We start from the raw sequence: 288,358 nt of genomic DNA on the forward strand, positions 1-288,358 counted from the left end.
ATCATGGGCACCTCTGCTGCAGGTTTAACTCAGCAGCAGGTCTGTGCTTGCTCTTACAGTGCACTGAAGATGTTCTCTCTGCCCAAGAGAGGCTGCTCTGAAGCAATCTCTGAAAGTCCCCCTTGACCTGGCTCCTCTTCCTCCTCCCAGATTTCAAGCCCAGGCTGTACCCAGGCCCCAGCAGAAATCCCTGCACACTCCTCTGCACTGGCTGCCCATCTTCTCTCAAATGGCAACTCAGCCTCACCATTTGCTTTTCTAATTACCATAGAGAGTTAAATACCTTTTCTATCAGCATCCTTATCAGAGAGAGAGGGTATGAATCCTGCTTGTGGTTTCTCTGTAATGCTGCTGGTTTCATAGGCTCACTTCTGGTGATCTGCTCATCTCTGGTCTTTGCATTTTCTTGGTCTTTGCATTTTCTTGGTCTTGACCAGCATTAGGGTCAGGTTCAACCTGAAAAGCCTCTGTACAAAGGCACAGCAAATAATTACCCCAAATGGGAAAGCTTCATGAAATGGTAGGCACCAACAGCCTGCAGAACTGATTGCAACACAATTCTGGCTCTCCCTAAGCCTAATATTTACATTTACTTTAATAACCACAGATGTGTTCCTTTCTCCCTATCATCTCTTGTTTGTTTACACATTGTTGCAAACACTTGTCGGCAACACCTTTCCTGCATTTAAAAAGACCAGCCTCGTTTCATGCTGAATTTCAAGTGCTCAGAGTCCAAGGCACCCTCAGACACCAAGGGAAGGAGCACTCTCCAGCAGTTCAGTTCCCATAAGGTGGGATTGAACTCACCAACAGCAAATATCAGCTCTTGCTGTGGCTGCGGAAGGAGGCTCACACTGATGCAGCTGGGCCCTGGAATACTCCCAGGATAAACACAAAAGGATTTGTTAGCTGCAGTTCCTCTGAGTTTCAGAATATCTGAAAATCTTCAGCTTTCCTCTAAATTTTAACTTTAGTTCCTTGCAGGTATCCATAATTATTCCAGATCCAACCCTGACCCATCCTAAGTGGGCTTCCACCAAGCCAGCTATGGATTCACAGCAATCACTGACTACCTCAAAATCCTCCATTGTGTATCTTCAACCCTGACTCTTTCCTACCTCCTGCCCCAGAGCTTGGTGAAAGCCTCCTCCAGTGTCCAGCCTGAGTCAGAGACAACAGCTCTGACCATCCCTGCAGCAGCCTCAGTGCAATCTGAGTCCTGAGATGGTGCCACAGGGCTGAGTATCAGCACACCCTGAGGAAACAGGGAAATCAGCCCATCCTGAACTGTTTTCTGTCCCACTGGAAATGACTCCTCATCACTCATCCCAGAGCTACTGGGCAGGGAAAGGCCAAGGGCCTGACCCTGCCATGACTGCTCTGAAAGTCAGGGAAGAAAGGGTAAAAAAGAAAGGTTCTACCTACTTCTTGTCCATGCAGGAGTAGCAGGATTTTTTCCATGATGGAGAAATCCAACCCTGCATCCCCTGGACAGGGATCAGCATGAAGTTCCTGGGGCTTACCCAGAAAGTCCTGCAGAATCAGCATCATTTCATACACTCCCAAGGTACAGGGTCACTGCAGGATCTCTGTCTGGATGCAGGCTTTGGTGCAGTGAATTCACACTGCTTCCAGATGGGCCCAAAAGTCTTGACTGTAAAAGAAACCTGAGATCCAGGAGTCTAACACAGACAGCTGGAAGAAACATGTTTTCATCCTGTCAGGCTCATGCATTGCCCAAGGTCACCCTGTGGCTCAGGGTAAACAGTTTAACCAGAATTTGTCAGCACAGCTGTCTGAAGGCCTTCCCCACACTGCACAAAAACATAAAGCAGAAAAGAAATTAAATAGGGAAAACAAGTGTTGATTTGCAATTAAATAACAGCCTTTACATTTTTCAAGTTTTACTCCAGCAGCTTTTACATCTCATTGTACACAGACATGTCTCTTATTTAATATTTGCATAAAGCTGATGATGTGCAACAGTTTTTATTAATAAAAAACCTACCTCCTCTCCACTTTTTAAATTCGCAATGATAAATACATTTAGAAGAAAATTTTCTATTCCAGCTGCAGCCCCACAGCCCACTTACACACTGATTACACTGGGGGTGCCTGTGACCAGGATTACTATTCAGCATGACTCTTGTTGCTAGCATCTTTTTCACCTACACTACAACCAGTCTTTTCTTCATGCCCACCACCAGACAGCTGCAGATTATATCCCCTCCCCAGCCACTGTTTAAACCACACATTAATACCAAAGATGGTTTAGAATAAAATTCTTCAGTTTTGTTCTCTCCCCTACAGACAAAAAGAAATGCCCACTCCTGCTGCTGGCACCTCCAGTTCAAACAGAGCCCTCAAAAACCTGCCAAGTTATTCTCTGCCAGTGATCAATACTCTCCAGGCTTGATTACACAATAATGGCTTTCAGGAGGAAAGCCCAGAGGGTACAGATAATGCTCAGGGAGACAAACTTGGCCCACAAGAGGATCACAGAGTACCTCGGGTTGGAAGGGACCCACAAGAGCAATTTCATGCCAAGCCCTGCAAGCTACTGAAGGTTTAGACTGCATTTCTCACAAGTGTTCCAAGAAACTCATTCCAGGGAGATCAGACCCTGCAGCTGTTGTACTCCCAGCTTTCTCAGAGCCAACCAACTTACAAAGCCAAACACACAAAAAGGGAGCGTGAGCAACAAATCAGAAGCATTTAAAAACCAACAGAGATCCTGGTCCTGTTTACTGCTGGCAAGGAGGCACAGAAGCAGCCAAGTTCTTCTAGGAGTTCTCTCCAGCTGGGGTACCTCACCCACAAAGGTAACACCATGTGCATGATACATGGCTTGCAGGAGCTCATTCTGCTAGGAAATTCAAAATCACTTTTTCCAAGCCAGGCTTCCACCACCCAAACTCTCTTAATGTAATTCAAAATAAGTGCCCTTCATTCTCTTACAAGGCCAGGCTGGATGAGGTCCTGAGCAACCTGACTTACTGGGTGGCATCTCCTGCCTATGGTGGCAGGAGTGGCATTAGCAGAATTTTAATGTTTCTTCCAACCCAAACCATTCTATGATTCTGTGATCCTCTGACAAGAACTGGCAGTCCTCTAAAAGGTAAAACATGGACTTGAACACAGCAATGTTTTAAAGTTTTAACTACCAATGAACTTTTATCTGTGCAGTGCTTTTTACTCCTATTTTTTTCCTGAAGCCATCTGAATAATTGCAGTTTCATTCCAGTGAAGATTTTTTTCCCAAATGATAACAAAAACATATCTTACCCACAGAATCACATAGAGACTGGGGTGGGAAGAGACCTCTACAGATGGCTTAGTCCAATCTCTTTCTCCAAACAGGGTCACCTACAGCATGTTGCTCAGTGCTGTATCATTAGGTTTTCAGTATCTCCAAGGATGGAGACTCCAGAATCTCTCTGGACAACCCAATCCAGTGTCCTATCACTCTCACAATAAAATGTTGGGTGTTCTGTTATGCTTAAATACAATTTTCTTTCCTAACACTGAGAACTACATCTCACTTCTTTACTCTCCCCCCTAGTCAAGTACTCACACATGGGTAAGGTCCCCTTGAACCTCCCCTTCTCCACACTAAATAATCCCAGCTCTCTGAAGCCTTCTCCTGTGGCACATGTTCCATTCCTTAACCATCTTTGTGGCCCTTTTCTGGATTTGCTCCAGTATGTCCAAGTCTCTTCTGTAACAAGGAGCCCCCCTATCGGCACAGGCCCCAGATGTGGGTGGCCACCTCTGCCTCAGGGGCAACTGATGGCTTTTGGTCATCCTGGGGTCCACCAGGACCCCAAGGGCCTTTCTGGGGTCAGCCCCAGCCTGTAGCAGTGTATGGGGCTGGTCCTGCCCAGGGCCAGCACTGGCCATATGCCTTGGTTGGACATCATGAGGATCCTGTCACGTTCCTCCAGCCTGTCCAGGTCCCTCTGGATGGCAGCACATCTCTGGTGCATCAGCCACTCCTCCCAGTTTCACATCACTGCAAATGTGCTGGCACAGCAGCACAATCAACCAGGATCATTAACAATGAGATTAAACAGCTCTGGCCCCAGTATCAACCCCTGGGCCACCAGTGGTGACTGTCCTCTGGCTGGACAAGGCTCTGTGCCCAGACATTCAGGCAGTTTTCAGTCCACTTCACTGTCCATGTGCTAAAGGACAACATCCTTTAAACATCATAATAAATAATAAACAACACAAACAAACAACATCCACCACTCTCTGCTTGACCACTGTGCCAATCATCTCTGTAGGAGGGTACCCAAATTCAGCCAGAACTAGACAGAAGTGACACACAGGACACATTACATTATACTAAAATTTAAATAACAATCCCTGAATTGTGATTCCATTTTATGCTTACCTAGAACAACACAGACTCCTGCTTTGTTTAAGAATAACCAGTTTATAACATCAGAGGGAGGTTTGTATTAGTCAGGTAAGCAGCTATTTCCTCCCATGTCTCCCCTGGAAAAGCACACTTGCTAGAGTTCCAGAAGAGATGGCATCAAGATAAATGTGTTCTTGAGTGAAAAGAATATGCCACAGCTATTCATATGCTGACTTGTTCTTGTTGCCTCTTGACTTAAATTCATGATCTATATTAAGATTAATGAGAAAGACTAAGTATGTGCTCTGAAATATGCATGCTAATGAAGATGGCTTCGTTTGAAGCCAGCTGAGAGGGAAATATCTTGACCTCTATCTGCTATTGAGCTACACAATTACCCCCACCCCCCCATCCATTTACTCAATTTCCATTTTGAAATGCTGCACATCTCTGTCAAATTGCAACAAAATGCCAAACATTTCTAAAAGAACCCTGAGATCACAAGGAAAACCATGCAGAGGCCAAACTTTTCAAGAGGTTAGTCAGAGCAACAAAATGCAGTCTCTCAAGCTCTTCAACCAAAGCATTTCTGATTTTCAACACCCACTACCTGAGCCCAAAGAATACTGGCAAGGTGTATTCCTGCTGCCTGCCTTAATCTCCCTACAGTCCACACATCCCCATGAGGTTTTAATATGTTTTTAATTTGATAACATTTTGAAGCATTTTTCCTTATTTCTAACAATTTCTTAGAAGTGAATTCTCATCCCTCTTTCACTTGTCTCTGTCCTACTGACTCATCTCTTCCCCCTCCCTGTCAGCCCAGTTTTTAACACCAAGTACTGTTTTCTCTCACACCTCCCTATTTGACCCATCCATCCTGTGCACTCCAAGTAAAGCTCCACAGCAGCAGGCAGCCCTCACCTATATGTCACATCCCTGTTTGAATAAGCCTACATCCCATTTTAACTACCATGACTTCAGTGCTACTTTTCCTCTTTTCCTCCTGTCTCTCCCTCCTGACTCCACGTTTTGTTTTTTCCCCAGCTGTGAGCTTCTAACAATCTTTTAAGCCTCTCTTCCACAGCACCAAGCATTCAGTATGAGCAGCTGAACTTAGCACTGAGCAGTTGTGACAGTTGGGTTTTGTGTCCAGTGCCAAATTGTATTTTAAATGCATTAACATCTCCCTGTTGCTAGTACAAACCCAGTCTCTCCTGGTGCCAGACTTGGCTGGAACCCTTTGCTGTCACTGATGCTGCCTGCCAGCAGCTCCTCAATGAAAGAGTTTCATCAGCAGATTTCTTCACCCACATGACTAGAGGCCAAACATCAGGTCAGCAAGGGGGGCTGAAGCTATGACAGGATGACTGAGTGTCTCAGGCAGAGGACAAACTGAAGCAATAGGGATGGAAAACCTCTCTCAATGTCATGACAAATTTCACCACACTTGTGACCAAAAAGACCCCATTTTTTCCACATTTTAAGGAAAAATCTTTATTATCATTTGGTCAAAATAATCCTGTGCCCACAGTTAGTCCTCATCCTTGAGACTGAAGGGACATTCACATCTTTCTTGCTGTTGGTGCTGTACCTCAGATCCTATGAACCTTTTACCCAGAACAGTCTGCAGGGAGACACGGAACTGTAACTTTCCACAACTGAGTGACTCCAGCATCACCAGACTGGATCCTTAGTAGTTACATATGTACTTTGGTGTTAAAAGCCCAAGTAAATTGACAAATAATACCCCTACAGCATTGCAGAGGGCAGGAATGCACCACATATAGAGTTAGAAGCTCTGTACCTATGCACAGATCTTACAGGCCCAACTAAACTTTGGTTAAAGGTCTCATCACAAGAAGGAAAGTGGAGTGGCCTCAGCACCCATGAGTTTACCCTCAGTGTTGTGCACACAACAGGTGCTCATCCTGTGGCAGCTGCTCAAATTTAACTGGAGCTTATGCTCCTGGAAAAGGAGCTTCCCAATTTCCCAGACAACCCTCATGCACCTTTTACAGACAGACAATGCCCACCATGATCTGTGCATCTCACCTGGTGGAGAACCAGACCAGCAGGCACTGCACAGAGGCCCTGCTGTCTGTTCACCGAATTTCACAGAAGTCTGTACACATTTTCCATTCATTGTTGTGTTCTGGATCCAGCCCGGTCAAATCTGCTTCAAACTACCTAGAAACCTGGTATACCACTGCCAGAATCTGCTCTGCCAAGTTTCCAGAGCTGGACAGGGAACTAGAGGCTGTGAATGCAGTTTAGCAAAGAACCTGACCTGCTTTTCCAAAAGTCACTTAAGACATTAAGGCAAGTCTCCAACAGAGATGAGGCACTGTTATTTCTTTCAGGCCAAGAACGTAACAGCCTCCCTCTTTATCCAGTGAAGGACAGCAGCCCTTTTATTGTCTGCCAACAGAAATGCCACTCTGCCAATTCCACACCACAACCAAAACCAGTGTCTTTATTTTTAATTTAGTAGTGTTTAGTTCTGAAGGAGAAAGACTTTATTGTAGCTTTGAGTTTACTCCAAGTTTGGAGCACAGTCATGTTAAAATGAATTCTCATCCACCACTATTATTCTTCTCTACACTCACACTGATTGCAAAAGTCACTCATCTTCTAGACCCTACAAGGCATGTATCAAAATTGTCATACAGCCAAGGGTCCAGGAGTCAGGGAAATTAATGTGGGACAGCCCCAGGAGGTATCCATCACATCTGCAAATGCCCATTTCACTGGCCTGGGTCACCCCTGTGATTCAGATGTGCAATAGATTTTGCTGGCTCCTCTTCTCCCAGGATCCAGACTGGGCAGCAATCTCCAAACTGAGCCCCACCATCTGACATGCCATGAGCACAGGAGCTGGTCCTGAGGAGCCAGAAACTGCACATAGCTCAAAAGCCAGAAAGTGCTAACACTGGATTTAGCTCAGCTTACCCACAAATTTGGGAAATAACTTAGAGTTAGTCAGCTTTTCTTCCTCTTTGGAAGCAGGGGGATGCACCATGCTCCAGAGGTGCCTCTCTGACTCCCTGCATGGCTCAGAGGGATGTGTAACTTCTAGACAGCCACAGCTAAGTGAGACAAATACTATCCTGCAAAGAGAATGACAAGCTGACATGCTGTAGACTCCTCCAGCAGTATTATTAAGTGACAGAACTGCCAGTTTCTATAAATTGATTCAGTAAGATCAGCAAAACCAGAGTCTGCTCCTGTGGATTGAACATTTAATAATTCTTAAAAATTACGGGGGCAAAAAAAAAAGAGAGACACAGATTGTGGAGAAAACCAGCAAAAAATTGGTTTTGCATGGGTGCTAAGTAATGCTGAGAATATGCACAGCTTGACATAACTGGCATTTATAAGACAGGAAGCAAAATATTAACGTTAATATATAACTAAATACACTTTCCCCTAACTACTGCTTACACTCTGCCTGTGGCAGGATACTGTCAGAAGGATTCAAGGAGGTTAGGAGAAAATTCAAACATTTTAAATACAAAATAAAATCTAATTGCATAGGCAGAAATTTGGAACAACCAGTAAGTGTTAGGAGGCAGCAGGGTTGGAAAGACAAAGGTGAGTGAAAATGAAGGACACTCCCTCTGTGCAGTCATAAAGGCTGACACAGTTTTGACTACACAGACAAGAGTATCAGGAAGAAGGGAAAGTAACTCAGATTTTCCTAATTGTTACAGCTATCTTGTGACAGTCCCTGAACTACTTCATGCTGTGTTTTAAAGCACTAGAAAATGGAGCTTATTTACTTGCAGAAATAACAGTGCTACAGGGGATTAATGGGATATACAGAAAAGAGTGGTTATGTTCCAACAGTGACTAAGTGTAGTTAAAAGAATGGACATATTTCCAATAGATGAATATTTTTCAATATGCATATACACTTACCATGGGGAGGAATTACTCAGTGTGACACACTGAGGAGTACTAATTCAAAGTAGCAAACTGAGAGTAGTTAAAAAATGAAGGTTAGGAAGAAACTTCCACACAACTGAAAGCAAAATATATCAAAGCTGTAGGCCACAGTTTGTAAAAAAGCCACAGCATCACCATGGCTGCAACATCTGACACAATGCTGCCAGGTGCAAGCAGAACAGTCATTTATGGATAGCAACAACCATGGATGCTTAATTTTTTTCTAACATTTACACATCTCCAGAGCATTGATGCAAAGAAAAAAGCATGTTTAGGAAATGCAGAAACATCCACCTTTTGTTCTGTGGCACTACCACTCCTTCTGCACTTTCTTATAATGTGGAGGAAATAAAAGAAATAACCACATCACAAACTAAAGGACTCTATTTGCAAACTTTACCCAGAATAAGATTAGATGAGGATGTGAGATAAGATCTGCAAAAACCACAGTGCATACTGAGAGTTTATCAGAGGACACCCCTGGTATGTTAGAAGACACCTATGACTTGTCCTGCAGCAGACTGGTTCTTTCTGAAACAGGTGCCTTAGCAGCAGGAGCTTTCCAGCCTCTGAGTTGCTGTCCTTGCCCTCTGGTCTCTGGTTTATAGGCACAAAGTGTGGGTGCTGCCTCATGTATGCTTTAAGTTCCTTTTTGTTGAATTAGCTGTTTAATTTAGCAGACTGCCTTTTTCATGCAAAGTAACTTACAACAGAGAACCCCACTGCTGTGCAATACATAACATCAGCATCACTTGTCACAACAGCAGAAAGAAAACCAAAACAAAAAACCATTGTAATTTGTTGCTGACACAGAGTGTCAGAGAGAACAACCATCAAGAAAGGAGCAGCTCTTCCCTGCTGGAAAGTTTTAAAGAAGTCATTTGTTTCCCTGTCAACCCTGTTTGCCACCAAGCTGCTCCGCTCAAAAGGTCAGTTTGCTTTACAACAGTCAGCAATTTCCATCCAATGAACCAGTTATTTCATGGGGAAATAAACTCTTCCATTTCATGGAACAAGCTATCTTGCCTAATTCATAATTTCATTGACCAAAAGCAACATGGAACAGGGCAGGTCAATCAAAACCTGTGCAAACTCTGGGCAAAAGAAAGGGCTGAAACTCCATTACACTCCAAATATTCACCATGGCTTAAAGAATATTAGAAGACTGTAGGAATTAACATCAGCAGTGTATTTTTGGTGCAGAGGCTGTAAGGCAATACCCTCCTACCTGCAGCATGTGAGAAATCCCACCCTGAACTGCAACACCGACATCAGACAAAACACACTCTGCAGGACTGGTTCTGCCATACACAAAGGGGTCATGAGCTATATAACACAGATGGAGTAGCCCAGTTGCAACATGAAAAACCTACATTTAGGTGGGGAAATCCCATCTCAAGAATCCCCCCAACATATGAAAACTGAGCCTTGAAGCCTGAAGGATATCCACATGTGACTGAATTTACAAGTGCCCAAATCCCTCACATGTCATCTTGGTGACTTGTAGAAAAATGACATGCAACTGACTTTTGGCATTCCTAGGACTTTAAAATCTGCAAATCACACAGCCAGGCCATTCATCCACTGCACAGATTAGCAGAGGACTATCCTATGAGATGTTAAGGTTTCCAATGGGGGGTCAGGAGGAACCTCTTCTTTTTTTAATAGCCACATGAAGGACTACCCTGCTCCTCAGCATGTAGCACAATAACCCTTGCCACAAATGAACACCATCCAAGATAAACATTTCTTTTCCCAGAGAAACCATCCCAGTGTCTGCTTCCCTTTACAATGCAAATGAGGACTACAAATGAAGATAAGACAGCCTATCACAGTATGGGCTCTTCTTGGGATGTTTTCCTACAAACAATGGCTCTGGTTGCAGACTCTTCTCCAGTCCTGACATTCCTTAGAACATTGTGGATCTCTCAGGGAGCAAAGTGTGCAGAAGGAAAATGATACTTCTTCTCCAGTGTTCCTACCCAAAAAGAGGCAAATAAATAATAGCAGAAAAGAAAAAAACAGTCACAGATCTTCATGAAAGCCTACCTGAAACTTCACCAAAAGAGGTTGTTCCCCTTTTAATATCCAACTGGCTTTTGGTGTGGTATTTGGTAGCTTGCCCCTTGTATTGCAAAGGTTAATCACCTGTAAACATTCTTCTCTTCCTGTTCAAGGACTTCTGTCCTTTTATATCTCCTTTCCTTTGATGGGTCCTTTTATGATTGAATGGCTAGATGAGCAGAGAAGCCAGTCTGGGGGAGGGAAACCTCACTAGCCCTTTGGAATCTTCCAATGTTCCAGCATGTTAAAATCACTCTCACAGCATAGAGAACAGCAGGAAAGTACCATGAATAAAAATAATTTTTTTTCCCTCTTTTAATAAGACCCCTATGCATCCCCATGTAGGCAGAATGACTTAGAAGAATCTCATTCTCCTCACTTTCCTTGTTACTAGCTGAAAATAACAGACAAGTAATTTTCACAAAACTATAAAGAAACACCACAATGCAAACAAAACCACCCTGCCAAACCCAAGTAGCAGTGCTGTGCAAAGACAAGGCAGCACTCCCTGTTATTGTCCTACCAATCCCTGGTACTGCTCAGTGGAAACCTCTTCTGAACAGGAATGGCAGCAGTAGATCCCATACAGCAAATTTTACCCTTTGGATCCAAGTTTTCTAAACAGTGAATGGTCCCACTCAGGACACTTCATATTCCATAACAAGATACTCTATTTTCTAACAGATCAATCAATACTCACATGTTTGGAAGTGCTTAAGCTCTCAAGGCAAAAGCATAAGGTCTTTTTCATGCCAACAGACAAAAAAAAAAGACACTCTGATAAGTACAGTATCAAGAACAGAACACAAAATGGACACAAAATGCATTAATTTAAGGTCTCAAATACTTTTGTATTTTACAGCGACTTAATCTTTGCACACATACACAGAAGAGTAACTCAGGACTGTGAAGCAGCATTTAGTCCTTTAAACCATTTGCTCACATACTGTCCACTACTAAGCTGAAGACTGGTAAGTCAGAACTGTTTCCTGCCTGCAAAAGGCCTTACCTTGGCAACATCTACTTACAGGAGAAGTACTGCATCAGCACTTTAACACACACAGCTGTCTTCCAGCACAAAATTAAAAAATTCCTTCTGCATTTATCTTGCCTGGCTTCAGAATCTCAACTTTGCCCAAACCCTCAGCCCACAGCCCCTTCCCTGCCCCAATGCTATTTTGAAGCAACACTTTGGATGCCAAGGGTCCTGAACACTGAGGCAAGGGAAAAGCCTTAACAAATACCTAATACAAACTTCAAAATTGGAGCTTGAATTTGTGTTATGAGGTCTAGCTATTTTCTTAATATTTTAGATTGAGAAATTCCAGAGGTATAAGACTCTCAGAGAAGGATGGTAATTCCTCCATAGTTTATTAAGACCTTCAGTTTATATACTGCTGCTTTGTTAGCGTGTCAATAGACCGTGTAAAACATCAGATCAAGAAAAGGGAAATGTCAGGTAGAAGTGTGCAGGCTCTCTGAACAGCAGGAATGAAGTTCAACTACACAACACAACCACAATGGAGTAAAACAACAGCCAGCCTGTACAGGTTCCCAAAATTGAATGAGACCATCCTTACAGTACAGAGGTTTTACTCACAGCACTTCTTCTTGCACAGACATCCACAAAAAAGGACTGTCCAACAAGAAAAAAAAACAACTGAAGAGCTCCAACATCCAGGAAAGCTCAAAATGGTTTAGGCTACAAACAAAAACCCTCAGTTAATTCCAAAAGTTCAAGTGCAAGTGAACTTCTGATTAATATTAATCACAAACACCACCAGTTTACCATGCAAATATTTTAATTATTTAAATTGCTCTCTTCTGAGCATGAAGAGACAGCAGTACCACTCCATGGTGGTATTTCCTATGACAGTGACAAAGGACCGCTTGCTTATAACTTAAATATAATAAATTCCCATTTTGTATAACTGAGGCTGAATACCCACAGGATATTATTAATATTTCCCCTCCAGCATCTGGTCTAATAAAGAAACACAGAACAGCTTTGCTGTAGTACAAAAGTTTACAGAAAGTTCAACAATTTAATTAAAGACAATACAAAATATGTTGTCTGAATTCAAATAATTTATGTAAAAGTACACACATGAGAAAATACTGGCAAGAAGATTTGGGTAACCCTATTATCGGATGCACGTTCTTTGTTCCTAGAGATAATAGAGATAACATACAGTCAAAAATACATTTATAATTTGAATTACAATAGAAGACAGTATTTCAAATACAATTTTGGGTCTGCCAGCCCTTCAAGGCAAAAGAAATTCCTGTTAACACAGGACAAATGGATAGAATAAAAAAAATAGAGCAATACTGAAGTCACTTAACAAGCCTGCAGTGTTTTGTTTTTCCTTTTATCAGGAAGGGAGAAGATACCAGAAAGTGAAAGGGACTGTGTCTTCTCAGTCAGGTTTTCAGTAAGTGTGATCAGCGCATCAGGGATTACTTTCATCCATATACCCCAGAAAAACCCATTCTCCTTGTGGAGAGACAGGGCACAGATCTTCTCTTCCACACACAGCAGTGCCATGCCCACATAAGTGTGGATCCTGAACTACCTGGTTCTCAGGGGGGCAGCTTGGCCCCTACAAACTCCTTCTCTGAGCCTCCAACAGCACCACTAATCCTCTCACATCACAACTTATTCCTCACCTTTATCAAATACTGAAACCCCAGAAGTCACCTTCATTATGGTATCAGACTAAAATACCCAATATTTCTTACCATGTGTCACTTGCCCTCCACATTTTTGTGGTCAACTAAACAGTTTAACAAGAAGACACATGATTAACTTCTTTCAAGATACTTTAGTTCATTGATTCTCAATAAAAGCACTGGTTGCAGTACAATAGTTTGACATACAGCAACAAAAGGTACTCAATTTACATGCACAAGCTATTTAACAATATTACACAGTCTTTCCTATTGCCATTACGAAACAAATACTACTGTGACAGCTGGCACAACCTTCCAATTGTTTTCATGAGCTGTAACAGAGTGATGAAAACAGTGTTGCAATGGTACAATGCCAAAGAACGGAGATTTGGCCACTGCTGGAAGATTTCAATCAAGATGTCAGTACTGTAATGGGAAACAATGTTGAAGTAATTGTAAAAACAGCAACAAAAGAAGCTATGTAAAATTGCTTTGACTTGTACTTCAGTTTAAGAAAAATGTGAAATCTACATACAGCTTTGTATAGAAACAAAAGTGCACGCAGAGGCAGAAAAGTTAAAAGTTCAAGGGAAGACAAATGTGTGGATGAGTAAAAAAACCTCTGAACACTGAAGTACTGTAAACCAGCAGCAATCTGTTGGTGAAAGAGTGCATAATTGCCTTTCTGGGTTGTTTTTGTGGGTTGGGGTTTTTTTGGTGGATATTTTTGTGTTATAGTTGGGGAGGTTGTTGTTATTTGGATTTTTATTTTTTATTTTAATAAAGCTTCCACCTTTGAAGCACAAGTGAACCTCCTCTGCATTTGTGTTTGCTGCTTGGCTGAGCTTTCATACAGTTTTACAGCTTGGTCCAGATTTTCCTGGTTTAATGTGCAAAGTACAGCACATACTATTAGGACTACTCACTCCAAGCTTTCAACATCTGCTTTTTAAGAAACAGATACAAGTGTCACCTTCATTGAAGTCAGTTTCAGTATTGCTGTTAAAGGGCGTCTAGAAATCAGAACAGAGAAGTCAGATTTATAACAAGGAGCTAAGCAATGAGTTTTGTAAAACACACACATTACAGTAAGACTTTTCCTACAGCAAATAAAAATTATCAGAGGACTTGATTTTTTTTTTAACTTTTCTCTCTAGGTTTCAGGAGTGCTAGCAATTTCAACAACAAAACTTTCAAAGTGCCCTGGCTGTGTCACCTTTTAGTGGCTTTTCCAAGTGGTATTCAAACAAGTAAGAAACCTTCTTCTCTAAGGGACAATTAGCAGTTTAGCATTATGCTATTGGCAAGTAAGATCCTGAAATATTATGAATATTCAATAGTTGTCATCATTTTATTCATAACCATATAAAAAAGCACAGTTACGTGATACTGTCAGGTCTATAATACGCCAAGTGAGACTACAAAAATAAAAGTAAAAAGGCCTCAATTCTCCTATTTTTGTTGCTTGTTTTTTTTAACTAATTGTCTCAGGAAAAAAAAAGTAGCAAAGGCTAATCTTAAACACAAAGGTATTATCATCAAATCAGGTCCTCTAATCCAGACTGATGGTACACTTATTATTTCAACTGAACCACTCATAACAAACGTGCAATGCCAGCATTCATTCATACCCTGAACTGTTCCCTGGCCTCATCTACCCAATCAATTATTCACACCTTATATTAAGCAGAACAATTTAAAAAGTTGTTTGTGGTTTTGAAACAGTTGGTCTAATTCTTTAATACCACACTCAAAACAGAGGAAGACAAATTTAAGGATATTTCAACTCAATTCACAAAACACTGTTTAGAAAGGGAAAAAAGAGGCACAAATATGGAAGTACAGAAGGTGTTAAATCACCACTTTAAAAATGGACTTGGTAGAGAGCCTACACTGGAAACACTTACCTTGTCAAAGCATCAACATGATCATCAGAAGACAATTCAGAGACACTTAAGTCAGAATTGTGAAAAAAATTAAACTATACTGTCAAAGATCACTGAAATATCTAATCTAAGGCAGTGCAAAATGATAGCTGGTGAGGGGCAACCAGTCTCCTTGCAAAGTGAGGGACTTCAAATTACTCATCCCTGACCTTCTTAGTAATCTGCATTGAAGGACCTGATGAACACCAGTGATATTTCTGTCATGCAATTACAACTGTTAAGCAACCAATATGCAGCTTAAGAGTGATACTGTCATCCATGGTGGATTATTGAAGTAATAATCCATTAAAGAATAAGTTCAAAGGGGAAAGTGGTAAACATCTTGCCATAAGTGAAAACACTTCAAAAATTTACAATTAAATAAAAAGTTAGATGATATCTTATAAAAAGAAGTACTGAACACAACAAGGCCACAATAAATTAGTGTTTCCATAAAATGACATGCTGAAGGTTTTGTTCCCAAGTCTATACATTTTTTTACTGTCTGTTAATTCCTAAATATTGACAGCATAATTGAATAATTGAGGTACAGTAGTTTACATTTGTATATGTCTTGTAAAAAGATTATTATTTTTCTTCCAGTTTTTCTTCCTCCTCTCCAAAGAACAACAAAGGAAACATTCCTAAAATGCAGCCAATGGTCACTCCAATAGCTTTACCCTAAAGAAAGAGGGGGAAAAATTAAGTTTTTCACTGATTAGTTATTAGATTACTCATTTCCCATGTACCACCACAACCAGGGACACACAACCCTTGTCCTACTTTTCAGCTGGGAATCACATTTTTCTTAGCATGCAGACTAGAAACACAGTCTATGAGAGAGAGACAGATATGACAAGGTTCGAAACAGTGTTTGCTATGACAAAAGACAATTCTGAAGGAGGGGGGCAATGATAATGAAGAGCTGCACAAGTGGTAAGGGAGGAAACAGACATTCAAAGGATTAGCAGAATGGCCAGGAAAGGAAAAAAAATAACCAAAACAACAAGCCACCAAAACAACACCTACACATATTTTAGGTGCAATTATAAATGCATCTGCTTGTATCTGGCATTGCAAATCATCAAAGGAATGAGTGGCTCCTTGCAAACATGATGGCTTTCAAAGGCAAAAGGCAAAACCAACAAAAACTGGAAAACATTTCAGTTGACCTGAATTTATAAGTCAAGAGGAGAGGCAATAAAGACAAGCAGCCTCCAAACCACATCAATAGCAGTAGGTGGATAGTGTTGAAAAACTTCAGACAGCAGGTAAAAAAGACAAAATGCTACCATACAGGCAAAAGTGCACAGAAGTCTTTTCACAGAAAAGGAATATAAACAAACTGAGTGCAATGACAGGTTTTGCCACAGGCTCAGCTTTTACTGAGAAGACTCTTAGACTATGGGGCAGCGCCCTGACAGCATGCCAACTCTTCACTGCTCTGTGCTTTGATCCATCACTGCTAAAACCTGACTTTTTCTACCATAACTTTTCCTCAATAAGTGCTATTTCTTCTCCCTTAAATCTCCAAAAGTATTTTTTCCCAATGAAGGCTCATTCTGACAAAGTGAAGTATCTGTTTCTTTACTCAATTTCTGATAATCTGTTTCTTTAATCATTGCTCACTGCTGAAGTGGGACCACTTCAAATATTTAGATGTTAAGTAAGCAATCACCCTGAAAATGCATCTGCAAGGTGAGTGTCCTGTAACTGTAAACACAGGCAGTGAATACCACTCAAATGTTAAAAGTTTGGCCAGAGAAAAGCTGATTTCATATCCAAGCTAATTATAGAACATTAGAAATTAGTACAAACCAGCACAGGTATATGAATAGCAAGCACTTGACAAAGAATATATAGGAGAGAACTACTAAATGGTAATAACTTCCAAGTAAATTATCTTATCACCGCAGCCAGAACTCAGCCCAGGTATCTGCACAGTGTACACGAAGTCATTGCAGAGACTATCCATGTCACTTGTCACTTGGGCTTGCTGTGTACAAAAAAACCTCTCAAGCTCAAAAAATTCCCATCTCTTGATTCTCCCTGTCATGGACTCAAGACTAAACCCTATGGGGAACATGCACAAAGTTGGTGGTCATCAAGGAATAAATGGAAAAAGTGACAAAAAGCATTTATCAGCTGGTTTGAACACAAAAAGCTCCACTCCAGCAGTGCTGCCCACAGGATACTCACCAAGTGTGCACTGAGCCGGGTCTGCCACATGTCAGCTTGTTTGGGTGTCAGGTCAGGGATTGACAGACCCAGCCGGGAAGCCAGAGCTTCCACATAACCTGCAAGACTGGAGAACAAGAAAACAAGAACAAATGATTTTGAATCTCACAGTATCTTCTAAGTGAGCGTTTTGAAATACTTGAACTTAAAGACAAGAGCTTTTCCTTCAGCATAACAATAAAGTGATTGAGAGAAAGTTATGGAACAGAGTTCAGACTTCTAAAGGTCACATTTTGCAATGTAATTTAATTATCTCACTGATTGAAGACACAGTATTACTAAAAAACCTTATGCAGTACAACATAACCGGTGTGAATGTTAATGCAATTTTACAGAGCTTTTTAAGTAACCTTTACTGGAGGAAAGGTCACACACAAACTAGTTAGTGGCAAGCCGTGTAATTTGCAGAAAACAAAACAGAGTGAAAGTGGGAAAAACAGGCATAACAAACAGGTTTACTTCCAGCAGTTATACAGGAACTTCCTGTAAAAACTAAAAAAAGCTGGATCTGTTTTTATCAGAAATAGGTATGCCTAAACCTGAAGACATTGCAGAGATATTGTTCTAGCTGAGGAGAAGGAAATCTCTTCAGATCTGGGGATAACAACCTGAGACGGTATATTAGGCAGAACTATATTACATTACAAAACAAATTATTTTTCCACTTTGCATCTCAATGAATGCACTTAATATTCTTAACACAAGTTCATACATACCCCAGTCCAGCTAAATCTGAAACAAGGTTTCCCAAAGCTGCAGCTGGAGGGAGGAAGAGGGAAGAGAAAAAGGTATTATTTTAGCTACAAACAAACCCAGCTCCCACCCTGCAGTGACCTTTGCATACTCTCATTTTTTATAGAATTAAAGACTAGACCTAAGCTCCTTATATTTTAGCTTTTATTCTGACCTTATTACAATTTAATAACAGCAGCAGATTAGAATTAGTAAGAGGTGCAACTATTTTACATGCAACTAATTTACATGGCGAAAACTTGACAAATACAAAAAAGACAGCACTAACACCTGGAAATCAACATAACTTTTGAGATCAGAGTTAAGAACAGCTGTGCATGATTGTCAGCTCCATGCAGCTAATGCTGGACACCAAGAAAAGCCACCCAGTGCCTGAAGAGGCACAGGAGCACTGGAAATAGAAGGAGCTGTCACTCAGGTATGCAGCTTTGATAAACATGTCAATATATCCATGAACTGTGTCAATTCAAGAAGAAATACTGTACACAAGTGAACAAAGTTACACACAAAATACAGATTTCACAGCAGACCTTACTAAGATAAGCTTTCCTGTGACTGTCTCACATTGAACCAAGGCCTGCAAATTTCCAAATCTTTAACTTGCCCTGCTGTAACATTTTCAGTTCAGCTCTCCCTCCTCGTGCTTTTCAGCAATGCTGCACCTGCAGCTGGTGGATCCATGAGCACCCTGTGACACTGCAGAGGCACCAGAGCTGCTGAGCAGAGCTTATCAGTTTGGCCCAGGGCAGGGGCAGGGTGGCTGCTTGGCCTCCTGTGGTATCTCACAAAGGCAGAGGAGCCACCAAGAAGTGCAGTAAAAAGACACCAACACTGATCTCCCCTTAGCACTGCAAGCCATTAGCAACATACAAACACATATATCCACATACATTGACACTGGGCCCTAGGGAACTTAGAGCAGTTCCATCACAGAAATGCAAATACGCTTTCCCAACTGACCCAGGATTTTAATTGTTAGGCTGAAATCAACAACAAGCACTTCAAAAGCTATTTGAACTGAAATTCCATTTCTACAAATGGAATATGTCCTAGCTTCACCCAGAGGTTGTTTCTTTATTAGGAAATGCAGCTGCAAGACTGAGGAAGAGCCATTTCCAGCCCTGTGTGCTACTTTCAGCTTAAAATATAGGAATGGGCCATATTAGTCTAAACGTGCTGCAATTTTAATACTTGCCTGCCATAGTTGAAATTCCTAAGACAACTCCAATTGACAATTCTATCTGGGTTCCCTGAAAAATAAAGATTTTTCTCATTATTTGAGGGATTTGGAGTTAAAATAAATTATATTGATACAACTGACAAAAGTATTGTTTATTGCTTGTTTACATTAAAAGTGAAAGGATAAATGGATATTTCTTGTATTAGATCACAGAGATCTTATCTTCCTGGCATACATTCCCCCTAAGGCAAGGGTCTACTTCTGAAAGTCTTTTAATTTCATCTGTACTCTCTCAGGCAGCTGGGGGACAAACCTGCAACCCCTATCCCTGCATAGCATCTTCCCCACTGCAATTTTTAGCTGTAGAGCTCTGAACAAAAACTTCTACAAATACTGAGCAAACGAATAAAACACAGTATCACAGCTCCTTCTGTTCTCAGCTGAAGAAACAAAACCACATGGTCTACATTATGAAACACCAGAACATGGTCAAAAGATGAGAGACAATGTGCATCAACTAAAACAAGACATGTTCCAGTTGGATATAACAAATCATTTTCCATCCTGAGGACAGCTGAGCTTTGGAACAGGTTGCTCAGACAAGCTGCCCTTGGATTTCTCAAGTCCCTCAGGATAAAACCATGAACAACTTGGTCTCATCTTACAGCTGGCTCTGCTTTGAGCAGGAGGTTAGACTAGAGACTCTGAGATGGTCCTGAGCAGGGGGACTTTCTAGACTAGACTTCACAGGCCATTCTATTCTGTTCTCTTGAAAAACATGAATCTTACACACTTGTTCAAGGAATTAAACAGTGAACTTACCGCAGCAATCATAATTGCGTTATCCAAAAATCCAAACCCTACAAAAGGTAATGCATTGTGGAAGAACACTAAAAGAAATAAGTAACAAAGAAAAAATAAGTATTCATAAGAGAGTTCACTAGTGCACAGGAACAACTGAAATGTCTAATACTGGTTTTAAGAGAAACAAAGGCAAAATACACAAAATTCCTTTCCTCCTGGTCACCTTTTTGTTGCTGGCAGGTGTGGTAAAACCCTTTGCTACACAGAAATGTTACTAAGGGTTTGTGAAGAACCAGCTAAAAAATCTACTTTGCAAATACTTTTACGATTTCAGGTGGAAACTACTTATACCTATTAGTGCATAGGAGAAATACTTAAAACTACACTAACTCTGCTACTATTTACAGACCTTACAGCAATGTTGCAGTATCACTGAAAATCACCAAACTGTCTCACCAGACTTCTTGAAATAAAGACCCTTTTTTCTGCAAGTCCCTCACTATTTCTGTGCAAGAAAGAAACTCCATCTTCTTCACACATTCCTAAAATTTAGTATTTCAATTCTCGTCAAAACTCCTTCAGCCAAATCTGCAAATGTTCAGGTGGGTTTCACTAGGGTGTCATATACTGTTAATTATCTCACAATTTCAATTGTGAATTGTATCTCGACTTTGTATGAGCACTATCCTCAGTGCAAGTTAGACTTGTAGCTGCTTTTTAATACATTGCTTAAGAAACCAAACTCCACCTTTTGTTTCATGCATTTTCTTCTTTTTTACTTCTAAAACAAATTAAAACCTTTCTGAAAATATTTCTGTTGCAGAAGCCTGGAACATGCTGGTCTGAGTAATTTCTCAGAATGAGCAGAGTGCTACTGTTTCATTCCTTTTTGTCTTCTTAATTTTCTCTCTCAGGTTTTAGCTTGTAAGCTTTTGATGGGGGTGGGATTGAATTTGCACAGCATTGCCTCCAGCTGCATTTCAAGGTGCTCACTTCATAAGACGAAATACAGCATGAGAAGAGACTACATGACAACAATACAGCTGAAAGTTGAATTTTTTTCATTTTTTAACATTTAAAATGCAGCAGAGTTTGGATTTGGTTGGAGTTTGTTTTTTTTTTTTTTTTCACTTCATGTTGGACTATAATTCCTCTATTTTACAAACTTAGAGATGCAAACCTAAGAAGAGGGACGAAAGAAGAGTGGATGAACCCCACAGTCATATGAAAAGAAACTGGTATCCAGTACCTTTTGGGTTTCCTTTCTGCAGACAGTATGAATCCATGACCACACAAAAAAACCAAAGCCACATTCAAGATCTTTCATGTTTAGGGTACTAGAACATGAATGGTCATCTGTAGCTAGTTTGTGAGAATACACGTATTTTCTAAACTGCACAGGTGAAAGACTACAGCACAAAACCTATGAAACGTTTCAGTTATTTTTAAACTATCACAGGACAAACTCAGCAAAACATAAATAACAAAACAAGCACACAGATATGCCCAATATTTTCAAAATGTGTGTACTGGAGCTAAACTGGGACCTCAAATTCTTGTTAAAATGCACAGAATTTTGGAATTCATGGAGTAAACAGAACTCCAGGGACAAAGGAGGAGGGAGACGGACAAATTAGAAAAAAAAAAGTAGATAATTAGAAAAGGAAAATGTTTGCCTAAATAAATTTGCTCACTGCAGAGGACAAAACCACAAAAATACACTAATTTGGAAACTAAATCAGAATTTGAATCATGAATGCACAATCTGTTTCCAATTTCTTTGCCATTTTATACCACTTCTCAGTCCTTTCAAAACACAAAACCTGCACAAGGCACTGCAGCACCAACACTGCTTGGCTTAGAAAAACAATGTTTGCTGCTGGCTTTGAACAGTGTGCTCTCATTTGGGCTTTGTGTCCTACTTTCACTCAGTGCTGCTCATTCTCCAGCCAAGGTGTTATGAAACAAAGGCAGCAGGGTGAGTGTTGGTGCTTGCTCTGGTTTTCTCTTACTCCATAAACAGGGATGAGAACAGACCAGCACTTGTGGAACAAAGATGAAGCCAATTCAAAGAGAGACTGCACAAATACTGAACCACATTCAACAAACATTCTTCTTTTACCATGTCTCAGTTGTCCTGGAGATGGTGGTGCAACCTCCAACTTCTCTAGAGAAGTCAAAATGAAATGAGAAAGTTAGCTGCTTCATCATAGATTCAGTTTATTATCAAGTCTTTACCAAATTTCTAGCAGGCAAAAAAGCAGTTATGTTATTTAACAGCTATCAAATGGGAAAGAAAAATACTTCACACCTACATTTTTATTATTTTCACAAAAGATAACATGGTATTAAAAGCCAAAATCTCTTAGAATATTACAAACTTACACCAGTATAAGTGATTATGCACAGTAACAGCATACTTCAGAAGCAGCCCAACAGCCATCTTCATTTGAAAATTACAAAACCACACCAAAATTAGAAAAATCACATCTTCTACAGACAATTGTATGTTATTTTTTAGAGGTCCTCTAAACATGCAGCAGACAACCTTCTTTTCCCCAGAGAGTCTGCAAAACAAATAGTACCATTCATATTCTCACAAAAGGTATTTTTCACAGCAATGTAAATAAAACAAAAATGGAAACCACTGATTTTGGTAACAGCAGATTAAGTTTGGTCATTTGGTGCATGTTTCAGGTATCCTGGACTCAAGTCAGTGAGAGTTTGCAAGGACCAGGACATCACTCCTGAATCTGACAGAGTACTTTCTCTACAGGAAACCAGCACAGTTGTGATCAGAGATGCTGTGCAGAATGCAGCAGCAAGTTACTTGTTTAACAGCAGCAAGGGAAAAAACCTAGCTACTCTTTTAGGTTACTCTTGTGCATTTTTTAATGTAGATATTGAGTATAAGACCTCCTTTTTAAAACAGAAAAAAATCATTCCCCAAATATTTTCCAATATTATGAGATTATGACAAGTTGCTTCCATACTTCTGCTGAGGTAACTTCCACAGACAAAGGTTAAAAATGGTACAAAGTGGAAACTACAGCTCTCAAGTATTCAAATTTTACTTGGGCAGACAAGTCATGGAAAGACAAAGCTGCAAACACGGAGTGTGATTGATTTGAGCCTATGTCTGAGCACTGCAGACTGGAGTGAGTATTCTTGCATCCAAGTCACTCTTAGACTCAAAGCTATTTCAAGGAAGAAATGGAAATATTCACTAAAGTACCTTTGAGGAAAAAAACATTAGATCATAATACCAGTATTTAGCCAACCAGGACAATGACTTCCAAAATAATTTCACTAACTGAAGGACTAACCCTTTCAAGCCCTAGCAGTTACTGAAGAGGTGCTTCCTCCCTCTGCCCAATATAAACACTACCTAAGCTCTACAAACACCAGATGCACTCACCAAGGAAATGGGACAAGTATAGCCCAAATACTACAGAAATAAAGATTATTTTGCTCTCCCCTAAAAAATGTCAAGGAATCCACAGATTCAAAGCTCAGGCTGGAAGAGGAACATGGCAAACAGAGGGGCCCCCCCGCGAGAGTCAATCTTCTGAAGCTTCGAGTATTGATGGCAAGGAAACATCAGATCAAAATTTCCAGCTTGTGTTCAGGGTGAATGGGACTGGGGATGGGACTCACTTTCATAGGATCTCCTCCTGTTCTCACAGGTTAAGCAGATCTTTTACAGAAGCACAGACAAAGAAAGAACTGTCTATATACACCAGTACTGCCCTTTGGGCAGCTTTCCTCAGAGACAATTTCCAAACACTGGGGAAAATCAGAGCCACCTTGAAACAGAGATTATTAGCTGAGGCCACTGACTCCAAAAGCTCCAGATGCCCTCAGGGTGGCCAGGAAACCTAAGTTAACACTGTCACATTCCTGATGAGGCTTCCCTAAACTCATTTGCTCCATCCTGCTGAATGCCAGTGTGAGAATAAAAGCCCCACACTGAACACAAGCACAGGAGGTCACACAGTGCTGCCCTCCATGGCTTTCTGCTCTGGTGGGAAGCTCCCACACCAACCACTGTGGCTACTGGGCTTCCTGTGGCACTGCCACTGAAACCACCCCTGCTGCAGTGCCCATCAAATTTCTAGATCTATGTCTCCATATAAAGGATTTTATAATAAGAAACTGTAACATAAAGAAATTTCCAGGAAACACTCTACCTCTGAGAAAGGCATCTTTTCAGTTTTCCCTGATTATGACAGCCAGTTAGATTAGATAATTTCCATCTATTTTGGGTATCAATACAGAATACAAAAGACTATTCAGCTTGTCACAAAATACTACAAAGCTCTAGAACATCAGTTCTGCAGATTTAACTACAACTGAGTTTGATAGCACCTGTCAGTCTACAAAATTGCATTCTACTCAGTCTAGCTAGACAGCTATTAAAAAAAGCTAAAAAAACCCAGTGAATATTTGATTTCAGAAACTTACTACCAAAAGAAGGAGAATTAAGGATGTTTGGTAGAAGGACAAAGAAATAAAAATGTCTTACATCTAGGCATAATGGGAGTTCCAAGTTATAATAAGAAAAAGAACATCAGCTCCTTCTGAGCATACATCAAGGGCTACCTTGGGATGTTTCTAAAAAAGGGAGGCTGGGGGACACTACTTTGAGGTTAGCGTAAAGACAAATTAGTGCAAGCTAGAGGGAAATACCAGGGGATCAAATATAAACAAAAACTACTTAATCATTGACATAATCTGTTTCAGTAGCATGGGATTCCTGCTAAGTAGGCATTTTATCAAGCAGTCCTTCAACACTATCAGGGCAGAAGCTGCCAGAGAGTTCACTGGGGACAGCATGGTGGCACCATGCTCTGGAGACCAGACTGCTCCTGATCAGCCACAGGGAGCTCATGCCAGTAATGGCATCCTTCCTACTGCACATGCAAGAGCTTTATTTTATAAAAGGGAGTCTTGTAAACTTGTGTGGAAGCGTGCCTTGCTTAGAACTTCCCTCATCATCAAGATAAAAATTAATCTGTGAAAAAAAATCTACGATTACACATATTAATGAGACAGGAGAAGTCTGCCAGATGAAGTTCAGTAACTGGTGCTGGTGAGCCCTGCTCATGGTCTGGCCAGGGCAGCGCTCCCTGCCTGAGCCAGGACAGAGCCTGAGAGAGCCTCTGACTCCCCAGCACAGAGCAGGGGGCTCAGGACCTTGCCACAGGGTGCCTGCAGGACCAGGCTCGTGGGAAAAGCTGTCCCCTCTGGAGCACCAAAACAAAGCTTTAAAGCACAAAGGCAACTTCCCTGAGAACTGAGGCTCTGCCTGCTGCAGGAAAGGGCTGCTGCAGCTCAGCTCTACTTGCACAGGCCAATGATTGGTCTAAAGCTGGGACATGGAGAAGGAAAAACTGGCATGAAAGCCAAAAACCTTTTTACAGAATCATTTCCAATACCACCTTTTTAAAGCATAGCGTACTTTAAAACTCTCCAAGATATGAAAGCACTGAGAGCCAAAAAAATTCTTCAAAAAAATTTTTTTTAAACTCTAGATAGCAAAATGTATTTCAGTACAGGGTATTTATTCATAGGAAGTTGTTCTGACTATTTGAATTTTTAAGACTCAGCAAAAAATGAGAATAAAAATATTCAGAGAGTACAGCAAGGGAAACATGTCCTTTGTTTATTTTCCCAGAGGGAAAACAAAATCCAAATTGCAAAACCATCTTTAAAGAACTCAATTCAGCCAGAATCAAACAATTGAGAGCTTAAATGTCTGGAGGAAAAAGAAAACAACTCTAAAGTACTCCAGAATTACATTTCACGATGGCCATTCACCAGCTCATCCTGCGTCACAGCACTCAGTAAGACACAGAATTCATCTTACTGCAGAGGGAATGAAATGAAATGGTGGAGTGAGGAATTGCTATTTTCTAACTGACATTCATTACCATAAATGAGGTTATAAACCAAGGTTCAAGTGCAATACATGTCTTGAGCCCTGAATTAGCAAAGTCTGGGAAGCAGAAAAACATTTACTGCTTCTTAAATCTGTTCTTGATATTTTTAAAATGTATACAACCATCTATTTCTCTATTTTACAAAATTGTTAGAACCTGGGGGGAAGGGGGGGGGGGGGAGCATGGGGGTGAAGGAGTGAAATATAAAACCATCAACATAAACAATACCGTCATCCACAACTTGGTCCAAACCAGCAAGTTAAAGTCACTATGCCAACTGTAGACAAGTACTTGCAATTTATTTTTAGAACTATTATTCTTAGCTGACAAACTAACCACAACTGACTAACAGGTAATGGGAGTGCACTTATTTAAAAAAAAAAAACCCAATCAAAACCCAGCAAGTTGTCATCACCAGTTTCTGAATTATCAATTTTTTAAGAACTGACATACAAGAGAACTTGCAAGCCTAAAGGCATGTATTATGTTTTATTCAAATTGCAGCTAACACCACCATAAAATTTTATAGCTGAATCTGTTAGTGTCACCCAGGGGCAGGGAACACTAACACTAAATGCAGGTACTACTGCCAGAGCTACCCTAGAAAATACTTCTGCTGACTATTGCCATATCTGAGGCAAAAATATGAGCAGTGTTTTATAGATTTTTAAATAGTGACTGAATTGCTTAAATTAATTATTAACCAATGGGTATCAAGAAGAAGAATACAATAAATATTAATAATCTAGATCTATTATAACATCACTTTAGGTTCCAAAGGCATGTAATCTAGAAGTTACAGAGGGTTTTGTCTTGAATTTACCAATTTGTTTCCTCCAAAAAGCCTGTCCAGATAATTTCAGGTAATCATTCAGATACACATCACTGAAACAACAAAAATATCACTTACACAGAACAAGAAATCAGAGCAAAAAGAGGCACTATCTACTAAAAAGAGGCACTCCTTTGCACATAAGTTCATGAGAGGATCTATGCAACCAAAATTCTGGATTGGAGCTTAAAAATGAGATGTGTTATTGCTTTGTTCAGAGGTGGATCCTCAAAAGCAATTTCTGACTCTGATGTATGAGTTCATTCATGGAATAAGATCATAAGGCACCTCCTTGTCATCCTTTTTTCTTCCTCTGCTCTTCCTCAGTGTTTTCACCAAAACTGCAATCGAGCAAAATTGAAAAAACTTGTCCCATTGATCTTCAGTTGGGTTCCCTTAATATTCCAGATGGGGAAACAACAATTCCTGAGTTGACAGTAAAGAAAAATTCTGCATCATTTGTTATAACTCACAAGTGGTTTCCTGTTACTACAGCAATTAAGGCATGAAAGGAGGCTGACTTGTGCACTGCTAAATATAGACCTGGCTGTCAGCCCCTTCAGTCACATGCCCAGCACAGGGAAAGCTGGGCGAAGCTCTGGTACAAATAGAGGAGCTGATAGAAAATTTCTCTACTACTCTGGAGAAGGCAGCTATGTCCAAAAAAATATTCTGCATAAATACAAATAGGATAGTGGTTTTTTAATCCTCCCTGTAACATTGTAGAGAATTACACAGTGATTCCTGAAAAACTTTGAAGTAGCAGGAGATTATCACCTTTATTTGAAACCTTTGTTACATCTACTGAAGAAAGAGTTGAATAAGCTTTGCAGGAATGCAGCGTGCTCCCTGGCCAATTAATTCCCTTCAGAACAAGCCCCAGTAGTGACTTCAGGTTTAGTTCATTCCTGTGATCCCCTGTAGCGAGTGTACAATACCCTTATCCTATTATCCCTTCCAAAAATGTGGCACAGCATTCATACCCTTTTAAAGATGCTTGACAAACAGAGAGACCTAAGATGGAAACCCCAAATGGAAATGTAGGAGAGAGCATGAAATGCAAATGGTATCCAGAGCCTCAAATCACTGTCCTCATCATTAAGAGGGTTTTATCCTTGACCTAATCCCCATCTTCATCAGTGCCTTATAAATGTGAAGGTCAGCATTTCCACTCAAACAGGTTAATGCCAAAGTCGTATTTGCAGTGGTTTGCTTAAAAAAGGTCTCAAACCACAGCTGGAAAAAAAAGACTTAAGATGCTTGCCTTGGGATTCAAGGGGGTTAATCAGCTAAAGTGATGACAACACAGAAAGGACTCACAGCTTGCAATAGAGATGCAGGATAAGGATAGAAATAGAGTTTGAGCTATCTCCTTCAGAGAGAAAGAGAAAATGTCAGAAAAGCAGCTGAAGTGTTTGCATAGAAGTGCCAGCAATGTAGTAAAACTGATAGGAGAGCAAACAGGACCAATAATGACATCTCTGTTCCAGAAGTAAATGGTTATATTATTATTTAAGGAAAGAAAATAAACATAAGAAGGTTCTTGAGAGCTGCCAAGAAACAAACTTGCTATAGTGATTCCTTGACTGGAAAGAACCATCTTCAGAGTTAAAATTCTCTGCCTCAAAAAAACAAATACTTGTCCAACCAAGAGAAGGCTGGCTCTGTCTTCCCTCCTCACCCTCTCCATTTAAATGCCTGAGGACTGCAAGGAGTTCTTGGGAGCCAGAGGACAGACATCTCCCAGTGGCACAGCATTTTGGATGAAAGAATCTTTGCCTGGGATTATTAACAACCTCTCCACTAGATTTGGAAAAGGACTGGATGAGTCCTTCTGACTAACAGAGTGGAATTAATAGCATCCAAATATGTTCATTTAGCTGTTTCAGTAAGATGAGGTTTTGGCATTTCTCTGTCAGCAAGGTTTTTTCTTGGGCCCCCTCTCGTTCAAGGGAGGGATCTGTCCATCATTTCATGGGTCTGCAGTTGAGCAGAGCAGCAGCACAGCAACAGTGCTGAACTGGAAACAAGACCATGGCATCTGTGCTTTATCAGAGAGCAATATATTCCCCTAAAAGGACAAGCAAAGCAATTCTGTGGGACACCACAGAAGATTTGCTAACAAAAATTATCAGCACTCTGTGTACCATCAGAGATCTGATCTACTAGAGAACTTTCATCACCTCTAAATAGGGTTGTGTCAGGCAACACTGATATCTAACCATGAGAGCTCATGAAATATCTAGGGAGTTATATGTACAATATCCTTTATTCATTTATGTTCCCCCCAAGCCCTGCTTGAACAAGAAATCTGAAAAGCTGGCAAGAAACAAGCTTGTTTATTCCTGCTCCTCCTCTCCCTTATGCCCTTTCCCATCCTGCACAAAACCACACTCCTTTCCACAGGAAAGAAAGCCAGTGGGAGAATGGTTTTAGGACAGGGAGCAGCTTTGGCTTTCAAGGCCAGGTCTGGTACCTGCAGCCAGCAGCAGAACCCCTTAGAGGAGACAGCTCACTGACAACAGCCAGTGCAGAATGCAGGGGAACCAGGCACTGCCTCCTCTCTGCCCTGGCACAAACCCGAGAGAGGGCAGTGACACAAGGGGCTGTGCCTCAGCCACAGCTGGGCTCCCACAGCCCCTGGCACCAGCAGCACCTGCACTCACACAGCACAAACCCTTCCCACAGCCACCACCAGGCACCTGCAGCAGCACCAGGCAGGTGGGGCTGGCTCATTAAATATGTTTCATGGGATCAATCTTTTCCTTTGAGAAAACTCGACTACAATCTTTACAGAGAGCTGAAGACAAACTGCTATTAAATCACATATCACTAAGTACCAGCCCTCTTGTAAGCAGAAAGTTCCATCCCCAGCCTGAGGACAACCTTGGAAGCAAGTACAACTGCAAAAATAAGCTTCTGTCTGAAATAAATTTAAATGCATGTAGAGTTTATTGCTTTTCATCTGTCTGAGACTTAATAAAGCAACCCAAAATAAGAGAGACAGAGAGGACAGAGAAACTGAATGATTGTCCAACATTTTGTTACAGACTCATATTTAGTGTAATAACATTACTCCTAATTTTTCATTGCATTAGGGCATTAAAGACAGAAGTATGAGCTGCCTTGAAATCCGTAAGAATCTGTTCATTCCTGTCAGCAAAAAGAACACCATAAGAAACCACTGTTTCTTTCTGACAATTCAAGTTCCAGCCATAAATTACACTCAAGTAATTTGTGCCTCTCTATATAAATGCCTAATGAATACAGAATGCAGTAGCAATGAAGCTATTCTTAAATCTTTACCTGCTGCTAGAGGAAGTGCAGCAGATTGATCCCTTTGATACCCCCTCCCTTCCCCATGTAACTGAGCAGAGCCTCATTTGTGAAACTAGTCTGACACCCTCATCTGACTCCTTGCACAGTCAAATTCAAACTGCAATGACAGCTTCCTATGGCAAACAGCTGAAGGAATGATTGTAATATAAAAACAGATAAAATCACTCCACAGGAACTTCGCTGTAAAAGATTTTCTTTTAGCTGTTATGTTGTAAGAGTATGAAATATCTACTGGTCTGTTCTGCAGCTGCATTATGTAATAATTTATTCTGCACATGAATTTTAAGTTCTAATAAAAAACTCATTCTGTTCACAAAAACTGTCTGAAATATTAAGATTGCTGGTTTTGTAAATAAAGTCATACAGAAGGAAGAAGCAGAAGACAAAAGCTACTGTGCTCTACTCTCCCTAAAAGTGAACAGTACCGAGTTCTAAGCTCATTTTTTATTCTTTCAACCATTTGCCTTTATTCTGCAAAGCAAAAAAGGAACATCCTTCTCCTGGTCAGTGTTTCTCCAGCCTCTGGCAAGCATCAGCCCTCTCTCAGAAGGATTCAATCACAAGTGCATCCCTGCAGTTTCCAGCTGCAGAGCCAACGCAAGCTTCAGTTCCCATCACACCCCTGCAAGTGCCAGCTGTGCACACACTCCCTCTAAAGCTGCTTCAGGACCTCTGCTCTATGGAGAGCTGCACGTCTGCTCCATCCATTTAATCCCAATGTGTGGGATCTCAGTACCTCAGGACTGAGGTGCAGAGGGACCAAGACCACCCTTGGGGGGCTCGGGAGTCCTGGAATGTTGCCAGAAGTGTCTGGTGGCTGGACTTTGATCCTACACAGGAGACGACACCTGTATGAGGATGGGAGGATTTCACTGGGGTAAATGGTGAAGGGATAAGTTAATTAGAGTGTGAGACACAGGGTTTAGGATTTCTGTACAGGGGGGTCTAAAGAAGTAAGATGGAGGAATTGGGGCATGTCCTGTTCTTCTTCTTCTTCTCGGCCTCCATCTTCTGTGGTGATGTTGGCACTTTGGGACTGGTTATTACTAAAAGTGCACTGGTTAATAAGGGTAAAAGGTATTGGGGAAAAATGATAAATATTGTATACGTAACTTTGAGTATAAAGATAGGTGACCGCCCCAGGGGCTCGCAGTGTGCTCATGGCTGGCTGCTGTGCAGACCTCTGTCGGGCTGAGAGAAAATCTTTTAGATAAACAATTAATAAACACCGAGACAAGATCTGGAGCCTCTTCTCGTCCTTTGAAGCGCGGGCTGTCCAAGGCCACTCCAGGCCTTTCCAGGTCACCTAAACAGCCGAGAAACTGACACCAATGCTTCTTAGCTTTCCCAGAAAGTACCCAGTGTCAGTTTATGAAACACACAGTTCTGCTACTTAGGACAGTTTTTGTTTTTCAACTTTACACATTTCCCCTTTTCCACTCACAGGGTTTTTAACCTGTTATTTTGTCACAGCTTCACTGTAAGCAGGCAGCAGAATCCTGTGGGTGCTGAAATTACACCCTTCACCTCCAGTTCTGCTAATCAGCTTGAGAATTAGTGAAGTGCAAGCACAAATCCTCAGCTCAGAGTTTGCTGTATACAGAAGCCTGTTTTGTTTTCCACAGGAGAGGAAATATGGAATCTAATGTATTTAACATTTCTCCCCATGGCAATGGAAAGCATGCTGTGGCACTGCCCACATCAGTGACATACTGCAATGCCACTATTTACTGGAGATCTTAATGAAATATGCACCCCTGTAGTTTTCCATGGTGTGCAATGGAGACTGATCACAGTGTGCCTCCAGCATCCTTCCCTGCCTCATTCTCTTCTCCCTCTGCTTCTCCAAAATCTGCTCAATGTTTACACAGCCCCTTTTCCAGCAGCAAAGAAGGGGATGGATTCAGGCTGAGGTTGCTTTTTGCAGTGCTGAAGCAAAGTACTGTGTGATGTGGTGGGCAGCCACTCAGACCACGATGAATAATCCCGAATAGAGAGCCAGAGGAAGGAAGAGGAGAGACAGCTCCCTTCCTAGGCACAAGACAAATGTTGAGATAAAAACTATAATTGCAAGTAGTTGCCAAAACATCAAAGGTAACCTGGGAGATGAAACCAGTATTGCTCACTAGTACAACTCAGCGTGCACTGTTAGGGACACAGAGATCCCAGAAGAGACTCCTGCCTGAGGCACAGGAACCCTCCTGGCCCTACCCATCGGAAAACACAAAGGCAGAAACTTAGGTCAAATACAACACTGCACCCTGAAGTGATCTGAAGTCAAGTTGTTACTGCAAGGGGTGATTTGATACTTTTCCTCTCATTTCTAAACTCCCTCCTGATCATGTATTTGGGACTTCTTTATTCTGGCACTTGTTCTCAGCCAGGTACACAGCCAGGCCCAGAGAATGACTGCAGTGCTAGGATGGGAAGCAGAATTGAGACTTTCATACCCAGAGGTTTTTGGGATAGAGAAAGAACAGAACATTCTTTACAACACCACAGGTGAAGCCAGCAGTAAATCCACACCCAGATGGCCAAGTCACATCTGCTACACATCAACCACCTCATCCACAGCTCATCCAGGCCTGCCCTTACCCACTGTGGGAAACCCAGGAGAATGCTTTTCCTCTATGGCTGGGAAAAAGTAATTAAAGTGAGCCTTTTTTTTTAACTGAGCTTTTAACACAGGATCAGACATAAATCACAGTAAAACTCAGCCACAGTAATGTGCAACTGCAAAAACTGAGGTAAGGATGGAAAAGAGGTAGACACAATAGGTACATAGCCTCCAACCCTGAGATGTAATCCAACAGTGAAAACTTTATAAATCCAAAGACTTTTTTTATGTTTTGGTAAACCAGATCAAATACACAAGTAAAAAACTTGTAAAAGGTCACATATCATTCCCAAGAACAGTCTTTTTCAGCCTGGGCCATCTGTGATTTATCAGAACTCAACTGCACACTGGTACATTTCTTCTGTTCAGGTAAAGGGACACTGAATCAGAGGAAGTCTGTTGAATATTTGCAAGAGGTAAAGGTCACCAGGCTGATTATTTATAACAGCACTGTCACTTTTGCAGCTACCTATTTACTTGATTTGCTTTACTCCATAAAATAATATAAATAAATAATGAATTTGCAGAAGGAGTGGTGGATTTCAAGCTGTTCTCCTATCTCTTCTTTATGGCAAAAACCTTAATTAGACAAGAGGGCTGGAAACCTAGCTGGAAATTGTTAAATCTCACTCATGAGTGAAACAGTTAATTTTATATTTGTAACATCAAAGTTTTACTTGAACTTTGTGAAAATCAGCCTGTTGCCAGAACTGAAGCAAAGAAACAACTGGATCAAGAGGTTACCTGTAATCTGAAAATACAAGCTGATGGTATTTGAAAGGGCAGTTGGCTAAAGAAATTGGTTTGTTCCATGCACATTTTTCTCCAGTCTTCCAGAAAATTAAATAAAGCAGAAAAACCACAGTTTCTACCAATTCAGATTGTTATGAATGATGAGATAATATCCTCATGGAGACTGGTGATTCACACCCTTAGTGTAAGATAAGTTACAGCAAAGCAGCCAGCACTAAGGGATAGATCACTGCACAAAGTCAAACGCTATCAAGTGCAAATAATTTGAAAAGTTACTGTAACAGCACAATAACCAGAAACTGATAATGCCTAGAAGAAAAATGTAGCAGGTCAAAGTGCAGAAATTGTTGGCTCCCAGTAAGCATTTGGACCTGAGCTATGTGGCAGTACAAGTTTACATACAACATAACCCAAAGCACAGACCTCTGTCCATGGCATGGACAGAATCACACACCAGGGACTGTCTCCTAACCCTCCCCCAACATTCCCACAATGTTTTGGGAAGCCCAGACAACAGGTCCCAGATATCTCCAAGAAGTGAGCTTTGGGAACCCAAGGCCAGGCCACTCTGCACACTGTATCTGCACAACTCCTCTCAGCTGAAGTTGGTTTCACTGTAGAAACCTTTTTGTCTCAAACTTTTCCATTCTTCCTGAAATTAGAAAGATTTTTCAAAGCTGTGTCCTTCCCCCAGGTCATGCAGGAGGCTTTCACCAGGATCACTGCCAAACAGTAAGGCATGTTTTAATTCTGGAAATGCCTAAAAGCCATGAAGCATTTTAACAGCATTAAGGAAAGGTTTTATCTCTACACACAAGCAGTAGGAGATAATAAAATAAACCACCTTCTTCTTATGGCTGCTTTAAGCCAATAGAAGAGTTAATACAGAACATGATCAATCTCAAAATACGGAGTCTTAAACATGTTTCTATTTCCCCTTTCTATTATCTAGAGAAAATAATGTGATTTTTAAAAAAATTAATTGTAAAAGTATCTCAGTCTAAATAAAATTTAATAAAAACTCAAAAGATACCCAAAAATGAATGAATATTATGAGCCCATCACATACAAAATGAAACTGGCAACTGATGCAGGAGAAAAGTATAGCAAGTAGCAAGAATCACTATGTATTATGGCTGCTAGGGAGGGTATTTCATTAACAATTAGCATATAAATATCTAAGTATCCAAAGTAAATGAACACTGGAAAAAAAACAGCTATGGTTTTATATTCCATAGTTTTGAATGAAAGATGCACTCTGCTGGGTTGAACGAAGTATTTTGTGGGCTTTGCCTGAAAATACTCCCCGTGTTTCAGAGGAAGCATGTGGTCAGGCATGAGTTAGTCATGTCCCAAAAATTCCATGTTCATTCACTGTTAAAGGAAGTTCTCACACACAGCAACAAAGCAGAAACAAAAAGGCATGCTTTCAGAATATTTGAAATATCACTATGCTAATTTAAATATGAAGTAGAAGGGAGGCACAAGGCAGCTCACATATTCATGTCTAACTTTCCCAAAAAAGAGCCATTTTTGTAAAAAAATCTCAACAACAGCACAGGGACCCAAGACAGTTTCTTTAAGTACTCTGCTTGCCTGTTATATTTATTTTTCCATTTACTGGTTGTTTTTAGAAAGGATTTTTTTCTGGAGATAACAGAGGCCTCCGTAGTTTCATATTTGGATTGATTAAATAATAAATGAGGCTGACTTAAGCTAAGAGTTTTCAGCTGAATGAGTCAGCTTTAAATAATTTCTTTCTTAGAGAAACTGGCAGACTTCCTTTTCTTTTAATTGAGGTTACACACTGGAACCTCTGTGTTCACACAATAAACATGATCTATTTCATTCGTGCCTGTTGCAGGGAGATCTAAATGTTTTCAATCTATCACTCTCAAGGGTTTAAGTTGCACTCTAAGTAAAAGCTGCATTTCAAGTGATCTTCTGTAAAAAGTCCTGAATCAAAAGCAGCTTTTGTACTGGACAAGAGAGTTATTGGGAGACAGATTTTCCTTTTAGCTCTAAAATGTACTATTTTACAAAAGACACAGCTGAAGAACAATGCCTTAAGAATCAGACTTTTTTCTGATTTGTGAGATAAAGGATATTTGTGCATGACACCTATTTTGTATTCATCACATGCTTAAACACATGCAAAAGACAAAACAAATTTTACTTGGAGCAATGTTTTATTTTAATTGAAGCAATCTTATTTTACCTCTGGCACCAAAGGGCAAAGGCAGCTAACTAATTTTTTTTTTAATTATAGTATCATTCCTGCATTATATTTGGACCTTGTAATTTAACACACATCACTTTCCAAGAAAATAACATAAGGTAGTTGATACTGAGCTGCTTCAAAAAACTGAAGTTGTTTCACCTGATCAAGTATTAACTAGAAACTCTTGTATAGTGCAGCAGTTTCCAAAATACCTGTGCTTAAAACACCTTGGTCAAGTTAAGTGTAAGTACCTGAAGATGTGGATTGCTGAAATTCTTGAGACTGAAGGCTTTATATGAACATGAACAAAAACTGTGTACTTCTATTTCTTGCAGCAATACATGCCAAATGCATCAAAACAGGCATGCAGGAAGTCTGTCAAACCAGCAGCCTGCTGGCCTTATACAATGCATATGTCAGCAAACACACTTTTCCATTTGGGCTTTTTCTACTGTACCAAATTCACTGGTCGTCTCTGGTGACTCTACCTCCTCTGCTGGCTTCTCCAGTGGTACCAGTGGTTTAGGATACCTTAAGCCTACAATGAGTTTTCAAAAGCAAAACAGCAATCAGTCATTATTTAAAATCTTCCAATCAATACTGGAGCATCCACCAGCAAGAAAAGATCCTTTATAAATATTAAGACTGGATTTCTGTGGGTTTTACATCAATTCCACTTGACTGCAGGGTTTTCTCTGCAAAAAAATAAGACGAAGTTTCTGCATTTAAGCAGACTAGAACCTGCTTTAATTTATGTGAGCAAGTAAAATTTCAGAATATGGATGCAAACCAAAGCACAACAGAAAAATCATGAACTTCAGAAAACATTACCTTGCTGCAGGTGGTTGAAAGGTAGACAGTTACAGCTGACATTTTCAGAGAGCAGTTTCAGAATAATTTTACCATGAGTGACCATGCACCAATTTTCTTGTTTATGACATTAAGCCTCAGCCCCTAAATTACATAACAGTCTGGGTTTGAAGGGATTTAATGATCATCTAGTTCCAACCCCATGGGACACCTTCTACTAGACCTGGTTGCTTCAAACCAGATCCAACCTGCACTTGTAGGAAAGGGGCACTCAAAGCTCCTCTGGACAACTTATGCCAGTATCTCACCACCCCCACAGTAAAGAATTTCTTCCTAACAGAATTTCTTCCTAACAGAATTTCTTCCTAATTTAAACCTACCCTGCTCCACTTCAAAGCTATTCCTTCCTGTCCTATCACTAGATGTCTTTGTGACAAGTCCTCTCCAGGACACTGGCAAACCCCACTTATGTGCTGGAATGTGCTACAGGTATCCCCAGAGCTTCCTCCAGGCTGAACAGCCCAGAGAAGCAGAGGGGCAGACACAGATCTCTTGTTTGTGGCAGACTCAAGGGAAAGGCCTGAAGTTGTGCCAGGGAAGGTTGAAGTTGGATCTCAGGAAAAGGTTCCACACCCAGAAGGTGGCTGGGCACTGGAACAGGCTCCCTGGGGAAGTGGTCACAGCACCAATCCTCACAGAGCTCAAGAAGTGTTTGGACAATTCTCTCAGGCACATGGTGTGATTCTTGGGGGGGGGTGCTGTGCAAGGCCAGGACCGGGACTCGATGAATCTTGTGGGTCCCTTTAAACTCAGGATATTCTATGATTCTGATGCATGAGGTTCAGATATTAATGAAAATGACCAGCAGAGCCTCAGTAGCACTTTTCCTTCTGCACTCTGCCTTCATGAGAGAGCTTCAAGACTCGGGGCAGGAGGTGGGGGGTATAGTTAAAAAAAAAAGTTTCAAAAGCAAAATGTAGCACATCCTTCTATCTGAAACACAATATTTCTTTCACCAGCTAGTATTTTTGACACAGCAGTGAGATTGGTAACAGTCCTGGTATAGGCTGCAATGGTCTGAGAGCATAAAGGGACTCACATAGGCAGGCCAGCAAGAGTTTGTCATTTTACCAGCTTGACAGGCACTTCAAACTTGTGAATCAGACACTTGCCAGCAGACCTTTTCCTAGAATAGTAATCAAACACTAGAGTTAAAAAATATATTGACCTAGGTCACAGCAAGGGAAAGAGAAATAGACAACACTGCTCCACCCACAGCATGGCACTGACCTGCATGTGCTGGGTGTGTGAGGGAGAGAGGAAGAGAGAACTGTCCCCACCAGGTGCCACGGTACCTGGCACAACACCGTGAACAGTTCCTGTTCTCCCAGCTCAGGAGCTGAGGGCAGTGCTTACCACAAACCTCACACCTGCACTGTGAAATCACTCTTCAGACAAAACAAGTACTTCCAGAAGGATGGAATTCTGCTTTGTCGTGTTAGCACAGATTCAGTTCTAACAAAAAGAGGCACTAAAATCCAAGCAGCCCTAAAGCACCATGGCAGATGAACCAGTGTGTTCATATCAGCAAGAAGCATCTGATTCATGCAACAGAGGGAATCTTTTTCACAGGAGGCTTGTTTAGGGTGTCTAAAAACCTCAGTGAAATCCCCTTGTCTTTGATGACTTTGTATCTTTTGAATTAACTTCTCTTTGTAAAGCTGTGGAAGTAGAGGCACATAGGCTCTAACACTCCCTAAGCTATTCTAGTAAACTGGGGAGCTCATAAATTTAACACCAGAACATAAGCTAGTGAGGTTTCTTCTGACACCAAATGAGATTTTACCCAACAATAGCTAAAACCTTGTGAATTCCCTGAGATTCTGCACCAGCTGTCAGCCCAAGTGATGCAAAGAGGTGCAAGCTACGGTTTTGGTGCTTTGTTTGTTTTTAACAAAAACAAGGTGCAGTAACTCGAACTTATGAACAGTTTTCTATCAGAATGCATCATTTTGGTCAGATTGTTTATGTATCTCAGATTATTATGAATGGTATGATATCCCAGTGCCTTCAAAGAGAATCTAGCTAGAAACTGCATTCTCCAAAACCTGTAAATTAAATTACAAAAACAGTTGTCAAGACTCATTGCTGTGGTGTTTTTGCATGTTTTCCAGGTAACACAACCTCACCAAGCAGAGGAAGAAGAAACTGCACTCCAAAAGACCTTTCATTTAGTGATCATTTCACAAAAGTCTTCCACTTAAAATATAAAATGCAACTAGGTGCTTTCCAGGAATTTTGTTCAATATAAAAGGTACATACATTATATACTAAAAACACCTGTTCTATGTATTATACACACACACACACATGTATTTTATGTGTATGTACACAAAGATAGGAAAACAGGACTTGTTTTCCCATCTTTGCAACAAAAGATGGGAAAATAAAGGATTGTCTCACTCTCAAGACCTGAGATTTCTTAGAGGCCCTAGATAATCACTGTGTTAGTAATATTAATGAAAAGTAGTTAGATCTGGGCTCAAGAATATTGTAAAGCAACACATAAAAGACCAACAATTCCCTAGGAAGCAATAAAGACACAGCAAAAATGCCAAGTTTAGTATTTCTTACTTAAAGTCAAGCCCTTTAGTATTTTCCCAGCTCATTACCAGGCTTGCTGCACTGCTTACAAGTGCATCTTTCATGAAACATCTCATATCATACATTGGAAACCAAAGATAGAAACCCTAAATATAAGCTCCTTAAGAAAGAAGTTCCATCTTCTTCCTAACACCACTTTTGTCAATGGAATACTGCTATAGAAGATCAGAAGCATTAAATCATTCTCCATATTTTCTGGAAGATTTTACACTTTCATCTCCATCATTCAAGAAAGAAACAAGAGAAATCTGATTATCTGAAACCAACAAAACTAAGCCTTGTTTATGGGGCACTACTTCTGGTGACAGAAAGCAGGACTATCACATTTGAAATCAACCAGCCTACTTGCTACTTCAGTGCTCCTGTAACCATGAAAATAGAAATATACAAATTACTTGTATTCAATTCCACATGTATCCTCTCTTATCTGGTGTGGCTGGGTGTGGCTGACATGCTTACAAGAAACATAAGCTAAAATTTAAAATCTTTGTTGCAAAGGTCTTCCTGGGGAAAAGGGACACTTTATTCACGTTTCCAAGGTTCAAAATGGGGGAAAAAAAAAAAAAAACACCTCAAAAACTTAAAGACTTCAATGCCGAAGGAAAACTAAATCCAGATGAGAAAGGATTTGCAGCTGTCTTCAGAAAGAACAGCTCAGTGATGTTTTGACTAAATTTTAAGATAGTAAGATACAGATTATAGTCTAAATCGGGAGATTTTCAAAATATTTTCTGAGAACTGTTCTATCAAGATTCAATTTCACAGTCTTCCCCACAGCTTCTACTATGCAAAACACATCTATGAATTCAAACTCAGGCTTTTAGCCCTCAGCCATCACATTCTCACAGACAGAGCTCTGTCTTCTGAGGCACTACAACAAACAGCAGAATTTCAGTCAGTGTTTATTCATAAACTAGGCTGCTCAGCAGACCTCTAGTGCCCAGTACCTGGAAGCTCCATAACCCTGCAGGTAACACGGGTGACAAGGTGATGGCACGCAGGAACATATTCACAAACCTCTCCCCACCTACATTTTTCATGACTACAGCATAAACAGATGTTTAAGGTTTCAGAAACGCTTCAGAGACTCAGCTAACTTACAGGTACCAGCTACAGCTCACCTACCTGAGGGCCGTCCTTGGGCGCAGCAGCCGCAGCAAAGGATGGGTTTCCCCGCAGCCTCTGCCATTAGCGGAGGCCACAGATAGTGTGTCCTGTCATATTTCCTGCTAGGGCAATTAGCTGCTGGAACTGCTTCCTTCTGCTGGTAGGCCTGGGAATGGGCTGAGGAACTTGCCCCATTTGGTTCTTGATGTGCCCAGGTCTGCCCATATTGCTGACAGCCTCCCCTAGCTGATATGGGGTCTGTTAGGGCACAGAAGAGGTAGTGAAGGAAGAAGGTCAAAACTTAACCCAATAAGGACTGTGATAAGGAGGGTATGGACTAACACCTCCCTTTCCATAAAGAATTATGAAAATATCACAGGCACAAAACAAGCTTAAGCAGAGTAGCAAAACTACACAGGCATTTCATGATCAAGGAGAGATTGATTTTTCAGACTCAACCAGAACACAGGAATTTATGCAAGCAGTAAAGAAGAGAATTTGAAGGCTGAGTTTGGATCACTTTCATTGGAAATCAACACAAAAGTATAACCAGGGACCTCAGCTAAAGAATCAGCTGCTGGGAGCTACAGCATGCTGCCAACGAACGAGATAATTGATAACATTGCTATAATAGTTTTGTCTTGACTGAAGTCATGATTTGTAAAGATCAAAAGTGCCACAAGTCAATCAGAGAAAGTACCTGGAAAGCAAGGCACAAATAGCTCTCCCCTCATCTGCTACTCACAACCTGTGTACCTATTCAGGTCATTGCTTCACAGTCACCATTTCAGCAGCAGGAAACAGCAACCATACAAAATATTTCTAAACATAATGAAGCATTTTAAACACAGAATACAAACACCTAGCTCAGAAAAGTCTCTAATTGTCTTTCAAGGGTAGCCCTTCTATCCACCTTGTCTTCTTCTGGCACTCCACAGCATTGACAGTGATGATACATATCCAACACCTCTCTGCCCTTCTTCACACAAAATCTGAATTCTTTCTTCTCCTCTACAGAAAACAGCTATGGGCGATAAATTCAAGATAGGGTTTTTCTCCAATTTCTATTTAATTACTGGAATTACTCAAATTCTACTTAACTTACTAGAAGGCTCTTCAGTTATGATTTTATTTTCATAACACATGAAGAAACAGAATTTCTTACAGGTAAAAGCTGACAGCTGTTATCATGCTGCAGTTTGGTAAAAATATCCCATGAATAGAGCTGGCTAAAGGAAAAGGTTATATACAAAATATGTCTTATCCAGCTAGATGGGCAGACCAAGAATCTGACTCCAAGGATGAGGTCCGATGGCACTACAACACTTTATGCAGCCCTTACTTATGAGACTACAAAGCCCACAGCTGAGATTTTGCTGAAATAATCTCTCCAGCAAGATTACTGATTACAGTTTCAGGCACAAGTGAACCGCAATTTCCACTAGTGGAATAAACTTAAAACCAATTAATAAACTCCCATGCAATAAAATGTCTAAATGCAAATTGATGCTATTGTTACTTTGCTTCTACATCCTGAATCATCAGAAAGTCACAGCATTTTACAGAACAGACTTTCACATTATAACTAACAGCATCTGAGCAGCAAGATATTAAATACGACCATCTGTTGATTTACATCTGTATAAAGGTTGAGACACTATACTGAAATTTTAAATCTCATTTTGATATCCACCATATGATCCTCCAGATACACAGTTCCGTTCTATTTAACCTGAGCAATAACTGATGAGACTCACACAAAAACCTCATGGCAAGAACCCTTCAGACACTTAGAAGGATTTATTTGGGCAGAGTATTAGTTGTTAGTATTCAAAAGTTAGTGTCAACTTACAGTTCAAAGCATTCTACCCTCTGCGTTGTAAAAAAAATAAAACTGATTCGCTGTCTGCAAAACAGAAGCACTGCTGCTCCCAAAATAAGGTGTTTAAGCGAACTACTCCCACTCTGACTAGAAGCACTAGTGTTTATATCAAGTGTGCTACAAACAAAACCGAAGAGATACCTGAAAGGGTTCTGTCTTTTCACAAAAGCAACACTTTTACAGCTGACTCTCAGACCTGCTCCCTGCCCACCCAAATTTTCTTCCAGACATCTACAGAGGAGCCACAAGACACAGAAATGCCCTTTCCAAGGGCACGCTACTATCAAAGTCACAAAGAGGCCTAGATCAAATGCACACTGATCTCTTAAGTACCCGCTATCATCTTCGCTGCAACAGGGATTGTAAATTACAGCTGAGGATCAAAACTAGAAGTAAGGAGGCTACAATTAAGAGGATTTGGTTTTGTCAGGTTTTGATTTGTTTAAGGAACAGTGTCAAGTTGGCAAGAACAGTTGGATCAGATGAGAAAAATCACTGTGAATTACTTTAATTGGCGTTGCATAGCCGTGTATTCAGAGATACATCTGTAAGCCTTCCCGGCACATACACACCTTCCCGAATGAGAACCGACACTTGCAAGAAACAGCGCCGGCAGCTCTCCGGGCAGGGAAGTGTAACTCATGAATGAGCGCCCACAGCAGCAGCAGCCTGGCGTCTCTTAAGAGGTCTGAAATCAACTTAGTGCTGCCCTGGTGTCAGGGGGATTTTATGAGACACACTTTGCTACTCCCATTCCGAAAAATGGCCACCCGTGGCTCTCTGAAACACCCCGTGAGATGACAGACCCACCGAGGATTTGGCACATTGGGCCGGTTTAAGTTCTAAAGGTGCTGCGGATGCTTCTGGAAACTAAATTTCGGGTCGTGTACCTCATTTATACCCAGTTACGCGAACACACAGGGGCGAGCGCTTCTCGATGCCTCCTTCGGCTGGAGTTTCCCACTCGCCCGAAAGAGCCGCCTGGGCGAGGGCAGGAGCACCCCCAAACTTCGGAGGCTCAGCCCCCCTCCGGCCCGGCCCTCCCACCCCAGTCGGGCTCGGGTGGGTCGCGGCTCACCTTGAGCGATGGCGATGGACTCGAAGCGGTGGAGCTCCCGCAGCAGGCAGCTCCGCTCGGTGGAGTGCAGGCTGTAGATGAAGTCGCGGGCCCCCTGCGCTGTGTTCAGGGCCTCCATCGGCTCCTTCTTAGGGTGGGTGCCGAGCGCCCGCGACCCCCGCGGGAGGAGCAGCCCCTCGGCGCCGCCCCGCAGGCAGCTCAGGCGGCGGCGGCGGCAGCAGCACCGCGGGCCCCGCAGCGAGCCCAGGCAGGACGAGGGGACGACGGCGGGGCCCCCCGGCCGCCCCAGCAGCAGCGCCGCCCGGCCGAGCCACGCCGACATGGAGCCGGGAAAGGGCGCGGCGCTCGGGCCGCCAGAACCGCCCGCGGCCGAGTCGCCCGGGCCGCGCTCCCGCGGCTGCTCCGCCGGTGGGGCCGGGCGGTCCGCGCCAGGCACCGCCCCGCCGAGCTCCCGCCAGCAGCGGCGGCAGCGCCGCCCCGCCCCGGACCGGCGCCAGCCCCAGCCCCGCTCCCTCCGCTCGGGGAGCCTCGGCCGCAGGGCGGGGTGGAGGGGCCCGAGGGGCGGCCCCGCGCAGGCGCCCGCCCGGCCGCGCTGAGGGAAGCGGGGCGGCAGCGCCCGGGGAGCTCCGAGCCCCGGCCGGGGCAGCTCCTTCCTTCCAAAGGCTTCCCTCGCACCCACTGCCGAGTGCCCGGAGCTCACAGGGCTTCTCGCACCGCCAGGCTACAGCAGCTTAGCAGGGCAACACTAATGAGGTTTCGCTTCTCTCTCCCGTTTTCCAGGGCCTTGCCGTAGAGTACTGTGGTGTTGCATCATCCAGTTTTAGGTTAAGTCCACTTCGCTTGCATATAGCGGTTGTATTCTTTTAAATTAATTGGCAGGTATTCTACCTGACAGTTATTAAAAAAAAAAAAAAGGCAACAAACCCAAACCAAACACATTAAGGACAGAATTTATATCTTGAGGGAGCAGAGGTTGCTTTGAAATCAGGTTTGGTTTTAAACCTCTCTTAGTTTCGTTGCCACAAATACCATCCATGTGGGTTAATCCACAATTGTTCACTGTTTTGTCAAACACTGTATTCAAATGGTGTTAGATATTGTAATTAAACTGCAAAGAACCTATACAACCACAAGGGACTCACATATTTTATGCCTCATTCATTTAATACGAAAGTGTCTTCAGGAGGCACTCAGCATTTACTGCTGTATCTCCAGCTCTTTAACACCAAAGGTAGCAGACCTATTGATGTCCATCCAGGTGGTTTCTTCAATCAGGGGGATCTGCTGCCTTCTTGGAGGAAGGCAAAAAGAAAGTTTTAACTTTGTATGAAAAAGCAGCATTTTCTTTCCATTTCCATGGCTGCAGAGTTAACAAATGGTATAAAGATCTCATGGTAAACAGAGGTGCCTTACTTAGACCATGCATTCAAAACTATGGGTGCTTACATATACTACGTGTACAGTACAGAGGGAGCAGAAGTTGAGTGCAGAAATGTAGAAAATAAGTTGTAAAGGCCTGGAATATATTTTAATTCTCACCCTGTTAGTGAAATAGCAGAGATAAATGAGTATAAGCTACTATGAACAAAAATTCTGTTATGAACAAAAATTCGGTTAATATTTTTTTGTGAGAAAAAGTTACAAAGAGGCAGCGAGATCACTGGCCCTGCCCAAGTTCTGTGTGTTTTGTTATTGTAATCACGGGTCGTTGAGGCTAATCGCTCCTTTTGTATTAGCAGAGCCTTGCCCGAGGCTAAGTTTTACCTTTCTCAGAATAGGGAAGACACCTGAGAAGGTGGGGGGGGGTTATGCAAAGTGACTCCCAAGACCAGAATGCTTTGTGGGACCCCCGACTCCAAACTCACGGAGAAACCCCAAAAACAACGAGCCACCTAAGAGTTGAGAGACTGGAGTGATGTCTGGATGTGAGGAGCGGAGTGCTGGGCCTGCAAGAGATGCTGGAAACCTTCATCGTTCCTCACCCTGTCTTCGAGATCCCCCGGGCCAGGTCTGGGAGGGGAGCGAGACTCAGACCGAATGGCCATATGACAGGGACATCACGCCCTAAAGGCTCCCACGAGGACCGGATTCCCCCAGCTCTGCTCCTGGTGGACCGAGCTGTGCATATCCTCCTCCTCTGAGTCGCCCTGAGAGATGACGACTGCAGACCCGTCGAGCCACCCAATCCTGAACTGATCACTTTTAATAAAGGCATTAAAAAGGAGAAGAAGTCTCCTGGCCCTGTTTATTTCACTGTCTCTCTGTATACTCCTGATCCAGAGCCACTAAGCCTTTGATGGTGTTCAGAGCTGTGCTTATCTTCCCAATTGTTTCATTGAAAAAGTGCTATCTTCTGCTACTCTTTGGGGGAAATATGGAAATCAGTAATAGTTTTCAATCCCAGAGAACTGTAACAGCAATATTCATAATTCTGTTCAAAAATCCTGTTAAAATTTTGGTACCAGATCGCTTTGACAGTAAAAATGCATGCTTCTACATGGAAAGGCTGGACATGCAATGGGGCTACAAATACCTGAAAAAAATATCACATGAAAATAAGGAAAAACCATTCTTTCCAGAGGCCAAACCTTTGCTACTTCAATTTGTTGTATTTCTGATTGTGTTATATATTATATATGATTTTATATATTCACTTAGCTGGATTGCACCACACTACAGACAGCAAAGCAGGAGCACTGGCCTCTGGCAGGAAAAGAGACTTTATCTCTTTCCTACCACTGCAGCCCTTGTCACACTGCTTAGGTATTACAAAAAGGGATTGCATCTGGATTATTCTTCAAGTGTTTTGACAAGACTCAAAACACTGCAAGTCTTTTCAGACACTGAAGGACAATGAGCAGGGAGTTTCTAGCATAGCCTTTAGGTATTTGCTGTAAAGGAAGATTCACTCTATAGAGAGGTGCAAGGACATTATTTAAGTAGACAATATACAATACTGTTATGAAAATAAAAGTACCTGTTTGTCAGGACTGAGATCACGGTTTAGCAGACAGTAAATTCTTCTGTGGCCATCAGCTGTGGTTTACACCTTTCCAAGCCTTTAAACTGCATTGAACAAATTAGAAAAAAAAGGCATTGGAGGGACTATTCTGCAAGGACAGGAAATTGTCTAAATAACCTAATAGGTTTTTTCTGTTTTATTTTGCTGGAGCTTTTATTTTGTGAAAATGGGAAATTGAAACCATTGGCTGAACTGACACTTAAATTAATCAGACTGTCTACTTAACTCTGTTCAGTGGGTGGTGTACAGTAATTTTCATTAGTCCCTGCCACTCCAGCAGAGCTTGAGAACCTGCTGAAATTCATATTTCTCGCAATATTCTGAAAAATGCAGAAGTTTCCCTGTATTTTTTTTTAGGATTTTTGCTGACAACCTAATTTTCTCCTAATATGATTTATATTATGAATGACCAAATTAATAGAGATGGCTTATGCACCAACTGACAGAACTGGAAGGAAATTGTTAAAAATATTACACAGAAAGTTAGATAAGGTCAGCCTTAAAAACTGGAAGGCAGTTTATGTAGAAAGCAGCAGAAAAATGCCAACCACTGCAGCGTGGCCTGCGGCCTGAGACCTTTTGACCCGGCTAGTGGAGAGGGCGGCCAACAGCCCCACTGCAGCAGGGAGTGTCAGTCCCGGTGGCAGGGCCCCAGGGCTGACAGCTTCAGGCACCCCTCGGCGGCGGAGGCCTTGGGCTGTGCCTGCGGGACGAGGTCTCGGGGGAGAGCTGCGATTCAGGACAAAGTGAATGAGAGTCGGACACTTCCTGGGGTGCAAACAGGTTTCATGCCCGGGGGCGACCAGCAGGGAGTGACGAAGAAAAGGGGTAGAGCATGAGGTTATAAAGGGAGGTGGGAACCAAGGGAGGGGTTTGCAGAAAACCAATCAGGAGAGGTTGGGGAATGAACTGAACATGACAGATTTGAAGGGAGAACCAATGTATACATTGTATAGGAGGGGCCCCGGGACCACAGCCAATCACTGCTCCCACTAGAGGGAACATTCTGGAAAACTAGGAGGGGTGGGGAGTGATTGACTGGGCCCAGGGAGGAGAGAAAACTATACATATTTGGAAATGGAGGAAGGGGAAATTATATAACATAGGGAAAACCATGGCAACTACGTAATAGACAGAAACTGAGGCAGGGCAAACTGGGAGGACAGAACCATCACAACAAAATGGGGGAGAAACAGAACATACCAACAACACGCACTACAACATCTCCCCGTTTTTTGTTAAATAAAATTGAAAAGAATGGAAAAGTCTGTATTTGACGAGTTCAAAAAGCTAAATCTCGGGTCTGGTCAGGCCAAGCGACTTCTTCCTCAAAACGGTGGTGGTGCAGTGGGCTCCTCTTCATCAGTGGCTCCATCTGCCTCCGAAGTACAGTCCTCCACTTCTACGGGTTCTCCGTATGGTGCGACCACCTGATTCACGCTTGGGCCCGCGATTTGGTTGATGAGTCTCTTGACCAGCCCGCGAGTTAGCGAAAAACAAATCACAAGCAAGAACAAAACCAAAACCACTTTCAAAATTGATTCTATAATCGAACTGGCCCAACTACCCAGGCCCCAACCCTTAAAAATGTCCCTCAGCCAGTCCGATGTTTCCTGCTTGACTTGATGGATTTCGTCTTTGATGCACAGGAGAGAGTGTCTGGCGTCCTCGGCTCGAGATGACAAGTTCATGCAGCAGAGGCCCTCAAACTCCTCACACTGATGGTGATGGAGCAGCAATAGAAAATCTATTGCTGCCCTGTTTTGGAGTGTCGCCTTCCTTGTTCTTTCCTCGTCTGTGAGGAGGTCATATATAGCAGCTGAAGTCAAATTGGCTTGCTTAACCACCCAACACTCCAGGCGGCCCAATTCACCCAGAGACTTCGCCACTGATACCCATGGCAATAAGATGGTAAAAGCGACGGTTTTGGAACAAGACCAATGTGTAATTTCATCATCACAGTCTTCAGGGAGATCTTTAAGATCTCTTTTAGATCTAGCCAATTCTGCTGTGATGTTCGTCTTTTTCCAATTAACAATTTGAGTCATCTTGGGGGTAAACAGCGTCAGCTTGCCAAACATGCACAGCCCTCCGACCAGACCAGAGGGGATGCCTGCCCACGCTCGGTCGCCACAAATTAAAAATGCTCTCCTAGGAAAGGCGTATGAGGTTCAGCCAGTGGTGGTGGGGCTGCTGATCTTTAATACAGCCTTGCACCACTGGTAGGCTTGATATTCTGCCTTGGCGGACCACTTCATTGCCCTCCGCTATGGGTGAAAAGGCATACTCAAATTGAAAGCAAATAGAGGAATTGGCGGAGCCGAGAAGGTGTAGTTCTGTGGGCTCGGAGGGTAGAGGATCCAGCCTAACCACTCCGTCTCTCCAGGCGTTACTTGAATCAAAACTAGGAAGGATGGTGAGGCTCCGGGCCAAAATGGAGGAAAGGGCTGACTGGAAAGCAGAGGGGAACTCGGCTGGAGAGAAAGGGATCCCCACAAGGCGCGACGACATCGGGTCCTCTGCTGAACCTGCGTCGAGGCAGATGTGGTCTTGCCCCAACGCTTGAGCCAAGGTACGCCAGACGTTCACTTTGGGCTGAGGGATGATCCACGCCTCCAATGGTGTCAGGAGGAGGCCGACGACCACAAGCAGTAAGATGACGCTTGGGCGCTGCAGCAGGTGAGGGTTGAGTCGGGCCATCTTTGATGTCATACAGGCCAGAGAAGGGGAGATGAACTAGAAAAACAAAACAGACATGATTATAACACAAATTCCTTTTCAAACCGATGGTTCTGCCTCGAAAAGTAAATTAAGTTCAGAAGAAGAGTCTGATGCAGGGGAGGAGGGTCGGGTTTCCAGGACCACATGGAAAGGAGCACGGTATAGAGAAGGTGAGGGAAGAGACTCAGCTGGAAGGAGTGTGTCCGATCCAGAAAAGTAAAGGGAAGAAGAGGTGGGGGATTTCCTCCTCCGCCGCCAACATGCCTCCTGCACCTGTGGCACAGCCTTGGATGTTTCTGCCTGCTTGGGGATGAAAGGCCTGACCCACTTTGACGGTAACCACTTTGGCCCTGAGGGAGTGGACACGCAAGCATATCCCCTCCCCCAGGTAACCAAGTCAAAGGGTCCTTCCATTCGCCAGGTCTCCAGATCCTTTATCAGAACTGGAGGCCTGGCCTTCGGCTGCAGCTGCTGGTGGCTGCTGAAGTGCCTGACAACTGGAGGGTTCAGGTTGTCGAAAGAGCAATTTAGGAAATTAAGTGTGTACAATGCTCTCGACAACCGGACGTGGGGGGTCTCCACCTTCACAGCTGCGCGTTGTTTCTCTAGGATCTTTTTCAGGCTCTGGTGGGCCCTTTCCACCATGGCTTGGCCTGTTGGTGAATAGGGGATGCCGGTCTTATGCTCTGTTCCCCATTGCTGCAGGAAGCTCCACAACTCCTTGGAGGTATAGGCTGGGCCATTATCTGTTTTTAGGTCCCTAGGGATGCCCAGGACAGCGAATGCCAGAAGCAAATGCTTCTGGACATCCGCCGCCCTTTCACCTGTGTGTGCAGAGGCAAAGATAGCACCCGAGAAGGTATCAATGGGGATATGGACGTAACACAACCTCCCAAAGGATGGGATGTGTGTCATGTCCATCTGCCACACTTCACAGCTCGCCAAGCCCCGGGGATTGGCCCCTGCTGTGATGGTTGGCATCTGATGGACTTGGCATTGGGGACATGTGGCCACGATCGCCTTGGCCTGGTCCTGCGTAAGGTGGAATTGCCTGACCAGGCCTGGCTCATTTTGATGGAAAAGCTGATGGCTGATCTTAGCCTGGCCAAAGACATCTGGGAGTGGGCCCACCGAGACAGCAGCCGCAGCCAAACAATTGGCCCGACGGTTGCCCTCAGCGATGAACCCTGGCAGATCGGTATGTGATCTTACATGCATCACAAAGAATTGATGCTCTCGGTGGGAGACCAATTCAACAAGCCTTGAGAGCAAATTAAATAATTTTTGGTTGGAGACCTCCTGGAGAACTGCTGATTCCACTCTAGATACTACACCAGCTACATATGCAGAATCTGTAACCAAATTGAAGGGACCAGGAAACTTCTCAAATGCCCGGACGACTTCGTCCAACTCAGCTACTTGTGGAGAAGCCTCCACAATGGTGACATCAGTCTCCCACCGCTGAGTCTGAGGATCCTTCCAAGTCATCACTCACTTGTGGGATGCTCCAGACGCGTCAGTGAACACTGTCAGAGCATCTAGAGGCTTCCTACTCTGAATCCCTTTGATAGATAATTTGAACTCCGAATTGAAAAGTTTATGGGCCGGCCGATCTACTGCAACGCGGCCAGTGTAGCTATCTAGTGCAAATGGTAGCATTTTGTTGGTTTCCAGCAGTTCATTAAAGGTCTTTAATTTGAGTTGGCCTGAGACCAATTGAATCGGAAGGTGAATGCATGCAAAATCACAACCTGCCAGCTCCCTGATCCAAGATCTTGCTTTTCGGATCAGTTCGGCCATCAGCTCTTGTGGCCTTGTCATTCTTTTGGACCTATGATGACTGAGGAACACCCACGCTATAATTAAGAGGGGGTCACCCAGTCCCTGGTTCTTCAAACTCTTGTCCCACTGATGTATCAGACCGTGAAGATGTGGCAGTTTTCCCAAAATGATGAATTTGAATGGCAGGCCCGGATGGTAGCGGTGGGCCTGCCTAGCCGAAATGGTCTTTTGTACCTTCTCGAGGGCTACCTGAGCCTCTGGGGTGAGTTCCCTAGGAGAACTCAGCTCCTCTCCCCCTTTCAATAAATTGAAAAGGGGGGCTAGGTCTTCAGTTGGTATACCCAGCCAGGGTCTCACCCAATTTAAAGACCCACACAGTTGATGGACATCCGCAAGGGTCTGGACTGAAGTCCTAATAGCCAATTTTTGCGGCACAATGGTCCGCTTCGTAATTTCGAGGCCCAGGTATTTCCAAGGTGGCATCCTTTGAATTTTTTCTCCTTGGAGCTCGAACCCTGCAGCAACCAACGCACTGGTTGTCAGGTCAATGCGGGGGACGGGACAGGTATAAGTCTAAGGGTGTCAGGAACTCACGCTTTAAAAAAGGAACTCACTAGGCTGCGGTAAAATATTTAAATATGGATAACATTGTAACTAGACTAGTGAAGAGATTTTTGCTTTTATTTCTAGCACATCAGTCTCAAAATACAAAATGGAGACATGACAGCTCACTGATCCACACTTAAAATGTCTCCTCTAACAGGGCTCATACAGCAATACATAAAATCATCTCAGACTAGAATTCAGCTCATCAGACACAGAAAACACATATTGACAAGCATTCTATTTAATCTTATAAAACATATGTAATCGTAGCTAAAACAAAGACTAGTTCATAAGAGACAAAGAACAGAGTTCTATTTATGCTTTTAACCATTTCTTAAAAATTCTCTAACTTTATAGATTCTAACAGTCAAGCGCATGGGCAAGCAGATCATCTGTTGGGGCACAAACGAGGATGTCGTCCATATAGTGATGTAAAAGAACGACATCCCCGAGGGCTGTACGTATAGGAGACAGCAGAGAAGCAACATACCACTGGCAGATCACAGGGGAATTCTTCATGCCTTGGGGAAGAACTCGCCAGTGGTAGCGCTTGGCCAGGGACTCACGGTTGATGGAGGGAACCGTGAACGCAAAATGCGGGGCATCATCAGGATGTAAGAGAATTTGAAAAAAGCAATCCTTTATGTCAATTATGGCCAAATTCCAATTTTGAGGGAGCATTGTTGAGGATGGCATCCCTGGTTGGAGAGGACCCATATCAATTATTAATTCATTAATTTGGCGGAGATCGGTCAGGAGCCACCACTTGTCTTTATTGGGCTTTTTGATGACAAACACTGGGGAGTTCCAAGGTGACATGGTCTCCACCAGGTTGCCTTTTAGCAGCTGCTCCTGAACGAGCTCGTTGAGCACCTTTAATTTTTGTTTATTCAGTGGCCACTGTATCACCTGTACTGGTTCATCAGATCGCCAATCCAGCTTCCAGGTAGGGCGCTCCTCAGTGGCCACTGCCCGAAAAACCTGGGGAGCCTTTGGAAGGTCAATTCTGGCTCCCCATTGGTCTAGCAGGTCCCTTCCTCACAGGGCCTCGGTGTAATCTAAAACGAATGGGCGTACTGAAGCCAATTGCCCATCTGGCCCCATAATTTGCACAATGCTCTTAGATTGTTTCGCCAATTTTAAACCCCCGACACCCTGAATGTGACCGGCTGCATTTTGCAAATCCCAATGTGACAGCCAATCCCTAGAGAGAATGATTGTCACATCCGCTCCTGTGTCCAGTAATCCCCACACAATCTTGTTGTCCTTACCCAAGGACTGCTGGCAAGTTAACCTGGGCTTTTCCCTCCACACGACCTGTGCCCAGGCTACTGTTGGAGGCGAGGACTCTTCTGATGATTGGGAACCCTTCACCTCCTCCGGCACCGGGATGGCCTGGGCGATGACCTGGCCCTTGGGGAGAGAAAGCGGGGGCCGGACACAGTACAGCCCTAATGCAAACCTGTCCCGGTCGGTTGCCACCAACCCCGGGACTATGTAGAGATCCACAGGTGTGTATTTGGTGTCCCCAACAATGATCCACCTGCTACGTCCAAGTCTTCTCCAGCTGCCGGGATGATGGATGTCGGCAGACACCAGGTGGAAGTCGCTGTCAGTAAGGTGAATCGCTCTGGTCAGCTGCAGCCTGAAAGGTGAAAAGGAAGAAACAGTGGTCAGTGCAGGCTGTGGCTGTAACCAGCAGGTGCAGTACGTCAAGTCTGGGTAATATATGTCAAGTCCGGTAGAGGCATGTGGCGAGCCTTTCTCTGTCCCTTCCTCCCCGCCAGATGTTATTTTGCCCGCCTCATTTTTGTCCTTGCGCAGGGAGGGGCTGCGCTCTCTCTTTAGTTTTCTTGTTGCTTATTTTCCTGCTTTGAAGCAGGACACTCCTTCCTTCGGTAGCTTAAAAACTCCTCCCGCAACGGGCAGTCCGGCATCCAGTGTCCAGTTTTCCTGCAGAGGTGGCACGGGTGCGTTGCTGGATTCCTCCGGCTGGATCCAGGAGTCAAGGAACCTGCAGGTGCTGCATCGGAACTGTAATACTCATCGTAAAAAGAAGAGGCAAAGGCTACGGAGTTCCTTCTCGGCTTGGCCCCAGAGTCCGGTGTTTTCGATAAAGGAACCTCTCTAGCCACGAACTCCATCACCTGTTCTACTGTTGGCTGAGGGCTCTGGGGGAGAGACCGGATTGCCTTCTTGCATGCTGAATTAGCATTTTGATAGGTCATCTGCTTCAATAAAGCTTCTCTCTCCCCCTCATCTGGGACTTGGGCCTCCACATATCTATAAAGCCTTTCAATAAAAACAAGGTAAGGCTCTTGAGGCCCCTGCCGAACCTCTTCCTCTTCCTGCTGAGAAATGACATATGGCAGTTTAAAAAAAGCTCTCTCAGCAGCTTTGCATGACTCTGCTATTTGTGCCGGGGACAACACCCTTGCCTGTACCGCCCCACGAGCCCATGCCCCGGTGCCCACAAGATGGTTGGTGGACACCACCTGGCCATCCACATCATGCGAGGTCACTTGGCTCTCCCAGAGGACTGGGAGAACTTCAGCAACCTCCCTCCCCCACTCTACCGCCCAGCCCTAAGTTCCATAGGGCCCAAAAGGCTAGAAAAGAGAGTCCTCAGGTCAGCCGGGACCAGATCTCCCGGTGCAAGGGCCGAGCAGAGGAGCCCCCGGAAATACTCCAACTCCTGGGAGTACTCTCTCTGGGCCTTGCACAGTTCCTTGATACGGTCCTGTGCAATAGGCACTCACTGGGCCTGGGAACTCCCTTCCCCGCTCAGGCGGTACGTAACTGGGGCGGCTTCAAAAACTGGGGCTTGCCCTGGCTTCCGGCCATCCACCCCCCCCCCCCCGCCCCGGAACACGAAGCGTGGGAACCGGAAGGGAAGGCGTGGGAACCGGAAAGGAAGGAGGCAGAGGCGGGGCCTGGCATCTGGGAGGGGCAGGCTGCTGGGCGTGGTGGAACAGGGGGTGGAGACTGGACTTTCTCCGCCTCTGAGGTGGAGTCCGGAGGCAGGGCGGAATGAGGAGGCGGAACAAAGGAAGAGCTAGTGGGGGGCGGAGCACAAGGAGGAACTGAGGGCAGAGGCAGGGGGAAAGGGGGTGGATCATAGCGCAGGAAGGGGTTGGACTGGGGATGAAAGGGGTTCTGGGAAGGAGAAGGAGAAGAGGCGGGAAGAGCCATGTGGTCGCCTCCATCTTGGGCTCCATAGGAGCCATCTTGTGGAGGGACATTAAACCGAACTGTTTTCGGGATAACAACTGGGGACTTGGGAGGCAGGGAAGAGGGGCAGGAAAGCGTGCTCCGAGGAGTCTGGCCAGGATCTCCTCGGAGTCCTCCTTTAGGAGGGCAAGGTCGAGCCGATCGAGGGGAGGCAGAGGGAGGATGGGGCCTCTGTGTTGTGCTGGCCTTAAGGACTCCCCTCAAGGGCTTGGACCGAGGGACACGGGGTGAGGAAGACGGAGTGGGGACAACTGAACTAGGAGAACTGGGGTTCAAACGCAATGACAACGGATTTTTTCGCAGTTCCCCCTGTGGAGTCAACAAATGCAAAACTTTACCAGCCCAAAAAGCGGCTGGGTAAAGTTTTGCCTCCCCCGAGCTGACCTCTTGATCTAATTTGGCCAAAATGGCTTTCCAATAATGTGGGTCCTTAACTTGCTCTAGGATGGTGCTGGGGAACTGAGAAAAAATCCATTTTATCAACCTTTTCAAATCAACTTTAGGGGGATCAAACCCTCCCCCAATCAACAAACTCTTAACTTGATAGTAAACTCTCTTTTGAGAGGTACTCAACTGCACACCCATCACGTTAACACAAAGAGAAGATGAGAGAAAAAGAAAAGAAATGAGTACCACTCAGATGTTATCAGCTGTCGAACCGGAATAAAGACAAACTAAAACACTGACAATCGCGCCACCAGCTCCCGCGCCACTGTCTGTGTGAGAATCAGTCCCAATGCAGGCATGAACCCCCAGGGACAGAACAGCGGAAAAGGTTTTTTGGGGGTAGGAACTGTTCCCTAGGAAAGGTCCCCAAGGCAAGGCATGTTTGCAAGGTTAGTTGTCCCCAGGACGGGGCACGACTAAAGTTCCCACAGAGAGAAGAAAAACAAGAAAGGAAGGGGTAGGGATTGCCCTCGGGGAGAAATAGCAAAGATAGTGCTGCCCAAGGTCACAATCCTAAGGGAAAGAGGTCAGGAGCAGTCCCCAAAGCAGGGTCTAACTCCTAGGGGAGGTTAAGAAGGCAGGAGGGAAGGAAGACCCCCAAGGCAGGGGCTTACCAATCTGGCGATGGTGCAACGAAAATCCAGTGCAGGCAGATCTTTGTCCTCGGAGCTCTCCCTGGGTGGAAGGAGTTGTAGCTCTGAATCCCCCGGGAGTGCCGCTCCTAGAATGGAGCCTGCTACAACCGGGGGTAGACTGACAGCCAAAGGTCCGATGACCTCGTCCGCGGAGTCCGAGCGACGCGGGGGCCCCACGTTGGGCGCCAATTTGCAGCGTGGCCCGCGGCCTGAGACCTTTTGACCCGGCTAGTGGAGAGGGCGGCCAACAGCCCCACTGCAGCAGGGAGTGTCAGTCCCGGTGGCAGGGCCCCAGGGCTGACAGCTTCAGGCACCCTTTGGCGGCGGAGGCCTTGGGCTGTGCCTGCGGGACGAGGTCTCGGGGGAGAGCTGCGATTCAGGACAAAGTGAATGAGAGTCGGACACTTCCTGGGGAAGGGAGTGACGAAGAAAAGGGGTAGAGCATGAGGTTATAAAGGGAGGTGGGAACCAAGGGAGGGGTTTGCAGAAAACCAATCAGGAGAGGTTGGGGAATGAACTGAACATGACAGATTTGAAGGGAGAACCAATGTATACATTGTATAGGAGGGGCCCCGGGACCACAGCCAATCACTGCTCCCACTAGAGGGAACATTCTGGAAAACTAGGAGGGGTGGGGAGTGATTGACTGGGCCCAGGGAGGAGAGAAAACTATACATATTTGGAAATGGAGGAAGGGGAAATTATATAACATAGGGAAAACCATGGCAACTACATAATAGACAGAAACTGAGGCAGGGCAAACTGAGAGGACAGAACCATCACAACAAAATGGGGGAGAAACAGAACATACCAACAACACGCACTACAACAAACCACCTTTAAGAGAGTTCTGCAAGGGCTTCTAGGAACTGCAGAGCTGAGACACAAGTCTTTTTGTGGATATTGGTAGGAAATATTTTGCAGCCCTCATCCTATATAAATAATGGGTGTATAATATGATATAATTATATTATTTTGTGGTCAAGTAATAGAATATTAATAAAGGGACTTAAGGATGATCTCTCTGCCCAGTGTAAAGGTGAATATTGACCCAGATTTAAATGCTGATGATTGATAACATAAATTGCAACTACACACAGTTTGTGTTTTACTAGTTAAGTACTATAATTTTATATAAAGTACTGTATTTTGACCTAGGCAGGTCAAAATTTCTAGTAACTTGCAGATAAATAGCCCCAGAGAGTACAAGCTGCTTTTATTTTGCCTCACATTTCTGAAAAACAAGTGGGTCCTCTGGTCCTGCTAGCCCAGCTAGGGGCTGACCCTATGGTCCTTTGTGTGCTGGCAGGTGGAAGAATCCACAGAGTATGAAACACAGCTGCTCACTCAGAAAAGGAGCCCTGAAATATATTGGCCATTTGCTAAAATTAAAAATTCTATCTACAGTCTAAAATAGTAATGTAAGGCAAATATAGGAGGTTAAATTACCATCAATTACTGCAATAGTGCAAAAAAATGAGTAACATCTTATAATTTAGGAATAAAAGAAGAATTTGTATTAGTCTTAGAATAATAATCATAGAATTACAGAATGTCTTGGGTTGAAGGGACCTGAAAGACATCTCATTCCAACTCCCATGTCATGGGCAGAGATGTCATTTTTACTACACCAGGCTGCTCAAGGCCCCTTCCAACCTGGCACTGAACACTTCCAGGGATGGGGCATCCATAATTTCTCTGGGCAACTTGTTCCAGTGCCCCACCACCCTCTGAGTAAAGAGCTCCTTCCTGACATCTGATCTAATTCTTTCCTCTTTTAAATGTTTAAAACCATTGCCCATTTTCCTATCATGATCTGCCTGTGTAAAAAGTTGCTCTCCCAGCTTAAGAACTTAAAGGAGATCAAGTGCAGCCAGAGGATCTTTCTCACCATCACCACTTCCCTCCTTGTAGAGTTTTGTACAATCATATGCATTATAATATTGATAAACACTTATAAATTATTTTAAACAATTTTTGCCTTAGACTCTACTGGCTTTGTCAGGGATAGTTAAAATTGTTTGCAGTAACTGGCGTGGGGCTGTGTTTGGGATTTGTGCTGAAAGCTGTTGATAACACAGGGATGTTTTAGTTTCTGCTGAACAGTGCTTACACAGAGTCAAGATCTTTTCTGCTCCTCATCTTTCTCATGTAAATTATTCCATGCTTTTAACATTCAGGAAGCAGAAGGCACAATGTGAGGTTTGAACAAACCTGAATATCATGGTAGACAATCACTGCAGTAGGCTCCCTCTGGAACACTGTGCCTGAAAGGGATAGTGAGTTTTTTTGCATTATAAACATGGGTAATCAAATACAAGATGTGAAGTTACACATATTCTCTTGTCCGTCTTTCAGGGTAAAGGCTTTCAGAATATTGTATTCAGCTACAGCATCCTCAATCTGGGATAAATTGCACATAGTTTAAAAAAGCATTGGGAAAATTAGTAAAGGTTGGGAAAAATGCTGGTTAATAAGAGACTTCATAGATCAATTTATCCACTTTATTAATTGGAAGTTTGGGAGTTTAACATAAACATAGTGTCTAAGACACTTTATAAAACAACATTTTCAGCACACAATGAAATTATACAGTACAGTCACAGCTGCCCATGTATATTGATGTATGGCAAATCTTGGAGCCAGCACTAGTCAGAATTAGAGTTTTATTTAAGCAGTTAAAATAATAACAACTGGAACAACTTTCTGAAGGGTAATTTTCTACAGGATGGGATCTGCTTCATATAATAATTAAGTGAAGTCTTATCTTAGTCAAGCTCTTCATTCTGCTTAGACAATCTATTAGTTCTTATTTTGACTTTGAAGAGGGCAGATAAAGGTGTTTACTGTAATTTCTCCCACAATTACAATACATGGTTCACAACATTTCTTCAAATGAGTCCTGGAGCTTTTCACACTAAACATAATGGAATATTTTGCCCTTTGTTCTCCAGTATTTGTGTTCTACTTGGAAAAGATAAAGATCAGTACATCATTTGAGATTTAAAAAGAAAAAGATTGTGTTTGTAAATTGGTTAAGATGACAGCACTGAACTGTTAGAGTTAGTTAATTGCATTAAAATGTGTCATGGAATGTATGAAAGAAGAGAAATCTTCCAAAAGAGGGTCAGGAATGTCAGAGGAAAGCAACACATATAGCTTACATTTATTGAGCCAACTTAGCTGTTTTCTATTTCATCTCTCCCAAAAAAGGACTGGGTGATCCAAAATTGTCTCTGGTAATTTCTGCTGTACAGAGGGTGTCCAACATCAGTGTGAAGCTGTGACTCATCAGGGGGTACTTAGACATACTTGCAGGTGTGTAAGATGGATTTTTGGGTGTATAAAAATGCTGAGCAGGGCATGGGGTGGCTGATGTGCTGTGAGGAGTGAGCAGCTCCTGCCCAGCTCTGCCAGCTGAACACGAGGATGCTGCAGAGCAGCTTTGCCCAGCACCTGCATCTGGCTGCTGAGTCCTGGGGTGGTGGAACATTATACCATTGCCTTCCTTTGAAACATGAAAGGAAGATAAAGGTCTCAAGGCCTTACAACAAGCTGGGTTAGGGCCTTGGAGACATCCGCCAGTCTGCAGGATAGAATGGATGAGGTGACCTTTAGTGACCCATCCTGATAAAGTTTGGCTGTGTCTGAGGCTGCTGCTCCCTCGTGCTTTATAGAACATCACCATCACCATTATCCACGCTGCCCCTTGATCCTGTTTACTTCTAATGAGCAAAGCTAATTAGTCACAGGAGATGAGAATTAAATGCCACCAAAAGGGCAGCCCAAGCTGTTGTTCAGCCTGTTTACACATTCAATGAAAGAGGTCATGAGCAAAAGCTTTGTTACATCCCCCCAGAGGTTTTCAGGCAGTTTGACATCACAGATTTCTCTGTTTTCCTTTACATGAGCCTCTTACTTTCTTTGGCTCTTTCTACTCTAGAAGTCTCCCACCCACACTACCCTGTTACCACACTCAGCCTGGCTGTGCCTGATCCATTACTTTAGAAGGGCCCATGGCTGCTTTTCAGAGGCTTTCCCCAGTCCAGTTGCTACTTGCTGGTACCCTCTTTTTCCAGAAGTAACCATGACAACTTGTGTTGAAGCCTTCAGTGCAATTTTCAATCTCCATTCCCTAATTTCTTGGTAATTAGGTTGCTGTTTGAAGCTGCCTTGTAATACAAAAGCAAATATGATTATACACTGTGATAATGTGATGGCCCCTGTCAACAATTGTAAAATTTCATAGCCTAAACTCTTCTATGAAAATTCAATTTTAAAAATCACATGAGTTCTATGAACACAAGTTAGTTAGGATGCCAATTAATTAACTGATTCTATCACCTAGATGGTTTTTAAAAAGGAAATAAACAGGTGTGAGGTACCAAAAACTCCAATGTCTTACTGTAAAATTATTTGTATCCTCACTGTCTGGAAGCTTGAGGGTCATCTAAAACCAGCGAATTAACTCTTTCCTGAACAAGGTCACATATGCATGTCCCCTCAAATTAAAAAAATTGCTAATACTCAGAATATATTAGAATCCACATTTAGACGTTTCCTGTTGAATAGCTGCTGTGCAGATTTAACTACTGGATTAATTCATTCTGAGAGTGGAAATGAATATTTAATTACTGCCTGTGTAAATCTCAGACAACTTCCACTGTTTCAGTGAGATCATCAAAAGTTCTATTGCCTACAAGATTTTTTTAATTGTTTGTAGAGGACATATAAATCTATGTAAAATAAGGAGATGTATGATGACAGAAAGATGAGAAAATGAGCAGAAACAGGTGGTGTATAAGATCATGATGATAGCTTGCACTAATATTTCATTCAGAAATGGGAAGAAAAAGCTATAGGCAGTTCATAATAACTACAGAGGTATAATAATCTCTAAATGTGCAAGTGACTGTGAGATTCTAAATCCACCATTAAATCAAATGGTGTTTTTAACATGTTTTATGTTATGGTTGGTTTTGTTTTTAATCATCCACTTTATTTATGTATGGATTAATAAAGATCAAAATTTTGAAAGTCTTGATTGCCATATCCTTTAGCAAAAAGAAAGTAACTTCCTAAGGATAAAAGTTACAAGGTAGAGAACTTTTACAGTAACTGGCCACTCACAGCAAAGAATTGGAATATGCATGTTATGCCTGCATGCCTGACTCCTGTGCAGGTAAATACTGATGAGTTACTCCAGCCAACTGCTCCTAGTATTGCATTCAACTTAAATACCCAATTGAGTATGAGAGGAGGCGTTGAAACCTTATTACTAAAGTCCCATACCTTCTCAGTGATTTCTCATGGGCAGTTCCTCACAGCACTGACTCCTTCTTCATAGCACAGCCAACAAACATCAGCTCATTTCTCAACCAGCTCAGCTCATTTCTCAACCAGCTCACCCACTCTTTGGTAGCACTCAACTCCTTATTGGACACAGCTGTGACCTATTGAGGGCAGGCCTGTTCCTAATCTTTGGTGATTAGTGCAGCTGCAACTCCTCAGGTGTGAGACTACCTTCTGCACTATATTGTCTTACATTCTATCCCTCCACAAGGAGGCAAAGAATTTGTTCATGAAGAGAAACTTCACCCTGGAAAACCAGATGCAAGTGTGAAATAGATCAGTAATGACCAAAGCCACTGCTTTGCAGTGTCTCAGGCAGCACAACACCCTGAGCTCCTTCCTGAACAGCCGCATTTTGTGTCAAACTGGAAACAACCTGAACTGTCAGGGGCAGCTGGCTGGGTACAAGGCACAGCCTGATGTTCTGCTTCCCTGGCACTGAGGGTTCTCTGCTGGCAGCCCCTGGGAGTGTTTGCTGTACCAGGGGGGTGAACAGAGCAGTAGCACATGGAAAGTCCTGGCACTAAATTCCAAATGGCCCAGTGAAGCTGATCCCCAGCTGTTACAGGTAAGGAATGGCTATTGCATGTATATCACAATATTGGCATGTATTCTGTGAAAGTTAGTATCTGTGATGTTTTAGTAGTTTAGATGATAATTGTAATACATTTTAGTATATTTTTAAAGCATACTAAAGAAAGAACCTGGTTTCCTTCCCAAATTTTGAATGCACAGCCTTATCCAGGAGACCTGGACAAGCAGCTGACAGAAGGAATTCTCCCAATCTCATGGGCAGGGGCAGAAAACTGTCAATATTCATTGCAATAAAGTATAAGGTTCTGGGCACTGTATCTTGGCTCCATTCCCTGTGTTCTCCTGATGTCCTCACCTCTTGTTTTCTGGGCTGTTGCTGGGAGAATTTTTATAAGACAAGATACAAGGTATGAAATTTGTCCTTGTGCAAGCCCTTAAGAAATTGTCCTGAAGCTAAAGAAGAGTCAGAACAAGATGAGACATTTAGCAGAGTGGTTATCAAAATTGAATGTGAAAAGGTTGGAATAGAGAATGAACAGTACGAGTCAGGAGTGAAGCAAACTCTAGTTCTGAGCCACTTTCAATGGAAAGCAGGTTATTATTCCATACCTACCTGCTGTGGGTTTCTTGCATTTGTGCAAAGGTCAGGTAGCAATCACTGTCAGAGGTGAGATTTGTAAACTAGAGGGAGAAGAGGCTGCATGAACATTGTCACAACCAATGCTTCTGGATTCTCTCACACCCTTAGCCACTTCTTTGGAAGAAGTTAGAGTGGATACACAAACAAACAGTTCTGTTCATAAAGGAGAATGCTTGCTGGCACTGAATCTCACTTGTGAAATCCAGGGATTTACCTTGCTTCTAAACTGCGTATACTTAATTTGAATTTTCCATCACCTTCATAACTCATGGAGGAATGTAATGCTGAAATGCTTTGACCCATGTTCTCTCAGACAGTGCCACTGTTAAGAGTGGCTGAATTGTTCATTGCTCTGATCTTTTTAAACAAAACAAAGGACAGATCAGTCTTGTAGCCATTCATTACCAACACAGTAGGCCACTATTGCACTCTTGTTTTTCTCTTTTGCTCTCAGTCTATAGGAAAGTGTCCTAGAATTAGTCTTTACATATAGGGGATGAATAAATGTACAAAATTTGCATTTTGGCTTAAAAGGTGCTACAACAACTGAAAATATATTTATTGATTTATTGACCTGTTTTCCTCAGATACTTTAATGCTATAGAGGAATTCTTTTCAAGTTTTTTTTTCTTGTGAAAGAAATAACAGATGGGGAGGGAATAAATTGCCTTTTTGGGGATTTGTGTATTACAAAGATATTTGTATTTGATAAACAAACAGAGGATTTTAAGTGTGACACCAAACTTTTGGGTGCCTGGAGGTAAAGAGGCTCAGTGGAGCTATGACACTTCTATCACTCAGTGTAATGCTCCATAACCATTCAGTTTATAGTCTAGTTTTAACAACAAAATGAACTGCAAGTTTATATTTCTATTTTTATTTGTTTATTTGCCTTATTCCACTGTCTTTTTATATGTCTGTACAACTACAAGAAATAAAGATCTTATGTTAAAAAAACGTTTCCCCAACAATGCTCAATATCTAAGACTGCTTGCCCACAGGAAGGACAGAGTCTGTCCTGCCTGCTTTCTTCACAACTGTGTAATCCAAGAAGCTATTGATTTTATTTTATTACTCTGCTTCAGTAGTGCCTTACCTCAGTGATCTCTGCCAGGCATCTTTCCCTTGCATTTCCGCTCTGTGCTGCCTCACCTCTTGCTCCCTGCAGCCTACGTGATCTGGAGCAGCAGCACAAATCTTTACAGTTTTGACCCTGTGTCATGTGTGTGTATTTTCTATCAGTCTCCTCAGTCTGGCTCATCTGCAGTTTTCTTTCTGGGCTTTACTGCCTGAACCTCAGGTTTCCATGGACTATAAAGAGAGAGTAGAGCAGCCAGCTCATATTTGCACACCTAGCTTTGCAGATATCCAAGGTAGCATCTAAGTGCAGGTGTCTGTGCAGAGATGTCTGGCCTCCCAATATTGGTGGGGTGGGATGCAGACACCTGTGGAAGACAATTCACTTGATTTGCTTAGCGGCTTGTCCAGTGAGGAGCTTAACCACACTCTGCTGGTGCCTGGCTATCTGCACAGACTGCAAGGAGAACTGGGAGTGACTATGGCTTAAATGCTTAACTTCCAGATGCAGGAGCTTTAGCAGGTAGGCTTACTCAGAAACACCTTTAAAGCACAGATACTGCTTGTCCTCACATGCTACTTTACTTTTATTGACTCTGCTTTTTCTACTGCAGACCCTGGGTAGGATTTTAAACCTGCTCAGCAGAGTCCTTGCTCTTCAGGAAATAAACCCAAAGGACAAGAGGACATGAGCTCAGTGCATGGACTCTCAGCTGGTTGGCTGATTTGTGCAGAACAAGGGAACCTGCATCTGCTATGAGATGTGTCAGAAGGTAAATCCCACAGTCCAGAATAACTTCATCCATATTTATCCCAATCTTTTACACCCTCTACTCTCAAATTATTCTGGAATATAAACTGGTCTTGCCAGTACAAATTATTATCTGAACAACAACTGGTATTTTCTCAAAACTGTGTTTTGGAAAGAAGAAGGAAACAAATACTCTCTGTGCATGAACTGCAATTGAGAGAGAAGCAACTACTTTTCTAGAAGTTTCCAGTCATGATGCACCAGAGGAGCAATTTGTTGATATCAAGCATTGCTATTTTCTGCTGTATTGCCACTCACAAATGTGATTTTTAAGTGGTTTACAAAATTATTGCTGTGGAGGGCTCCAAAGCACATTGTGTTTGACAAATATAGGTGGTAATTAGACACAGTGTTAATGACTGGAGGCAAATGTTCCTCTGGAGATGTACTGGGGATATGGTGTCCTCCAGAGAAGCAGCCTCCAATGCAGATTGCAACGCCACTTAAAGAACAAGTGGAATCACGACCAGAAGTTTTGCTCTTGGCATTGCTACAAGCCAAGTAAAGGCTCAGTTACATAGCAGTGGTTATACCAGTCATTGCAACACAATTTTTCCTGATTTCTGTCCCTCCCAATGCAAGATAATTGTGTGATTATATGAGAAGAAACAACAAAATCTTCAAAATGTGTGACAAAAAATGCACTGTGTCTTCACTTGTGTTCTTTGTGTATTTTGCCTCTTCCTCTTTGCAGCTCTATGAGCTTACTGTACTCACTTTTAAGTAAATACTTCCCAAGGCACAGAAACAAATGAACTTGTGATTTGAAACTTTGCAGTTTAACATTGCACATAACCCATAAAACCAAGATATGAGATGATTTTTTTTTAGAAAATGCAATCTGAGCTCTAGTAATAGAAAAAGTGTTTTTTTTTCAATTGACAGTGTGTATCAGACACCACAAAATGCATGTGAAGGGCTTCAGAACAGAAGAATGTTACTTTCCCAACAGTGGAATATGTCTTTGGCTTTTCCACAGGACAAAAGGTTGAAGTTGTTGATTCTGTGGTTGTGTATTTTCATTACCAAAGTGTGTTTGGCCAGAGAGATCTGTAAACACATAGACTTGATTTTTGCTGTAGAATATTAAAACAATTTTTAACATATCTATTAAATGGGAATTGCTTCAGAGAATTAGCATCAAAATTGTTCTGTGTTTTTTTATTCCAGCCTTGTCTCATTTTCTGCTTACCTAGAGCTCTTGCTTACATTCACTAAATGGAAGACACTGGTCACTTTAAAATGAGACTACAGACTGCACTTAAGTCAGAAGTTCCCTTACAAAGTTGTACTGCTTCATCTTTACAAAACATCATTTAGCTTATGCTCCTGCTTTTATAATTCTTGGGGAGTTTGAGGCTTTTAAAGTACATTCTATCAATGTTCTAAAAGTTTTTATTATAGTCACAATGACAAGAAATTTACATGAAGAAACAACAACAAAAAAGGAACTATTGTGTAAACTTCAGACTTGAGCTCTTAAAAGCCCCACCTGTTATCATGAGCATCATTAAAACTATTAATGATTGCCCAGATCAGAGTTTTACTCCATGGAAGGGTGAAACTGCTTGCACATAGCTTTTAGCTTTGCTTACCTCAGCAAATTAAATGACATTAGGGGGGTCATCAGCACATCCAAGATCAGACAGAAAGTGAGACACTGAGAATTCAGGGCTATGTGTACTCTAATTTGAAGGTCAGAGGTACTTAGAGAGTAGTCTGGTGCCATGTGTCAATTTTGACTTTACAGCTCTATTTATGAATATTGTTTGTAGTCAAATGAATAAATTAAGATTTTTTAGGAGTGTTTTGAAAAAACTGTGCCACTCTTCCAAACTGTCTATATAATGAAATTTTCCATGTTAATGGATTTCTGGGTACGTTTAATCTAAAATACAGATCTACGACAGAGCTAATGAAATCGCCATGACCTCTTACAAGAGTTCTGTGCAACTGAAGCACAAGCAGCCAAGATTATCTAGAAATTTCCATTTCTTATATAGAATATGAAATTATGCCTAAAGTATGTTACAGAACTAGTTTCAAATTCTACTTGAGCATGCACTTTACCTCTGGGCGTGTTCTGTCTTGTTTTGGAAGATCTGACTGAAACTTCTCTTTTTCTATCATGTTCTCAGCAAATAATCAGGAAGGGAATTGCTCAATAGAAGACTTAACAAAAAAAAAAGTACAGACTGTGTATGATTCCTTTATAATCATAAAATGAAAAAGGAAGAACTTGGCTCAGTATATAGAAAGATGTTCTGTAATGATCCAATTACACAGAAGTATAGAATTAATGCCAAATAGGTAAAATCCTGTAGGGTGAAAGATGGGAGAACATATACATATTCATGAGTGTTTAATACATAATCATCTATGTGGATTAAATTATAAGATGCATTTTTTTGTTTGTTTTACTAGTTCAGAGTCTCCACAGAGGTCTCCTTGCTGCTGCTGCTGCAAGTATTGTGAGGAAATAGGAGAATAGGGCCCTGACTTGGAGAGCTTTGTGCCACAGGAGTCTGGCACTGACCATCCTATCAATAACCTTGATACCAAACCTTTATGAAATGGTAGTGACAAGAATACACAGCAGGGGTAAATTTTCCCCCTGCCATTCTGGCAACATGTTTGTATAGCACTTTATACTTCTGAAGAGGCAGATAAACACCAGTGCATCAATTCCCTCTGGAGGAAGGCACTTCCACTTTATTTTACAAGCAGAGAAAACACCTCACAGTGAATCAGTGGTTTAAGACCTGCCCAGGTGTATCCACTGCATATGAGATTTGACTCATTTGATTCGCTCTCATCATCCTCTGCTGTGGCAGTCCCGAGTCAGAGGCTTGCTGTGCAGCCCCATTGGTGGCTCCTGCTCTGCAGCTGGGTGCTGGGGTCTGTTTGCCACTGTCCAAAATATCCATCATCTGCCTCACGATCGTCACTGGGGAGACCACCGAAAAAACAAGACCCCTCGTGTCTGCTGATCCTGTAGGGGAAAGTCATGTGCCTGAGACATGAGAGTGTTGCTAAGTTATTGTTTTTACAGGTGCATTTGCTATATGCTACACTGAGCTCAAAGGGCATTTTCCCCTTTTGCACAATAGCTCTGGAATTCTCCCCACCTCTCGGCCTGGCTGGACTTCTCCTAAGCTTTAGGGTGGTCCCCCCCAAAAGAAGACCTCTTGTGACAGACAAGCTGAGAGGTAAGAAGCCTCTTCATCAAGAGACCAAGACATGAAATCCCTATTTAAGAAGGTCCCCTCTCACCTTCTTCCAGGGACTGAGACTGAAACCCCCAACCCAGGGGAGGTGTACAGTGCAGGGAAGAAAAGCTGCCCAAAGCAAGATGGATGTTGCAGGTGCAGGCAGTGGACCATGAAAACAATGGCTCTTGCCTGCTGTCGAACATGGACTGTGTGTACCCCTATCCAAACACCATTCTCTCCCCTGAAGATACAACAAACTACCTTTGATTCAGTTGCAAAATCCATTCCCCCTTCCCCCGTCGAAAAAGAGTATAATTGGGGTCCAGATGAACTGCACCTCTGAGATCTCCCTGACATAACAGGCGGATCCTCGACTGGACTGGACCAAAGGACTTCGTCTTTACATTTGGTAGCTATATCCCCCTCTTTCTCTCTCTCTTTTCTTTCTCTTTCTCTATCTTTTTCTCTCCCTTAATCCCTCTATCGCATTTTGCTGTGGTCATTCAATAAAGGTGCATTTGTTTTGATTATTACTGCAAATCCCCTTGTACCGTGTCGGGTTTTTTTGCACCCTGAGATCAATCCACGAACCCCATTCGTAAGGACGGATCGTGACACCAGAGCATCCCAGAGCCCTTTCCCAGCCACAGCCGCTGCGGGGGCAGGTGAGCTGCCCTCTGCAGCCGGGGGCTGTGAGCAGTTCTGTGAGCTGTGAGCTTTGAGCTGTGAGCAGTTCTGTGAGCTGCTCTCTGCAGCCCGGGGCTGTGAGCAGTTCTGTGAGCTGTGAGCTTTGAGCTGTGAGCAGTTCTGTGAGCTGCTCTCTGCAGCCCGGGGCTGTGCCCTGCAGTGCCCGAGGCCATCCAGCCCTTCCCGGAGCCAGAGCCCGCAGCTGCAGATTTGCCGCGTGGTCTGTGGTGCAGGCTTACCTTGCTGTGTGATCTGACACACAGGGACACAGCACACAGCACTGGGACAAGTTAATCCTGCTTTCAAAGCCATCGCAGTCCCGCTGTAGGTCATGTGCCAAGCAGCCTGAATTGGCTTTAAAGCCTTCTAAAAATGACTGTTAAAAATTCAGTAAAAAGAGTCCAAGACACTAAAGCCTTGTCCATCCAATAGCCCCAACTGAGTTTAAAATTGACAAAGCAACTCCCCAGTGTGCAATGGGTTTTAAAAAGCTAATACTAGCAATTTTATCTATTCTAAAGCTTCAGTTTTGCTGTAGTATTATACAGAGTTCACTAGAGACCATCATCTCTCTGCAATAGCAAATAAAGATGTTGAGCAACAAACATACAGTATCTTCTTTTGGGTAGATTTCAAAATATTTCCATTATTTAAGAGTGCTTGAAACTATGTACCAATATAAATTATGTAGGTTAGTAATGAATATTGCTACACCATTCACATCTTATTTTATCTTATTTATATAATATATATATATAAATTATATATTTTTTATATTTACCAATTAAACTAATTCCCAAGACAATGATCAACTCACATAAAGTCTTTTTTACCACCCTTAGAGAGGGTCAAATTGTTCTGGTCATGCAGACATTCTCTGTGCATGCTGAGTGGTCTTGTTAGCAATGTGATCTCTGCCTCTTCGCTGAAATCACCCCTCTCACCTGGTTACTCAGAATCCTGTATCAAATTCAGTTCTAAAGCCCATCTTCAGGCAGCCACCCAACTCCAGCTGAGCGGGGCTTTCCTCAGAAGTGTGGCAGGTCACAGCACAGCTCCTTCTGGAGGCGATGAAGGGCAGCTCTCATGCAGAGCCCAGCAGGGGAAAGCTGAGTTCAGGGGAAAGGCTGACAGAGAAATATGTGTTTTGGTGATTTCATTCATTTTTGGAGTTCTTATGGTTTCCATTGTGGAGTACACAAAATTAATCCCATGTGAGATGAATACAGGCAAAGGAGGAGCACCTTCTGTGTTTTTCAGCACAGAAAAGCTGTCAGCCCTGTCCAAATAAAACACGTGTTCATTTACAAACACAAAGAGAAAGGCTGCAGCATGCCTAACAGTGACATGCACAGCCAGGCCTTTTGATGAAAGTTTGGAAAATCCCCTCTATTTTTGCCCATTTACTTTAAAAATCTTTTTTTTTATCTGTCATATGTTATGCCTGTGATAATAATGAGGGAGATTTTGGGACAAAGAACATGTGTTCTTAAGTGATTTTCCACTGGGTTATTATTCTGTAGTCATGTGATGTTATTTGTAGACCATGAAACTTGGAAGATGATATCCTCAACAAATATCCTCAACAAATGAGAGAGAAATCTGTATTATTTAGAAGGAGGAAATGTTTGTAACATGCTGATCCTGGCATTTCACTACAGCTGAAGAAGCACAAGCTCAAAACTGTTTGTCAAATTTTGTTTCCAAAGTAGCCTGTCTCTGTATTCCTCTTTAATTTCAAATTAAAGCAATATTTGACCATTAAACACCTAGACCCTTATGCAATCATTTAAAATAGAAAATTTGAAAGTTTGCATTACTTGATAAACTTGCAAAATTAGAAGTAATTTCAATGAAAAATCACTTACATTAATTTTAAAAATTTATTCTAGATCCCTAGAGAATTATCATAACAAATTATTCTATAGCAGCCAGATACTTGATTATCTTGTACAGCAAAAATATATTGATACCATATAATATACTATAATTGCAGTGGGATGGAAATTAACAAATCCAAATGCAAGATTCTGCACCTAGGGTGGAATAACAGCAGGCACAAGTATAGACTGGGAGACCAGCTCTGAAGAAAGGGATCCAGGGGTGCTGTTCAGCAGCAGCTCAAAAGGAGCCAGCAGTGTGCTCTGGCTGCCAAGAGGGCAAACCCCATCCTGTCACAAACACAGCATGGCCAGCCAGGAGAAAGAGGTGATGATCTCTTGGGATCTCTGCTGCTCAGAGTGACCCTGAGCTACATTAGAAAGTCTCTTTTCCCAGCCCAGTGGTCGAAGAAGGAGTCAGAGCTCTTCAGTTCTCAGTCTCAAGGTTGTTTATTGTTTCTTATCTATAAAATTCTTTCTCCTGTCCAGCCAAGGTCTGCTCAGCAGGGCAGTCAGAGGCACTCTGCCTGCCCCGGGGCAGTGTTATCTTTTTATACTAAAAACTACATGTACAATATTCACAATTACTTTCCAATACCTATCACCTGTGATAGATAGTGAGCTTCTACTCTAAACCCATCCAAAAGTGCCAACATCACAGCAGAAGATGGAGGCCAAGAAGAAGAAGAAGGAGAAAGGCTGGACATGCCCAGATTCCTCCATCTTGCCCCCTGAACCCCCATTCTAAAAACCAAAAACATCTATTTTTCACCCCATGATAAATTCACTATCATTCTACTTAAACTTTCATGGCTTGTAATTCTTCGTATAAGGTTGGTAATTGTTTTTTCCAAGGGCTAAATCAAAGGCACAGGGGTCTTGGGCTCTGTGCCAAGGTCTCTGAGCCCCCTGGGCAGGGGCTCGAGCTCTCCAGGGCAGCCAGAGGAATTTTCTGGGTTTTGACAATTATCCTGCTGTGTTCAGCCTTGGAGCAGCCTCAGCTGGAGCTCTGTGTGCAGTGCTGGCACCCACCAGTGAAAAAAGATGTGAAGGTCCTTGAATGCATCCAGGAGAGGGCAACAAAGCTGGTGGAAGGGCTGCAGGGCAGGTCCTGTGATGAGCAGCTGAGGGCTCTGAGTTTGTCTGGTTTGGGAGGTGGAGGCTGAGGGGGGACCTCACTGCTCCCTGACGGCTTCCTGGGGAGGGGTGAGGGAGGGGCTGAGCTCCAATCCCTGGGATCCTGTGCCAGGGTGCAGGGGAGTGGTTCAAAGCTGCCCCACAGTAGGAAGAGACTGGATAATAGGAACCACTGCTGCACCAGGAAAGTGCTCAAACACTGGAACAGGCTTCCTGGGGAGGCAGCCAATGCCCCAAGCCTGTCAACAGGCCTTAACTCTTGGTCAGGCAGTTGGACTAGATGAGCACTGTAGGTCCCTTCTAACCAAAACTGTCTATTCTACCCTATTTTACTCTGCTCTATTCTACTCTATTCTTCAATACAATATAATGTAATATTTACTCATACTCCCTTTTCTTTGACCTTATCTTAGATTCATCTGTTCCTGCTATATAACTCCATCTTGCATGTGTAAGCAATAGGGAAACTTTTTTCCAAAACCTCTGAATTTTGTGAATGAAGACAGTTCTCTCTCCTTGATGTACAAGAAGATCCTTTCATTGACTGGTTTTTACACAACTGCATAGTGGCAGTGCAGTAGTGTTTGAACTCAGCATCTTTCTTAATATTCCTGTCCCCTCCCTTCTTTCATCTGTGACTAACGGTGTCACTGTTCTTCCTGCCACCCACACTTTCTAAACTGGGTGTCATTTGTTTCTTCCTTTTTTGAGCACTTCCTTTTCACCATCAACTTCATTAATATAACATTTCTCATTCTCAGCTTCACAACCTTGCAGGAAGCCCCATTAACTTCCTTTCCCCCTCCTTCCTGCATTCATTGACTTTGCCAATTATTTTGTCTTTTCATTCTCACAATTCAAGCCTCAGGATTGAATCTTAATGAAGCAACTCCACCAGCACACCAGGGCCTTTCTCTGATGACCCCCTCCACTCACACTCCTGGCCAACAGCAGCAAGAGAAACAGCTGGATTTAGGAACATGCTCTGGTTTGCATTCACAGTCAGCCAGACACTTGTGTGGGCACTAATATGTAAATTGATGGTTTATGTGGCTACAAATGCTTTAGGAACAGCAAATCACCTTTGAATAATTTTGATGTTGTGCTTGACATTTCATGTTATTTTGCCAGTTCTGGAGGAGGGAAAATGATGAGGGGGAGTGAAACCTACTGTCAATATCTTTCCCGTGAAGATACATGGTATCTTTACCATTAACTGTCTTGAAAGGTTCTTAATTTTAAAATGATCACTTTACTGTACATAGTGGACTGAAAGGAATCATATACCTTTATGCATATTGATTAGTTATTATGAATCTGTGAAGTTTTTGTACTGTGTGGTGGATTCAACTGGCTACTTTCTAAATTTCCTTGCCCTGAAATATATTCTAAGCTTAGACTGACACTGATGATTTTTTTTTTTGTGTTCTCTCATCAGAGTCAGAAACATCCCACTAAAATCAGATTGTTTGTTCAGACTTAATTTTTGATGTTAGGGAGGAATTCGTTGGTGCCTCAGCTGAATTCAATCCCAGAAGAGGAATTTTGGTTATAGATAAAAATGAGACTGTTACTTTTTATCACAGTTCTGTTAGTTTTAGGGCACCCTTGGGAGGAAAGAAGAAAGCAGTTTTCTCAGCCTTTGCTGTAGACATTCAGTTTTACAAATTATAAATTGCTGGAATGTTCTCCTGCTTGTTTACTGACAGAAATATCCCAAACTAAATTAGTTCACTACAAATTTCTTTTCTATTGTCAGCAATGAAGTTTGTGTCCAAGTCATGTTTATATCATATTAGCACCTCAGATGGTTTAAAAGCAATCTGAAAACATGGCATTTTATACAAATTTATTCTTACTGCTTAAAGTGGTTTCCACTTGTTTCTGGGAAAGCAACAGAGGAACTATGTTACATTAAAGAGGATAATATAGATAAAGAGGCACAGGTGAAGCTGTCAGGTTATTTTCTGTTATAATTTTACCCATGATATTAAGGTCAGTCATGTGTTACAGGGGAGAAACACCAACCTCCTCTGTTCAGCCATCTCAGGAGGCTGAGGCTGTTGTGCACAATTACTTCAGTTCTGATCCTGGGTGGGCACTGGAGAAACAGGAGCAAGGAGCATTCCAGCTGGAGGCCTTCCAGATCCCAGTCCAAGGAGCATTCCAGCTGGAGGCCCTTCAGATCCCAGTCCAAGCCTGCAGCAGCTGAGACAAAGAGGCTGGGCAAGGACTAAGAAGATGCAGAAGCTTGTGTGGGACACATCTAAAGGTGACCACAGCAGACAGGTGGCTCTGCTCTTCAGAAGAATAAGAACAGCAGGCCAGTGAGGACACAGCTCATGACACAACTCTCACCTGTGCCTCTCCCCAGCCTCCAGAGCCCACAGAGCTGGTGCAGCTGCAGAGCACTGTGCCTGAACCTGCACCCACTGGCAGCTGGGACAGCACCTTGCAGCCTCAGTACCCACACTTGGGAGCCGGGAACATGTTCCCATGCCTTTGCTCTACTTTAAAAGCAAGTAAAGACTCAGGAGGAGTGTGGTTTTTTCCCATGTTAACGTCCCTCAGCCATCACAGTTTTTGCAACACCTGACAAGTTGACAAAGACAATGGATGAGAGGCATTTGAATCATAGATTATCCTGAGTTGGAAAGAACCCACAAGGATCATTGTGTCCAGCTCCTGGCCCTGCATAGGACCTGAGGAATCCCACCATGTGCCTGAGGATATTGTCCAAAGGCTTCTTGAATTCAGACAAGCTTGATGTTGTGACCAGGGAATTCTGTTCCAGTGCCCAGCCACCCTCTGGGTGAAGAGCCTTTTCCTGATATCCAACCCAAACATCCCCTAACACAGATCTGTGTGCAGCCATTATTCTGTGGAGAAGAGGAGCAGGGCTCTGAAGGCTCACATCCATCAAGGGACATGGAACCACATTGCACCAAGAGTCAGAGCTGCAGGAGAACCACCTGCCCGGAAAGTACTTGCCATCCTGGAACTGGCTCCAGCAGGGAAAACAAGTCCTAGGAATGGAGGCATTAACACAAGAACCTGCCCCAGTGAATTCAGTTGCAAAATTCTCATTACTTCAAGGGACTAGGATGTCATACATTGCATTTGGGTATGGGACCATGTCTTCTTAAAGTGATTAGGAGAGGCTCAGCATTTCCTTTGGATAGCCCATTATGGGATAAATTAATCCTAAAAACCTGCTGGCTCCCATATCTTGCTGTAACTGCTTGCTTAAGCTGATCTTCCAGCATTACATTGAAGACTATGGTAAAAAGCACCTAATGGGAAAGGAAGGAAGTCTTTCTCTCTCTTCCCAGCTACAGTTCAGCTTATTTCATTCCTTATTTGCCATCTCTATTGATGTCTAAGCACATATGGAAGTGGGGAACATTTAGAAAACAGCAAATTGGTCCTTGCTCCAACCACCTCTGTGTACTTAGCAGCAGAAGTGATAATGTGTCCCAAAATGGGGACTTAATGTGCTCGTCTGGTGGAATATTACATTTTGGGGACAGAGAAGTGAGAATAAGAGGTTTCATGTGGTTAATTGCTTAAGTAATGTGAAAACTACGTGAGTTTGAAAGCAGCCTGAATGAGAAAATGTGTGGCCAATGAAAGTAAATTACTCACTTTGTTGCTCTCAAATCATAGTGAAAAGCTACCGGGTGTTTGGCGCTAGTGAAAGCAACAGTGTAATAAACTTGGTTGCAGTGGTTGATTAGCACTAAAACCAGGTCTGTGTAACCCAGCATTTACTGTTGGATTCTGAATTCTTGCAAACAAAGTGTTTGACTGAGTAGAGTACAAATTCATATTTATCTTGTATTTATCATATAAAGCAGCTATCTTTCTGGGAAATTAAGGTTGAAATATTTCTACACATAAATCACTAGGAATTTTTCTTTCAACTTCAGTGAAGAAATCCAAAGACATTAGGAGATGAAGAAAATTAGCATAATCAGCTCATGTTGCTTAATCCCCCTAGTCCAACCCAGGAATGTTCTCTATGTGCTACGGGTTAACACTTTTATCCCAGCCAGGTTTAGATGACCTGTAATTCCCCACTCTGCTCACAATGTGCATCTTGAATCTCACAGAAAGACATGCTGCACAAATATATTTTAAAAGTGTAGTTATATTAAGTATAATGAGAAAGAGCACAGAGAAATATGGGAGCTACAAAAGAAAATGCTTTCAAATCTGATTATTTTATATGGTATAATACATGTATATTTTTGATTCCTTCCTTTTAAAGAGGTGTTATGATTTAATAGTGACTGGAATGATGAATGCAACAAGAGAAGGAGGGCTTGTAGTAGGAGATTTTTCAGAAAACAGAGAATTCTATTGAAAGCTGTGGAGTTTCCCCTGGACAGCACAAGCATTGTGGGCTCAGAACTGCCACAGGTAAGAAAAACAGCTTCTGTTATGCACATATTTGTGTCTTGCTTAAGTAATGCTTGTCACCTGTCTCTATAATGTTTATATTAGAAACATAAAGTCCTGTCAGGCTTCATTTCAAATAAAAGAGTTTCAAATTCTATCCCTCAGATCAATCAATTTTCATCAACTAAGGTGAAATCACCCCCAGGTTATTCCATGTGAAATGAACTGAATGTGCACTGATTGCAGACCATGCAATAAATGCCACAGTATTGCTGGAATTTATACAAATCACTGTTATTAATGCAATGCCTGCTGCTACAGTAGAAGAAACAAGGTAAACAGCTGTGGTTATAATAATTTTCTCTTGAGAGTTGAAGAAAAACATTTAGATTTAGACACCTATGATTGATTTTTGTGTCATTAAACAGAAATAATGCCAGTTCTGGAGAAACTTTCCCCATTTGTCATAGACTCAGCTGGTGTCTTTCATTCCACTGAGCTCAATAATCTGAGAATACCTGACAATTTCTCCTCATGCCTAAATGTTATTCCATTATATAAATCCTGGATATTATTCCAATACACAAAATCGAAAAGAAGAAAAGGTAAAACTAGTGTATTAGGTTGGTTGCTGACATGGAAATCTTGACAGAAATGAAATATTGATGAAATCCAGCAACATAACTTGGTGGGAACAGGAATGGTGGTTCAAAATGTCTCTAAGAATGTTTAACAAATATGTAACAATATCAACACTATGGGTGGTCCCTGTACAATAGACTTTGGGCAACAGCCAAAATTCTTTTGTATTTTCTAGAGATTAATTTGCCTTGGAAAAATGCAAAGTTCATAAACACACATACCTATGCATCATTTTCCAGTGGCACATTTGTAATTTGTTGTCTTCCAACACAAGAAGAAAAGCATTCCAGTTATGACTGTTTCTATTTTTAAAATGACTTAAGAGAAAAAAAAAAAGCCCAAACAAAGTGCTACAAAAATCTGCAGCAAGAGAGAGAATAATAAAGGGATGGTCCACTCAGCCCTGGATAGTCAGAAGCATTACTCTGAGCTCTAATGTACGAAGCTCTTCCCATGGCTTTCTCCTCCCTCCCACAATTACCACAGGCCTGTTTGCTTAGGAGTTTGTTTGAGCCAGTCTGACCATATGACATTTATTTTTTCCTGTGAAGAGCCTCACCAGAAGTATTTACTGGAAGTTTTCAGGGTTGTTTGGTTTTTTTGCTTGGTTTAGGGGTTTTTGTTTGTTTGTTTTAAATTTATTTTGATAGTTTCTTTTTTTGAAAGGCCAATTGTGACTCCCAAGAGATATTCAATCCAGGAATATCAACGAAAGATAATGGAAAAGCTGCTAAAGCTCTTAGTTCCTGTAGTTACAGTCTTTACCATATGTAAACTGCAAGGCTTTTATAATGAAAAAGCACAAACAGGTTTTCAAAGATTGTTCACCCATATTCAGTGAGGAGGATCTGGCACAGGTGGATCTGTCCTTATCCCTGCACTTTGTGTGTGATCCCATCTGCTTCCTCAGGCCAGAACTGCTCATGGGATAATGCAAACCAGGGAACTAATCTGGGGCTGGGAAAAAAAGGATGCTCAGTCCATAGTCTGGTTCACTGTGAAGCCACATCCTGCTGGGATGAAGGGAGGACAAGGATTAAAGCAGGGACCTCCCATTTCACCAGTGACACAGAAGTCCATTGGTTCAAACAGATCAAGGCAGTTTAGCCAGATGGCCTGATCCAAAGCCTGCTAAAGCCACTGTGAGCCCTCCACTTTATCTCCTCTTGGAAGGATTTCAGAGAAGGGTGAGCGGAGAGAGAGAGACTCATAGCAGCACTGTGGACACCCTGGCCAAAACATCTGGGGATCATACACTGCAACTTTGCAAAGGTTTCTCACAGCACTGAGCTGTGGGGAGTGAATCCTGTTTAATAAGATCCTGTGTAGGGACCAAGAATTTGGCTCTCAGAAAGGAGAATACACCATAATTTTTTGCTGACAGTGCAAATAAATTATTTTGTAAGAATTGTCATACCAGACAAGACTAAAGGTGCAATTCCAGGGACATTTCTTCAAAAGCAGTCCTGGCACATGGCTTGTGTGGAAACAGTAAGCTGGACACAGGAGCTTCCAAGCAGGTAGAAGTATTTTTTCCTTCCAGATTTTTTTTTTTTCTCAGCAGGATACTTTTTAAAGTTCACTGCACCTTGAAGAGATGCTGTGCAGCTAAATAGAACAGAATAGAGCACATCACAGTGGCACAATACAAATGTTAGAAACACTCCATCATTTACTGTATAGAAATTAATTATGAATGTTATGTAAATCAATACACTGATACAAGGCATAAAAATAAATCTTCATAGCTACCTCCCTGCCCTCCTGTTATAAAAACCATCAATAGTAGAATTTCCAGAGCTCACTAGGAAGCTCATCACTGTGCTGAGCTCTTTGGAGATGGAAAGCTTTCTGTAATACTTAATTGAATGATCTTTTGGTGCATATTATGACATCCACTTTTTTCCTGCCCTCAGAAGGAATGCAGAGAATGTTATCACCACTGGTTATTTTGTCCTAAAAATCAGCTAGTGTATGGATATGTTTTTGGTTGAAGGCTGCAATGCTTTTAACTAGAAAAAATACATCTTACCTTAAATGAAAAAATGGAGATGAGAGGGTAACTCCTTCTTCCTTGACCTCATATATAACATCATCCTTGTCAGGAATATTTGAAGTTTCTGGCAAAGCTGCAGTGTTTTCAATAAGCAGAAGAAATCTATCCTTCCTGTATCATTTCCATGCACACTTTTGATTACTGAGACATCTAAAATTTCTGTTTCATTCCTTGTTCATGACATTACTAGCTGCTCAGAATGTGCATATGAAAATCAGCTTAGCAAAAGTAAACCATAATGGAAATGCATGGAAAAAAAAGCCTGGTATGTTCTATTTTGTTTGCATCAGCCTTCTTTCCTAAAAATTCTTTTCCACTATTTAGCTCCACCACAAGTCATAGAATCATAGAATTGTAGAGGTTGGATCATTGAGTCCATCTGTGTCCAACGTGACTGGAGTGTTTGCATAGCATTAGAGTTTGAACTCATCCTGTGCAATGACAGAAAATGGAACATTTTACAGAGGATCCATTTTCTCTCTGGTCCATGAGTTAATGCAGCCCCTCATGGCCTGGTCAGAGGAATCCAGTTCAAGCATTTTCAATACTCAAACCCCACCTGTCTAAGCCATCATGTTCAGCCTCTTCTGTGGCTAAAATGTTGTCAGAGGCCCCCAGTAGCTCCCCTAAACCAGTCAGCAGTGGGAAACATTCTGTGGCTTTGAATCAGCTGCATCACAGTCATACAACTCATCTGGCCTAAAACCTTTGACAAATGTCCATGCAATATTGCCCTATCTCTTCACAACCCAATCTTTGGGTCCCTAAGACAGTTCATATTACAAAGTGTAAATAAGTTCAAGACCTCTGTCCTGACCCTTAGGGTAACCAGTGACCTGTGCCCAGGATATCTAATAGACCAGCTAAGGGCTACAAATGAAAATCAGTGTCAGCAATTCAGCTCTCTACTAAAGCAGATTATTTTACAACTACACTAAAGCTCCCTGGTCTAGAAAGTCACACTTCTTGTAAATTCCAAAACTATTATATTATTTCCAGTAAGCTCAGAGGCATTATGAGCATCATGACATTTTGCCCTAAGTGGTAAATGTATCCCTTCAATTTAGTCTTCCCTACAGACACTATTTCCACAGTGGGGAATGCCAGGTCATTGAACAGGAGCTTTGTAGAATCTGAATGTTCAGCCCCTACTGGGAAACAGGTATTTTGCTTTCTCCAATTTGCACTTCGAGCCAACTCAATAATGAGTTGATAAGCAAAGAGCTTTATCCAGTTACCAGTGGCTGGAACACTAGACAGAATTATTCTACTTCTAAGGAAGTGAAAGGACTGCTCAGCATTCTGGAAAGGATTCAGGAACTGTAAGTCTTTGATAGCTGAGAGAGAGAAGTGCCAGGCTGTAAAGCAGTATCTAAATTCACTGCATGCCTGTCCTTGCCCCTCCCCATGCCAAAGGTATGGAAGGAAAAATAGAAATAACAGAACAAAGCAAATAATTAACTGAAGATTGTAATTCACTGTCACTTCATAAGGCAAGGAACATCTCCTGCTCATTGTGAGGGTGGATGCTGGGTCAGAAAGCCCAGAGCTTGGAGGAGATGCTGGGTACTATTTGTGACCTGTGTGGGATTCTCCCTTGGCTGTTTCAGAACTGCTCTTACCCACGCAGACACTAAATGTGGGGCAGCAGAGGTGCAAGGCTGGCACCTGCTGCATCCCTCAGGAGCACATCCCCTGTCAGTGGGGTCAGAGGGATTTGCCTCCCCGAGCATTTCCTCTCTCCCCCTGTGCATGTGCAGCTGTAAATTATCACCGCTTTTGTCTCTTTACTTATCTCACAGTTCAAGCCTTACAAGGATCACATAAGTAATGTTAACATTTTTAGTCTTGGCTGTGAATTGTTTGATTCTTACAGCACCAGAACACCTGTGTGCCTGGCACAGCTCTGCTCTCCCACAAAACACGCTTGCCATCTTCTGGCCAGGCCACCAAGCACCACGGGGCTGGCTGGAAATGCACTCTCAGCTGTCTGTACCACACAGGCTTTCCCAGCTGTTTACACAACCACCCAAGCAAGCAGCTTGAAGTGAAATTTTGCTTTGGGAAGTTCCCCTATCAAGAGGAATTTAGCTTTCAAGCCATGCAAAATTTGTCTTTCTTGATTCATAAAAATTTGCACGAGTTTCAGCTTCTGTCTTTATACCTGCAAATATCCTGAGTTTCATTTATCCAAAACTTAAAGAAAACAACTGGACTCAAGTCTGTATTATTATGCTACTTTTACATTAAGCCACAAGTTTCAGTGTGTAATGTAAAAGTAGTTTTCAGTAGGAAACTAGTGTTGATCAGAACTGGAATTACAGTTTCATTAATAGTTATTAAACACTAACCTTGCAGTGGAAGGTGAGGCTGAACAAAGTTCATGTGGTATCAGGTTCCAACACAAATATTTGATGTGGCTGTAATTAAAGTCAGTGATATAGTTTGATATTCACCTTGATATCCTCCTCAGCCAGGGAGGATCTTTCAGGAAGATTACATCTTCTGCCATGGCAACTCTAGTCTTCTGTATAATTCTGCATTCTCTCTACTTTTGTCTCTCTCATGTTGTCTATGAACACATATCCCCCAGATCAACTCTTCTGAAGACTGAAATCATCCTGAGAGGTGAATCACTTCAGACAAAAGTATAAAAATTATTCTTTCTAGTATGTAATAACAATAACTATAATATTTATTAATGTTACTATTACTATTACTATTACTATTACTATTACTATTACTATTACTATTACTATTACTATTACTATTACTATTACTATTATTTTAATGCTACTGTGGAGAGCAGCTGACACAGTCAGTTGTTTGCACCTAGTTTTGTATCAGCTCTCTGGTGTTATCTTGCTGCAGGTGCTGGTGACCAGCAGTACAATCTGGTCTGTGAGCTGTTTTCAGCTATCAAGAACCAGCTAAATTTAGCAGCCCACAGATCAGCAAACTGTTCCTGTTTGGGACTGTGTGGGCAGAGGACAAGGGAACTAGGGGCAGGCTTGTCCTGTATGTCACTTCAGAAAGTAGAGCAGAGGTTTTCCACTCTGATTTCTTCACCAAAGCTCTGTACTGACAGTGGAGTTCAGTGAGAGTGGGAATGGCAGCGTGAAGCTCAAGGCAGAGAGGCAAGCCTGGCAGGCAGGCTCAGCTCAGGGGTGACAGGAGTTTCACAAATGACATTTCCTCTACAAGGCAGGGTTTGCAGGAACACCACATTTTCTGCTGTGGCATGGCCAGTTCCCAGTAAAATTCTGATTCTCTCCACTTCTGTCTTCCACAAAACAAGCAGCACAAATGGTAAACTGAATGTCAAGCCCCAAACTAAAGGAACTTGCCTTGCCCTCTGTTATTTCACTTTGTAAATCAGGAGTTCTATAACTGCATTCCAGATGTTACTAAATAACTGAGCAAATATTGAATTGGAATAAGCAGATCTTGCATTTCAGTGATACAAACTCCCCACATACAGCCATGCATCACCTTGTAAGGGGAAAAAATGCTGAGTATAATGTATAATTAATCTCCTTAGCTGCAAAAAAACCCATATAGTGCAAGGTACAGCTGCTACTTTATTTGTTGCTTCAAAGGGAAAATTTTCATTAATGAGTTTAAAAATTAACACTAGATCTGCATTTTATTTCTTACATTTACAGCTGCCTAACACAAAGCATGGCTGAGGCCAGAAAAACTGCTATGATGGCAGCATGTGCTTTTCCATGTGCTCCACACACAATAACACAATCATTTCCATTCCTCCCTCTCAGGCACACCATTTCTGAGCTGCTGTCTGGCAATTGAAAAAATGTGCTGCACCAGCTGTCAGGGTGTTCCAGCTTCCCCCTGTTTTAGCAGATACATTTTTCTTTGAACAAATAGGTACTGAATTTCCATTACAATAAGTAATAGTCAGGAACAGCTACAAAACAGAAACTAATATTAAAATACAGAAATATTAAAAATATAATTAATATTAATTCCTAGGACAAATTTCTAGCATCTGATCTGAAATACTTTTAAAATATTTTACTACTTGAACATTCTAGACCTGTTTTTACTGCATATGCAATTTGTAGGAAAGCATGCTGGTTTTTTTCTATGGAATAATAACAGGATTAGGGGATTGGGAAAACCACTAAGAAAAGGGATGATATGCAACAGGCAAGCTCAAATACTGCCTGTCTCAAGCAAGACGTACTCAAACACTCGAAAACAATGGCAGGAGACAAAAGAACACATGGCAATAATGAGGAAAAAAAAGGGATCTTCATTCTTTTGGTTTCTGCTTGCTTAGTTATATCTTCAAATCAGGCCTGGAACACAGAGTCAGCAGCTCTGGGAAAGAAGGCAAATCTCTGCAGCAGGAGCTGCAATGTGTGTGCAGACAGATATTTCTCCTTGTGGTGCTTGGAAAACAAAAGAACAACATCAACAAGGATCAGGAGGAATCTGGGAGGAGCGATCTAAAGCGGTGCATTTCCCAGAGCCTGGCAGAGAGGGGATGAGGGAAGCTGGAGGGGAGCGGCCCGAGCACGGGGCTGGGCAGGAGCTGGGCAGGACCCACGGGGCTGTCCGTCAGTCCGTCCCGTCCGGAGCAGGGGACACGCGGGAAGGGGCTGCACTCCTGAGCTATCCTCCTTGTCTCTAAGGGTGCTGGTCAGAGTTAGGAAATGAGACAAATGTGCCAATGAGTAACTGTTAATATACTTTGTTCTCTTAGCCCTTTTTTATTTTCGCAGATGGCAAAGGCCAAAGGCCTTTTATCTGCACAGTTTTGTTCTGTAGAAATTTGTAAAGCCATATGTTACAGACATTGTGCAGATAAAAAATCAAAATCAATCCTTCACACAAACAAGTCATTACAATTTGGTTTGCTACATGTTAACTATAAGTAAATCTCTTTCTGCTTTGTTAGCATCTTTTAAGACATGCTATCTAAGCCCATGGCATTTAGCTGTAGAGAAGGACTAAAATCTAAACTTAATAACTAATCTTAACCACATGAATTTTTGTAGGGAAATTCTTAATATGTTCAGAAGATCCCTAGGTCAATAACTATATTTACAGGTTTTATCTTAGTTTTTAAAATATTACTTTGATTTGCTTTTTTCTCTTCAGAAGAAGACACAGATATAAACTACTCCTGGGTAAAGACTGGTGGTGTCGTTAATAACAATATTAAAAATACTCCCATGAGTGTAAATAATTTCTATTGAACTTTAGGCAGCAATATGTTCACTCATCTTTCAATATTTTGCCGTTACTGCATTGGCAGTGCCCCATATGCAGGTGTGTCCACCCTGAGCATCAGAGATGTGGGAGAGCTGTGCATCTTTGTGCCTGTGGGCACTGTGCTGTCCCAGCAGAGCTCACACCAACAGCACCAGGCAGAGCTGGGGCATGGGCTGTGCCTGCAGGAGCCACAGAGCTGCTCACCAAGGCACAGCTGCAGCTCAGTCCACCAAAGCCCACATTAATCAAACATTGATATTTGGCTTTTTAAAAATGCAGATCAGTCTATTTAATGCAAGCAGATCATCTTAGGAGAAGAAAATCCACCTTAGGTTCCTTTCATGAGCTTTTGGTTTTTGTTTCAGTCCAAAATACATATATCCTTAGTGATCGTAATGAAAAACAACAAAAAGAAAGATAGATTGCACAGAGCTTTATTCTTATACGAGGAATGCAATACAATATCAGAGAATCCACTGCGAAAGGTCTCTGGAAAGGAGAAATGAAATTTGGGAATAGTTTATGGATTTTTTGCTACATATATTGCAAACTAAAACACAGTTGACATGTGCATTTGCACTATTTTTCTTAGGAGACAACTGTTTTCATTCTTACAAAAATTACTGTTACTGAATCAGGCTAAATTTACACAGGGTGTTTCAAGGCAAATGTATTGTGTGCATTTAGTTTTTTAGGATCATGTCATTAGGAAAAAAAAAAAGCTAATCCTCTTAAAACCCTCCCTGCATTTTTATTCTTTTTAATTATGAAAATGTGATTTTTGCAAGACCATGTGATTTTTCACTATCCGATGTGAGCACTTGCATTAATCCAATAAAGCCTTTGGCTCAAAGGGATCATGAGAGCATTCAAGCAAATGGGGCAGTTTCAAGAAATCTAAAGTTGTTTTGCTAAAAAGTGGGTTTAGATTTGGTCATATTATATAGGCACAGCCCCTAAGCAAGGTCTCAGCAGACTGACATAGAAAATAGGCTGTTCTACTATTCCAGAAGATAATAAAAATTCTCTTATGTCCAGTTAATTCAAGGCATGTGACTTATACAGCTGATAATTTACATTTATGCAGTTCCTCTTGTTCTAAAAATCTCAGATGAAAAAAAGCTAAGTTTATGAAAAAAAAATTGTATTAATTTTGACCACTCCAAACTATCAAAAATACCTCAACAATCATTTTTACATGACAGAGTAAACCCCAACCTTCTGCCACATACTGTAAAGAACATCAAAGAATTCCAGTGACTTGTTATTGAAATAGACTGATCTGCATCTGTCTGACTCAACCTCGTACATGAGGTGTATTAAGTTATTCTGAAACTATTTTTGAATATTACATCCTTATTTATTATGAAACAGCTCCCTAGGGCTTGTTCTTTTGTGCTGCTGTTTCCTGGGTGTGGGCCTGACACCTGACACCCAGCCAGGGCAGGTACACCCAGTCCCAGTGATGTTCCAGGGAACAACCTTCATCCTGAGCCAGCTATTTCCCCTCAACAATTCATCTATACAGACAAATGAAGCAGCTTTCTTCTTAATTTGTATGTTAGTTATCAATGAGAAATTGAAGAATTCCTCAACCAGGGAAACTTTTTTTGATGCATTAATAGAAATGTACTGGGAATAGTATTTAACCCCCAAATATACACAGAAGTTGAGACTGGATTTAATTCTCAAAATTAATTATATGCCAAATTTTCCTGCACTTGTGTCTATGACTGAAGTGATTTCAGCAGAGGTGTGCTTGTGTAACCATGCTGAATTTGGTTTATTATTCTATTTGAAGCTAGGTGGTGCAAATTGCAAAATGAAATATATCCAGTAGATGTCATCATGCTGCATCCATGTGCCTGAAAATCCAGTTTAGATTTACCTTTTTTTAATTGAACTGAAATAAAAAGTAGGAGTGCTAACAGAAATAGGTTTTCTGAAAATTTTGTGTAAAACATACTCATTTGATATGCCTTACTAACACTAAGATTTCTGGAATGTTTACAACCTGGAAGTGTTCATGCACAAAGTAATTTGCAGACATCCATGACTGCACTTACATGCCCAAATAACATCTGTAAAATATACCAGTAAATGCTTGTATTTAAACTTGAAAATCTATTTAATGGGTTCCATTTTATCCACATGTCCTTAAAGCCATATAAATATGTACTACAGCCTCACCTCTGATCCTGAAGCCTGTACTGCAAAAATAGATTTAAGATACTCTTTACAGAGGAGAATATTAAATGAAGTTGAAAGGGCTTTGGGAGGTCAGGTAATTTCATTTCCATAAATAGTGCTTTGAGTTGCTCATTTCTTGAAATTAATATCTTCATATATATTACTGGGATTTATCAAGTACTCTAATGTGCTTGATTTGAAATTAAAACATTGGTTTTAATTTCAAATTAAATACTGTTATTTACATTCAGCAGCTTTATACTTAATTGAGAAGCAAAATGGTTCAGGCAAGTCCAAATCACTGTGATTCAGCTGTCTTCAAACGTTTTCACATTTTAAACCCTGACCTCTATTATTTGCTGTGGGGAGACTTACTGCGTCAGAGTAATGCCTCTCAGTATGTGATTAAAACTTGCACTTTGTCCACGTCCATGGATTTTGTAATACAATCCTTTAGCAATCTGGCAACATTTCTGGCTTTGTTAGCTGGGGCATTGCTTAGGAAAATTCCTGTGCAACACTGTTGTGGTCTGATCCAAACCCCTTTGCAAACAATAGAAACGCTTCCAAGGGCTTAAGCCATGGACAAATGAGGTTCGTGCAAAGGCTGAGCCCCAGCAGGTGAAGCAGCAGGCAGACACTGCTGGGAAATTGCAGCGTGGCAGATGCCAACAGGCTCACAAGCTCATCTCAGTTGTGTCCTGGAACTTTCAATTCCCACAAGGGATGGGGTGGGAAATGTCCCAGTTTCAGATGGGCTAATATTGTTACACATTGCTTTCAATTTAGTAATAATTTCTTTATTTAGTAAAAATGGTACAATCACAGAATGTTAGCGGGTTGGAATGGACCTTAAAGATCATCTAGTCCCAGCCTGGTAGGGACACCTACCTCTAGACCAGGTTGCTCAGAGCCCCATCCAACCTGGCTTTGAACACTGGCAGGGTTGGGGCAGCCACAGCCTCCCTAAGGAACCTGTTCCAGTGTCTCACCATCCTCACAGCGGAGAATTTCTTCTTTATGTTTACGCCAAATTTTTCCTCTTTTAATTCGTACCCTTTACGCCTTGTCCTATCACTACAGCTCTTGATGAAAAATCAAGGCAGCTTGAAGTTCCCACTTGCCCTTGTATCTGTGGCTTCTGTGAAAATGCATGAGAAAGGAGAGAGGATTTGAAAGGAAAATGCCTTTCTTCCTCTGACCCCTCTCTATGGTTATGCATTGGCTAAGACAGGTCTTGTGCATCCCGCTCAAGAGAAATGGGAATTCTGACTAAAGCCCATTTAATCAGGCTGCACAGCTCCCTGACAGCCCTGGACGGTACCGAGCACTCCAACATTCCCGGACATCGCGGGGCAAAACTGCAGCCGTGAGAAGCGCTGCGGGATGGGGACACGGGGCTGACCCCTCCCGAGGGGCTGCAGCACGAACCCGCCTCTTTACGGCTGGCAGGGGATTCCTGCCGAGGCTGGGCTTCAGGGGCACTTTAGGGACACAAGGGGCCGAAGCGCTCATGGGAGCAGGCCCGCTGCCATGCCGTCATTTGAGCCAGGGCGTGCCCTCAGGGGCAAGGAGACCCGCGGCAGCCGGGGTTGTACCAGAACAGCGTGAAGAGCACGACCGGGCAGTGACTGTCCCTTGGCACCCCGTGCTGCGGTCACAGCCCCACCGCTGTGTCCGGTGCTGGGGCCATCTCTGGGCCCTCAGTTCCAGAAGGACATTGAGGGGCTGAGGCGTGGCCAGAGAGGGGCAGCAGAGCTGGGGAAGGGGCCTGAGCACCAGGAGCAGCTGAGGTTGTGGGGGGCGTTCAGCCTAGAGAAAAGGAGATCCAAGGGGGATCTTACAGCTTTCTACAACTCCCTGAAAGGAGGCTTTAGCCAAGTGCGGGTCGGTTTTTTCTCCCACGAAAGCAGCGACAGGGTGAGAGGAAATGGCCTTAAGCTGCGCTAGGGGAAGTTTAGGTTGGACATCAGGAAGTTTTTCAGAGAAGGCTGATCAGACGCTGGAATGGGCTGCCCCGGGAAGCGGTGGGGTCACGGTCCCTGGAGGTGTTTGAGAAAAGCCCGGGGACGGCCCTCAGAGCGCTGCGGGGTCATGACCCGGCCCCGGCTCCGCGCCCTACCCCGACTCAACCGACCCCGGCAGTCCCGGGGGCGGGGCTGCGCATGCGCCCCCTCGGCGCGGCCCCGCCCCCGAGCCGGCGGGCGGCGCTGCCGCGGGCGCGCGCAGGAACATGGAGGCGGCGGCGCGGGAGAGCCGGGCGCGCCGGGCGGCGGGCGCGGGGCGGTAGCGGCTCCCGGCCGCCCTCCCTCCCTCCCTTCAGCCCTCCCTTCCTTCGCTCCCGCCCCCTCCGCTCCTCCACCGGCGGAGAGAGGCGGCCCGCCTGCCCCCCCGCGCAGGGCATGGCGGCCCCGGGCCCTCCGCGGCTGCCCCAGCTGCGGCTGGGCCCGCGGCTGCGGGCCGGGCTGGAGGTCGCGCTGCGGGTGCCGAGCCTGTTCCTCATCGACGCCATCTTCAACTCGGCCCCGCTGCCGGGCGGCTCCGTGAGCGCCGCGCTGCTGGGCGCGCTGCTGCGGCTGCTGGGTGAGACGCCTTCCCTTCCTCCCCTCCCGAGAGACACGGACCGTGCCCCGGCGGCCCCGCTCGCACCGCGGGCACGGCGCGGCCGCCGCTGCTCCCCGCCCCTCACCCGCGCCTGGCTGCTGCTGTTAGCGCTGCGGCCGGGCTCTCCCCTTCCCCGGCCCCGATTCCCGTCCCCACCGGAGCTCGGCAGCTCCTCTCGGCCACCGCTGAGCCCCTGCTCGGCCGCCCGGGCTGGATCATCACCTCGGCCCCTCGTGCCCGCTCCGGGCCCCGTTCACCCCCCCGATCTGTCTCCCCGGCTCCTTCCGCCTCCTCCTGCCCCCGTAGCGGTGCACGGAGCCGGCGAGGGCTCGGGGCTGTGAACCCCCCCCCCCCCCCTCCCGCTCTGGGGGCTTTGAGGGCGGAAGACATGTGATTTAGTGAGTATAGGGTTTTCATGTGGTTTAAAAACCCTTTGGATAGAGTGATGTCTTCGTGAAATACGCTGTTAAAGCCTTATTTTAGCAACAGCAGTTCAGAAGTGCCGGGAATTTGGTTCACAGTGGAAAGAGAAGCCTTTTGAAACTTGCCAATGGTTATTTTCAAGCTTTTTTTTTTTTTTTCTTCCCATGATGGATGAAAGTCAGTGGTATAACTAGGTGATACTGTTTCCAATGTCGATAACTTGGGTTCTTACATAGCCTCGGTTCAATGGCAGCCCCGTTCAGTGAGCTGCTGTACAGGTGATGCTGTGCTGCGGATCACGGTTTGGAGCTGGAGACCCTGAGGCAGGAAGGAGAACACAAATCAAGTTGTTGTTTCGGTTTTATTTGGGGGTTTTTTTGCAGGCCCGAGAGAGATGGATTTTCTTTGACGTTTATGGTAGAAGAAAAACAGGAAGGAAATAGGCAGTACAGCTTCTGGGGCAGGAAGCACAGAAGAGGGGGTTAAAGGAAATGTGCACAGTGAGAAGTGAGTTGTGACTGCATCACACAAGTCAAGGAGCAGAGGGGGAAAAAGTAAACAATTGCCTATAGTAAGGCAGCAGGAGAGAAGAGCAAAGGAAGGTAACAAAACGCAGCAGGTGTTTTATTTTGACTTTTTACATTTATTATATGTTTTATGTTTGTTATTATTGGTTTGGTTAAGGGTGTCAGGGGAAGTCCATGCTCACATGAGAAGTGATGCTGAGGAGGTCCTAAGTTGCCTCCTTTGCCTGCTGTGCCATGAGTATGGTGTGTCTGGGATGGGGAGCAGGGGTTCTTCCCCCCTGCTTCCCATTTTCTTCACCTTTTGTTCAACACTTATGGAATTGCTAAGAGTGATAATTCCTTTTTAAAAAATTTGCATTGCAGTGCCCCACCAACTTAATTTTAGGAGCCCTTCCTCGTATGATCGGGATGCTGTAAGAAGAGCATCAAAATGAATCCCCCCTGTGTAAAGGAGAGGTGGATATGTTGTTCAGTGATGTCCCTCAAGTGTGTGGTACTGGGATTGAGGTTTGCATTTATATGAGCACTCTTCTGGAAGGGGTTGGGTGAAGAAGAGGGTAATTTTTGCCTTCTGCAAAAAAGCTTTGGGAGTGTTTTATGCCAAGAAACTTATCTTGAACATTTAGGAAAGGGGTCTGTGGATCTTGGTGTTCCAAAATTGAAGATTAAAATGTAGGCACCTAAAGATGATCTTTAACACCTTCCACATGGTTCAGACAACAGAGTGATTTTGCATGTTTTTTTCTCATCTGAATTTAAGGATTACAGGATTGGGTTTTTGCTGCTATTAGGAAAGTGATCTCGTTCTTTTGGATCATTCTCTATTTAAATAATGGGAAAATGTCCTTTTACTTACCATTTGCAGACTTTGAAGTACTGATCCAAACTTTCCCTGTAGCACAACAGCACAGGATAAATGGGCAGTCTGTCCACCAGACACAAAGATTGAAGCTCTGGAGAGATTGATGATTTTTGGAGGTGATGTTAAACAGTTTTGAAATATTCTGGGAGTACAGCTCTTCAGGAATGCTAATACAGATCTGTGTGGGTGTTACAAAGTTTTACAGCAGGATTCCTTGGTCTGATTCTTCCATCATTCTACACAAGTAAATAGAGTTATACATGGCACAGAACCAACTTCCACAGCTGGAGCACGTTTCCTTTTGTGCTTTTGGTTAACCTTGCTTTGTCCCCAGCACAATGTTTACCTTTTGTATCTTTGCACTGGGTTTAAGTATCTCAATTTCAGCAGAGCCACCACCCCCAGGAGTATGTGACTGTCACCTCAGACAGCAGTCCCTCCTCAGTGAGGACACTGAGTTTTGAGAAGGGTTCTATAAATACTTGAGTCTGCAGAAGGATGTGGAAGTAAATAGAATGACTGGAGCTAGGGAAAAATAGTTTGGCAGTTCCACATGAACGAAGTGCTGATGTGTAAAAGTGATTGTCCCCTGCACATGACTGAAAGTCAAATCCTAAGTGGTGGGTGGCTATGAAGATACTAACAATTTTCAGGAGTTAAAGGAAAGAAAATGAGACAGAGACATTCATTGTAACACAAGAAATTCTTTTAAAAGCAAGTGCAGCGTGGTTTGGTTCAAACACAGCGAGTGCTGTGTTTGGAGGCCATACTGGGACAGTTGCCAATGGGGTGGCACAGGTAGAAATAGTAAAGATGAGTAGAGAGACAAACCTTTATCAAAGGAGGAACTGCAGCATTTCTTAGCAGAGGGAAAATGGAAAAAGACTACTGTTTTGAAGGGCACAGGGCAGGGCAAAGTCTCCTCATGTTGAGATGGACTAAGTGACATAAATGGAGATGGGGGAAAGGAGTGCTCACTGCCCCTTCTGAGATCTGTTACCTCTTAGGGTCTTTTGAGTCTCATTCCGTGAGCCTTGACTTTTCCCTATATGTATTAACAGAGACATGCTGTACTTTTTGTTAGTGCCTGTCAGAGGAACCAGTAGGACAAGCTCTATTGACTCACTGCTGTACTGTTTTTAGAGATGTGTCTTGGATGTGAAACGTCAGTGTTTCAGGATGACCTGCAGTATCTAAATACAGGCCTGTTACTGCCACTGCAAGGCACAAAAATAGGTTTTGGTAAGGCGTGTTTCAGAGCAGCCTGCTTACTGCAAAATGCATCTCCTTTAGCTCAAATGATCACAATTACATAAATAATGACCTTGCACAGGCATGTGAGCCTTTTCTGTGACTCCTGAGAAAAGACAAAGGCTACAAACTTGTCACCAGTTCTGGCTTTCCTAAAGATGTTTGTGGTGGTTAAAATGACAAGGCAACTGTCAAGCTTATTTTGTAGAAAGTGCTGCATGGAAGCAATATTCAGCTTTTCCTGGAAGAACTGAGCTACGATGCAAGGGGCTGTCTGAAAACTGATAGAGGCTTTTCCTCAATCCACTTCACACAGTTACCAGGTTAATGATTGATTAAGGAGAATGTGTTTATATCAGCCAGTGCTACTGGCAAGGAATATTTTTCAGGCAAATTCATAACTTTATTTGTAGCCTGCCTTTAGCAGCTGATTCATGTTGGTCCTCTCCCTTCTTCTCAATCCTCCAGGATCTGAAGGTTTGAGGGGTTTTTTGTATATTTTTGAGTGTTTGGTTGTTGGGTTTTTTTTGTTTGTTTTTTTTTTTTTTTTTTTTTTTTAATCAAATGCTATTTCAAAGGTTTTATTTTCATGATCAAGAGGCTATGGTTTAATTTTTTTTAAACACTTGTTTATGGTGGATTTAGAACAGCCTAAACTGTCAGAAAAGACTGACGCTGCCCTCCAGCAGAAAGAGGATTACTCTTGATTTCATTGGTTTTAGTCAGAGATTGAAAGCAACTTAGAATCAAATATAAGTTGTAGAGATAGAAATCTCTCCAAACTGGTTTCAATGAGAAAGCAGTTGCATAGGGTAGAAGCTGATTGAGAAGTCCAAAACAAAGGCAGTGTGTTTCCTGAAAAAGAAACTGTTTAAGGAAATTTATCTAGTGCTAAGTGCTTTTTAATTTAACACCTCTGAGGGCAGAGCTCTTACCTATGTGGTGCACAGTGATGGAATTCATAAATTACACTGCAGAAGTTTACTGCAGGGACCTGTAACCCCAAACTCCCAGTGCTGCAGTAGCTCTGACAGGATTTCTCATAGGAAGGCATGCCTGGCATGACTTGCCAGGCATGGTCAAGATGTGGTTATGGTCAGTATGAGGGAGAGGTTAGCAAACAGGAATTTCAAGGCCTAAATCTGACTTACAACAAGACAGACAAGTTTGCACTGCCATTGGCAAAGAGGCAATTGGTGCAGTTTTGGATTCTGTGCACAGAAGCTGTGTACTGTGGAAAGTGTTCCTCATGTGACCTTTGTCACCACTCACCAGAAATACAAGCAAACTGAAGGGAAATACAAGTGCCTTCTCCACAGCAAAGTACAGCATTTTTTCACTATTTTCCCATTAAAGAGTTTAAGTAAAGTGTTTTGGTTACTTATCTTTAGTACTCCATCGTGGACAGCTGTAGTTGAGTGCCTTGCTCAGGTGAATTAGGGGACTTAGTAAATCTTACTCAGTTAATTTTTTATGAGTTTTCTTTATAAAGGTGATGCTTCATCTGTTGGAGTTTCTTTGGTTTACTTTTAGAACTTGTCTACCCTTGGATTTTAGGACTAAGGCTGAAAGGCTGGGAGTTGTCACTATTCTAGTCTAAAACTGCAACAAACTTCATAGTAATTGTGATTTAGGGCTTTGCATCACAGCTGAGGTGCACAGATGTTAAATGCAGAGATTAACTCGCCCTCTTGCTTGTTCTCTGAAAAAAGCACCACTGGTAATGCAAAGTTACAAGTGACTAATGGGGAAGTGATACATTAAATAAATGTAGCTCCAGAGCTAATAGGTTAAAATCTGTTGTTGAACTTTTTCTGAGAACTAAATTATTTCAATCTGGTTTTAGGTGTCTTTGTATCCAGCATTGTTCTGGTCTTACAACAGCGAGCACTTTTCAAGTTCTACATGATCACCTCAGCGTTTCTGCTGGCTGCAACTTCAGTGTTGGTGAATTACTATGCTGCTTTGCACATAAACTTCTACAGTGCCTACAACACAGCTGCGTTCGGAATTCAGATTTTCCCACATAAAGGACCTTCGCTATGGATGGCACTTTCCATCCTTCAGCTTACCTTTGGAATTGGATATGTTACCTTGCTAAACATGCAATCCATATACTCTCAACTCATTATCTTGGATATACTGATTCCTGTAATTGGCTTGGTTGTTGAATTACCTTTAAATGTCCGGCAAGTACTTGTTTTTATTTCAGGCCTAGTTCTGACACTAAATACCACAGCCATTTTAGCTACAAAAATTAAGTGGTTCTATTATTCGGTACGATACGTTTATCTGCTGGTGAGGCACATGTATCGTATTTATGGATTACAGCTCTTGATGGAAGACACATGGAAAAGGATTCGGTTTCCAGCTGTACTCCGTGTCTTTTGGCTAACAAGACTTACAGCACAAGCTGTGGTATTAACTTATGTAGTAAAGATGGCTGAAAACAACACAGAAGAAAAATTCTTCTTGATATCGTGGGATAACTGTTGGGAACTGATCTGCAGCCTGATCATAAGTGGGTGTGACTCTACTTTAACTGTGTTGGGCATGAGTGCCGTCATTTCCTCAATAGCGCATTATTTGGGACTCGGTATCCTGGCCTTCATTGGGTCAACTGATGAGGATGACAAAAGGCTTGGGTTTGTAGCCCCCGTCTTGTTTTTCATTTTGGCTCTGCAGACTGGTTTAAGTGGGCTGAAACCAGAGGAACGATTAGTTCGCCTGAGTCGAAACATGTGCCTTTTGTTGACCGCAGTCCTGCATTTTATCCATGGAATGACAGACCCGGTGCTGATGTCTCTCAGTGCCTCCCACGTGTCATCGTTCCGCAGACACTTTCCTGTACTGTTTGTCTCCGCCTGCCTTTTCATTCTTCCAGTTCTGCTCAGTTACATCCTCTGGCACCACTATGCACTAAATACTTGGCTTTTTGCAGTCACAGCTTTCTGTGTAGAGCTTTGCCTAAAAGTAATAGTTTCTATCACTGTTTATATATTGTTTATGATTGATGGCTACTATAATGTGCTATGGGAAAAACTTGATGATTATGTCTATTATGTTCGCTCAACTGGCAATATTATTGAGTTTATATTTGGAGTAATCATGTTTGGAAATGGAGCTTACACGATGGTTTTTGAATCGGGAAGCAAGATTCGTGCTTGCATGATGTGTCTGCACGCGTACTTCAACATCTACCTGCAAGCCAAGAATGGCTGGAAGACTTTTATAAACCGCCGCACTGCTGTGAAGAAAATCAACTCGCTTCCAGAGGTGAAAGGAGCTCGGTTACAGGAAATTGATGACGTCTGTGCAATCTGCTACCACGAGTTCACCACCTCTGCGCGCATTACTCCATGCAACCATTATTTCCACGCACTTTGTCTTCGGAAGTGGCTGTACATTCAGGACACGTGCCCGATGTGCCATCAGAAAGTGTATATTGAGGACAAAGAAAATGCCAATATCTCTAACAACAACGGGTTTGTAGCACCAAATGAAAATCCTGTACGGGTTGCAGAAGAAGCTGCTGATGCTGAAAATGAATTAAATGAAGATAATGACAGTTCTGATAGTGATGAGGAAGATGGCGACTGTGGGGCACAGCACTTGAATGAGACTCTTAATGTTGACTCTAACAGTCTTGGTGATTAGGATGTTCTTTACTAAGCCGTGAGCTATTTGTTCAAGATTGACTCCAACAGAATAAAAGTATCACTTTGTAGTTATTGTACTTAAGCACAACAGCAGTATCTCAATGTTGAGTCTGTGAATGGTGGTTGTTTACTGTGGTGTGTGCTACTGTAAATATACCTCTAATTTTTGCTGGTCTCTTTCATGACCACCTTAAAATTATGTACATTATTGTACATGGAATAAAATGTTTTCACGTTTTTAAGATGGTTGGACAAAACACTCTTTAATTGATGTGGTGATAATGCTGTGCCAAAGACTGTATACCAGTAATCCCCAATCAATGTCTTCTGGATGCAAATGAAAAATACTGGTGAAAATAGACTGTTCAGCCGGTCAACTCAGAAAATGAAAGCCTGAGCCAAAGCAGCTTTACTTAAAAATTCAGTATTAGCAGAGCTTTATTGCAAAAAACTAGTGAGTTGTGTTTTAAAAAAAAACAAACATTAGGTTGGTAGACTTAATGCTATAGCATTTGCGTATGTGGAACAAAAGGCGACACTGCTCAGCTTTCTGGTGCAGCAGCAAAGCGCATGCCATGGACGTGTCCGACCCTCCTGAACTGCCAGCAGGGGCTTGAAGTGCTTCACATGTGAATGCAGCAGCCTGGTGCTCATCCTGTGCCTCCACTGCTAGCTGGAGTTACAGGCATGGCCTGGCCTTGAAGTCAATCCTGAATCTTGACAAAAAGGGAGAGGGCTGAGAAACTGCACAAATGCAGACCACCTTTTCCAAAGCAGCTTTAATCTTGTACCATAAAAAACCCCAAACCCACTACATATTGGCTTCCATTGATTAGAACTTGCAGGAATGATGATTTTTAAATTTTTGCAATATCTTTACAGAAGTTATGCTGAATAAATGTAAGAAAAACAACTTTACATATTTGGAAAGAAGACTTTAATGGTGTTGTTATATAGAGTATTGGCCAACTCAAGTGGGTCATCTTCTCTTACTGCCGCCATTATTTCCAGTATTTGACTAAAAAAGAAAGATTTATATTAGAAGACTGAAACCCAGTACTTCAGAATGTACTTCAGATTGCTGCATGTGTATGTACAACTCACTGAGATTAAGCTGGAATAAAAACCTACATTAAGAGCAATAGGACAGGGTGCTCAGATATGCAAATAGCTTCACTCTTAAGTTACTAACTGCCATTTTCTTTACACTGAACACTGGTTTGCTTACTGGTACAGACTCATCTTTGGTCTTTTGACTCTTGTTTGGAGGTAATTAAACAGCTTTCTGTTTTGAAGGAAGTGTCATTTTGTGGGTGTCTTTATCAATGATCTTGATTTTTCAAACAAAAATGCACTAGCCTGTCAAGGCTAAAGCTGCACTATGAATAGACTGGTCTAAGAGAAATCTTAAATTCCAGACACATCTTTATCAGAGCACAGTGCTGCCAAAGTAACTTACTCCTACTTCCCTATTCTTTAGCTTAATTGTGATTAATGTGGCCAGGTATTTGCACTAAATATTTCTGAGCAATTTCAAAAGGCTCAGGGCCTTGATACAAGCCAGGAAGAGTAGGCAAAAGAAACGGGATGAACATGATTAAAACCAAGCTACAACTGTTTCTCTGCAATTGCTTTCTTGATTTTGTATCAGTCATTCTTAAAAAAAAGTAATATTCTGTACCTTTCCAGAGATGTGTCATACTTTGGGTTTTTCCAGTAGCAGCAAAAAAAACTTTAAACTCTACATTGAAAAGTAAGAAGCTTAAGCTTTGTAGTAAGGTTTGGTGGGTTGGTGGGCTTTGGATTCTGCCTCTAAGCTGAGGCACTAGCTAAACTTTTTTTGAAAGACAGCATAGGAGAAGTTGCTCTTAATAATTATATTATTGCAAATATTTTCCTAGATGCAGAATTAGCAGTGAGATGGAGTGAGATCAGGCCTACACAGAAATAAGTAACAAGTACCAAAGAATTTCAGCCAAGAAGACTTAGGGTTTACTTCTCTCTGCTCACTTGGATGTAGTAGAAGGCTGTAAGTTACTGTAACACTGTGTATGTGAAACTGCTGAAGGAGAAAAGAGAAGTCTCTTGTGGCTAAACTTTTTAAAAAATAGCTTCCAAGGGAAGTACTTCTAAATATATACATATGAAACAGAAATATCACTATCAAAACTGAAAGGTGTCCAAAAAGCTCTAACAAAACCAGACAAATGGTAATTTCCTCCTGCCAACTGAGCTGTATTAAACTGTATATATACCTGAAACATGCAAGACACTTTGTGGACTGAGTAACATTCCCTCACACCAGATTTTGCTACTTGAGAAGTCACAAAACACCAATTATCAATTACCATTCCTAATTTTTCTTGAGGCTTAAAAGGTTCTTTAAATTCAATTGCTTATAATGAACATTATTGGGATAATAATTTCAAAGGTTGAGCCAAACAGTATTTTGTTCATAAAACAAGGCAAAAGCCAAAGCACAGCATTGGTGTAATGATCTTGAGTGCATTTGTGCACTCTGCGTCTATGCAGAACAGACTGTGCATTTTGAGTTTGGGGGCTTCTGAAACATTTCTGTAAACTACAACTAAGGCAGCAGACAAATATGTCGGGGGTGTTGTTGACATGGGCTGGTTGAAAGAGTAACAGTGGAGGCCCTTCACTTGTGATCAGAAGAGTGTTTTCTATGATCTCTTCCAAAACTCCAAAGTCATGGACTGACCCTAGAAAGTCTTAAAATACTGAAGAAATCTTTCTGTGCTAATGTCTTCTTCACTTTTAAAATAAAAAAAAAAAAAAAAATTAACAAGTATTACAATTGACCTAATTGCATTGATTATACCTGAACGCTAGGAGATGTCACCATGTAAGCTTAAACTGTGCTTTTACATCAGTGGTTTTCCAAGTTCCTTCATGTCTCAAAAAGCATCAGATTTCCCTTCACTTCTCAAATAAATTCTTGTTTAGACACCTTAACTGCATACCTGGATCTTTAGTATTATCCTGAGCAGTATTTCAAAATCTAGACAGGGAATTCTGAAAATTCAGTATTTCATCCATTAATAGTATTTAATGCAGATAGCTAAACATTTCACTAAAACAATTACACATTTTTCTGTTTTTCACACTTCTGTGAGGAACTGTGTGGAAAGGAGGCAGAAAACTGTGTCTGTGCTTACCAATTCTGTTCATAAGCCCCTGGAGTTTTCTTTCACTACTCTGTATCTTGGGTGCTGTCATTCATATCTAAATTGCACAGGATTGTTTGAAGCACAGCAGCAGAAGGAAGAAACATCCCTGACAAAATGCCTGCTGTGGCAGTTCGTGTCACAGGCCTGTGACAGCAGCAGTGTCACAGGCACTGCTGGTGCCTCAGCACTGTCCCACCTGTGGGACTGTCCCCTGATCCCCAGGGCTGGATCAGTTTTTAAAATTACCTGAACAAAAACCAAGTGCAATGAATATTCAAGTCAGCTTACTTCAGAGGGTTTAACCTCTTCTACAGTGCATCAAGTGAAAAAATAATAATGGTACTGGTTTCACTTTCAGGGAGCATTATACATCCAGAATAGCCGAAGTAGGAAAATTAGGATTTTAATTTTTTCCACAGCTTATAAAGCAAAACCTTGCACAAGTTTCAGTATATTTAGAATTAATTTCTATTTTCTACGTTACTAGTGAACTGGGATTTTTCTATCTTTTTCACATCAGAGTTGGAGTATTTAAAATAAGAGTGCAGTAGTACACTTACATTATATGGCAGGGTTCATTTCTGTCCTTCAAGCAGTGTCCTTTTTCCCATTTCTTTTTTGTAGGAAATGTAGTTTTAATGTATTTTGATCCAGCATGAGTATTTTTCACTCCACACCAAGGTGCATCTAGTTGAATTTGAATAAAAGAATTAGGAGTGCAATTGTTTCAGAACAGCATGAGATAGTTTGATTGACTACTTCTACAGACAAAAGCTCCTGCAATCTCCTTCCAGCAACAACCTCCAGCTCAAAAGGAAATTTAAGAGCAATTTAACATCCTGGACTTTTATACAACTATCTTCAGGATTTTACACTTGAAAAGATCAGCAATAATAATACATAACACTAATTTCCTCTGACATGATAAAGACAGCCAGATACATTGCATGCATTCCACAGAAACTTCCTGTATAACAGGTCTATACTTCACGTGCAAATACATTTAAGGATTTAGCAGTTTGCAATTTTCCTTTCTCAAGAGTCAGAAATTAAAATAAATACTGTATTTGTACTGTCAATTATTGATATCTGAACATGAAAAAAGAACACAACATCCTCAGTCAGTCCCTTAAAATGACTGCTCAGTGGGCTAAGAGGGGAATTCAAGCATTCTTCCACCTATTCCACTTAAAGAGCAGTTCTTTCCAAATGCCATTACTGCTGCCAGTGGCTAACTCACAGCCATTGCCCTGTGCTTGGCACATCTCCAGCAAGCTACATTTTAAAATAAACTTAAGCTGGTACAAAAATCCAAGTTGTCAATTTGTCCTTTTCATCTTCCCCTGCAATGTCAGGAACTGACACAGCAGCTTATTCCTTCCAGCAGAAGGCTGGAAAGGAGTAGTTCTGTAAACTGCTTTCTCAAGTAAAGAAAACAGCCAGTGTTCTGAATTCCTTAGGTCTCAATTCTGCTTTATGATTGCTACACCAGTATATCTCATTGCCCATTGTCACAAACTGACCAAGATACAAAATCTTACCAGTCTCTATCATTAATCGTTCACTAGGAATTGATTTCAGTGTTTCCAAGTTGGCTTCTGTTTTCAGTGAACTAGAAAATTTAGAGTTTGGTTAAAAAAATCCATAAAAAGCATATTAATTACTGTGCCTAATAAAGTGTTTTGTAGCAAAGACAGCTTCCTAAATAATTTTGTTAATTAAAAAAAATGTGCTTCCTTTTTTAACAATACTGCTTGTAAATTAAAACTGTGCTGCAGAACCCCTTTGGCTGCCCTTGCTTGCCTGGTGCCAGCCTCTGTACCTTACAGAGTGGTGCTGGCTGGCATTTGGCCAGGGGACTGCTGAGAATCCAGACTGCATAACCAGGGGATGAGGCACTCGGGTTACATTTGCATTACTCCAGCATTTGACAGGCACCTTAAAGTCAGGCTGTTTTTTAAATGCTCCTCAGAAGGAATCTTTCCATGTTCAACAACCTTATTTAATTGCAAGCAAGGACTGTCCTGAGGGTAGTAGAGTGGACATGGATTAGCTCACTGAGCTGCACAGCAAGAGCTTTGATGGTTAACAGACTAATGTGAGCAATTCTAAATCTGTCAGATGATTAAGGGTCTAGTGAGCTTTGAAAACTTGACCTCACTGTTTAAAAGGAAGCAATGAGTTCACTACAGCTGCCATTTTAAAGCAGTTGTATTTCTTGTAAAGAAATACAGCCATTTATTACAGCCAATACTTACCAGCCATTTATTCCAATATAAAGATCCAAATCTATTAGAGCTGCTGCTTGTTCCTTTGTGCCATCAAAAGAATGTACCTAGAACATATAAATATAGATACACAGACATATAAAAATACTTATGTGCTTTTATTAAAACTCCAGTCATTCAAAAGTATGTATTACCTTTTCTTAGCATCAAATACCTTCAACAGTATGCATTACACATCATTACAAACATCAAGATGGGACACGGCTCAGTTGATTCTGAATTTGAGCAAAATTCAGGCTGAAGTCATCTGAATGCTGCACTAGAAGTGGTTACTACACTTAAACAGTGATAAATATGTGTATAAAGGCCTACCCAGTGATACTCTTTTGGCCCTGGAATTCCCTGTAACTGGGAGATCATACTCAGGAAGTAATCCTGTGCATGCTGAATTTTTAGATTCTTTCCTCAGTATTCCCTTCAGGGCACTGCCAGGGCCACCACAAGAGGAGCATTCTGTTCTCCACAGGTGTCAGTCAGTCCAATGGAACTAGCAAGACAGTCCCTTGGTCATTCCAGAGAGGAAAGTAGAGGGTGACAAGTTACACAGTGTAATGCAGCTGGGAACTGCATCTTCTCAGCCTGAGTGGAGCAGAGACCCTGTCTGCTCTGCTCCCCTGTGTGTGACAGGGACAGGCAGTTGAAGAAGATGCCTGCTCATTTCTCCCCTCTTTCCTGGCTGTGCAGGCAAAAGGAAAGGGAGGAAGGAAGGAGAGCCTTCACAGAATTACACACGACATTACACATGCAAAGCACAGAGTGTGGGGAAGGGTTTTGTGGGAACAAAGGACAAACCTGGGGACTGCAATATTCTTGTAGGAGGTGTGGTCTCATGCCAGAATCATGAGCATTTATTACTTTTGAAAAATTCAGTCATAATGGAAACCTGAAAAAGCATTGCTGGACTTCCCATTCCACCCAAAGCCTTTCCTGTTAGACTTCTGAATTTAAAAACGTGATGTGAATATCTAAAGACATAAAGTAATCAAAAGTTCCATCTGGATCTAATTTGAAAATTATGTCCAACGTCAGAAGCAAATGTCTGAGGTTATGGCTTCCACTGGGAACATGCATCTAAATGATTTGTGGTCTGAATGCACTGCAGTTACAGACACTGAGGAGTTGGGAAAAGGCCAATGTCAATTATGAGGTGCTCAGACTGTCCTGCTGGCAGGCCAAGGAAAACTGTTCACATCAGCTGCAGAGCTTTTTCTCAGCCTATCTTCTTACCTTGCAAAAATCCTGTAGAATAAGCAATGAAAATAAAAATGGCAAAAGAGACTGGAAAATTTACTAATTAATAACAGCTTAAATGATGTAACAGGAAGCCTACACAGATTCCATGACAAACAAGAAATTGCATATTAAGCAACAATATTCACACACATGCATGAAAAAATGCACTGAAGTCCATACTTACCACCCCTCCTACAATTCTATCTCTGTTTCTTCTCATTATGTCTAGGAAATGAAATAAAAATATAAAACAGCTTTATAACAGATGAATATAGAAGATTTTTATACTCATAATTTGCTCTAAATATGAAATTCTCAAACAAAACCCACCTAAAAATTCAGCATGTGAGTTTCTACAGTGCAGAAACATGGGCAGCTGCATCTGTTCTGACAAGTCAAATTGTTTTTCAAAATACCTGTAAAATAAAATTCACCTTTAAGCTCAGTGCAAGAACAAATAATGACAGTAAAAGATTTGTTACCCAAGCTTCTGTCCTCCAGCACTAAAGACAGAATTAATGGATTTGCCGTGCAACAGTCCTTATTTGTGCAAGGATTTAAAGGAACCTCTTTCCCATGTGTATTGCCACAGCTGTGATCTATGCTTGAAGACAGGTAAGTGGCCAAGAGCCTCAGTACTGCAGAATGTATGTATGTATACATGCTGAGCATATACTCTTGTGTAGTGTGAGTCTGGAGTTAATTTTATTTATTTATTTATTTTTCATGGAAGAGGAACTGACTGTTCTTTCCACAAAGTTCTAAAATGTCAGGAATGGGAGAGTGAGGATGACAGAGGCCCCTATTTCAAGAAGCACTCATAAACACAATGAGGGTGAGCAGGGGGACACTGTGCAGGCTTCTCCAGCCTCCAGTGGCCAAACTGCATCAGAGCTGCTGACCTGTGAGTAACAATCCACTCTCTTGGGGTGGAACAAATATCAGGTTAGACACCATGCTTCTGCCTAATGTCTTTACCTGTTTTCCCTCCCTTCCTCTGTGTTCCTGCATCCTTTCCTTTTCACTCCTTTTTATTCCTCTCCAACTTTGTACTCCTCAGAGCTGCTCTTGATGGGGGGGTAACAGGGAGGCCCCACCCTGTGGAGACCCTGGAATGTGGGCAGAAGGAAGGTAAGGAGGCAGCCAGGTTCCCCAGTGCAATTGCCAGAGGAAACTGCTCAGCACTGAACTAACCTGTGCTTGTCATTAGCAGGAGTTCTGCAATTACCATCCCACATCCCTGCTGCCCTGCTCCACCCAGGCAGGGAAACCACCCATACTCAGGAACACAGCAGAGGAACCTGAGCATGGCAGAAGGCCTGCAGTGCATGGGTGACTCAGTGTCCTCATGCCATTTGAAAGATGATGCTACTTGGGTGAAGCAGGAGAACAACACTGCCCATCCCAGCAGGCTGGGGATCCAGGCATGTACTGGATTTATTGAGGTGTTGCTGTTAAAACAGTCCAGGGCACTGGGAAATTCCCACCACCAGTTATCACAGCCATTTCAAAGGGAACCTCCAGTGATCACACACTGCTGAGTATCAGTCACTTATCAATCAGGGGAAAGTGTAGCAAACCATTAGTTTGATTTACATTTTCCTAAAAAAACCAACCAAAAAAACCGACCCTAAACAAATATGCAACTGGTCATTTAATTTAATGTCATTGTCACTATTTTCTGTATATTACAAGTTGATATTTCTCAGATCAAAGTTACCTTCCCTGTTAATCACTGCAAATCTCTGAGATAACACAGGTTAAACAAATCAGCTGTAACCTTGAAAACTGACATGAAAATTCATGAGAATGCATTACATCTACTTTGAATCTTCTTTGTCTAGATATCGTGCTTAGTTTAGCTTGTTTGACTAAATATAAATTAATTGCAATTCATGATTGCTCTTGTGGTTAAATAGCTACAATTGCTTGATTTTTGGTGTCAGTTTTCTTTTAACAGAATACTTGTTTGATATGGGAAAGAGGTTTTAGGGACAGAACTGCAAGTAAGCTCCCTAAAGTAACCTACTGGCCAATTTCCATCTAATTTTGAGACGGGCAGAGCCCTTGAAAGTACAGAGTTTAGTGTCCCTGCAAATGGAAATGTAACTCAGGCTTCTTCCATTCCTAGCAACAACAAAGCCCAAGTCATGTTGAAAGGGGAGGTGGATGGGGCAGTTATTGAAGTGACAAAAATAATAATTAAAAAAAAAAATTAAAACCCCAACTCCTGGAAAAGCATAAAGAAACCAGACATACAGTGACTGGAATGATAATAAAATAACTCAGTAGGAAACGAACCCTGCTGAGTTCCAGTGCTTAAGGAACAACCTGTTCCTTTGAGCAAGTTTAGTTTTGACCATCACATTCAAATGCTACAGGATCAAGACACTAAAGGAGCTAAAGCAAACTGACCTTGCTGAGGCAGATCTGCAGACAAACACTTCTGAATTAATCTGATTAATGGTGCATGTGATAGTGTGATTATACAGACCCTCCCAGTAGTACAGCAGATGTGAAACTTCTATATGCTTACCAGGGCATTTATAACACAGCTTTCACTTTAATATGAAGGCAGTACCTTCATCTTACTACCATTCAAATCACTGCTTTCTGTTGGAAAAGTTCTGAGAATGGGAAGATTTCTGAAATAAAAAGTTCTTAGGAACACTACAGCAAAAAAATTTCAACTTTATTAGATTCTTATTAACTTTTAAACTGAAAAAAAACATCAAAAATAATGTACAGGTGAAAATTATCCAAAAGAAAACACAGCATAACTAGCCAGAAAAATGTTGATTAAGTACTAAATGAAACAGAGGTCATGCTCTGTTTTTTGTTGGGAAACAAACCTACAACTCCTCTGTGTGGGAAGTGTGCAGCTGCATGCCAGCCCTCCTGTGACTGATGTACCTGAGCTCCTGAGCAGCTGCAAACCAGTGAAGTGTCCCCATGTATTTCACACTCTGCCTTCCTGTTTGGTTCACTGCTCAGCATGTCATCTCTTTCTTTACAATTCAATTTCAGTGCACCCAATTAGCTGCTCTTCAGCTGCAGTCCACTGGACAAGGAAATGAGAGATAGATATATTTTCTCTCTCTAAAATCAAGGCAGTTAAAGATCTTAAAATCTGATACTCCATCAGTATTTTAGTTTGCCACAGAAAAAAAACAGATTATACTCTAAGGTGTGGTTTGCTGAACTTCATGTACACTGAATTCTACCAGGACAAAAAAATCCTGTCCCTTTTGCTGAGTATTTCACTGTAGGTCAGTAGCATTATGAACAATCCTCCTACTGCTAATATGCAGCAATGAGAAAAAACACAACCAACCACTGCCCCCCAGTGACTAATTTACTCAAAACAGTAACATGCAAATGTAATTCATTAATCACATTCATTAATGTGATTAATTAATTAAATTGTGTGAATTTATCACTTGTATCTTTCAATCAGTTCCCTCTGCAGAGAGAATTCTCAACAGGAGAATGCAGGCTGACTGTAGGGGCTGTGGTAGCTTCTTTCCATTCAGCATCTATGCTGCATGTGTTACTTCTCTACCTCCTGAGATTACCTTTACCATCAGCTCCCCATTATCTGCTCCCAGCTAACACCTTCCTTACTAAAAGCTCTTTTTTACCCACTACTTTTACCACTGCTTTTGATAGTTCTGCTCCCTTCCTCATGCCTTTCACTCAACAACCCAATTCTTTCACACACTACATTTATGGGGTTTTTCTTCCCATAATTCCCTTAGAGCTCCTAACTATTAGGAAGAATTAACATCTTTCACCCCCAGAAATCCACAATTTCTGGTCAGTTTTACAGAAAAGGACACATTGACATAAGTCAAGGCCAGGCAGGTAGCAAAATTTAGCACAATGCACTACTTGAATGTAGGCATAGTTCATTAAATTCCCATTTCTGCCAAAAACACTCTGGGCCCAACCCTGCAAATTTTAGGGCTAGATGTGACAGTATATTATGTGACAGAACACAAGACAGAAAACACTACTATAAATTGCTACAAGTCAATTCACAGTCATCAAAAGTTTCTTACTTGAGTTGGATGTCCTTTGGGCAAAATTCTAATCTATCGAAATCTACAAACAGAAAGAACAAGAACCCCATTTAGTATTTTAGGATTTCTTTCAGTATAAGTCTAGAAAAAATAAATACTGAAGTAGTAAGAGAACACTTACCTAAGCCACATTCTCCAACTGCTACTACCTTTGTCCTATTGTTTTCAATCAGATTTTTTAATTCAGATAGATACTGTTCAGGGCTACTCTGCTCAAATTCTCCACATCGAGTAGGATGACAGCCAACAGTACTGAAAAACATGTCTGAAGCAAGAGAGTATTAGGAGGTTTTAAGGAAAAAAAAAAAAAAGAAAATAAATTTAAGGTGCAGACAACATCTGCCTCTGGAGGTTTCTTTATTGGTCACAATTTTAAAAGAAAACTCCCTTTGACCATATTTATCTTAGTGATAATTTCATTGGATATTACCGCACCTGAGTGGGCGCAGCTGGTGAGAGAGAGACGGTGAATCTTGTTTCTTGAATCAGAAGGCTTGATTTATTAATATATGATATAATACATTATAGTTATACTAAAAAGAATAAGGAGAGAGGTTTTGCAGAGCAGCCAGGCTAGCTAGACATAGCTAGAAAAGAATCCACAACAAAGCTGTGGCCAAGGACTCAGTCCCCTGGCTTGCACTGGTGATTGGCCCTTAATTATAAACATAAAACATGAACCAATCACCAATCAAAATAGGTGCCCCTGTTGCATTCCCCAGCAGCTGATAATAATTGTTTACCTTGTCTTCGGAGGCCTCTGGCCTCCCGAAGACACAGAAATCCGAAAGAAAGGATTTCTGTGGAGAAATGTCTGCGACAATTGGACAGGTATTTTGTGCCTTAAAAACGTCAAACAGTGTCTCCAGTGGGGGCATGTGCACGTGTCTTCTTTTAGTACACATTATTTACTGTACTCCAAAACTGCAGCTTAGAGCTCAACTGTTCTGGTGGAGCAGCCCCCAATAAATCAGGCAATTGTTGAGGCTGGACGAGACCTCTTGAGATCATTTAGAAATACATCTTGTTCAAAATACATCAGGTTATCCCAGCTGTAAGAACTGCAGAGAGCATTTCCCTTATGTCCCCTGCACAAGCTGCTAGAGAATTTCAAAGCTCACATCTCCTGATTAACCCAAGTGTCTGATCTGGATTACCATGCCAAAACCATCATTTCTGCTAAGTGTAAAAGCACTGGGGGAGGGAAAAAACAGGTAAGGCCCTGAGCAACAGGCCCTAATGTTCAAGCCAGTCCTGCCTTCCTGATGGGAAGTGGGGATGTGGACTGGCTTGGACCAAATTATCTCCTTGAGTTCATTCAAACCAAAATTATTTTATCTTTCTGTTAGTAACAGCACTTTATCATGTGTTTTAGTTCAAATACATATTTAAGTAATTAGTGGAATGAAATCTGCCTAAAGAGAAAAGAAGAGCCATTCTCCTTTCACAGAAAGAAAGGAAAAGCCAGAGGAATGATCAAAAGAAAGATACCTCTCTTCATCAAGCTGGTCACAACAGACTGGTGAGTAAAAAACAAACAAAAAGCCAAGAAACTCCATATATTTCACAACATGTAAGCACTTGATCTTATTTCTAGAACAGAAACTTGTATCCATATTTTTATTCCAGAAATTTTCTATAATTTCTGGCTTTATTTAGAAATAGAACATGCAGGAAAAAGAGTGATTCCTTCCAGCATCAGGGATCTAAAGAGCAGACACAAACTCATACACAATGCATTCATCCCACTGCAAATGTAATTTCTCATTTGAATCTGAGTCTGTAAACACCTCTGGGGCAGGTCCTTTTGAACTCAATTCTGAGAGCAGAGAAGGTTATATTTTTGACTGACAATGTAAATTTAAAATGAAAATACCATTTGTCTGTGCCAGCTGCAATGCATCTTTACTATCTTCTAGACTCCCACCTGTAATCAAAAACTTGAAACAAGAGAAATACTGTCAGTGTGGATGTTCTTTGAACATCAAACAGAATGTTTTAGAAAACACATAGATACAAGGAAAGATCTCAACAGAGAACATCAGAATACAGTTACTAACATACATAAAACACGATTTCATAAATCAGCAATAAACCTCAATAGTCCTCAGGAGCCAGTAAATACAGTAGGCTGCAAAATATTTTTTCCTCTTATTAAAGTATCTTGTAGGTTAAACATTTAAATCACTAAAGGAATAAAATACTTCAATTTGCAGCAATATCAACTTCCTCACACAATGACTGAAGACTGTATTTATCAAGAATTGATACTTAGAAATATTCTCCTTGTCCTACAGCTGGGCAAAGTATAGACTCCCAAAGACCCAAAACAAGACATGAGTAAACAGTTAAACCAAAAATTGAGTCTGTATCAGAGCTGGGATTATAAATTTAAGAATTTCCATCTCTGATCTTTTATTTTTACCTTAACATTATCACATGAGAATTGTTGCCTACAGTGTACTTTTTGAACCAGCACTTGCAGAATATTTCACCCTAGGTTGTAACAGCCATGTCTACAGAGGTTTTGGACAACTCTTTCCCCTGCAGGTGCTATCCAGCAGGCTCTGCCAGCACCAGCTCAGACATTCCCACACTCCCAGGGCACTCATGGCAGGCAGACACATCCCAAAGACATCACCATTTCATCAGAAATATTAAACTGAAAATGGCTCAGTGCATACATGACACAGAACAAAACTTCACAAAAAATTACCATAAAGCAGCAGCTATACAGAAAAATAAAATACTTTCCAATCAGCAGATTAAGGTTCTAGGCAAGCAGGAACAATCTGTGATTGAAAAGGCTTCTGACACTGTACAGGCCAGTAGCAAGACTGAGAACAGCTAAGGGCAGGAACTCCTGAATAACATTTCTCAATCCACTGGGCATCCTGAGAAAGTTATGCAGCTAAGCTATTTTTGATGATAAAATTTCAAAAAACTTCAAAAATTTCAAAAAATTATTTTCAGAGAGTGGTATAAAAATTAAATAGCAGTTATACAGCACATATAAATGTGATCTCATCCTGTGTTTGCTGCAGTGAGAGAAGTTCTCCATCACTAGTTTTCTTCTTTTGTTTCCCAGAGCATTTCCCACTCACTTCAGATGAGAGTTTGTTGAAAAACTCCCAAGATGCCTGTTCCTCTGCTATAGGGGTGTTCACTTCTTTATTTCTAATCTGGCAGCCTCAGTAGTGCAGTAGAACAGTTTGTGACAGTATGCACTGTATTCTATGGTAATTCATACTTTTGTCAAAAATTTATTCAGTTTTGAGAGAAAGAGAGACAGGCTAAACTATGGGATGTGATGCACTGCTGGAAATACCAATTTCACGTTCTGAGTTAAAATTCTCTCATAATGATGTTGTTTTAATACACGTAAGCCAGTATTTACCAGCAAACATGCAGATGTCTCAACTGTAAGAGTCTGTGGGCACTCCCAGCTCTTCTTCAGTTTCCAATTTCCTTTACATATAGAAATAGCTGGAAACCTCAATCAGAGGAGTTTGATCTTCAGCAGTAATTGCTGATTAAGAATCACAGAATCATTAAGGTTGGAAAAGACCTCCAAGATGACTGAGTTCCACCTCTGACTGATCACTGCCACCTTGTCAACTAAACCAGAGCACTGAGTGCCACATGCAGTCATTTCTTGAACACTTCCATGGGAAGATGACCAGCACTTCCCTGAGCAGCCTGTTCCAGTGCCTGACCACCCCTTCCAGGAAGAAATTCTTCCTTGATGTCCAACCTGAACAGGGCCTGAGGCCATTTCCTCTTCTCCTGTCACTTCTTCTCTGAGAAAAGAGACTGACCTCCACCTGGCTACAGCCTCCTTGCAGGAGTTGTAAGTGATGAGGTCTCCTCTGAGCCTCTTTTCTCCAGGTTAAACAACTCCCAGCTCCCACAGCTGCTCCTCATAGCATTTACTCTCTAAGAGCCACACAGATTATAAGGAAAAAAAGGAATGGTTGCCTATAATGCAACATGGAAAATTATTTACCACTTCATGGCAGCAGGTCAGAGGAGAATATCTTTCTGTTGAAACTGTACAAAATAACTTCTACATCCACATCCCCTACAATATCACTGAACTCCAACAATCAGCTTAATAATGATCTGTGCAAACAGAAAGACCATGCTCTGCACAGAACACTTTTGTTTTGTGCTACTGAAGGAAGTTACTGCATTTTCCATTCGGGTCCCACAAACATTGTTTTAGTGAGAGAGCACTAAAAAATCAAATATTAGAAAGCAGCTTAAAATTTTAACACCATTTCATTATAAGAAATTACCTTTTTAATGCCAACTTTGACTGCTCTCTCTATTACATCCAGAAGGTCATCTGCAAAAGTTCATAAAAATGTCATAAACTGAACTTGAGGTTTTACAACATAGTTCAACTGTTTAAATTTTCATGTAGTCAAAAGTCTTGTAATTAAATCTTTAAACCATACTTAATCTTTATAAGACAATAACAAAGTGTAATAACTGGATATCCAATTTAAATCCAAGAAGTCAGTGGAAGTTTCTCCACATATTTTAGGAGGCTCTCTGCTTTTACATCCATATCTAAAGGTCACAAGAGCAAAAAGCCCCACATCATAATCAGTAACTGTGATTCAGCAATGCAATACTTTGACAGACCACTGTTCATAACTCTCAGATCAGTTTATCAATGCAATCCTAAGTAGATTAGCAATTCTCCATTTTGCTCCAGAAGCAGTTACCTGCATGTAAAAAGCAATTAAGACAATGCATTTTGGTTAGGGTATCCAACTTATTTAGTCAGGCTTTCTTTTTTAAGCCCAAGTACGTAAGGAGGAGAAGAAAGAAACCATAACATCATGTTCTGACATGCAAGAGGCTTCTAATTCAGCAAAAAGGATCCTGTCTTCCAGCAAATATAAATAAATATTTACCTTGATGTTTCTGTGTTCCCCTGTAGATTCCTCTGAACATAGGATCTGTCAGGTTAATACCAATATCTATGTAAAGCCAAAGATAGAAATTAGAAGTTATAGCTGTTCTGTATTTTACTCTGAGTATTAATAAGCTAGGGAAGACAAGGGAAACCCTATCTAAGCCCTGAACCAGCACATTGGTAAGTCATAAAATGTTTAAGCATAAGCTTACTTGCATAACTTGAAAACTTACTCTACACTAGAAGTGACAGAAAAATTAAACTTTTCCCTCTGTGCAACCTTAGACTTTCTGTGAGTGTATTATACACACCCTCATAACCATCCAAGTGAACACACATATGCTTTTTATTGCAAACAAATCTGCTTCTAACACAAAAACACAGATTTATACAAACAAGCATTAAAGAAGGGAAAATGCAGCATCTCCCATACAGCCTTCCACGGGCAAGAACAGCAGCAGCAGAATGCCTCCTAAGGGCTGCCTGTTCTCCCTCCTAGGGCCGTCCCTGGCCATCCCAGCGGCCCGGCAGCACTGACAGGGCACTGACGGGACACTTACAGGGCACTGACGGGGCACTGACAGGGCACTTACAGGGCACTGACGGGGCACTGACGGGGCACTGACGGGGCACTGACGAGGCACTGACGGGGCACTGACGGGGCACTGACGGGGCACTGACAGGGCACTGACGAGGCACTGACGGGGCACTGACGGGACACCTGCAATGCAGGCACCGGCTGGAGCCGCCCAGGCCGGCCCGGCCCAGCCCAACCCAGCCGCCTCGGCCCGAACCCCGGCTCCAGAACTGCCACCTCTGCAGCTGCCGGCGGGGATTCTAGCGGAAAGGGAAATTTCCCAAGGAAATACTAAGCTGCTCCACAACACGTAGGGCCTTTTGAAGTTATTTACACGCTTTCCGCCGAATTTCCTAAAAATACTTATATTTACACCTAAGCCAGTTGCATGCAATCAGAAACAACCACGACTAATGCACCAAGGCGCGACAGGGAGCGAAGGGCGGCCGAGCCCCCGGAGCTGGCGGTAACGGAGAGCAGCAGCCCCAGGGCCCGGACACAGCACAAACATTCCCAAACGCTTCCAGAGGCTCCGAGGCCGCCGAACCTCGGGACACCGTGAGGGACCGCAGGAGGCGACAAGCAGGGACTGGGGTGGGAAGTGACAAGCCCTGGCAGAGGGGATGGGACAAACCTAAGAGACTGTAACAAGCCTAAGGGACTGGGACAAACCTCGGGTAAGGGGCTGGAGCAGGAGGCGACAAGCACTAGGTAAAGGGCTGCGACAAGCCCTGCCACTGCCACAGCACAGCCCGAAGCCTCGTCCGCTGCTCACGGCCCATCACGCAGTGGGGTAGCGGCGGCCGCCTCGGCCCAGCATCGAGCGAGGAGCGGGGGGCTCGGGTCGAAGACCCGGGGACAGAAACCCCTGCACTTCCCATGGCCCCTCCGCCCTCCCCATCATCCCCTCACCGATGAACTTGGCGCGGCTCATGGCCCCTCCGCCCTCCCCATCATCCCCTCACCGATGAACTTGGCGCGGCTCATGGCCCCTCCGCCCTCCCCATCATCCCCTCACCGATGAACTTGGCGCGGCTCATGGCCCCTCCGCCCTCCCCATCATCCCCTCACCGATGAACTTGGCGCGGCTCATGGCGGCTCCGGGCGCGCTCGGCAGCGGCAGCGCAGGCGGGCGGGGCCGCGCCCCCTCCCGGCATCCCCCGCGCGGAGGGAGGCCCGCGGAGCCGGGCGCCATGGCCGCGTACTTGACGCACCAGCAGAAGGTTCTGCGGCTCTATAAGAAATCCCTGCGGCACCTCGAGTCCTGGTGCATCCATCGGTGAGGCGAGGGGAGCCGGGAGCGCTGGCCGCGCTCACATCGGGGCGCTCAGCCCCGCACTGGCTGGGCCCGGGATGGGGGTGGTGGTTTTCCTCCTCACTGTGCGTGACCTCTGTCCGCAGGGACAAGTACCGCTACTACGCCTGCCTCCTGAGGGACCGCTTCGACAAGAACAAGGATGTGAAGGACATGGTGAAAGCCACCGAGCTGCTGAGGGCCGGCGAGGAGGAGTTCTGGGCCAACCAGCACCCACAGCCGTACATCTTCGCCGACTCCCCCGGGGGCATTGCGTACGAGCGGTACGAGATGTACAAGGTGAGACAAGGGACAGGGTGACACGGGACTCCCAGCCGCTCCTGCTGGGCGCTCCTGCGCTGGCTTTGTGTTTGGTGTCACTTGATGTGGACAGGGCCGCAGCTTGGCTCGCTGGGTCACTTCACCGCTCTATGAACATCTTGTCTTGCTGCTTGTGTGGGAGGAGCTGCTCTGCTCCTTGAAAATGGAGTTTCTTGATCAGTTCGAACATTGGGATTTTTTTCTGCGGCTAATCATCTGCTTTTTGCCAAGGGGGTCAGGCTGGCGCAGGAAAGGAGCTGAGCTGGGGAAGTGAGCAGTGCCCAGGGAGCTCTGGTGCCTCCCCAGCACAGCCTGGGCTCCTCTGCTCAGCTCAGGTGTCACCTTGGCCGTGGGGACTTCATTCAGTCTTATGGCTCTTCCAGCATTTGAGTAGTGGTACAAGTTTCCATTTCTCTTCATGTGCTGCAGTGCCAGATTGTGCAGTTGTGTGCTGCTGTGTGACCGCAGCACTGCCTGGAAATAGAAGCCTTATGTTTAGACTCTTTAAGGCACTTCTACAGGTATTGACCATCAAGATTGTTTTACTTAGTAGCAAAAGTTCTGTAGAAAAACACAGGGACTTTGCTTTTTTGGCATCATCTTTTTAAGGCATTAGAAGTTAATACCAACCTAGAGACTGCCTGCACCCGTTTCCTCACAAATTTGAAAAATGTACTGGCACAAGACTGGATCTGGTCAGATCTTTTTTCATATTAAGCCCTGGAAAAAAATATATGACATAGATTTTTCAGGGGCAGAATAAAGAATATATGAGTGAGAAGAGAAGAACTTATTTAAACTTGTACCAAGGTCAACGGCCTGAGCAGTAGTAGAGATAATACTGACAGAGAATGTGGACAGAAAAAGCAGCTGAGCAATAAGTGGTCAATATTAGTCTTCATACAGAAACACAGACTGGGTTATGCTATCTTTTCCCAGTTTGGTGGGCTAAAACTGTCTTAACAAAAGGGCTGTCACAAGGCTTTGGCTGGTTTGTGTATCAGTGACCATCCATTGTGGATGCTGCTCCAAAATGTAGTTTTTAGAACTCAGGCTGATTGCTGGTGTTAATTGGAGTTCTCTGTGTGTGAATATTTACTTCAGCAGCTGTTCTGTTTCCATTCAGTCAAAGGTTTGTTCTGTGATGAGAATCACAGCAGGAAAAGTGTGAATATCACTATAAATGAATGATGGTACTGGAGCAACTTCTTTTTTTTTTCAATTGGGAGTTTTGGTGGGATTTTGTTTTTTAATCAGTGTTCCTTTCTTTAAAATGTAAACAATTAGGTGTTTTTTTTAATTGCTGCAAAGTTCTAAATTTTGGTTTTTTTCCTTGACAGAAGGTCTTAGAGGTCAGAACATTGTCAAGATCTTAAAGGCCTAAGAAACTGCTCATTTCTTAGTAGTTGTAGATAAGCAGAAATAAGCTGTAATGTTCTGTCTTTGTCAAGTAAAACAAATCAGTAGTTGGAGAGAAGGATTCCTTCCTCTAACCTGCTGGCTTTGAGAGAAGGAAGGGATGAAATCAGATCTTTTCCTCCACCAACTGGAATTATTTTGAGAAGTTTAGAATAAACTGAGATGACCTGGGACTTTTGGTTTTGGAATGCTGTGATTTAAGAAAGTCACTGTGGTGTCTTCCTGTGGGTCAGGATAATGTGAAAAGTTCTGCCCTCTGCCACATGCCTTGAGATAGTCAGGCAGCTCTTGAATGGTGTTTTTATGTTGTATTTCAAAATGGGGAAAAACCCTAGGGAGTAACACTGGCTTCAGCTTTTGTGTTTCATTCTTCTGCATGTGTGTACAGATGTGATTTCATATATAAAAATAGTATTTTAAATTACATTTTTCTTCAACAGCTTCCTGAATGGTGCTTGGATTTCTGGCACCCATCTGAGAAGGCAATGTACCCTGATTACTTTGCCAAACGAGAGCAGTGGAAGAAGCTGCAGAGGGAAAGCTGGGAAAGAGAGGTCAGTGCTTGCTCTATGCAAAGGAAAGTCTCTTTAGCACACAGGTATCCTGTGTGGTACAGATGTGTTCTTGGAAAAATTACTGAGTGCCTGCTGCAGTCTCAGTCAGACTCTTGAGTGCTGGAGCCCTTGTCAGCATGAAACAAACTAAAATGCCTACACATTTGTTACAGCTTCTGGAGGGTTGTGAAGGGAATTTGCTGTTAAAGCTGAACCTGCAGCCTTGTGTCAATTAATAAGAGCTGTTACAGCAGTTTTGTGGGGAAAAACAAAAAAAATTCAAAGTGGGATGAAAGGAGACTACCAACCAGAACATTCCTCTCTGCTGCTGTGGAGCTCTGACACTTCCTGGTTACACCTTTGAAGGTGCTGCAGTGGTCATCAGTTGGGCATTGAGACAATTTCTGGGCCATCCTGATGAGAGTTGGTTGGAAGAAGTTGGTGTTCTTAGAACAGTCCTTAGATCCAGTTGGATTGTATGGAATGTGGCATTCTGGGTGGAATTGACACAGAGGCAACCAGCACTTGTGCTGCTTAAAGAAATGGGCATTGAAAGCCTGTGAGGGGCTGCTGGTGATGTGCAGGAACAGAAGTCTCCTACTTAGTGACTGCAAAGCAGCACAATTCAGCCTGTTTGAGAGAGTCATAGTAGATGTGAACTACATGGAAATAATGACCTTTTAAGTGAAATATCTCTTGTAAATCACTTCTTGCTCCTAGATATTCCTTCTTAATTAGGTAGTATGAGCCTACAGTGATTACTGAGTGGAAGCTAAAGTAGGGAAATGTGAAACCTGTCAGCCAAAGGTGTTACCATTGATTCTTCTCTGTGGAAATAGAGAAGATCCAGTGGTTCTTTGTTTTGCTCACTGCCTGGGCACTGAAAATGGAAGTGTGTGTTAATGTGCTAAAGCAGCTCTGTGTCTTGTCTTCTAGGTTAAGCAGTTACAAGAAGAAACTCCATCTGATGGTCCAAAAACTGAAGCTTTGCCTCCAGCTCGTAAGGAAGGGCATCTGCCCCCCATGTGGTGGCACCACGTCACCCGCCCTCGTGAGCAGCCCATGTGAGAGCACCTTGGGTGTGGGTGGCAGCAGTCTGTGCTGCAGGCAGGTGGCACCTCAGTGTCCACCTGCTCCTCAGAGTAATAGAATAAAGCTAAATAAAGTAACAGAAAAGGTGTTTTTCTGGCACACTGCTCTTCTCTGACACACTGACACTTCACTGCCAGCTAGTGCAGGCAGTTCAGATCAGCCCCATGGCTTGGAATGTGATACTAAATACAGGCAAAGTGTTAAAGCTGGAGTTAAAGATGCAGCAGCAGATATGGACTTTGGATGCTCTTGTAGTGAGGGTATTTCTGACCTTGCTGCAGGATCTTTCCCTCCCTTCCCTCCTCCTTAGGCTCTTGGCTGCATTTTTCACTTTCATATCAAACCTCACAAGATGATACTTTCCTTACAACATGGAGCTTTCCTCATGGCATGGATACCAGTGCTCTAGAGCACCAGAGGAAGGTTGATCCCCACTTAAACTGAACCCCAGATAACCACTGAGCTGTATCAGTTACCATGCTGCTGAGGATTGTGGCTGTTGTGTGCCCATTCCCTGGTCACAAATGGTTCTGGCAGTGTGACACACTGAAGTGGGGACAAAAGGCTGTTTGCTTCTGGCCATGTTCCCAAAGCACTGGTACAACACAGGGGAAGTTCTGCTAACACTTCCAGTAACTGCCCTGTGAGAGAACAGATGCAATGCAGCCACTGAGCAAAAGCTCATAGGAAAACCTGACCCTTCAGCTTTTTCTTGTTTTTAGGGCTAGGAGATGTAGGGTGCCTAATCTGACTTCATTCTACAGTAGTTACTTGACTATGGCTATGTTTAAATCTAAAGTTTAATATTTCTCTGAACCCCAATTGAACAAAAGATGACAAAGCTTCAGCTTTTATAAGAACCAAAGATATGTAGCTCAGGAATAAGGCTTTAGTCTGGTTTATTTTTAGAAACTTTAAATCTGCTCCTTTCCAGTAAGTCTGCATGCTAAAAGAGGTATGAATTTTGAAAATAAAACTCCAGAAAAATAGCTTTACATATTCCACAGCTGAAATTTTCATTCCTGCCAAGAAGCAGGATCTGTTCTCTGTGCTGTTAGTCAAAAGCAGTGATGGGATTGAGGTGTGCCCTCTTCCAGCACAGCTGTTCAGCACATGCCACACCTCAGGCTGGAGCTGTCACTTGGAACAAGTGCCTTCAGTATTGAAACAGTTGAGCAAAGCACTGACACCCGAGTGAGACAAGATGCTCAGCTGTACTTCAAATACAGCCACAGAGAGAAGGGGGAATCAAACCATGATCCTTTTGGAGACCTTTCCAGCCAAACCACATTGGCTTTTCCTTTAGCATCTTCCTGACTATATTGGGATGGGATGGGTTAACTTCATACAGAGCAGCTCTCATAGTCCTGGGAAGGTATTAAGAGCACACCAGTGCTCCACAGCATCCAGGGTGTCCACTTGGCATCCCCCTCACCAGTGGACTGAGGGTGGGAAAGATCTTGGAAGGGGACAGTCATGACTCAGGACAGCTGACCCAAACTGACCTAAGGGCCTGAGCTCCTCTCTGCAGGGCTCCAGAGGCTCTGCCAGGAGCCTCCAGCACAGGCTTCCATGGGCTATCAGCCTTCTCTAAGCACCCACCTGTTCCAGCATGGGCTGCAGGTGGATCTCTGCTCCCCCTTGGACCTCCATGGGCTGCAGGTGGATCTTTGCTCCCCCTTGGACCTCCATGGGCTGCAGGGGCACAGCTGCATCACCTGCAGGAGAATCTCTGCTCTAGCACCTGGAGTAGCTCCAGTCCCTCCCTCACAACCTGTGTGTACAGAGAGCTGTTTCACTCACACACTTTCACTCCTCTCCCCACCTGCTATTGCTGTCCCACAGCAACTTTTTTCTCCTTCTCAAATCTTTTATCCCAGTGGCGTTACCACCATCACTGTTGGGCTCGGCCATGGCCAGTGGTGGGTCCATCCTGGAGTTGGCATTGGCTCTTGCAGATGTGGGGGAAGCTTCTGGCAGCTTCTCATGGAAACCACTCCTGTAGCCCCCTGCCACCTGAACCTGGCCTCATAAGCCCAGTGCAGTAACAAATGGACCCATTTAGATAAAAATGAAATCATCGCAGTGGCAAAGAAACCAGGTTATTGTGTGGCAACTCCAACAGAGAACAACATCCTCCCCTTTCTGCCTTCAGTGCTGAGAAAGCTGAACAAAATAAAATATTCGGGGCAGCTGTGGGAGATGGTGCTGGTGTTGTGCTTGATAAATTCTGGCTGTGTTGACAGCAGCAATTTTCCTCCTCTGGCCTAAAGAACTGGACTGAGATGGATGCATAAAAATGCAAAGTCATCTGTGCTTCTGGCCAGGTAACAACAGCGAGGTGCAGGGAAATGTCATCTGTTACTGTTTAATGGGAATTTCCATCCTTAGCACTGCACTTCTGCTCCACTGCTACCCTGCTGGTGCCCATCAGTACAACACAGCTTTATGCAATTTTATTTACTTGGTTTTTAATTCTCTCTGGCTTCTATGATCTTGAAGGCCACCATTGATATCCAATGCTCTGGAAGCAAAAAGTCTTTAAGAAGCAAAATACAGGAGTTTTTCAGCAGTTCTTTATTTATAATGTAGGCTTAAGCAATCATTACAATGTAGAAGGGAGACACACTTACAGCAATTATTTATACCAGTTTAGAACAAAAAACTGCACAGGGAGAGGTCAACTCTCAGTACAAACTAGCAACTAAACCACAATAATTTACCATTAGAAACAATTTATTTTTCAGCTGTGACACTGCTTTTACAATATGCAAAAACACAAACAATAGAACTATCCAAAGTGTTTTGTCACATTCTTTCTACATTGAATTTGGCAACATTTTATATTAAATTTTACTGATTATACTAACGTTTAAGAACTAAACAAGTGAAAAGCTGTACTTGGGTACAGTTACATCCATTTATTTCAAAGGTTTAAATAACACTTTTAACTATTGAGATTATCTCCTAACAGTTTTTGTTTATGCAAAAACCATCTCAAAGCCTCATTTGCACAATGCATCAGCTACTGTATCAAATTGGTGGGCTACACCACAGGCACTACTGTTTATTATATTCTGTAATAAGGAGCTTGTTTTTCAAAGAAACGAAGGTTTAATATTTTCTAAGAATCATGCTTTTTTTTTTTTGCTTTTAAGCCATAACAAAAAAATAAGTTTAGCAAGCACAGCAGTGTAAAATGTCATATAGAACACAGTGACTACACAGTTACTAGAAGTTTCACATCCAATGCAGTTATGTATTAAAGCATAAGAGGTCATGTAGGCAAGTCTAGAGCCAACAGAAATCTGCAGTGTGTGGTGGAAAGCAGCCCCTTACGTGTGTTATTGGTGCCCTTCTGAACAATCCCGGATCCGCAAGTCTGGTGTCCCTCCACATGTGGGTCTGCTGTGGGTGGGCAGACAGCATCCTTCTGGATTGTCTGACTGGAACACGTGTCATGCCAAGGGCTCTGCACATTTCTGTCAGCTTTAGGAGACGGGTACTGCAGCAATAACTTACTTTTATTTTAAGGAAAAAGTCCAACTCTTAATGATTCTATCAATAGCGTTCCAAAAAACATTACTTAAAAGTACAAAAAAAGAGATTACAGTGGTCAGACTCCCAGTATTATCAAAAAGCCAGTATCCCCCCCACCCCCCACCCCTCAACCCTTTTCTTTTCGGTATTTAAGAAAAGCCAATCAACTGCCATTTAAAAGAAGTTAAGAAAAACAAGCCCCTGTATTGGAAAGAAACATTCGCAGTTTATTAGATCACAAGCTGGTTTTACCTGTCAAATTTTTAAGTGTTTTCTCAAAATAGTTGGGCTTTCTAAGGTGCCCAGCCTGCTGGGCACAGTCAGAAAAAGGCATTTTGATAACATTTAAGATAACATTTAAGAACTCCCTGCTTGCATTTTACAAATGTTTTCACATTTATAACTGCCTTAAGCCTGTTGTCCTTGTTTGTATTCAGCAGAAGGATGAGCGGAACAAAACATGAAGGTGGAAGAACCAAGCCTACACAGTTAAGGCTGCATGCATGTGACTGAGAGTTGCTGCTGTGCAGTCAAAAAAGAAATGTGGAAAAACCCAGTTTTTAAAACACCCTACAGAAACAAAACACTGCAATCCAATATGGCTTATTCTGATGCATTTACCATGAAGCTACTAGTAATTCATCCTACTAGGCTACTTTTGTGCAACAGCATCTGCTATTTTGATGGCATCTCCCTCCCCCACTACCCCCCAATAACTCTACCAACTGCAGGTTTCTTCCTTGCATTATATATTGCTTTATTGTCAATTTTTATTCCTGCTTTTCAAACTTTTTTAAATACTTAAATGACAATCCGTTCGATATAGCTTGACTTAAACTGTAATAAGTCCCATTGTTCTATTTTTTAACCTCACTATTACAAGGCGCTCTACAAAAGCTTGCAAAAAAGCCAAATTTTCATTAAATTCATTTGCTGAAGTTAACTACTCGACAATTTTTTTTTTCTTCTATGATTTAAAACTTTACAAAGAGAGTTATAAAAAAGGTAAATGGGATTTGGCACCTTCAGAAAAAATTAAAAGTGAAACTTAGATCAAAAAAATGCAGAAACAAAATCATTGATATTTACAAATTAAAACACCACTGAAGATTATGTCTTACTACGCTCTTTCATTTGTTTTCTCTTTTAGAGTACTTTCAGACCGTCTGTTACCGAGTATCTTAAAAAAATCACTGATTACAGATTGGAATGGATAGAGACAGATTCGTTTTCTCACAGTTCCTCCTCGGTGTTCAGCAGTCTGGCAGCTTCTCCTCTCCTAGGAAATGCGAGGCGCCGAGCGATCGTTCGTGGTCGTCTTCTTCAGCTTGACGCCGCGCCGGATGGCGTTGAGCATATCCTCGCCCTGCGGGGCATCGCCGGGGCTCAGCTCGCCGGGCTCCAGCTCCGCGGGCCCCGCGGGCGCCAGGCTGCCCAGCCCATCGCGCTCGCCCTCCTCGCCCTCTGCCTCGGGCACCGCCTGCCTCTGCTCCTCGGCGGCGCCCGCTCTCTGGCCCGACGCCGCCGGAGGGTTGACAGCCGCCTGCCCGCTCCACGAGGGCACGCCAGTCACGGCCTGCCCGCCCTCTCCTGCTGCTGGGGACTCCAGGCCCTGCTCGGGGCACTCCTCTGTCCCAGCCAGGGCACCGGGCAGCCCCCCTGGGATATCGGGGACGGTCGGCGTTTTGACGGGGATCACCGGTGTCTTGATGGGAATGGGGCCTCCGCCGATGGTGCCGCGCCGGACCGAGGGCTTGGTGGAGGGCGTCCGTCGGATGGTGGCGACGCCGGGGGTGGCCATGACCGGTCCCAGCGTGGTTGGCAGACCTGCGGTGGAAGCAGGACGCTTGGTTTGAAACATTCTGCGATAGGACTGGCTAATGTCACTGTTTCTTGGGATGGTGGAAGATTTGTCAAACTCCTGTTGTTCTGCCTCCTGGTCACCACTCACAGAGAAATAATCATAATCTGAAACTGATGCCAAAAGACAGAGTTAGGATCAAGCTGGAGCAGACAGCTGAGTCACGTCAGTAAGTCTGAAGTACGGACAGGTAACCAAAAACCCTGGAGTCAGTAAGAACGAAGGGAGTTTCCACCTTTAGAAGGAAGAAAGTCCAAGGTTCAGTGACCAAGATTTGATGCCTGAAGGCATCACAGCAGACCAATCCTACAGCTGCAGGGGCCCCATGGCTCTTGTGAAAAAGAACGAGCTCCATATTTGTCACTAACATGAAGATACCAAAACCTACAAGCCACGTGCCACCACTTGTAGATAGAAATACTTGAAAAATGTACTTTAGATTAGGCAAGTGGGTTCAGGGGACCGTGTAGCAGTGATTTCAGCAGCAAATTTGTTTATTTTGCAAACAAAGTAAATCCCAGCTGTCAGCTCTGAAAACTCAGCCTCAGCTTTAATAATTGCACTGGGTTCCTTCCTCTCCATGTAAGTGCTGAGGAAACAAGGCTTGAACTGCAAAATCCAAGCCTGGTCTCTCTCTTGCTGCTGGTTCTGAAACAGGGTACAAAACCCAACACCTTACTACAGCTTCCTAGCTATGCCTAAGTCTCCAATGCCTAAGACTCCAATGGAGTCTTTTTCCAATTACATTTCTGCTTAGGCAGGAAAATAAAAGATCACCAAGGGAAACCAAGAGCAGATTGAGAGTGCTGATGGAAAACAGCACAGCTCATGAGTGTGCATTTGCTGAGACAATAGCTCAGAAAGGACCCAAGAAGTATTGGATACCAGTGTCATTTTACAATTCCAGGATCCTCTTTAAAATGGTGGCATCCTTAGGCTGAAACTCACTGAAGCAGTGCACAAGAAAATACAATTGTTCACTAAACTATGCAGCAGTGCAGGTTTCTGTGTAGTTAATCAATCTAGGCTGCATTCCAAGCTGGAAAAATCTTCCTAACAGCAATGCCAGCCTTCCCCACCAGCTGACTACAAAGCCAGCAAGGGATAGCTGCTCCTTGCACCATGGGATGAGTGTGTGATGGCCAGGGTGGGAATGCTCTAGAAAGGAACATGTCCTGAATGGGTACCTTGAGATGGGATCGTGTCCTCTGAACAGCATGGAGTCGTTGTCTGGGTGCTGTAGCCACTGGAGCACTGCAAGGAATCCCGACTGCTCCTCTGGGTGTCCAACTGCAGCCCTCTGGACAGAGCAAGTGCCAGCTCCTCACAGGCCTCCATCTCCTCACCCTGCTGCTTACACACAGGAGAGAGACTTGTTACACCTGGAAGGGTCAGTCACCTTCACCCACTTTTAGCTAGCTCTCCTCCCCATCAGAGCTTGTCACCATCATAATCCAACAGGATTGAGCCCAGCCATTTGCTTGGCCATGGGAACAGATGTTTCTTTGGAGTACACTGCTCTGTGAAAGTCAGTGCCCAACAGTGCAATCCCTCCTGCCTGCACGATTCCCACCAACCACACCGGTACCACTTCCCAGATGAACACAACACAAAGCCAGCCTGGCCATTCCCTTTGCACAAAGAGGGTGTGTGAAATGAGAGTTCACCCTGGTGGCAGCCGACACCGTCATGCTCCGAGGTCTCTGCGGCTCCTCGGGGGCGGCGGGGGCTCCGCTGGGCGCGGCTCCGCTGGCGTCAGGCTCGCGCTTGTCCTTGCGGCGCTGCAGCGTGTTCACCACGGGCTGATCGTACGGGCCTGGCTTGGCCCAGTCCTGGGGAGAGCAGCTCGTCAGGGACAGATCCAACAGGAGCTGGGCTCAATCACAGGCACAACTATGCAACAGGGCAATCTTAATGCAGCAGATTGTGTGTCAAACTGCATATGCCTTTCTGAATATGGTGAGAAATTAATTTTGAGGATATTAAAAATCCTCATTTATTAAACCTATTTCCTTTATTAAAAGGAATCTAAATTTCCCATTCTACCTAAATGTTCTTCTATGAAGGTATTTAACATTTTGATACTATAATTTTATCTAAATGAAATTCCATGTGTCAAAGCCTACATTTTCAGAATTTCAAGCATAAAAATCATTGTCACACAGCAGAAGATACAGATAAATGTCCAATCAGTGGTGAAACTGTTCCAGATATACACAGGTTCTAGTATTACATGCTGTTACAGATGTCTTCAGTTCTGAAAAATTAGGCTTGAACAGATTTTTCATAACATATTAGTGGAGCAAGTTACTGTGAATTATGTCTCAGTTTACTTACTAACTGAAATCTAGTTTATAATGATAGTCTGTACTGAACAAAGACTAACCTCACTCTGAATTACTGGTGCTAAATTTGAAACAGAAATTCCTCAGGCCATGAGGGCTGTATTCACTTGGGGCTCCATTAAGCAAAGTCCTGAGGGTGTCCAGAACCCACACGCACACAAAGAGCTTGGCTGATCCAGGCCCTGTGCTGGGATGCAGAACCAGTGCTAAGCAGCAACACCAGCTGCTGCAGGGGCAATACCTATCCTAAAAGTTTTCCTTCACTGAGACAAAGGCTGCTTTAAAAATGAAAGGAACAACTAGTGCGTGAGAATGGGCCCCACACCCTCCCAGCTGCCTGCTGGGCAGCCTCCCACAGCCTTCTGATGGACAATTAATGATGGACCAAGACCACATTGTGGGTTTCTTGAGGTGTCTCAGTCCAAGAAACCAGAAGTGCAAGGCTGCTGAACTGACAGACTCCTTGGACAAACAGGTATTGGTTTTGTTAACTCATGTGAAACTCTGCTTTGCCTTCACAGCTGTGTCTCTGCTCTCAAAATGTTTTGTTGTGAAATATATTGGCAAAGAGCTTCTAGCAGACACAACAAAGGACCCTGAAGCCCCAGGAGAACTGTGGCCACTCTGAATGTATCCCAACAGTCTCCAGCTGCTGGAGAGAGAGTTGGGGCATCTGTAACAAGTTATCTCAATTTAGATGTGTATACATAGGTCCTGTGGTGCATATGCAGTATTACATAACCATCCACAGGCACTTAAAATCTGCATAGCTACTGCTGACAGCACTTCAGCCTTGCTGAGGATCCAGAGCAACAGACAAGAGACCTTTTCCCTTTGCTCTAGGGCAGAGTCTCCCAGGGGAACCACCTGGCAGGGATGAACTTTCAGGCTCTAGCAGAGCAGACATGTTTTGATGCCAAGTAAAATCCCTGCAGATCCAGCTGGAGCAACTGAGAGAAGATACTGCACTCATTTTTGGTATTGTCCCCAAGAGAGCAAAACAAGCTAGGTGAGCACATCCAGGCTGTGGCAGTAAAGCTTCAGTCACTACTTGGGTTTACATGAGCACCTTCTTAAACCACTCCAGCTGGATCTAGGAGAGTAGGCCTGCCTACAGCCACAGGGAGAACATCAGGGTGTCCAATGTATGGTCCCACTGAAACAACTGGATGCCCTTCATGCTCAAGCGAGCGTTTTGACCATGCTAAATAAGCTTTTTTCCCCCCTAAATAGAGCCCAGGTGTTTCACCAATGTTTCAGAGCTAAATTATTCCTTCCTACCTAGATTTTGTCAGCTTTGGCATGTTTCAGTTGGTGCCAGAATGCACAAGGTCATTCAGAAATACCCACAACCAGATTTTAGGTGTGATTTTCACCATGCAGTGCCCATTCAGAGTGATATCAAACAGAGCAAATCACCCAGGAATTACACGGACCGAAAGGGAGCAACAACTGCTGTGTGCATGCTGTTGGGATGAGAAGTGAGGACTGCCACAACAAAAGGAACACAAACCTTCCAGCTAGGGATCTTAGATGATGGCAACATGCCTGGCCCAATGGTGTAATAATGAACGTAGTCTGGAAGGAGGGCTGAGGGAGCCCGAGTCCACGCGCGGGAGACAGGCGGGAAATGAGGGAAAGGACCTGCACCAACTGAAGCTACGGATGGGTCACTTGATAAACTACAGTGATAAAACCCATTAGACAACTGGAAATGAAACAAATAAAAAAAAAAACAAAAACAGAGAAATTAATATAAACAGGATGAACACGAAAATACACTGTGACTGATGCTCTAGGGAGAAAGATCTCTGTATCTTAAAACAAAAGAAAGGAAATTCTTCAATTTGCTGCAAATAAAAAACAGAAAATTGATACAATGCTTGTGAAAAGTGAGATCACCTGAAAACTGTTATCTATAACAAATTTCAGGCATCAATCTAGCAGTCATTGTCTCCAGGCTGAGCAGCTTTTCCTTCTGTCCATGAAAGCAGCACACTGTGAAAAAGCCTTTGCAATTTAGGTACCCTGCAGACTCTGGACATAGAAACAAAACTTTTCCAAACCTGAAGGCATTTGTATTTGTGGTATTTAGTCTGTAGTGTAGCTGGACAGAGAGGAAAAGCATAAAGCCTTCAAACATGACATGTTCTGGCTGTGTGATGATATGGAAGAACAAAACAACAAAATCCAACAGCAAGGATTTACCAGATGAGAAAGGAGACTGCTATCACTTCCTCCCCCAATTTAGAGTCTCCCATGTAATTTAGTAGAGTATCCCATGTAATTTATTCCAACCATATGTATTTTGCTTTCCTTTTTGGTAAAAAAACCAAAAACAACCATTAATCAGTGTAAGGTATGCTACCTAATGGGAGAGGATGGGAGAAGCTACAAACAGCACAACCTGGGCAAGGCGCTTTTTGTCAAGCAACCAGCTGGGTGTGGGCAGCATTCAACAATCTCTTTGAGTAGAAAAGTTGGAAAATGACCTTTTCTTAGAAAATGACCTTTGTAAAATGCCCAATTTGTAGCTTCTCCCAGTAGCTAGTTCAATGGCAATTGTGGTTTTTATTCAAACATATTGACTCCTTAGGGAGTGTGCAGCAGTTCCTGGTCTCATCCCCACAAAGAGGAATCCTGGCTGCATCCCACGCATGGAGGTTTTGTCGAAATGTTGCAGGGTTTGGATAACGAGCTAGTAGGTTTGTATGTCTTGGAGATGAAGTTTTTCACCTTATCTGTGGAGGCCCAAGCCCCCATGGTGGAGCCTGAGCTGACTGAGGTGGGGGAACTGCACTCGCTCACTGACTGGCAGGTTTCAGAGGCTTCTGAAGAGGCAGAGCTGGACGAGTTCTGCAGCATAAAACAGCACCGCAATGCAGGGAAGGGAGACACAAGCCACCAGAAAAGAAAAAAAATCACAAACAAAAAGACAAAAAGCACATACACAGAGACACACAGGAGAGGGAAGGATGAGAGAAGCAAAGGGTTAGGATTTTAAAGATCAATTAGAAACTGCTCAAAACTACTGCTAATGTTCATGAAATCTATGAAAAAAAAGAAGCCACTTGCTTAATGCGAGAACTTGCCACACTGCTTAGGAATGAGGGAATTGAGGCAGAGACCTCAACTCCTCATTGCAATTTCAGCATCTCAATTCTGCTGCTGTCTCAGAGCAAGAAGCTGAGGGACCTGAGGGCACCTGTGGTCCAAACATGCAATATACTGAGACAACTGATTTATACAGAAAAGCAGATCATCAGTACTTCAAAGACACAAGTTTAGATTTAAAACATGGAGTAGCAAACGTCACATTCACAAGTTCTCGTACATTCTGATCTGCAAAAGTGCTTGTGAAAAGCTCATCTGAGTTCAAGTATTATGGAACAGAGAAAGAAGAGATACTTACCAAAATTGGAGGTTTCCAAAGTGCATGACCTGTATGCATGTGCCTCTGCAGGTAGGATGCATACACCAAAAGCACTCTGACTCAAACCCTCCTGCCCAGCAGCCAGCAGGAAGGTACATGCACTCTGCTGAGGGCACAAGTGCTGGCATGTGCTTGCCACCTGCCTTCTCCCAACTGCTGAGGCAGAAAATACCAGGGACTTGGACGGAAAGGAAAATGCAGTGTCCACTGAACACATCAAACATTTTGCTCCTACCTATGAACTTCTCCAATTTTCAGTGCACACCTATATGTACCTTTGCTGCTGTCAGACCTCTACAACAGCATCTAATTCAAAGGCCAAGGGGAATAATCACATGAACCATTTTACCAACTACAATGCTATTCCACATCTCCCCCTTGGAAGTGGCATCCTGCTCTGTGGGGATGTGCGTCCAGGTCCAACTGAGAGCTTGGACATGGTCACAAACACTGGCAGAGTTGTCAGGGCAGTACTGAGCTCTCTATTCACTCTCAGAAATTCAACACTAGCAAGACCAATTCACCCTTTAGTAGCCAAGGACCTGTGAAACGAGTCTACCTAAGGTGCTTTATGACAGCAGAGAGAATGTGCTGTTGTATCCAGTTTGTGTACTGAAGACAGTGATTTCAAGGATGCAGAGGAAGGGAAATCTCACCTGCAGTAAAATTCCCCAGTTAACCTTAGGTAAGATCTGGGGTGAGTTTACAATAGAAGGACAGCTGGGTATGAGGCAGTGTAGGGGAGTAACTTCTCCTAAAACCCACAAGTTGTCTCACTGCTCACCAGGAGCTACAGATAGGTAATTACAGCCAGCACCTGGGGAGAAGGAAATGTAGCTCTTCCAGGATGGAACACTGTCACCATAAGGATTTTGGTGAAGGCTGCTGGGGCAGCTGAGAAGTCAACACAGTATCAGCATCTTGAGCTTACTGGTAAACTGGGATTTCAGTGAAAGTTTGCAAAGGCTGCTAAAATTTTAAAAAGCATGTAGAATGATGGAGTATTTTATAGAAATAACACTCATGCCAGCCTATGCTGACTTGAGATGATCTGAAGGTGACCTGTCAAATGTGCTTAGGGTACAACTCTGCTCAGCTAACAAGGCTTGTATAGAAAGTGCAAGAAGAGTTGAGGTGAAGGTGCAATCAGAGGGAACAGCAACAAATGACACAGAGCTGTTAAGGACAGCAGTGAAAGGGGTGTACCTGATGATGCACTGGCATGATATTTAGTGGAACTTGTCACATTCTTGATTTAATGCAACTCCTTTTACAGGAAAAAAGCCTCTAAAAATAAGAATACTGATTAAGATAAGCTGCAGTTGACTCTGCCATCAGTCATAACCATGGAGATGAGACTATTGCCTCTATCCCTAGAGAAAAATACATCATAGAAAACTAGCTTTTACACTAAACTCCAGAGTTCTGCCTGACATTCCAGGTACCTCAGCAAAAGAAGCCTCAGGAGAATACTCACACTACTGTTATGGTTTAACCAGAAAAAAAAAAAACAAGACAGAAAAATGCAATTACAGAAAATACTTTCTGAAACCTCCTACTTATGGCCTGAATGACCCTCCAGGGTCTGCATGCTCTGCACATGGCAAGAGAGATAGGAAGGGTCTGAGTGCCAAGCATGGCATCTCCCATGCTACCTTGTTTTCTACAGATGCCACAGGGTGACAAGTAAGAATCTGTAATTTACATTTAATACACTGTTTGTGTTTACAAGACAGAAATTTCACAATGTTTTTTAAAGTAATGGTAGAGAGAGCTCATAAATGAGATTTATTACCAACAAAGATGCTGCTAAAAAGGTCAAAAATGCAGATTCTGAAGATGCAAAGTATTGGCAGAAAAAAAAAGACTGGATTTGGTGAACTTGTTTTTGCAATAAAATGATTCCTCCAAGGTGAAAAAAAGATGACAAAAAGGACTCTCCCACTAATTCAGTGTGTCCATTTTCAGCAAGAAAAGCTGGACAGAGGCTGAACCAAGATGCCATGGGGAAAACATCCCCATGGAAATGCAAGAGGTGGTGGTACAGAAACAGGGTCCCCTCATCTTCAGAAACTTGCAAGGCACAGAGGAAGGGAATCTCTGGTCTTGCTAAAAAAGGATTCCAACAATGGAGGGGGAGGCAGAAGAATACTGAACTCCTGAAGGAAAAGCATAAGGAAAACATGACTGGCAGCAGGTCAAAGGATGTTTGGATCAGACTGGAGAGCCAGTCCTGAATGGCTGCACCCAGGTGTGGGAAACACAGACTTCCCTTCCTACCATAAAGTACATGAGGGGCTGAAAACAGAAACTGCACAACTGCTGCTGGGGCAAGGAGCCTCCAGACTTTGGAGTGCTTGTTCAGGATGCACAAGCCTTGGCACACCCACTCCTGGGAGCACACACAAAGGGCAGAGCAATTTCTACTCCCAAGCCCATGCTGTGAGAAATTTGACTATCAGACCTTTTTCACTTTGCTTTAGTAGATTCATTTTTTAAAATAACTGTTTTGTTGGAATAGTTTTTTAAATCAGTTCTTCCATTTTAGCTGTTTTTTTCCCACAGCTGCAATAATGGCAGTTCTGCTCTGTTCTAAAATTATCTCTTCTGAGGAAAAGCTTAAAATTAACAGTATAAAGCTAAACTTTATGCTCTGCAGTGACAAGCAGTGCCCCAAATGTACATTTGTACAAGTGTAGCTTGGTCTCTGGTCTCTCAGATGAGCCATAGATAGTGTCCCACTGCTTGGTGTGGTATGTATAAGTGCCAGCAGGGATATAAAATAAAGATTTTCTGAGCTACTGGACTGTACAATTTTATTTTCCATCTGCTCTCCTACTAACCTATAAAAGGACCATGGTTATCTTGGATTACTTGCATCCTTTGTTTGCTATGTTTTCACTCAACCATGGCATTGCTTTCTTAACCCTCTCCCATTCTCAAACAGGACACAGAGATTCCTGGACAAGAGTTTCCCAGGAGACCAAATCCCAATGATGAGCGTGGTCCAGTGTCCCTCTAGAGCCAGTGGGAGATGGGCTCAGCTTCTTTCAGAAAAGCTCTGGATACTGACTCAAGGTCACCTCCTGAATTTGTCTAATTTCCAGGAATCTGCCTCTGCTGACTCTAGATAAATATCTCTGTATTTTTCTAGTCAGGAACAAACTATTGCGAAGCAACTTAGAAAAGGAATTTTAGAAGAAACAAATATCTGGCGATAAGTTACAGATGTGTTTCAGTTTGAACTTGATTTTTGGTTTTTGTTTTGTTTGTTTGCTTTTGGTGGGTTTTTTTTTCTGTTTTGGGGTTTCTTTTCAGGTCTGATTTGGAAGCATTTCTTAATTTAAATGGAAAACTGAACAGCTGTAACCATATATTTCCCCTATTTTCACTTGCAGCTATTTCAAGCAATGGAATCTACTCAAAAGCAGACTCTTTCCAGCTTTATAACCTGTACATGCAGAAGCAACTTTACATCCAGTTTCCCTCTACTTCACTGTTAAGGGAAAGTGCTTTCCAGATCATTCTAACAATTAAGACTTATCTCTCTGCTGTCTGACAGAACATCAACATTTTTATCTTCATCTGCTTCTTTCTCTCCCTTTGCTTTCATCTCCATGAAGTCACAAGGAGCCTGTAAAATCCAACTGTGTAAGTGCTTCCCCACATGCTCACTTCTAATCCAGCGGATCCTACAATTATCATGCCCTGGATCAAACATCACTCAACTATAACACTATGTGATCACAGACACTCCCAGGCCTCAGTTTGTCTGCACACAGGGCAAGGTGTGGGTTTAGCAGCAGCAGCCCATCCAGGAGCCACTCTGTGCTTCCAGCAGCTCTGCCAGAAGGGCTCTGTACGAGGTCACTGAGTGTCATGGGCAGTGCTGGCCATGCCTGACCTTACACCTGGCATTTAAAGAAACTGTTCCACTCCAGAAAGAGACCTGTGATGCCTTTCCAGCTGTTAAGCTACACCCAAATGTGCCCCTTTAATGAGGATTAAAGCCTTTTACAGTGACCTTCCCTCATGTACAGCCATGTGCTACAGGCTAACTTTTACTCCCAGCAACTGCAGAGAGGTGCTGCTCACACACGGTGAAAGAGCAGTCTGGTTTTGCAATTGCCCTTTTTCCTATCCTCTATGCTAAGTGTGGTAACAGTAAACACTTACTGCTCTTACTACCAACTACAGGCTGGAAAGCAATCTTCATTTTGTCAGACATCTCTCCTCTGGTATGGCCTGTATCTTGTTTCAATCTCCAGTTACTCTTTGTTTGAGACTCCCACCAACTCCCCACCCCCCACCTGTGATTTTGAGGAAATTCAATTTAGTTTTCAGTGACACTTGCTTGCCTAAAATATAGGCAAGCTTATATACATAACAGCTTCACAGAACTCATATATTCACATTCCTATAATATGGAATTATACATGGCCCCCTTCTATTTTTTTTTCTAAAACTCATTATTAAATGAAAAAAGGCTTTGTTGATCCAACATATGCCACAGCATGTAGCTAGCAAACACCATCAAAGTGTCCACCTGCACAAAATATACAGCTTTTATTCTCCCTTGCTCATTCCAGAGCTTGCTTTTCTGCCTTCTCAGTGTCACTACCAGAAACAATGTCATCAGTGCTTGAGAAAGAGCAGCAGCCTCCTCCCACCCAGCACCAAGCACAGCCCCAGGAGATCTGTCAGTTGGTTAGAGACACACAACACGGGTGATGCTGCCCACTGAACAGCTCCTGCTCAGCTCACAGTCAGTCACCTGTCAGCACAACACACACACTTTACTTAGTGCTGAACATACAAAGCAAGACACTTAAGCAAAGATGAAGCAGCCAGGCAATGATCTGTTACCTTTTCCTCTGTGTAAAGGTAAACAGAGCCAGAGACATACAGAGCACATACCTATTTGTTATACCAACACACTACACTTGTCACACTGCTGCAGCCTTCTACAGCTCATGAAAAGCTCAAGGGATGCTTGGATCAGTTTGCAACTTTATGGAGAATTTCTAAAATGAAGTGAAAGCATATGAACTTAGCTGGTGTAAATCAGAGTGACTCCCATCGGCTTTCAGGATGTTCTGCCACCTGACACCAGCCTAAGTTCTCTCCTCTGCTTAACAGGGGAATTTGCAAAGAGAGGTGTTGGTTTTTTTCATGCTAAGAGCAATTGCAAATTTACATCCTTGTCTGCAAACACAGCATCATCATGTGGATTACTGCCCTTTTATGCAGGTGCAGTGGATACTATGAAAACCAAAGATGATGCTAGCATGTGCAACTGATGTACGTATCTTAAAAGTCAACTTCCTTACCTTGTTACTATTCCAGTTTACTTTATTATTGCTCATTTACTTTTTTGCATTTCACTTAGGTTAGCCATAGCCAATCTAAACAAAACATTCATTTTATTAGTGTGCACAAAGTTCTTCAGGATGTCATCTATAAAAAAAAAGCTGCTGTGTCCAGACTGGGGACAGAAGAGGTATCATTTGAAAAGAAAGCATTTCTATTAAAATGAAAGAAGGAAATAAATTTTAAAACCATTGAGTTTCCCTTGAGAAAGTGTTCCAAGCCTAAATGAACCAGTGTTTTTTGGATGATACTTCAAAAATTTCCCTAAGGGTACTACTTAGTAAATGTTCTGCAAAAGGCAAAGGTCTGTGTGCTGTCAAAGGTGGTCTAGGGTAGTTTCCATGGGCAGGTGACACTTGATAACCACTAACACTTGCTGACTATGAGGATTAACGCTCCCAACCATGCCTAAAACTACCTACTCCCCAACATGTAAAAAGGAGTGCAACTACATTTTTGAAGTAAAAGATAGTTTTTCTCCAGTGACCTTAGGGTAGATTAAAGTAAGTAGTACTCAACAAGGATACTAGGTCATTTCCAATTTGTAAGTAAAATTTTCAAGGGGATTTATAATGTGAGAAGGCAATTCAGCCTTGATTAAAATATTACAGTTGCTGTATGATTTCTTAAAAAAAAAACCTCAAAAAACAGCAAAGAGAATTCAGGTGCTGAAAGATACAGGCCACAGAGCATTGCCAATCTCTGCCTGCAGATGGCCAGTGAGATTTTAGAGGAAGGATGCCATGAACAAACAGTAGCAGTTTCCTTCTGCAGATCCAAAAATGCTCAGGGAAGTTTGCTTATATTTGTAGGGAAATCCTCTCTGTGACTGGCTTCAGGATGTTATAATATATGACTACACAAAAACTCATTTCTTATGAGTTTCATAAACAATTAATAACACCTCCCTTTTTCATGCAGAAACCTTATTTCTGCAAGGTCCTCAACTGAGAGTCCAAAATTCAAGTCTATCCACAGAAATGGGTGTCATAAAAAATGGCAAAACAAATTCCATATGATAATGCTGGCAGCATTTAGAGTATCCCAGACCCATTGCAGAGGAGGAATTAAAGAAGTCTCTCTAATGCCAAAGGCATCAGTATTATAGGTGTCAAAAGGATGTTCTGGCATCAATATTTGCCCATTAAACAACAAAGAGCCACCAGAATATTAACCACTTGCAACCTGTTCAGGATATTAACTGCTAAATTCAGTGGGTAAAGTGAATATTATTGCCTCATATAAGGTGGGTCCTTCGTGCTCTTGGTTGTCGGTATTTATCTCAAAGTTTGGCATCTAGGCTCCTTCCAGGACCAGAGGGAAAATTGTACAGCCCAGAAAGGACTCATCCCTTTTATGCCAAAGCAGCTTAAATCACTCCAGCTAGAGGCCCAACTTTTGGATAAATGAAATGCACTGAGACAACCCTTACCCTCAATGTTTAAACTGACTCCAGGTACCCCAAAACCACACCAGCTCCTTTTCCTGAAAGGTGAGCCGAGTTAGAGTCCAGCTCACACTCAGGATTGTGTTCTCATGCTTGCACGTACCTGGTTAGGTGCCTCTGGTGGCATGGGGGATGGCGATTTGGACTGGAAAGCATCCTGGGACATGAATCCAGAATCATGGGAGGACACACTGGACAGCCTCATGGGTGCCTGCTGAGGCAGATTGGAGCTGCGATAGCGATAGTGTGAACTAGGTGAGTGCGAGTGCGAGCCACTGGAGCGGGAATCACTACTGTTAACGCTGTTCAGACTGCTGTGAGAGACAAAAGGAACACAGAAAGGAAAGGGGAGAGGAAAGGACACAAGGGTGGGGTGGGGAGAGACCCATATACAGTACAATTAACATTCCACATGTCTCTAGCAACAGGCAGCATAAACCGGAAAAGAAAAATGTTGACAAATTAAATATATATATATATATGCACATATATATCAGTGAAGAACCATAAGCAGCTGCAGTATCCCTGGTGACCAGACAGAAAATGGCATTTTAACTTGAGTGTCATTCAAATGATCAAATCTTGACCACTCAGACTTCAAACTCAGGTTAGGGATGAAGGAGTTGCTACATGCCCTCCCTGAGCACGGCACTTGCTCAGAAAGTGTCTGCTGATGGTTCTCTCCTATTTCTGACTCACAGCTGGACCAGACTGTCAATGGGATTTCTAGCTGGGGGACCAAAGACACTGGAGTTCATCTAAAAGTCTGCCTCTGGGCATGCTGCTGCAGACAGCCAGCAGGACAGTGTGAGACTTCTGAAAGCATCACCAAACCCCCACACTTCAGAGTACCTGGGACACATTTTGCTCACTTGAAGGCTTCCAACCAGATAAAAACACATGACAGCACATGGAGTGAAGCCAAGCCACTGGGTATGGAGCTTTAGTCAGTAACAAGGACAACCAGAGAATGAAACCCCAAAATTAATATCCATTAAAACAAACCAAAGTAATTTTTCAAAGGAAGAGACTGATTTGTAATCCTCAGAATCCACACACACCAGCCACAATGTGGGAGCTTGGGAATTTCCTGCTGGGGTGGCTGAGCAGGACTAGCAGGATGCACCAATCTGATGGCAGCTCCCTGCTGCACTGGCAGCAGCCTGGCCTGAGGATGGCTCTAAAGGATGCACAGGTGAGGCTGCACCTCCTGTGCACCAACACCACCTACACACACCCTGCAAGTCAGCAGGGAGCAGAGCAGGAGGAGCTCTGCTTTGTTTTACCCACACACATCACGCTGTGCCATACAGGTTTTACCATACAAGAAGATGAATTTGATTAGGAAGAGATGATGAATTTTTGGGGTTTTTTTGCCATTTTCTTTTATACCTTCAGGATATTGCATCTTTAAGCCTGTGCTCATTGCTCTAAATATACACATTTTCACATATATATATAAAATACTGACTTTTTTATATATATCTGCATGCAGAGACAAGTAGGTGCATAGAAGTGTTCACTTGCTCTGACATGCTGTAGGTAACTTTGCTCATACACAGGGAACCTGCAGTACATAGCTCATAAAGCAAACTGAAAGGTAATCATCTGAGAGCAGCTGGAGAGGTGTTGAGGAGAATACACAACAGGGGATCTTCCTTTTCAGTAAAAGGAAAGAGTAAATGTGGACACTAGGATATGGGGGCAACATGCTAATAAACTGTTTTATGAGAGAAAACAGTTTTTACAGAGAAAGCATAGACAGAATCCAGTGTTTCAACATATTTCAGGACAGCATTAGACAGCATTAAACAGTCAAAAAAACTTGTATCAAAAAAGCATTTCCATCTACCAGATTGATAGGGCAATTGTCAAGGATGTTTTTCCCCTTTTCAAATAGTTTAACTTACTGATTAGTAACAGCTACTTAGAATAATCTAAAAAGTCATCACATGAAAAACAGAAAAGGAAATCATGAATGGACAATCTCAAGAGTTTAGATCAGTACAATCTGCTCTTTGATCCAAAGTGGATTCAAGAGAACTGAATCAAAAGCATCTTCAAGTTGTGTTGAGTTCAAAAGTTGTTCAGTCATGCCCATCCTTTTTAATATCCCCAGCACATACTTAAATGAGTAAAGACCATGAGGGACTGTTGCACTCAGACTTGCTATTTAAGATATAAGAATGTATACAAATCCATGTCACAGTCTGAACTTGCCTCCCTTTGCCCCCAAACAGGTTAAAAATACATATTACCAATTAACTTACCTGCAAACACTAGATTTTCTGGACATTGTAGTACTGGGAGAGGATGGAGGAGTCTGGTAAGACCAGCTGTAATCAGAACCTTTCAAATCTAAAATTACCTGATGAAAGATAATCAATAGCATCAAGGATGTGGAAAAAAATTCACCCTATTAAAAGAAAGCATCTGATTGTCATACAGCTTTCATCCCTGCCACAAACTTTCAGTGCCAATTGAGTCTCAGTTCCCTTTCAAAATTATGCTGTATCACACAGGTGAGTCAGTTTCATCCTTGGCTTTCCTGCTCTTAGCATACTTCAACACTAAGGCTGCCACCACAGAAAGAAAGTTCAGATCTGAATGGAAAAAAAAAAACTTTTAGAAAGTAAATTGGAGATTTATTTTTTGCATTAAGGAAGCTTTTCTGGGTTTTGTTTCTTTTGTTTTGTTTGTTTTGACTTAAAAAAATTATTACAGCCTTTGAGCTGAAGTACTGTATTCAGTATTCAACCACAACACAGCTTTACACTTCTAGGTCAATGATAAGGTGATTACAAAGAATGACAAAAAAGCTGAGTTCACACAGCAGGATTGCAGACAAATGTCCTGCTTGGACTCATTTAATGACACACATTTTCCTATGCATTTTAAGGACAGCAAGGAAAAATGCTCAAATGTTAGACTCCATCAAGCTTCACAAGCCCAGCAAGTTTGTGACTACAAAAACAGAGGGATGCTCAAACATAGGGCAAAGAGATGACACTCATTTCTCAAACACTCTCCACAGAAATTGGGCATCTTCATACCCCTTAAAGTGTTACTGCTATTACTTCATTCTGATCTCACCAAATATTTTAGGGGCACTCAGCCCCTGAAAACAAATTGTCACAACAAGATAGTTTTTTTTTCTAAATTTCTCATGTTAAAAATGACCTTGCTGCTGAAAAGCTTCTACAAAGCATCACATTAAACCACTAAGCACTAGTTGTCAATATTCCTCACAACACAAAAGTGGTGCAAGCCACAAATAAAATGTTTTTCAGATAACAAGATCTAACCTGTTCACTCGAGGATGGCAATTTGTGTGGATCCATGGTGAGACTTTTCAGGTCATCTGATATGGTTTGCAAGTGGGTTATTTCTCCTAGCATTGATATTTCTTCTTCCTGAAAAGAAAAGCAAGCCAGGCTAACCACAGTCTTGGTTTCAAAAATCACACCTGTACCACAATATATGACCTTTATAATTTTGCTGATGACTGTGGGAATGCCCAGTGGTAATTATGAAAAGTTGAAAATACTAATTTAGAGTTTTGTAACTACTTTAAGATTGGTATTAATTCAAAGGCCCAGAAATTTTTTCCTCTCATCTACAAGATAAATAAGTCTCAGCCTTCTTCATGTGACATCTTCAGAAAAAGAGTGTCAGTTCTGCTGCACTTGACAAATACCTACTGCTCTATGTACACTCACTAATGTGTCCTAACAATTTTAAGCTTGAGTGTAAATAGGGGTTAAACTCATAGTTTTTGATAGTTAAGTTAAAAGCATTATACAAGTAGAGAGCATTAATACATCTATGATTGATTCTGGCTGAAATTCCTTTGACAGCTAACTCAATGATGATTCCTACACTGTAAACTACAACAGTAATTCCTCAGCTACCATTTCTTCCAGGTCCTCTGAGTCTGGAATTCACCTCCTCCTGCTCAGCCATGACTTTTCTAATTCTCTAACAATGGTTTTCTGTTGAGACTGATGCTCTTTATAAACAAGCACTGGGAACATTTCCCAGTGGGTTGGTGACCCTTCAGAAGTGCACCTCGCTTGCACAAAGCCATGAACAATTCCTTGTCAGGCTTCAGACGACCTGAGATGATGAAAATTTACCCAAACCTTTCCAATGAACTAAAAAACTGTCATGTAGAAGGAAAGGAGCTATCAGAAAACTGCATGGAAGCAGCCTGCAATTTGTCAGATAATGTCATTATATACCCAGGGGAGGTCTTGAAACATTTATCAGTCCTAGCACTGGAGTAGGAGTAAGGAGGATTTATATTAAAATGTGATGTTAAGAAGGAAAGCAGTGGAAAAAGCTGGATTTGCAATGTCTCAGGCTGGAATGCATAAAAAACACAAACTGACTTCAGCCTTTGTTTACCCATCAGTCACCTTGAAGGTGTTCAGTGTTTTCCATTGCTGAATCACTCCAACCGCCTACAAGAAAGGCCCCAGCTCTCCCCACTTGCTAGACAGAGAGAGATACATACAGGCTGTATTGTGGCTCTAGAAATTAATTCCTAAGACACAATGAGATACTCTCTTCAGAGGCTTCTGGCCACTTATCTAATCTGTGCATTGTAGAGAGTGCAAACGAAGAGCTCTTACGATCACAGGGCGCAGCATGGAGATGAAAGCGCAGAACCGGCCGCGCTCCTCGATCAGAGCTTTCCTGACAGCTTGCTTCTCGGTCTCCTCAAGCAGCAGGTACTTATCATTGACATCTTGTAAAGCACTATCCAGCTGGGGCTGAATGTCACCCCGTCCTGTATGCACGAAACAATCAAGAGCAATATTGTCAAAACTGTGCCTCTCCAGAGAAGATGACATTATTATCAGCCAGCACTGCTGCTGGATTGTGCTTTTGCAATTTGAGCCTCAACCAGCATTTTCCCTTAATTCAAATCAATAAGGATGTTTACCCCCTCAATTAAATCAAGCATTTCAAAGCATTTATTTTTTCCCTTTTGCACAGAACAAAAATCCAGCTCAATTCAAAAGGTTTCAACAAGCCAAAGACAGCGTTTTAAATAATGACTTTACCAGAGCATTAGCTGTAGCAACACATCTTTCACATCATCCTTGCTGAAAACCAACATCTTACTAACTGGGAGAGTATAAATCACTAGCCCAGGTGTACTCCTCTGGCTTCTTGCTTCTGTGCCTAACAAGGTCCTAATGAGAATTTTGTGGAGCCACTAAATGAATGAATCAATCTCCTATACAAAATGCTACTATGGACATGGATCACTGCACCACTGGGTTCAAGTACTCTGCACAAACCAACTGCTGAAACCATTTTCTTCATTCCAGAGTCCAAACTAAACCAAACCTCTCAACATAGGTTATATATATACATATATTTTTGACACATATGTGTATATATAAATATATATATATATATATCTCCAATATATGTCATGGATACAATTAAATTCCAATGTTTTGCAATAAAAAGCTTCACTGTACTAATTACAGTCAACTCATAATACCAAAACTTCCTGTGACAGCTAAGTACCTTATTCTGTGCTGACTGCTTATGCTGCATTGTGCCAAAAAAATATTCCTCTAGGAATTAAGAGCTGCTGCTTAGATATACTATAACCAATAACGTTGCAGTTGCAAGATGTTTTCATGCACCTTACACTCCTAAGTATTTTAAAGGACCTCAGTTGTATAAATTTGTTGCAAATCTCCCAGAAATGCCATCACATGCAATTTAACTACCAGGAAGACAACACTGAAAAAATGGTGGGTGAGTTACAAGCAGCTACCCAAAATCAATTTTTTGGATGATAACCTTTCTGCACAAAGGATTTAAAGCTATGAGCAAGAGGAAAAAAGTCTCTTCACATGTGTAGCACACAATGCAGATGACTCAATGTCAGGCTTAAAAAGGAAAAACCTTTGCCTTACTATTATATGTATTTCCTTAATACTCCAGAGCAAGGCAAAGCCATCAGCCTCCCTGCACTGAGCTGCAAGAAAAGAGAGCAGCGACAGAAGCAAAGAGAATCACACTGGCTTAGCAGAAATACAGGCTGGATACATCCAAATCTCCTCTGCAGAGTTAGACATAGTCCAGATAAAATGCACTGACACCCACATGCAGAGCTCTGCAATGGATCCTGGAAGAATCACATGCAGTGCAACATGGACACAGCCACTGCCAAGCCACCTGGTACCAAACTTCAGCTGTGTCTGATCCTGCAGATCAGTCTGGCTGCTCTAATGTGGTCATGAAACTCACTTACTTGGAAGTAAACAAACTTTAAGAAGAACAGAGTCTGAAGGTCCTCTGCTTCCCTCTACCAAAATCAGCATCTACCAGAATTAAGTTACAGCAGAGCTTTGGGTACCTCCCTGAAGGTCCTGTGCCTTTTTGTCCAACACCCTCAGCAGACAAACTGGGCCTTCTGCTTCAAGACCACTCTGTACATTTCAGGCCTTCCCCATACTCTGCCATCAGAGGCAGTGCTTAAACATTTCATACTTCTCTGGAGATGTTCTTTCTAATTCTTTAGGAAACAGAAACTTGCATCATTGCTCAGGCCCTTTTTGAGTGCTGTCTGGAATTACAGTGGGTAAAATAACTACCTGTTGTTCAAGCCTAGATAGTGGCTCACTACCATGGATGTTACCAAGTGCAAAATATATTAGCTGCAAACTAAAGGAAACACTCATTAGTTTGGCTCTGGAGAACTGCTATAAACATTCAGCTGCTCCACCACAATCATGCACATAATGCAGTAAATCCTTTTTAAATGCATTTAGCTATGCAGTGAGAACACACACATTTAAAAAGCAATTGGACATAATTGACAAAGTGGGTTCAATTATAGCGAACTTTGCTACTTTCTGTGGACCTTAGATTTGGGCAGGACATCTTGAACCAGAGAAACAAGAGCAGCCAAAACCTGGGGCAAGAATAAACCTCATTTGCACCTGTGTAATTCACTAAATTCAACAAAGTTATGAGGATAATGTTCCTATGTTCATAATAATGCTGATGTAAAAAGCATGGTTAAAGCATGTGTAAAACTGCACCACTCTCCAACTTCCTCTGCACCTCTACAAAATTCTCATTTTATTTCTTCCAGTGAGTCAGTACAGTAACAGACACACAGCTTCCCACCAGTATTTTCACAGACCCATTTTTATGCTCAGGGGCATTTGGGCAGTCTGTGAAAACACAGAAGCTGTCTTAGGAACAATTCAGAGCAGGAAATAAGCTTAGGTGAATCATTTAGATGAAGCTCTGAAGTCAGATGTTTACAGTTGAATACAGCTCTCTCCTGGTGACTTCTCATAACTCATCTTTTAGGAGGAGGAAAGCTTTATCAACATCCTTTGAAAGCTCCACAATGCAGACATCAATCTAGCACGTCTTTTGAAAGCAGGCATGGCTCTTCGCACTCCCTGAATCGCCAGCTGCACTCAGGAAATCTGAGGGATGAGATCTCTGCCTAATTGAAGCAGTTTCCTTTGCTAAGCAGAGCAGAGCACATCCACACAGCAGCACTCCCACACCCAGAGAACAGCAAAGGTGTGAGGGTCACTGCTGACCACCTCTGCTCCTCAGACACCCTGGGTCTCCACTGATCTGAATCTGCTCCTTATCTCAGAAGGGAGTACTGACCTCTGGAGAGCAATGCAGCTCTTTTCCCCCTTGAACAACAAGGAGAAGGTTAACTGGCCAAAGCAGTATTTTTGATTGCAGTATTTTTGCTGTGGTCACAAAGCACACTTTAATGAGGAACATCAGCAAGTGATTATTTCCTCCAGCCCACATTCTCTGGCCTTTAGGTTATGCATTCCAAAACACTTCCAAACCAACACAACTACCACAATGGCATAAGATAGTTCCAGAAGAGTCTATCATGCAGCAGCTGTGGAAGTGCACCCAGAAGGACACTCCTACGCCAGCTGCAGGCAGGTTTGAGTGACCCACCACAGCAATCAGCAACAGCAATGGTCAAAAGCATCCAATGTAGCCATAGGTCTGCACCAGCCTGACATGAAAAGGACGTAGGGATGGCTCTGCAGTGTGTCCAACTGCACCCAAGAACAAGTCAACAACCTGAACACTGAGGAGGAATTCAAATCCAGCCTCTCTCAAAGAGCAGCTCTGGTGATGCAGAGAGGAGCACAAATGCAAGACCAGAAGTTGTGGACTGAATTCCCCAACAACACCACGCCCCACCAGCCTAGTGACTGGCAGCTGGACACAGGCAAGTGACAGCTCATCATGTGCAGGGAGCTGAACTGCTCATCAAAAGTAACATGGATCTGCTGCTACTTCAAGGACAGTCCCAATGTCATCCTCACAGCAGGTGCTTTACATCATTACCGTGACATGCCAGGGCTTTAAAGGACCAACATGCAACAGAACTTGCATTTTACAGTGTTTTGTGTGAATCCTGGCTAAAAGCCTCATGCAATTTCTTAAATAACTATTGTTCAAAAAAAAAAACTTTAGTGAAGGAAAAATATTAGGAAAAAAGGAAAAGGCAAATCCAATTTTCAGCCTGTCTGTATTTCATGTCTGTATTTTATAGGACATACTAGCAAAACTCTCAGCAACACCAAGTAATTTTTAAATTCTCTCTGTGCAAGTTGGACTGCTAAAGTTACTGCTGTTATTGACAATGCAATGCAGCAAATATTGGTGAAATTACTGCTTTTCATGTCCTCACAGAAAGACACTTTTTAAATCATCTGCACAGAACTTGAATATTCAATACTGGACACTTGACAGAGTGGCAGAATTTACATGAGACAATGCTGAGTACACCCCTACTTGTACAATCAAAGTAGGCTCCATGGCAGTCATTCCCAAACCATCCTCTTTACAAGAGCACACCTGCTCCAGCTGCCAGAATGAAAAACCTCCTTTAAGTTCTGCACAGGAAAGCAAACAAATGAACTAATATGGATCTGTGCTGAGAACAGAAGAATTCTGCCACCATAAACCTCCTAACTGGGATTAATCTCAGACTCCTTCAGAAACCAAACTCCAATCTTTCTTTTGGCTACTGGAGATCTGAGTCAGCTGCTCATGTTCAAAAGTGCCAAGTTCTGCCTTAACAGAAAAGCTACAAGTTGCCAAATGGCATTTCTGGATTGAATTACAAACCAGGAAAACCATAATGGGTTGTTTCAAAAAACAGGGACAGGCAGCAGCCTCAATAAGGCCCAGCTCCAGGAGCCCAGTGGAGGCAGCTTGTTTGAGAGCTTGCTGATTTAATCAATTCAGGCTTCTCCCAAAAGCAACACTTACATCACTACATTTACAAGTGCAGGTATGAGTCCTTTGCTCAGATTCAGAAACATCATGCTTCATTCACAATGGGATCCCAAGGCAGCTACTTTAAATTTGCAAAATAGCTGAAACAGCATCCCAATTTAAACATATTTGAGATGTGATAAGGCAACAGGAGACAACTGTGATGCTGAATTCCAACCCCTTCCCCAGCATGAAGTAAACAGAGTGACTTGTTATCTATCAGGTAAGAAAGGTGCATGCGATTTTCATAAAAAGGGAATCTGGATCACAGGTTACAAAGACCAACATTAAGGACTTCAGGCTCTAGACTTTAAAAGTCATATTAACAATAAGATACTCAATTATTTGAACATCACCTTGATGACATGTCTATTCCATTTAACTTCTCTGCCAGCTATGACAAGATTTATCTGTCCATGTTATCCCTTTCTAAAATAAACCAGAGATTTATCTATAATACTGGTTTTCTTCTTTTACAGTGTTCCAATTAGATGTCAAAAGAAAATAAATCAAAAGATGGTTTGTTCATCAAGATTAGGCAATATTTTAGTTGCATTAGAAATTAAAGTCTAGGCAGTTAGTGGAGACCAGACACCATAAAGAGGCCACAGCAAGGGCTACAATAAACCAGCCACCAGGGTCACAGCATGGCACAGACTTACCCAGAGCCTCAGCTGGCAGGCAGGTGCGCATGGTGAGAAATTGCAGGACACAAAATTGACACAGAAAGGAAAATAAAAAAAGTCAAACTGGTATTCCAGCATTCCTAGAATTTAGACATTATCATCAGCGCCAAGACAAGAGAGTGAGCAGTTTGGACTAGAGGATTTTGACTTCTTCCATTGCTGATAAAGACAAACGCATTAGTTTTACATCCTGGTGAGCTGTTGCAAATTAAACCTCTGGTTATTTACCACAGTTTTATTTAATGAGACTTAAACCAGTTTAGACTCCTCAGTGAGTAGATGTAAACCTGTGCTTCAGAGAAAGTGCACAACACAGATAACCAGACCCTAGTCTAGTGGCACAAATCATTCCCTCCCAGGGAAGAGGGAACTCAAACCTGCACAACTCTAGAGGGCTGCTGTGTGAGTAAACCACAGCACTTTTTAATGTTCTCTACTGCAATTACATCTACAGATTGTTAATTAAATGAAAACCTAATTGCTGATGCAATGTGGAAGAACATCAAAAAGATTAACTTTGATATGTGTATTTTAATTTACAAACTTTACATAATAAAATTTTGCAATAAAACTGGCTTGCTGTCAAAAAAGAGGGGAACTATCAAGAGGCCTTCAAAACTCAAGGAACAAAAGTAAATTGAAGAAACGTCTTCAGTCACTGATTTAGCAACATGTCTTCACTGCATTTTTGTAAAGGAGAGCTCACATTATAAGCTTGCAGGGGGAAAAACCCTAAAAAAAACCAAAACACACCAAAAAGCCCTGCAAGCACCATGGCCTCATCCACACAGGATTTTTTTCCTGCAACAGATAAGGATAATTTGCTCATTAGCTTCCCTCCTTCTGAGCTGCATCTTATTGACTCCACAGAGTTTTGGCTCTCACTTCAGTCATGGTGCCACACTAGATCAAGTTAGAGGAATGAGGCTCCCTCTGGGGAGGAAGGCTCTGGCCAGGGATTCTCCCTCTCCAGCCTGCCACTCCAGATGGGGAAGTGCCATGTACAGACAGAGTGCAAAGTGCTTGAATGAGAAGGTCAGCACTTGCTGTAAGAGCTGAGACATTCTTCACTTATAATTGCATTGAACAGCTTTATGCTTTTTTAGTTTAGAGTCACGGGCTTTGCACAACCATCCTTGAGAGCAGTCTAACAACATTACAAAGACCAGAGGGAAAAAAATCCTAAAAAAGCTCTAAAACACAAAGACGTCATCTTTGCTAACCAGGAAGAGGAAGAAAAAGCACTTTTGGCAGTATTACAGTAAATTAATAATAATGTTCTACAGTAAATTAAAAATCATGTCCTAGTCTCTGAATTTCATTAGAATCACAGAATACTTTCTCAAACTGCTGCATACTCAAAAAGAGAGAATGGCAGTTTGGATACTCAGCACTGATGGGAACACAAGAAGAAATGTTGTACTGAATGTAAAGGGAATTCTGCAGAAACTTCTACATGTCTTACAGACAAAACTCAGTTTTCTTCTTAATATGTCCTATATTATTGGGAGTGCTACATCCAACAACTTGTTACATATCCACTTGGATTTAAACATTTTCCTCACAGCTCAAACAGTGTCACATGAAGAACCTGAAAATGAAACCTACCAGTCAGATTATAGGTAGGAGGGAAATCTGTTTATTTATTCATTGCATTTCTGAAATACAGAATTTATTCATTGCATTTCTGAAATACAGAAAATACACCCAATGCACTCCAGATTTTACACACACATTCAGATATATTTTAATCACTTGATCATTTTTTCTTCAAGAATCATGCATTTTGTTAACCTTCCCAAATGGTTACATGCAGAGCCACAGCTGCTGCCTCTCTCCTGATTCAATACAGCATCAACAGCCTCTAGCAGCTATGGAGCCACTTATAAGGCCCTGAATCAGCAGAAACCTATATTTGGAATTTATTTCAAGTATATGCATAATTATTCTGCTGACTCGGGTTAGCTGGGCTGACTTCTGGTGGCCAATGTTTGTTGGAAAACAAAGAGCAATTTAGGAGATGTCTGCAGTTCTATGCACTACACAACTGCACCTGTTCAGACAGGAGCCAAGTGTCAATGCTGGGGTGGGCAACAAGCCCTAGGGGCCTGTTCCCCATGGGAACAAGGGTGAAGGAGGCCTTGAGGAGGAACCTTGAAAATCCCCATGAAATCCTCAGGGACTGCATGGTTCTGGGAGGTGCACCAGCATCCTATTTAAGACTACACAGATTTAGCTTCAGATGGATTTTTTTTCCTAATAGTTAAAGACAACAAATAGGGTGAAAATTTTCTCTGTGAGATCTTTTGAAATGCAAGACTTTCATTTCACAGTTGTGTCACTTTACTAAAAATACCCTAGCAAACTTCCAGAAAGGACCCTGGAGTTCCTTGCGTTTTGTTTGGAAAGCTTGGTGTTTTCCCCATCTCTTCAAGCTTTGGAAACATGCTTATTGCAATGAACACACTTACTCTGCAAACACAGTTTCTAATACGTGATCTTAAATGCCCAGCCTGAACTCTGACCTTGGCCACGTGGAACAGGAACAAAGAGACCCCACAGAAGCCATGGAACAGGCAAACCCCTGTGGATTCAGCCCCCAGAGCTAAGGCAGGGAGCCCAACCTGCAGCACTCCCACCAGGACAAGCCCCAGAGCCCATGACCCTCCTTCCTGAACATCCTTGGGATGCAGACAAGGAGCTGCTGAGCAGCATCAGCTGTGAGAGAGCCCTGCAGCCTCAGGGCTGGGGGACACCACTGCCAGGATGGGAACGAGGAAAGGAGAGGCTTCCATGTGAGCTCCTCCAAATGGAGCTGCCCAAAGCAGAAAGAAAACACTTTCCCGTAAGGTCAGATGGCAAACAGCAGAATAAGCATAAAGGACCTTTATAGTAGCATGCACAGTGTTGAAATCCAGAATTCCGCACACATCCCGCTTGCCCACAGGTGATCATAAAGTTAATTCAGAAGTATTTTTACAAATGCTAGGAAGGGAATGAATTGGTTGTTTTAGAGTTCCCATAGGTGAGATAGTAACTTTACAGAAAAATCAAAGGGACAGGTTCTGCTTGAGGAAGAACAGAACAAAAAAAGTCTGTAAAACAGAGAAACAGGAGAGTTGAAGACACAGGAAGACATTCATGCACTCAGCCACTTGCCTCCAGCACAGTTTTCCCACAGTTCAAGCCTCATTTGTGTCCTAAAGCAGAATCACTTCTGCAGCTTTATCATGTTACAAAATAAACCCCTTCTTGATTTTTTAAAACCCTCAGTAGAAGCAAGAGCAACATACTTCACCACACAGGACACTGAACAGATCTGTCAAGATGGGTACATACAGAAACATTTTCACAACAACACTTGACATTGCAGTCAGACCAAAGCTTTATTTCTTCAAGATAGGGACCAAAGCAACAAAGAGGAGAAAAGGCATTTGCTCCTGTTTTTTTCTTCTAACTTAAGCATTGTTGATAACTTGCAAGAAGGCAGAGAGAACTTCCTCCCATCCCCTCTCTACTCCTGCTGGGGCCAACAGCTTTGGCATTTACACAGCCTTAGGAGCCAGGGCTTCCTCTCCCCAGGGCCACGAGAACAGCTCTCAGCTCCTCAGCAATGCTGCAGCTCCTGCTTTTCCCTGCACTGGCTGCCTGTGAGCCCTCAGCTCTTCCACCTGCCCCATGCACTCAAACATCCCCTGACTCCCTGTGGTTTTGTGCTCTGGAGCAAACACCATGAGTCTGACAGCAGCTCCCAGAGGGACAGCACAGAAATACAGCACCTTCACCACACCTCCAAAAGAACATCGTAACGGCAAATTAAGCAAGGGAGTTGGATTAAAAAAAAAAAGAAACAAAACTTCAATCACATCATGGCTGCTACAACAATGGCAAAATGAGGCCTGTTCCATTCCTTGCTAAAAGATGTTTAATCCTGAAGGAGGACAGAACACCAGTTTCCTGACTCTCATCATGAGACTTGGTTCACATTTGAGGAGGGGGATATGAAAGCAGAACATCCAAGGACCAAGTCTGCTTGCTTTAACCACTGCTAACAGATGCAGGTAGCATCTGCAGCATGAGAACAGTGGGGTTTTTTTCCAGCTTCCTCTTTCCTCTTCACACTTCACAGAAGATGATGTCTCCTCCTTCAATACCGCAGAGTGATTTATTGAACAGTCAGAAGCAGGATAAAGGGGAGATAGAGCCAGACAGCTGTCAATCCATAGAAACTGGCTCAAAAAATGGCTCCCTCCTCCCAGATCCCAGACATCCAACCCAAACCATTCCATGTTTCTATGTTTTTCTCAGTGCTTACCTACCATGCACCGATGGATTGTTTGTATCACACAAAAACAAGAAGAAATAAGACTAGAAAAATAGGGGAGAGACAGGAGAAGACATGGAAGGAATACCACAAACTCTATAAAGCTGTTGGTCTGCTGTCAGACATTTCATCACACAAAATGAGAAACATGTTTACACATTATCCAAAAAATAAATCTTACCTCAAAAAGTCTTATCTCAATGGTAACGGTCACCATTCTGATTTAGGACACTGAACTGACAGACACACAGAACACTGAGCTAAGCTCCCTCTTGGTGGCTTTCATCTCTCCTTTCCTCATCTCTTATCTAAAGTCAGCTAACATTCAAGAGCAGTTTTCCAGTCATCTGGCTTTCTATCAGTGTGATTATTGATTTATGTATATGGAAAGACAGTTAGAGACAGCTCACGTGTTCTGGGTAACACTTACACAATTTCAAAATGTCAAGAAACTCCCCACCCCAGCATTTATTTTGCTTGTCCCTGGGTTCACAGTTTTTAGGCAGGAGGGGAAGGACAAATTTCAACCTGCAGATTGAGAGCTGCTCAAAGCACACTTCTGACCCAGCTGGGAAGAGCCCAGTGCAGGAAGGGGAACCAGGAAAGGGAACCAGGAAGTCCTTGTACAAGCTCCCTATCATTGTTCCAAAGCCTGGTGGGGTTTGCACCTGGCCAAGTAAAACCCTTAGTGATGGCAGTGCTGCAGCTAGCAGTGCTGCGTGTTTCCATCAGAACAGTGATGAAACTCCTATGACAAGGTGGAGGTGGGAGAGCAACATGAGATACAGCTGCTAAAAAAGACAAACTGTCTTTCAGGAAAATTCCCTTTTTCTTCTCACTCATCTTTAGTTTTCTATGATTGCCAAGAACCCTTCCCCCCAAAAAAAACCCATGCCACTGTCTCAGTCTGATCAATAAAGTAAGGTTTAGGAGATTACAGGCTGTTTAAAAAAAAGGAAAAAAGAGGAAAAGTGCCAGAAAGGAAGAACAGTGAGAAACATTAATAGTTAGGGAACATTTACATAATGCCTTTTTTTAAATGATTCCAAAAGATTCTAGAAAATTTTACAGGTATCTGCACAAGTTATGTTAAGAGTGTCAGTGTTCCTAAAAAGAAAAAGTTAGCAGTAAGGGCTCTATTTTAAAACATGATTGACTTTGCACAAACAGTTTTAAGGCTTTTGTATAAGAACATTAGACAGCAGCTCCAGAACATGATTTAAATGACACATAGCAATTGTATCCTGCTACCCAAGAAGGTACCAGGAACACATTAGAGGGGCAGGATTATTACAGTAGAAAGTTCCATCTCTGTTCCATCTCTGTCAGTGAGCACAGCTCAGGAGGCTGTTAACAGTACAGTAGGAAGCAAGTTACCTTTCTTTGCTTTCTTCTGTAGCTTCAGTGTATCAGATGACTTCTTTTTAATCTCCTGGCGGGCTTTTTTGTATTCTAAAAAACACAATCTCTATTATCAATACAATCAATGCCAAAATGAGTGTTTTTCACAGAAAAGGCTACATTTAAAGACATTAGACTACAAATTTCTTGAGAACAGCTACCATTACACAAAGCAGCTTAGAACTCACATTTTGTAAAGCCTATACATTTGGCTTAATATAACATGTTAGGGTGTGAGCACATTCACATACCAAAATCCTTCCCAAATAAACAAAGCCTTTACAGAAATAACAACTGAGAACACAGTACAAAATTAGAGTGCTTTTCATTTCATCCACTCTCAGGAATGGAAAACAGAGATGACAGGTTTCTCAAAACATCTGTGTGCAAAAAACAGCAATCCAGAAATGGCAAGGCAGAGAATATCCTGTGATCCCTCTCCAGCATGAGAGTCAGGCAGAGGAAGAGGCTGCTAAAACTCTGCCCAAGGAAGGGTCACATTCCCAGCTCCTTCTGATGAAGTGGAGCACACTGCACTTGTCCTCATTTTCAGATGAGCTGTACATCCCAGGAGGCTTAAAATCCCAGAACAAAATATTCACCTCTAGTGCAGGAACACTAAAGGTACCACATATGAAAACTGATACTTAAAGAAAGAAAAGAAGATACAAGGCATGTATGCATGTATATACACGTACACATACACTTTAACAAAGCAGATCAGTGTTAGTACTTTTCTGTAGATGGAAAAACAGAAGCAGATTCATGGCAGGCACAAGAACTGTACTGAGGCCACCTGGACTCCCAACACTCAAGTCTGCCCAGTAAACCCTAAATCTCACTGCCACTTTGGCCTGGGTCACCCCTCCTGGCAATGACCCCATGTAATTCCTCTCTCCTGCTCACTACATGCTTAACACTCTGCAGCACAAGGCAGGAAGCTTTTCAAGAGCTGCTGATTCAACTCTTCTATTTGACCCCAGAAGGAAATCCTCTTTTGGAGGTCAAGCCCACTCCCTCCTATCAGTTTCCATGGTGCTGCTGTTTCTTTCAGAAATAGTAAAAGTCTAAAATTTTCAAGGGTCAGTCAGTGGTGAACTGCAAGCTGCTTGCAGCACCTGTGCTAGAGGGCCAGCATTCCCAGCACAAAGGCATCTACCAGCACAAAGGCATCTACCAGCACGAGTTTGCTGTGCAAGACTTGGCTGCCTGCAGCTCAGTCCCCCAGGAAAGGGGGCCCACCCTCTGGACCATCATCAGCCCTGCAGCCCAGGGCACCCCATGTCCCACAGCAGAGCTCTCCTGCCCCACAGAGCACTCTCTGTGTGGTATCAGGTACAAAATAACAATGCTCAGTGCTCTGCAGGGCTGTGCACTCTCTGGGGACGCTCTGGCTGAGGCATAACATGATCTTACAAGCTGCTTTTAACAACACCCCAGGGGTTTGCAGGGATACATGTGGCATCCCAAATCCTCAGCTCATACAGGGAGAGTGGGCTAACAGAGTTAAACCCAGTCACGGCTTCTCAGTCTAGGAAAACAACCCACCCCTGGGTCCAGCAAACTAAACCTTCAAAATGCATGCAGCAAGGGTTACATTTTTGTTAGGCACTCTGGGGAGAGGAGTGTTTCAGAAGAGAAAAACTGCTATACATATTTAAGCATGTCATTCAGTTCTCCAGTACAAACATGAAAAGAGGAAGCAAAACTGATATTACAATCTTACTCCTATTAAAGAATTCTTCCTCTGTAACTACCTTTTGCATGGTCTTTATCCAGCTGATTGGCCACTTTCTTCCACTCTTCCATCTGTTCTTGAAGTGGGTTTATCAGACAGTCAATTAAAGCACTAATTTTGTTGAAAAAACACAAAGAGCAATCAAATCCTGCAGATGCCCTTATTCTTACAGAGAGAGCCAAGGTCAATACTGGAGTATTTTTACTTTTTGCTGTGACAGCTACCAGTGTCACAGTGTAAATATCAGAACATAAAATTGTTTACACTAGAGAAAGCAAAAGAAAAAAGTAGATTAAAAAAAATCAAAAATCTACATCACAAGATAACCAGAATTACAAAAGCTCCAGACAGAGAGGAACAGAGAATAAAGCAGAGGAGTGACCTGAAACAGTTCAGAGTAAACAGATCCTACTCAACTGTCACACAATTCAAATGGAAACTCTGGAGACCAGAAAGGTTCATGCAGCCATGGAGATTATAAACTCAAATAGCACATGTATATACACAAGAAGACAGAGCAGCTGTACAAAAGAACAATGTCCTGCCCACTGATGTGCCTCACCTCACACTGGTGGAGTCCAGCACCAGTAATGCTCCACTAATTAACGAGACTGGGATCAAAACATTTAAACAGCTAACTCTGTGGTAACTGGAGACCAAAATTGTCTCCTCATGGCCAATTTCATAAATACCTTTATTTTAAAGTAATCACAGCATAATCATAGAATGTCCTGGATTGGAAGGGACTTCAAGGGTCATCTGGTTCCAACCACCCTGTCACGGTCAAGGACACTTTTCACTAGACCAGGCTGATTATACCATCCAACCTGGCTTTGAACACTTTCAGTGAGTGGGGGGGGAAAGGGAATAAACATAGCAAGTCATTAGGCAAATGGTGAAGCATCATTTTTGTTCACCTAAGGTCATGTATAATTTTTAAGTCTGGTTAAAAAAGGCATATATGCAAACTACTACTAACTACTGAAGTAGGTTGTTTTTGTACAGCCCAGGTTGCACATGAGTTAATGTTCTCTCATTACCTCTGCAGTCTAAATTCAACTGCAAAAACAGGATGAGAGAATTTGCATTACCTATACTGCTCTGCTGAAGGTTTTTCCCTTGGCCACAATGTATCTGGGCTCTGCAGTAAGCTGAGGAAGCAGCACAATTGCTGCTGCTGCTTGTTTAAAACCCAGTGACAAAGCTTAAAGTCCTGAAACAAAGGCAGGTCAGTTGGTCACATCAGCAGCCGCCTGCTCAGCACTGAGCCACAGGGACTGACAGTGGGAATCTGCAGCATTCAGAGGTGATCTGAGGTGAACTGGCCCAGCCCCATAAACGTGCAGTGAAACCCAGCATGTTCACAGCTCCTGATGTGCTGCAGGGAAAAAACAACTGCTGCTCTCAGGGACAGGGGCAGAGGTCAGCTGAGAAGCCAGCGCTGATGAACAGCTTTAGATGCTCCCCAGCAGCACATGAAGGAGGAACCTCCAGTGCTGGGCCAGCTATGGAGCCACTCACCTTGAGAACTGCCTGAGTTTGGACTCTATACTTCTGTGCCTCATACACATCCTGGTGAGAGCAGACCCAATCTCTCTGGTACCACCTGAAAAACACAAACCAAAAGGCAGGTGAGACCCCTGGTGAGATTCCTGCTTGTGGCGTAGAGGCATAACAACCAGGAGGGGGGTGCCAAGCCTTCCAGAGCAATTGTAAAACAGATTATTAATATGTGTATAATCAACTAGGCTATTAACAGGGCAGATCTCAGAGGTATCTGCCATCCCTGGAAGAGATTAATTCCTGTGCACCTAGAGACCAGAACCGAGCAACCAAACAATTAAAACACAGTTCTTCCAGGAGCCTCAACCCTGCAGCACAAGACTTGAAAGAAAAGGGTTTGAGATGTCAAAAGCCAAGAAGCACAGCTGTCAAGGGAGTGGGCATCTGTGAACAAATTACTTCCACATTTTAGAACCAGACCATGGGGATTCGATGAAATTTTCCCGTCTCGGGATTCTTTAGACCCAGCGCCTCAGGAGGGTTCGGCGGCCGCAGAGCCCGGCCCGGGCCCCGCCGTGATCCCGACATCGCCAGCAAGGTGGCGCCCTTGGCCGCCGGGCGGGACCAAACCCCGCGGGCCGAGGGCTCCGCCCGCTCCCGCCGAGCCCTCCCTGCTCCCGACAGAGCCGAAAACAGCCTTCCCTGCTCCCCACACAGCCCAGAACAGCCTTCCCTGCTCCCCACACAGCCCAGAACAGCCTTCCCTGCTCCCGACAGAGCCGAAAACAGCCTTCCCTGCTCCCCACACAGCCCAGAACAGCCTTCCCTGCTCCCCACACAGCCCAGAACAGCCTTCCCTGCTCCCAGCTCAGCCCTTCTCTCCCCTCTGCCACCGGCCACACCGGCTCCGAGCAGCTCATTCCATCTCCACAGAACTTTGTTTTGGTTAGTGCCAGTTTTGGTACTTGCTTAGTTCCCATTTGCACCTTAAATCTACTATTTCAGGACACAAACATCAACCTTCTAATGAACTGTTTCCGAGGTGCAGTGCTCTCTGGAACAGTGAAATGTATCAGCATCTATTTAGAAGTCTTACTTGATTATTAAAATAACCTTAGACTTTTATCATGGAGCAAAATCTTCCCTAGGCCTTAAAAACAGTGTTGTTCAAGTAAAACAAAAATCTTCCTAAGAAACTTGAATATTTTTGATAATTTTTAATTTTTTAAAAATGAAATCAAGTCACCATCTTCCTGCATTCTTGCAGAATTAAATCCTGTGCCCACGAAATGGCTCTGGAACAAAGACACTAAATAACTGGAACAAATTGTGGCTATTTGGTATTGTTCAAAAAGATAAACATAAAGTCCTTTGTCACTTGCCTGATTAATCATGTTTTTAGAAAGAGCTTTTGAAATAATATTATTTGGTAACATCAAAGAGCTGTAGCCTCATTGACTACAGGTGGGAAAAGCACACGGACTCCAGGCTGGATCTGTACCCAGCTCTTCCAGTGATGCTGCACTTGCACAAGCTGAGACAGACTCCAGAAACTCAAAAAAGCAACAGAGAAGACGGGGAGAGGTGTAAGAGACAGAAAGCAAGAGGAGAAAGGGGACAGCACCCACAAAGAGTGGATTTCTGTCCCAAAACATTCTTCTCTAGATCCACTGCCTAATAAAAGCAATTTTATTTCAGAGGCTAATGTGGTATACAATTGCAATGGCAGAGAAGAAATGAACCAAAAATTTCCCTGGCTACCAGCACTGAGTTTAAGCAATAGGTAGATTTTTAAGGTTGAAAACTCACTGAAACACTGGAATATTAAGGACCATCAATGGTTAAGTGGCACTGCTTTCCTAAGTCTGTTATATGACAAAAAGAAGGGTTGTATCAGAACAATAAAAAGGAAACTGTGTGTTTGGCGAGACTAGGAAACAAGGGTCAGTTATTGTTAACATTAAATTCCAAGGTAACAGAATTTTAACTGAAACACAATCAACCAAAGTATAAATATATCCCCTCAACACATGTACATATGGATGGGCAAGGTCAGAACAGCCAAACAAAGTTCAGAGTGCAAAAAAAAAAACCACCAAAAAACCCCCAAAAAACAACCAAACCAAAAACCCTCAACAAAATAAATTAAGCCTGGAATAAAGAGGTTTTTCCAGGGGAAAAAACCAAACACAACTGGTTGGTGATGAGTGGGCTACTGGTTCTTCCCACCTTTTGAAACTTCATGTTATCCTTAAATGTTTACAAGAACATCAAACGATGAGGTGTTAATTTTATTCTGTGAATGAAAACTACTCTAATGAAGTGAAGGTAAAAGGAAAAGAAATGGTTCTGAGAAATCTTTGATGTCCCTTCTGGAAACAAGGTGTTGCTGAAGATGGATTGAGGATTCTGCTTGGGAAGAAGAATGAGGGGGGCTGCTCAGAAGTCTGGGAGAGCTGAGCCAGCTCTGCTTGGACAGCAGGGACACAGGGAGGGGTGCAGGGAGTGGGTCAGGGCTGGCAAGGATCACCAGACTGAACAAAGGACAGTGCCAGCCCATCCTGTCCCACACCTGAATCCCACTGCTTCTCCTCAATGTATGACTGACTGACTCCAAAGCACTGGAGTTGAACAGAGCTTTACTTCCCCGTTCCCAATTATATTAACTGTCAAGGATACAAATGCTTCCTGAGAAAGTAAAAAAAAAAAATTAAATACAAGCCTCTCACCACCCCTTGATTTATGGAGCTGGAGGACCATGGCCATCACCAATGCATTCAGCTGTTCTTCCAGGAACACCCACAGTGCAAAGGGCTCATCTCAGCTTTCAGCAGGCTGTTGTAGGGCTGGTTCCCACAGCAGAACTGCACTGATGCTCCTGTCCCCAAAGGTCTGGGATCAGCTGGCTACACAAACTGCAGAGGGAACCATTTTGTACCACTGCAGTGGTTTGAAAATATCCAAATGTAACAAAGGATGGTAATTTGGATTTGTTTCTTTTATCCAATATCAGCTGCAGTGAACAAGACTGATTTATGCTTTATACAAATTATAGTTTGATGAGTAGTTTACTCACAGCCAGAGTAGGCAGCCAAGATGTGCACTCTGCACACAGGGATGGGCCCTACAAGCAGCATTAATGTCTGTGCTATGCACCTGAGCAATCAAAGTCTAGGAACAAGGTTACTGCAGTGGGCAATGCCACAGTCACACAACACCTGCTTCACCTTCCAGATTCATTTATGGTTTATCTTTTCAAAACCTGCTCCATAAATGACCAATTGCCTACTGACCCAAGGATGGAACCATGAGCCAGGCAGACAGATGACCAGTGGAGATACTTCCTTTTCAGTGCTGCCAACCCCCAGATGTGGTGGCAAAAAGAGCATCTGGCAGAGAAGTGTGTCAGGGACACACCAAATGCACTGTCCACCTCCACTCATAAGCAGGTCCCTGGAAGAAAGTCAAGACATCCTCCAGCAGCTGTGACTTCCCAAACAGAAATACTGAGGCCACACTAGCAAACCTCCACCAAACCATCAATATGTTGGTGGGTAACATGGGCTCCATTCACTGCCCTGCAGCTCTGCAAGTCAAACTGCTGTGCCCTGGGCTCTCAGTTTATACAATGAGGCTGTGAATCATCTGCTTCTCTGACATATTATAATAATTCATCCAGTAAGGCAAACAATGCCTGGGAACAGTGTAAAGTAATACTTGGAAACCGGAGATGAGAGCTGTATTCATCAGAATTCCCACTCAGAGAAAGTGGCTTAACAAAATGCTCCTGTCAAATTTGATTAGAAAGAGGGTGATAACATCAGCCTTACTTCTCATAAGTAAAAGGCAGTTCTGGTAGGCAAAACGTGCCTTCACTCTCACCTTCCCTGCCTTTCCCTTTCCAGCCTAAGCCTGTAAAAGACCACAAAGTTTTTTCATGTGAGATAATTAAACAAAAGTCTGTGGACCACAACACTACAATGAGTCCACTATAAAGGGCATAAATTATTTATTTAGATGCTTGATTGTCATTCAACATCACAGAGAGACAACAGGAAGAGATTGTAGGAAAGAGACTCAATTGTTTTATGGAAGTCATTATGTTTGTACTTAATCATGATCATATATCAAGGAAATCATTATTTGCTGAAATGTGCAGCTGTACAACTTCATGGCCTCTATAAACTCCAAACAACTGGCTACAATCAACCTCTTATCTTCCACTTCTCACTTCACTCTTGAGCAACTCCAGCACCCTCAAAAGATGCTGCCTTTCAGGAAGTGCCTTTGAGGTTCCAACTTACTAATGAGCTCACCTTTATCTTCAAGGCCATAGTCCAAATGTGCCAGCCACTCCCCTCTTTCCCAAAAGGGAGAGAATGATGAAAAGTGGCTGTAATATTTTTGTAATTTGGAAGTTATCAGAAGAGGCTTCCATTTCTGAGTAAAGATTAAAGCAGGAGAAGAATGGGGGCTGGATTATTAAATGCAGTTCTGAACATGGAGGCTATGACAAATGACTAACAGTAGGACATTTTAAACTAATGGCCATTTACCCAGCCCTTATCCAAGCTCATGCTGCTAGAAGAGCAAGCAGTTTCCATCACTGATTACATGGGACACAGACCTTGATCTTGCTGAACTTTTTTATACAGATGCCTCCATGAAACTCAAGGATGACAGGATGAGTTCCAGGGTGTTACAGCAAACAGAGAAAAAAGGACAGCTTTTGCTTAAAACTGACAAGTACAGCTATTACTACTGGGATAGAAATCTTAAAGTGGAGCTATAGCAGCTCTCTGTGTTCAGGATGTCAACAGTCTCCAGGTAAGGCTTGCAAGTTGGAAAAACACATCAAAAACTGCAGACAGACAGACAGATGTTGTTCAGCATCCACCAGGCAGGAAAATAAAACAGGGCACCCTTATTCCTACAGCTGTGAGCCCTTCTGAGCAGCCCTTGGTAAAGTCTCTCAAAGCTGCTGCTCAAAATGAGAAAAAAAAATCCTGATGCTTTAAAAAAAAATTAATTTAGACATCTCTCAGTGAAGACTGGATCAACAAATGCAGATTCAAGGTCAAACTCACCTATGAATTTTAGATTAACCAAATTTAATAAAACAGCTCTGGCAGGCCACTGTCATATACTGCACCTCTGCAGTTGTCATTGCAAAGGAACAGATTGCTTGCAATGTTTGGTCCAGTGCCCTTTTGGGCAAATAATTACTTGGAAAACATATTTACAGAGGCCTGCTATGAAGTTCTCTGTCACATTTGCCAGAGCCCCACACAGTCCAGCTGAGAGGAAAATGCAGGGGATGGCTTATTTTCTCATTTGCAGAAGAAACTAACATTGTTCATGGATGGGACTAGCAGGATCTCAAACTGCATTGTCATTGACCTTAGATGACAAAGGAGCTGAGAAGAGTGGCAGTGGCAGTTAGTTAAAGCAGCAAAGAAGCCAAAGGAACAGGAAACCTGAGCCACCCCTAGCCCACAGCCGGTTCTGGTGACCACCAGCTTTGGGAAGCCTTTGTAACAGACTGTGACCATGTTCCAGTCACTTTGGTAAAGAATATGCAAGAAAGCTCTTGTGACTTCTTCTGAGCTTGCTTATTCCTTCAGTGAGCAACATTTTTGCTTACTTTAGCTGTTCTAGCTTAGCACTGGGCAAAATCCTCGCACCATGGGAGTCAGCACTAGCCCTGCCATTACAGAAGCAGGGTCAGAAGTTCACCCACGCACACACAGGTCAGTGCACAGTCCATCCTGCACAGAAATATGGTCATGAACTAGCCCTGCTATCATCTCTGGACACTTTGGCTTTAGTCAGCCTTCAGTGCATGCAAAGCTCACCACAGCCCATCAAAGAGGATGTCACACACACAGGTGGACAGAAGTGCTTTGGCAAGGTTTGAGTTATCATAGGATGCATCAGTTCAATTTCTGAGAAAGTAAGTCTGTCATTGATTCACTAACTTGTAAGGAGACACAAAATGCATCACTGAACCATGACATCCTGTCAGAGAGCAGAAGTCCAGGCAGAAGTGTTTCCCAGGAACAAAATGCTCAAGTTGAGGTGTTTGTGCCAGGAGTGCAGACTGGCTTGCTCCCTCCTCCTCTCCCTTTCATAAACAGTGTTGCCAGCACAGTCAGAATTTTGCTTCTGGCGATTTCTTGCAAGAATTAATATCCATCCCTCCTAACAGGTGCCTGTTGCTCATTTTTATGAACCTAGAATTCTGCATCAACTTCTTAATACCACAAAACCAAAGTGAGATTAAAACCAGATTTGTTTATAAGAGCAAATGCCACAATTGTGGTTTCCATTATTTACATTTTATTATTTAGAAAACAAATAGTTTCAATACTGAAAACATACAGGGTCTGTTAAATATCTGTACTCACAATCAAGCTGTCCACTAATATTGCCCATACCTTTTCCTCATTTCTTTTCAGACTTATAGAGAAATGTATTTCCAGAAACAGTCTACGCATAGCTCAGTAAACCTTACAGTCTTAATCTGAGCAGATCCAATTGCTTTGCTCCAGCTGCTACACCCATCAATGGCTCAAGGAAAGCAGGCACCAAGCTGGTGCTCTCAATGAAAACCAGAACAGGCTAATAAAAAGAACTCTGTAAGGAAAACAATTCCTGAAGCTGAAAAACACAAGCCAGGCCTGTGTGCTAATCTGGAGTAACCCCTCACCTGTGCAGAACCCCGAGGCTGAGCTGCCAGCCAAGGGGCAGGGAAAGGCAGCTCCAGCAGCCAGGGACACTCTCTGCACTGAGGCCACACTGCACTGCCTGCTCCAGACGGTGGGAAGATGGAGATCAGGTTCAGGTCTATTTGTATAGCCAGACCCATTGATCTCCATACCTCCATGAATCTGGCTCTAAATGAACACTCAGTGTCAGCCCAATGTGTGAAGAAGGCAGGAACTCAAGATGCTTCTGTTCTTTTGAAGTGCAGGCTTTATTGTGCCTGGGCCCAGCCATGAACTGCGATGCAATCTGATTAGATCAGAGCAATATTCAGTGAGGGGAAGGGATAACACACTTACAGCAAATGCCTTGGAACACCAACTGCAATTCCACTGCACACATGGCAAAACACACACTGCTGATTTTGAACTGGCAACTCCCACAGAGGCTCTAAAAAGCCTACAAGGTCTTTCTCCCCTTTATGTTTAGTTACTGGCCTCACAAACACCTGTGGCCTCAAAAGCCCCTTAACTCAGGTCTCCCAACCACCTGTGCTGCTGATCCCAATCCAGCAAGGATTTCAGCTACCACCAAATGGCTGCTGCCTCTTAAGCACAAGATCAAGCACCGCCAGGACAAGCAGGTGCAAAAAGCAGAAGAAAAGTTTATTTTTAAATCCAAGTCAGCAGATCTAATTGAAACCCCACAGCAAGCAGATCTGCAAAATAAGGCAGTGCTATTTTTACATGCTGTCACTTCTTCCAGCAGAGCACACTTCCTTACTGAACTGAGGAAAAGATCATGAGGGTACAAAGGGAGGTAAAAATCATTCAAACCACCTTAAGAAATTATCAGTTCAAGATATTTTGGAGAATGCCTATTATTTCTTCAGTTAGTTATACAGAGATAAATAATCATCAACCCATCAAAAGGCTCAATGCACACCTAAACATTGAGTGCAACATCTCAGGCCCTGGGTGCAAGGGAAAGCTCTGTCCCTGCCCCAGGTATTCAGGGACATGGTTTCCTCTCCTGGGGCAATCTCGTGCCTTTACTCAGGGTTAATAATCTCTAACTGCAACTCATCCATACAAGGGGTATGGTGCTGCTTCAAAAGGCCATACATTCTCTTTTTGGTACTTTCTCAAGGCAGCTGCTCTGTGTGCTCCAAAGGCCACTTAAAAATCATCCCAAATATGTATTGAAATACCCATTATTCAACTTCATCTCCACTGATTTATTTACTATGACTCCAAGCTCATTTCAACATGGCTTGGTAAAAGAGATTAAAACCACACTGATTTTGCAGACTTCTCCTCTAAACCCCAAGAGACTCTGCAGCAGTCCCATGGAGAACCTGTACACCTTTTTAATCAAGTGACAGATAGCAAGAGGGTAGCAGGAACCCAGGGCACTGGTGTTTAGTTATCCAGATTGCCTCAAAGCTCCTGTTGCCTGGTATAATAAAGACAGTTGTGCTGTTTGTCAGGTCAGCTCTCAAAGAGTTAACCAGTTTTGTCCTCAATGATAGGCTGCTTTTATTTTAAATTTGACTGCATCCCACTTCAGCTTCCTCAGCCTTACTAAAATATAATGAATTTTCACAAAGGCAAAGGAGAATGTCACTGCATGGGTTTGACACCAGCTGGCTGCATGAGCCTGCAGTACAAAGAAATTTGATACACAACAGTGAACCCAGCTTAAAAAAAAGATATATTCCACCTGTTACAGAAAGTGAAATGAGGACAGCCATCTCTAAGCAGAGAAACTGGAGGTCTCTGTGCTTTTGGCCTGAAACTCAGTAAACACATGTTCTTAAAAACACAGCAAACTCTGAACCTTTGTATTTAGAAAAAGAACATTTTCTCCTTGTAAGCAGCAAGTGAAGTTCACAGATGGCTGCATGCAGAGGTGAGACATCTTACAAGCACAGGGCTGGGCTCACCAGATCTTTGGCTGCTTTGAATGCACGGATTCACATGCTCTGCAGGCAAACTCCTGTTTATCCCGTGAATCCTTCCAAATAATCTGTGCTGTCAGGTTTAAGCAGGCACACTCCTTTAAAGTGTGCCTGCTTAAACCATGAAGAGTGCAGCAGGAGAAAAGCTTTGATTCTCTGAGCCACAAAAAGGCACATCTTGCAGAAAAGCTGAAATGAAGCTGCCCTGGTGTCCAGCATGACCAGCACAGAGTACAGCAGACACTCAGCAGCACTGATGGCACACCAACACCAGGGATGTGCTTATCCCTTGCTGTGAGGGCACAATAACTGCATTTCCTCTGGCACACAAGCTCTGCTGAGCTGCAGTGAGCACACCTCAACCCCTGGAACAGCAGATGCACCTGACCTGGCTGGACTTGCCTGCTGTGACCCACACAGCAGGTCTGTAGGACTGGGCAGGAAGGCCAAGCTTTGAAATGTCCCTCCATCACCCTTAGTAGTGAGGACAACTGCTTCAGAAAGCTATGACCTGAATCAATGAGAAAGACTAGAAATCAAAGGCAGAAGAAAAGCAAAGATTAATTAAGAACAGGGCTTTACAAATCTTCAAATTTCAACTTTGAAAGAGGAACAGAAACTATCCTTCTCCATGGCTTTATCCACTCTCTCACTGCAGTGCAGAACACCTTTAGAACCCCCTCTCACTGAACAGCCCCCAGGCAGAGGAGCAGGAGGGTATTCACATCTTACACAAACATTTAGAGCACTATTACCATTCTAGCCAAGTCCTTCTCATCTCATAGTCCCTGATGATCAGACCAGCTGGGGCTGGGCAGCTTTAAATAAGGCTGCAACCCACACCCAGAGTGCTGCTGAGGCTTCAGCAGCAGCATGTAAACCTAAATTAACACTTTCCTAGGGGATGCCCCCCTTTCCAAAGGAGGGAGTCTCTGCTCCCCTCCAAACACTGATGTAACACCTTTGGTTGTTAGTCCTTCCTTTCAGCATCTCACTCAGGAAAAATCAGAGAGACAAGACTGGGGGTGACCTTGGGGGACTGCCTGGTCTGCTCAATGCACACTAAAAGCAGGGCCAACTTCCATGAGGTTCCTGGGGGTCTGTCCACTCCAGCTTTTGAGCATCTCTATGGGTAGAGATTCCTGGGCTTCTCTTCCAGTTGCTGGTTAGTGCCACTGTGAAAATTAGTTTCTTTACCTAAAATCCAGAGTCCACTGTCCCAGCAGCTCAAACAGTTTTCCAAGCAGCCCTGGCACTGTTTTGTCAACATAACACAGCAAATATATGTGGAAAGTGTTTATTTGTTTTATGCAATTAAAAGCTTTGACATCAAAGGAATGTGAACACCCACCATAAATACACAAACCAGCATTGTCACAGCCCAGTATATGAAAAAATGAAGTCTGTGGCATTTTGAAAATGACACAAAACCAATTAAAGTTTACCTACAAAAGCAGCCAGCCCAACTGCTAACTCGCTTCATTTCTTCAGGTTTCTCAAAAAAAGAATGAACAGTGCTTTACAATTAAGTTGATTTCAGCAGAGAAACATTCATCTGGTCATTTGACATCCCTGGTAATGCAGGAAATCCATCTAAACTTCAACTCCTCACATGCTCTGGTGCTCCCTTGTTCTTCTAACAGACCTCATCAGCCTGCACCTCCAGAACAGCTGGCTGTGCCCTACAGCCATTCATTTGGCCATTAAAGACAAGACTAGGTGCCAAATTTGCATGGAGGATTTCTGACCTAGGCTTTAAGCACTGTAATGCACAGGACTAGCATATAAATTACAAGTGTAGATAAAGTGCTCAGAAAGGGTCACCTCCTATTCAGAATTTATGAACTGTGTTCCCCCAGAGACTGCCCTGATTTAGCACCATGTACCCACATTCCAATATTTCAGTGTGATATTGCTACATGAAAGGTTCCCCCTTACTTGCATCCTGCTCAGCCATGTGAAGCAGGATCAATTCCACCAGCTCTTGTCCCAAAGACAGCCAGCCTGAGGACAGGTCACTCAGAAATTGCACACACAAACATGCACACAGTCACAGCCTGTCTGAGGAAACCCACTTTTGTATTGCTGTGCTGGACATGCTGAGAATAGTCTTGGATCACTCAACTCTTGCCATGTGGTCTCAAATGCAGTTTGTAACACGAAGAGCCAACAGAGATGATGACATTTCAGTCTGCTAACCAAAGTGAGAGCCCCCAGGTTTTGGAAGCTTTCACTTTTGGGCTTTATTCCCAAATCACCAAGTGTAAGCTTGACTCAAATCCACCTGCTGCTACCAGCATGGTCAGATCAGTCCTAGACTGAAAGGTTGAAATCTTGCAAGGCAATGGAAAATACAGGCTGCAGTGTAAGGATGCAACTGCTCTGAAAAGGTGTGCAGGGAAAAGGGAGTTACTGAACTGCCTGCCTTCCCCTCATGGCTAGGCAGTAATGCTTTAAGGCCCTGACTCATGAGCAGTGTTTTTCAAGACAATGGTGTGTACCTACTACAAGTCCACAGGCTGTGCATAGCCCAGGCTGCAACACAGCAGTGTTGAAATCCTTGCAACGAAATGTGCTACAGAGCAAAGCATTTGTCACTTTATACCCAGCAACCTCCATGTGAACTGCTCAACAACACTCCTGTGCCTGTATTTAGCATCTGCATTGAGAAGTAATTTATGGTTTTATTCAAGGAGAACTTCTTGAAGAGGGCAAAGGTGCCTCAAATTGTTTTCCCCAGAGTAAAGCGCATCAGCAGACAGTTCCTCAGGAGCAGCTAACACCCAGTGTTAATAACACAATGCCATTCTGGTTTCTTGACAGTCTCCTGGGGATTGCAGGGTCAACACAGGACAAACTTTTGCAAATTTAAAGTTGCAGTTAAAAAGAAAAACACATATACTTTTCACATTATTTATAGACTAGACACAACTTGTTCCAGAAAGATATCAATGTGTTTCTTCTTTTTGTACAAATATCCACCAACCAACTTAACCATGCTGGACAGCCAAACACTTATACTGGTAACTAGTTTTGCTACCACAACATGCCAAAGTGAAAAGGAACCTTAATAATGTGACAGAAGCAAGACTTAAAATATTATTTTTTTTAATGTGCTCATTTTTCATGTGGTCAACTTCTGCAGTTATGCTCTGGTAAGCGTGTCGTATCATCACTCTTAATGGACTTCCAATGCAACAGCAGTTTCTGATTTATTCCTCCCCACCCCACATCCTCTTCAGAGTCCATTTCTATTTCAAGCATCAGTACCCAATGCCTGCAACATCTGCAGGTTGCCAAGCCAGTCTAGCTATGGAAAAATGGATACAAACCACTTGCTAACAGAAGAAAATACACTCTGCACTGCAAACTGGCTAGCTTGTTTTTTCCATCTATCTATAAATAGGGCAATGACAACTGCTAATTAAAACTGACAGGTTCAAATGGTGCAATGCTGTAATCACAGTATGACATGTGTAAGTCTCTAAACATGTATTAAAAAATGAGGCTAAAAAGCCCTCCAACCCAAATGCTGTAAATGAATAAGCACTCACAGCTTTTTACACTGCATTAAGGAGAACAGAGAGCTGCTGACAGGGGCTTCCCTGCACAGAAGGCACAAGGTATGCACCAGGAAGCACAGAAAACACAGACCATGAGATCTGCTGTTCCATGGTACTAAAGCCACGCTCTCCCCAGGCTCCTGAGGAGCCCTTGGGCTGCTGGAGTGTCTGGAGTGACGTGAGCTGGCAGAAACTGCAATGCAGCACTTGCACGGGCCACGAGCATCCCTGGATTCCTCTTCTGCATCAGCACTGCCACTCATGCTGAGTGAACTCAAGGGCATGCCTTCCACAGAAATCACTGCCACATTCAATCTGTCCAGCTGCAATCCATCTCAGATACAACTGCTTGCAATAGGCATTAGCCTAGATTTTTTTGAAGTTTGTTTAAAGTAGGAAAATTAATGATTCAATTAAAAAGGTAGCCCCCAAAGAACTGGTTTTTGAAACGGGAGTAACGACAGTATAATTGGGTCTTGATGTAAGGAGTATTTCTCTGCTTAAGAAAAAACTCTGGCCAAAGTAAGTAGTTAGTCTCATTAATCTGGCATTCCCAACAGGATCAAAAGGCCATGAAAGGAATGGCTTGCAGGTCAGATGATAATAAAAGAAGCAAAAGGTACCTCAGTTGTCAACCTAGGATAAATCACCAGTATTCACTGGGCATGCATTATTTTCCTCTATGCAAGATATGGCAAAACCCTATGGCAGCAGAGGTGGGAAGCACTAAAAAATCCTGTGGCAGACTCCTGAATTATAAACATTAGTAAGAACAGAATCACATTGAAGGAACTCCAGTTTATCTATTAAGAAAGCTTTATAGCAGGACTGCTAAAATGCAGGTGAGCTAAGGGGAGATTTAGGCATGAAACAACTAAAAAATATATTGAGCTGCAAAGAAAGACATGGCAAGTTATCTGCTATGAAAACAAAAGTAAACCTAATACTAATAAGCACTTAAGAGTGTGATTTAAGAAAAAACAGGTATAAATCAGCATCAGCAATTACCCATCCAATGACTGCCCCTTACTAGAGGCAGCTCTTGCAAGTCCAATCAGCAGTCACAACGGGCAGGAAGAGGGAGCAGATCCTCAAGGACACTTTTTTCTACCTATAACCAAATCTGTGAAGACTCCATTTTAAACTTAGAGTGCATGGAGAACATGGTATGATACAGCTTCCTTTGAAGTTTGACTGCCTTTTGCAAAAGGAAGAATAAACAACATCTGAAGAAATCAGCTTGCAAAAAAACAGTGAGGAGACTTTCCAGCAGAAGCTGTTTTCTGAGAGGGCACCCCCTTCCTTCAGCCTGTTCCCTGTCTGGAGTCACCCCCACAGAGTAACATGGACAGGTGCTCCTCAGCCAAATGTAGCTGTTGACTATTGAAAATGCACTTTTGCTTTGAGGTGTTGTTAACAGAGTTGCACTGGACACATTTCCAAAAACTTCAATGCTATCAGGCTTTGTCAGGGTGAAACACTGATCTGTTTCTAAACTGGGTGTACCTCAAATGCTTGAGGCAGGACAAGCACCCACCTCAGTAATCTCTCTGCCAAGGCACACCTCAAGGAAAAATATTCTGAGACAAGCATGCAAATACAGAAGGTACAATCTGCTCATTTAAAAATATACCCGCCATCAATTTATTCTGCCATCTGTTAGTGAGGCCAAAGGTCAATCCAAAATCTGCACGAGCCAGCAGCCCTCACAAGTGAGGGCCCTTTTCCCTACAGCCAGCAGCACACCTTTGATGGGCTCAGGACTCAAGCCAGCTCTTTGGCCAAAGTGACGTGGTGCACTTCGACCAAGGCTGGCCAGGGACAGCCTCAGCCACAATGCAAACCCAGGCACAAATGGGGATCTCTGGATGTACAGCAGGATGATGTTATCCACCCTATTCCTTTAGAAGTTTTGGGCCCTTCTGTCTCTATGTTACATCAATGTCTCCCAACAGAAGTTCTGCAGCCCTGGAAAAGGCCACCAGGGCATCCAAGGATCCCTCCTAAAAATATGAACAGATGAGGACACCCAGTAGAAAGATGGGCACAGAGACAGAAACCAACACAGAGCATCTCCCAACACCTCACCACACGTGAGACCAAGGTGCATCTTCCCTCACTTCACAAGAATGCTTCACGTGGTTGTTGGCCACCAAGGTATCACAGAGTCTTAGGTTGGAAAAGACCTCCAAGATCATCAAGTCCAACCTTTGATAAAACATCAACTTGTCAACTAAACCATAGCACTAAATGGCACATCCAGTCATTTCTTGAACATTTCCAGGGATGGAAACTCCTCCACCTGCCTGAGCAGCCTGTACCAATGCTTAACCAACCCTTCACTGAAGAAAATCTTCCTGTTATCAAACTTCAACCTCCCCTGGTACAGTTTGAGGTCATTTCCTCTTGTCCTTTCACTTGTTTGCTGGGAGAAGAAACCAAACCCACCTGGCTACAGACACCTTTCAGTGAGTTGTAGAGACCTGTGAAGTCTCCCTGAGCCTCCTTTTCTGCAGACTACATACCCCCAGCTGCTCCTCTTAGGACTTGTGCTGCCCTTCTCTGGACATGTTCCAGCATCTCAATGCTCCCCTTGTAGTGAGGGGTCCAAAATTGGATACAGGACTCAAGGTGTGGCCTCCCTAGTGCTGAGTACAAGGGGACAATCACTGCCCTGGTCCATAAACCCCAGGTCTGTTTCTGCTGGGCAGCTTTCCAGCCACTCTTCCCCAAGCCTGTAGGATTGCAGGGGGGTGTTGTGACCAAAGTACAAACCCAGAACCTCACCTTGTTGAACCTCATGCCTGGCTTTGGCCCATTGATTCAGCTTGTCCAGATTGTTCTACAAGAACAAGAACTTGGCAGCTGATAGGAAACATGTTGTCCTGACACCATGCTCTCTCTGGCCCAGTCCAAAGTAAGGCAATGGTCAAGCTTAAAACATGCCAGTGGTCTATCAGTTTAGTACAGCCAACACTTCCAAATGGAAAAACTTTCAGGCTTAAATCACACACAGTCTTTAATGCAGCCTCTCAAACAGAGTAATTTATAGCAGGATATGCTTCCTGCCATAAAACATACATATGCAGAAAATATTATAAACTTCCTTCAAAATCTATATTTAAATTGGAGTGCTAACACTCTGCTGATGTTGCTGGTGATATCCATTGCACTCACTGCTTTTGAAGTGACCTAGAGCTTTAGATGTTTTAGCATGGCTTCCTGTTATTTTATCTGTAGGTTTTCCTCCACCACCATCTGAATGCTTCTCCAGGAGAGCCACCAAGGCAGACACCACCTGTCCTGGTGACTCACAGCAGTGAACTGGATGTAAGGAGCATTAATCACTTAGAAGAGCCAGACCAGCATTTTCACAGAAAAGTGTTATCACCTTCATGAACCTGGAAGGCTCTTTTCCAGCAGAGTATGGGAAGACCCACCAGGCAAAGAGCCACATCCTCTCTCATTGTCTGTCAGAACCTTCCTGACAATGGCTGCTGCAGCTGGGGACAAGTGCTGGACAGTAATGATTGTTCCATCGAGGTGACACAGTTCCTCTGCTCACTCACAGAGACAAGTTAATGGCAGAAAGAAACAGTCTGTTCTTTCCCCAGTCCACTAGAGAGGTCTAAAGCCCCTTTAGGCAGGACCAAGAAAACTCTGTCTCCTTTAAGATGCTCTTGCCCAATGAACAAAGCACTGTTAATTGAAAATACTCAAATTCCCTGGCTGTGGGAATAGGGACGTGAGCTCCAGTTTCACTCCTGGAATTCCTTGTGAACAAAATGAACTCCCAAATATCTATGACTTCAAATTGGACTCCACACAGAACACCAATGTCATACTGGTGATGTTTTGGGGAAATTTGTGCAGAGCCAATGCAATGTTTTTCAGCATGGTCTCTCTCATAAATGAACACATAGAGGTCCACCGTGTGAGCCTGAATGATAAACATTTTGAGTCTCACCTTCAGAACACAGAACTCCAGAGTATCTGCTTGATTTCCCCTAGTAACTTCAGGCATAATGGGGTTGGAGGAGGAAAGGAGGAAAGCAGCACTAATACAGCTAGGATTATGACCTTTAAATGTTTAACTAGGAATCTATTCTTTGCAGTCAAGACAAAGCAGCAGGTGATTAGCTTCACTATGAGTCACTCCACTCCTGTAGCACCATAATTCAATGAGACATTTTAACAGCCTTCAATTTTGTTTGGGATCTGCTTACTAGAGCCATCATCCCCTAGCTACAATTTTGTTTTGCCTCACGAGCTACACAGGGTCAGTCCAGGTCAGTGCTGGATTGAAGGAGATGCCTCAGAGAAAATCCCAGATGCTCCACGAAACGGGCCTGTTTCCTGAGCAGGCACTGGGGTCTGGGAGAAGGTCTGGAGCTTGGGCCTGGATACAAGCTGCAAACTTCCAGCAAGCTACAAGGGAGAGCCCGACCTCTCTGTCTCACTGATCTCAAGATGCAGGTACCTCACTTGCTCAGACTGTCAATTATCCTATCCAGCTACATCCAAAACACCATTCTTCACTTTCTGCTGCAAATACACTCTTAAGGAATTCTCTCATATCTCCAGAAATGGCTTCAACATGGCAGTGTAAGAATACCTATCCATCCTCACCTTCTGCCTCACCCATTCCTCAGCTGCTCTTATGGTATCAGGAAACTGCTGGAGAAACTGAATAAAATTTCCCATGTAATATGTAACACATAACTTCATTGTCCTTAAACCACACCTGGATTTCAGAAGTTATACAGGAAAGAATCTGCAAACTCCAACTACCTTCTTGACAGACAAAGCTTTTTCCACTTCTCCAGAGTAGTTTCTTTTTCCCCAACAGCTTGACAAGCAATTCTGAAAACAAAAAACATACATTGCCTCCTCCCCATAGCTGAGTCAGCAACAGCAAATTCCTGAAGCATGCCTGTACCCTGCTGGCCTCTGGACCCCTAGAATTGCTTCACTTTCCCTCAGCACTTGAGTTCACCAAGCTCAGGCACAGCACAGTGTACTCAAGTTGCACTCATGCTTGCAGCACCAGCCCCAGTTCCTGCTCCCAGTCCACAGGGTTACCAAAACACAAATATAAATTAGTGGGCAGAGCACATGTTTCTTTCATCACCCCACTGTCAAACATGCTTACTGAGAAATGAACTACACACAGTGTCTCCTGTTCAAAACCTGCACCATTAGGCACACAGGTCAAGTTTTTACTTAAAAATTACCTTTGGTCACCTGTTACTTACCATTTCATAATTAGGGATCTCTTACAGGCTGCAAGCTAATAGGTAAGTGCTTAACCTTACAAAACATTTGCTCATGGGTTTTGATCCAGAAATCCTGGGTTCAAACTCCACTGCTGTGGTCGTTCTGTTCGTTTGGCTTGTACAGTTGCAACAACTTGGAAAAAACAAATTACAAGCTTTCCCAGAGAGCAATGAAACATTTTTGTTTCACAGCAGGTAGTTTGATCAAAGCCTGTTATTAAATATTTGTACCTCATACCTACCCTGGTTGTATTTTAAAGCCACACTGATTATGATAGCTTTATTTTTTAATCCAGATCAGACTCACCAAGACTCTTATCAGCATATCACTCAGGGGTTTGCAAGGAAAATATCTGTACCGTAAGCTCCAGCATGTATGAACACAGCTTCATTAACATAAACACTTTCATGCCAGTAAAACTGCATTTTCACTACACTGCTATTCACAGAGGTGTCAAAGCAGGGTTACTGCTTAATGGGCATAATATTACTGTGACACAGGGACGCCCTAATGAGAGTTTTGCAACACACTATTGCAAAAGGGCCCCAGAACCAGTTATGACAGGAAGATCTCTGTCTGAGACATCTATACCTATTTGAATGGGAGATATTTTGTTTTACAGGGGTAAAAAGCTAACACTTTGTCCCTGTAACAGATAGTGAATCAAGATTTAAAAAAAAATCATCTCACACAACAAGAAAATAAACTGGCCAAAAAAAAGCAGGTGAAGAGTGAAGTCATGTATCAACCTCATGACTAAAAAGCAAGAAAGATGCAATCTGTTTGGCTTATGTCTCTTATATGCCATTATAATCTTGTACCTTGGTTTGGACAGTAACTGTAAAGGTGCAGTATGCAGGCACCACAACCTTTGCTGCTTCCAAAATCACCTTCAGTGCTTCAACCCCTCAACACTCCTACAAGAAGAACCCGGTGAGTTACCACAAGCAACCAAAATGCCCAAACACCTGTGACCTGTACAGAGCTGTAAGGCTCTTCTACCTATGAGATTTCATCTGCCCACCAGACGATGGCCAATTCTGAGATGGCATAAATGCCTTCAAAACTTGAGCTGGTGACTTAGGGAGCTTTCTGCTGGAAAGAGGCATGCCACAGGCATCACAAGTGGAGGTTTAAGGGGAAAAAGTCTGAATAAAACATATGTTTGACAGCTAGGCTAGGAGAGGCCCTAAACCTTTCCATTTCAAAAGTAGTGCAATCTCTACACCACATCCATGTCCTAGGGGTGTGGAAGCAGATATATCCATGGCCTGGCATTCTGGGCACACTGTAACCTCAGCAGCTCTTGTCTCTAGTGGGTAAAACATACAACATAAAACTCATCATCAGCCTGAGAACAGGCACAGGTTGTGCTCATGTATGCTCAGCACAGGGGAGATGGTCCTTCCCTCCAGGAGCACAAGTGATTGACATTTGGTCAATTAGTTCTCTATTAACATGCAGCCAGGGACCTGGTAACAAGAACATTTCTTTTTCTTCCTGATTTGATAGAAAAGACATTGAAACATGTTTTAATCTGCAACACAGACTGGTAAAACCAGCTGCCCAACAGACAGGCTTAATTCTCCTTGGAGGGCTTGAGAGCAGCTTTACTGCCTGCCGGATAAGTCATGTTTACAGCAGATCCTCAGAGCTGCTCAGCCTCCTGGATGAATTTAGAAATCAGCCCAGAGAGTAGATTTGCAGAACAGTAATTAGCACAGGAGACAGTGGAGAAGTGATTGAGAAGAAACATTTAATCTGTGTCAACATGGGGGGATTTGTCCAAACTTCTGGGCAGCTCATGGAAGAAAGGCAGAGAAGAATGAAAAAAAAGGAAACTGCACTCTAAAACTACTTTCCACAGACCACCTTGAGGAGCCTTAATCAGCTTTGCAACATTTCCTCCTTCCCATTTCAGGGCTTTTTAATTTTTTTTTTCTTTAATTTTTTTTTAATGGTAAAGAAAAAAAGAAAATAGGGCAGGCCATGGGCATCCCTGGCAGGCAGCACACCGTGTTGCCACAGCGACTGTAACAGTACACGGTCAGTTGGCAGGCAGAGGATTTCCTCACTACTGTATTTCTGCTAATGAGCCAGCAAGTGCCTTAACTTAAACACACCACCAGCTTGATCAGGCTTGTTACTGTGCAACTGCACACCAGAGCAGAGCAGATGGAAGAGCTCCTGTTGTACCAGCTGGATTTAACCCCCCTACCCTCTAAACCACTTCCACAAAAAGCCACCATAGGGAACACCAGCCACCATTTTCACAGAACTCAGCATCACTGTTTCCACCTCAGATGGATTGCATCAGCATCAAAACAAAATAGAGAGATCATCAGAAGTTAAAAAGATCCAACTATGAACCCTCAGGTCAGAGGAGGATCAGGAACCACCAGGGAGTGCAGCTCCTTCTGGGTTCTTCTGAAATAAAACTGAGCCACAGCAGCAACACTTATCTAGTGCGTCTCATGTGAAAAGAGAGAACATGTCAAACAAGTTTCTGTAGGAAGGGTTGGTTTATTTGTACTTCTCTTCATTCTCAGGAGCTACACATGTTTTTTTCAAGTCAGTAACAACCTGTTAGTGACATTTCAGTGACAGACAAAAAGCAGCACCAACAGTGTCCATTCCAACACGTGCTCCTCCAGTTACCCCTAATATGTTCCCACTCCTGGATTTAAATTTGTGAACACAGGTCCCAGAGTACAAACAACCACTGCAAACTCAAAAGCATAGAAACTAAGAAAAACATTAATTTACCTTATGTAAATGGTTTAAGTACTCATATTCTTAGACTTCAATATGTAAAACAACACATGCAGATTCATACTAGAGTTAAATATGGAGTTATGGACAGATCAAGTAGGAGGTGAACAGGTCTTCTTGCCAGAGATATTTATTGGCTTTCTGAAAATGGCAAATGGGCATTAACTCAGAAAGTAAAAAGTGGTTCAAGAAGAGAAATAACATCACAAGTAAAAGGAGATCAGATGTAGCCCTTTCCAACTTCCAAACTGACTTTGCCCCCTCTCTCATTTTCTAAGGCATTTCCCATCTCTATCTGTGCCTAGCTGAGAAAATTGAGTCTGACACAGCAGACAGTCTGCTCCCATTTGATGAAGGAACAGCAATTCCTGAAAAAAAAAGCAGGGCTAAGAATAGATCCCAGTGGTCAGAATAACTACATGAACTAAGTACAAGGCACACATAAGATTTATTAGGTCTCACACTATAACAGCACCTTGAATCCTAATGGTGCCCTATTTGCTATCTGTGTCTGCCTTTAAATCAATGACAGAAGTTCACTTGGCATAGTAACATATCATGAGTTTCACCTGCAGTGGTTTACTTCTAGCCCTTCCCAATTCACTTGCGTTAAGCCAAAAACTGGTGGAAAAAAATGGAGAAGTCCTGCAGTGTGTACAAGCTGGTGAGCCTGTATGGCTGCCAACCAATTCACCAGGCTGGGACTGCTGTACTATGACCAGCTCAGAATGCACACTAGGCATGTGAGTTACTCAATGACCATGGAAGGAACACTAACAGCAGGTAATTTTACCTCCAAGGACAGACTCCTTACTTGGAACCTGTTATCTGAACCCTGACAAATGGAGGTATTACAGCAATGGTGTTGCTGTTAGAGCCAGCCTGCAAACGCTGCTGGACAAGGCACCTTGGAGGGGAACATGGGCTGTGCCAGGCAGTCCTGTTTGCAGGTGTGCCAAAAGGGCCATCAGAGAAGCCCACAGAGATGATGCCATGAAGGGCAGACTGTTACCACCAGTGATAAATGACCAAAGGAAACAACAGGGAGCAAAAGGGGAAGTGAAAGAGAGGAATGAAAAGCCTTCAGAGCCCAAAGCCACCAATGGCAGGTCTGTTCTTCCTCTTGTTTTCCACATAAAGTGGCTACACATCTGTCACCACAACCAGACTCCTCTGCATGGCAGGGTCACCAGGGCTCAATCTCAAGGCCACAGAAGATTTTCACATCTTACAGAGCACATATGAGCCTCTGGTGCTCTGTATATTCAGTACAGGGGACAGTGACCCTCTAAGGAGGTCCCATAACCACCACCCCACATCCTGCTGTACAACCTGCCCTTCAAGGCTAAACATAGGCAATAGCCCAAGCTTGTTTGCTGTGGTCCACAAGCCTCTGTATTGCTCATCTGAATCAATACCACCACATTATTTGACCTAAAATGATATTGACACCTTCAGTTCACAAGCAGACACTTCCATCTAACGCTAGCTTTGCTGCTGCCTTCTCTGCTGGGAGCATGTCTCCAGTGCAAAAAGGATAGTAAACAAATTTATTATTTTATCATTTGGAAAGCTTTGAAGGTGAAGCAATATTCAGTCACAACCAGTGTGCTCCAAGTAAAAGTACAGCTAAATATTCCAGCAGCCACTCCAGGGTCAGCATCATCTCTTAGATCACTATTTTCCTGATACATCATTAATGTGAATAAAACAAAAGAAAATATATGAAATCATAATAATCCTGCCCTTTTAAACACACCTAGTATTTGCTGGTCCTGCATCCCAATTGCAGGAACTTGCCTGGGATCACTGGGGAAACAAATAGTTGGAAATGTTAGCTGCAAGGTTTACATATTTTCTCCATGATGAAAAGGGTCCCTCCAGGGCTGGTTCAGACACAAACTACAGGGGATGAGGAACGTCCTGGCTAATGCCCAGGGGTCTGTTCCCATCACTGCATGTTCCTCAGTACAGCTGCCTACAGGATCTCTGATTTCACAACAGGTTCTTCTATCTGTACAAGCCTCACTCAACCTTTGCTGGCTGAGGACAAACAAACCCTAATGGAACCCCAGAGTGTTCCCAACAAGCTACAGCTCAGCTCCTCACTTCTCTGGTTCTACAAGAGACTCAGGGTGACCAGCTCCCATGAGCTGTCTGGGAAAACAGTGATCTCTTCTGGCAGGCAGTGCAGGTCTTGGAGAGACCATTTTTGCCAGAAATCTCAGCAGGGAGAGAGGCCTCACAGCGAGAGGCTGGAAGGCAGCGATGGGATTTTGCAGCAGCTCTGAGCCCTCAGCACCAACAGTGGCTCTGCTGTGCATTTAGGATTATTGATTATCCTCTCCTAATCCCATGATTGAATGCCCAGGGTGAAAGAAAAAAAAAATTGTATTATATACAGATAGATAGCTATTTAAAATCATTAACAGAGATTTATATCTCTGAGCCAGTCTTCTGTTCTCTGGGGAAACCAGACAGCTACATAGTAAGAGACTGAAAGCTACAATAAAATGAAAAAATGAGTTTCAATAAATCATTAAGCTAAAGTTTATAATGTTTATTTGCAATGTCATGTCCTCAAAATCTACAAAAGCAGATGCATAACTTTTTGTTTTTCTTCTATTAACTGCTAAACTGTCATGTAACTATTGCAAAAGATTGAAGCTTTTTTTTAAAGCATTGAGCATTAGGGACTGCAGTTTCTTGTCATGGAAGGGATGGATACTTAAATGCCAATTCGTATTTCAAAAAAGGAATGGGAGATAAAATATATGCAAATAAAGGTTTGAGGGTGAGGCTGTTCACCTTCTGCTGATGATCCAGCAGTTAGATGTGCCCAAAATTTCATTAATTTCAGATGTGCACCTCTGTGAGATTATTTTTACCAGTTCTGCTCCATCTTCCCTCATTTAGTCTCCTACACTCCATCCCTACATTTCCAAGTATATGACACATACAACAGGGCAAAGGCAGCAGCAAAAAAGCTCCTCAGCAAGGAAGGAAAGTCCTGTGAGCTGTGGCATGCCTGCCATGGGAGGGGAGGACAGGCAGAAAGCCTGGAAGAAGGCAGACTCATTTCAAGAGCAGAAGGGGTTTCTCAGGGTCAGCAGCTCCTTTCCTGCCACCCTCCCTTGCACACAGCACTGGTTCTCCCCCAGCCAGCTCTGCTCTCCCTCCCCAGCCCCAAAATAGCTGGGAGGATGGAAAGCCCAGGGCTGGGCACTGGAGGAGGAGGAGGATGGCCCTGCAGAGACCCCTCTGGGACAGCAGCTGATGGCAGATGCAGACAGCTGTGCTCCAGTGTCCTCCCCCACAGGCTGGGCAGGTGCACACAGAGGGGACATGTGGCCATGTCCCCAACACTCAACAGTGACCACAACAAGGGGCAGCCAGTGTTGCATCCAGAGCAATGTGTCTGCATGATCTCTCTGTTAAAAGCTCAGCTCTTCCCTGGGCAGCTCCATGAACACCACTGACATTTTCCAGCCTTGCACTCCAACAATCTACAGGCACAGACCCTTCACCTCTCCCTCTGAAGTTCTATTACAGCCACCAGCCACCAGAGGAAGGAGAAATTAGCCTCAGGTATTTTAGGGATCCAAATAATTATATTAAACCTTGTTTCCATTTTTTAGAAGAGGAATAGAGCAGTAAAACTCTCTGCTCCCTCAGGCTTGACATCCAAAAATTTTTAGCATTTGTTTGTTTTACAGAACAGGACTTGCTCTATTCAATTTAGACCCAATCTGTTAATCTAGAAACAAAGGCATAAAAATACTGAAATTATGACTAAGGGGGACTTCAAGAAGCCTACACTTTACACTGTTTTTCTGAGATATTAAGAATAGACTCTAACATTTATTCCACTGTATCTACTGCTGGCACGAATGCAAAATTCAAAGCTGCTGTGCTGCTTTTGTCTGCAACTGCTGATGTGCAGTGTAACTGTGTTCAATCCTGCAAAGGCAGCTCTTTAAATGTTGAGCTGAAGCATGATTTCCAAAATCTTGGTCATACAAATCTGTGAGCAAATCTCTCAACTGCTCTATGCAAGCCCTCAAATTATTGCTATGCTCCAGTCCTTGAAGACCACCAAATTAACAAGCTCCAGCCCACATGACTAAGGTTCACAGAAGTTCAACCCCAGCTTATGTAAGAGACAGAACTTGTGTGTTTGCCTTTAAAAAAAGCCCACCAAGATAAATCCTAGGGTCAGCAAACATGCTGTGCAATATTTAACAAGAAAAAGCTGTGACCTTAACAGGATTTGCAGCCTAAAACTGCTCCTGAAGGCAACAAACATGACATGATCATTCTGACAGCTGTGACAAATTAGGTTTCATTTGCCTGAGAGCCAGCCATGTTCATTTAACTGCAATTACGGGCACATCATGATCCCCATGCTGGGGAAAGCACCCAGCCATGGAGCCAGACAGCAGAACAAAGCATCTTCTACAGATCAACCTCTGCAAATGCTGCTTCTCTAACAACACCAAGCCTTCAAAAACAAACACTTGTTAACATGCACCAGTGGCTTCCCCAGGTGTTTATTCTGGTCCCTCAGCTCTTTTTCAACCAGTGGAACAACAAAACCTGGTTCAGATGCTTTAAATTCTGCATCCCTTCCCTGCATGCCTGGTTGTAAAATGCAGTGTTTGCAGGGGAACATGCTATTTATAGCTCTTTAAAGTTGGGTCCAATCCAGGAGATTTGAAAAGAGTTTCATCCAGCCTGAAATACTACTTTGAAAGACTAAACACATAAATTAATTAGTTTGGGGTTTTTTTGTAACTTGTCTTTATGCCTGAGAACATATCTGGACCTTGCAATCTTCAGAGCAAAATTCTGCATATTTACCCTTAATTTCATAAAAACCCTTTCCTTATCTGCTTATACTTCAGACCCACCAAAGAAGAATGCTTTGATCAATTATACATTCACCATTTCAATGTATTTAGTTGCTGAGTTAATTTGAAGGAAAAAAAAAAACACCTCTGGGATGTGTCCATCAGCTTCCTTGAAAATTCCTAGATAACAGATCCACAGTGAGTCTAATCCATTTAGACTCAAAACCACCACTCCTTTTTTCGTTAAGATACCATTTCTTTATTCCCAGGCAGGACCCTCCAAGCCTACGCCCTGGGTAGGCAGGAATGCAGGAGCCCTGGTCCGTCTGTCTGTCTGTTTGCTGTTGAGGCAGCAGCTGCCAGCAGTAGCAGGTGTTTTCTGGTTTTCTTCTCAAGAGAAAGTCCGGGGCGCTCTCTGCAGAGGAATGCAGAGCTGCAGCGCGGCACGTCGGCCGGCACGGAGCCGCATTCCTGCCGCCAGCGCAGCCCTATCGGGATGCCTTCCTGGGGAGGGAGCTGCCTTTGGCCACATGCACTCCAAACATTCAGCCAAATCACCACCTCATGATCGCTTTTTTTTTGCAAGGAAAAGCCTGCTTATCAACAGCTGTGGAGCACTGCACATTTGTGCAGTACAGCAGTAATTAACAGGACAGGGTCAGCTGTTAGTTCAACGAGGCCGAAGGTTCTGCCCTGGCAGTACCTAGCTTCTATTTGATGTTTCTGTGCAGGGAAAATATTCAGAATTTACTTCCAGTTATAATTTTTTCTTTTCAAAGTCTTCAGTGAGCCAACTGAGCTAAAATTTCTGAAAATAATATACACAGGGGAGAAATGAAAACAGCAGAATCAAGAAAAACAAGCGGTGAAGATGAGGAAAAATGTGGAAATAGATTTGTGAGAAAAAAACTACAAAATAACCCATGACCAAAGCAAACAGCCATGTAACATGCCACCAGCATCTTCTGAGAAATACTTAGCAGTGAGGCATCACACAATGTAACACAAATTTGAAATTAAATCAAGTTTTCTTCTGATCTTCAAAGCCTTATAAATGCATTAACCTTTACTCACTCCGTCTAGTCCTACATATCTACAGTGAATTAAGCTTAAATAACTGTAAGATTCCATCACAGACTCCCTGTAGGAGTGATTTTTCTCATCCCATTGTACACTGGGAATTTTTAGACAGCAGTTTTCTCATGGTGGAGACAGATGACAGCACCTAACATGCTCCAAATGGGAACGTGACACAAGCAATAAAGCAGCCACCCAAAACCTACTCATGCTGTTCATGTTTATGATGTAAAGAGTTATGTTTATACTGATAAACACAGCTTTTGAAAAGGTTATTTCCCTCCTCCTCTGCAAACAGAAAAGGTTAACTTCATCATCTGCTGCACACACATCAAACCATCATGCAAAGGAAGGAGCTGCAGAGCGCAGCCCTGGATTCCACTGCACCAAAGGAGCTCTCGGAGGATCCCAGCAGAATGCCCCAAAAACCATCCCAGGGCTAGACATACCTGCCTCAAATTCCTCTGACACAGCCTGTTTCTTTACAAGACTCAATTTTAACAGCAAGCCTACAAGTTACAGTTGTAAATTCAGAGCTAAAACCCAGCTTATCTTTTTGTTTAGTGTAGTCATTAACAGTGTCATGACAGGAGAGTTCCTTCTCTGCCTGCTTTCAGATTAACCCCACTGACACAGCTAAATCTCAAAAATGTACTTATTCAGTGATAAATGAGTCCTGTTATGTTGATAAATGAGTCCTGTTATGTATCCAGCTCAGCTTATTGTTTATATATTTTTTTAATTACCTTTTTTTTTGATAGGGCAGGAACATCAGCACTGTAACAGTAAATACAGCAGCACTCAAGCTCAACTGCTGCCTGTGAGGTGTATCAGCAAAGTTCAAAACAATCATTTCATCCACAGGCAGGCAAGATGCTCAAAATGTAAGAGGTCATTTCAGCAAAGCCCAGAGATGCAGGAGCCACAGCTCCTTTGACAGTTGCCTGGCAACGCTCTGCTATCTTTTATTCATTTATATTATTTTTAATACACTTATACTTATCCCCAGGTCTCACCCAGGGCTCACTGCAAAGAGAGTTCAGCATTTTCAGGCATTGAGGGTCTCTTCACTGCAGATTTTCTGGAAACAAGTGAGTCCTGCTGAGAAGAGCACAGGACAGGAGGGCTTTCCAAGGCCAGAGGCTGGAATGGGCTGTTTGCTCCTTCCAGCCTCAGTTCTGCGTCACACCGTGCACTTTGTCAGGATGTTTCCCAACAAATACCTCTTATGACTGCTGCCTTTCGTCAACGTCCAGCCAGCCACTCAGTGCATGCCACGAAGACACAAGCTGCACAGATTTTGTGAGCTAAAAATATCACTTAATGGGAAGCTACTGCAATATTAAACACATTTTTATTCTGAAAAAAAATCAAGTTTATTCCCTTGTCAATAAAAACAAGGCAAACTTTGAATTCAAGAGGACCTTGATTTGTCACTAGGTTTTCCAAATGAAAGAAAAAATATTCAATTATTTATTTCTGGAGAGTGAAATCTCCCCTTGTCCCACATCCTCACTTAAAGAAAAAGAAAACATAACCAATGCCCACACAGAAAACACCCTAAAGCCCTTTGGGCATGTTTTGAAGAAGCTATTTAGAGTAAGGAACATGGGCATTCTCTGTCCTTCTATTTATAATGAAGCTCCACCATCCCCAGGAGCCAAAGCAGAATGAAAATGGGTCACATATCTAATTAGCACTATTGAAGCGTGAAGCCCAAACATCCCTCAAATGTAATAGATTTCTTTTTTTTTAATAACTCCAGCTTTACCAGAATATCCCACAGTCACCTATGTCAGCAGCCAGAAGCTTAAAAAAGGGTACCATGAAGCAGGCACATATCCAGCACCATGCTGCTTTACTGCTGAGGAAGGGGAAACAGTGCTTTAGACAAAATCTAATCTATTAGCTATAAAAATAAAGCCGTCAGTTGGTCTAGCACAGCCTGTTCTTTAATCACTTTTTATTGTTTAAAAAACAAAACAAAACAATATAATAAAAATAACACAATCCTCTTGACTACAAAAACTATGCAGATCCACTAGCATGGACATGGATGAAGCATATTGAAGGAGGGCAGCTTCTAAAGCAGACAAATGGACAGACACTGGTGGATTCCCCCTCCCTCTCACCAAAGATGCCACGCTGCCCCCTGCTCTGCCCCCTCTGCATGTTTATTCAGAAGCTCCACAGCAAGAAGCCCCAGCTCTGCCCTTGGTTCTGCTCCTCACCACCCCTCTCTCACACACAGCACCTGTCCAGGGGCTGTCACAGACCACGTCTGAATTCCAGGTGTGTGCATGGCAGGGAGCCCTGGGGAGCTGCTCCTCCTGCTCACCCAGAGCAGCACAGGGGATTGCATGGGTTGGTCAAGGGCAGGAGAGGCAGCTGCCAACTTCTAACAGCACAGATGGCTCAAACCTGCACACTGGGCTGCCATACTTTGCTTTCCCCTCATAGCCAGCTCCTTGCTTTTGCCTCCCAGGGCTTGCTTTAGCTTCAGGCAGGCTCAGCCTCCTGTGCCCAGCCCCCAAAATTCATTTGTTTGGGTGAGATGGATGCCAGTGAAGCTGTGGGAACCCAGCAGCTCGGGCCCTCCACCCAAAAAGGCATCCAGGGAAGGCTTTGACATGCAAACTCTCTCTGCTTGTGAGCAGCACTCTGCACTGCATTTCCATCAAAGCCAACAAGCCAGAAACACCACTCACCCGTGAGGCTTTGGAAGTCACTATAGACTCCTGGGAAAAAAAATACTATGAAAAAAATCAGAGGGGTGAATTAATTGAGCCTGCAGCTGTCTGCTCTACATATGACATGTCACAAAGTTCATGTTGCTGCACAGGATTTTTTTTTTTTTTACAAGGTATGAGCAGGCGAAAGCAGTGCAAAAAACAGAACAAAGTGTTTACTCTGCTCATCCATGGCTGTGCTTTCACCCCACAGGCAACTATGTCTTTTCCAGGACTTGGCACATGAACATTGTGATGCATCTTTTGCAAAAAATTCTGTAGTTCTGCTTACTACAATGAAAATATTTTCTCTTTTATTCTTTTTTTTAGCTTCTTATGTCACAGTTGAGAACAAGGGATGCCACTGCATAGGAGTGAAACACACAGTATATTACTTGGTTTTATCTATAACTTCTTGATCTGCAAATAGAAACAAAATAGACTCTCAGATATTGAGACATATATACAAATGCACATATTTTTTAATTGCATGATATGGTGATTCACAAACCACCAAGTTCTCCAAAAGTGCTTGGGTGCAACACAAGTTATAGGTGAAGCAGAGCAAACAATGCCCAACAGCAAAGCAACAATGCTCAATGCTCTATATCAATGGTGGAGATCAGCAAAGGCTGGAGATCACTGGTCCAGTGTCAAGACCAGATCTTATGTTATCACATCTGGGGTAATAATCATTTTTATCACATGTTATTGTGAGAATTTCAATTACATTAGTAAAAATACAGCTTATACCAGAAGTTATTCTTCACAATTTCTTCTGTAACCAGAAGTTGCTCTTGGCTGCAAGGACACTCAGCCACTAGAAATCTCTAAGTGATTCAAATGGTATAATGCTTGCTGTACCTACTTTTTCCCCCCTCAAGCAAATTGTTCAGCAATTTCTTAAAAGTGGCTCCAGAAGTCCTGACACCATTTCCTGAGAAGCTCAGCAGCTCACTCCACACACACTCCTGAGAACGGGGCCTCCTGCTCAAACACCCAGCTGGAAGATGCCTGTGATGTGTTCCCACCATGTCTGACCCTGGGACCCCTCCAGGCTCCAGAAGTGCCTTTCAGGGGATGAAGCCCATTCTCCAAACCAGCCTCCCTGCTGCCTGAATTGCAGGTTTGAGGCTCCCCACACACAGCAATGGACACAGCCTGTGAGGAGCCAGGAACAGCATCCAGAGCCTCCACCACCAGAAAGCTCCATTTACTATGGAACTAGAAATAGTAGAGGGAAGGCTTTCAGTGGAAAATGTGATGAGAATAGAAAGCAAGAGAGTAAAAGCCCTGTCAGCACATTTCGTAGACAGTCTTTTTAATGAGGAGATAAACAGATAAAGCTTTCAATCCATGTATGGAGGTTTTTTTTTTAATTTGAAAAGAAGCTAACCAAGCACAGAGGATTCAATATAAAACAAAGACAGAACAAAACAGTTTTTGACAAGGCCTAAACAATATGAAAATTGTCAATTTTAGTGCCACAGAAAAAACAGAGGTCTCCTCCACTCCCTACCCACCCTATTTATTTTTCTTTAATTATCTTTTCCTTTCAAGTAGGTGACTGTGCAGTGAAGTTAACAAACACACAAACCATCCCCAGTCCTGCCTGTGTGGGCCCCCCAACCTTTGCTGCAGCAGCACAAGTCAGGGCAAAGCCTGGAGGAAGCTGAGCTTCCCTGCTGGAGTCAGCTCCATCCCACACAGTGTGGATCCAGACCTCCCCAGATGTCAGAGCTCAGTGTGACAGGACTTTGTTCCCATTGCATGGTTCCCAGCTACACTATCTGCCAGCCTCTACAACCATTTGATGTGCAAAGAGCCTGCCCTGCCAATAACATAGTAACTATTTCTTAATCTGATGCAACACATGTAAATCTGGTGTAAGGAGAAATTCAGTGTTCAAAAACCTGCCTGAAGCTACTAAGGAACAAGAGAGATTTTTTCACACAAAGATGATTTTATACACAGAATTTAGAAAACATGAGATGGGACCCAGAAAAGTAACTTTGCCAAGGAAAGTCCTCTCTTCACATGCCACACAGCAAAAGCAGAATTCTCTCCCACCATGGTTTCTTCCATCATAACCTGGAATAGTAACCTCAGAATGGGAAAGGAGAAGGGGGGAAGTGGTGGCAGCTTATCTCCAGTGGCCCCTTGAATGTCCCCTCCCCTTGCTGCTGACACTCATCCTTGGGGGGGACTCCTCAGATGAGTTCTCTCCCATGCACAAAGACATTAAAGCCAGCAGCCTCCAGTGAAAGGCTTTATATCCTCCTTTTATCTTCTATGCTGTGCTCTCCTGGGTAGCTTCCAACACCTTCACATCTCATATGTGGCACCTTCAAAGATAAATTATCTAGAGGGGCTTTCTGCACAACCTGCAAGTACCACCACAGCTTTATCCCTGCTCTTCTAAGAAACCCCATGCAAACACAGCTCAGGACTTTTCCCTAGACAAGGTTATATATACATATCCAAAGGTTATGTATACATATCAACAGCCCAAACTTAAAAATGGAGACAAACAAGTTTAATATACAAAATCCAACTGACAGTCATACTTGACAAGAGATAAATATTGTTGGGGGGGGGGTATGTTTCAGATGCTGTATTTCAGGTTAGCAGAAGATGACTGCATCCTAGAGAATCAAGCACAGAAACCCACTACAAACACAAATACACTTAAATATGAGACACTGCTCCCAGATATTTTCAACAAACTGCAAATCTATTGTATATTCAGACATCCTGGATAGTCCTCAGGAACCATTTTCTTCTGTGTTAATATTCAGGATTTGGAAGTTCCACTCTGTAGGAAGCTGCACAATCCTGTAACCTGTTACCCAGGTTGTACACAACACACAATTTAAAGCATGTAGGTTTTTACTTTGAAGCAGTTAAGTAGGGTTAAAAACTGCCTTCTGCAGATAGTTATTAATATAGAAAAGTAAAATTTAATCACTGACTACATGACAGATGAAATAAAGTCTAATGTGGTTTCTAATTTGTAACAGCTGGGCCAAAATTATCTCCAGACATTAAGGGTGATGATCAGAGCAGCAGCCACACCAGCACAGCCCTGCAGAGGGGCATTGCAGAGTTGTGCACTGCAGGGCTGGCAGTGCCTGTGTCCCTGCACAGCAGAGCCTGTGCTCAGAGCTGCAGGTACACAGCCCACGGCAGGCGCTGTGTGTGACTCTGTGTGTGCTCACCACTGCGCAGTGCAGGCTGAGCACATCCACCCCAATTCTCCCATTCTCCTCTGAGTTTGTTAAATGCTTGCTACAAGGGTGTTCTTCCCAAATGACAGTGTAAATAAATATCTGAGTTTGTTTTGGGAATTCTTGCTTTCTTGCTTCTCTTCAGCAGAAGTGAGTTGGGTCAGATTTACCAGTGGATCAAGGAAAGCAATAAATTCATCCCCACTCAGGCTTCCAAATCTGAGATTTGAACAGCCTGCCCAAATGCTCTGGGCACAAAAGCTTCCCAGTCAAATCAAGGAGATCTCATTACAGGAATTTCTATGTGAAATTCTGATCTGAATTGAGTAACAGATCAGGCAAGATAAAGACACAGGGTGTTTTCAAAAACCTCATCAAAAAAAACATGCTCTCTGAATAGATGCAAAAGTTACTTAGGGCTACAAAGGGATATATCCAGTGATTGCTCTTGAGACGACAGAGTAAAGCCCAGATGAGGGCAAAATTGTAAAATTAAATACAGCAAGGTCAACCATCCTAATTTATTATAACAGTAGGCCAATCCAACATGAAGTATGATTGCTCTTTTTCTTGCATCTAAACCCTAACTTTCAAAATACACCCTGTACTGCCTTCCTCCAATACCATTTTTTAATTTGTACACTGACTTTAGTATTGAAAAATCTGCATATGTTACTTAATTTTTAAGGAAAGGAATTCAGCAGTTAAGCACTTTTTTTTTAACTGGGTATTTCAACTGGTCCAGAGCATTCACCTCTTACTCCCATGGAAAGAGGAATTTTTTAATGGACTTTGCTTCAGTCCCACTCGCTTTCATGGTATATATCCACAGCAAAGAAGTTTCTCCACAGATGGAAAATTTCCAGCATTTGCTTTCAGGCTGCTTATCATGAAAAATAGAGATGTATTCCTTAAATATTATATGAATCAGAGCCAGAACTCAAAGCCAGAAATAATTACCTTCTCTGGACAACATTCAGCAACCCATTCCCTTCTTCTCCAGCCTGCCAGCTGTCTTCAGAACAAGCAGCCATCCTCCTTCTTTTAATTACCCTTTCATTTGTTTCTTGTGGTTTAGTCTTCTCCCATTTTTCTCCTCATCCCTCCCGCTCCAGCTGTTTCCAGGAGTCATCCATGGCTCCATCCCCCGGGCTTTTTGCTCTCTGCACTCTGCTCAGCTTCCTCCTGGGGAACCAAACTCCCACTGAAATACTTTTGTTGTGATCAGCTGGAGTGAAGCATCCTCAACCACTGAATAAAGTATCTGTGTTTTCAGTATTCTCATATTCAAACATAAAATAAACAACTTCATGTGGATGACTCAAATTAGCTCTTCAGTCTTGTTCCCTGTCTTACATCTTGGATCACTTGCATTTTTTAATGAGGTTCAGGCATTACTTTAAGAGAACCACTGCTGAAAAAAGGTCACCAAGTCCCCTCTAGCCCCATTTCCTGATCACTGGGGACACATCCACCCAAATGACAGACCCAGCCATGGGGGGCTGCTTTCTGCTTCTCAGCTCTTTCTCCTGATCCTGACTTTCCTCCTGAAAGCAGCAAAGATGGCTCTTCCCATCCATCTCAGCACTGACACTCCTAACTAAGTTTGGGGTTTGGTATTTGATACATGTGTCTTGTTGCTTTGTTCAGACCTGGCTTTCCTTCCACTAGTCTGGTACTACCAATGACACTTAAAATCATTGCTTGCATTCTGGTTTTTGACTTCTTTTCTTTCATCAGGCTCATGCTATTTCAACCTTCACAGACTGACTACACTGAGCTATTGAAATTATTTTTCTCCAATGAACTCACTGTACATCTGCCATGTAAAAACACACACCTGTCTGTCCTCACAGCTTTTGCTGAGCTCAAGTCAGCTGTCACCTATCATATCCATACTGTTATCATGATTATATATTTTTTTTATATATGGACTATTTCCACTATTTCCACACTGCAAGTCTGTGGGGGGAAAAAAAACTTTCACCGGGTTCAGCTCTGTACAATCTTGACTAAATACCAGCCACAAAGTAACCCTACATTTATTAAAAACTAGCCACAAAATAGCTCAAAAATATTCCCAAATATTATTATAACTGAGAATACTCCCAAGTATTTAATAAAAAACATTCCCTGTCTAATTGCTGCTTTTTTTCTTTGGAAGGCAGTCACTAATAGCAACACTGATACTAGCATATGGAGCAGACTGCAGCATTTCAAAGTTGCCAGCAAGTTTAAACAAACAAATTGCAGGAATTAAAGTTTAAGCAAAACTTTCTTCCCAGAAACAAATACTGACACAGGATACAAAATATGAAAATGCCAAGCCAATACAAACACCAAAGGAGACAAAACAAAACCAGGCAGGAATTCCATTTTTACATAAGTGACAGCAGTTTTGTATCTGGATCACAAAGGAACCGTTTCACTTCTTTAAAATGAAGTGTCTGTCCCCTCAGGTGGGCATGAAGCACCTGGCAAGGCTGGGGAGGATGATGCAGAGCCCTGCTCTCCCCTGCCCAGTGACTCACCAGGGAGACACTCGCCAGATCCTTTCAAGTTTTTAATTGTTTCACACCGGGCAGACTGGCAGCTCCTGGAGGCAGCTTTTCCTCAGCTTTTCCTGTAAATGTGGTGCCAGGAGATCACAGACTGCACCAGTGGACAAGCCTTGGAGGTAAAAACCTGGGGATGCATCTTCAATGATAGAGATATCTTTTGATGTGACCTACAGGATTAACCATAAACCTGGTGTGCCTAAATATGTTATTTGCCATCTTTATTGCCCATGAAGGAAAATTTAAAGACAGCCCTACTTCCTTCACTATTCCAGGCCAGCAAAAGACTGGACTGGAAGTAATATGCAATACATTTAGGCCCTATTTCACAACAGCCAGTTACTTTTTGTCCCTTGTTTGGACAGATGTTGAAGTAAATAACTGCTAAGACATTAATAAAAAGAGTAATCCAACTATCAAAAAATTAATAAAAAGCAAACCAGGCATCCTTAGTATTTTCCTCCCAACAAAGGCGTTCTGTAGTCCTCAGTTCCCAGTGAACTGCTGCCAGCACTTAAACAGCATTTCCATTTGCTGATGCAGGCACAGGCAGAAGGGAGCCCTCTCTGCAGGGAGCCCTTTGAGTTACCCAACACAAGCCAACAGAACTAAAGCACCCATAGCACCTCAATCTCAAAGAATTGTCATTAAAGCTCAAAAAACCCAAGCAGAACAGCAAGCTCAGGCTGAAGTAAGGGCTTTCATTGCTAGAAGGGGCTGCTTTAAGAGCATGCTGAATAGAACAGCTATTTTTTTCAAGTTATTTTGCTACAGGACACAATTACTTCAGACTAACATTAAATCTGACCATTGCAAAAAGAGAAGCAAGCAATAATGCAGATCACAAATAACCAAATCTTACTCTGTGACCTTTTCAATCAGATGCTACATAGCAACTTATCTCTGTTGCAGACCATTGGTATCATCAGGGCTGCTCCATAAGATACTTTCTACAGTCCAGTCTAATATTACATCAGCAAGTCAAGTGAGGACACAGACATTTGACTTTCTCCTTTAATTGAGACTTTGCAAAAGAGGAGCAATTCCTTAGGGCTTTTTGCCCTGCTCAAAGGAGGCCATCATATTCACACTTAACTAGCTGAAGCACTTAGAGCCCTAAGTGGTCCAGGACCAGGTGGTCTCAAAGACATTCCCTATGGGCCGTTCTACACTATCTGTGCAGAGCAGGGTCTGGGTATTCAGTGTGGAACCAGCAGCAGTTCCACATGTTTTCATTCTAACAATCAGTACACAACAGACTGGCTTCAGTTCCTTCTGGCCATATTTTCTAGAACTTTCAGAACTTTACACACACCCTGGCTTTGCCTCAGCCCGAATGCTGCTGGCTGAGAAGCTGTGGCTGCACACAGCTCCGTGGTGGATGTGCAGCCCACTGCCCCAGGCAGCACTGCACCATCACTGAGAAGCCATCCAGACAGCAGTGAAAACCCAGGCTGTAGGAACACACAGGCTCCAGAGCCCAGGCAGACACTACTCAGCTTAATTGCCTTCCCTGTTGTTCAGCTTGCCCCAAAGCCATCTGTCCCAGGCTGCATTCCTTCAGCTGCTTGCTCATGGTGAGTACCTGCTCACTGAGCTGCCCTCAGTCACGTACACAGCTCCCTGCCCACGCTCTGCCCTGCCTGCACACACCGCAGCTCCTCTCTGCTCAGTCTGGGTAACATTACACTCCAGCTCAGGGCTGAAGACAGACTCACACAGCTCTGACAGGCCACAGGACAGTTTAGTGGAGGGGAAAAGAGCATGAAGGGTAAAAAGGCTAAACTGCCCTATAAAACCACTTTGCAAACTCGTAGGAGGAAACTTTTGTTAAGTATTAGGGGATTTAAGCAATGAGAAGTCACATGCCTAAATAACCCTGTGGAGTTTTACCCTCATGCTGAGGCTTGATGGTTTGAGCTTTATTGCAGCATAATTATCTTCTTGCACAACTGCAGGCTGAACCTGGGAAGGAAAATCAGCTGTGCTGTACCCTACCCAAAAGGAGGAGGGGCTGTGTTTACTCAGGTCCAAACAGCTTCACAGAGGCCACACTGGTAGCTCCTATCAGAAGCCACAAGATTTCCTCAGTATACACTGTTTATTATCTGTTATAACCAATAACAAGAAATCAGGCACTGTGCTTACCGGACAGACAGAAGGCTGCTCTCCAGTGTTCCCAGCAGTCTGCACAAGGTATAAAATATAACTGCTACCCATTTCTGTCCCTGATAAAGCTCCCAAGATAAGGAATCACAGCATCTGTAACTTTACACTTGAGGATGGTGGAGGAATGAATCATTCAAACAAACACAAAAACTTATTTTTTTTTCATTATTAGCCTCACATGGCCATTTCTGCCAGAGAGACTGGAATAACCCAGATGCAGGAATTAAATTCAGTTTCACTTCTCCCTTGCTGTTACTCAACATTAAGTTCTGCTATTAGTGCTATGCAAAAACTTCATTTTTCATAGAAATGCCTGGATCTTCATTCCCATTCACAGCACCCCTGTGGCAACAGCAGCTAAACAAAGGACCACCAAAGCAGAGAACATAAAACTTTGGTACTGCTAACATAGAGCACATCAGGCATTTTAACAAGACTAAACAACAATAGCTACAGCAAAACCCAATCTCATGCCCATTTATCACTGCCTGCATTTAAGTCTGTTGCAGCCTGTCAAGTATCTGGAAGCTCTTCCTGCCATCTGTTTCCTTCCTCCAAGGGTGGTGCAGTTTTCCATGATTACTCTCTCTCTCACACACACATATAAAAGTCTTTATTTCTCTGACTTGTAAGAATTATTCTTGAAGAGGGCTATGAATTTTCAACCTGCCTGTGCAGCATGTCATTTGCTTGGATTGATAAAATTCACGGTTACCTCCTCAGAATAACACCAAAATCTATTTTCCCCACCCTTTCTTTGTGGACTGGTAATATTAAAGCCAGCCAGTTGAAATGACAAGAATTTACCAAGCTGTTTCCAGAATGCAGTGGCTTGCTGCTTCCACAGAAAGCTGTCACAACAATTACCAAACCAATTAACAACTAAGCAAAGGGACAGATTTGTAGAAAGATTTGCTTGAGCTTCAGTGCTGAGTGGGAGTCTTATTGCTGCCCTTTCAACACCAGAGTTTACAACAGATTGTAAATGGTACCTTTTCTGCAGTGCTGAGATTCCAGCAGATGAGCATCTGCCTCCTTTCTGCATGTAAAAATATTGCCCTTTTCCTCACTTCCTACAGAAGGCACCTATGGATTTTACTGTCTCAGGAAAAAGGCTGCCCTACATATTTACTGATCCTTTCAGAGTTTTACAGCAAATAGCCCTAAATGTTCATAATCATCTATTTGTACTTTTAACACAGCCTCGTTTTCCCATAATGTGGAAGTTACATTACATAGCTATCTGTCCTTACACCAACAAAAAAACGTCAGGACTTCTAACTGTAATCAGTACTCTAGCAGAATTAAAAATCTGTTAAACAATTTACTTTCTGCAGCTATTAGCTTTGATAACAAAAAACCAGGAATGGACTGGCTACCTAGCATTCATTTTACTTTTTGTTTTATACTGCAGCCCTCCTACAGAAGTAGGACAGGATTTCTCACAGGAAAATGTTTTCATTTTTAACCTGAGCCTAAACTTGTAGTGGCACATTTACATTACAAATACCATTGTAAAAGAGTCAGCAGAAATACTCTGATGTTAATATCAAGTTTGAAAGTAAAGACAAAAAAATCTCCTTAGAGTATATTTTGCAATAGAAATTCAGGAAGCAAAGAGGAACACACACAAAAAACATCCTGCCCTAGGTGCATCTGCAGCATTTGAGAGTTTTGATAGTTATAATAATGTGTTTACATAATCTCACTGGAAAACATCAGACCAATCTGACCTACATGTTTTAAATAACCTGTTGCTTCTACTTGATGGAGAAGCTGGTATTAAACTATTAAGCTAATAGAGCTGACTACTGTTTGGGTTTTAATAAGATCTGGTGCAGCTGATAAAACAAGTGAGAAAGAGTTTTGCAAATGGAAGCTTTGCATGAAAGCCTGGTCATGGTAACACTAACTCAATTTCTCCTCTCAAAAGATCAGCCATGAAGCCAGCACACTAAGCTGACTTGCTCCATCTATAAAAAGGTATCAATATCCACCCATATTCTAACAGGCTGTGGAAGCAAAGGCATTTAAGAACAAAGATGTTGCTCACAAGGGTGTTATGCTTTGCTGTTCATATAAAGAGAGCTGAGCCTTATCCCAGTTCCCCATGTTTTGAATACTGAAGACCTATTCAGCATGAAGGACCATGGGCCATGTTAAAGCAAAAAACCAGCAACAGAATTCAGCACATCTGCCTCCAGAAATGCACAAGTGCATAAAGAAGCCAGTGCTGAAACGTTTTTAATTGTGAAATTGTGTGGGAAAACTGGGAGGAGGCTGTGTTGTCAGACAAAAGGGAAAACAAAATCCAAGCATTCTTTGAATTAACTCCCAACTGCCAAGCACTGCTTGCCTCCCTTTTTCCACCCTTACAACCTCCCCACTATGAAAGAGTAGCCCATGCAGCCATCCCTCTGTGCCTCCCCTCACAGCAGTACCAAGGGTGTTTGTATCCTCCAGGACATCAGCCCAGCATCACTTCTTTCCCAAGAACAGAAAACAGCAGCAATTCACAGGATCATTAAATAGAACACTGGGATATGCTGGACAAATGAGGCCTGTGAGACTGGGAATGCTACAGAGCTCAAGATGACCCTCATAATTTCATCTGTGACCATGGGTCTGGCTGGAGCTGCTGCCTCTGCTTATTAGAGGGAAGACTCCTGTCTGCTCTGTTCACAAATTCTCTTCCATCTTCTAGCTCGTCGTTCTGCAAAGCCAACACGATTCTTTTCAGACAGCAATGCCTAAGACATTTCCCAAGGGATTTGTTTCACAGCATTTCCTGCATGCTGCATCTGCCCAGAGACAGTACTGAACTGAAGGACCAACCTTGATTAATCCATCATTTTTACATCATTTTTGCATTTTTACAGCAAAGACTTACCTGTCTACCATGACAGCAGCACGGCCAACATCAACAGTAAAAAGGTACTGCAAGTAAAGAAATTGAGCTGTCTTCTAGCTTTTCAGTGTTTATAGCACATTCAGTTCATGTTTTCACATTCTCCTGCACTGGAATTCTTTTAATCAAGACTTTAGTAAGATTCACAAAAAACCTGAAAAAACCGTGGAAGACATGATTTGAATACAAGCCCAGGAACACTCCGTATTTGCTGCATCCCAAAAAGGCCACCTTTAAAAAATAAGGGCTTTCTAAAATAAAAAGCAAGTAGCATAGCACTTTAAACTCCTAAATGGTACATCTGCTTTGGGTTCAGATGTTTGGTGTGAGCTATGCTGTCTGCACAACCCTAACCATTGCCTGCTGTCTGCAGTTCCCTTGAGGAATGTAATTAATATCAAGTTAAAACCCCACCTTCAGCATCAGGGAGATAATTGAAATCTAGGCAGTCCCAAGACTCTTCTCAAATTGAGAAGTTGCTAAACCAAAATGTAAAGCTGCAGCAAGATAATTATACTAACCAACCACCAAGGGGCTCCTATCTAAGGGCTGTTTTCCATGGATAATTCATGGCAGCTTTTGAATGATGGTCCATTCCTCAACAACACAAACAAGCTGGTAGAGCTACTTCAGGCTTCCAGCATCAAAGTGCAGTGGCTGCTGAACCCCCCAGAGGAACCAATCTTTTAAAATACTATCTTTCAGTGACTCCTTTGTCAAAACAAAGGGGCATTTCACAGGTTAGTAGTTTCCAACAAAGTACTGCCTTGTAACACCCTCAAACTTTCACCACTCAATGAAGACACCCATGAACTGAAAGTCTGAAATTTCAGGCAAAAACATCTCTGAACTTGTTTTTAAAAGATACTTCAGTGTTCAACCACTTTTTGCAATGCCTTCCCTACTAGGTTTTGGGTTTTCCCCTTGAGGTTCTGTCCAGCCAAGCTTTTCACAACTCCTCTATATAAAACTACATAGTGAGTTACACCAATACAGTGAATAACTATGCCCCCTATATATGAGCAAATCAATTTAATTGACCACTTACAAAGTTAATCAATTAGATTAATGGTTGACCTACTTAAAGATGGGGGAAAGTATTTGATAGTTGTTTTCTGGAAAACAGAATGCACAGAGCATCACCATATAAATACTCAGGCAGTCCAGATAAAGCATGGTGAAGGCAAAGGACATGCACAATACTGGAAGAACACTGGGCTCAGTGGGAGGCAAAGGACTCCATTTCATATTGATGCATTTACTTGATGTTTGCAGTCTTGGGGGAGAAGCAGCAGGACAAAGGTTCTCTATGGTATATGAAAAGCCATCTCAACACACTGAGATTTTCCCAACAGAGGCAGCTCAATGATCAAACATCCCTTTTTGGATTTTTTGAGCCCTCTTCAAAGTTTGTGGCTTAACGAAGAGAGGAGACAGGAAGAAATTGCTGCAACTCCCTTTTCCATGGTTCCTCTCTCAGACAACCACATGAACTCCACAAGCCCATGTTTCACACTGTTGCATCTATGCCCTAATAAGCCATTTATCCTGCAGCAAGCTGCAGCAGGAGAGGTTTATCTGCATTCACCCTCAACTGCAGCCAGCAGTAATCTCACTGCACATGCTCCTAGGAGCCCCTGCTTCTGGGCAGAGATTAATTTACTGGACATATGATTCTCTAAACCACTTTTTCCTGTTCAACTGACAGCATTTTGGGGATACACTTTATGAAAGCTGATTCACAACACTACACTGTGTGTTTCACACCACTACAAACTGTTGGGGAAAGGTTTGGGGATTTCATTGTTGCTTTTTTTTGGGTTTGGAATAAAAAGCTTCACTGGGAGAAGCAGTGCCAAGATAAAGGTTAGAAGTTCATGCTCCACAACTGAGTGACCAAGAGCAGTTCAGCACCATCAGCCTCCTCACAACACTATAGCCCCTCAGCCTGCAGTGTGGCTTCACACCTGCATCCCTGGATTAAGGCAGTGACTACAGAGCAGAAAGCCCATTTTATTGTTTGATGAAAGGCTCCTGTGGCAGTGCCATGCTACTCAAAAAGACCTATTTGTACTGAATGCTGGAGCCAGAGCAATCCTAGTAAGTCATTCCTTCAGATATTTGTCAATCAACAGATGGGTACACTGATGAAGGCTGCAGTCTCTTGGTGAAATGTGCTTGCTTTCTGTGCACTCAATCTGGAAGTTATAATTCTAGCTCATATCAGACTATGTGTAACATCACTTATAATTAACAAACCTGAAAAGCAGCAAGTAATTCTGAAAGACAACTGAACAAATGATGTCAGGTTTTATGACAAGACAGTTGCACCAGAGGCAACGCATCAAACAGCTACATGACATTAAACTTTCTTCTGAAGAAACACTCACCTGCTCCCTTATTAATTCACTTACTTGATATTTAAGAACTGACAGTGCTGAAAAAATGTGTCATTCCATTAGATGGATAGCTGTCCTGCCTCAGGGGAAATGCTGATAGTGTAATGGAAAGAGTTCCAAGGCTGCTGTGTTGTCAGCCTGGGTCTGCCCTGAGCAGCTGTTCAGAAACCCCACACAACCATTCCTCAGGAAACCACAGACACAACAGCACAGCCAGAAGTTTCCAAAAAATGAAAAGCATCTCTCAACCCCTCAAGAGAACCTGGGTAAATGGAGAGAAGAACAGACAAGGAGGAGAAGCACAGGGAGTAGCTGGGAGTCAAGGCCTGCTTCTGCTGAATATCCCTTGAATGAGGCAATTCCAGACAGAGGATATAGGGAAAACAACTCTGCTTTGCAAGGTAAATTAGAACAATTCACTCAGGGTTCCTGCTTTGAAGGCAGTCCAACATATTTCATTCAATATCTAATACACACAGAAAAAAAAACCATTTATTATTTGTATTCTTATTTACTCCCAAGAATATCCTTTCCTTCCAGTTATGTCGTGCTTTGCACTGGTAGCTAGAAAGGTGTTAACACCACGGTGTTATTTTGGTGACTTATTTTATTCATTTCTTCCCCACTTTTCCCAGAAGTTTTTCCTGAGAGACAGTCTTAGATGGCTTCAGCTGCATACTTTCCCTTCAGCCCTGATCTCCTTAGTGAGTTTTAGGGTCTCTTCATGAGATGTTGCCAGACAATTAAGTTCCCAGTCACCAGAGCAGCAGCATTGTGTAAGGACAGCAGCAGTCTTTGGGATGGATTAATTTCACCCTCCACCAACAGCAATTTCAATACTCACAATGCATTATGAAAGGTAAGAAGCAGAAAACCAACACTTGGGGGAACCTGATTACAGGAGAGTCCAGCAGTAAAGGGAGTCTCCTGCCATTTCCCTTTGTCAATATATTCAGTGATGGCAGATCCCTCCCCTCCACAGCATGTGCTGCTACTCCCTGCTGAATGGAGTATGCAAGAGAAGAGATCCTGACTATTGGGTTGCAGGCTGTACATGACTCCCTAATCCTTTCAGACAAACTGACCAGGTCACTGTTTTTCTGATGCCTGGATTTGTTCCCTGGCACATACCTATTTCCTAGCTTAGAGGTGTGAAGAAAGCTGGGTTTGATATCTTGAAAGCAGCTTGCCAGTACTCCTCAGCCCTTCCCCATCCCTCTATCTCAAAAGCAGAGCAGTGCTGGTGGAGTGCCATCCCGACCAGCTGGGCCTCTCAGAACTCTTTACAACTGTCTATTATCTTTGTTTGACCTTCACAGCACTAACCAAGTGCAGAGAGGGCCAGGCAAACAACTCAAGGAAGAACACTAAAAATATCCCACACTTGCATTAGTCACAGGACCGTGGCCCTGCTGAGAGCACCAGGCACTGCTCAGTGGAGCCACAGCCCTGCTCTCCTGCCTCAAAGGGATCTGCACATCAAGTAAGCTCAAACTCTTTCACTGGGGTTATTTTAAAATGGCAGTGAAGAAACACAGATCTCTACTGCTGAGTTTTGTCCCATGACCAAACCAGAGTATTAAGAGGCGGCTCACTGATCCCAATCAGCAATGGCATAATTCAATGTTCAATAGCTTCCTTGTGCCACTGCACCACCACATCAAAGCACTGCCACCGTGGGTCATTCTCCTGTGATTCAGTGAAAGCAGGCTTCCTCTCACCAGTTTGTCAGAAGACTGTGCAGATGAAAGTATTTGTTCAGTCTTTAATATGGAAAGAAGCTCCCTGCAGACACAGGAACCAAGCCATACAACCTCAACACTGAGATAGGCAACACCAGGAGCTATTTGGAACAGCTCTCATCAACTGGACTCAGCTACTTAATTCCCATCTGGTTAAAATAAAATGCAGTGTTTCAGATGGATGGGAACTTAAAAAAAAATTATTCTAAGTTCCTGGGCCAGGGTCCCAGGGATTAAAGGGCAATAAAAGCATCTAAAACATGGAGAATTTGACGAATGGATATGAAACACAGAGTGAAAAACAACTTTTCTGCTACTGTGAATGGTCACCTGCAAATGAAACCCTTTCCTCACTGACAGAAAAACTGGCTATAATAAACACAGCATCTGTATTTTCCCCTCAATTTTAAAGCAACCACTCACAGAAACACCAGTGCATTTCTCAGGCACACCAGACTTGGGTGCTTTTAATAACGTGCAATGAAGACTCCCAGCCAGCCAGCAACCCACAGGCAGTTCAGAGGAACAGGAATGTGTGGGTGCAGAGACTTTCCTCTGTGGCTTCCCCACCAGCTGGTGCTGTGGAAGGGAGGGCTGAGGGCAGCTGCTGTAGGATGTAAATAGGCAGCAGCTGTTTGGCCATGTGCTCATGGTTTCCATGGGTTCCAAAGGGTTAAACAGGCCCAAAGCAACAGCCCTGCCTCTGTGTGCAGGATCACTGCCTCCACCCTTTGGGTATGGGCAGGGGCATGAGAGGGAAAAACACTGTCTCTCAATTTCTTAATATTTTATTTTGAAGACAAAGGCAAACCTCTGAGGGAAGTCAAAACTATTGCCATTGCTCCGTGGCACTTGTCATGTGAAGGCACTGATGCAATGCTGCTCACATCAGAGCTATTTCAGACCAACAAATTCAAGTGCATTTCAGTGCATGGTGACAGTCATCTTCAAATTCAAGAGACACTTCTTGCTGCCTGTCACTGCTCAGCTGGAAGCAGCTCCACACCCACAGCAGCTTGCTGCTCCACTGCATGTTTACAGCCACAACTGAGCCTTGCAGGCTCAGCTACCAGTCCCCTGCAGAGCTTTGAGTTTTCTTCGGCACCCTTCTCCTTTTGGGGGGCTGGCAGTGACCTTCCTCTGCCTCCCACCATTGTCCACAACACTCCAGTTTTGGCGGAAACAATCTCCTGACTGGGGCACACAAGCCAGCAGCTCTTTTTGGAAACAAGCTGCTCAAGAGGAGTTGAGAGCAACCACAAACTGCAGCTTTACAACAAAATCTAAAACACAGTCTCAGCCTGGACTTCCTGTCAGCCACAAGCACAAGGAAAGATTTTAGGGGAATCCTCTCAGACTGGGGTGAGACAGGCTGACCCACTGGGTAAACAATTATAGCACTGTATGGAGTGTTACACAGGGGCAGAATGGAGCCTGAAGTGGTTTTTACACTGTGAACTTTAATAATTCTCAAATCCTCCCAACCCTGTTGCAAGGACAGCTTATGTGCTGCTGTTTGTTGAAGGAATTCCTGAGCTTTGCTGTTCCCATGGGGCTGGAATGGGGCCAACTGAGCTGCTGCCACAGCACCCCCATCCAGCTGTGGTCACCTACCATCCCAAACAGTTTGCATTCTGCCTCTAATGCCAGGAACTAATTTCTCTCATCACAGCACTCATGCAAGATTTAATGAAGACACACACCATACCTGAAAAGAAGTGACTGAAAGAAAGGGATGAATTATTTAAACTCCCAGAGTCTCTCTTTTCCCCATCAAGTGCAATCATACAAATGCTCTCCTCTGGTACAAACCCTTACCAGTCAACCAAGTCCCACCTTCCCTGGAGCACAGAGCAGGAGTGAACTCTGCTTCTTCCAAAACCAGTTCTGACACAAACATTTAAAAAAGAAAAAAAAAAGCAACAGAACCAGCTGCCTCCCAGAGAGCTGGAGCAAGACACGGACAACACAAACCACTGTACTTTAACAAGAGCTGCTATTTCTGGTACAAGCCTGGGCCCCTTGTTTCCTTTGGCCAATTATGATAATAGTATTTGGCAACAGTACCAGGACTAGTACAAAAACAAGACCAAAATGTTTATATAGAGAATCTGCAGCACATTAGTAACCTCTGCAGATACTGATCTCACCAAGCCAGTAGCATCTCCACCAGGGCTGAGAAATGGAGAGCACAGAAGAAACCCAGGCAAGGAGAGTTAGGGGCTTGCAGGGGCCATGGGCATCACAACCATAGATTTACACCCAAGTAAAGCAACTCCATCCTGACATCCCTTACATGCCAACTTCAGCTGCAGTGAAAATCTAAAGGATAAAACACCATGCAAAGAAGCACCCTGAACAACAAGGAGGAAAGCCTGTTTTCCCTGTTTATCACCCCACCTTAACATAAACTCTGCTATGTGGTCCAAAACTTCTATTAAAAAAAAAAAAAAAGGTAAATAGTACTGCAATGGTCCTGTGAAAGAGGCCATGGGAAAACGTGTAATGGGTAGGGTTTGGCCAGGATTCTCCCATTTATTTCAATGATTTCCCCTCTGTGAAATTTATTTCTTTGGGCTATATCAGGAACATCCTGTCTTGTCAGCTCTTATGACAAGCTGTAGTCACAATGTCAAAGACCACAGAAGCCAAAATTGTGATTCTCCAGGAAGAAGATAAGCAAGCTCCTATTTTTTCAGGTACTGTATGGGAGATTTTAAAGTCACTAGTACAGAGAAACCATTTGCTAAATCGGGTCAAGACAAACTACATCATTCCTAAGTGTGACTACAACACAACCTTCAGTCCAAAATTAATGCCAGAATGCAAATAAAAAAAATAAATAGACAAATGAAAGAAAACACATAGTTTAGCATGAGGTGGGGTTCTCATGCAGCAAGTACACAAGGTGATTGTAGAAATCACCTGATTACATAAACACTTCCCTGTCACTACTATTTCACACTACTTGCTGTGTTAGCACAACAAACAGAACACAAAGTTCTGCAATAAACACTGGTGCTATTTATTCTGGTGCTTTCTCTATTTTGGATGTAAATGCACCCATGATAATGTAATCACATGAGAACTATCCAGCTTTCTAAGCCTTTTCCCTGTCCCTCTGAGGTTAGGGGTATCTAGCACAAATCATTTTGACAAAATTGGCTTGTCAATAAAGCCATGGCACCAAATTGTTTATCTATAATCAGGCACTCCAGAGGTATTTTTCCCAAAGCTGTGTCCTTAACCAAGTGCAGCTACTTTTTATATCTTTTTGAAAGTTAAAGGTAATGAAATTAACTGCTGTAAGTACATGCACCAGGCACACCCACCACCCCCTACAGAAGAGACAATTATATTCAGCCAGAAAGTTGGGCAGTGCAAGGTAGAATACTGGGATACATTAATCCGTTGAAATCAAACATTGCCAGTCTATAGGAAACAAATAAGATGGTTAGATACCAAAGCTTTACTCTTGCTACAATAGTGTGAGTTCATACTCTCTCCACTTTCACTACTCATGGTGTGGCCACATTTAAAGGCACTGGGAACTGTTTCACCAGCTAAGATCCTCCTAGGAGGGGACAAGTCAGGCTGCAGACAGCTGCCATCAGCCACTCATGCATCTGGGGGAACCGAAGCTGAGCTTCCTGGAGAGAGGCAAGGATTTTCTCTGGATTCTGCATGAAGAGGTCAGTCCAGCAAGTCAAGGATGACACACTTTCATGGAAGCCATACAGCCTATTTCAATCCTATTTTAAGAATCCAACAGTGTTTCCTTACAGTTGGTTGACATCAACAGGATGCAGCTTTCTGCTAGCTGGTGCAGGTTACCTCTCTGCAAGGCATATCTTCCAGAGCATGTTTTATGCCAGTTAGGCACTCACATTTAGATTAATGTATTCTGTGTGTCCTATTGTTTCTCCACAGCTTCCTTCCCAGGAGTTCATTTCCCTCTTGCAAATAGTCACAGGAAAATAAATTGCTCTTTCAGAACTGAAGGGATATTCAGCAGTTAATTCATAAAACAGGAGACCTGCCTTTTCAGTTTCTGAAAATAGTTCTTTTCCTTTCACAAATTAACTAACTGGGCAGTAAAAAAAAAAAGAGGAGGTGGTAGTTTTTTGGGTTTTTTTTAGTAAACTACTACTGGAATAGTTACAACTGTATCAATGGTTATCAACTGTACCTTTTTATGGTGGTGAAAAAACAGTTCCAAATTCCAGAATTAATGCTGTTAGTAGACACTTGTTTGGCTTGAGAATTAAATAAGAAAATGTAAGCTTCCAAGTGGCTTTCTATTTGAGGCTTGGGTGACTTATTATGTATTCAGATGCTGCTTGTTTTAATATCGACTTGATTCCCATTCTCTTTCTGTAGGAAAGAGATTCAAAATACTTTGGAAGAAAGTTTTTCTGACTGTGAAACAGAATTTTCTGATGCAGTATTTAAAATGGAAAACATAATTCCACAATTGGAGCAACATAAACTAATCTGCTTCTTGGCAGAGAAAGCAAAAACATTTCTGGTTGCAACATGTGAAAATGGATAATGACAGCGAAATCTCAACTGCACCCTAATCCTCCACTTCTTAATACTAACTGTGCCACCTGAGCATTACCTGATAAAATGTATATGAAGAATAGAAACTGAAAATCAGCTACCTCAAATGCCAAAGTCCCCCTTCACTGAAATATCAAGGATTCCTGATCCAACAAAATATTGAAGGGGAGGCTGGGAAGAGACCAAGTTTCATGGGAATGTGTAAATTAATTTGAGTTTACATCAAAGCAGAAGGATTGAACACTCCTTTTATGTGTCTGGGAATCCTCCAAAGTAATCCCTAACATTTTTATTCTTTGTCATACAGTATGGTAACAAATACACTACCATGCATGACTGATGTGAACCTTGCCTTCCCCTTCAAGCTCTGGTTTTCAGAAACCTATTTTTGGTTGTTGAACAAGTATTCCAAACTAAAAGCAGACACCTATTATACCTATGTGGGTGTGCAAATATAGCAAATACACCTTTTTGCAGGGACTTGTCTCTGGAAAAAATGTAACCTAAACATGTCTCTTACTGGTTATTTCACTGCAAATAAGAAGTTTAATACACTGCTGTAATTAAATGAGTAAGGCAGAACAAACAAGCCATTTAATTCTTTAAAAACTAAATTCATGTATCTGTTTAACTCTTACTTCTTCCATCCCCACATGAGGCTATGTGAAACTTTTCAATCTCTCTTTCTCTCCTGTTTAAAATGTTGATGGTTTTGAGCTTTTACTGATGTGTGGATGTAGGGAATGAGAAATCAAAATTTTTATTTAGTTTTAATTACACAGTTACAGATTTACATTTTACTTCCACAAAGACTAAATTACAGCATTTCCTCCAAAGACTGAAGATCCAGGATGTTATACTGGGCATTCATGCTGCTTTATGCATTGTCATTTACTGCTAAAAATGGCACCAGCAAACACAGGTGCAGCACCAAGGGATGCTCTCAAAGGGGGACTTAGTAAGGCCACATCTCATGGGCAGTGAACTACATCCATCAGCTCGTGCTCAACCCAGGAAAAGGCCCGTTAAGGCTTGAATTTTAAATCTTTATTTATAAACTTTTTAAAAACACATGAACCAATTGAGCCAGATTTGATTTTCACAGAATCATCAAAGTTAGAGAGACCTTCAAGATCATGTGCTCCAGCCATCAACCAGCACCACCACAGTCACCCCCTAAACCAATCCCAGGTGTCACACCCAGATGGCTCCTGAGCACTTCCAGAGATGAGGACTCCACATCCTCCCTGGGTAATTTATTCCAATTTCTGAGCACTCTTACAAAGAAACAACTTCTTCTAATATAGAATCTGAGCCTTTCCTGGCACAATTTAAGGCCATTTCCCCATATCCTTTCACCTGAGACACGGCAGAAGAGGCCGACCATCACCTACTACAAACCCCTTTCATCTGTAGAGACATTGAGGTCCCCTGAGCCTCTTTTGTCCAGACTAAACACTGCCAGCTCTTCTCACAAGATTTGTTCTCCAGACCCTTCACCAGCTCCACTGCCCTTCCCTGGGCACACTGCAGCACCCTCATATCCCTTCTGAGCTGAGGGGCCCAGACCTGGACACAGCACTCCAGGTGTGGCCTCACCAGGGCCGAGCACAGGGGACAATCCCTGCCCTGGTCCTGCTGGTGACACCATTCCTGACCCAGGCCAGGGTGCCACTGGCTTTCTGAGCACACTCTGGCCCACGTTCAGCTGCTGTCAGGCTGCACCCCCAAGCCCTGTTCTGCTGAGCAGCTCTCAAGCCACCCTTCCTCAAGCCTGTAACGATGCACATGAACTTCCATGAATCTGAAGCGATAAATTTATTGTCAAACTCGCCTGTTTTCAGTGCTGATGGGACTGTGTGATGTGAAATACCTCAGACCACTATAAGCATTGCCTATTCCAATGTTTCCTCTCTTGCAATTAAAAAACAACAACAACAACAAAAAAAACCAACCCCAAAAACCCCCAACTCCACAACTCTGGAAGTGTAAACCATTCAAACCCAACTAGGTTTTTTTTCCTCTTCTTTCAGGCACCGAGGATGAGCTTCACACCAAGGCAAGTCAGTGTTGAGACCTGCAGTGAGGTTGCTGTCACCTTGACTTCCTCCAACTCTCATTCAAAAGTCCACTTGAATCCTGTTTCCTATTCTGCTCAAACACTGGAAATCCTGAGGTCCTCTCCCTGCCCCTCAGCCCCTGCAAGGAGCACAGCACCTCTGGCATGAACCCCAGACACTTCTGTCATCTCCTGGCACTCGCTCCCAGGTCAGCTGTGCGATGCTGCTTCCTCTCAGAAGAATGAGGAAACGTTGCCAATCTCTTTTCCTCCTCTCATTTTTTAGACACTATTTCACAACAAAGCACAACCCTCATGACATTTAAAAATAAAAATGCCCAACCATCAATTTTCTCTTCCTCCCACCCGAAATGTCCTTGATGTGTTTACTCAAATATTTAAATTATGAGGTTTTCCTGTGCCTGATGTAGTCATATTTAAGGTATTGCTGGTATTTTTACAAGATGCAGGTGTAGTCAAAATAATTGCCAGTTAAAAACAGATTGATCTTTTACCCGTTATTAAGAAACACTGAACAGCACTATTTAAATAGATAACATCCTGCTTCCAAGAAAATATGATTAAAAATGTATGCTAGTGAAAAGGACCTACTATGTTATTACAAAAAAGGAAACAGTGGAAACAATAAGCTCTGCAAAATGCCCTTTTTAAAATAGACACTGTGATGAATACAATGCAGATTATCTGGGAGAATATGCAGATATCACAAAAGAAAGATGAGACAGGAATTTTCACTGTGACAGAGAGGATTTATCGCGAAGCTAAAAAATAAATTCTTTGTCAATTGAGAGAAAATTCCTTTTACAACTCTGGCATCTGATACCAGTTCAGCACTATTTGGATGCTCTGGATTCTCCTTTTTGTCTTAACTTCGTCTGTTTTAGAGACCACACAAACATTCTTCTGCTAGAAGCATTTGTTTCTTTAAGTTATTATTAGCCACGAAGATCTAAAGCAGATCTGTTCTCAGCTACATTCACAGCCCAGATGTGGATATTGTGAAGACTCTGCATGAAGAATCAAAGCCAAGATTCCAGAGTCCTGTACAAGAGACCCACAGGAGATGAAAAGAAGGCTGTCTTCAGCATTTTCATCCTACAAGCTATTTATGGGACTATGACTTCATACTTTTTTGTTCTCAAGTAGCACAGATGTGCTGTATCAATTCATAGATTTGGAAAAAGATGAGTAGAATGAGCATACATTAAAAAAATAAATTTTGCACCTGAAGCTGCAGCAATACAAACATGGAACTGATAGGATGTGCTGTATTATTACTCTGGCAGATTATTTATTCACTTAAATACTTACATTATATTTTGTCTGACCATCATTAGTCTGAAGAGATTCTGAAGCCAACAACAATAAAAAACCTATTTTTAGTACACCAGCTGAAAAACAAGTTATTTTGTCCCTGTTCTCAGCTTGTTTAATATGCAGGAACAAATCCTGTCTGAATTAGCAGAGTATCTTGCTTTTGACTTTTATGTTAGCTACATGGTAGCCATTTTGTAGAAGGTTTATTTTATATTTAAATCAAGCACTGTCACTTTTAAACAATACATCCTGTCATCAGAACTCAAGAGAGATAAAAATTTAAACAAAACCTGAACATTATGGTTAGACTAGATTATCCTAGGTATTTTCCTGTTTAAATGATTGTATGATTCTGTCCTCTATAAAAATGAAGATATTAATAGGTCCAGAAAATTGACTTGATGTGCCATAAAACAACTTCCAAGTATGCTAAAGGGGGTGTAGTAAAATTCCTCATTGTAGTTGTAAATTTGCAATACCTTCTGCCAATAATGTTTATGAGAAAAATACTTTATGAAGCAACCAATAAAGTTTCTGTTCCTATAATTTTTCATTTACATACCACATTAATATCTCTTTTGCATACATGAAAATTCTATTTGCCATCAAATTAAAAACATACAACATCCAAGGATAAAGATCAAAATATATGATGAATTCAAGAATTTGCATTGGGATGTCCCTGAACACCAGGACGCTGCCCCAGAAACCCTCCTGATTCACTTGAATATCACACAGCATCACAGAGGCACAAACAGTTCTGCAAAATTTTAAGGAACACATTTTCAGTGCACAGCCCTTATTCCACTCAGTGGTGCAAATTAGCAAGGGAGGCTCCTTAATTAGGAAGTGCTAAATTTAGGATTGCAATATTCATCTCAAAGGGTCACAGCCATCTGTGTTTATTCCAGCAACTACAAAAATGCAGCTTATATATGTGCATTATAGTGTATCATTTACTGCATGTAACTTTAAGGTTTTTGAAAAACATTTCCCAAAAAAATGTGAACACCCTCCCATTTCTTTTTCCTCTCCCAATCTCTCACTTCCACTCAAATGAGGTTAGCTAAGAAAAAAACCCTATTCACAGGAACTAAGAACTAAATATCAGTCCACTCTAAAAATTAACAAGTAGCCTCAGTCAGTGTCTGTGCCATAAACCTGGCTCTGGAGCTTTATAAACAGGCCCCTGTACATTTTAATTTGAATGAAATATGTCTGAGCTGTTAGAGATGCTCGTACCAGTAAGAACTACTGAAAAACTGCAAGACACGTGTTTTGCATTGCATTAACAGAAACAAACAGTGATGCCTTAAATGTAATGGATTAAAGGAAATCATGCTCTGGACTAAATTTGTATGCTTTTGATTACTTCTGTGGTGTAAACGTCTCAAGAATTGGAGGAGGGAAAGGCTCTCAAACTGGTATTCTGATGGTACCAGGCACATAAATTTTCCTTCCTTCAAGCAAGCCCAGCCACACTCAGTGCTGAGGATGCAATCACAATGTTTCACAGGTCTTGCGCTCAGTTCATTAAACATACTGTTAACTAGTAACTTCCAACTAATGACCTGCAATTGCATTGTCACTCAGCTTCCATGCCCCTCATCCAGCTCTGAGCACAGTCTAAGCCTCATCTTGTTTTCAGCACATTTAGCAATTGACAAGATCAGTGCCTTGACAAAGCTCAAAGCGGGGCAGATGTCTGGGTCTAGCACTAACACTTTCTGCAGAGCATCCCCCTTAAAGTAAAACACTGAGCCTCAGTCCTGAGACATAAACCTCTGTCGCCCCGTGCAATTCCATCTTTGACCAACCAGCTCCCAAACCACTAGGATGGCCACAGCTTACTGACAAAGAGGTCCCTGCATGCCAGAAGCAGCTTCCTATGGGAGGAGGATCATTCTTCCTCGTCTTCTCAAACCTTGCACACAGAGGGGCAACAGCTGGATAATGGGTATGCTGCAATCCTCCCCATTTTACATTGTCTTGCTCCACCATTTTTCCTGCTTATTACAGTAATTCATCCAGCAGATCCATGAAGGCACCACACTGGTCATTTCCATCAGCTAACTTGCAGGAGCTATACATCCTTTCAACAAAGCCTTGAAGAGCTCATTTTCAGTCCCTTTACAGCAGGTGCCAGGTCATACCACCTGTAGATTTATGACCCATTGGGAATGTAGGAGACACTGGAAGGCTGGAGCCTGTGGTACAGACTAAGTGCCCAGGTCACAAGAATTGGATACAAACCAGAGATCCACCTCTGAAGGAAGCTGTTATCACTTTAACACCAAAAATACAATGCTTACCACTCAAAGACAGGCTCTAAAGAGAGTAACTATGAGACTGGTATGCTGGAGGAACAAGCAACCCTAAGATGTTATTGCAAATAACAAAAGTATTCCCTGCCAGAGTGGCAGCTGCATAGAAGCACTGGCAAATCTGAAAATGCTAAGACTGTTTACTCCAAATATAGTGGACACATCCAATTGAAGTGGCTTAGAGTGGAAATCAAAATACCAAGTAACAAGCTGCTGCAAAATCATCTGTTATTTCTTTCAAGTCTTGTCAAATAGAAGATCTCTCAGCCTCTACCAAAAGAAAAATCATCTAGCAGTAGTTGATATAATTAAATTTAATGCAATAAAAAAATTACCCAAAGTCTAAGACCAGCTCATAAATATGTAAATTTCATTGTTATGAAAAGACTAGTCAATCAACTCTATGAAGAGATAGTGAGATATTAACTTCTTTATATTGTTAAGTGCCCATCACTTTTGCCCAGATAGTTGAAACTGCAATTTGCAAATACACAAAGCTAGCTGAATAAAGACCAGCATCTCATTTCTCTCCAGCTAAAAAAAGAAATGAATGTAATCAGCACATTTTCTCTCTAGATGAGAATGACAAACACAATCGCTAATGCATTGTGCTGCATTTCTGGTCTTACAGCTGCTTAAAGCTTCTACTTCCAAAAAAAGACTCTCAAAAGTAGGCAGCTGTGAATGTAACTTGCCCTATGCAAATGTTTTCAACTTTAAAAGAAAACCACTTTCCTCACTGCCTAACTCCCTCTTGTAGTGCAAATCAGGAGGAAAAAGGAGGAGAGACAGCATGCTTAGATTCCTTCTTTCTGTTATTCCAGGAAGCTGTTTGGAAAAATAACTGCTCAGGCTGTGCATTTCAGAATAGCATCAGATCCCCCAGCCACCAGCAAAGGGCTTTCCTCAGCCAAAGATCATGCTGCACCCACGCACTCTTCAAAGCTCCTCCTGCTGATCCTCATGACCATTCCTGGAAACTGGTATTTGTGCAATCCAAAGCACAGCTCCAAGTACATCTCCGTGGTCAGCACAACACATGCCTAGCTGCTATAAACCACTCTGCACACAGTGAGAGGAAATCCATGCAGCTCCAAGGCATTGTGTAAGCAAGCTGACATGCTGCATAACAGACAAAAAAGTTTAACAGTGTAGGGGGACTAGGAATTTAAAATGCGTACAGGACATCTCTGACTTAATTATGGCAACCATTGCATTTCATTTTTCTTTTTAAAAAATGCTTATGGTTACTTATTGTACTTATCTAGCTTTAAAATGTCAGAGCATAGGCACAAAAAAGGGTATTAACCACATAAGCAAGCAATGCAACATGCTGCTGCTTTTCTTCTTTTTATTTATTTTATTCAAGTAACACCTGCAACTTTTCTTCTATTTTTCCACATCTTCTAGAGAGCAGAGGACAAAACTGCTTAAAGCAACATGGGAAGAAAGGATTGACTGATTATGTTGCACCTAATTGAATGCACCTACATTAATATCTTGAGCCTGATGCAATTTCAACTCTTACACTTTCACAGACTTCTGGCTAACCAGCAAGGTGGCAGAAACTGGAGGAAAGCTATCTCCAGTTAACTCCTGTTATTTTGTATTTTTGCTCTTATTTCTAGGCAAACAGCCTGCAAAAAAAATCTCCACAAAGCCTCACCACAGATGGCAGTTTGGCATTCTCCAGCCAAGCTCACACCTGCAGCTTCCATGACCGCTGCTGCAGCTGGGCTTTTTGTCTCCTCTCACTGACAAAAACTGCAAAAACCACAAGTGTTAAGTGACCCACTACTACCACCATCCATTTCATTAATGAACTAAGTCCACAGGAAATCAAGATGCAAGCCTCCACTCTTGGCTCTGCTCCCACCAACACAGCTCTGCTTATTCCCCAGGCAAGGGTAACCTTCGGGCAGTTTGGGCATAGAATTATTGCCACGGGGAAATTCCCATCCACAAGAGGAAGGAAAGAAAAAGCACACAAAACTGACAGTTCTGAAGAGGATTTCAGCCACCAGCATCAGTGTGAGACACAGGAGCCCTGTGCTGAACAGGCCATGAGTCCTGAAAGGGTGAAGCAGTTCTCTTCACAGCAGTTTCACCTGAACTCTTGCAGTGAGCCACCCCCAAATGGGAGTCACCAGAATCTCCACAGCACTTTACTGTCTCCTGGCCATGACATTGCACTCCAGGCCATGGCTTGATGCAGTCCATGAGCACCAGGACAGTCATGTTACAGAAGGTGGTATGTTTTCTTGCACACTCTGCGTTGAGGCAAGACCATCTCTCCCTGTCTGTGAATTTATGCAAAACCCACAGATGACAGACACAACCAAACCCAAAATCTGTATTTCCTTCAGAAATCCAAGCAAGACTTCTTATGTGTAGCAGTTTGATTTAATTTTTTTCTACATATATATTTATACAAAGAAGATGCACCCAGAGCATTTTCCAGCACACCTGCACTGCAGAAATGCTGCCTGTTCCCACGGCTCTCTGTGCTGCAGGGCCCCAGCCAGGCTGTGTCCAGCACAGCAGGCTCAGCCCTGACCAGCCCTCCAGAGATAATCAGGTTAGATCATCTAATGGCCCTCCTGGTCCTCAAAAAGAAAATGAGGTGTGAATCACTTTGATGCTTTGAAGCCCTGGTCCAGTTTCTCCCACAGACAGAGACCAGCCACTGCAAGATGAAACTCAAATCAAAGCCAAGTTTTACTTCTGTGGTCAGCAGCACAGACATATTTCAAAACCAAGGTGAAGCAGATGACCAGAGAAGAGAGATGAAGCCAGACAGGCTTCTCTGTCTGTAGGACAGGGAGGCATTCTGTTGGCTAAGAAACAAAAGGGTAGGGAGACAGAGAGCCTGAGAGGCTTTCTGGCCAGATGCTTTCCATAAGTAAACCCTAAAATGGCAGCCACTGGTCCCCACTATTCATTCACTCTGTCATTCTCACCAAAGAACAGGTCTCACATCAGCTGGACATACTTTTGTCTCTTGTACAGGCAATTGAATAATCCTCTGATCTTGCTTCACCCTAATACTTTATACAAGATTTTTTTTTTAAAAACTCTGAATTGTGCAGTACATATTAACAAGGATAACCCAAGAGGTTTTTTTCTAAGCTTAACAGCTACTTTTTCTCCAGTTTTTGTCCAGTTGTCCATACTAAAGCAGCTCACAGATATTTAAATCATGCAAGGCCATCACTGTTTAGTGCTTTCACAGAAAGCTTCCCCAGCAGAATTAATTAGCTGATAAATTATATTGAGAACATATCCATCAAACCTAAGGATGCTGTTCCTCATGTTTGTGCCAAAGCAACTCTACTCCTACTCTTCCATCAGCATAAATGAGTTTAAAAATAGCCTTATAAGAATATTTAAATGGATTTCATTATAGCTTAAACTAGTGAGAAGACTTTGACAACTATTGCTACAAAGCAAACTCCCTGTAGAACCTTTTTAAATATCCTAAAAGGAGTTGCAGCTCTACCTGCAGAATTGAAATCAAAAACAAGTTAAGAGAAAACAAAAGAGAGAGTAAGTTATTTCAAACAAAGTGTTCATTGCTGCACGGAGAAGTCTTTGTTCAAATATATTGCATGTAAGAAATCTTATTATTGTGTAATTAAGCCCTGAACTAATATGGCCAGGGAAGTGGAGCCTTAAAAACAAGGCTTTCAGGATTGTCTAGTTTGACACCTTCTTTACATGGCAGAAACAAGTTTGTCTGCCTTAATCCTTCCTCTACAACCTCTGAGAAAGGTCTGTATGTGCTACAAGAAGAGCACTGGAAGTTTTCAGGGATCAAGAAAAGAATAGCATAACCTCAGTTACACCTAATCGCATTCAACCAATCAATACTGCATCATGCTCATCTCTCGTTATTACCAATCCTCTTGCAAAATGAGGCTGTTCTACACACATATTTCCCAATCAGCCATCTTAATGCAAATATGGTGAAAATGTTGCAGGGAACATGCAAGGCCACAGCCTGAAAGGAAAATGCACAGAAACCCACCAGAGCCACAGCCTGAAAGGAAAATGCACAGAAACCCACAGAAGCTGAAAACAAAAAAAACACAGGTAAGCCTCTTTCCAATAAAAACAAACAATGCCCTCTGCAAAGCACAACTAAGTGTACCAGAGAGGGAAATCCAGACAGAGCCACAAAACACCAGAAAACAAGTTACCCCAGACTTCCTTTCAAAAAAGGAAAAGAAATAGAAAGCGGGCAACTCTAGCTGCCCCCTAGATTCTGTGAACAGTTATCCACCTGTCCATTCCCAGTGATGCTTTGGGATAGTTGTGGGCATGCAAAGCAGCATATCTAGGATCCTAAATAACATCACAGAAGGAATTAGGTACCAGGAAATACAGACCCTCCATTTTTAATGCAGGCACTCTGCAGGAATTACATGGCATCTCACACAGATCTCCAAAGCACCATCTCACCCTCCAAGTAACCTGAACAATCTTTGCAGATCTTAACATCAAAAGAAATTCTCATTGCTATAGACAGGTCATACAAAATAGATGTGCCTGACATCCAAGCCTTGGGGGTCAAACTACCACTTCACACCTCCATCCAGGGGGATGTCAAAACCTCTACAATCCAGGATTATTCTTGGAAGTCTTTATTTTATTCTCCCTTTAAACAGAACTAGATCTCCCTTTAACTAGGAATCATTGCAATTATGTAAATTGCTGTTATCATATTGCTTGCTTTTAAAAAACAAAGAAAAATTCTAAATTTTATAAATTATGAATTTTGTGCATCTAGTTACTGAAACTATTGTTTGAGGCAAAATATGTCATCACAAGACAGAGCTAAAGGAAGAGACTCCTGTTTGCCTTGTGTCCCTTCAACCTTTCCTCACGGCTGGAAGCAGTGAATCAAAGGTAAAATGAACTGACTTGCCCCAGTTTGTTTCCATGCAACTTAAAGCTGCATCATCAATGTTTAATGCTTAGTCCCATTGGTCACAAGAAGCTTTTTATATGCTGAATATATTCCATCTAAGAGACCTTTTCTCTTAAAGAAAGTTATTCATACATCTTTCACCTTATAGGTACACCTAGAAGGCACGAATTTTGAGTTCAGCTTCCTTTTTCGACTAAAAAAAAAAGAAAATCACACGTGAAAATAAGTTGAAACCAAACTGACTAACTTGAAGTAAACAAAAGTTAAGCATTAACAAGAAAACATACATTGCTTTATCCATGATGATCATGACCTGAAAAACTGAACTCTAGAGAGGCTGAAATTCAGACCAATTTAAACAGATTAGGCAACAGTAAACATTGGAAACAAAGAGCTTTGGAAAGGATATTGAATAGATGAATTTCTTAAACTGACCAAGCTTTAACCTTTATTAACCAGCCTAAGAGGACAGGACAGACTTCTTGCCACTTAGGCTCAAAAATCCCTTAGCAGTATTCATGATGGGCAGATGGGTGGTTGTTTGCTCTTCTGAAGGCATTGGCTTTTTTCCTGTGAGAGACCCCATTAACCCTACATAAAGCCTTAACAAGAAAATTTCCTTCTAACAACTACATTTGCTTTAAAATACTCAGATCTAAACTTTAAGCTTCATTACACTGTGCATAAAGTCACCCTAAAATAACATCTCAACCAGCTTCTTCATTGCCTCTAGAGATGCACACAAGTTTAGTACTTTCACCCTGTGTGGGAATATACATGGACACGGCTTTTTCTCCCACTCCTAATTTTGAAATCCATGTTAAATTAGTAAGGTTGCCAACAAAGAAAACATGTTGTGAAGAACAAAGTCTCTGAAAGCAGGCAGCCACTTCAGACAGAACAGCTAAAACACTTGTGAAAGTGCAGCTTGAGAAAAATGGAGTTTATAGCTCTGAGTGAAGCAGGCCTCAAGCTCACAATGAAAGATTAAAATCTGTTCATCTAAATCAATTATCCATCCTGAGCACACGTTGTGCACTTGAACCCAACAGTCTGGGGAGGGCTTTGCATCACAGTACACACTCAGTACAACACTCATTTCCCCAGCAGCAAGCTACATTTCAGCTTAATAGCTAAAACATTCCCTTGGCTGCATTCATAACCAAGGCTCTGCCTCTGCAGCAGCTCCATAAGAGTTACACATGAACTCTTTACCTTTGAACCAAAGTGACTAACGCTCACACAGAGCTGCTGCTCTCCATGCAACACAACCTAGATTTAACATGGATACACAGCCACAACAGCATCAACAGAAATGTGCTCTGCTGGACTCCAGTGATTCTGCAAGCTAGCAGAAAATGAACAAGCACTGAAAACAGGGATAATCCATCACAATATGCACTTAAAGTATTTACTAAATTTACTTGGGATTTGATTTATTTATAACAACTCAATGTTCTGGACTTCCATCACTATATTGTGTAAATGTAACCAAGCCTTACTCTAAGATTCTCATTTCAGCACTCTGCTTAGTACCTGTTTGAAAGAAAGGGAGATTTTTTTTAACTTCTACACAAGAACAAAGGTGAAGATGATTTCCCAGCATCATGAGTCATTATAGTCCTAAATGACAGTTTCCAATCCTAGATCTCAAACTGTAATCTGGTCGTATCTCAGTGCCAAATTCTCTCAGATTATTCGAATGCATCATTACTCTCTTGACGCAAATAGTTTAATCCAGTCATTTATTGGGGTTTTTAAAATCACTGTAATACTTTTACTATGGACTTGCATACGTAAACAGTGAATATAAAAGATGACCTGTCTGAAAGGATTTTTTTTTAAATAAAACCCCTCACTTCTTCATGGATATGTACTGGATGTCCTCTAAATATTCTCAGCACAACACACCCAGCTCCTCTTTTTCCACCATACAGCTCCTCCTCTCTACACTCACTTTCCTCAGCCTGCTCCAGCATCTCCAAACACCAAATGAGTAAGAGGCTGCTCTGAGGGTGGCCAAGTCAAGGCTCCCCTTGAGCTGGCTGAGCAAATGGCACTCCTTGTGTGCACACATGTCCATGTCTGCAGGTACACAGGACATACAACTTCACCCTCTCCTCAGAGATGCTTGGCTTCTGGAGGAAGAGGGCTTGGAAGACAAGCATATCTAAAATATATCTCCTTTTCTAGCACAGCCAGGAAAAACAACCTTCAATCATACAAAATGACATCTTCACACTTCAGACTATTTCATCAATGCCCCAAGTTTGCTTTACAGATTTGGCTTGATCTCATCACAATTTGGAGAACTTCTGGGATTGGGAAAAAAGAGACCAAACCATTGCTGCCTGCCTAAGTCCAGTTTCTGTACTTAGAGGACAGCGAGCACCATTCTGCATTCTTTTCTCACCTCCACCACATTATTCAAATTTTAGAAGTGAAAATAGAATAAACAGAAGAGTCAGTTTCATTTTCATGCACCTGACCCCTGGACTAATTCTGGACAAATTGTAAATGGTGCAAATCAGGCTTTGCATATTGCCTGGCACCCTGAAAGCCTACAGCCTCTGTAAGCCAAGCATCAACACTCCCACCACTGCTTAACCCTGCGAAATCAAATACATTTAGCAGGTGTGTCTGGGACTAAGTAAGGGCAGAAGCTGGTCCTGCAGACAAAAACACATTAACAATGCTATTTATCATGCTCAGCAGAACAAACACCAGCTCTGCCTCAAAACAGAGTAATGGCAATACCAATGGCTGTTACTCTTGGGAGAAAATGGACCCAGTTCCCAGGCATATCTTTCACTTTGGGGTGGGCTGAAGTGACTCCAGGACAAACACTCATTTATGTATTCTTCAGTGCTTCCATCTGGCAGCTCTGCCGAGGGAGGGGAGTGGTGTTAGAGAAAAAGACATCCCCCCTCCTCACCTCCAGCTCCATTTTGCAAAATCCTATTTTTAGCCCTCAGCGTACACGCCGAGGTGCACAGCACCACTACTGTAGTAATGGCAGCCACAAACCTGCCTGCTTGTTTGTCATCCATCAAGTACTCACACAGGGCTGCACTGAACTGCAGAACAGGCTCAAATACTGCTCCAAACTGAAGTCCCAGCCAGCTCCTTGATATTAGTTACTATAGAAACCAGTCCCTCAGCACAGGCGCTCACAGCAGGAAATCATGCAGATTTCAATTTTACATAGTAATAAATGCTGCGGGAGAGGAGAATTTCACAACAATTGCAGGGGCTGATTGTACAAACTCAGACCTCTTCTACTCCATGACACTGCAGATGAACGTGCCCACGCACACAATTGCCACTGCTCCTAGTTTTGAAGTGGTTTCCACAAAGCTTTGAGTTGGAATGGATGCTGGAAAGGTGGTAGCATTTTTCAGTGGCTTCATTAGACTGGAAAACGTACTCATTTCTACATGCAAGGAGCCCATGTGAAAACAACAAAACAAGCACCAACTGCAAAGCAGCAGGAAGATTTAAGCATGTATGTAAGTACAGACAGTCCAAACATTTTACAGGAAGTACTGTCAGGTCACAACCCAGGGCTTCTTTGGAAATAGCCCATCTTCCTTTCCTTCTCCACCCTGTCCAAAAAAGCAACCTGAATAGAAGGCAGGTCACAGATTAATTTGTAGAAAAAAAACTGTTGTAGAAAGCACAGAGACAAGAGGGAAGACTCTGAGCCCTGAAATGAAACAATAAGGTAATATTATTCTAACTTTTCAGAAGTAGTTCTACAGGCTGGACTCCATCATGCATGGGAGGAAGAGGAAGATACACAGCACAATTCACTTCTTGTCCCAGGCAGAACTGAATTTTCTACTGAAATTCAACAACCAGTGGGGACTCTTCCTCACCTTTCTAAATGAGCCTATAAGCCTGAACAGGGCAGGTTTTACTATATCAACCAGGGAAGAAAAGAGCAGGGAACTGCTTCACTTAAGAAAACTAACATGAAGGGAGGAGGGAAGGGGTGAACAGCTTGCACAGCAACAGGGACAAACATTTGTGCTGGCAACAGCCGACAAATCATCAAGCAAACAGAAGGACAAGAAAATGAAGGAAGCTGGTCTATTTTTAAGCAAGACCTCATTATTACCATGAACATGCACTGCTTCCCAAGAAGCAGCAGGTATGCAAACATGAGATGAATCACATCACAGAGTAAATCACCTGGCAGCAGCACACTCGTTTGCATGGACACACACAGAGTGAACACATACGATCTACGGGCCTGACACCTACGAAAATGTGTGGAAGAGCATCCTTTTGGGAGGCAGCCTGAATTATGGAGAGCAAAAAAAAACCTGTTAGACAATGCAAATGTCACTGCTGCTTCTGAAAATGACTTTTGTCACTGCTTTTGTTAATGATTAGATGGAGTCCATTGTTATGGACGCTCCACTCACAATTAGTCTGCTGCAGCTTGTAATTTCACTTTTTGTACAGCTCTCTCATATCATTAGAAACAAACACAGTTTTTGTATAGCCAGGATGGGAATAGACTGAGGGAATTGGAGAAGACACCCCAAGTGAAAGCACACATTTATATCACAGCCTTTGCACAAACTACCTTGCTGATACAAAGGAAGGTCACAAGTGGTTTTAGGACATGTGGACTGGGGTGCAAGGAGGTGAACTGCAGGACTCTGACCAGTCCCCCCTCACACCCCCAGGCTGGAGAGTTTGCAAGAAGCCATCTGACAGCACCAAATCTGATACTTCCCCAACACATGTGTTCTAGGCAGCCACCACTGAGGTGATCACCAAAAGGACAACCCCCAAAACTGCATTTCAGGCAGCTGTGAGGCACAAAGCACAAGGCCACAGAAGCTCAGCAACTGCTCTGCAGCCTCCACAGGCTGTTATGGGCAAGGTCCATGAGGCAAGAAGCACTACCCTACTTCACAGAAACCCCACTTAGTCTGAACTGATTTTCTAATTCTCTTCCCATGCCACAGAACTTCCCTTTCTCTGGTTTAGCAAATAAAAAAAGATACTAAATAAAACTCTATGAGAGCAGATCTTCAGCTACCTTTGTTATCCAGCTGGTGACAGATTAAAAATAAATAAGTAAGAGCTGCAACAACTCTCTTGTTGTGATTACTACAGGATTGTAACTATGTGCCAACTAGTAATTTATCACATCAAAAGGCTGCTTGAATTAGCCTGAAAGGGGATCTCCCACCACAGAAACATGTGCTACACTGGGAAAACCAACCACCAACCAAAACCTCAGCCTCCACTTTCAAATTCACATCCCATCATCAAAAGGATGCTTTTGCATCTTTGACTCTAAACTAATAAATCATCTGAAGGAAATCCTAAAGCCACTTATAATTTATCCTCATTACTTCCCAAACTCGATGATTAAGACATTAAAAGTTTGGTTCTGTTGCCAAGACTGAGAAAATTCTTTGCAGCTACAAAACCAGTATTTAGTTACTGAAGTGTAGGTGCTCTGTGTGAAGATGCCCACAGAGATATAAATTAATAATGCAGCTGGAAACAACAATCAATCCATCCATCCCAAGCCTGCAGAAAAACCAGGATCTGATATTCTACCCTCCTAAAAGCAACACAGCTGTATAAGTAAGGAGAGAGAAAGAACCACAACCAAGTGTATGAAAAATTAACTCTGAGCTGTTCCCCCTCCCCACAGTCCCAAAGATTTCCAATTCAGATGATAGTGAGCAGACTTACATCCAGTCATGTGATAAAAGTCCAGCCCCTGCTATCTTAACACACCAGCCCACTCCTTGGACAAGGTACTAAAGAAGTTTGTTTGCTTCTTCCTCCCTCGCCCTTTTCCCCCCCTCATAGAAGCTGGTCCTGCATTCAAATTTTCTATTTAGCCCACACAATCACCTGGTGGCTTTACACCCTTTCCTAACAACATTTCAGTCTCTCAGCACCTCAGCAAGCTCAAAAAAATACTAGGTTGTAGGGCAAATGCAAACTCCACTCCTGCGTCACTCTCTGCACTGTACAAAGGGACATCTATGTAAGTTATTATAGCAATTATTTTTGTCTTTTGCCCTGAATATTACTACTTAGGTAAGGACAAATCAGCACAAATGTTGTCAATGACCCTGAGCTAGATTTTGTCTTGACCTTAAGAAAAATAAGGCATAAATAAGTAATATTTTTTTAAGCTGCAGTGCCTGCACTTCTCCAAAGAAAAGACAATGGCCATGTTTTACTTGCAGTGCAGCCCTTTCAATCCCCTAAATACAAAATCTAGTCATTAATAACCAAACCACTTCCCTTGTGTTTGAGCATTTTAGATGTTCACCCCATTTTGACTGCTCCAGCCAAAGGGGCTCACATCAGAAACAGAGTTCTCACAACAGAAACCAAGTGACACACTTGGTGACAAACATGGACTGGCATTTGCTACTGGTCTAGAGAGAGATGGGAACACAGAAATAGTGAATAGCGGCACAACATGGCCTTTGTGATTTGTAGTTTTAGCTGTTGTTAAGCAGAATATCCAAGTCCCACTTCTCCAAACACAACAGATATGTAATATGCATCCAACTTCAAAATTATCTGCCAGTGATTCTGATTTTGGTCCTGCATTTTGCATCATCTTCATGAAAACATAATGGAAGACTGAATGCCTCATTTAAATACTTTTCTTCCTGATTATTTTGTATATGAAAATCCACAAAGAAAAAGACTGGACTGTATTATTTTTCTTCAAAGACTCCACTGGAGAATAAGTACTTATGACAGTCTTATCTTAACTGACAGGAAGCTTAACAAAGGTTTTGCTTTTTGAGTATGAGCATGTGAAATTAAAGAGGAGTCAGATGAAGGAATGGGACAATGAGAATGCCTTTCCTCTTGTGACCAGCTTTGTTTTCACTCTGAAATTAGGCACAGATCACCACCACATCTCCCCAGGAGCAAAGCAATTCATTTCAAAATGTTATACAGCTGTATGTCTACTGCTGTAGACTGTGATGTCTTTCTCCTCTCCAAGCTTCACTTCTGTTCCATCTATTTTTTTCCTCCATCAAAATAAATAAACCAATAGAAAACACCCTCCAGCACTGTCCATTACATTTTGCTGTAGCACCAAGACCCTGCCCCCTACCTTGGCTCCCACTCTGCCTTATTTGCAGTGAGCAAGGTCCTGGTTCAGGAGGCCTAAACACACTCACTTGGGAGCTCATAGAATTACCAGAGATAATCCCAGCCCTGCAACACTTTGTGCACCTTGGGAAACCACTTCAGTACATACCATATAGATCCTGGCCAAAATAACAAGGGATCACCCAGACTAAGGGCGTCTGAAGGGGTGCTTACACACTACCTGGAACAACATGGATGCAGAGTCTGTCCAGGAACACCAATCTGCAGAAAAGGTACTATTTTAACTTATTAAAAATGAAGAGCAGTCACTGAGTAGTGCTACAGAAGAGCTACCTGACGTAGTCACTCACAAATATTAATCAAATTTAATTTTATAAGTAAAAGTGTTAAATCATATTTACATTTTTGTGTGCTATTGAAATTTAATGAGGCTTGAAAAAAGTGCAGGCACTTTAATGGAGCACTTCTTCCACACTGATATATCCGGCCCCTCAACAGGATAACATTAAAATTACTGTGCTGATTTTGGTCCCTGCTGCTGCATGCCATGCAGACACAAACTGAGTTTTGCTTCCAAATCTACTCAGTGTCCCTTGGTAGCTGGCTGACTACCCACAGTGTCCTCCCTGATCACAAAACCCTCAGTCCAGCAGAAAGGGTCTCCTACTCAAGGGGAATTTCCTGCAATGCTGCATGGCCTTAAAATCCTCTCAGATATCTGTAAAATGAAAGAGATAGAAAACATACTAGATGTCAGAATTACCAAAGGCAGGGAGAATATACCTCTAGTAGCACTTGCCAAGAGGGAACTTCAAACAGCATTACAATCCATGGAATGCAGCTGGCCAGAGAAAGCTGTGTGATTCACTGACACCGTCTTGAAGTGATTTAACTAATCTGCTAATATCAAGCACACCTATGTATATGCAAAACCCTTCAATATGAATGAAAAACAGAAAACCACAAGACTTGAGTATCAGCTGCCTCATTAACAATCTCACTTTGAAGATCAATTTTAAGCTTGGGTAAATCAAAGCTTTTTGATCATCTTTCCATAAATTTTAATTTACACCTGTGCAGGTAGGTAAGATTGGGGCAGGGTTTTATTGGGAAGCTGCTGATGCTGAATTAAGTGGATACATAAGAAGCATGCATATCTTCACATTAATCTCCCCCATAACACAAGGAGGATAGTTACTTTTCACACCTATTTTTCCAAGTTCTTGAGCTCTAGTACTTATCTACAAAGGACATTCAAATGCAGCAGAGGCAGAAGAAGACTACCATACAAAAAGCAAAGCAATTTACACACACTCTTTTACGTACTGTTGAAAGCCAACTTGAACATATATCACATATAAACACAGTATTTGTGATGCACAGTTCTTGTCTTCTTTATTGCACAAATCATCAGGTAAATGGAAATAAAACTAAATTAGATTTAAATTTCTTCCATGCTTCAGCTAGAACTGATGAAGGTAAAAACATTCAGAATTTCAAATATTGCAAGAAACAAGCCATATAAGAAAAGCCTGAACTAAACTCATGATCACACATCTCCCCAAAAGGAAACTTCATTTTTAAGGTATTCAAGAGTTATTATTACACTATTTAAGGCATATTAAGGATTTAAAGGTACCCTGAAGCACCTCATTCATTTCATATTTTGTAAGCATTCTCTTTAATAATCATAGTGAGAGATAATACAGATTCCACTGCAGACTACCAAGTTCTGCTGGGCTGTATGCCAAACAGATGCAGCTTGAACAACAAAAACTGCTACATAGATGTCTCTATTTTGTCAGAGCTCAAAAAATCAAAACATCGAAAGGAATTTTGTTTTCAAGAATCTCTGATGCCAGCAAAACCAGCACACATTGCTATACAGCTAGCATTACTTTAAATTAGCAACATAACTTAACAATCTCCCCCATTCAAGTGATGATTCTCAGATGACCAGACCCACAGAAATCTAACATTTTGTTGATACATGCATCAGAACTAATTTCCCTGTGTTTTCCCTTGTCAGGTTAAAATCAAAGCATTGAACCAAGGGAACTAAACTGAGGAAAAAAGAGACAGCTTTGGGTTGATGCACATCAAAATGGAGAGACAGCAAAGGAGGAAGCAAAAGCTGAAATGAGCTGGCTGGGAATTCATTTGTGTATTGAGTCACCACAAAACATCAGGTACTTCACATTCAGGGCTTTTCCTACTTCAGAAGCTACAAAGGGAAAAAATACAGCAAAGTACAGGTTATCTGACTCATCCGATCAGGTTTGACCACAGGCAGAGCTCCAATTATGCCTTCTGAGCTCCAGATGGGAACGTGAAGATTAACACTGCAGGATTAGAAGGAAGTAAATGGCATAGAGAGAACAATGCAGCAGAAGAGCAGAGACAGTGCTTGGGAACAGCAGTAATGGCACCCAAGGTAAGGCTGCCAGCTGGACTAGGGACTGGAAATGATGGAAATAAGCTCTCATTCTTGAACACTGGGTGACTGAAAGGAGATTGTCTCCCCTTGCCTGTGTGTGCACATGTATACCCAGGCAAACACTTTTTCTTCTTCCAAAGCTAATGCTGCTGCAAACTGATTAAAGAGTAGCCAGAGTTCTTCTGTTGACTGATAAAACACTTCCATCAGCTAGATCAATGAGTCTTAAAATAACAGGCCACTTTCTGTAGAACTACAAGCAATTACAAATTAAAGGCAGCACCAGCTTCACAACACTTCAGTCATCCTACAAGGAACTAACACAGTCCCTCCAGAGCAGGCACCTGCTCCAGCATTTCCATGCACAGTTAGTTCCCAGAGGAAGCATTTGGCTCATGCAATGATAAACCAGGCTCATGATGTAAAATATACCAACCTCCCTGCCTTTGTCACGGGAAGTGCTGCTCCAGTCTCATTTATCCCCAGCAGCTGAACATGACTGTCTAACTTTGGTTAATCTGTTAACTGCAAACTTTGGTTTATCTGTTAACTCTCTAAACAGGGTGAAACACAGCCAGATGTCTGACTGGACAATCAGATTCATAATTTTATATACTGGGTAAGTAACAGGGAAAATTTAAGAAAGGATTTTTCACTTTATGTAACCACTCAAAGGGAAAACTGAGAGCCAGTTAAAATTCCCATTACACAGAAAAAAAACAATTAAGTTTTTCAGTTTTTCTGTTCAGTTTAGAATTCCTGAAATTGATGGCAAAATATGTTTTTATTGAACTGTGCCCTCATAAGTCATATGGATTTTTGCCATCACCTTCCCTGGGGACAGGTGTTTACCCTGCCCACAGCAAGGCAGAATGATCAGTATTTGTTAAAGGAGCAAGGTGCAACCTCAGAGATAAACCTGAATGGGAATAAATGGAAGTTGGGTTGGGTGACAGATCAGAACCACCAGCTAACTTGGGGTTTTGATTCACTGCCCAGAACATCACTTTCTAAAAATAAAACCAAAATTCCCTTCTATCCTTTCAGTCAGGGAAGGCAGAAGGCAGAACAGAGGAGCTATACAAATTTGGCATGCCCGGATTCACAGAGCTCCTTTTGTAAAGGATGTGCTGGAAGAGATAAGAGACAAGACACGACACAGCAGAAAGTGCAAAATACCCTTGAAAAACCCACACAAGCCATTTTTGTTTGAGAGTGGGAAATGTTTCAGTCATTCCGGTATCTCAATGGAAGCCCTATAAGCCTGCCAGCATAGCCAGAAGACAAGTCCCAAGGATTTTGGTCGTTTACTTTGTTTCCCCTTGGGGAAAGCAGAAGAAAGGGAAAAGAACATGCTTGAAGGAAGGACATGTTAGAAATCCAAGTGAAGTTCTTCCTTGAGTCTCTTCCTTAGTTTAATCCACTTTCTGTCATGCTTATTATTTTATGTGAGTGGATTACCTATAATTTACAGGAGGTATGCATATAATGAGGAACTTCTTATCAGAATGTAAATATTAGCTTTAGACAGGAAAAAGAAGTATTTTTCCCTCTTGTCATTCTGACTTGGAACTCACTCCAGCAGCTGCTGCTTCTCCTGTAAGCCAGAGGTAAGGGAAGTTTGACTGAGCCTGCACTCTGCTAATGGCAATGAACACCCTTCATGTCAGCAATATTACTTTCTTACTCTCCAAGGCAAATGCCAACAGCACATTAGGAAAAGACCTTTAGGGTTAGAGTTGACCAAGAGCTGCTCCCTCAGCAGTGATTTATCTACACTCTAGATTTACTCTTCAGCAGCAGTCCAAGGACAGTGACCATGGGGAATGCCCTACACCACTGCAGGGACATCTGCACATGATGCCTTGGTCACTGGGCATCCAGCATCAGAGAGAAGCAGCCTTTTGTCTCCTTCCAACTCAGCAGGCTGGAAAGAATGCCAGCTGCACTATTCTGGCTCTCCATACTCACCAATAAGCTGAGACTGCTACCCAGAGAAGGCCACAGCCCAGGAAAATTCCGTTTGACCAAGAACGTCAGACTTAAAGGGGAAGCACAAGCAAAGTCTTTGCTCAAAGATGTAAGTGCAGGTCACTGTCATCATTACTGGCAGACCCTGAAGGCCACAGATCAGCCAGCGTCTGCTCTGTCTCCAGCAGCCCCCCAGTTATTTATTCCAGTTGAGTATCAAGTCTTTTACATTTCCACAAGGTACAGAGGCGTCAGTGAATACAGATTTCTGTAAATCTTGCTTTCTAAAATATTATTCATCAAAGTATAATTCAAATGGTAATTAAGAAGTGTTCACATGATTGATGACACATTTAAATTACAGGTTTCCAGCAGTTTTTTTTCAGTAAAGACAACTTCCTTTTTCACGTGCCACTTTTTCAACGTGCAAGTCCATTTAACAGATGTCTCACAGATCTGCTTGTCAATGTAACAAGACTTCTTTTTATTACTACAAATGGTATAAACCACACAGCATTCTGTTAAACTCAATATTGACACATCTGCTTACCACGTGTATTAGTAGCCATGTCAGCCACTTTCTGAAAGGCATCCAAAAAGGCAGCAGCTGCTACTACTGTAGTCCTGAAATGCATACAGATAACAAAACATTAGCAGTGTCTCACTGATGCCTATTTAATTACTGCCAAAAACATTTAGGCTTATAAAGAATAACACTGTGAACTTGCAGAGGCCACAAAAAGTATGCTCTTTTATATCTGAACTTAGCCTTTTCCCTCCTTCCTTAATCCCTTCCTTGCTTTGTGTTAGCACTATGGACTTGGAGGCAGCCACGCTAATTCCATGCTGAGAACTGCACAGGACAGGTGCTGTTTCAAAAGAGCACAGCCACCCTCCTTCTAGCTGATTTCCTCTGAAGAACTAATATTAAGCAGTCAAACATGAAAAACAAATCTAACACACATTATACTTCACCCATTAGTGAACAAATTATAGCCACTGCTATTTTCAGGGAACATGCATATTTTAAGAATAAACATGCAGCAACTTCCTTTTATCTAGGATCCTAGCCAAACAATTGCCTCCATTTTTCATGTGGGGAGCATGAGCATCCCTTGAAACAGAAAATTTTCTGGGAATCAGATTGGTCTGGAGCTCTTGGACAAATGGAAAAGGAAAAAACCCCTCCACTTCAAGAAAAAAACCAACTTAAAACAACTTAAACCTACAAAAAAACCACCAACTCCCAAATGCCCAAAATAAACAAAACCCCTTTCTGATCTAGTGCTCCTGCAAGCAGAACCCTTCCTGAGAGGTACATGGGCAACCTCAGACTCCACAACCCGAAGTGTCAACCTCCCTAGCCCAATGTCCCTCCACGTGTGGAAACCCCCCCAGACCTGTGGTGGACAGATCTGTTCAAGTGGACAGCAAACGTGAGTTACCATTTCCAGACACGTTTGCTCTAGATAAGCATGCCCCAGAGCCCTGAACACCTCAGGTCAGTCCCAATTTCTGATGCTTTATAGTCTGGTTGACCCAATTAAAGAGAAAGTAGGCCAGGGCCCTACAATTGTGCCCTCTCCACAGTTACCTCATGGTTCTGTTTCTGCACATTTTTTCTAACAGTAACTCTGATTTTCTCACTTGGTGGTGTCAGTCAGCCTTTTCAAGCAAAATCCAGAACAGGGACTATCACATTCACTTTGTTTCAAGAGCTCCTTGGTAGCCTCAAAAAACCCAGCAGACCTGCAGGGAAGCTGATCCTCGGCCAGAAAGACCACAGGACTGCTTAATTAGGTCAGATTTTATGCAAGTCTCACTCCAAATATGCTCAAGGTACAGAGGACATAACTGGCAGTGTGGTAAATGGCCTACTGACAGCACAAAAGATTTGAACACACACAGAATAAAACCACCCCAGGCATGACAGGACCAAGCAAATGCATAAGGACTCTCCACATGCCCAGGAGATTAAAGGGAGGGCAAGCCCCCACCCTGACAGCTAGCTAGCAATACTGGGCCCTGGAACCAGACAATCTTCTCTAAAATTTTCTTTAACACTGTTTGTGATGTTCATCTTCCCAACTTGTGGGTCACACTGTTATTCATGTACTATGTTGTTAATTATTAATTATATTGCTAATAACAAAGTTCCATTTCCCCAGTAACAAGATCCAGAAAGATCTGGCTCCAGCTCAAATGACATCTGCTGTCCTTTATCAGAGCACACAGAAATGAAACAGCAGCAAAAGGCTCACATTTGCTAGAAACAAACAGCAAATCCTCGAACACAGGCTTTCAAGCTGCCTGCTTGCATGTTCCTGTGGCACTGCACTGACAGAATGCAACACCACAGGACTGGGAAATAAACAAAACTGTGCCTCATGCCATCCCAAAGGCCTGTGTTTGGAGAGTATAAAATGCTAGGAAAGTTCTCCATTTACTCTTTCTCTACCTCCTCTACATCTTCCGTACTCACTGTGACATGATTGCTGGAAAAGGAAAAAAACCACAAGCAAGTGTGGCGTGTTAGGCACAGTGCAGCAAACAGCACATTCCAGCTGTTTAGGGCAAATGAAGCAAAGCCCCAGCTTCTCTGGGAATGGTTCATAATGCAACACAGAACCACAAACCAGTCTGCCAGTAACCTGTTACCGCCACAGCTGCTGGGGAAAAGAAATGGTGTTCTGCAGAGCAGAGAGGAGACTGGTTTAGGGAGAGTTGTGAGGAAATGGAGCTTGTATTTGTATCAGCAGGAACAAATTTACAAATGAATGAATTCTAGAGGTAGAACTGATCTGAGTGTGATACTTTGTCATATATCAAATAATCTAGAATGCCATTTTGAAAGTACACCTCAAATCCTTAGGTTTTAATAATCACCAATGTATGATCCAGCAAAGCAATTCTCTTCATTTTTAAGTCAGAAGAAAATGCTGGTAAGGCTACCAAAGATTTTTTAATATTTTGAGACCTCTTCCCACATAACCCCTTTGTACTCTACACTAATAAAAAGGGCAACATAGACCTAACTCCAAATGTGTGTTTACTAAACCATAGTAAACTCTTTCCAATTTTTTACCCATATCCATGAAATTTAGTTCATTTTATATTTATTATGTATAGCTGATGGCATACTGTGAATTTTCCTAAATATGTGAAAACACCAGTAGTAGTATTTAAAAAATAACATGCAGGTGTTGACTAAGAAACATGCACAATTTTACTAGGATGTACTTAGGAAATTATCCTTGCAAAAGCTGCATTTAATCTTAATGTTTGCACACCCAAGGAACTGTAGGGGATCTTGACTGTGTAACATAAAACTTACCGAAGCTGAGACTGCAGCTTCCCAGCTTTATTTATAAAATCTTCCCACACTGGATAACTTCCCTGCAAGAAAAAACAAAACACAACAATGAACACTTGATTTGAGCATTCTGATTTTAATACTATAGATCAAATTAAACTGGATATAAAACAATAACTAAAACTGTACTAAATCCATGAACACCAAAATCAACTGCTTCTGAAGCCAGATGAAACAGTAGTCCTCTAATGAGGCTTTACAGTTTTTTTGAATAGAACACTGGGCAAGAGGGATTTCAACTGAAGCAGCAAAAAGGAATGCCTTCCTTTGGATGGATACAGCAAAAAGCAAGCCCATTGAAAGCAGGGCACTGCAACAGCATGTACAGAGAAGCTCCCAAAACCAAAGGCAGCATCAGAGTTGTTCTTCTTTACCAACTGATCATCTGTGTTTTTTCCAGGTTCAGAGCCTGTACAATGAAAGTGTGACTTGACCAAGACACCACTTCAAGCACTGCCTCAATATAACTCTGTAATTGCACACAGAAAAGCACAGTGACAGCTCAAGACAACCAGCTTTCCCAACAGCTACCTTGTCACTGCAACACCTGTTTCCAAAACAGTCAAAAGCCTTGGAGACAACTTCTGAATTGAAGCTGATAAAACAGTATGGCACTGAGTGTATACAAAGTGCTTAATAAGGTTTAATTCTTCCTGACTTCAAGTCTCCTATAGAATTTTCCCCATTTTTAAAGACTGGATTAAAACCCAAAGTTTTACTTAGAATATGAACACAAAGTATTCTTGCAAGTCCTGATCTTTATTTGCCAAATTTAAAACAAAAAATTGCTCTCTGCCCCAAAATTGCTCTCTGCAGAGCAAGTACAAATTTTCCGCTAACAGCAAAAATGTGGTAGAAAGAAACCTCAACATTTCCCTTTGACTGGAGTCTAGAGAGTAAAATAAAATATCCCTGCTTCCTTTAATAAAGGTATAAGACTTGCTGTTACCAGAGCAACAACACAATAAAACCCAGATAAGGCAGATCCTCAAGGCTAACATTACCCCAGCTCTGACTGGAAGAGGTTGCAAGAAAGTGCAGTTGCTTGTAGCAAACTCAATCCACCCTTATAAACTGGTCTGATTTTTGTAAGTAAACCAAAATCCACTGCTGTGAGAGATACTGTTTTGTTTTCAGGGCGAGGACAGGTCCTTCCTCAGTTGAGGAGCTCAAATTCCAGCTCCTCAGTACAGCCTGGCAAGGCAGCTCCCAGACACCTGCCTGGAAGCCTCCTGGTACTCTATTCTTCAGCAAGGCTTGTGGGGTTTTTGCAAAAAGGAAAAATGAAAGGGAAAAGACCCCAAACAATGCAAAGCAAACCTTGTTATACCCTACACATGACAGAGCCAATGGCAAATACAGAAAATGAAAGAGAAAATAGCAGTCTGGGTGGCAAGATCTAGAATATAAAGTGCTTTGCGCTAAGCAAAAACCTGTCAGACATTTTAAAAATGAAAGAAACCCAATTATTTAAAAGAGGCAAAAAATGCTATTTCCCTAAACCTATTAGTCTTGGTACAATCCCTACTCTGAACCCTCTCTCAGTGTCACCTGCAGCCGGGCATGCATTATGCATGGGCATGCCAGGAGCCCTGACAGCCCTGACAATCACCAGCACGGCCCAGGGCTTTACAGGATTCTCCAGCAAAATGCAAGCCAGCAAGCAGAGGATACCAAAGCAGCCCGATTATGTTTCCATCTCCCTGGTGCATTATCCATCTAAACACACCTGATGGCATGAAGGGGATTGACACCAGCCCTGTGTTTAGCTGCTTCCCAGGCAAGCACTCCTATCAAAACACAACTCAGGAAGAAAGCCCCCTTTTTTTTTTAATTTTTGGTCAGTCTAGAAAGCAAATTTGGAGATGTCAAACATTTCCACAATTATTTAGCTCTTGTCTATAAAAATGCTGTTTTCCTCAAACCAAGGCTGCTCAAGTAAGCAGTAAGAGCCCACTTTGTTTAACTGTTTGCTGTATTTGTTTGGTTGAAATCAAAGCAGTTTGTTTACCTGGGCTCCCTAAATAGTGGCAACAAGCATCTGATCTCATTTCAGACAGCAGAAAAATTGAGCTTTTGGGGCTTTTTAATGTCACTGAATTAATACCTTCACTGGTGGGTTTTGTTGGAGTTCTTTTTTTGCTTGTTTTTGCATTTTTAAAGAAAACCTTCCAGCAGTTTTACATTAGGGATATGAAGTCCTATATTATTTGCTCAGCTTGCCATATCTTGGTTTCACACTCAGCTGAAAGTAAGAGGCATGTACTTCATCTGGCTTCCAGAATAATTTGTTCTCACTTTTCCCTGCTGGAGCCACATCCACAAGCTCATCTCTCCCTCAGATCATGAAGTCACGCACTAAACTGCATCATTCCTTTCAGCTTTTCCAAAGAACATTTCCACCAGTACATCCCTGCTGAAACTGAAACCCCGTCATTCCCACCTACAGCAAAAGTGCTCAACACCTACCACCACTTCACAAGACCAAATAACCAGGGGTTCATCCCAACTCCAGCAGCTAGGAAGCAAGGAAGCCATGTAAGTGATGCCTGTGGGGACAAACTAAGAGATGGCAGGAATCAAATGGTGCTGTAAATCTGCACAGTGCCAGTGCCCAGGGCAGCAACTCCTTCCCAAGACCTCCTCCTGTGCCACCTGGAGCACGGCAGCCCTGCTGTGTCTCACCTCCAGCAAATGTTCTCGCTGTTGTCAAAGCAGTGTCAAGAGAAATGTTAACAGTGCTGAAAAATACACATCCTTGATTCAACATGTATTACTTTCTCAATTTAAACACAAAGAAACAGCAGGTGGAATTTGAAGTCTTTGTCCATGACACGCTTTTGCGACACAAAGCCTTGTCTGAAGAATAATAACACACTATTTTTAATGCTGCCTCTCCCAGAGCTTCCTCTGCTCCCCCTGCAATTTCCAATTTCAGCTGGCTGATAAAGAAACTAATTTTTCTCTTTTTAAATGTCAGGGTTACTCAGGCCTGGTGTTATCTGTGAAAGCAGGAGTCCTCCCCCAGCTGCAGCCACACTTAGGGAAGAGCCATGGCAGGATCCTGGGTCACAAATTCCCATTTAGCTCCACATGGATTAAGCCAGGGATCGATTACAGGGAGGGTTTGTTTAAATAATTTTCTTTTAAATTGATAAATGATTAATCCAAGGACTATTTCCCCCAAAATAACTTAGTGCCCAATAATATCTTGGTCATTGAAGGCAGAAATTTGACCTGTCCTCCACAGCATGGGTGTTTCCCACTGCCATATGACACTCCATGGCACCAAGGCCCGGGAGCTCCTCAGCAGAGCTCAGCTGCCACCCAGCATGTCACCAGAAAGCTGCAGCATGCCATTATCCTACCCCACTGCTTAATTAGTGGGCTTAGAGGTGATTAGTCACCTGATCCCATAGCCCAGCTCCAGCTAATCTGTGCCAAACACAGGCAGGGCAAACACGGGAACACCTTTCAGCCTCAGGGCTGACAAACACCCGGTGCCCCGTGCCTGTCACTGTCACTGCGTGGCCAGGCCGAAATCAGGGACATGAAACAGCTTCCCCCAGGGACAGTGAGTGTGTCTGGAGTGCCAGACACACACCCACACCTGGGCAGAGCCCTCCAAAGCCACAGCTCCCACACTGCCAGGGGAAAAGGGTGGGCCATCATCATTGACTGAAATCCCATCTGACAGCCAGACCCCAGGGACATGGGCAGATGTCCCTATTTTTGTCCACCTTCCTCACCATTCAAATCTATTTTAACTGGCAATAAATTTCATCTTCTCCACTCATGTCTGGTTTGCTCATGACAATAACTAGTAAGTGGTTTCTGTGCCTCTGTCTCAATCATTGAGCTTTTTCTTATGATTTTCTCCCCTATCCCACTGAGGAAGGAGAGATAAAAAGCAGCTGGCCAAGATCAGCCCACCACACCGGGGAAAAGCACAAAATTATCACCAAGATGCAGCTTGGGAAAAAGAATTTCAGCGTTGGGTAGAATTTTTTTTTTTTTTGGTGAACCAGAACAACCCTTCAACATAAACACAACTCTACAAAAGATTTATGGATTATAGTTTTTCCCTACCTTTCACGCCAGTGATCTCACACCAGGAATGAGAAGAGACACATATGAGAAACTCAATGATTTCTCAAAAAAAGAAGGGTAGACTTGCAGCAAAGGATATTTACTGAAGCTGTTATTGATGACATCTAAAGGCAAGAATAGGAGCCCAGATTGCTGTATCTAAGATTACAACTTAAGTATCAACATCTTTGACAGTTTTAAAATGTTCTCTCACTCTTTCTGCCAAGAAGTTATGATTCTTTTTTTCCCATTAGGCAAAAAGATGCTTACTTTATTAATTTATTTACTTGCACCCCAATTCCCACATATGAGACTCATTCCATCTTCAAAAAACCCTTGACAGTGTTGTTTTAAGTGCTTTCATTTATCAGAAAGGCTTTGCAGCCCTATTACCAGCTCCTGCTGACACATCAAGTACAAAGGCAGCAGGAACAGTTTGGAATTTTGTTCACAGCAACAACCCATCTAAACTTGTGGGGCAGGGGGAAAGAGCCAGGGAGGTGCTCTTCAGTAAAGCAAATCCAGAAGCTAATTTGGCTGTTTCAGCTAGAGAGGTAACAGAGAGAAGAACCAGGAGAGAGCAGGGCCTTGGTTTTATCTCAGTGGTTATCAAAGCAGGAGCTGTATGCCTTCCAGGAAAGTACTAACAATGACTAACTGCAAGACTTCAATGAAATGGAAAAGAAAACAACTGCACAGGATACAGGAGTAAGAACTTCCCCACCTCAGTGTTGTTGCTCAGCTGTGATAAACTGAGAAGTGGAGTCCCAAACACACAACAGTGTTACAGAGCTCCACGCCCTAGTAACACATCCAAATGCCATAGATCTGGTTTTGGAACAAAAATTTTTACTTGGCTTGTACATGTGACCTCCTACCCCACCAAAGTAAATCATGCTGGAAATCATGCTGGATTTCTTTTTATATTTTTACCAGATAACAGAATCATAAGGATTATTTTGAATGTCTCATTTCTGCAGCATTCACTACACTACCTTCAAGTAGCAAAGAGATTTTATTGTGCTAAACACCAGACAAGGTCACAGATGTTACCCATAACAATGGCAATCAGCAAGTATGCACATAGAGACTGCCACTTTTCCAGAGTCCTTTAACAGACAAAACCAGGAAAGAGTGGAGGGTAAGAGCACAGGAAAACAATAACAGTCTGAAAGAAAAAGGAGGGGGAAAAAATAAATGAAAAAAAGAAAAAAACAGGGAAAAACAATGGTTACAGCCAAGATGTCTCAACACATTGGAAGACACAACATTTGACAGGCAGTTTCCCTTCTCAGGTAACATTTGGCACTGGAATTTTTTCCTCTTTTCTAGAAAAATCAATAGTCTATTGGGTGAAAGAGCACTTGGCCAGCCGTAACTGCAGAAGTCAAAAACTGCTACCAAACACTAACACATCCTCCTCTGTACAATCCACTCATTTAAACAAGCCCACAACTCATGGACAGGACTGCCTAGACCTTTAACAAGTCACAAAAGGTCTTGAAAATAAGGGTGAGGTCCTGGAGATTGTTATGACTGCTTGTGGGATAGAGATTGTGTTGAGTGGATGGTCAGAAATTAGGGTTTCTGCTTGCTTGGAAAGAAAGAAGTGATGAGACCCCAGTGGTGTTGGTGACATTACCAGCACAAAGCTGTTGGCTTGAGGCTGTCCTGTGTAAGTATTAACTTGACTGACTGCCTCCTGATATTTTAATTATCTTCATTTTGATCCAGCTGAAATATTGTGGGTCAGCATCATCTTGCCTGAAGTTCATAATTGCTCTTCTCCATCCAAAAAACTCTGCTTGGTGGCTTTGCCTCTTTCTACTCTGAAAAGCATCAAGAGCCTGTCTCATGAATGCTCCTAAGCTGCATCTAAAGTCTCAAATCTTTCTACACATTAAAACAGGAATTTTGCTGGCAAGAGAAACTTAATTCTTTATGACATAGAAATGTACACAAAATCTATTCCATTACTCCTTTGATTTTCAAATACACACATTCACAGAACAGCTTAAGTTAGAAGGGACATTTAATGACCATTTAGTCCAAGCCCCCTGCCAGGAGCAGGAATATATTTTACTAGATCAGGTTGTTCTCAGCCCCATCCAGACTGAACATGAATACTTCCAATGATGGAGAATCTACAACTTTTCTAGGTGACCTTCTCCACTGTCTCACTATCTTCACTGTAAATTAAATCAATTTGTGTCCAATCTAAATCTACCCTATCTACTCCCTATTTCTTATATTCAGAACAAGAACTCAGCCAAGTCCCAGTACTGATTTCAAGAGCATCCCTGATGCTGTCCATCATCTCTTTCCCAGTGGTGCAGAACAAGAAACAATCAGCTTGGCTTCAGCAGAGAAGTTTCAGATTGCACAACCCATTCAACTATAAGACCAGGTAACAGGCAACTCTGAAAGGTCAGGCAGCTTCCTTTCACTAGAACTCCTTCAGGAAGGGTAATGCATTTGTGTAGAGGTCTTGCAGAAATACTGCCACAAGCCAAGGAAAGGGACCAGCTGAATTCAAGGTCCCATCATTCTTTCTGAGCTGAAGGTATTGCCAGGCACAGGGGAAGCTCCATCAGCAAAAGGGACTCAACTTGTGCTGGGCCAGGAGTGAAAAGGCACCAACAGCAAAAGACAAGAACTCCACAGGATCTCACAGCAAGATCTGAACACACACAGCACTGAACAGAGCAGGCAGGTACAGACTCAGGGTCTGAGAGATTACAGTGCATGCAGGTGAAAGTAAAAGCACATTAAAGATGCCATTTAAGCAGTAACTACCCTTCAGGAAATAAAGCAGGGGTAAATCACAGTCTTGTATCCATACATTTACTTTCATTATTTCTGCCTCTTGTTTAGGGAATGGCAGGATTAGAAACTAGTTTCCCTCAGCATGCATAGTGTAAACAGGCATGCCAGGCTTTGTTTTTCAAGGACATACATTATCAGAATATTGAAAATTATGCAACAAAATGCTGCTGAAGACATCTCATATGCTATTAAAAAAACTGTCAACCGGGCACTTCTTCTACATATCACAGAACCACACATTAAGTATTTTCAAAACTGTTTAGTTTTTAGTTTAAATAGTACAATTAGAACAATAAAGAAAACAGATAATGACATGAAAAAATTCTAAACTAAAATCCAGTCAGTAAAATCCAGAAAAGGTTATTCACACTACTGGGGTAAAAAACCTGAACAACAACACCACAGATACCCATTTTTTCTACATTCTTAAACCACCTGAAGAACTCTAAAGAATACCCAATTCCCTTAGCAGCAGCATTGAAATGCAGCACTACTTTGCAAGAACAGACATTTTTATTAGATCTCACTTAAATTAGATCCCATTTAAAGGGGGAGAGGGAACCTAAGTCTGGTACCACTCTGTTGTCAGAGCTCAGGAGTCTTTAATTTGTATTATAATAATGCCTGCAGTGTGTTAGCCCATGCTTAAACATCCCCAGTGCAGGATACCAGTTGCTCTATCATTGTGACTCCAATCTGTAGTACAGGAAGGACCTGTGAAAACTCATCCTGGTTACAAATCCAACTCATGAGCCTCCTTCTATGTCAATAGGGACCACGTCAAATCTGTACTGTCCACAGTTCAGTTTCATGGTTTATAAGATGAAGAAACTCCAGTCCAAAGCAGCCACTTCATGGTTTAAATCCAAGATTGGGTAATTAGCAAACAAAAGTTAGACTCGTACTGTGAGAAAATACATCATGCATAAACATACAGTCTCTCCTTCTCTAAACATAGGAAGTTATTCAAAAGACAAGGGGGTGGTGGGAAACAACTACCCACAGCATCCAAAGACCTTTTATCCCATGCCACATGAAAAAAGCTGGACATTAAGTAGTCTTCCAGAGGAAGCATTTAGTTCCACATTCTTCACTGCAGGTCTGAACAAGTCTGCAAGCCTGAATAGCAGATTTCTCCTCAGAGACTCATCAATACCGCCTTTCATCCACTCAGTCATTAAGTGGCCACTGTACATACTCAGCAGCTATTTTCTAAACCCACAATATTTCAGCTGGATCAAAATGAAGATAATTAAAATATCAGGAGGCAGTCAGTCAAGTTAATACCTACACAGGACAGCCTGAAGCCAACAGCCTAGTGCTAGTAATGTCACCAACACCACTGGGGTCTCATTGCCTTTTTCTTTCCAAGCAAGCAGAAACCCTAATTTCTGACCATCCACTCAACGCAATCTCCATCCTACAAGCAGTCACAACAATCTCCAGGACCCAAACTACTGACAAGCACTTGAGATGACCAGGAAAGTTTCTACTGGGAGAAAGGCAGCAGCCAGGTACCCACGTTTTTAATGCTTATTGACCTTAGTCTCATGACAGACAGTGAAGTGCAGGTATGCTTAATGCAGGCTACTTTCTTTCCATTTTATTCATGAAAAGATAAATAATCCCTTTCAAGCTCCAAATTAGACCCTCGGTTTGCTCATGGACAATGAGCATCCACGTGGTTTGTTCATGGACGGTACTGTTAGGAGACATCCCAAATACAGCTCTATTAACAAAAAATTCTAAATTGTGCCTCTATACAGGTGGCTTCAGAGACATTACAAAGCCCACATGACTTTTGTGGCAAAAAAAAAAAAAATACATCTCATGCTCAGATGAGAAGCATGGTGGCAGTTTATGTGGAAGAAAGAATGAGAACAAGTGTGAACCCTTCTGTACTACCAACCAAGTGTGTCTAGTTACACACTCATGAGCAGCATTTTACATACCAACACAAGCTCATCCCTGCAAGAATGGCTTGTTAAAGGATGACTGTACTCCAGGTAGCATCCTAGAATTCAAATCAACTACATATCACTTATGATTGTTGACCAGAAGAGCAAAAAGTACAGAGCTAACAGAAAACCCCACAAGACACAAATTCCTTACAATCAACCAGCTTATGGTTAAGATGTTCCAGTCAGGCTTCGCCACTAAAAACTGAGAGAGGTCCTCTAGTTTCAGTTCCAGGAGAGGAGTTCAGGACACTTCTGTTGAGAATTTATCAATCATCTTTAGATGTCATCTCTTCTGCCTGCAAACACCAGGTTATCACAGGGGTGAACAGCAACACTTCCTAATCAGTAAAAACAAAGTAGTGTGTACATGGAGATAGAAACCTATTATACTGGGAGCTTAACCAACATTCCCTCATTAACTCCACGTTGTAGATGCACCCAATTTCTTCTTGTCCTAGGGGGAGGGAGTAGCAGTCACTAAACCTGCAGCCATAGCTTCCCTTTCTGTGAAATAGGAGCCATTCTTTGGAGCCAAGTCACCCAGAGAGCACTCTGAAGATGAAAGCTGCTATGGTCCTAGCCACAAAGCTACCAGACATTTTGTCTCCAATCCTTCCAAACACCTTGGCGTTCGAGCTACCTCAGCCCAGCAGGAAAAAGTCAATCAATGTCCTGAAAGGTCAGCGTAGATCCCAGCAAACAAAGCAGTGCTTGGCACTTACAGTATCAAGGCAGACATAATTTTCAAATTGAAAATGGACCCTTGAAGAGGAAAAGGCATTTCTATACATGTAGCCTAAACAGACTACCTTATTCTGAAGGGTAGCCTCTTTATGATGCTGACTCAAACTTCTCTGTACTCATCTTTGAACGCCCTGAAGTAGACCAAGAAGCCTTTTTAGATATAGTTCCTATTTTGCTCCCTGCTTATCTTCCAGATCAACTGTCTTTGGGTAGACCATGAACCTTAAAAATGTTCTTCAGAAGCTGAAAACACAGACTGCTATGCTACAGAAGATGCTGTTTACAGATTCACAATATACTCCATCAACTCTTGCAACTTTGGTCCTTAAAAAAATAGAATCTGCTTCTCAGGTATTTTATAACAAAGATTTGAGTTCCGTTCATGCACACTCAGAACTCAGGTAGGAAGCAGCAACCTCCACTGAATATCACCCTCTGTTAGGTATTAACCAGCACTAAGCCCATAATTACACAGACTTCTTGTTCTCCAACATTTGTTCAGTCAATTGTGTTTCATGCAGCACTGCACAACTCCTTCCACACTTAGAACCTCACAAACCTGATTGTGCAGCTCTTGGCATCCTGCCAGGTCCAAAAGGAGTACTCTCAAGATATATTAAAAATCCTTGTTCTGGGTATGTCACAGGATAAGCCAGCCCAGTACACACTTATGTAGCAAATGTTCAACAGTTGTATAAATTGTTAACACTCACACAAGAGTATTTGGATCAAGAAAGCATGTGTCTCTAAAAAATAAACTACTTGTGACTAAGTATGTTCCCAGCTATGCCCTGTTGCTTGAACCTCAGTGTCTGGGCAGGCATGCAGAGGCTTCTCTTCCTGCACCATCTTTCAGCCTTTGCTGCATGCCAACCCCTCCCCCTCTGAGATGTTCACAGAAAGATACTGCAGCTGCTTGGAAAAGGCAAGAATTTCAGTGTACACAAACCAAGCGCCCGAGCAAGCAGGTTGTTGGGAGGCAGAGGGATAAGAAATCAGAGCAGCCAGCTATGCTCCAAATGCCTTGGTGGTAAAACCTTTGAGGAACAAAATAAATGGGAAGAAAAGCTCCAAATTAACTGATTTCAGACTTTTTGTGAAGGGGAAGAAACACCAGTTTGCTAGGTTTGAAAGAGATAGTTGTCCTAAAGACTGCTGAATGAGGGACATGCCAGTGCAACATGGCAGGTGTGCTTCCTCTCCAAGCCTGGACCTACCTGTCTGTTGCACAGAAAATCACAAAATGCTTTGGGTTGGAAGGGCCTTACAGATCATCTGCCCTAACCCCATCCACTAGACCAGGTTGCTCAGGGCTCCATCCAACCTGCCCTTGGAGGGGCAACCACCACTTCTCTGGAAAATCTGTTCTCAACACACAGTAAAAAAATTCTTGTATCTAATCTAACCCTGACCTCTTGACTGAAGCCATTCTCCCTTGTCCTGTCACTACATGCCCTTGTCATGTCCTTCTCCAACTCTCTTGCAGACCCTTTGGTACTCAAGGTGCAATAAGGGCTCCCTGGTTCACACAGCCCTGCCTCTTAAATCTGACAAAATCCCTTTGGATGGCATTGCTCCCCTCCAGCACGGTGACTGCACCACCCAGCTGGGTGACATCATCAAACCTGCTGAGGGAACACTCAATCCACAGTCAATGTCACCAAGGAAGATGTTAAACCGTGCCACTCCGAGTGCATGACATTTGTTTTTCCTTACAGTAGTTATCATCCTGAACAGCTGGATTGAAACTAACCCTTAAAATCATCCAACTGAACATTCCTAATCTCCACAGAGATCTCAAGCTTCAAATAAAGCACAGCTGGGGAAGAGCTGTTGCACTAGGACATGTCATGGTAAATTTGCCCAGGTTCTCTGGTACATGTGTGCTGCTCCTTGGATTAACATACACACTGAGGACTTGCAGCTGTACCTGCTGTAGTAACTGTCTCAGCAGTTCTATTTGTTCCATCAAATATTTTTTCCTCAGTTTATATTATTTGTGAGAATATCACAAGGCCATCCCTTGTAAGCAAACAGGGCTACCTAACAAACAACTCTCAATCCTTGATATGGCCACTCCTGGTCCAACTTCTACAAAAGCAAGTTAAAATGCTGCCTCTCACAGATCACCTTCTAAAAGCAGGTTAGACACTGCAAAAACATAAATGTTTCTCATGCCCATATGTTCATGTCTCTCTCTTGTGTTTCAACCAAGAGTTTTACATAGCTGGAAGAAAACGTGCACCACTGCCTAGTCCAGGAGTCTCAGCACCTCCTCTAGAGTATTATAGTAGAGGTTACTGATTTATTACTGATTTTATTGTGCTGTCAGCTAAACAAATATAAATAAGGCACACACATATAACAAAAGTTTCTAAATCGTTCCAAAAATGCACATGTCTGTTGGGAGCCCTGTTTCAGGACAATACCTGCACATCCCGCACATGCAGGGAGATGAATGAGACTAACTGGTAATACACACCTGACCCATAAAAATTTAGTAAATCCTCTGACTTTGTATAAATGAAGTCACAGACAACCTGTGTTCATCCAACTGTTCATTACTCATCTTTCCCCCATGCCCACCCCCCAGGTGTCAGGTGCTGTACATACACAGAAAGCTCTGTCAAAACACATGCTGGCAGAAGAGGCAAGACAAATAAAGAGAATGCTAAAAGCCAAAGAAACACCATCAAGCAACTGATGAACTACAAACACAGCCAATTTCAATGTTTTCAGAGGTGGTGGTTTTTCTCTTCAGGACAGCAGAGAACAATATGATTAAAAGGAATGTAAAATCAACTCAGAAGGAAAAGAAGCATTAAAGATCTGCTCTGCATGAGAAGACAAGTTCTTTTGAAAACCATCTGCAACAGGCCCTCCCAAAAATTAACTGCAATGATTTGCTTTGCACTAAAAGAGATATTGAAATTAACAGCACATTGCAGCATCTCATTTCTCAATTGCAAGAAATTACTTACAAACCATTCAGATCAAATACTCCCTTCCCACAGGGAGCAACAGAAAATTCGCCGCATTCAAAAACAAGTCACACAGCATCTGCACGTAGCACACAGGACTCCTCCTCTGAGGGGACATTTTATTTTTGTTTTTATAAACTTTAATTGCTTTCAAGATCTTGCATAAGAGTGTAACTAATTGTAAGTGCCACATGCTCAGTGATGTATTGTAGGGGCTGTGACAATGGACCAAAATAAGGATGGGATGGGCACACACACTCCCACCTTTATGATTCTTTTATCAGGTCCTGAAATCTCAAAGCACAGAAATCCAATTCTAGAGCACAACAGCCAAGTTCAGTTCCCATTGTGGACTTTACACAAACAACCCTGTCATCATGTACACCACCATATTACTCAACAAATCTGACCCTTGTTTGGCATGGAAAAAATGGACTTCCCTTGTCAGGGGACTGAAGTTCCAGATGTTCTGTTCAGCCTGGAGGAGACTGAGGGGTGACCTCATTGCAGCCCACAGCTTCCTCACCAGGGGAAGTGGAGGGGCATCTCTGCAGGACCCAAGGAACAGCATGAAGCTGTGCCAGGGGAGGTTTAGGATGGAGATCAGGAGAAGTTTCTTCACGCAGGGGGTGTTTGGGTACTGGGACAGGCTTCTCCAGGGAAGTGGTCACAGCACCAAGCCTGACAGATTTTAAGAAGCATTTGGACAAAGCACTCTGGCACACACTGGGGTTGTTGGGGTGTCCTGTGCAGTGCTAAGAGTTGGATTCAATGATCCTTGTGGGTCCCTTCCAACTCAAAATAGTCTGTGACTCTGCGATGTACAATAATGTGCAGTACAAATGGGATGTTTATTAACTGCTCTTACATTTACTCAGTAACATTTCTCCAAATCACGTAGCTTTATGCTGAGTTTTTTTGAAGCAGGTTTTGTTGAGTATTAGACACAAAAATATTTTTGACAGAGGGTGGAGAGAAATTTGGGGTTTATGGAGAAAACATTAAATGCCATTCAAGAGACCTCAGCCAGCAAGACACAATCTTGCTGTCAAAAAATGTGATGTGTTAGCCACACTGACATATATTGCCCATATGAAGTTTCAGATATAATAGAGTACATAGAGACAAATGGAAACAATCACATTGCTCAGAATTGTAATTCCAGTTCCTGTAACCTTGTCAGAACCAGGCAGAGCTCAAAATTAACAACAGGTACACCTGAGCCAGTTCTGTGTTGCTGTGAACAAAGAGAAAAATCAGTCTGCATGTACTATACCTTCATCACCTCAGCTGCAGCACCCATCTGCATCCACTGGCAACACTTCAGAGTAATTGAGCTGTTGATTAACCCCACCATCTTTATAACAAAGTTTAAGGTAGAGCAATACATATGATAAAAGAACCTGTGAAGCATTTGGTTACAAAAAGGCGGATGCTGCATCAAATCCCTCAGCACTGCAGGGCATGTGGGGCCTTGATCACAGCCTGCCATGAGAAACAGGCACGGAGGGAGCACTCGGGGATGCGTGGGCAGACCCCTACGCAACATCTCCGAGATCCTGCCAGCAGCCTGCCCACACAGATCTGACTACGTGAAACAGCACTTAAAATGCTAATTTTCACTTTACTACTAAAGGCATGATTAGTTGAAAGGTTCTGGTTAACTATCAAAAAAAAATAGCTACTTTTCCTTAGAAATTGTTGCGCTCCTTTGTGCGCAATTCACAAAGAATCCCAGTGCATCTCAGTAGTACAGCATCAGCCGCATCAAATCCAACTACAGGTAAAAATTCTTTGTTCTACTCATGCTAAATAATGAGCAGATTTTTTTAACCATAACAACCACCATGCTGCTAAAGATCTGCAGCTATTCCTTCCAAACCTCCCCCTTCAGTAATTGCCACTTCACAAAACAGGTTCCACTACTATGGAGCACTAAGAAAAAAATATTCACACCTGTGCCCATCTCCATACACTCATGTCAACATGTTTTCTGATGAGCAGCATTCCCATGCAAGTAGCAATGTGCCAAAGAAAAAGAATGAATCCACACAGAGGCCCACTGGCTTAAGAGCAAGAAAAACCAAATGCATCACTTATGAAAAGAAGGAAAGAATAAACATACTCTGTGTCCCTCTGTGATGAAACCCAAAACCACACTTCATCTGGAACAGAACATCGCCTGCCTGTTCCCTGCACTGACCACTAAAATGATTCCATTATTTGTGATCATTTCCTGCTTTTGGGGGGGGATTTCTTTTATTTTTAAGTGCAGTCATTATTAAAAATCCAAGGAGGCTGAGAGCTTGAGGACCACCACTGCCAGGTCTGCAGCATTGTCTTGACAGATATACACAGACTGCCCCCTCCTCTCTGCCTGCTCTTGACAAGCCACGCTTTTAATTAAATGTCTCCTAAGATCTGTTGAGAGGAACGTGCATATGAACGTTTGCCAAAAAATAACTTCTAGTCCAAACAGCTTCTCCACCCTTCCCAAGAAATACAGTAGAAGCCATTCACCTCTGCCAGGCTCCCTCTTAGAGCAGACCCTGTCCTTCAATACTACCTGGCAGCTCTTTCTCCCGCAGCCCCGCATGAATTAGAACACCCAGAGAAATCCCATGCCCTGCCTGGGAAAAGCACAGCGTGCACGGTTGCCGCCTTTAAATTACGGCAGTCCCCATTATCTGACACGTCCCTCAACATCTCCCGACAACTGCATCCTTCCCTGGCGGCCCTGGCAGGCAGACAAGCTGCCCTTGTCCAGGGGAACACTGCAGTATTCTGCAGTACGGCCGTGTGCCGGAGCCTGGGCGCCTCCAGCCCCGGCTTTGGGGGAGACATGACGGGCAGAACACAGCAACGCTGTTACGCTATTTACTTCCACGAAAGAAGGGTGGGAGGCACCCGCTCACCCAAAGAAAACCCTGCAGGAGTGCCCTTGGCTGCCAAGGATAGAGTGGGAGCGCCTCTCTCAAAGGGACCCTTTGGCAGAGCCGGGATCAGCACACTCGGGTTCTGGTGGCTGGTGGAGAGACCCCCGCGCTTGAAACCTTTACATCCATTCACAGAAAGAAGGAAATGCCACCTCCACGAGCATATACAACGTGAAAATAATACCACACCGAGCGGCAATTTTAATCCAGGCACACATCAACTTGTGAGCATCTCCAGGCAGAGATTTTTTTTCCATCGCGCCCATCAGCTTGGCACCGAAATGCTCACACTGCCCTTCCGAGCCCCACCCCACGGCTGACATGCTCCGTGCCCGGCTCCTCCGCACCACGCTCCCGCCCCGCGGCATTCATTCTGCTACCGATCTGACAGCCCACACCGGGCGAGAAAAAAGGAGAATAAAAATATTTGTAAAATAAAGAGGCAAATCGCTGACCCTGGTGCAAGGTAACAGCTTGCATGTTTGAGCAGGACAAATAGAGAAAAGAAGGAAGGAGGAGAGAGGGAGAGGCAGTATCCTGCAACCAACTCGCAAGCCCCAAACCCTGCGTGTGAGGCCAGGAGCCCTCTGCCAGGCCGGTCCCGCCGGCGGGGACGCGGACCCAGCCCCGGGCAGCGTCGCCCCAGCGCCGCGGGGAGGTCGCGCCGCCTCCAGCCCTCGATGCGGCTGCACCGCCCGGGGCGAAGTTTCGCCGGGCCAGGTGGGAAGACGCTTCCCCTCCCCTGTGCTCCCCCACACACCTCAGCCTCTTACCTTCATGTCGCTTATGATCGTCTGGAAGAGCCCTCCGAGCGCACTACATTCCTTCTCTATCACAGCCTCCATTTTCCTGGCTGGAGCTCACAGGAGGAGCAGGATTTCACCGCTACCGCTGCAACTGCACTGCTCAGCTGGAGGAAAATCAGACACCCCGGGCTCCCACCTCACCCCCCCCCCCAAAAAAAAAAAAAAAAAAAGGAGGGGGAGAAGGGGCAAACAAGCTGATGTAGGCAACGAGAGGGAAAAAAAATACACCCCAACACACCTGAACCCCTGTCTGCCTGCACCTCTACAAGGGGATAAAATCCAGCGCTACAGGAGCCTCTCTCCTACACGCACCTCCCCGGCACCCGGGCACTCAGCACCGAGCGGGCGCTACGAGCCCATGCGGGAACAGCCACAGGCCCCATCTCTGCGCATCGCGGCCCCGGCCCCCCGCGCCTCCCGGCACGGCAGCGCTCAGGGCAGCGGGCGCCCGCGGCGCTGGGCAAAGTGCACCCCGAAAAAACAAGGGGGGAAAAAAGATCGGTGTCTATTAAAAGGGGTCGAGCGTCAAGCTGGTCCTCGTGGAGTAGCCTAGAGGGGGTCTCTGGCAACCCCAGCGAACCAGACTACAGCCAAAGCACCCAACCCGCTGCCTGCCCTCTCCGGGAACAGCCGCTCCGCCCGCCCGTGCCGCTCCCGCGGCGGCAGCGCCCGCCCCCGCCCGGCCCCGCGCCCAGCGCCCCGCCCGCCCCGCCGCGTCACCAGCGAGGCCGCCCATTGGCCCCGTGCGGCCGGTGGGCTGGGGGCCGCGGGTTCGCGCCCCGCTACCGACGGGACCGCCCCGAGGACTCCGCTGGACCCGGTCCCGTTCCCGTGCAGAAACTGACTTGCATGTTTAGCATTCGGCGAAGAAACTGTTTTATTCTGGTGACATTCGCCGAAATGGCCCAAATTCGGCTGTTTCTGGTGACAAGCGTCTGCCTGAGCCCCCCGATACAGCGCTGAGAGGCCTCGCAAAGCTGCAGCCTGGGGAGTGCAGCCGGCGGCAGCTGTGAGGCTGCTCATTCATCCTCTCCCACAAATGCCAGACGATAGGCAAGACTGTGAGAGTGGGTTGTGTAAAATGTGGGGGTTTGAAGTAATTCAGTTTGCACATTAACTCCGCCAGATTTTACAAAACATTGTGGTCAAAATCCCCTGTTTCCGCACGCAGACAGGCGGTGGCTCACACCGAGTGTGACACTGACACATGGCGCTCACACCGAGCACACCGAGCGTCCGGGACCCTCCCGTGGTGTGAATGGAGCGCTGCCCGCACGGGTTGGGGGGCAGAGCTCCACAGGTCCTGCTGCTGCTCCCCCCAGGGAAATCACACACCGAGGGAACAGCACGGGCTGTGGTGTACGTGTTTTAGCGTAAAACTGCTGTAGAACCAGGAACATGGATGTACAGAAGAATAAGCCTTAGACCCTGAAGGAGGTCCAAGGGTCTTTCCCTTCATATACGCACAGTGGTGCATGAACAACCACGGCTGAGACGGAAATTTAGGAATTCGAGTTATTGAAATTTATCTTACAAACTCTGCCCAGGAAAAGCCAGTGTCTGTGCCAGTGCATTTTGCTTCATTTCAGGCAGTACCTAGGCAGGTGCACACGAGGGACCATCCTCTGTTACTGATCTCTGAGGGAACAGGCTGGGCAGGTGCCCTGTCTCCAGCAGGGCCATGGCAGCACAGGCTGCCGCAGCAATTTCCCTCTGCTTTGATCTGCATGGGTCCGAGCAGGTGATTCATTTGGAGCTCTGCATGACCCTCACTTCCAGAGAGCCCGGCGATGTCCCCAGCAGCTCGTGATAATGACACTGCACAAATCCAGGTGCTGTCACACAACCAGCGTGGCGGCGTTCCTGTGGGACACGCTCACAGCCAGCAATCCAGCAGGGAAAGTTGGTGGCCTACTTTGCTTTCTTCAGCCACCCCATTTCTGGGATGATCCTTGTTTTAGTGCAAACAGTGCCTTGGCTAACCTCATTTCTGGAGAGGTTTCAGAGCGCAATGATGCGCATGGCAGAGGAGGGTGAAAAATCTCCGTCTGCAAGTAAAGCTGTTGTTTAAGGACTGCATTGATACTTCAGTAAATAAATCAGGACTGCCTGCTCTGTGACATGCAACAAGTCTTCATACAGTGATGAAAGAATATGCAGGTATAAAGAGAAAACTTAATCATTTTAAATCTCAATCAGTTATAACAAGTAAGTTAGGTGTACAATGTAAGATAATGGGTTTTACCTTGCAAATAAGAAAGTGCACCTCACGATGAGTAACTTTTTAAACCACTGTAACTTGAGTGTACCCAGTCACAACCTAGAGAGACCTAATCAAAGCTGTTCAGGTGGAATATTTTTTCTGTCAGAAGGTTCTAGGGCATGAAAAATGGAGGCATGATGATTTCAACAAACTTTTATGTTCATAGGACAAAAAATGCCAACAGGAAAGTGTTTTTTCTTTCCAGCATTTTCTTTTTCAAATCTATTTTGTTAAATTTTCTTTGTATATATCACTTAGAACAAAGATTGTGTTAATTTTATATTTAAAATTTTTGTTTGTAGCTTAACACGGCTAAAAATAGAGAAAGGGCATATAGCCTGAAGGCATCAAAATAGAGTCTTGATAACTGAATATTTTTTTTCTTTTGCATTGAAGGACATTTCAGACTTAATTTTATCCTGCCTTTTACTGATTCTAAGGATAGAATTTTCTGTGGGGTGACAATTCAGCTTGAACCAGCTGTAGAGTGAGAGTGAACATTTTTCTTCAAAGACCTGAGTCCAAATGGTTGTTTAAAGTGCGAGTAAGGAGTAGTTTGGTGATGTTGCAGTAATGTCGGGTTACCATCTGCCACATTATTTCTGGGCTTTGCTTGATTGATTCATAGCAAATCACTTCCTGCAAGCATTATTTGCAAAACTTTATTATGGGCAAAGGCTTTTTCTGTGTTTGTGAGCCATCGTTACCGGGGAGCATTTCATTACCAAGTGATGACATTCTGTAAAATATCCTGTGCATGGACAAATGCCAGCAGCACTTCTTGACAATGGGTCAGCTGAGTGCATCTTGCTCAGCAGCCCCCAGCAGATGTCAGCCCTAAATTTTTCAGTGGTGCAATAGTAGCCCATGTTCTGACATCCTTCAACACGTTGGGTGCTCTGCTGACAAAAATTCTACTGAAACCCTGAGAAGACTGATGGTTAGGAAGGAATTTCTCCAGACATAAGTGGGCAGGTTGAGCAATGACTTGGTCACTTTGCCTGGCCTGGATGGTTCCTGCTGCTTCTTCCATGCTGAGCACCAAGGCACAAAGTACAGTCCACAAAGCTGGACACAATTCACGAGGGTCAGGAGTCCACAATGTGTTCCCAGGTGTTCTTGCCTTATGACCAGAATGTATCCATTCACATTCCTGTTCCTTGCTTTCTCCTTCTGTAAAATGAAAATCCCGATTTTAAAAAGCATTCCTACTGTTTATGCACCAAGCACAAGTGTGAAACGTCGTTGCAATCAGAACAAATACATGCTCTGTCAATGTGCCATAAAAGGTTTAACTGTGGTACTTATTTAGGTCCTGATCTTATGAGGATTTAAACCCACTTATGAATGAGAGTAGCCCTGTGGAAGACTAGATTACACATGCACTTAAGTGTTATCAGATTGAAGTCTTAGAACAATAATCACAAAAGGTACTTAATCACCTTTAAATTACAGTGTTCCTAATTTAGCTAATGTTATTCCCCAAGGAAAAATTGCCTCATCTAGCTTACAATCAAGAAAGAATCAAGGGCTGTTCCTTCAAGTTGACAGTTCAAAAAGAGATATGATATTAAAAGAATAGGTTGCTAAAGGCTGAACTATTTAATTGAATTATCTCTTTAAGAAATTGATGCAAATTAATATTATAATACTCCATTATATTGCCTCAGAATCTTTCATCCTTGAGCCTTCATGAAATATATCAATAAACTTGAGAAGCAAATGAATACTTTCTTTTATTTTCTGTATTCTGTCCCCATTTGAGGCTTTCTAATAATGATTTATATTTTGAAGGATGATGGTGTTTTCCTATTTATAGATTAAGAAAAAAGAGCCCAAGAGCTTCCAAGAAATGGAGTCTCTCCCATCCCTCCAGTCCTCTGTCCATGGGAGCAGATGAGCTCACTTTGCAGTGCCCTGTTGGACAGAGAGGTAGGATAGCAGGAAACACAGCCAGAAGGATGACAAAAGGAATTGGTGAAAAATTGAGCAAACCAAACAGAATCCATTTCACACAGCTCTCCCAGCATTATAAATAATATATCATTCACTGGCCATACATAGAGGTGAGGGAATTCCCTTTTTTCCAAGAGTGTGTGTTTGCAGTCTGTAGTTTCAGAACAGGAGGAATAACAATGCTGTGGTTCCCCAGCCTTATCCGGGTTTTTCTTATGTCATGCATTGTTTTCAAATTACCAAGCAGCATTGCTGTAGTGGGGGTACCTCTGCAATTGTTTCTGCTTGCTGTGTGCTGGCATAATAGCAGCTGTTATTGCTTTACCAGATTGATTTCCATAGAACAGCTCCATCTAAAGCCTACCTACAGGCAACAACTCTGCAGCAAAATATCAATGCGGTCTCATTTTCAGATTTTCTCAGAAGGGGAAAAAAAAAAAGCATTTTCAGCAAAGTTCAACATGGGATGCCATTTATTCAGGGCACATAGAGGACAAGATGCTTATTTTTTAGGGACTAAAGTTCTCTTCCATTTCCCCCTCACCAACAAGTAGGGGAAAAAGTCCTGCCCCCAGGTATCACTGTGCAAAGCACAAAATCTGAAAATTGAGGTTTGTGTATTATATGAAGGGCTTTAGAGAGAGGCCACATTTTGCAGTAGTGGGAAGGTGGGATGTCTTTGTCACATGTGCCATCTGAGGTTGGCAGATTCTGTAAAGGAGCTCAGGTCTGTTACATCCTTCCAAGCAATGTTCCCATCATTGCTTTTAAATCTCCCCCATGATCAATCTCAGTAAAAGGCCAGGGGAGTCCCGTGGCCAAGGTGATGTGGGTGCTTTGATCCTGTGCAAGTCTGCAGCAGCACAGACAGTGTATTGCCGCTGTCACCTCCCACCCATGGGAGCATTTCCACTGTCACCTCCCATCCATGGGAGCATTTCCACTGTCACCTCCCACCCATGGCTTCTTTCCTGCCCCTCCATGCCACCAGCACCAGCTCAGGCACCCATGGGAGCTGATTTGGCAGAAAACTCTGCCTACAAGGAAAGATTATTTTGGCCCAGAGGAGGACCCTGCCTCTTTTTGTTTCACAAAGAAGGCACAGCTTGTATAACCCTTCCTGTGCTCATTCCCCACTGGATGTCTTCTTGTTTCTCATCTGCAGCCAACACAGGTTTAGGAACTGTTGGTCTGAACCTTGTTCAGGCTGGCTTCATCACCTATATCAGGTTCTGGTGAAGACACACTCACTCCACAAAACCAGGCCTCCCTTTTACATTTTAAAGCTGTTCAGCTGATGCATCTTGAAGTCATGCCCTAAATTAACTTGGATACAATTTCCTGAGTGCACCTGTGTAGTCAAGCAATAAGTTTTAAAAAAATCAGGTTATACTTGCAGTTACACACATGCTTAAATGCTCTGAAGAAATAAAGCCTGTAATAGGTGTCACTTTTGCAAATATCTCACATCCTCATCTCCAGAGCAACATCAACTTTGACTAGAGGATAATCACATGTATATATCAAAGTTGCCTGTTGGACTCTCTCACCAGCACATATATTAGTCCAAGCCTTTGTTGGCCATTTCTCCTTTCAGGTGGTATATAAATTAATCTGAGCTCTTCTGTACTTCCTATCAAGCAATAATTTTTAGTCAATCTCTGCTCCTGAAATCTCTGAGATCTGTATTTATTGGTATGCACAGAACTCAGTACGTTGAACCACCTCAGGACATGGTCATGTGAAACATAATGCAACACTTTCTCCTACAAAAGAAAATATTATTTTTTGCCAGTTCATAAATCCAGCTTTTAAAACAAGCACTACATTCACAAAGAAATTGCTTAGAAAAAAACCCCCGAACTTATTTCAATGGGCAGACTCCCAACTCTGTGTAACTGGGGAATAGTCAGGCTTTTATCCTCCTATCACTGTAGTTCTGTTTAGTTCTTGAAATTCTGAGGAGAAGAGTACTAATCCTCTTTTCCAGACCTAGACACCTTTGATGTCAGTAAAGAGAAATTATTAGGCAGAGATCTCTGCTGTGAGACCAAGTTAAGGTTCTGCTGCAAACTCTGCGGCCAGAAAGCATTTTGGGGACATCAGATCATGCTGACAGCCTGCTAGTGTACACTTTCTTAAAAGAAAAAAAAGAAACAGAGGGATTAGAAACAAGAGGAGCCCTTCCAATGAATCAAAGAAGATGGACAAAAAGAAAAATCTAGTCTACTGATCCAGATAATGCAGACAGCCTAGCACGCACTGGAATTTGGGACTGAAACCAATGAGAGCTGACATGAGGACACACTGCAGGGAAGGACAAGCACAGCCATGAATGGTGCCATTGTGTGACTATTTTAATTAATTTTTGTAATGAAGCCGAAGCTCTAATTTACCACATCCCAAAAGTAAATAGAAAAGGTTATGACCTTAATTGCAGAGGTGGGGAAGGAAAACCTAATTGTTGAGTAGTGAGCTATCACTCATTACTGCAGTTGGATAGATACAGTTGGTGTGTTACTATGAATAGTACAGATTCAAATAGTGGGTAGTCACAGCTTCATTCCCTCTTCCCTTCATCCTCTTTCCAAGCCTTCGATTAGCAACATTTTGTACCAGTTTCACCACGTGGATTGCAATACTCCTGACTCCACAAGACTCTGACTTAACATGTCTGGGAGCATAATAGCCTTTATTTTCTTAGTAAGCAGATGTGTGAAGCTTCAGCAGGATGCAGAGATTACAGGAAGTCCTCCCTGCCTTCTTATTTTCTGCTAACCCCTCATGGGTATATACCTATGCAGGAGCTAGTGATGGACAGACAGTTTTTCAATGTAACACGTCTACAATGTAAAAAAGTACAAAAGCCACATCTCTGTAACCATGGTCACTAAATAAATACAATTAAATGTGCATTATATGCTGTTCAGAACATGTCTGTGTATCTCTCAAACTGTGAACAACCATCCCTGCACTTAATTTATGAGGTCATCTCTGTGGACCAGGGCAAAATTGCATGGACAGGACTGAGATTGGTGTGAATCCTTATGCCTTATCAAATGCTGTGCCTCTATGTGTCCACATAAAAAATGTACAATACTATTTACTCACTAAATTAAGGGTTTTCTGATCCAGATCTTTTTGTCTTTTGCCCTATATTATCAGTTTGAAGAGGAAATTATCCAGAATCAGACCATGAAGGATTTGAGCAGAAATGTTCATAGTAAAAACGCTGTTCTAGCAAGTTCTGCTGTGGCAGAAACAAAGGAGTGATCTGCATTAGGCTGACTAGTCCAGACAAGGCATACCAGTATTAGGGTGAATATTATTAGATAAACACCTATAATGTGGCAGCTGTCATCAAAAATTCCAGTAGTAAATAGCTACTTCCTCAAAATCCTCATGTTAATATCCACCCTCCTTTCAAGCATATGCAGAAGCAGCTGCTGTTATTCTAGAAACACAAACCTTTCTTCTGGCCTTGACCTTTCCTCAATATTACTGCTGAAAATCAGGCACTTCTTCTATATTGTGTCTTTAAACATTGAGTGGCAAGGCAGGTTAGTTAGCTGGTTGGCATCACATTTTACTAGTTTAGGTCCTGAGCACAAAACTTGATGTATTCTGCCAGGAATGAAGATCATCAGAAAAATTCTCCTGGTGCTTTCAACATCTGGGAAAAAACCTGAATGACTTTCTAAACTTTGGTTAGTACAGAGGAATAACAGATCTTCCTTCTTCTGTGGCTGTCAAATCAAAAGTGGACTACCCTTTTTTGAAGGACATGTTTTAACAAAACACAAATCAGCACAAATCCTGATGGCCTGTGCTACCCGACAGGATGATCTAATGGTGCCATTTGACTTTGAATGCTGTGGCTGTGTGAATCAACCTCTGACAAAGGGTTTAGCACAAATCTTGAGAGACACCTGCCAGTCTTACTGATGATCAGGGATGATATATAAGGAAAGCACTGATCCTTTCATGCTCCTGTCCCAGTGGGTTGAGGCACAGAAGCAGAAGGGGCAAAGATCCTATGATAGATGATCTGTGTGTGCCCAGTGGGCAGCGTGCTGGTCTCCAAAGCTCTATCTCTTGTGAGGGCACTACAGCTGTCAGCAAAGGTAATGTCTCTCATTAGGCCTAGCAGGATATTTGGGAAAAGTAGCCAAGTGTTTGAATGCATGAATGAGCTTTTCCTAAAGCCTGCCTGAAACGCAAAGATCTTCAAAGCTAAGTAAGGAGCTTTAAAATACAAAAAAATTTCTCCAGGTAACCTTTGACATTGCTCTCGTGAGTAAAAAAAGCAAAATGTTGTTTCTTAGAGAAGAGCTTCCACATCAGGTTTAGTTAGAGCAGAAAATACCCTCCCTGTCTATCTGGATACTTGGTTGACATCCACATCTTTTGGCCTTTTGTAGCTGAATCCCATGGCAACGCTGATTTCCCAGCCTGTGCTCTGCTGAGCAGGGATGGGTGAGCAGAGCCGACGGCGTTAGTTCCAGCTGACAGAGGCTGCAGCATGGGGTTCCCTCCTGCAAATGCTGATGGAAAGGGGAGCAGATTTGGCATCCCTTCAGTCACAAAAGGAGCCCTTGGCTCTACTGCCAAGGCTGGCCCTCGGCTCTGTCGGTCTCAGTCATCTGCAAAGAATTGCTGCACGCTGACCCAGATACTCCATCAGCTCTGCTGCAGCACTGCCTCAGCCAGGGGCTGCCATTTCCCTGCTCTCTGTTCTGCCCTATATCCTGGAGATTAAATAAAAAAAAAAAAAAAAAAAAAAGGGACAAATTAATGTTAATCAGAATAGCATTTTCCTGCAATGATTTTTCTGCCAAACAGAGTTTCCCAGGGAAATCTGTTGCCTTAATTTTCCCCTTCTGTTCGCCTTCCCTGACATCTCACTGTGCTGCTTTAACTCAGGAATCCTGACACATTTCTAACGTACGCTGTCCTTAAGAGAAGAGAAATGTGCCACCTCCACTCTGTGCTTTCCTTGCATCTCCTCCATGTGTGCCATAGTATGTCAACAGAGAGTAGGGAGAGCAATTTATGAGCTAAAGAGGGGAGCCCAGAGCGAGGGCTGGCAGCAGCCACTCGAGATACTCCCGTTGCTCTCCAGAGGTGTTTTGTTAACAGGGCACTCAGTCCAGCATGTGAGGATGCACCTTGAGTCCTGTGCCCAGTTCTGGGGCCCTCACTTCAACACATTGAGGTGCTGGAGTGTGTCCAGAGAAGGGCAGCAGAGCTGCTGAGAGCAAGTGACACCAGGAGCAGCGGAGGGAGCTGGGGGTGTTTAGCCTGGATCAAAGGAGGCTCAGGGGAGACCTTATTGCCACAGCTACCTGTAGGAGTGGCCAGGCTGGGGCTGGGCTCTTCTCCCAGGAAAGGAGTGTCAGGATAAGAGGACATAGTGTCAAGATGTGCCAGAGGAGATTCAGGTTGGACAGCAGGAAGAACTTCATGGAAAGGGTTGCTAAGCATTGGAATGGGCTGCCAAGGGAAGTGGTGGAGGCACCATTGCTGGAAGTGTTCAAGAGATGACTGGATGTGGCAGTGCTGTGGTTTATTTGACAAGGTGGTGATTGGTCAAAGGTTGGACTCAATGACCTTGGAGGTCTTTTCCAACCTTAATGCTTCTGACATTATAAGCGGTATAGTGGATAATATTAAAGTGTCTTTATAGCTGCTAGTGTCTACTAGAAAGGAATTGAAAAAAAGCCAAAACCATTAATTGCCTCTGAAATTTCACTAGAGTCAAATTACATTGTCAAATCTAATTTTTTTCACTAAAAAAATAACAGGTATAAAGGTATATGTGGAAACACCAGTAAAGCGGAATGTTCACCTTTGTAGTCTTCCTGTAGAAGACTACAGGGCAACACCAGCAGAAGATCCCAGAAGGCAAACTTCCTCCTCCTGGTTTGCTTGGTGTGACAGCACGAGACCTTGAGGAGTCAGAGCATCCTGCAGCAGGATGAAGCAGATGTTGTACTCCCTTGCCGTTCCCTTGCCAAGTACAAGGAGAAGAGCTGCCTGGGCCTGGAGACTCCTTGGTTGAACCTGGTGCACTACTGACTGCTCTGAATAAAATCCCTGCCCTCCTTTCTGCTCTGAACCATGTGTGGCCACAGGCTTTGTTCTGTGCTCCTCCGTGCCACTTCTGTGTGTCCTGAAATGAATCATTGGGACCAGAGTGCTCAAACTCCATCCCTTGGTTTCCAATCTTCATTAGAATCCTGCTGCAGCCTCAGAGGTAGCAGCTGCCCCTGTGTGCTGCACCAGAGCTCTGGTGGTGTCTGTCCAGTGGGATGGACAATGTGGTTTTGGCTTTGTGTTTGGTGGCATGAAGAGATGGACTGATTGTTCAGCCACATATGACAGAAGAGACCACTACTGACATGTTATCTTGCAGGCGACATTGTTCAGATAAGTGGGAAGAAAATACTGCAAGGCAGAGCAATAAACACTCTAATCCACTCAGCAGGATTTGCAGGGCAGCAAGTGAATAATGCAGAAGCCAGGGGAAACAATGCAGCCTTATTCCAAGATGTATAAAAATACAACTTTGGAGCCTGACCATTTCTCAGGATTTACAAAACCCAATGCTGTAAAGATAACCATCTTGAGAGAAGTAAAGGATTCCCTGGCTTCAGGAGACATCTTTTCCTAAAAAAGGGGGAAGCCAAAAGGAGATGAGTTCTGAGAACCCTGGCCTACCATCTTTGTCTGCTGCTTTTCTTCTTGAGATAATAAAAATAGCAGTTTCTTGAAGGGCTCTTGCCTATGGAGGGACTGTGACAAGGACTGGTCTGGGGAAATGTCAGCCTCAGTTTTAACTCAAGCCTCTTATTTTTCCTCCCTCACTGACCTTTGGTTAACCTCTGATTTTTCTTGTACATCCACAGTCTTGCCAGGGCCAAATCCTCTAACACAGAGTGAAGTCAGAGTAACAAAGCTGTGGCAGGAGAGAGTGATGGAGAAGCTGTGTGGAACAGGATTGGGGATTGAGAATAGATCCCCAAGGAACAAGTGTGTACAGGATGTTTTCTCACTCCCTGAAGACTTCAGAGCACTTGTGTGGCCCGGGACAGAGGCTGGACTCCCTCAAAGGAAGACTGGCAGCCTTGGCAGCCAGTGCCCAGCTGACTTTTGTGGAGATTGTCAGGTGACAGAGGACACAGCACCCTAAAGTTTGGTGCCCCACTACCCTGGGGAAAGGCTTCATGTTGCCCAGTGCCACACAACTTTATTTCAGCTGAGCAGAACCAAACTGAGGTGAAGCTTCCCCAGGACAAACAAGATGAATCTTTTGTTCCCATCTTTCCCACAAAGGGCTCCTGAAGCTGGGAATTGCCTTCCCCACCTCCTAGTGCACATTGCAAGGTCTATCTTCCCCAGGCTGCAAAGGCAGACAGAGTAATGTGATCAGAGATGTAGCTCTGGAGGCTGTTTTAAGCAGATATATATGATTTGGCAGTATAGACTGTATTTGGGATTTGTGGTTGGTTTTTGGTTTTGTTTTTGGTTGGGTTTCTTGTTTTTGTTTTGTTTGGGGTTTTGTGCTTTTTGTTTGTTTTTGTTTTTTGTTTGGTTGGGGGTTTTTTGAGGGGCAGGATGTTATTAGAAGCTGTTCTATTCAAATTGCTGAATTGAGTACCTCATTGAAAAGTGTAGATGGTTTACGTCTTTCTGCATACAAAATCCACTGCATAGCATTGCAGAGGCACCAGTGGATTAAAAATAAGGTAATATGAGAAGTCAGTGAGCTGATTTGTCTGTCACCTGTCATGAGTTTAAGTTTCAGTTGAATTCAGCAATTTTATTCTTAAAGATACTGAGCTTTCCAAGTAATAAAGTAAATGCAAAGATGGCAAGCATTGCATTTGAAATATTTATCAGGGCTAGCAAAATAGATATGTTCCATTCCCCCATTTTTATTTATGAATTTAATGCAGCTAGATGAAGTAATTTTAAAAGGAGCACAGTAATATTCCCCTGCATTAATCACTCATTGATTGCCAATGCAATCTGAGATAGAGGTACCAAATAGAAAATATGCTTCCAGGTTTTGTTATCTGTATCCCACTGTGATCACTCACTGTGCTTGCTTTGCCCTCCATCCCAAGCCTCCATCACAGGCAAGAAGCTGAGTGTGCCAGGGAGGAATGATGGTTTGTGTCTGTGCTGTGACCCCTGCTCCTCCTGCTCCCACGTGGACCAAACACAGAGGGCACAGTAAGTGCCCAGCTGCTGCAGCAGAAGCTCTTTGAAGCACTGTGTCACCTGTCTCTCTGGTATCCCAACAAAACAGAGCTCTTGGAGCATTAATTTTTCAAGATGTGGATGTTTATTTATACCATTGCAGTCTATGTCATGCCTGAGCCGCATTTTGCCAGGTTGCTATTTTATTTCTTCAGTATTCAATGCACTTTGTATTGGTGCTGATGGCAAATCTCCCACTTAGAAATGCTGGGAGGAGGAACTGTCTATTGTGGTAACAGCATATTGTATGTGAAATCTGATAATGAGGATTTTGTAGATGTGGCACTCCATTATTTAATTGATTTAATGTCCATGCCTTGATCTGCATTAGCACTCTGAACTTAATGTAGTCCTTGAAACTAAAGCAGACTTTTCTAAAATTATTTCTGCAATGGCCAAAGTAGAGAAAGATAAAAGAAAAAGGGATGGTTTATGTGCCAGGGGCTCCTGCATTTCACAAGTGACAGGAGAATTTCTTACTCAAGAGACACTGAGGGTTTGATCTCCAGGTGGGAGCAGGGAGGTAGGAGCAGGTGTCTCTCCCATGGGCAAGCTCTGTGAAAGCCTGCATCCACCTCTGAGCAGAGAGCTCAGCAGCCTGCCTGTGCTCCCCAAATCTCTGCCAGCTGTCAGAGGGAAATGGCTCAGCACTGAGTCTCCTGGGCTGCATTCTGGCCAAAATTCAATTGGATTACAAACCCATTGCTCCAGCCTGAACCAGAAGCAGGAAATCACCATCAGCTGCCTCTGGGATCTGCTCACAGTGACAGACAGTGGTGCTGCTCCCCTGCTGCACTGTGTCTGCAGGAGCTCACTGGGAGCACTGGCTCTCTTTGCTGGCCTTAGGAATGCAGCACTCCCTCCCTCCCCAGGCTGGGGGACTGATGACTTCCTGGGAAAAAAATAGATTAAAAATATAAAGTGGGAGGAGAGGGAAGATGTACTGCTGCAAGCAGCCTTCTCTGATGGGTGATTTCTTGGCAAAACATCCTCTGAAACTCCAGCCACCACATTCTCTCAAAGCACTATCACTCTAACTGAAATAGCAAATAGCTTCCATCAAAATAAGGAAATTGCTTTTATTTCACATACATTTTGGCTGTGGACAGCTTGGCTGTAGGTTAACTCTAGAATCAAATCAGAGACTTTGCCAATTCTACAGGTAGCAAGGCCATCTAATCACAGTTTGTCATCAATTCTGAAAAGGAGAAAGTTTCCTGCTGGTGAACTAAGTCAGGCTCTGATTATTTGTAATTAAAGGCAAGACATTAATGAGAAACAGACTGTCATAGATACAGCCTGTCATGTTTCTTCCCTCTTCAGCACTGACTGCTACAACACACTGAGGGATTTGGTGATGAGTCTTGGGTACCTCAGCTAAAGCCCCACTTCAGCCCATTTGTAGGCTGGATCTTCAGTAGGATTCACTTGAAAGAAGAAGTCTGTCTTTTCTTCACTTGTGGGTGCAGTGAAGCCATCACATTTCTGCCTTGTCAGCCCTTTATGACTAAGTATAAATGTGAACAAGAAAGCAGGATGCTGTGAAGCTCTTGGCTGATCCACAGAGCAAGAAGTGCCAGCAGTGGAGCATTACCAGGCTCAGGCTGCCCATGGGCCCCTCTGCTTTGAAGGGATGAGACCTGTAGGAGCAAAAGGAAGAGAACAGAGAGATGTGGATTTCTGAGGGTAATCAGGAGCATCTTCTTATGAAGAGATGGGGGAAGGAAGCTTTGGTTCCTCTTTCTCCAACATGCCTTCACTTCCCTTTTCCCCTCTCTATTTCTAGTTCCATGGAGGAAATATTGCTATTAAAGTAAAGCTCCAGCAACTTAAAATATTCATAGGGATTCTTCATAGGGGAAATCTTGCCTCTGGTGAAGTCAACAAGAGTTTTGGAATCAACTTCAGTGGTGCCTGAATTTCACCTTGTTGTAATACTATCCTAAAACATCTCCAGGGCTGTACAAAAACCACTGCCTGCTCAATGCTGAGCTTTCTATCACAGCTGAATGGAGCCTGGTACCCTCATGTGAAATTCACCATTCCTTTGTGATAAAACACATCCTTCTCTCAAGGGGTAACAACAAATAAATACCCCCTACTCATCCTGAAAATGGGATCAACAGTGTCGTATATCACTGGGCACCATGAACAGACCTTTGTAGCTTCAGTGGGAAACTGTTGGAAATCACATGTTGCTACAGAGGTTGTTTATTTGAGGGACAACTGGAATATCCCAGTGATCCAGATTTAGCTATTTTTGGTGTCCCTTTCCATAGGGAGTTGGCAATGAATTTAAATTTGGGGGATCATGACTAGTTATTCAAGTTTTGCTCTGCTGGATTTGGGCTGTGTATATTTTGGAAACACTGTCTGCTCTGAGCAGCACATAGCAGGATGCCACAGCCCACATCAGTGAAAAGCTCTTGTGATTATTAGTTTTTTCATCTTCCATGTTCAGAAAAGGCTGTGCTCTTTTCTCCCTCTCTCTCTATTTTATTGCCAATGTGAAATGCTTTAAAAATGCCATTAAGGAATGTGTTACCCAGTGGGATGTATGCTATATTTCACTCTCTATGCTCTTTCCAAGAGCAGTGTAGCTCTGAATCTACAATATAATTCTGATGATTGAAAAAGTACAAGCATTTTCTTTTTGATAAGTGTAAGTCTGGGTCTGTTGACAACAGGCAATGTAATGTGTAGAGCCCATGTTTCCATAAATGCACAGTGATTGTGATCTGATTGGCCTGATTTTCCAAGGTACTTGAATATCTGAGGATCTTAAGCTGGTGGTCTTCAGCTTCTCAGCAAATGAGACCAGACACTGGTGATTCAAAGGCTAGATCCAAAGAAGGAACCACCCAAATTTCTCAAGTCCAATGACTTTATCTTTTTCCTTACCCCCCTCTTTGCCTTTCCCATTCCGAGAAGAACTCAGACTGATTTCTTCACTTCCACTCTACCTTTCAAAAGCACTTCTGGAACATTTGTTTCACCATCCTCGAAGAGCCCTGGGATCAGGGAGTGTATCAGCAGGAAGGGGTGACTCAGCAGTGAGAAGTGGTTTTCAGCCAAAGCTGCCTCCCACAGCAGCTCTGGGAGGGAGGAATCAGCCCGTGTGTGCAAACACGGCGAGAGGGGATGGCAGCTGCTCCTCACACAGTGTCTGCCTCCTCTGTCAGCTCTGTGTGCCCACCTAGCAGCATTCTCAGCAGCCAGCAGCACAGTGATCTCCCCCTGCAATCCTTCCCCAGCCTGCAGATGGGGATCCCTCACTGCCTCTCTCCTGTCTCACAGCTTGCCTGGCACCTGTGGCTCTCTGCAGAGCTCAGCTCTAGCAGGGGACAGCAGCACTTTGGGAGGCCCCTGAGAGAAGATGGGACTGTAGCTTTTATACATTTTATACTCAAAGATGATGTGATGGAGTGAGGTTGCCCTGTACACTGCTTGGTCATCCCCAAGCCCAGCCTCAGGTTGGTTTGGCTGTGTGCTGTGGGATGAGACCAGAGGGACTGGGAACAGACTGGCTGTGCAGGAGCAGGATGCTCAGAGATGTCCCCACTTCTGCTGTGGACTCACTGCATGAGGCTATAGGGGCAGGCATCTTCTTTGTTCTCCTATTTAAAGGCTAAAAAAGCAACTCTGACCTACCAAGATTAAAATAACTCAAGAGCCTGTTCTGTGTCTTATTAACTGATCATTGCCAGAAAGCAAGAGAAAAAATAAACTGGGAAATTAACTCTTTCACTTGTTTCATCCCACTGCTGTCAAATTCCCACAACCTCTACCTGCCTCCCTGGGCCCCTGTACATCTCTTAGCACAAGCACAAATTTGTTTGTTCTGCTGAGAGACAAAATTCTGGTGCAATGCATAGGGAACCCTATCATGTAGCTGATAGTTAAGTGCAAATTTCATTTAAAATACTTTTAAAAGAGAGGAGGTGGATGGTGAACCAAAGGCTAGAACAGAGGGGCTCCTGCTGCCATCACTAAACCTACTTTGGTGTCTTCAATAGGAGTCACACTGGATGTGGTGTCTGGGACATTTTGCAGACCTCAGCCCTCCACTGCTGTGACCAGTGCTGGAGGAGGATGGTTTTGAAATCCCTTTCAGGCAGTTTTAGAGAAATGTATGTATCCAAGATGCTAGAGATTATTAGAGTTATTTTTGCTACCACATTAAAAAATGTCCTTGGTGACACAGTTACTTTGTTCTGTGAGTTATAACAGGAGAATAAACATTTCCCTGCATAGGGAAAGGCTGATTTCTCTCTACTAAATGCACAATGAGTAGCACCAAAATTGTGACCTTGAGGAGCTTTTGTCAAACAGGGCTAAAGTGTTCCAAAGCCTAAAGTCCAGCTTCCACTCCTGGGAGAAGGACCAGCAGTGTGCTGTAGGCTTCAGGATTCTGCTGTGTTCCTTGCAGGTGCTGGCTTGCTCCAGCTGGTATCCACCAGATGATGTCCTAAGTTCAGTATCTGGAGTCTGTGGAGTTGGCGAGGCAAGCAGAGCACTCACAAATTGTTGGGGAGGGAAGAGATCCTTCAGCAGACCCTGTTCCTCTGATTTCATCACAGCCACTCACCTCTCACATGCTGCTCCTGCTTGGCCACACTGCCCATTGCTGCAAAGACAGTGTCTGGGGGTGAAACATTTTTTAGCTGTAAGAAACAGAATGTCTTGCCCCTTGCATCAAGAAATTCCTACAGCATAAGTGTATGTGCTTGTGTTTTTCCTCTGTTTACATAACTATAACTATTTTTAGCTAGGCAAGAACTTTTCATTGTTACCTCTGCTTATTTTCAAAAACTTTAACATGTAGAATCATATTAATCCCAATTATTTTGTGTTTCTTTTGTTCCCTATTCCCTTTATTCCTTGCTCCCTCTCCTCAGTGAATCCTAGCCCATGGTCTCCTTCCCAACAGGCATAGGTTGGTTTCAGCATGTCTGTTCCACTCTGATTTAGCCCAGCCCCTTCCCCCAACACAAAAATAAGAAACCCTTCTCACAATACCCAGTCACTATTGCTGGTGGCTTATTGCCAGCTCTTAAATTTACAAACCTATTTATAGCTCGAAACGCTTGAAAAGAAATCATTAAGGGAATACATTTGTGAATGTAGAACAAAGATCTGATTCTGGGATTTTCTTTATGCAATTACTTAGTGTAAATAACAGTGTTTGACACCTGCTTTCCTCTCCCATGAAATCTCAAAGCAGTTTACATCTATGAATCCATTGAGCCTGAGTGCTGCAGGGAGAGGAACCGTTCATGAGGCTCTAACCACATGTTCTGATCTACTGATGATATTTTTCTTTTAAATTCACTGACTTGCTCTCACTCTGTCTGTGACCCCACTCCTGCTCCTCCTCACTTCAGGGGCTGAAGCATGGGTGAATTAGACCTTCACAGATTCGAATTACATCAAAGATATAGCACTACAGCCCTCAATGGTGACATCCAATGGAGACCCTGAGCTCCTTGCTTTATTCTAAGCCATTAAGCATCATCATTCATCTATAAAATACAGCACAGTTGCACACTGATGCAGAGATTATTTTTCCCTATTTCTTCATTTCCCTTCACTATTAATGTAATGTGAATATCATTCACATTGCGAGTGTGGGGCTAAGGAGCTCCATCCTAGTGTGCTCTGCTTTAATACAAGTGTACTAAGTGTCAGCCTTAATACACTTTTTGTGCAAATTATGTTTTACTTTTTTCCCTTGGTTCTGATGAAAAACTGCAAACTTGCAGTTAGTGCTTGAAAACCAGTGCTAAGTTGAAAAGTTCATGCATTACTCATGGGACTGAACTTCAAAACCAGAATTTCTCTTCTGGATCATATTTCTACACAGGGAAATCAGGACTCAAGTTAACAATTACAAACCCCCAAACAGGACTCAAACTAATAACACAGCCACATGAGCTTATCATGACTTTTTTATCCTCAAATTCATATTTTTCCATTTCCCTGTCCCCTTTCAGATCTGCAGTTCACAAAAGCTCAGCTCTGTTGTGAGCCTGTTCAGAGTTTCTTTCCATGGAGGCCAGAATTACAAAGACAATCATGTTGATTTAGCCAAGCAAAACCATCCACCTGCACCTGATATAGCCCAACAATGGGTGAAAGTACAGCAAGGACAGCTATTTCAAGCACTGGATGAGTTCTTTCATGACTGTTTTTAACGAGATATTTTGTTTTAACTTCAATCCCATGTTCCCAAAAAGTGTCTTTTGGTGGAAGGATTGATTTGCTTGGGAAAATTTACTCTTGCTATGAATCATCCTTTGCCTTGAATCTTTTCTGTGAGCCTTGGCAAATGTTTCAAACTCCATTCAATTTTCCTTGGGCAATCATCAACATGCAGATCAGAGGCCTCATTCTGAAGACTTCTGGCCATGCTAAGGCAGAGCTGTGAGTTCAGAACTCCTCTACTACACAGATTATTACATAGATCCCTTGTGACCAGAGGTGTGCCTAAAGGATACACCTCACAATATGTCCCCTGGAAAATAAGGCAAAAATTACCTCTCTTTATGAAGAATATTTTAATCTAAGTCAAAGTATTAGGCCTCATCTGTGAGAATTCAAGTGTTTTTAGGTGCTTTCTGGGTGAGGGATGTAACAGTGATAAAGGGGGGACACAGGGAGTGAGGGGAAAGGGTGGGGAGAGGACCTGGAACCACAATTCTCTCCTGCATCACGAGGTGGGACTTGGGGTGAGACCAGAAATGCCTGTGTAGACGTGAAGCACATGTCTGAACCTCCTCAGATTCCACAGAGGTTTTCTTCTACTCATGTGCAAAGCTAGCTTCACCTGGTTGGTCTTCTCACAGCTCATGTAATTAGATGGATTTAAAATCCTCTTATCTTTTACTCCTTCAGTCTGTGCAAGGTACAATCACTTTGTAATCACTTCGAAACCACGATGGACTTTACTGAGATTCATTCATATTCTTCCTTGTTGTGATCACTGGGCTGTGTTGACATGTTTTTGCCCACAGCTTGTGCACCATCACTTTTTATAAACCCTGAAATATGCCTACACTTAGACTGAGCATTCAGAGCTTTGTGGTACCCTTCTGTGTCTCATCCTCCATCCTTGGCTCAGATACATCTCCTTTACACCTTCACAGACATTCAGTGGAGCAGAAACCTGTTGGCTCTGTGGAGGTGCCAGCTGCTTTTTAGGGCAGAAAAAAATTACAGCCCAGAACGGGGCCAAGTGGCTGATGATAGCACTGGTGGGTGCCAGTTCCCTGATGGCTGTGGGGCCTGTTGGCCTCTCCTGGCTACACCTGCGCTGAGGAGCTGGCACCCGTCCTCACTCTTTGGTCCTGGGGCCAGCTGGCACCATCTGCCCATCTCCCCACTTTTAGCTTTGCTCCCCAAACCTGTTTGCAGACTTCCTACCATTACTATTAGTCCCTGGTCCAGCCTAACTGCTGAACTTCTGCTGAGGAGACTGCTGGTTACCCTGGGCCATGGTCATGGCCAAGACCTCTCCAGAGTTTCGCAGTGTTGATGTTCCAGTGTTTGACCCTGCTCCCCAGTACTCTCTATGCCAAATGAGTGCTGATTTGTTTTGTGGTGTTGCAGTATCTTTTTTCCAGACATGAACGATTTTTTTCCCCTGTTTGGTTGGTGTTAATTTCTGTGAATCCCCTCATTGTGTCCCAGTGTTCAGTGCATGTGTTCCTTGGCATACCTGCAGCAACACTATGTGTGTATCTTCACAACAATTAAAAAGTAGCAGCAGTATTGTAGACATACAACAGAAATCTCTGGTTTAAAGTAATCATAAACCACAGTTTACAAATTTCCCTTATTTATTTACAGCAAGATAAACCAATCCCTGCTGAATCCCAGGCTGCACATCCAGCTGGTATTTCTGCAAGATGGACACATCCTGTGCCCCAAACCTTCCAAAGTTTTAAGACCCTGGAGGTTCAGATCCTAAATAGCTCACTAAAGGTCATGAGGAAAGTCTGAACAGGATGTGAAACAGCTCTTCCAAGAGACAAGCCATCACAGCAGCCCCTGGAGCATATTCTTTAATTTAATAGGTGATGGGAGCTCATGAGGTGATGGCCTCATGAGATCCCACCTGGTGTACTGCATCCAGCTCTGGGTCTCTCAGCACAAGCAGGATATGGACCTGCTACAATGGCTTCAGATGAGGATAATGAGGATGATCAGTGGGCTTGAGCTCCTCTCGTATGAAGACAGACTGAGAGAGTTGGGGTTGTACAGCCTGTAGAAGTGAGGGCTCCAGGGAAACCTTGCAGCATCTTCCAGTATGTAAAGGGGCTGCAAGAAGGCTGGAGAGGGACGTTTTAACAAAGACACAGGACAAGAGGGAATGGCTTTAAACTGCAAGAGGGTAGATCCAGATTAGGTATTAGTAAGAAATTCTTTCCTGTGAGCGTAGTGAGGCACTGCTCCATGTTGCCCAGAGAAGCTGTTGATACTCCCTCTGTGGCAGTGTTCAAGGCCAGGGTGGATGGAGCTCTGAGCCACCTGGTCTAGTGGAAGGTATCTCTCTCTGCCCATATCTGGGGGAGTTGGAACTAGATGATCTTTGAGGTCCCTTCCAACCCAAACTATTCCATGTTTATGTCCCTTAAATTTTTTCCTTCAGTAAAAATACATGCAATTGTATGGAGGAGGAGGATTATGAATGAATTCATAATTAAGGAGCAACCTTAATTCATACAGGCCAGAGTCATAGCTCCAAAAGTAGAAAGCAAATCCCAAAGAAAAAGAAGGTGCCCCATAGGGCAGAAGAAGGCTAATTCAATGACCCAAAGGTCTTGGTTTTATGTGTATTCATATATTACAACTCAAAGGTGAGTAAAACAACTCCCATGACAGTGATATACTGGAGAAGGCTGAAAAAAATAAAACCACAATAAAACAGAAAGAATGAATGGAAAAGAGCAACGAAGGTCAGCTGTGCACCCTGTTCTCTGCAAAGAGCTGCTTCCCTTTGGGAAGTCCAGCTGATGTTTGCTGACTCCAGTGTGGCAGGTTTGTAGGTACTCCATGTGAAGATGGGAAGTAGCACATGTAGTTCCAGACACAGGAGCACCTCTGCACCAGCTGTGGGTGGCTCTCCAGCATCCACAGAGGACAGACACCCTCAAGAGCAAATCAGGTCTCTTTAGGAACAGCCCCAGAAAGTCCTGGAGCAAATCCTGGCAGATGCTTATCATGGTAAGGTAATGGTAAGGCAACCACCTTCTTAATAACAGAGGGTTCACCCCTCACTTCTCCACTTACAAAAATAATTTATTTTCTATCATGCTTGTATCCTGGGATCTTTTTAATATTTTAAAATAACCTTTTCATTTTCCACTATGCTTGGATCCTGGGGTCTTATTTCTGCTGTCACATCCAGTTTGCTGAGAGAGGTAGGTTCTGTATCTTAGACTGAGGTATGATTTTCTGTTTGTTCTTTTGAATGACTTTGCCCAAAGGGGTGATAATAAAAAATGTGAGAGATGGTGTCAAAATAATTTTTCTGAGTCTGGAACACACATTTTTTTCATTATTCTTGACATTCTCTTTTATTTGTATTTTTTCACTTCTCCACTTACATTCAGTATTAAAGCAAAGTAAAACACATAGCACATATTATTCTCTTTTCATATTTCTTTGCTAGCATTGACCCTTTCTTATGTGAATATTTGGGAGCTCTGAACATCACATCTGGTCTTTATATTCCTGTGATTTATGAAGAAGACACATGATTTTCCATTCACAAGTGCACAAGAGCATGGTCATATGACTCCTGCTATTGAGAGCTCTCCTGCTATTTAGCCAGAGCCAAAAGCTACAGAAGCATCCCAGAAGCAATCTCATCCAGCACCAAACTGAAAGAAAAAGAAAAGAAAAAAGAAATACTTAATATTGTCACACAGATCATCCAGAATAGATCTTATTGTGTCCTCCCATTCTGCTGGCCAAGTGGGATGATGCTTCCAAGAGGAGGGGGGCTAACCCAGTGCTTCATGCTTGTTGTTCATTTGGTTGGGAAGCTGGAATCTGAAATGCTTTAGGAACAGACCCTCCGTCCATGCCGTTTAGAAGGGTGTCAGGGATGTCTGGTGTTCTCTTGGTACATGGTGCTGAAGAACTGAGAGGAAGAGGCCTGTGCTGCTGCCAGGCTGCTGCCATGTGCTGCCAGGCCTTGGCTGCCCCTATGGCATGGTCTGTAAGTGGTGCCAGTGCTGGTGCTCCCACTCCATCTGCCTGGCTCCCAGATGCCCTTAGCATGGAGAGAGCAGAGCCAAATGGCAGCTCAGCCAGGCTGGAAAGGATTGGAACAGATGATGCTGTTCCAGAGCCCATCCTCAAATAAGGCAGCTTTAGGGAGAGAGTTCATCCCATGGTGATGCCACATTGGCACACAGCACAGCTACCTTGTCCCTATCTCAGTCCTCTTCACCTCTTTCTAAATTGCCTCCTCCCTGCCCCAGATTTTCTGTTTTACAGCCTGCTGTAAGGGACCTGGCCTGCTTCTAAACACATTCACATTCTCAGCTGTTTCATGCAGTCAGCAAAAGCAGGGGGCTGATTTTTGAACGAGTGCCACCCTTTTGACATTTGCATTTGGGAAATAGCATCTCCAGCCTGTATGTCAGGGGTGACATCTCAGGATCAGGAGGTTTGGGTGGCACCATGGCTTTGATCCTGGGCATGGCCACTGCTCCCAAAGGCAGTGCAGGGTAAACATTCATGCTCTAATCTAAATAAAACAAGCTGACATGTTTTCAGTCTTTAGTACAGGCATTTTAGCAACCCTTTAAACAATGCATTAGATAATGTAGTGACATGGAGGGCACAGTAGTGCAGCTCCCACATCAAAGAAAATGAAAGAAGTGGAAAAATGACAGATGCTCCATGTGGGGTTATTTCCATTCACCTATGACTTTAATATCCACAGCTAAAATGGTTCAGATGAAAATGATTGTTCACTGTGGATTCCTTGGCAAACCATAGGGCCACAAAAGTTGTAAAAATGAATTGGATGTCACAGTCAGTAGGTGTTAGTGAGCTACTGATGTCACTACAAAACCAGGATTTGCCTCGTGGCTGAAACAAGGGACTGGGAATCTCCTGGCACTTGTTAGTTTCCACCACTGATTTGAAATGCTGGCTTAGGGCAAGGCTTTATTTTTCTTGTGGTTCTCCTGTCTGCACCAAACAGTATTTCCTACCTTGCAGAAATGCTGGTGCTGGAAAATTAGCAAGGTGTACCCAAGAGCCTGGCATGATGTGGCCACTGTGAAAATTCCAGGGACTGTTCTCTGCAAGGACATGGGTTAAGTAAAAGTGCTGGTTTTGTTTCCTTGTGCTTGTTGCTGTCTGTCAGCACTGGGAACACAGCAGTGAGCACATCATCACTGTCCTCTGACGTGATGGAGGAGCTGGGCCTCATCTGGGCATGGGAAGTTTGCCAAAGTTGGGTGCACAGTTGGTTTTTACATGGGGACACACATTTTCCTGGCATGGCTGATGCCCATAGTGTGAACAGTTCAGAGAATTGCTTTAAGCAGACACACTTTGCAAACAATGTTTGTTTTGTTTCAAAAAAACCAGGAGTGATTGAAAAGCATAAAGGTATTGTCAGTGCCACCATGAGAAAATTATAAAGGCAGTCACATGTGAAGTGTTGGCTGAGTTCACATACCAGGACACCTCTGGAGCTCAAATTTGCTAAAGAACAGGAGAGAGCTGAGTCTTCAGATCCTACAGCTTTTCAGTGGGTTTTGAGTGACCAGCACCTTTCAGCATTTAAATAACAATTCATACTTGAATTTCATGTGAAAATGGGCAATTATGCTCTTTCCTCAATTCAGACCAGTGATTCCTGGCTTGGGCTGCAGCATGGAGGAGATGCTGTTTTCAGTGGAAAGCCAAAGGCTGATGTTGGTAGGTGCAGGGTGGCAGTGACCTGTCTGGCTCCCAGGTGTGGGGCTGGCAGGAGTGGCCAGGGATGGATCACACCAGAGCAGGGGACCAGGAGTGCTCCAGGGGAGAATGAATCAGCCACTGTAATTATCCACAGGCAACCAAGCAAGGACAGAGACTGTTTCCCCATTGCACAGCACACCATTTTTACAGAGCTTTTGTTGGTTAGATTCTTTCTCAATATACAGAATTTCCTTCTTTTTTGTTCCAGTCCTGTAGTTCACCAGACAATTCCTCCCAGCAGGTATTTTTGAGTAATAGAAAGTGCTGTGAGGTCTCTTCAGGACACAAGGATGACTAACCCTGCAGCAAGTATCTCCAGCATAGATCAAGCAATGAGATGCAACCAAAGGACCTAGAAGCAGGTTCCAACCTCCTTTACACCAGCTGGATTCTCAAGTAACTCCAGGAGCATCAAAGGCTTTATGTATCTTGTTTTAATATAAATAATCCAAAATCTGAGCTGACCTCCTGCTGTCAGCAGCGGCAATGATTTCATATGGGCAAGGGTGGATCCTACCCCAGCTGGTTTTGTAATGATCTCTGTTTTTCACACCACTCTGGCAAGCAAGGTAACCTGACCCACTTTGAGTTGTGCCTTACCATAGGATCTGTTTCTTGAGCATCCAAAGTGTGAGGTTCCCCTTGGTGGGCTGCCTTCGCCCCTTACTCTCAGTATGATGAGTCAGAAATAAGACCTGTTTGAAATAAGAAATAAGGTCTGTCCCTTGCTGGCACACAGGTGGAGGGACTAGTAACTGAGATCATCAGACAGAATGATTGAATTCTGCCTTTCATTGCCTCTTCACCAAAATAGAGATGTGGATAAAGGAGGAAGAGGAGGAAAGAAAGTGGGGGGAAGATTTAAGGAATAGATTTAAGCAATTTCAATATGTAAGTTAGAGTTTTCTGTTAGATATATTTTGATTGGAGACATCCTACTTGGATCCCTCACTACTGCAGTCTGGAAATGTGGGGAGCTATCTTGGAACTTCAGAGAGGGACACTGAGATATTCTTGCATTACTTTTTAGAACAAACATGGCCTTTTCTCTTTTCCTCCAGCATTGCCTGCAGGACGACTTTGGCCATCCATGGGTTTTATGTTGCCTGCAAAATGATGTTATTTTCCACCCCAAGCCTTTCATGGCAGGATGGGATTGTCAGGCACTGCTCTGCTTGCTCCATGCACATGCTCTGACAGCACTGACATGTTTATTATGACTAATAAACATTATTATTCACAGCACAGTGGCAGCTAGAGATTCTAATGATACATTAGGGCCCTGTTACTCTAAGCCTAGTAGAAACTCATAGGAAGAACAAGTAATTTAAATAGACAAAGAATGTTATTAGTATTTTACAGGTGAGACCCAGAGAGATTTGAAAATTCATCTTATGCCTCACAGGAAGCTGTGGAGAATCAAAATCTGAGCTCACATCCCCCATACTCCAACCTCTAAGTTTACTGAGATGAAAATGCAGGAGGAAAACTACTTGCATAAAACCAAGTGCATCACAAGATACACACTCATTCCCTCAGCCCCATAGAGCTGAAGAACTTCTGGGGTTTTTTTGGTTTTGTTTTTGTGTTTCCCTTCCCTTGTGATTAATTTTTCTTTTCTTCTTGACTTGTGGCTTGTGAGTCATTGTTGTAGAGATAAAATTTTCATTCAAAACAAATAGAGCTCAGTTTTAATCAGGAAATCAAACACTGTTCTTTTTTTATTTTCTTTTCCTCCCTTTTTTTGTAATAAGCTGTATGAGATCGGGCCCTACACAAAGAAACCCAAGATCCATTTGGATTAACATTTGATTGCATTTTACTGCACCAAATACCAGTTCACTTCCACAGAGGCTGATGTAGAGCAATTTATCACCTCTTTACTGCTGGGTTTCCTCATCCTGCTGGCAGTGGGGATGTTCTTGTCCTGTCCAGGACGTTTGGCATGATCACATAGCAATAATTCAGTTCTCTCTAGTTCACTTGCAGCATGAAATGATGTCTCCATGATCTCTGCCACAAAAACTTCACTGAGATTCAAATCCATCTTGGAATCTTAGCCCTGTCCTCATGTTCCTGAGAATTTGCTGACCACTGTGTCCTGCCTGGGCAGCAGCTTGAGAGACACCTCTGTATCTGACTATGACTGTGCCATCCTGGTTTTCCCCATTCCACCACTGTTTCAATTTATATTTTCACTGCAGGTGGTTTGTTTTCTACCAGAAATCCCCTTGGTGTTATAATTTGGGTGAGGAAGGGAGTGGTGAAGGGTTATTTCCACATTGGCATTTGCTTTCCTTTTTCCACTGCTTCCATGCTCCATTTCATGTCATCCTCAGCCAAACAGATGTGGTCATCACTTGCCAGCCTGCACCTCTGGATCCTACGTGCTGTGGGTCCTGTCCCAAATACCACCGAGCTCCAGCCTCTTTAAAACCTCCAGCAGACCTGTGGGCCAGATGGGGACATCCAGGCATTCAGCACATAACCTGGGACTGTTCCTGGTGGGATTTCCATGGCTGGAGAGAAGTCATCCTTTCTTCCTCTTCAGGAAGGGGCAGCAGCTTTAGGATACCAAATGCAACTACAGGCAATGGCTTGAGGTATAACCTTGTGTGGTTATTAATGTTCCTGCACTACAAGCTGCACAGTACCAGCCCCCTGAAGAGAGATGACCCTTCAGCACAGAGAGGTGGCTTTCTGGCACTGCTGCCCTGTCACAGACATCTTTTATGAAAAATCCTTTCCTTAGGATTTTTTCCTCCTGAGAAGCTGAGAGGCCTCAGGAACAAAATGTAAACAATGGTTATCTGCTGCTGTGGAATGCAACAGGTGCATCTGTGATTGGTCTCACGTAGTAGTTTCTAATTAATGGCCAATCACAGTCAGCTGGCTTGGACTCTCTGTCCGAGACAGAAACTTTTGTTATCATTCCTTCTTTTTCTATTCTTAGCTAGCCTTCTGATGAAATCCTTTTTTCTATTCTTTTAGTGTAGTTTTAATATAATATATATCATAATAAATCAAGCCTTCTGAAACATGGAGTCAGATCCTCGTCTCTTCCCTCATCCTCAGACCCCTGTGAACACAGTCACACTGCTCCAACCAACTTATCACTTGGTGTGGATACCTTTTAGAGGTTATAAATACACCCAAGCCAAGATATTGCAAATTTGGTCAAGGATATGGACTTGGGGGTCATTTTGTCTCCTGATGTACTGCAACCTAGTACAGCAAAGTGTGTTCCTCTTTATGATGTTAATTTTTAAGGGAAATAAAATTAAGCAGATTTCCCTTGAGGAAACAGAGCAGATAGCAAGATCTCAAGGCATGCTGCATTTTGAGTAAAAAGAAGGCATCATGAATGGCTGGATTAAGGCAAAGACCAGATATTATTTAATCTGTTCTCTCCTATTCTTTTTACATAAGGACAACAGATGAATGCCTTTCCACTGTGTTTCAAAGGACTGACTCAAATGGTGTGTTTCAACTCCAGGCATCTGCTTTTTCCCAAACACTGAACCACCATGGTGCTTCATAACACTTTTTATAGCTGTGAAGTTGAGGGGCACTAAGCACCTGACCAAAAAAAACCTTCTGAGTTGATATTCAAGTAGAGAGGCACTGGAAAGTATGTGATGCCTTGAAGATAAAGGACTTCTTGTTTTCTTTGGAGAAATGAGACTGTATAACTCTTGATGATCAGTTCTGAGCATATCAAACATGCACAGGTTTAACCATGATGCCAGGTGACAGGAGGGCACAGTGGCTGTGAGGAAGCATGTTCATTAAGACTGTTAGAAGACTTCAAACCTGCTCATCTGTCCCCTGAGGACCTGCTTGACAGAGAGCTTGACGTTGTTCCTGCACCTTCCATCTCTCTTGGGTGTGATAGATTCATCTCCTCCTGAGAGCAAGAGACTCTTGGTGCCCCATTCACTGGGTACAACAAGGAAGGGAATTCTTGTGCCATTTCCCCTGCAGCTCCCTCATGAATTCATGTTGTGATAGACTGTAGGGAAAAATGGAGATTGCAAACCCCATGCTTTTGATTTACCTTGACAACGGCTGTGTTGCAGTTCCCCTATCTTTGTGGGTTTGCTTTCTCTGTGCTTTGGCATTTTAAACCAACAGCTGATGTCAAAACAGAGCTGGGCTTCCCCGAACTTTCCACTTTTGATGGCAGACTTGTCAGACCTCTCAAACCACAAAGATTTGTGGTGGTGAGGGAGTTCTGAAAGGCCAGACACTGTGGGGAGCGGCGCTGACTGTTCACTGTGTGTCACTCTGAGTCACCACTGAGCCCATCACAGAGATGGGAAAACACGCTTCTCAAGGTACCATTTCTGAATGAAACAGAAAAAACACCTTGGATTGTGGATACTAAGGCTTCAGTGGAGAAAACATTGCTATTTGAAATGAAAAAAAATAAAGAGCAAGCTCAACAGGATCAAGGAGCCGTCTGGGGAATAAGGCTGAAACATCACATGGTGCCAGATCCCTTAAAAGACTAAATGAGGAGTTCACCAATTAGCAGTGTATGTGAGCAGCTCTCTGACCTAAGTTCACTTTACTCAACACACATTATCTGATGGCTTGGAAGTGAGAGGGAAGAAGTTCCCAGGAGGCAGACGGTCACTGTGATCTAATGTCTGCATTTGCAAAGCCAAGACTTGTTACTCACCCTTTAAATAACTATTTTAAATAGTATTATTTTTAAAAGTAGCCACAAGACAGACTTGTAAAGCTATTGCTTGTACAAAACCACTGGTTCAAAGACCAGTACTCAAGTAGCCTTTTCACATTGTAAATATGTTCAGTGCATTTCAGATTCTCCCTGCAGTAAATAATGGATTAAGTCATGAAAATCCCATTATAATGAGAATGACATGAGGCTTAAACGAGACCTGAGCTAGGAAAACTAAGCCAATTTTCTGTTTTCCTCAGAAATCAGGCTGAGGTTTATCATTAACATATCATGACTGGCTTTAATTAGGTAATTAATGAGAGCAACAAGGTAATAACAAGTTGCTTGGCAGTGGTATTCTAGCTGATTTATAGACACATCATAAAAAAATCTGAGCTTTGTCTAGAAAAATTTACAACTGAAGAGTGAAGACTGTAATGGAGAGTCCAAAGCTGCCAACTTTGGGAGCACCCCAACAACAAGGTGGACTCTTCCTTACCCTTTCCTGTTGGAGCTGAACTCTGCACAAATAAAGACCAAGACAGACAACAGACCAGCTACAATTAGGGATGTGGATGTACAGAACATTTCCTTCTCTCACTGACCTTCAGGAAACCTGTGAAGATGCTGAAGTGGAAAGGGAAGCAGAGGCACTGAAATCTCTCAGGCTGAGGGTAAAACCCAGGTCTTGCAATTTCTGGACAAGTGCTTGAATTAAATGGTTTTTATGCAAAAAGAAGGAATTACCTGCTTCAGGTATATTCAGGAAGAAAAAACTTTTACAAAGAGCTACCTGGTATTCTCCAGCCAAGGGAGGATTATGGTGATGTATGGGAGTGCTCTGCAAATCCCCAGCCTGGATGATTGCCCTTGCCACATCCTGACAATGGGCCATGGGGACACCAAGGTGTGCAGTTACCTTCCATTCTCTTCCACTCTTTGGACTTCATGGGAAGAAGCCGTGGGTGTGCGGGTTGGAAGTCCTGGCCTGCCCCAGCTGGTTCCTGGCTTATCTGTGTGGAGGTCTGTGGGGTGAGCTGTGCATCACCAGAGCTCTGCAGCCTCAAGGCCCAAGCTGACACCTGATCTGAGCTTTCACATAAATACCTAAGTCAAAGACAGCATTTTCAGGATTGACTTCTCCACATTTCAGTCTCTCTTAGCAATGTCCTGCTCAGAACCCTCGATGTGTGGGCCCCATTCTGGGCTGCCAGCCCCCTCGCTGTGGCAGTGCTGTGGGTGCCTTAGCCCATGTCATCCTCAGAGCCTGCCTTTTACCTGCAGCTTTGTACCCTTTCTCCTAAGATGCCACAGGAATGTTTCCCAGCACTTCTGGGCTGGTTGTTTCCTCTGTTAGTTATTCTCATTACTGTTGTTCCCATGCTGCTACTCTTATGGCCTTGAGCCTGCCAACCTTATACTTTTCTTCAGGTGGGCAAGGGGAGCAAGTACCACTGGGGTGAGACTCATGTCCACCCTTTCTCTTCCTCTTGAGGGTATCTTGCAATGAGATACCCAAAAATAATCAGATTAACAACCAGCAGGCCTGCAATACCCACCCTGGTCAATACCCTCCCAACGGCATGGTGAGTAGGAATAAAGCACAAATTCCACCAAAACAATTCCTGATTAAAGCTGCTTGGTTATTATGGAACATCATGGTGGGGGGACCCTCCTACACAGAGAGAACACCCAACTATGGGGACCCATTATTTGTCTTCCCAGCTGGCAGCTCAGAGAATTTTCCTTTCTCCTTATCTGTCTATCTACTTCGACACTCATGCCTTGTTGTCACTGATAGGGTGATAGCAGCAAGGGCTGCTTGATAAGATGACTGCAACCATGGTGCCCTAACTCAGGATGTGGTTATGGCTGTATCTGAGAAAATTCATACATCCAAACCCTTGTCTTCATAGTACATTGTTCTTTCAACCAGCCAATTCAGAAATGTACTGAGCTCTTTCCAGGAAAGGACTTGTGAGATGTTCAGGTCAACTTAAGATCAGGTCTTAAAAAGAATTCTTTTTCCTTATTTTTTATAAGAAAGACCATCAGCATCACCAATTCTACAGTGATGGCTTGTGTTAAGGTTTCATAATGTTAAAGAAATGTGGACCTACTTCTTTGACAGAAAGAAGTATGTCAGTTCATGACTGATGAATTTTTCAAATCCCCTTTATCTTTAGATCCACCTAGTCATTAAGACTCAGAAAGGGACTATACAAATATGTTTATATGCAAAAGATGGTGCTCTGTGTGGAGTAACTGATTATATTAGCAGCTTCAATACTGAAATACTGAAAAGTTCCTTAGTCCTGCCAAAACTCAGGAGCCAAGGAGTCACTCCAGCTAAGAAAGAAGTGATTTCTTTGCATATTTTCCAATTGTTGTTGGAGATTCACTTCAGTCAGAGTCCTAACTAGCAGAAATACGGACAAAGCACAGGGAACACACAGAGATAGTGAAGGCTCAAAGTGAGAGAGCCTAACCTCCCAGCATCTTGAACAGCAGCTGTGAGAGGGTTATTACCTCATGTGATGATACATGAGATAGCAGGGAAGATGACTAACAAGCCTTTTGCTTGAAGTTGTGACTGAGTCTCTCAAAACTAGGAACACTCAACTGCCTCTAGGCAAAAATCTCCATCAGTCCCAAGGAGCAGACTGTGCACTGAATGAGTAAACTGAAGCCAGGACACAGTGATTTCTCAAACCACTTGCCACTGGTGATCTCCCCCCTGGTGCTTTGAGCTCCGGTACACAGCTTGCAATGCCCTGGCTCCAGATCACTGTTGGCTTGACAATGTCTAACATAACTCACCCATTACACATTGTCTAGGCTTCAGCTGTCATGGCTATAAACAGCAAAGTAAGAAGAGATAAGAGATTACCCAGATTACTGGCAGCAGTAGAAGCTGTAGAGCAACCTTGGCAAAGATGCTTTTGCTATCTGGAAGAAAGCTGAGTAGAGAGGAAAACAAGGCTCTGCCCCTACTGGGGCACAGTCCTTGACATCCTGCTAGGAGAACGTGACACAGGCTGCCATCATCCTGTCAGCCCAGCAAGGCTCTGTACAGCCTTAGGACATCTCCCCAAGAGGAATATTTGCCAACAGCATGGCCCTGCTAAAGGCTCAAACCTGGAAGGGGGTTTTTAAGGAGCCCCACATGGTATCAGGCACTATTTCTCCATCATGTGCTTACCCTGAGCAGGCAGTAGAAAGGGTTTATGCTAACGTGCTCCACAGCCTCTCTTTGCAGCAGGCTAAGCCTCATTAGAAAGGGGCTGGAGTCATGGATGGGAGTCATGGATGGGAGCCATGGATGCTCAGTGCAGCGTTGGGTGCCCACATTAGCTGAACTGCAGGAACAGGTCATGGTCATGCTCTCACTCCTTTACAAGAATCAAGGAGAGCACGTTCATCCAACCCTCTTCCACTGAGGCTTAACATAATGTGTTTCACCTCCTGGCTGCCTCAGGCCAAGTGTGTGAATCAGTGAGCTCTTGCAGCAGAGCTGACATGTAGGAACTCAGCCATGTGTCTCAGCCTTCCGGGCTAACTATGTCACAGTGTCCTTCCTTCTGTATTTATCTCAGTTTGTTTGTGACCCTGCGTGGCTGGGTCACAACAGATTTGCTTCATGCCTTGCCTTGGCAGGGGACAGGTTCCCATTCCATTTTTGCCATGCAGTTTTCCCTTTTCTGGGCTGCTGTGGCTTAGGCTCTTTTCCCTCTATGCAGGGGGGTGGGTTGCTGAGCTTCAAGAGTATTTTTTATGATTTTACTTAAACTCACCATTTCTGACCCTCTCTATTCATATTCAGACATGTTCCTCTATTGCTCTCCATGCAAGTAATAAAGCTCTCTTCATAAGAAAGCAAACAAACAAACAAAAAGCTTAGCACCAAAAGCTGTTTAAAACAGATAAAGTTGAAAGCCTTATATAAAAAGTGGGGCTGATTTTTGCAGTCCTCATTGTACTCAACAGAGCATTTTGTCATTATAACTTTGGACTACAGAAAAAGAAACTTGCAATAAAAGGCTGCCATAAATTGACCTTTTGTTGCAAATTCTGCCATTCAAGCATAAAGCAGCAGGAAAGGCTACATAAGCTGTGTTCAAAGTAGGTCACTGTACATCCGCTGTTGCCACGGCTGGGCCTGGCTGCGTGTTGCTAACAGGGTTTCTGGGTTTGGGCAGCAATACACACACAGGAGAGATGGGAACTCACACTTCAGACAGTGCAGGAAGGCCAGGGTGGTGTCGAGGGGATGGAAAGCCTTGTTCTTAGGCAGGGCAGGACTCCTTGGACCATCTATACTGTGCTTTCTGAGAAGCAGGGCATCCTGCTAGCAGGGATGGTGTTTCTGCAAAGAACCTGGGGGCTGGCACTGCCACCCCTTGGGTAGGTTCTAGGCCTCTAGCCCAGGGTATTCCCTTTTCCTCAGCAAATACCTTGCTCTGTTATGCTCTGGCAGCTACAGGGAAACAGGAGTGAAGAAATGACTGTTCTGGGGGTCTCATCTCTTCCAGTCCCATTGGTTTACTCTCCACAGTCACATAAAGTCACCCAGGCCACTGTAATATTAGATCTCTCTCAGCTAGAGGGCAGAGAGAAAGAGAACCTCCACAGGTGTCTGAATTGTCATTGGCTCTTCACTGTTGGTCCTCTGAAGCATTCAGATGGTCTCATCCCTGCAGCTCCAGGACAGTCCAAGTTAAAACAACAGCAGTGGCTTAACTCAACCTGTCCCCTCGTAGGGCTACATCCTATGGATGATCCCTGGGTTTTTTCAGCATTGTCAACATTACTACAGAGAAAGCTGATTCCAAGAGTCAATAGTGTCTTTCTCCATTGGCTCCACTGGGATGGCTACAGACATTATCTCAGAAAGCCACCACGCTCCTGAAAAATGTTTAAGTGCACCAAGCTCCAAAATGCCCTTCTGAATGTGAGTGAACAAAGCTCAGGGTCATATGTTTCCTTGACTCAGACCCTAACTAGCATACTACACATAATAGGAACTCCTCAAGAGAACAATTATAAGATCCATGTTTCCCCTGACTGACCAAGCTTATGTGGCTGAGCTGCACTAACTGGTTCAAAACAAGACTGGATTCAAGATCCAAGCTCCTCCAGGAGATTGACAGCAGACTCTGGCAGGTGATGGAGAGTAAGAGCACTTTCCCAGAACTGTTCTGCCTTGTCCTCAGCTTAAGGATTTCCTGTTAAATCTTTTTCTCAGCATCAGGGAAGAGTCTTCATTTACTATTCTTGACATACAGTGACATGATAGATGGAAGAGGAGAAATTGTTTTCCTTTCTATCTCCATTATAGACTTACACAGTGTAATAATATGCAGGCTTTGATCTTGCTTTGTTTGTGTTCTGCATCATCTTTGCAGCTGATTGGAAAATAAAATATAGAATGTGTTGATTTAAAGACATTCAAAGTAACAGACTAACTAGACTTTATTATTTGTGCTGAATTATTTACAGCACAATAAATAACTTGTTTTAATAGACAACCTGCCCACTCATTGCCTTCCTTGGGCTGCTGTTCAAAAGGGCTTAAACACTGTCAGAGGAGAGAAGTGATGAAAGCAAGATGCTGGTGCCTGGTCACCTGAGGAAGGAACAAAATGTGGAAGTTGTTTGGGTGTTTTTAATTATAGCACTAGATAGATGTTAAGCAGGAAGGTCCTTCCCAATATTTCTGTGACAGTTGTGGGTGGTCCCAAATTGATATGTGATCCCTAAACTGAATAAACACAGGGTAGGCAGACTGGGCAGCTCTAGACCCCACAGAGCTAGAACACCATTACTTGGTGAAGGACATTGTAAGGCAACCAAAACCTGGACCAATGTGCTAAACTGACACACCAGGTGTTGCATTTAATATGCATTTTCCACTAGTTCTGAAGTATTTGCATCAAAATACATTAAATAATAATCTGGATATTATATGCTAAAAAGTCTGTGGCCTGTATTGCAAAAAGACCCAAACCTAAACACTGATTACAACAGTGCTCTGCATATGAGCACCAAACTTCTTAACTGCCCTTGAAACAAACCTCTCAGAATTTCTGTTATCTTTGTAAGCCTGATTTTCTGAAGAGTTTTTGTAGTCATACTGTGTGTTCACACGTGTGTAAATGTACAGATGTGCCCATCCCATAGAATCACAAAACAGTTCAGCATTTTTGGGGACCATCTGGTCTAAGCAGGGGTAATTAAAAGAACTTGCTCAAGGCTGCATCCAGTCAGGCTTTTAATATCTCCAAGGATGGAGTCTCCACAAGCTCTTTGGGCAACTGAGTCCAGTGTTTGACCATTGAACAGTAAAAAATTATTTCTTTGGTTCACACAGAATTTCCTATATTTCTCAATTTCTCACATTGCCTCTCTGGTGGTGTCACTGGGCACCACCATGGAAAGCATCTGGCCCATCTTCTTTACTCCCCTCTCCTCTCCAGTCAGATATTTAAAAACATTGAAAAGTCCCCTTGCAGCCTTTTCTTCCCCAGGATGAATAATCACAACTCAACCTCTGCTTAGAGAGCCCTGAACCATCTTTGTGACCTTTTTCTGGGACTCCTTCCAGCAGGTCCATGTTGGTGTTGCACTGGGGAGCCCAGAGCTGAGCACAGCACTCCAGAGGCGTCTCACAGGGCTGAGGGACAGAGCCACCTGCCCTGACCTGCTGGCAGCACTCAGCCTGACACAGCCCTGGAGGCTGCTGGCCACAAGGACACTGTGGCTCTTGCATCACTCCTCCCAGCTCTTTATCATCTGCAAACACACTGAGGCTGCATTTGGCCCCATTTTCCAGGTGACTAATGAAAAGAATTAACAGTACTGGCCCAGTATCAACCCCTGGGGTACTCCAGCCTCCAGCTGGACTTTGAGCTGCTGATCTTCACCCTCTGAGCCCAGCAGTTCAGCCAGTTTTCAGTCCATCTCATTGTCCACTTATCTAGTCTGTACTTCAACATTTGTCTTGAGGGTGTTACAGGAGACAATGTCAAGAGCCTCACAAAATAAACAGCATCCACTCTCCTCTCATCCACTGAGCCAGTCATCTCACTGTGAAAAGCTGTTGGGTTAGTGAAGTATGATTTGACTTTTGTAAATTTGTGCAATTGGGATTATTTCCTCCATTTCTGAGGGATTATGGTGAGACGAATCAGCCTGTAGTTCCTCAAATTCTCCTGTTGAAGACAGAAGTGACATTTACTTTCTACCAGACTTAAAAATCTTCCTCAAGTTACCACAGTCTTTCAAAGATAACTGAGAGTGGCCTTGCAAGGACATTGACCAAGACCCTCAGTACTAATGGGTGCATCTCATCAGATTCCAGGGGCTTGTATATATCTAGACTGGCTAAATGTTCCTTAAATTAATCCTTATCCATTAAGAACAAGCCTTTCTTGCTTCAAACTTTCCTACTGGTTTCAGGTGCCTGGGATTCCTGTAGGCAAATATTACATTTAAAAAAACAAGGGAAAGAAGGCACTGAGTTTGACCTTTTCCATGTCCTTTGTCACCAATTTCCCTGCCTCATTCTCATCTCATCATCACTGCAACCAGGGCTACCCTGACTTTTCTACTGCTGACCAGATTTTCCACATTGTTAAGTATTGGGCAGAGCAGATTCTTTTTGCTGACTTCTGTCACAGACTTCTTTTCATTAAAATCCTTTCATTAGGATTTTTCCTGCTGAAGCTGATTAGTTTCAGCAACAAAATGTAAACAATGGTTATTTGCTGCTGTGGAATGCAACAGGTGGATCTGTGACTGGTCTCCTGTGGATGTTTGGATTTACTGACCACTCACAGCAGAGCTGCTCTCGCTCTCTGCCGAGACACAGACCTTTGTTATTCATTCTTTTCTACTCTATTCTTAGTTTAGCTAGCCTTCTGAAACCTTTTCCTTTCTATTTCTTTTTAGTATAGTAATAATGTAATGTATATATAATAAAATAATAAATCAAGCCTTCTGATCATGGAGTCAACATTCTTGTCTCTCTCTCATCCTGAAAACCCCTGTGACCATGGTCACACACTTCTCTGTCACCTGTGTCTGGAAAAGACTTATCAACAGCCTTGGTTGGTTGTGCCCTGGCTGTGTTCTTCTCCCAGCAGCTACCAGGGTGGTTCAAGAAGCAGACCTGCAAACATGACACTTTTCCCAGTTGCCTGCTGCTTCTTCCCAATCAGATGATCTGGAGCTGCCACCCACCACAGTTGCTCACACTGGTCTGCCCTTTAATCCCCACCCATAAGCTCCCAGCTTGCTCATCACCCCTCCCAGGCAAAGCTACAGGCACTGCCACTGCTCTTTCTCAGGAAGCTCTCTTCTGAATCTTCTTGATTTCAGAGAAATATCTATCTCAAGCATGCAAGGTTCCTGCTACATTTTCCATGGAAAAAATGTCCCCATGAGGGGGGCAGAGTGAATGGACAGACACATGACAGGACAATGGGATGCAGGAACTACTCAACCTTTCTTAGACAATGGAAATCCAGTTATAGGACTCAAATAAAAGGGAAAACAGACTACATTATTTCTACTGTGTATGAGCAATTCTGTATTTTTTATAGAGGCCTTGCAAGGCTTTGGACCTTCTAAAATAGAAAAAAACCCTTAATGTTATTCTCAGAAAAATGGAACAGCTACATCACAGGACATCCTATGTGAGATCTCCTTACACAGCAGGAGTCCAGATCACAAAGTCATTATCCAGTCCTACCATTGCCTGTACTTTCCTCAAGAATTTTAACTTAGCTACAGCATCTTAAAAATAATGCATGAACTTAAGGATTTTGTACTACCAGGGAAAATATGAAATATCATTCCTTGGGTCATTCACATTGGGGTTCACATTTTAAAGTATCTCACTACCACTGGAAGCTCCCACTAATGTCAGTTGTTTTATAGTTTTGGCACCACACAAAACTATGCTTAGTTATTCTTTACTGAAGGCCAGTGACAGGCTTATACAAAGCTCATGGAGAAGATTGAAATAAAAATCCCTAAGACTCCAAATGCAGACACAGATCCCACTTGCTGTTTCTCAGAGCCCTTTGTTTCTCAGATTTACACAGAAGGGAGAGGGAATGGAGCCAGTCACTCAATGAACAAACTGTCCTTCAAATCCTAAAGAATTAATCTGATGGCTCTTGTTGACACTATGTTTATTCTTTTCCTGGTGTAAAAAGATGTATGTTCTGTGGAAAAACAAAATATTGGATTTAAATCAGAGTTCCCACAGCTTGTTTGCAATTACAAACTTCTTGGAATTGTTTTAAAGCTTTATCACTATTTGCCTGCTTTCTAAATAAGCAGGGACGAGGAACAAAAACATCAGTTGTTACCTCAGGCAGGTATATCCTTCAACAGGGCTACTCTAGTGCCAAAGTCCAACCTTAATTCAGCATCCTGCTGAATGGAGCTTGGTGCTGCTCCCAGCAAAGCAAGAGCAGCCCTCACCCCAGGGAATGATGGCACAGCTGGTCTTGTGCTATGGAATTAGAAGCTTCTCTTTTGAAAGGGTTCTTTGTTTCCATAAATAATGGATAAAATTCTTAAAAGTGCAAATCTTCTTCTCAGAAGTGATAGGAAGCCCTTGAGCTCGAGTCTCTGAGGCAGCTGCAGCTGAGTTACCTGATCATAGGAATCCCTAGGATTCAACATGCCCAAATACTTTTGGGACTCTGTGCCAAGAGCTTGAGTTTCACAAACAAGAAATGGAACAAAGACTCCAAAGTGCTGGGTTTTTGGAGTCCTTAGCTGTCCTAATATGGCCTTGTGAAACACATCAGCAGGACCAAAGAACAATTAAGACCATTTTTGTCTGGCTTTTGTTGCTTTTGAAAAGTTTGCCCCTACCCCAAAGCTACCTGGCCACCTTGTTTAAAAGCCCAACCATTCTTGAGGAAGATCTGCAGTCAGTTCCAGCCTGCAGATGCTGTGGGCAGCACTGTGGTGGCTGGATGCCCCCCTCAGGCCAGAAGGCTGAGAGAGGCAGCACAGGGGCTCACCCCTCTCTGTTACTGTGTGACCAGCACTCAGTATTATTGCAGGCAGAAATAATCAGATGGATGACGAGAAACAGCCTTCTAGGTTCTGTAAGTCTGTCTTGTAGATTCAAGTTGGTGTCCCAAAGGACTTTTCTATTGCCTGCAGGGGAATCACTCCAATGTCAATGTCAGGAGATTTTGGTCATCACAGACTGTCCTCCTCAGGTGATTTTCTGCAGCTCTCAATTGTTTGTATTGAATTATTGCCACCACAGTCACAGGATGTCTGAAGCACAGATGTCCTTTCTCTTCTTACTGCTGACATTCAGGATGTCAGTTTATTTTGTGTTTCTATAAACCTGTTTTTCTCTCAAATGCAAACAAACATTTCAGGTAATAACCTTGTCTCCAGCAGAATATTGCATTTTGTCCTTCAAAGAGTTCTTTTGATATGAAACCCCAGAAACATCCAAAAGGCTTTGACTATAAAACCAGAAGTTCTTGAATTAGTTATAAATACAAATGGCAGGCAATATTAAAAAAGATAAATTAGGAAAACCCTCTGGAGCTATTATTTCATTCACTTGCACCTGCCCATGCTGCTTCCAGATGACAAGACTCTAGAACTAAATACAGAAGTGATATAAAAAAATGTCATCACATTGGACCATTTTTAGTAGATGCAAAGCTGACCTGGCCTTTGTGGTTTCTTTTGCTAAATCAGGGGTGTTGTTTTTATTGCTGCTGTATCCTTGTCCTGCAGAAACTCATGGCATCTGCATTCCATCCCTCCACAGTGACACGCTGGAGACCGTTCTGTGGGAATGCCTTATGTTAGCAGTACTGCAAATGACATGATGTGCCAGTACATGTCAGGTGAGAATTTCACAGCTATGATAAAAATCACTACAAAGCCTGGCCAGCATACCAGGAAACCTCTGCAGACTTATGCAATCCTGTTTGTTCCAGTTACATCAATCAAAGTTGCCCTGGCTCAGGAAAAATAAAGCAACTGCAAACAATTATTTTCAAATAACTAAACTCCCAAAATGTAATTGAAGAAACTCTGAACTCTGCTTTATTCCCATGTTAAAAAAAACATTCCATACATATCAGGGATTTGTCAGAATTCCCCTTCCTCTGTCTTGCCTTCTTGTAAAACTTACTTTTAATAACTGTCAGCTTCCTGAACCACAAAGCTCTCTCTTCTGTTTTGCTGTTATTCACTGGGGCAAAATCAAATGCCAGGGCAAGAAGAGAATGCAGGTGTGTTTATCCTGGGTCAGGGCAAAAGGAATTTGCACTCCAGCATTAGCAAGAGGCTAATGGGTATTTCCAGCCTTTCTTTGCCTGCTGCAGTGGGAGGTCTCCTAGCGGGACTAGCTACAGGACACCAGCCAAAACTGCACCTCCTCCTGCCACCTGCTGCCCACTGTGATGGCTGACCTTGGCGGGAATGCCATCATCGTCTTCCTACTGTAGGAAGTCCCAAACTTGCAGAGAGCAGAGGGGTTGGGGGCACATTGAGCACGGCAGCTTCCCCCTCTGAAACAATCCCGCTTCCCTCGCCATCTGAAACCTTATCGCTACAATCGGGGAGTGAGAGCCAGGGAGAGGCTTCTCTGCCTCTCATCCCGCCGGTGCCTCCTAGCTGGAAGCTTGGAAATAACATAATCCAGTGCAGCTCCCTCTCCCTGCAGCGCTTTTCTGATGTGGCCAGATGTCAGAACTCAGGACACCCCTCTGGCTGTCCTGGAGTGCCAAGATCCCTGCCAGGGGGCTCAGAGACCCTGGCACCGAGCCCAAGATGCCTGTGGGTTTGATTTTGACCCGTGGAGCAAATTACCAACCTTATGTGAAGATCTGCAAGCCACGGCAGTTTAAGTAGAATGACAGTGAATTTATCACGGGGTGAAAAATAGATTTTTGGGGTTTTTAGAATGAAGGTTCAGGGGGCAAGATGGAGGAATCTGGCCATGTCCAGCCTTTCTCCTTCTTCTTCCTGCTCTCCATCTTCTGCTGTGATGTTGGCACTTATAGATTTGTTTAGAGTAGAAGCTCACTGTCTATCACAGGTGATAGGTATTAGAAAGTAATTGTAAATATTGTACACATAGTTTTTAGTATAAAAGATAACACTGCCCTGGGGCAGGCAGAGTGCCTCTGGGTGTCCTGCTGAGTGTATCTTGGCTGGACAGGAGAAAGAATTTTATAGATAAGAAACAATAAACAACCTTGAGAATGAGAACTGAAGAGTTCTGACTCCTTCAACCACCTGGCTGGGAAAAGAGACTTTCTAATGTATCTCGGGGTCACTCTGAGCAGCAGAGACCCCGAGAGCCATAAACCTGCCCTGTGCCCAAACTGAAATACCTTTACAGAGGAATATGACAGCGTGAACAGAGGTGACTGACCAAGTTTTAGCTAAAGCATTGAGCTCACTGCATTGGTAGACAGATTTTGGGGAGACATTTTCCAGTTGGTTAAATCCCACTGATTTCCATGGCAATGCTGTGTTAGTCACCTTTCAAAAATCCTACTAAGCACCACTGCCTCATACCCTGGCTCTTAGTTACTGAAGGACAGTGCCTTATAAAACCATGTTTCCTGTCAGTGGGAGACGAGTGTTGAGGCAATTAATTTGCTGAGACACTACAGGGGGAAATAAGGCTTAAGAAACTGAAGCAAAAGCAATTACACTTGGAACCTACCATATAAAATTCTATATAAAACATATGAAAATACTGTGAATATAATTCAAACTATTAGCACCCTTTTTTTTGGCTATACTTTAAAGACCTTGCTATAAAATTCTTGTACAATTTCATTTAATATCCAAAAAAAAACATTTCCAGGATGTAGCTCTCTCTTTCTTCAGCAGACACAGCATGTCAGTGCAGTATCAGCAATTCCTGCTGCAGGATGATGAGAAGATACATCACTGGTACATACCTATTGCTGTATTGACTTGGAGTATTGATTACTGCCCCACATCCCATCACACCAGGACCTGCATGAAGAGTAGGAAGAACTGCAGCTTACTTGCTAAGGATATTCTTGCTCATGGATTTGTTTGTAGGAAGGTGCACAGAAAGTTTTCTGCATATTTTGCAGAATGCTACAAAACCAAGAGCCGGCATTCTGCCCAAGCAGACACCAGAAAACCAAATTCTCTGCAGATACATGGGGAGAGTTAGGATGCTCTCTGAGGAAGTGGAAACAATGGTCTCATACCCTCTGAGGTTGCCAAAGGAGAGAATCTTCCTCCTCTTTCTAGATTTCACTGCTGCCCACGTTCATGAGACAGAATTTGAATGTATTTGGCTTCCTATCAATACCTCTGGGAAATGGAACTGAACAGGAGCACTGACCTAGGCTCCCAGGCAACTTAATGCCTCTATTTTCAACCATCAATTGATTTTAAGCTTTGTTTTAACTTCTTAGGCTGCATGATCAGCCTTAATAAAGAGTCAAATTAAGTGTTTCAAGTCATGACTAGGTGAAATTTAAATCTCACGTATCTCTATATATTCAATAGGAGCAGCTCAAATGTTAATTTCTAAATGTTTGAAATCAATCTTTCACAAACATCAAGGAGAGAATTAGCAGAAAATACACAAACCAAAATGTAAAAAATACCCCAACAAAACAACCCCAACTCCCCAAAAAACAACCAATAAACCTAGTATGTAAAAATGTGGTCTACTCATGAACAACCTACAAGAAGTGAAGTGGCTCTGTAAAATCTTTAGCAGGAGTCATAGCTTGAATTATGCCAAACATGCTCTCAAATGCTTGATTTTTATCCCAGTCACAGCAAAGCCCTCCCTGTCCTTTAATGCACAGAGCCATGGGGGTGCTGTGTATGTAGAAGTGACCTGTGCCATCAAGAACAATTAGAGATTGCAAGAGAAGCAGAGAATTCAAAGTTTTGGTTCATTTCCTCCCTGTCCATCTGCAAGCTGCTGGGCTCAAAAGGACATGCAGCAGCCACTGAACTGCAGAGCCAGGAGCTGCCCTCCCCTGAAAGCCAGGATGCAGAGGGCTTGTGCCTGCTGGAGAAGGTCCAGGCACTTCTTCCTCCTCCTTCCATGTCACCAGGAAGTCCCGTGCAATCTTTCTTTCCTGTCCCCTTTGTGAGGCAGAAAAGGCCTGAAGAAACCCAAGCCTCAACCTCCTGACTATAAAATAGAGACAGAGGTGTCCAGCACACCTGAGTGGGTGTAGGTGTGACAGGAGAAGGCAGCTCAGACAGAGGGGAGGGGAGGACAGGAACAAAGGCCAGCTGAGGAGGCTGGCAGCAGCAAGACAGGACAGGCCTTGCTACAGTAGGGATGTGAGGTTCAAACAGGGTGATGCAGGTTCTGGTCTCCTACACACTGTGTGGTGGCACCAGGGAAGAGCAAGGCCTCCTGAGATGCAGCAGAGGGAGAAAAGCCAAATAAAATGAGAGCAAATACATTGTAAAAGTTTGTGCTTTGACAAGAAAGCGATCTGGCAGCTCTGGTGGCTGATAGGGAACAAAGTAGACTAGAGGTCTTTTTTTATGTCTTGCTATAAATGTATCAGCAGTTAAACTACAGACCATGTCTCAGATGCCTCTTCCCAGGCATTATCATTTATAGACATTTTAAAAAAATACCCTCAAGTTCTATCACATTATCTATTAGATTATAAGGAAGCGCAGAGAGGGATCCATCATTTCCCTGCCTACACAAGGCTTGCCTGTGAGCACAAGTACTAACTCAATCTGTCTAAATGATCCTTAAGTCTCCAAAGAATATTTTTCCTCCTTTAAAAGAGTTAAGCAGTCAAATGGCAAACCCCTGAAATCCATTAATATAGAAGCAAGCTTTTCAGGGGGTGCCTTGACCCTCAGCTGTTTTGCTAAATTAGACACTAATATGAGAGAGAAATGTGCAAAACTAAAACTGCCCAGACAATGGTAACAGAGCTGTCTCCTTCTCTGCTCACACCTGTGCTGAGCAGCAGCAGCAGCCCCCTGCCACCAGGCCAGCACAGCCACTGCTGTGACCCCTGCACCTGCCAAGGCACTGCTGCAGTGAGGCCATGGGGCCTTTCCTGCTTCATGCCCCATGCAACAAGGCAACTGCTGGCTCGTGCTGTTTTCTCTATTTCCTGCATTTTCAGCACTTTGCAAAGTTAAAACATACTCATTTGCTTAACCAGGGCCATCACCTGGAACACGATCAAGATTACGAAATTTGCATTTTGAGTCTCTCTGAACAAAGTGCCTCTAGGTGAGATAACACTCATTTCCCGCTCTGTGTCAGCAACAATTTTGTCTCACTTCTCTATTTTTTTTTTGTTTTAATATGAAATGCATTGAAACAGAACCCAAATCTTTCCAAAGCTAACAAGGAAAGGATTTCTTCCTCTGACTGAAGCTGAGTTAGTAAGATTGTCATGAAGCACAGCGTGCTGAGACCTGTACAATGCCAGCAATGAACACGTACTGAGATGAGAGGAGTCACTGTAAAACCCTGGGCAAAGGGGTTGGGCCCATTTCTCTACAGCCCATTGTCTACCTCATTGTTTCAACAGCAGGCAAACAGCAAGACCAGATTGTTTACAAGAGTGTGGAGGTCAATCTTGACAGTATTTTGTTTTTTCTGTAGTTAGTGATGACAGAAAGGTGATTATGAAAGCAATTGAAGCATTTCTTCTCAGATTGGATGATTCATAACAACTTGTTGAAGCTGTTGTCAACCAAAGGTTGAGCATGGTGAGAGGAGGAAGAAAGAGACAAAGAAGTAATACAGTGCACTCAGAGCAATCTCTCTGCAATCCTCAAGTTGCACACACAAATGAGCACACAGTCCAACACACAGGCAGGAACAGCAGTAAAATATTAAACAATGTACAAAAGCAATGCCTACATGGAAGGCAGAAGATTAAATGCTAGCAGTAGTCTAGACACTGGGTCATGCACTTAAATCTCATTCATAATTTCTAACATTAAACCATCACTCAGAGTACCCAAAAATGACTAAGCCTGA

General features: G+C 43.0%; 5 protein-coding genes across 18 annotated transcripts; 2 read left to right on the forward strand and 3 right to left on the reverse strand.

Annotated features, from left to right (window-relative positions):
- Window positions 1-12,167: 12,167 nt before the first annotated feature.
- Window positions 12,168-43,542, reverse strand: TMEM65 (transmembrane protein 65). 3 transcript variants are annotated; one of them, XM_058807136.1, is made up of 8 exons: window positions 43,194-43,542; window positions 36,110-36,190; window positions 22,071-22,115; window positions 19,967-20,034; window positions 19,160-19,214; window positions 17,928-17,970; window positions 17,173-17,278; window positions 12,168-15,654 (listed from the first exon to the last, which is right to left on the reverse strand). In XM_058807136.1, the coding sequence occupies exons 1-8, from the start codon at window positions 43,513-43,515 to the stop codon at window positions 15,562-15,564; spliced, it is 813 nt and encodes a 270-aa protein (XP_058663119.1). In that variant the 5' UTR covers window positions 43,516-43,542; the 3' UTR covers window positions 12,168-15,561. The 3 variants fall into 3 exon arrangements, with proteins under 3 accessions (XP_058663119.1, XP_058663110.1, XP_058663127.1); XM_058807127.1 differs by lacking the exon at window positions 36,110-36,190 and adding an exon at window positions 40,252-40,491; XM_058807144.1 differs by lacking the exon at window positions 36,110-36,190.
- Window positions 43,543-87,779: 44,237 nt separating this feature from the next.
- On the forward strand, window positions 87,780-98,059 carry RNF139 (ring finger protein 139). The gene is made up of 2 exons (XM_058803498.1): window positions 87,780-88,080; window positions 93,011-98,059. Exons 1-2 carry the CDS (start codon window positions 87,900-87,902, stop codon window positions 94,819-94,821), a joined length of 1,992 nt encoding a protein of 663 aa, XP_058659481.1. The 5' UTR covers window positions 87,780-87,899; the 3' UTR covers window positions 94,822-98,059.
- Window positions 95,091-112,246, reverse strand: TATDN1 (TatD DNase domain containing 1). Of its 3 annotated transcripts, none has more exons than XM_058805512.1 (12): window positions 112,193-112,246; window positions 110,543-110,608; window positions 109,916-109,965; window positions 107,494-107,557; window positions 105,739-105,882; window positions 105,597-105,639; window positions 101,866-101,951; window positions 101,720-101,760; window positions 100,273-100,349; window positions 99,556-99,626; window positions 98,575-98,701; window positions 95,091-95,841 (listed from the first exon to the last, which is right to left on the reverse strand). In XM_058805512.1, the coding sequence occupies exons 1-12, from the start codon at window positions 112,212-112,214 to the stop codon at window positions 95,739-95,741; spliced, it is 894 nt and encodes a 297-aa protein (XP_058661495.1). In that variant the 5' UTR covers window positions 112,215-112,246; the 3' UTR covers window positions 95,091-95,738. The 3 variants fall into 3 exon arrangements, with proteins under 3 accessions (XP_058661495.1, XP_058660667.1, XP_058662282.1); XM_058804684.1 differs by lacking the exon at window positions 112,193-112,246 and adding an exon at window positions 112,034-112,060 and having other exon boundaries at window positions 95,092-95,841; XM_058806299.1 differs by lacking the exon at window positions 112,193-112,246 and adding an exon at window positions 112,034-112,060 and having other exon boundaries at window positions 95,095-95,539.
- NDUFB9 (NADH:ubiquinone oxidoreductase subunit B9) lies at window positions 112,213-115,889 on the forward strand. Its single transcript, XM_058808796.1, has 4 exons — window positions 112,213-112,400; window positions 112,523-112,715; window positions 114,596-114,709; window positions 115,646-115,889. The coding sequence occupies exons 1-4, from the start codon at window positions 112,213-112,215 to the stop codon at window positions 115,775-115,777; spliced, it is 627 nt and encodes a 208-aa protein (XP_058664779.1). The 3' UTR covers window positions 115,778-115,889.
- A 2,476-nt stretch (window positions 115,890-118,365) lies between these two features.
- Window positions 118,366-243,350, reverse strand: MTSS1 (MTSS I-BAR domain containing 1). 10 transcript variants are annotated; one of them, XM_058803185.1, is made up of 15 exons: window positions 243,125-243,350; window positions 226,776-226,837; window positions 223,992-224,065; window positions 152,780-152,864; window positions 151,278-151,369; window positions 149,497-149,571; window positions 138,432-138,589; window positions 137,103-137,210; window positions 136,068-136,165; window positions 133,901-134,111; window positions 126,284-126,403; window positions 125,061-125,255; window positions 122,870-123,034; window positions 122,390-122,552; window positions 118,366-121,315 (listed from the first exon to the last, which is right to left on the reverse strand). In XM_058803185.1, the coding sequence occupies exons 1-15, from the start codon at window positions 243,194-243,196 to the stop codon at window positions 120,621-120,623; spliced, it is 2,373 nt and encodes a 790-aa protein (XP_058659168.1). In that variant the 5' UTR covers window positions 243,197-243,350; the 3' UTR covers window positions 118,366-120,620. The 10 variants fall into 10 exon arrangements, with proteins under 10 accessions (XP_058659168.1, XP_058659120.1, XP_058659091.1 ...); XM_058803137.1 differs by lacking the exon at window positions 126,284-126,403 and having other exon boundaries at window positions 133,901-134,027; XM_058803108.1 differs by lacking the exon at window positions 126,284-126,403 and having other exon boundaries at window positions 133,901-134,108.
- Window positions 243,351-288,358: the final 45,008 nt, after the last annotated feature.

Source organism: Ammospiza caudacuta, chromosome 1, assembly GCF_027887145.1.
Source record: "Ammospiza caudacuta isolate bAmmCau1 chromosome 1, bAmmCau1.pri, whole genome shotgun sequence".
In the NCBI taxonomy this organism is placed as follows: domain Eukaryota; kingdom Metazoa; phylum Chordata; class Aves; order Passeriformes; family Passerellidae; genus Ammospiza; species Ammospiza caudacuta.

Bases quoted from the DNA above. Each gene is read 5' to 3' on its own strand.
- TMEM65 (XM_058807127.1), bottom strand. From the start codon at position 43,515: ATGTCGGCGTGGCTCGGCCGGGCGGCGCTGCTGCTGGGGCGGCCGGGG. The intron at 22,116-40,251 runs GTAGGTGAGCTG...TGACTTCTCTAG, and splicing joins CGCCCAAGGACGGCCCTCAG to AGAAGTTGGAGGTTGCACCA. The intron at 19,215-19,966 runs GTAAGTTCACTG...TTTATTTTTCAG, and splicing joins ACGCAATTATGATTGCTGCG to GGAACCCAGATAGAATTGTC.
- RNF139 (XM_058803498.1), top strand. From the start codon at position 87,900: ATGGCGGCCCCGGGCCCTCCGCGGCTGCCCCAGCTGCGGCTGGGCCCG. The intron at 88,081-93,010 runs GTGAGACGCCTT...ATCTGGTTTTAG, and splicing joins CGCGCTGCTGCGGCTGCTGG to GTGTCTTTGTATCCAGCATT.
- NDUFB9 (XM_058808796.1), top strand. From the start codon at position 112,213: ATGGCGGCTCCGGGCGCGCTCGGCAGCGGCAGCGCAGGCGGGCGGGGC. The intron at 112,401-112,522 runs GTGAGGCGAGGG...CTCTGTCCGCAG, and splicing joins GAGTCCTGGTGCATCCATCG to GGACAAGTACCGCTACTACG. The intron at 114,710-115,645 runs GTCAGTGCTTGC...CTTGTCTTCTAG, and splicing joins GGGAAAGCTGGGAAAGAGAG to GTTAAGCAGTTACAAGAAGA.
- TATDN1 (XM_058805512.1), bottom strand. From the start codon at position 112,214: ATGAGCCGCGCCAAGTTCATCG. The intron at 110,609-112,192 runs GTGAGGGGATGA...GGCTTTACATAG, and splicing joins GAGCCGCGCCAAGTTCATCG to ATATTGGTATTAACCTGACA. The intron at 105,883-107,493 runs GTATTTTCATTT...CTCTTGCTTCAG, and splicing joins GCAGCTGGCACAGACAAATG to ACATGTTTTTCAGTACTGTT.
- MTSS1 (XM_058803185.1), bottom strand. From the start codon at position 243,196: ATGGAGGCTGTGATAGAGAAGGAATGTAGTGCGCTCGGAGGGCTCTTC. The intron at 224,066-226,775 runs GTAAGTTTTATG...TATGCATTTCAG, and splicing joins AAGCTGCAGTCTCAGCTTCG to GACTACAGTAGTAGCAGCTG. The intron at 121,316-122,389 runs GTACCCATTCAG...TTTTGGCATCAG, and splicing joins GGACACGATCCCATCTCAAG to TTTCAGATTATGATTATTTC.